At 47.8% G+C, this 288,358-nt stretch overlaps 2 protein-coding genes across 5 annotated transcripts; both read right to left on the minus strand.

Moving 5' to 3' along the window:
- Nucleotides 1-7,907: 7,907 nt before the first annotated feature.
- On the minus strand, nt 7,908-125,679 carry cplx4a (complexin 4a). Of its 3 annotated transcripts, none has more exons than XM_038790605.1 (4): nt 125,549-125,679; nt 124,519-124,649; nt 18,236-18,323; nt 7,908-8,557 (listed from the first exon to the last, which is right to left on the minus strand). In XM_038790605.1, exons 1-4 carry the CDS (start codon nt 125,552-125,554, stop codon nt 8,330-8,332), a joined length of 453 nt encoding a protein of 150 aa, XP_038646533.1. In that variant the 5' UTR covers nt 125,555-125,679; the 3' UTR covers nt 7,908-8,329. The 3 variants fall into 3 exon arrangements, with proteins under 3 accessions (XP_038646533.1, XP_038646532.1, XP_038646531.1); XM_038790604.1 differs by having other exon boundaries at nt 125,540-125,673; XM_038790603.1 differs by lacking the exon at nt 125,549-125,679 and having other exon boundaries at nt 124,519-124,820.
- A 40,150-nt stretch (nt 125,680-165,829) lies between these two features.
- lman1 (lectin, mannose-binding, 1) lies at nt 165,830-221,123 on the minus strand. Of its 2 annotated transcripts, XM_038790606.1 has the most exons (13): nt 220,907-221,123; nt 211,695-211,849; nt 211,254-211,361; nt 209,562-209,623; nt 207,583-207,682; nt 201,489-201,612; nt 201,272-201,330; nt 195,251-195,386; nt 193,491-193,681; nt 190,977-191,047; nt 170,523-170,667; nt 169,236-169,357; nt 165,830-165,972 (listed from the first exon to the last, which is right to left on the minus strand). In XM_038790606.1, exons 1-13 carry the CDS (start codon nt 221,082-221,084, stop codon nt 165,936-165,938), a joined length of 1,488 nt encoding a protein of 495 aa, XP_038646534.1. In that variant the 5' UTR covers nt 221,085-221,123; the 3' UTR covers nt 165,830-165,935. The 2 variants fall into 2 exon arrangements, with proteins under 2 accessions (XP_038646534.1, XP_038646535.1); XM_038790607.1 differs by lacking the exons at nt 165,830-165,972; nt 170,523-170,667.
- Nucleotides 221,124-288,358: the final 67,235 nt, after the last annotated feature.

A 288,358-nucleotide genomic window follows, 5' to 3' on the forward strand; every position in this document is an offset into this window, starting at 1 on the left:
TCAACTGCCACATGAGATTGGGAGGTTATTTTACAAGGTAAGATTGGACAGGTTAGACATATATCCATTGGAGTTCAGAAGAATGAGAGGTAATCTTATTGAAACATGTAAGATCCTGAGGGGCATCGACAGGGTGGTGCTGATAGGACAGATTCCATTTGTAGAACTAGCAGACACTGTTAAGAAATATTGGGTGGGATTTTCTGGTTGCTCACGCTGGTGGGATCTTACGGTTCTGGCACACCACTGCTTCGGGTTTCACGGTGGTGAGGACTGCATTTAATTGGATACCCCATTGACAACGGTGGGACCAGAAGATCCCGTCGCTGACCACTGGCCAGCCACCTCTGTCGCTGCTGAACACGCCATGGAGGGGAAGAAAAATCTCTACCAAGATGTCTCCCATTTAAAACAGATATGCAAAAATGTCTCAGAGGGGTGTGAATCATTTGAATTCTCTTCCTCAAAAAACGATAGAGGCAGGGTCAGTGAATATTTTAAGGCAGAGGTAGGCAGATTCTTGACTAACAAGGGAGTCAACGGTCATCGGGCACAGGTAGAATGTGGAGCTGAGGCCACAGTCAGATCAGCCATGATCTTATTGAATGGCACAGCAGACTCGATGGGCTGAATGGCCTACTCCTGCTCTTAATTCATATGTTCATAGGTATGTTCGGGCAGCACGGTGGCCTAGTGGTTAGCACAACCGCCTCACGGCGCTGAGGTCCCAGGTTCGATCCCAGCTCTGGGTCACTGTCTGTGTGGAGTTTGCACATTCTCCCCGTGTCTGCGTGGGTTTCTCCCCCACAACCCAAAAATGTGCAGAGTAGGTGGATTGGCCATGCTAAATTGCCCCTTAATTGGAAAAAATAATTGGGTAATCTAAATTAAAAAAAAAGGTACCTTCGTATGCCTTAAATTTGACAGGAGACTCCGCAATAACAATCACACAATATAGCATATTAAAGATCATGTCGGAAGCTAGGAAGGCAAATGCAATGTGAGCAATCATGTCGCGAGGGCTAGAATACAAGACCAGCGATGTACTTCTGAGGATGTAGAAGGTCGCATTTGGAGTATTATGAGTAGTTTTGGGCCCCGTACCTAAGGAATGATGTGCTGGCCTTGAAAAAGGTCCAGAGGAGGTTCACCAGAATGATCCCTGGAATGAGGAGCTTGTCGTATGAGGAACGGTTGAGGACTCTGGGTCTGTACTCGTTGGAGTTTAGAAGGATGCGGGGGGGGGGGGGGGGGGGGGCGTTATTAAAACTTACAGGATATTGCGAGGCCTGGATAGAGTGGATGTTGGGGGGAGGGGATCTTATTGAAACTTACAGGATACTGCGAGGCCTGCATAGGGTGGATGTAGAGAGGATGTTTCCACTTGTCGGATAAACTAGAACCAGAGGATACCATCTTAGACTAAAGGGACAATTCTTTAAAACAGATGCGAGGAGGAATTTCTTCAGCCAGAGGGTGGTGAACTATGGAACTTTTTGCCACAGAAAACTGTGGAGGCCAAATCACTGGGTGTCTTTAAGACAGAGATAGATAGGTTCTTGTTAATAAGGGGACCAGGTGTTATGGAGAGAAGGCAGGAGAATGGGGATGAGAAACATATCAGCCACGATTGAATCGTGGAGCAGACACGATGGGCCGAGTGGCCTAATTCTGCTTCTATATCTTATGGTCTTATCAATGCTCCCCCTGCAGGGTACAGAATGCCGTGGACCCCACTCATGTCGTCACATATCTATCCTGAGGTGTACTCCAAGCAGAATGGATTCCACTCTCTCAAAGTCCAGTCGTGGGTTGGGGGAGGTTAGGGCAGTGGGGGAGGTGGTGAGAATGTTAGTTCCTGTTGCTTCGAGTTATACGCCACCTTTTCCTGCAAGGAAGAGGAAGGTATGAATGTGATGCTGTGTGCTTAGGTGATATGGCTTTCATGTCTCAATAGCTGGCAGTGTATGTAAGCTGTGACGGGTAGATGTAAGGTTTCCAGCTGTATGTGGGGGTGAGTGGAAGCCATAAGTATTAGATTGGCGGCACAGTAGCACAGTGGTTGGCACAGCTTCTTCACAGCTCCAGGGTCCCAGGTTTGATTCCCGGCTTGGGTCATTGTGCGGAGCCTGCACATGCTCCCCGTGTCTACTTGGGTTTCCTCGGGTGCTCCGGTTTTCTCACATAGTCCAAAGGTGTGCAGGTTAGGTGGATTGACCAAGCTACATTGCCCTCAGGTTGGGTGGGGTTACTGGGTTACGGAGATAGGGTGGAGGTGTAGGGTGCTCTTTCCAAGAGCCAGTGCAGCCTCAATGGGCGAATGGCCTCCTTCTGCACTGTAAATTTGATGATTGTATGAAAAGAGTCATGATTGATAGAGATGAGTGGTAGGTGGGTGGTTGGTGTGGCTTGCTTTGAGCAGTGTCTGAAGCTAGTGGCAAATCAACTAGCTTTGACCATTCATCTGAGATCATTGAAAGTCTGCATCCAGTCCCATGAAGCTAGGCTTTTGGCATTGATAGCCATGTCTGTCTGGTACCATTTCTGCCTTCGTAAGGTTTGTCAGAAGGATCTCATGGTCCCTGTGGATAGATGATTGATCTCCCTCTCATGCACCCTGACCTCCAGTGCAGCATCGGAACATTTTTGGAGACTGCTCCATCTTGTGCCATTCTTGTGCTTTCCCCTGTTCACAGTCATTTTTTCAGCACTTGCTCCAGCCAAAAGGCACCTCGCCTTTAAGAGATGCAGGTTAGCTTTAATTTTGCTACCCTTTCAAGTATTGGCTATCCCTGCTCAGGCATGCATCGCTCAACAGCAGAAATTGTTGATGATTGCAATGATACAATCATTTCAATAAGCAGGCAGCATGAAGTTTTTGTTCATCATTTGGGTTAATTGCACAGGGTGATCTTCATGTCTGTTTTCAGGTGTTGTTACATTTTTCAACCTTTATGTTTTTATTAGGAAGGCAAGTTGAAGGGCCATGCCGAAGCATGCCACCAAGTTAAAAAGCCAAAAAGAATTAGGGTAAATTTGGAAAGCAGTGATTAGGTGTTGCCAAGCTTTGGAGGTAACAATTAAGGTTGAGGGGGAGAGCTGACTTGTGATGATTTAACCTGAGGGTCACCACACCTCAGGCAAGGGGCAAGGCTGAGAAGGCGGGGCCTTCATGAATAACCTCAGCTGCAACAGGAATTGAACCCATGTTGTTAGCTTCGCTCCGCATCACAAACCAGCTGTCCAGCCAACTGAACTAAACTGGCCCTAAAATACTAGAATAGTATACAGCACAGAAGGAGACCATTTTGCTCAACAAGTCCATATTGGTTCCCTGTGAATCAATCCAGTCAGTCCCATTCTCCTGCTCAGTCCATGTAGCCCTGCAAGTTTACTTCCTTCAAGTACTCATCCAATTCTTTTTGAAATCATTGGTTATTTCTGCATCCATCACTCTAGTGGGCAACAAATTCCAGGTCATTATCACTTGCTGAATAAAAAGGTCTTCCGTGCATTTTTCCTGCACCTCTTGCCCAAAATCTTAACTCTGTGCCCCCCTAGTCCTTGTACAATCAGCTGGTGGAAATAAGTTTTCCTTGCCTACATTAACTAAGTCATAATCTTGTACACCTCGATCAAATCTCTCATTAATCCCCTTTGCTTCAAGGAGAATGGTCCCAGCCTTTCCAACTTAACCTTGCAATGAAAGTCCCCAATCCTGGAGCCATTCTGGTCAATCTCCTCTCCACCCTGTCAAGTACCTTCATAGCTTTCCTAAAATGTAGTGATCAGAATTGGACGCAATGTTGTTGTTGTGCCTAACCAAAGATTTCTATCGGTTCAGCGTATCTAATTTGCTTTTGTACTCAATGCCTTTATTTATGAAGTCCAAGGTCCTGTACGCTTTGCTACCTGGCTCTCTCAACATGTCCTGCCAGCTTCAGAGATAGCGGCACATGCACCCAGGTCCCTCTCTTCCTGCAGACTCTTTGGATTTGTCTTTTAAGTCTATATTACCTCTCCTTGTCCCTCATGTCAAAATGCATGACCTCACACTTCTTTCTATTAAATTCTATCTGCTGCTTGTCTGCCCATTCTACATAGAATATAGAACATAGAACAGTACAGCACAGACAGGCCCTTCGGCCCTCGATATTGTGCCGAGCATTGTCCAAAACCAAGATCAAGTTATCCCACTCCCTGGGCGGAATTCCCCTACCCCCCGCAGGATCGGGGAATCGCCCGGGGCCGGCGTAAATCCTGCCCTCGCCGTGGCCGGAATTCTCCGCCACCCAGGAATTGGCGGGAGCGAGAATCACTCCCCGCCGATCGGCGTGCCCCCCGCGGTGATTCTCCGGCCCACAATGGGCCGAAGTCCCGCCGGTGACAGGCCAATCTCGCCGACGTGGTTTAAACCACCTCTGCTGCCAGCGGGATTGGCCGCGCGAGCGGGGTCCCCCGGGGTCCTGGTGGGGGGTGTGCGCGGGGCGATCGGACATCAGGGGGTGCCCCCACGGTGGCTTGGCCCGTGATCGGCGGGCGGGCGGGCCAGTGCCGTGGGGGAACTCTTTTTCTTCCACCGCCACCACGGCCTCCACCATGGCGGAGGCGGAAGAGACCCCCCCCCTACCGCGCATGCACTGGTGGTGAAGTCAGCGGCCGCTGATGCACCGACGCATGCGCGGACTGGCGAAGGCCTTTCGGCCAGCCCCGACGGCGAGCGGCGTAGCGCCAAAGGCCGTTGGCGCCTGTTTTGGCACCATCGGCAGAGCGGAAACCACTCCAGCGCAGGCCTATCCCCTAAAGGTGCGGAGAATTCCGCACCTTTGAGGAGGCCCAACGCCAGAGTGTTTGGCGCCACTCCGCTACGCCGGGACCCCCCGCCCCGCTGGGTAGGGGAGAATACCGGCCCCTGTCATTCTGGTGTGCTCGATGTGCCTATCCAATAACCACTTGAAAGTTCCTAAAGTGTCCGACTCCACTGTCACAGCAGGCAGTCCATTCCACACCTTAACCGCTCTCTGAGTAAAGAACCTACCTCGGACATCCCTCCTATATCTCCTACCCTGAATCGTATAGTTATGTCCCCTTGTAACAGCTACATCCACCCGAAGAAATAGTCTCTGAACGTCCACTCTATCTATCCCCCTCATCATCTTATAAACCTCTATTAAGTCGCCTCTCATCCTCCTCCGCTCCAAAGAGAAAAGCCCTAGCTCCCTCAACCTTTCCTCATAAGACCTATCCTGCAAACCAGGCAGCATCCTGGTAAATCTCCTTTGCACCCTTTCCAATGCTTCCACATCCTTCCTATAATGAGGTGACCAGAACTGCACACAATATTCCAAATGTGGTCTCACCAGGTTCCTGTCCAGCTGCAGCATAACCCCACAGCTCTTAAACTCAAGCCCCCTGTTAATAAACGCTAACACACTATATGCCTTCTTCACGACTCTATCCACTTGAGTGGCAACCTTCAGAGATCTGTGGACATGAACCCCAAGATCTCTGTGTTCCTCCACATTCCTCAGAACCCTGCCGTTGACCCTGTAATCCGCATTCAAATATTTTCTACCAAAATGAATCACTTCTCACTTATCAGGGTTAAACTCCATCTGCCATTTTTCGGCCCAGCTCTGCATCCTATCAATGTCTCTTTGCAGCCTACAACAGCCCTCCACCTCATCCACTACTCCACCAATCTTGGTGGCATCAGCAAATTTACTGACCCACCCTTCAGCCCCCTCCTCCAAGTCATTGATAAAAATCATATATAGCAGAGAACCCAGCACTGATCCCTGTGGTACACCGCTGGTAACTGGTCTCCAGCCTGAAAATTTTCCATCCACCGCCACCCTCTGTCTTCTATGTGATAGCCAGTTACTTATCCAATTGGCCAAATTTCCCTCTATCCCACACCTCCTTACTTCCTTCATGAGCCGACCATGGGGAACCTTATCAAACGCCTTACTAAAATCCATGCATACAACATCAACTGCTCTACCTTCATCTACACGCTTAGTTACCTCCTCAAAGAATTCAATCAAATTTGTGAGGCAAGACTTACCCTTCACGAATCCGTGTTGACTATCCCGGATTAAGCTGCATCTTTCCAAATGGTCATAAATCCTATCCTTCAGGACCTTTTCCATTAACTTAGTGACCACCGAAGTAAGACTAACTGGCCTATAATTACCAGGTCATTCCTATTCCCTTTCCTGAACAGATGAACAACATTCGCCACTCTCCAGTCCTCTGGCACTATCCCCGTGGACAGTGAGGACCCAAAGATCAAAGCCAAAGGCTCTGCAATCTCATCCCATGCCTCCCAAAGAATCCTTGGATATATCCCATTTGGCCCAGGGGACTTGTCGACACTCAGGTTTTTCAAAATTGCTAATACATCCTTCCTCAGAACATCTACCTCCTCCAGCCTGTATCACACTCTCATCCTCAAAAACATGGCCCCTCTCCTTGGTGAACACTGAAGAAAAGTATTCATTCAACGCCTCTCCTATTTCTTCTGACTCCATGCACAATATCCCACTACTGTCCTTGACTGGTCCTACCCTCACCCTGGTTATTCTTTTATTTCTCACATAAGAGTAAAAAGCCTTGGGGTTTTCCTTGATCTGACCCGCCAAGGATTCTACTAGCCTATCTATGCCCTGCTGCAGGCAAGTTGTGTCATCTTCACTGTTTGCCACTCCTCCCCGTTGCTTATTGTTGGCAAATTTTGAAGTTTTATTCCGTATTCCAAGTCCCAAGGCATTTATATTTGGTTAGCATTATATTTGGTTCTAGCACTGACCCTTGGGGATCACCGCTGTCTACTACCCTCCAGCTCACCAAACTATCATCTTCCACAACTCATTGCTAATTTTAAAAATCTAATTGCACACTGACTGAGGTGTGCAATTGGATAAAAGGTGGATTTTACATCGGTGATTAGTAAACATTAATTTTAATGATCTGGGGCCAGTTGATCTAATAATAGTTGGAACCACACAGCTATCAATATTGGTTTTACAATTATCAATATGAAAATGAAAAAATGAAATGAAAATCGCTTATTGTCACGAATAGACTTCAATGAAGTTACTGTGAAAAGCCCCTAGTCGCCACATTCTGGTGCCTGTCCGGGGAGGCTGGTACGGGAATCGAACCATACTGCTGGCCTGCTTGGTCTGCTTTAAAAGCCAGCAATTTAGCCCAGTGAGCTAAACCAGCCCGTCACTTTGGGCGAAATGGCACGTCCTCTCTAACTGCGAAAGCTTTTCCGGGAAACATCATGCTCTTTCAATGGATTGCAATGGCTTAGTAACTCACTGTTAAAAGTTATTCCTTATTAATCTATCAAGCATTTTGCTTTTGTCATTTCTGTTTTCAGTCCAGAGATTATCCTGTCCCGATCAGGGTCAACATCAATACCGCACTGTTTGGAACAAATAAATATTTCAAATCGGATCCCGTGCTTGCTCTAGTTTGATTAGTTACAAGTTTAAGCTGTCACATCAACAGGAAACCATTAATGGACTGGCGATTATGCAGGTTTGTTCTAAACTTGCCAACATTGCTATATTTTCATGCTCTAACAACTTTTATGAAGTGTAATTTTCCTATAGGCCACGTTAAAATGTGTTGTGGATTTCCCTTTGAGTGTTATCTTGATCAAAGTAAAGGATGGCACTGCAAAGAACTGACCACCACAATAACCCTTCGATCTATGTTCATCTACATTACAAATTAAATGAAAATTTTATACTTATTCCATTTCTACCAATGTTTCAAATTTAGAGAGTCATTTTGTGCACCAATGATTGCTAATAGCATTTATTTGTACAGATAACTTTGATGAGATTATTCATTAATGCAAATTTGTACTAATTAAGGAGATTGGTCATCTCTTATCATTTAAAATTTTGCCATCATAGATGGAAAAATCATTTATTTGATCACAAATTCCAACATAATGCATTAACCCACAGAATAAACTAATTTCATCCAAATCCCACTACACAAAATGTAAGATAATACTTGCATATTCACTCTTTTCACAAGGGATCCTTTGGGAGAAAAATAGTTTTAAAAAGCATAATTTGACAGTTCTTCTATGAAAAATGCTTCTTGTTGTACCATATGTGTATACACGTCTTATGTCAATAATTCATGTATTGTCTGGGAAATTATGCCCCAGGTGTGATACTAACAACCTCACACTGTTTGTGTCAAGAATGCATATTGGACAGATACATCCTGTGTGAGGTGCATGATTACAAACTTTATTAGATGTTTTACTTGAATTGAAAGTTCAGGAATCAACACTGGCTCACATTAGGAAGCACTTCTGTTCAGCAGCCTGTTTTATTTCACTAAATGTTGCCTGGGCTTTTTCTTTTATTTGATCTACATCCATAGTCTGGAGGTTATGAATTTGTCCAATGAAAGATTCTTTGCCATCTTCTTCCTCCTCGTCCTCGTTTACCATCTTCCTCAGCTCTTCTGGAAGACCAACGTCCTCTCTGGCCATTTGTATTTGATTCTCATCCTGTTCACTCTGTACAAGCAGAAGTCTGTCAGTATAATGAATACAATATGGCAAAATGATAACATGTATTTTTGAATCTCTGCATATAGCTTGCTCCTGATTTTCTCTTACTATTAAGAGAGAAGCTTAATCTGTAATGACTCCTTGAATTATGAGTTTTGAAAAAAACTTTAAAGTCCAAGGACACGCATTTAACTGAATAGTACTAAATATCATAATGTATAACTTAAGAAATGTGCAGAAATAACACTGTAATTTGATGGCAGAATTACAAAACCAAGAACCCATGCGGAGGAAAGAGCAGGAGAGGAAAGGGATACTGTAGGTGTGTTATTCTTGGCTTTTTGTTTAAGGACTGTTTGCATTGGACACATCTATCTGCTGGAAGCTGAAATAGAAAAGAATAGCATTTTTATCAAAAGATCACCAATGTAACTACCATTCTTCATTGTCTGCAAGAAAGGTGTTTGCAGATTATGATTGTAATAGCTGATCGGACAGTCCTGTTTTATAATTTGCACCTTTCTTATGTAACTTGAAAATGCTATATCAAAACCTCTGCCACAGTTAAAAGGTGAAAACAAGCAGGGATTAAAGGATTATCTCTTGATGAAAGACATATAGCAACTTTTTTGGGCAGGAAGAAAAAGTTGAATAGGTAATAACATCAGCTGGAAGTGACACATTGCTTTATTTAGACATGATTTATCATCCTTTGCTATTTGTCTGCAAATTAATTTAAAATAATGACCAACAATTTTTTCATAGTGATTGTGCCCCTAAATTTGATGTTACAGCAATGGCTAGACCTCGATCAACAGATGTAAATGCTCGTCCACGCCTTAAACAATTACAAATATAACGCAACATCTAACAAAGCGTTATTAGTTTTAACAGAGGGCAAGTCACAGACTTTTAATGCAAATATATGAATTTGAAATTAGGAACTTGATTCAAGGATATGTTTACCACTGTCTAAGTGCTGATGGGTCCTGGGAGCTGCCGACAAGAATCAATTGACAGCTCCCTTTCTCAATTAACCTGTCCAACTGATGTGACCATGCCATGCAATAGTGAGGAAGGATATTAGCTCCAACAATGCGGCATCAGTCTGGGTCGAACTGAGAAACACCAAGGGACAAAAAACGTTTGTGGCTGTTTTATATAGACCCCCAAGCTGAAGTGGTGATAGTGGGAATGGCATTAAACAGGAAATTAGAGTTGCATGCATTAAAGGAACATCTGTAATTTTGGGTGATTATAATTTGCATATAGATTGGGCAAATCAAATTAATCACAATATCGTAGACGAGGAATTCCTAGAGTGTACATGGGATGGTTTTCTGGACCAACACGTTGAGGAACCAACTAGAGAACAGGCCATCCTAGACTGGGTACTGTCTAATGAGGACGGAATCATTTGCAATCTAGTTGAGCGAGATCCCTTGGGGATGAACGACCATAATTTGATAGAATATTTCATCAAGATGGAGAGTGAAGTAATTGATTCTGAGACCAAGTTCCTGAATCTTAATAAAGGAAACTATAATGATATGAGGTGTGAGTTGACTATGGTCAATTGGGAAACATTACTTTAAGGGATGACTGTGGCTAGGTAATGGCAAACATTCAAAGAGTGCATGGGGAAAGTGCAACAGTTGTTTAGTCCTGTCTGGCACAAAAGTAAAACAGGAAAGGTGGCCAATCCATGGCTTACAAGGGAAATTAGAGAGAGTATTCGATCCAAGGAAGAAGCTTACAAATTGGCCAAGAAAAACAAGGGGTCTGAGGATTGGGAGCAGTCTAGAATTCAGCAAAGAAGGACCAAGAGATTGATTAAGAGAAAAATAGAGCACGGGCGTAAGCCTGCATGGAACATGAAAACTGACTGCAAACGTTTCTTTAGGTACGTGAAGAGAAAAAGATTGGTGAAGGCAAATGTAAGTCCCTTACAGTCAGAAACAGGGGAATTTATCACGGGCAACAATGAAATAGCTGAGCAACTAAATACATGCTTTGGCTCTGACTTCACAAATATGGACACTAATAATGTACCAGAAATGTTGGGGAACGCAAGGTTTAGTGAGAGGGAGGAACTGAAGGAGATCAATATTATTTGAGAAATGGTGTTGGGGAACTTGATTGGATTGAAGGCTGATAAATACACATCCCAAAGTGCTGAAGGAAGTGGCTCCAGAAATAGTGGATGCATCGGTGGTCAGCTTCCAGGATACCACAGACTCCAGAACAGTTCCTACAGATTGGCGGGTAGCTAATATAACTCCACTATTTAAAAAGGGAGGTAACAAGAAAACACAGAACTGAAGACCTGTAAGCCTGATGTCAGTGGTGGGGAAAATTCTAAAATGCATGATCAAAGATTTTATAGCAGAACCCTTAGAAAACAGTGACAGGATCAGACAGAGTGAGCATTGATTTATGAAGAGAACATTATGCTTGGCAAATCGACTGGATTCTTTCAAGGATGTAATCAGTAGAGATGTTGGGGGGAGTCAGTTGATGTGGTTTATTTGGACTTTCAGAGGACTTTTGACAAAGCCCTGCATAAGAGATTAGTGTGTAAAATTAAAGCACAAAGGATTAGAGGTAGTGTATTGAGATAGATAGAAAACTACTTGGCAGACAGGAAACAAAGTGTAGGATTAAATGGGTCTTTTTCAAATTGCCAGGCAGTGACTAGTGGGGTACTGCAATAATCGGTGCGGGGGCCCCAGCCATTCAAAATATATATTAATGATTTAGATGAAGGAACAAAATGTAGTATCTCCGAATTTGCAGATGACACAAAGTTGGGTGGGAGGGTGAGCTGTAAGGAGGATGCAGAGATCCTTTAGTGTGATTTGGACAAGCTGAGTGAGTGGACACATGAATGGCAGATGCAGTGTAATTTGGATAAATGCGAGGTTATCCACTTTGGTGGCAAAAATGAGAAGGCAGACTATTACCTGAAAGGCCATAAATTAGCAGAGGGGACTGTGCAACAAGACTTGGTGTCTTCGTACACCAGTCACTGAAGGTAAGCATGCAGGTGCAGCAGGCAGTAAAGAAGTCAAATATTATGTCGGCCTTCATCGGAGGAGGAAAGAAGCCTCTGATAGTTTCTCTGCTGTTTGGCCTTTCACACCTTTTGTTCTCTCTGGGGACTGCCATTAGCACTCTTTCCCCTTGGTTTGTGTGGCCATTAGCACTCTGTCCCCTTGGTTTCTGTGGCTGTGACTCATCTTTCATTTTCTCATGCCACAGTATAAATATTCCCCACTTTCTAATTCTTTTAGCTTTGACAAAGGGTCATCTGGACTCGCAACGTTAGCTCTTTTCTCTCCCTACAGATGCTGCCAGACCTGCTGAGAATTTCCAGAATTTTCTCTTTGGTTTCATTGGAGGAGGATTTGAGTACAGGACCAGGGATATCTTGCTGCGCTTATACGGGGCCTTGGTGAGGCCACACCTGGATATTGTGCGCAGTTTTGATCTCCTTATCTGAGAAAGGATGTTAGTGCTCTAGAGGGAATGCAGCGGAAAGTTTACCAGACTGCTTCCTGGGATGGCAGGACTGATTAATGAGGAGAGATTGAATCGTTTAGGATTGTATTTGCTGGAGTTCAGAAGAATGAGGGGGATCTCATAAGAAACCTATAAAATTCTAACAAGACTAGACAAGGTAGATGCAAGAAAGATGTTCCCGACGGTGGGGTATCCCCAACCAGGGGCACAGCCTGAGGATAGGTGGTACAGCATTTTGGAGAGAGTTGAGGAGAAATTTCTTCACCCAGTGAGTGGTAAGCCTGTAGAATTCATTACCACAGGAAGTAGTTGGGGCAAAAACATTGTGAGCATGAATCTCTGGAAATATTTCTTAGTGCGGCAGCAAGCAGGAATTGTCCTAAGCTTCTCAGCGCTCGGCCCAGTGAGGCCGACAACAAAATTCAATGTTAATTGGTCCACTTAACGTGGCCTCACAGGCTTACCGCCGCAAATGAAGGTTCACCAGCTTATTTGCCGGGACTGCGCTTGCCAGCCCCCTGCGAACAAGCTTGAGCAGCACTTAAGCTGCACTTGCTCAGTGTCAGCTTGCAATAATGGTGCCGAGGAGATCAGCCCCAAGATTCGGCGATGCTGACTTGGGGAAGTTCCTAGATGCAGTGGGGCCAGGAGGGAAATCCTGTTCCCCCAAGGGTCTTGGAGGGTGAGCCATAGGGCAGCCAGTGCTGTCTGGGATGAGGTGGCGGCAGCTGTGAGTCGGGGTGTGTGACCAGGAGGACTGGTCTCCACTGCTGAAAAAATGTCAATGACCTACACTGTGAGATGAATGCAACATTAATCCCTTTTAAGTTCTGGAAAGCTTTGAAGTGGTTTTCTCAGTCAATTTTATTGCTGTTTAAAATATAGAAGTGTATGCCGAGAAACCTAAAAGCATTGAACTGCATTATTTACATTCAATTTCATGTCCCATTGCTTTCTAAAAGTTTTCTGATTGACAAGTTGAGTCAGATTCAAAAGGGTCATTCATATTGTTTATTTATATAGCTCTGCAGGGATCCATTAACTCATGGAAGCAGATGTTTTCCTCACAGCAGTTTTTTTTTATGAGGCTGCCTCTTTGCTCTCAAGCACTTCCAAGAAAGAACAGGAGCAGCACCCACAGCTGTTCTGTAAATAATTCAGATAAATGACAAACGGGATCGGCAACCCTTACTGGAAGATGCCAGAACTCTGTAAGTATAACAAATGTCTAATTTCTAAGTCATATGAAAGCCTGTGTGTATGCCTAAAAGTGTAAAACGTTGAAGCCCAGCACAAGCCCTCCTGACCCCCCACCTCCCAGGAAGGACCCTCCTCGCCACTCTGGAAGCAATTGTTGGCAGGGTACCTGCGCCCATTCCACCCTTTGGACTACTAGATGCCAGCTTCGCACTGCCAAGGGGCCGGGACAGAAAAGGTGGAATTTCGTGGGACTGAAGGTGGGACGGGGACGGGGGGGGACGGGGGATGGGGGAGTTGCCGGGGGAATGAAAGGGGCTGAAGGGGGAACAGGATGATGGGGCAATGGGGATTAAACCATTAACTCAGAGGACTAGGGGGTGAGTAAAGGGTATAAGGGAGGAGACTGAAGGAGGGTCTTGGGTTGAACGGGGGAACTATGGGATGAGGCAGGGTAATGAGGAAGGGCTGAAGGGGGAGAATGGGGGAGGGCTGAAGTGGTGTACTCAGTGTAGGGAGCTGTCAGTGATCTGGGGGAGCTGCAGCAGCATTTTGAGATTGGGTGGCCATTAAACATGGTATCCTGGTCTCTCTGAGGTGCTAGACATATTAGAGAGATTAGGTGCCCCCCCTCACCATCACCCCCCCCCCCCCCCCCCTCCCCCAGTTCCAGCTGGGACCCTGGTATGCCATGGAATAGCACTGAAAACCTGTTTGAGGCAAAATAAATCAAATTGCCATTGCATCGCACGTCAGGGTCACTCCTCGCACCAGCCGGAACTACGCTGATTCTCCCAGTGGCGAGAGCACTTAGTTGTGGATTGGGAGAATTGTGCACGATAACTCTTTTACCCGAGCAATAAAAAATAATTTTGAAATAACTTTTAGCCATTCATGCTGGTTCTCTGGCGATTTCATATTATTTCACGAGAGAATCTCCGGATCAATTTTAGCTGGTTGTGCTTTTACTTCTCAAGATTTCAGAATGTGGCTTAGAGCTGAGAATATTTTACTTCAGGAGTTGTGTGATCTTCCAGTAAGGATTGGCGAACTCTCTTGTTTTTCCTGTGATTGGATTTTCTCAGTTTGAGAAGCTTTTCTGCCAGCATATATTTTTTCTCCTCTGTAGAATGCATTGGTCCAAGTCTCGTGTTGACCTTACTCCTGTGGCCTCTTCTGTCTCTTTGCCACATCGGTTTCAGTCAAGGACATTACCCAACTGGTTAATGTTCTTTGTGATAGATATTTCATTCTGTTGTGATTCCATCCATGTTACACTACCGATTCCATTATTATTTATATGATTCTGTATTTTTTAAAACAAAACAAACTTAAGACATTTTTTAAATTAAAAATTGCAGGTACCGGAGGTCTGAGATGAAAAATAAAACTTCAAACACACAGGTTAATTGGTATCAGTGGAGAGGTCCAACACATTTATACTTTGGACATGGACTTTATGCTACCATGGGGTGGCATGGTAGCATAGTGGTTAGCACGGTTGCTTCACAGCTCCAGGGTCCCAGGTTCGATTCCTGGCTTGGGTCAGTCTGTGCGGAATCTGCACATTCTCCCCAATTCTGCATAGGTTTCCTCTGGGTGCTCTGGTTTCCTCCCACAGTCCAAAGGTGTGCAGGTTAGGAGGATTGGCCATGCTAAATTGCCCTTAATGTCCAAAACAAAAGGTTGGGTGGGGTAACTGGGTTACGGGGATAGGGTGGAGGTATGGGCTTAAGTGGGGTACTCTTTCTAAGGGTTGGTGCAGACTCAATGGGCCGAATGGCCTCCTTCTGCACTGTAAATTCTATGAACTGGGAGATGTTACAGATAAACACCATTTAAAAAGGATGGTTTGTATTTTTTGTCCATCCTCACGTCTCGTCTTCTGCTCTCTTTTAATTACTATTCATCTATAGGACCTTCCAGTTTTGAGGAGAGAGCCACATGTAAAACATTCTGCCTGACCCTGCATGTTTCCAGCATTTTCTGTTTTTGTTTCAATTTTCTAACATCTGCAGTTTGCTTTTGTTGTTGTTGGAGTTAAAACCATCTGGTAACATCCACACGTTTTTAAAAAACAGTAATGTGCTTGAAGTCAGTAAAGGCAGCAACAGGAGCTGAAATATCTACATGAGAAGAGTCAAGCAAATAGTTTCCTATCTTGAGGCCTGGTGTTCCGGGATTCCAATTCTGCTAAATACAATAAACCTCTTATTCAAATCAACAGATATCTTGATACACTTCAATTTGGGTGCATGATAAAATTAAAGTTACAAGCGGTTTGCACCTCAATTATGTATATTTTTGAGCACTTATCACTTTGCTTAATTTTAGCTAAAAATCTTCTGTATTCAGCTTAACAATTATTAAGAGTCTTGGGGGAATTGTACACTTACCCTACACTTCCCCCATCACCAATCCTCTACCCCATGGGTGGTTTTCCCCCAGCTTTCCTGTCCCACGCCCAGTCTTAGAGTGGGTGGGTAAGGCGTCAGTCACCCTTGTATAAATTATATGAATTATATATAAATTATTAATAAACTAATATAAGTATGTTGGGGGGGGGGGGTGCTTTTCCAGCCATTCTTCCAATGGGATCTTCCGGTCCTGTTGACAGCAAACCCCCATTGTGGGTTTCCCGGCAGCAGGGGATGAGTTCAATGGGAAATCCCATTGACAGCACTGGGAGATTCCCCAACCGCAGGGTTACCTCCTGCTGCCAAGAAACACACCACAGGGGTGTGGAACATCCCTCCTATAGTTTACCTCATCAGTGATGTAAAATCATATGACAACAGAGTATGGAGACAAATAGTTCTTTGTAGAGCCTGGTGCTGAATCTATATTATGCATGGGCAGCGCGGTGGGGGGCACAGTGGTTAGCACAGCAACCTCACAGCTCCATGGTCCTGGGATCAATTCTGGCCTTGGGTGACTGCATGTGTGGAGTTTGCACTGCCTCCCCATGTCTGCGTGGGTTTTCTCCGGGTGCTCCGGTTTCCTACCACAGTTACGTAGATGTGCAGGTGAGGTGGATCGGCTTTGCTAAATTGCCCCTTAGTGTTCAACAATGTTAGGTGGGGTTACTGGGTTGCGCAGATGGGGTGGAGGTGTCGGTTTGAATAGGGTACTCTTTCCAAGGACCGGTGCAGACTCGATGACCTGAATGGCCTCCTTCTGCACTGTAAACGCTACAGTAACTATAGTAACATTGTTAGTATGATTTTCAATAAAAGGTAGACTTTACCAAAGCATTCTCTCCAGAATTATCTGGAAGTCCAGGCCCATGACTACCACATCTGATGCCTATAACAATGATAACAGATTGTACACCTCCATTAATTTCCTCTCAATTTCCTTTGCTCTGAACGTGGATTTTTCTCTTGTTTTTGTGAATCCTGACGGAGGAGACAGAATCTCACTACACCCCGAGAACAATCTCTCCCAAGCTCAAATGGATCAAATCATCTCAACTCAGATTTATGTTACATCTATGAGATTTATTTTGATATAGAATTAGATATTTCGAAGGAAAAATGCAGAGCTCTGGGGAAAGAGCAAGTTTTGCGACTAATTGATGGAACTTTCAAAGAGCCTGCACAGACACATTGGATCAAATGACTTCTATCTGCATTGTACAATTCTATGCCAGCAAATAATGTAACATCTCGGACAACTTTTATTGTCTGAAGTATACATTACTTCTGACTTAGCCAGTTGATTCTTAATCCACCTTCGACCCTTAACTTGTGAATTTAACTCATTAAGAGCCAACTTTAACTTAACAACAGCATTTCCAACATAGAGCACACTATAGGGGCAGCACGGTAGCATGGTGGTTAGCATAAATGCTTCACAGCTCCAGGGTCCCAGGTTCGATTCCCGGCTGGGTCACTGTCTGTGCGGAGTCGGCACGTCCTCCCCGTGTGTGCGTGGGTTTCCTCCGGGTGCTCCGGTTTCCTCCCACAGTCCAAAGATGTGCGGGTTAGGTGGATTGGCCATGCTATATTGCCCGTAGTGTCTTAATAGTAAGGTTAAGGGGGGGAGTTGTTGGGTTACGGGTATAGGGTGGATACATGGGTTTGAGTAGGATGATCATTGCTCGGCACAACATCGAGGGCCGAAGGGCCTGTTCTGTGCTGTACTGTTCTATGTTCTATGTTCTATGTTCTATAATGTTGCATAGGGTAGAAGTCATGAAATATGCCTTGAAGATATGTTGGAATAAAATGTGGTGAAAGCATTGTGTTACTTGAGTAACAATGCTATGGCTGCTCTGGGAATGTGTAAGCAGGGACTATCTAGGCTCCGTGTGCTAGCATTGATTTGGCAACATTACGCAGGACCGAGGAACAACACGAACATGACTATTTAGAAAGTCAAGCAATTGGCAAAATGCAATGCATTCACCCTTTGATGACCAAACCACACCACTGTATCTGGCAATGGGGCTTCACCCTTTGGATGTTATCTCACTTTGCAGTTGTATTAATGCACAGGTGAAACTGCTTTACGTCAGTCCAAACTACAATATAGTATAATTGGCCTATGGCATACTCTGGAATTATCGATCTCACAGCCATTTTTTTGATCTTAACACTTGAGAGGTTATATGGAAGCAAATAGATGTATTCCAAATCAAACAGAACATCACCTGGTTGTTCATAGGTGCTGGGAATTTCCTTTGGGTTTCTCCTGCTGCAGGTGACCAGCAAAAAAACCATTTAGTCATTTAAATAGAGTTTCTTGTGATCTTCCAACAAATGAAGATACCTAAGGAAATTCATATGGATGAGATTTTTCTTATATGATTTGTAAGATTGACTAGTGCTACATCCTTCCCTGCAAAATAGGGACAGTAATATATCTACATATACTACAATATGTATAACATGCTTAACACCATTCTATCATTATCATCCCATCACTTTTAACAACAAATATCTATAAAATGTATTTTGTAACCTTTGGAAGCCTGTATTTTTCTCTTAAATGAACCCTGAGAGTTGCTCTCTCTGCTTTCTTCTGTGCAAACATGCCATCTCGTTCCATCCTGAAAACAGAAAGAAGTAGTTTCAATAGCAGAACAAAAAAAAGATCTCAATGGTAACCTGACTGAATCTGGGAAGAGCTGACCATCATTGTAAGTTGCTTGTTTGCTCGGTTGTACAACATTGTAGCATTGAAATTGTTTTCTAAAGCTGAACAGTAGCCATTATTACTTTCATATTGGGGTCATTAATTGTTGCACATGTTAGAGTCATAGAATCATAGGATGCGATCATGCAGAAAATCTCTAAGTTCACTTGTGGTGGGATTTTCAGGGAGTTTCCCATTGGCTCTGCCAGCGAATTCTCCTCCACTATTCAATGACACTTAGTCATTTGGTTGGATTCTCTGTCAATGGGATCCTCCATTTTGTCGGCAGCGCACTCACGCCCACGGATTTCCCGACGGCGTGGGGGGGGGGTGCTCACAATGGGGAATCCAATTGACCGGCTGCCAGGACGGAGATTCTGCTGCGGGCGCATCGCACCAGAAAACAAGTGGGGTGGGATGGAGGTTCCCACCTATTTGGGCCCTGTGGAGTTTCTCAATGGTTTAGCCCACACGTAGGGCACGATTCTCTTGAAAAATTTGTCAAGGTGGTAGCGAGCAGGAATTGCCATGGACTTACCAGTGCTCGGCCCAGCGAGGCCGGCAACGCTATTCAATGTTAATTGGTGCATGTAATGAACCCTCATGGGCTTGTCGCTGCAAATTAAGGCTTGCCAGCTGATTCACCGGGACCCCGCTCATCAGGAGCCCCGCGAACAAGGTTGAGCAGCTCTTAAGCTGGACTTGCTCAGCCAACCCCAGCCAGCTCGCAACAATGGTGCTGAGGAGACCAGACCCAAGATTCAGGGACGCTGACCTGGGGAGGCCCCCTGACACAGTGGAGGCCAGAAAGGATGTCTTGTTCCCCCAAGGGTCCCGGAAGGTGTGCTGCTTGAGATGAGGTGGTGGCGGCTGTGAGCACAGGGCGTTCGACCAGGAGGACTGGCCTCCAGTTCCGAAAAGGTCAACTACCTACACCGAGCAGCACGAGTGAATAGACACCAATGCACCCCCATCCCCCGCAAGGGAGCATCTAACCCCCAACTCTCCATGTGGCCCCCAACCCTCGTCCGTCCATCCCCCTCCCTCTTTAGCACCCCCAAAACCCCCCCTTCACACACATCCTTCCCACCCTGTGACATAACAATGTCTCCTCTGTGTCGCCGCAGAGGTGAGCAACCACTGGGCTACACCCAGAGGACCTGTCAAACATGAGTTGAATTGCCTTACTGACTGAACCATCCCTCCCTCTGACCACATCTCCATTCTCACGCAGTGCCGGCTCATCCCGGGCGGCATACTATCCTGCCTCCCAGGAGACCAACCCGGAGGAGAGTTCTGAGGATGCCACCATTATAGTCGAGCCACAGCTGTCATCCCCACCCTTCACAAGCACAGATACACACACCTCTGTGGGACATGTTAGTGGGCAGGCATCATGCACCACACTGCTGATGATGCACATCAGGTGGAGGCAGGAACCCCCAGGCAACACAGCAGTCGGAGAGAATAGGGACCAACCTGGGCTTTCAGAGGGGGATTTCAGCATCACTCCAGCAGATCTGTAGCCACTGGGTGGAGTCCCAGAGGCTATGGGCACAGGAGATGTCGCCGGGAATGTGTGCTACCGGTGGCGAAGCAATGGAGAACCTAGTGTACAACATCAGCGCCATTCGTGAAGATGTCCAATGCGTTGCATAGTCAGTGTCGGCCATGGTTGAGGGTCTCAACAGAATGTCTGCCTTCTGGAGCATGTCATCCAGTATCAGGCCAGCATTCATGAGGTTCTGCGGGACCTGTCCCACTCTCAGATGGGCATGGCCGAGGCGTTGCAGACCTTGTCCCAGCCACAGGTGGGCATTGAAGAGGTGCTGTAGAGCATGTCCCAGTCACTGACTGAGGGCGTCAACACGATAGTGCAGACACGGGGAACCGCCAGGGCTGGTAGAGCCAGAAGCTGCAGGAGCAGCCAGGGCTCGAAGCAGCTGCCCCTCCATCCCAAGGTCTGAGGCGTTCAAGTCAGGCATCCCTGACATATACAAGAAATCCAGGTACGACCTCCGCAAAGCCAACCGAGATGCCAAGAGAGAATATCAGACCAAGCATAGTCACAGACTAGCGTGACAGATTCTCGGCAGTTACGGCAAGGCCTAAACAAAACAACGGGCTACAAAATGAAGCCGAGAAGTATCTCCAGCAGCAGCGCACCCCTCCCCGATGAACTCAATGCATTCTATGCTCGGTTTGAGCAGAAAACAAACTATCCGCTGTTGAGTGCTCCAGCAGCCCATAACACACCCTTACCCACCATCACAGCTTCCGAAGTCAGATCGGGCTAGGAAGGTGACCAGTCTGGACGGGATCCTTGGTCGTGCACTCAGAGCCTGCGCGGACCAGCTGGCAGATGTGTTTGCAGACATCTTTAACCTGTCCCTCTTCCGCTCCGTGGTCCCCACCTGCTTCAAGAAGACCACCATCATACCAGTGCCAAAGAAGAACCAGGCAATGTGCCTCAATGACTACCATCCAGTGGCCCTGGCTTCAGTCATCATGAAGTGCTTTGAGAGGTTGGTCATGAAGCGCATCACCTCTATACTCCTAGAAAGCCTTGATCCACTGCAATTCACATACCGCTGCAACCGGTCCACAGTAGACGCCATCTCCTTGGTCCTAAAGCCTCTCGATAATAAGGACTCCTACATCAGACTCCTATTTATTGACTACAGATCCGCCTTCAGCACCATAATCACAGCCAAGCTCATATCAAAGCTCTAAAACATAGGACTTGGCAGCTCACTCTGCAAATGGATCATCGATTTTCTGACCCACAGACGACAATCAGTAAGAATAAACAACAACACCTCCTCCACAATAGTCCTCAATACCGGGGCCCCGCACGGCTGCGTACTTAGCCCCCTACTATACTCCCTGTACACACACGACTGCGTGACAAAATTTGGTTCCAACACCATAGAACATAGAACAGTACAGCACAGAACAGGCCCTTCGGCCCTCAATGTTGTGCCGAGCCATGATCACCCTACTCAAATCCACGTATCCACCCTATACCCGTAACCCAACAACCCTCCCCCCTTAACCTTACATTTATTAGGACACTACGGGCAATTTAGCATGGCCAATCTACCTCACCCGCACATCTTTGGACTGTGGGAGGAAACCGGAGCACCCGGAGGAAACCCACGCACACAGGGGGAGGACGTGCAGACTCCACACAGACAGTGACCCAGCCGGGAATCGAACCTGGGACCCTGGAGCTGTGAAGCATTTATGCTAACCACCATGCTACCCTGCTGCCCCATCTACAAGTCTGCTGACGATACGACCACAGTGAGCTGGATCTCAAATAATGATGAGTCAGAATACAGGAGGGAGATAGAGAACCTAATGGAGTGGTGCAACGACAACAATCTATCCCTCAATGCCAGCAAAACTAAAGACCTGATCATTGTCTTCAGGAAGCAAAGTACTGTACACACCCCTGTCTGCATCTGCCTCCCATGTGGGACCTTGTCAAGAGCCTTACTAAAGTCCATGCAGAGTACATCAGCCACACTATCCTCATCTACACCCCTAGTCACTCCATCAAAAAATTAAATTAAATTTGTAAGATATAGGGGTGAATTCTCTGCTGGCGGGATTCTCCGTTCCACTGGCAGCGCACCTCACCCGTGAGTTTCCCGGTGGAGTGGGGTGGCTACAATGGGCAATCCCATTGGCCGGCGGTGAGAGTGGACAATCACGCTGCCGACGATGGAGCGCCGCCAAGGAAGATGCAGCTGCGGAGGTGGAGAATTCACCCCATGATCTCCCTTTGACAAAACCATGCTGACTATCTTTGATTAATCCTTGCCTCTCCAAGTGGAGATTAATTCTATGCCTCAGAAATATTTCCAGTAGCTTCCCTACCACTGAAGTTAGACTAACTGGCCTATAATTTCCGGGTTTGTCCTGATTTCCCTTCTTAAATACTGGCCCCACATTAGCTGTCTTCCAGTTCTCTGGCAGCTCTCCTGTGGCCAGAGATTTGAAAATGTTGTCAGTGCCACTGCAATCCCTTCCCTTGCCTCCCACAGCAACCTCAGATATATCTCATCTGGCCCTGGGGATTTATCCACTTTTAGGTCTGTTAAAACTGTCAATATCTCCTCCCTCCCTCTCAATTTTGTCATTCAAGTAAATCACAATGCACCTCCCTGATCTCTATACCAACATCACCCTTGTCCATAGTGAAGTCAGATGCAAAATACTTATTTAAATCCTTACCTATATCTTCCGGTTTCACACACAAATTGCCACATTGGTCCCTAATGAGCCCTACTCTTACCCTGGTCAACCTCCTGCCCACAATATACTTATGAAAAATCTTTGGAATTTACTTTTTTATACCCGCCAGTGTTTTTTCATGCCCCCTCTTCGTTCTCCTAATTTCTTTCTTCAGTAACCTCCTGTACTTTCTATATTCCCCTCGGGCGTCTGCTGTATTGAGCCCTTGGTAACTGCCATCAGACTCCTTTTTTTCCTTATCGGACAGTGGATATCACTTGACATCAGGGTTCTCTGAGTCAAGATTGCGCTGTAGCATGGCACCTCTCTGCAAGCTCTTTCCCACAGATTCTCTTCCTACATCTCTTATAACCGTAGCAATCTTTTAAAATTTAATTCTAACACTAACATTATATCTAACCTTTCTCTTTTCTGTTCACTTACAGGTCTGAAGATCCTCCGATGTCCGTGGGCTCACCCATATGACCCGACCCGACAGGACTCCTCCAGCGAGCCGAGTGTGACCTCGACCTGCAAGTGGACGAGGCTCGACCCAGACGTCTGACCCCGACCTTGCTCAGATCCCCACCCAGCTCTCGGATCTCCCGGACTACGAAGCGAACCAGACCCCTGGAGCACCCGATCCAGCTCCCGGAATGACCGCCCCCGACCCTGAGACCCGGCCCAACCTGACCGAGAGGCCCGCCCAGTGACCAATCTGGAGAGGTCCACCCAGCTTACCGGCAGATGGAGGAAAGGAGGAGAATCCACATAGAGGCCTGACCAGGCCTACTCCAAGGCCTGATTCCAGGAATGCCCGACCAGACCCTCAGCACTGGAACCGAACATGTGACCTGGCCAAACCTGACCCAGGAACACCCTGCCTGCGACCCAAACCCAGACTAAATACCCCCAAAACAGCGAAGAGCCCACATGAGGACCCGAGCATGCCGAAAAGTGGTCCCATCCTCGTAGAAACCCGGACCCTGCCAGACGCAACCACTTAGCTCACACAAGGTCGGACATCTCCCACTGGATCCCGGGACCATACAGAAGGAGTTGCCAACTGGGGAAATGAGATGGTTTGTAGGTGAGATTTAAACATAGTCCAAAGATGTGCAGGTTAGGCGGATTGGCCATGATAAATTTCCCTTAGAGTCCAAAATTGCCCTTAGTGCAGTTACTGAGTTATGGGGGTGGGGTGGAGTTGTTGACCTTGGGTAGGGTGCTCTTTCCAAGAGCTGGTGCAGACTTGATGGGCTGAATGGCCTCCTTCTGCACTGTAAATTCTATGATTCTATGATGATCTATAGTGGTTTCAAGTTTCCTCTCCCCAGCAAACTCCTGGCAAACGTCCAAACAATCAAAATCAAGCTGGACGAGCTTAACGCTAGACTTACCTCTCAGAGGGAAGTAAGAGGTTGCTGTGTGTTTCACAGAGACAAGGCTCACTCCTGCCTCACTGGACTGTGTCATACAACCTGATGGCTTCTCAATACACTAGGTGGACTGCACGGGGTCATTGGGCAGAGTGAAGGGTGGAGAGATTTCCCTCTTCAACAATTCCTCCTGGTGCTCGGACGTGGCAACCCTGGTGAACTACTGCTCTCTGGACCTGGAATACCTTACTGTGAAGTGCAGCCCGTACTACCTTCCACGGGAATTCACTTCAGCCATCATCACGGCGGTCTACATCCCACCCCAGGTGGAACGAAGAGGGCGCTTGACGAATTGTACATTGCTATAAATGACAATAAGGCCATAAGACCATAAAACACAGGAGCAAAATGAGGCTACTCAGCCCATCGAGTCTGCTCCATCATTCAATCATGGCTGATATTTTTCTCATCCCCATTCTCCTGCCTTCTCCCCATAACCCCTGATCCCCTTATTAATCAAGAACAATGAAACAGAACACCCGGAGGCCTTGTTCATCATGGCCGGGGACTTCAACCAGGCCAACCTCAAGAGTGTACTGCCAAAATTCTACCAACACATCTCCTGTCCCACAAGGAGCGTCAACATCCTTGACCACAGCTACACAAATATCAAGGGTGCCTACCGATCCATCTCCCGACTGCACTCCAGAAAATCGGACCACAACACGGTACTCCTTCTACCGGCATACAAGCAGGAACTTAAGTGGGAGAATCTGGTTAAGAAGGTTGTGCAGTGCTGGTCCGAGGCAACAGAAGAGTTCCTGCTTGGAAACAGTGGACTGGTCCATATTCAAGAACTCAGTGGCCAACCTAAACGAGTACGCCACCACCATCACAGACTTTATTAGCAAGCGTGTAGAAGATTGCATGCCAAAGAAGGCAGTACGTACATTCCCCAACTGGAAAGCATGGTTTAATCAGGAGATTCACTCCCTAATGAAGGTTAGGTCTGAGGTGTTCAAGACAGATGACCCTGACGTATGCAAGAAATCCAGGTATGACTTCTGCAAAGCCATCAGGGATGCCAAGAGATAATACCAGACTAAGCTAGAGTCACAGTCTAACAACACGGACTCTTGCCGGTTGTGGCAAGGCTTAAACAACATAATGGGTCACAAAGCAAAGCTAAGTAGAATCTCCAGCAACAGCGCACCCCTTCCCGATGAACGCAATTCATTATTTGCTTGTTTTGAGCAGGAAACCAAAAACCAAATGTCAACTGCCCCAGCAGCCTCGGACTAACCCATACCCACCATCACAGCTTCCAAAGTCAGATCGGCCTTCTTGAAAGTGAACCCTCAGAAATCAATAGGTTCTGATGGAATCCCTGGTCCCGCATTCAGATCCTGAGCAGACCAACTGGCGGGTGTGTTTGCAGACATCTTCAAACTCTCCCTATTCCGTCCGAGGTTCCTACCTGCTTTAAAAAGACCACCATCATACTGGTGTCAAAGAAGAACCAGGAAACCTGCCTCAACGACTATCATCCAGTATCCTACACATTGATCGCAATGAAGTGCTCTGAAAGTTTGATGATGAGACACAGAAACTCCAGGCTCCCAAAATGCTTTGATGCACTGCAATTTGCATACGGCTGCAAATGGTCCACAGCAGATGTCATCTCCGTCGACCGACACTCATCCCTGGAGCATCTCAACAACAAGGATACCGATGTCAGACTCCTATTCATTATCGACAGCTCTGCCTTCAACACCATAATCCCAGCCAAGCTCCTATCAAAACTCCAAAATCTAGGATTTGACTCCTCCCTCTGCAACTGGATCCTTGACTTCCTGACCCATAGACCACAATCAATAAGGATAAACACCAGCACCTCCTCCACGACAGTCTTCAATACTGGGGCTCCACAAGGCTGCATACTTAGCCCCCTGCTACTCCCTATACAGACACGACTATGTGGCAAATGTTGGCTCCAGCTCCATCCACAAGTTTGCTGATGGCACACAGGGAGTGGTGTAATGACGTAATCTCTCCTTCAACTTCAGAAAAACTAAGGAGCTGATCATTGACTTCAGGAAGCGAAGTACACCCCTGTCTTCATCAATTGTGCTGAGCTGGTTGACAGCTTCAAATTCCTAGGTGTGTACATCATCAACAATCTGTTCTGGTCCACCCACGTCGATGCTATGACCAAGAAAGCACAGCAGCACCTCTACGTCCTCAGGAACCTGAGGAAATTTGGCATGTCCACATTGACGCTTACCAATATTTATAGATGTACCATCCTATCTGGTTGCAACACAGCCTGGTATGGCAACTGCATGACCCAAGACCATAAGAAACTACAAAGAGTTGTGAACACAGCCCAGTCCATCACGCAAAACCACCTCCCGTCTATTGACTCTGCCTACACTTGGGAAAGCGGCTGCATAATCAAAGACCCCTCCCATTTGGGTTATTCTCCCTTCCAACTTCTTCCATTGGGCAGGAGATTCAAAAATTTGAGAACACGCAATAACAGGTTCAAAAACAGCTTCTTACCCACTGTTACCAGACTCCTGAATGACCCTCTTATGGACTGAACTGATCTCTCCACACATCTTCTCTATTGAATGCACCCCTGTATGCTTCACCCGATACCTGTGACTATGTATTTACATTGCATATTTATGTATGTCCTATGTTTTTACACCTATGGAACAATCTGTCTGGATTGTACACATAACAATACTTTTCACTGTACCTCGGTACACGTGACAATAAATCAAATCAAACGTTTGCTCCGACCCTCATCCCCCACCGAGCACAGGGGTGTCGATCCCAGTGCCCCTGGGCTCTTTGCCTGTGAGCAAAGATGGCTACTCACCTCCTTGGCTCCCCACAGAAGCCCTTCCGCCAGGTTCACATTTCTTCTCTTTCTTTGCTGAGTTCACTACCAGATTTGAAGGAAGTGACCTTTTGATCAAGTAGCAGGTCAGACCAAAGTGCACGATGCCACCATTGCAAACCACTGACCGTGGGAAGCCGGTTTATGTTTAGTATAATGGAAAAGTAGCAGGCTGCCAAGTCTATAATGATTTTTCAATATTTTGGGAGCCTCGTGACTCATAGATTTTGCGTCTGACAATTCAGCTCGGGAGGATGGTCGTAGCAAAGATAAACTGATTTAATGATGAGACCATGCTAATATTCATGGCACTAATCAACTCCAGCCTCCCAGATTGCCTTGATCCACTACAGTTCGCCTACCGCTGCAACAGGTCCACAGCAGATGCCATCTCCCTGGCCCTGCACTCTACCCTGGAACACCTAGATAACAAAGACACCTATGTCAGACTCCTACTTATTGACTACAGCTCAGCCTTCAACACCATTATTCCTCCGAAACTCATCTCCAAATTCCATGTTCTGGGCCTGACCTCCTCCCTCTGTGACTGGATCCTGAACTTTTAACCCACAGACCACAATCAATAAGGTTAGGCAACAACACCTCCTCCATGATCATCCTCAACACTGGTTCACCTCAAACTGTGTCCTCAGCCCCCTACAATACTCCTTGTACACCTATGACTGTGTAGCCAAATTCCCCACCAAATCGATTTTCAAATTTGCTGATGACACCACCATAGTGGGTCGGATCTCAAACAATGATGAGACAGAGTACAGGAATGAGATAGAGAATCTAGTGAACTGGTGCAATGAAAATAATCTCTCCCTCAATGTCAACAAAATGAAGGAGATTGTCATCGGCTTCAGGAAGCGTAGTGGAGAACATGCCCCTGTCTACATCAATGGGAATGAAGTAGAAAGGGTCGAGAGCTTCAAGTTTTTAGGTGTATAGATTACCAACAGCTTGTCCTGGTCCCTCCACGCCGACACTATAGTTCAGAAAACCCACCAACGACTCTACTTTCTCAGAAGACAAAGGAAATTTGGCATATCAGCTACGACTCTCACCAACTTCTACAGATGCACCATAGAAAGCATTCTTTCTGGTTGTATCACAGCTTGGTATGGATTCTGCTCTGCCCAAGACCGCAGGAAACTACAAAAGGTCGTGAATGTAGCCCAGTCCATCATGCAAACCAGCCTTCCATCCATGGACGCTGTCTGCAATTCCAGCTACCTTGTAAAGGAAGCTAGCATAATTAAGGACCCCACGCACCCCGGACATACTCTCTTCTACCTTCTTCCGTCAGGAAAAAAATGCAGAAGTTTGAGGTCACGTACCAACCGACTCAAGAACAGCTTCTTCCCTGCTGCCATCAGACTTTTGAATGGACCTACCTCGTATTAAGTTGATCTTTTCTCTACACTTGCTATAACTGTAACATTATATTCTGCATTATATGGCATTAAGGGTAAAGTAGTAGCATGGATAGAGGATTGGTTAATTAATAGAAAGCAAAGAGTGGGGATTAATGGGTGTTTCTCTGGTTGGCAATCAGTAGCTAGTGGTGTCCCTCAGGGATCAGTGTTCGGCCCACAATTGTTCACAATTTATATAGATGATTTGGAGTTGTGGACCATGGGCAATGTGTCCAAGTTTGCAGACGACACTAAGATGAGTGGTAAAGCAAAAAGTGCAGAGGATACCGGAAGTCTACAGAGGGATTTGGATAGGTTAAGTGAATGGGCTAGGGTTTGGTAGATGGAATACAATGTTGACAAATGTGCGGTTATCTATTTCGGTAGGAATAACAGCAAAAGGGATTATTATTTAAATGATAAAATATTAAAACATGCTGCTGTGCAGAGAGACCTGGGTGTGCTCGTGCATGAGTCGCAAAAATTTAGTTTACAGGTGCAACAGGTGATTAAGAAGGCGAATGGAATTTTGTCCTTCATTGCTGGAGGGATGGAGTTTAAGACTAGGGAGGTTATGCTGCAATTGTATAAGGTGTTAGTGAGGCCACACCTGGAGTATTGTGTTCAGCTTTGGTCTCCTTACCTGAGAAAGGACGTACTGGCGCTAGAGGGTGTGCAGAGGAGATTCACTAGGTTAATCCCAGAGCTGAAGGGGTTGGATTATGAGGAGAGGTTGAGTAGTCTGGGACTGTACTCGTTGGAATTTAGAAGGATGAGGGGGGATCTTATAGAAACATATAAAATTATGAAGGGAATAGATAGGATAGATGCGGGCAGGTTGTTTCCACTGGCGGGTGAAGCAGAACTAGGGGGCATAGCCTCAAAATAAGGGGAAGTAGATTTAGGACTGAGTTTAGGAGGAACTTCACCCAAAGGTTTGTGAATCTATGGAATTCCTTGCCCAGTGAAGCAGTTGAGGCTCCTTCATTAAATGTTTAAAGATAAAGTTAGATAGTTTTTTGAAGAATAAAGGGATTAAGGGTTATGGTGTTCAGGCCGGAAAGTGGAGCTGAGTCCACAAAAGATCAGCCATGATCTCACTGAATGGCGGAGCAGGCTCGAGGGGCCAGATGGCCTACCCCTGCTCCTAGTTCTTATGTTCTTCCTTCACTATGTACGGTATGCATTGTTTGTATAGCATGCAAGAAACAATACTTTTCACTGTATACTAATACATGTGACAATAATAAATCAAATCAAATATTAGGAAAAACAAAAATGTAGTGAAGCAAAAACAGTTGTGATGAAGGAAGCCAACCTCTCAGCATTCACTAAGCTTGGGGTGGATTACAGGCAGCACTGACGTCATTGCTGAGACTCTGAGGACCTGTCAGGACGTCTGAAAGGAAGTGCACAAGAATGTAAGACATGAAAGAAAGCCATTAGCTTGTATTTATATTGCACCTTTCATGACCTTGGGATGGCTCAAACTGCTTTACAGCTAATGAAGTATTTGTGAAGTGCAGTCACAATCGCATTACTTGGCGCTAAGGTACCAAAAATCATAATGAGATGTATAACCAGATAATTTGTTTATTGACATTAGTTGAGGGACAGATTTAGGGCAAGACGCTTGGAGAATTCCTCTGTTCTTCTTCAGATAACGCCATGGGATCTTTTACATTTTCCTGAGAGGGCAACAGGTACGATTCAACTCCGGTGGGGGAACATAGGGCAGGATTGTCCGCTTGCCGACGCCGAAATGCAAAATGCGATTGGCCGGAGAATCCCTTTTGACGCCGAAATTGGCGGTGTCGCCTGTTTTCGGACGCCCCGCCTCCTCCAAAATGGCATCATCGGGGATTACGACGCACGCCGTTGGGACGGCCACAGGACGTCACATGAAGCCCTCCCCCGATGCTCAGCACTCAATGGGCCGACTTCCCGACCTCGCATGACGGCTGCGGACTGTGTTCAGCGCTGCCGCAATCAAGGGGGGAACAGTTCCACTGGCCGGGGGTGGGGGGGGCTTTGGCGGGGGTTGGGGGGATTGGTGGGGGTGGCTAAGGGAGTACAGGGAGGCACTATCTGGCAGGCCGGGTCCGAGTACAGCTGGGGCCAAGTTGTATGGCACGACTACTGCAGGTCATCGCTGTGCGCATGCGCGGCTACAGACCCAGCAATTCTCCAGCGGTTTATGCCTGGAATGCCGGGAGTTTTGCATGGCGCAGTTGCTAGCCCCCCTCCGGACGGAGCATCGGTGTGGGGGCGCTGTTGACTTTTTCACCATAACACTGGACACTTCCTCCATCATAACCTCAAAATCGGAGAATCCAGCCCATAGTTTCCCAAACAGAGAATCCCGACCTTAGTTTAATACCTTATTCAATAGATGGCACCTTCCATGATGCAGCACGGAGGGAACTCTCAGCCTAGATTGCCTGTTTGAACCTACTATCTTATAACTCAGAGACTGCCACCACTGAGCCATGGCTGACACCTAGTAATAATAATAACCTTTATTGTCACAAGTAGGCTTACATTAACACTGCAATGAAGTTACCATGGAAAGCCCCTAGTCGTCACATTGCGGCGCCTGTTCAGGCATACGTAGGGAGAATTTGGAATGTCTAATTCACCTAATAACATGTCTTTCGGGACTTATAATAATAACAATCTTTTTATTGTCACTGGTAGGCTTATATTAACACAGCAATGAAATTACTGTGAAAAGCACCTAGTCACCACTTTCCGGCACCTGTTCGGGTACACAGAGGGAGAATTCAGAATTCTCAGCCGGCATGGGAATTGAAACCATGCTGCTGGCCTTGTACTGCATCACAAACCAGCTGTCTAGCCCACTGAGCTAAATGAGCCCTTGTGGGAGGAGACCGGAGCACCCGGAGGAAACCCATGCAGACACGGGGAGAACGTGCAGACTCCACACAGACAGTGACCCAAGCCGGGAACCTAACCTAGGAAACTGGCAACAGTGCTAACCACTGTGCTACCATGCTGCCTCAGGATATATTGCACGGGACGTATATGCATGCACAACAAGTTACAGTTGTTAAGATAGATGCAAACAAAAGTTGTGCTGGAGAAGAAAGGTATTAGTATTGATGCAATTTTCAGTATTCAATGCAAAAATAGTGGAACTTTCAAACTACGTCATACATGCTATGATGGGAGAACAAGCAGTCTTTAGACAAGCAGGTCCATGGGCCAAATCACCACAGGGCAAAATGTGTCTTCTATTTGCAGTGAAATCACAAGTTTAAAGAAAGTGCTCATTCTCTCATCACAAAAACCAGAAAGTATTTTCCCGTTTTCCAATCACAACTGCTCTTGTGTTCAAGGGACAAATTTGCATGTTATAGAATGGAACCTCAGATGTGAAAGTAATAAAGTAGAAGACAAAGCTTTGGCGCCATTGTTTGGTTGGGAATATTTACAAGGCAGTAAGTGCTAATAAGTACATGTTAATTAAGTAATCTACGCTTTACACAATATTAAATACATGAACGCAGAAATATTTCCAGGCCAAAATCTCTGGCAGGGATTGCCAGGGAAACTTTAAAAGATCAGGCTCATGCTCTCACTGGCCTAATTTATTGTTCTCGAGGTGTGATTTGGAGCCAAAAAGCTGACCATGAGAAATATGATTTTGTTCGGTACAACGGAAGGATGGCAGTCGGTGATGTCCCTACATTTCTCTCAGGCACTCTAAACTCTACCCAATATGTAAATATTTGTCCCCTCTTCAAGTGCTGATGATATTTTAAACTTTTTCTATTCTTATTTCAATTAATTATTATCCTTTCTGCAGTGAATAAGATAACAACTTACTCGCATTACAAAAACATCAAAGAGTTTTATATTGCTTTTACACTGTATTTCATCTTCACAATTTTGAAAAACTGCTGGCCTGTGAGTTGACAATTATGTTTCTGGCACTAAAAGGGCAGCAATGGACACTCTCTCAAATAACAAGGGCCAGGATTCTCCAAAATCCCGGCCAAGTGTTGACACCGGCGTCAAAATCGGCACGAGTGACGCTGGCGTCAATGGGCCTCCAGGCCCAGTCATTCTCTCCTTCCTCGGGGGCTAGAACAGCGATGGTTCTAGCTCCGGCGCCGAAAGCCAGCCCTACACAGGTTGTGTGGGTCCATGCATGCACGCCACGGCCATCTCCACGCTGGTCCCCGGCAACATGGCGGAGCCCTACTGGGGCCTGCCGCGGAGAAAAATAGACCCCCCCCCGGAATTAGTGTGCCCGCCAATCGGTTACCCCCGATCGCGGGCCTGGCCACCATGGAGGCCCCCCCTGGAGTCGGCTCCCCCCATCCCCCCCCCCACCAGGACGGCCCCTGCAGCCAGAATGCCGAGGTCCCGCCGCGTAGGGCCATACGCGAACGAGGCCAGCGGAACTCTGCAGGCACTCAGCCCGTCAAGCACTTAGGGCGCGATTCTCCGCCCCCCACGCCAGGTGGGAGAATAGCGGGAGGGCCTCCTGACATTTTTCACGCCCTCCTGCTATTCTCCCCCCCCCAAGCCCGACCCACGGCATGAATCGCCGCGCGCCGTTGTTTACGGCGAGCGGTGATTCTCCGAGGCCGCTGGGCTGAGCGGCCGGGCCTTCACGCCCGTTTGGGGCAGCTGGGGGCCCGATTGGCACGGCAGTACCACGGCCGTGCCAAGGGGGGCATAGGCCCACGATTGGTGCCTATGTCCGTAACGGATGCACTCTTTTCCCTACGCCACCCCGCAAGATCAAGCCGTCACGTCTTGCGGGGTGGCTGAGGGAAAAGACGGCAATTGCGCATGCGCGGGTTGGCGTTGTCCAACCTGCGCATGCGCGCCGCATTTACGGAGAATCTCGCCCTTAGAATCACCACGGGAGCCGCTTTCAATGGCCCCCGACCGACTGCCCAGCGTGGCGGGAGTCGCGCGCCCACCCCGGCGATTCTCCGACCCGGCGTGGCCTCGGAGAATCCCGCCCAAGCTTTTACATGTAAAAAGCAGCATGCTTGATATTACATGCATCGGCCAATACAATACCTTCTAAGTATATTCACTTTTTTAACACTTTTACACGTTTAATCAAAACAAAAAACATTAGTAACATAGAATCATAGAAGTGCAGAAGGAGGCTATTTGGTCAATCGAGTCTCCACTGACCCCCGAAAGAGCATCCCACCGAGGCCCACTCCCCCACCCTATCACTGCAAGCCCATAACCCCAAATAACCTTTCAACGCAAAGGTTCAATTCATCATGGCCAATCCACCTAACCTGCACATCTTTGGACTGTGGGAGGAAATCGGACCACCCGGAGGAAACCCACGCAGACACGGGGACAAGGTGAAAACTCCACATAGACAGTCACTCGAGGTCGGAATTAAACCTGGGTCCCTCGCGCAGTGAGGTAGTCATGCTAGCCACTGTGCTACAATGCGTAGAAACAATCTACAATAGTCATCTTCGACAGATTTCACTTCATAAAATGGAGGGGAGCAATTAGCAAGTAGCAGCAGCATTATACATTACTGCAGTGCGGTAAGGAGCATTTTCGAGAATAGTCAGCTTCCAGTCCAATGAGGAAGGAGGTAATGCTGGATATGGTTCTGGGGGAGGAGATGTGTCAGCTGGATCCAATATCAGTAGGAGGACAGGTAAGGGACAGAAATTACAGTATCGTTAGGTTTAGTTTGCAATATAAAAGGACAAGGAGCAATGCAGGTTAAACATTAAATTGGATGAGGGCCAACCTCAATGGGGTGAGAACAGATCTGGTTCAGGCAAATTGGAATCAAAGACTGGAAGGCAGAACAATTGGGCTGCCTTCAAAGAAGAGGTAGCTTGGTAAAGTCGAGGGGAAAAGGTTCTGCAAACAGGAATAGAACTCCCAGAATGAAGAAAGTGACGGTAAGGTGAAACAGATAAAGCAGAAAAATGACAGCTATCAGGTGGCTAGTCCAACTAAGGGAGTCGGTTAGCGTAGTTGGCTGGATGGCTGGTTTGTGATGTGGAGTGACACCAACAGTCTGGCTTCAATTCCGATACGGAAGGTTGAGAAGGCAGGGCCTTCATGAACAACCTTGCCCCTCACCTCAGGTGTGACAGCCCTCAGGTTAAATCACCAGTCAGCCCTCTCTCAAACAAAAAGGGGGAGAGTCCATGGCCCTCGGGGACTATGCAGACTTTCATGTTTCACAATTAAGAACCAGACAGACAATGGAATGTTCAGAAGGGAATGGAAAAATAGATAAGAGAAGCAAGGAGAAAATATCGGATTGGATTTGTTTATTGTCACATGTACCGAGGTACAGTGAAAAGTCTTTTTCTGCGAGCTGCTCAACAGATCATTAAATACATGAAATAAAAAGGAAATAAAAGAAAATATATACTAGGGCAATAGAAGGTACACAATGTATAAGCACCGGCATCGGATGAAGCATACAGGGTGTAGTGTTAATGAGGTCAGTCCATAAGAGGGTCGGTTAGGAGTCTGGTAACAGCGGGGAAGAAGCTGTTTTTGAGTCTGCTTGTGCGTGTTCTCAGACTTCTGAATCTCCTGCCCGATGGACGAAGTTGGAAGATGTTGCACGTTTTACTATGGGCGTAAAACGCGTTTATTGGAGTGTATTAACACGCCTCCGAGTTCGACGTGTGCTTAACACTGCTAGGCTCTGTTCTATGTAATTATTTAAGCTCTGGAGTCGCCAGCTGCCGTATAGGCAACGTCACAAGTATTCCAAGGTCAAATTCAAAGTAATAAAGACGATACACCGATTAGTCAAGTTCAAACGATCAATATTTATTATACAGTTAATAATAAATACTCATGCACACACACTAAGAGACTAAGCTACAACTAAACATAAGCAAACAGAATACTTATCTAACAGGAACAGGCAAGGTCAGAGAACGAGGCCTTCGTCCTGGTTTTGTCTGCAGCCTTCAGCAAGCGTTCTGGCACTTGGGAGTCTAGTGGGCTTGGATCGCGTAGCGAGCGTTGAACTTACGGTTTCGGCGGCTGGTGCTCAACGGCTGGAGTCAGGATACCAGGTGTCAGTCGAGGCCGGAGCACAGGTTTAACAGACCGGACAACACGAGGTCCCTATCTTTTATAGGGGTTCCGTTGTCCTTCCCTCTCCTCGGGCGGGCTCTACCTATTGGATCAATTTCTTATCGATACTGGATTAATTCCCCAATGCGAGGGGGTCTCCGTGATGGAGGGGGCGTTTCTTATGTCCTTTTGTTCGGAGGTTTCTGGTGCCTCGATGTCTGGGTCTTGATTGGAATGTGTCCATTCAGAACCAAATGTATCTATTGTGTGGGTGTTCAAGTCTGATGGCCTCATTAGCATGCAAAGCGTTTTGCCATTTGCACCTAGCTAAGGTCTCTTCACCTGAGCCCAAACTGGTTTCTGCTGCTGCAGAATGCAAACTGCTCTTTGCAGACTGCTGTTCTGGCTGAACTGTCTGTTTCTCAGCAGCCTTCCATTTTAGTTTGGCTCAGTGTCCATTTTGCGTGGCCAGCATGGCTACATTCCCTCCTTGTGATCCTCACAATCATACTATTGTGAAGGATCACCTATGTGCTTGCCTCCTTGTGTTCTGACCTCTTGCCAGTTCCTGTTCTACTCTGTTCTAAACTATGGGAAGAAGAGAAAAAAAATTTTAACTAACATTTCTACTTGGCCCTATGTCAAAGGGACATGCATTACTACAATTGGGAACCTCTACCTATCACTATTAACCTTAACCTTAACTTAAACATTTAATCACTCTAAAATCTTAACCATTCACACCACAACATAACACTTCCCAACTCGGCAGTCGAGTATGGAACAATATAATACATGGCTGAATTTTATTTACAGAGTGTTGTAATCAGTGAGGGGTTGAGGGGTTTGGTGGAATCCGAAGATGGGGGATTGCACTCTATAGATGGGTGAGGTGCTGGAACGAGAGGCTCTCCTCTTCCATTTCCTCAACCTGAGGGTCTGCACTAGGATGGTGAGGATCGCAATCACCAACAGTGATTCGATTATGTAGGACATGGAGTACCACGTCATGAATTTAGTACACCAGGTCTGAACCTCGCTGATCAGAGCTGAGCACTGGGGGTTTGCTGTACTAGAAACATTTACGGTGGGGGTTGTGGGGGAAACGTGTCTTGTTTCCACACATATACATATGACATTAAATAGTAATAAGTGGGCTTCCATCATTTTGCTGTTCTTCTTCTTTCTCTTCCTTCTTCCTCCGGTATTGACAATCCTGGCTTCGACCTCTGTCTCGTCCTTTGAAACCTTTGGGATCAAGCACAGTATCTGTCAATACACAGTTTAAGACCTTTACTTGTTAGTGCATCTGTCTTTCAAAACCCAATTGACCCTTTAAAATGACTGGCTAAGTCACACCCTGTGACTCCCCTCATTTTTTTTTTCAAAAAGCGAATTTAAAGACCAGCATACACCTAACAATCCTTCCTTCTGCGAGCCGTCTCGCAGGCTTTGCTGATTTACCATCCGAATGTTTCCGGATGTAAATAGCATGTGGGATGGCGGCCGAAGGGCTACCTAACCTAAAATGAAAACAAATTTGGAAAGAAACATCCGAATGAGTTGCGTATGGGCCGCTACGGGTACGAGTTGGATGGGATCCCCGGGTAGGGCGTGCTGTGCCATACCCGAGCTTGGCTGACCAAGGGTTGGTTCTCAGACAGGGCGGGTCCTCAGTGCCGTTTGTCCACTGCCTGAGTAACCTGGAAAAAACGGGTACGAATGTGTTTACCATGACTTGCAGCCTCTATTGCGCCGAATAGAGGGGCACCTAAAAAACCAAGGGAGCCAAGATGCTCCAACTGAGGACATCACTGAAGTTCTCAGAGATATCTGCAGATAAACTATTTGGCGTGTGGCCTTACAACTTTGGAAAGGATCTCCAATCAAACCGAAGTTCTCAAAAGTTTCGGCAGACAAGCTAACGTGTATGTGAGGTGGTCACAATCTTTTCAGCTGAAAAGAAGATGTCCATCCTCCAACTGAAACATTTACATTCCTGGAAACAAACAAACATAAAACGAAGACAAACATACGTGCAGGTTCCATCAGAAAGGACATCGTTTCCCTCAAACGATTCCTATCTTACATCATCTGGACACCTCACTTTGATTCTACCTCTGTGAACAGGGTCACAAAGGGGTTGCCGTGTCGGGAGTCAGACACCGTGTCGTCCTGCTCTCCCGGATCCCACACCCTTGTGTGGATCAGGCATGCAATTTTGGAGTTGTGTGACCGGGGGTCACTCTCGTCATTGCGGACAAGTCTGTAGGAATTGTCCCTGTGCCATTGTGTAGCGTCGAGTGTGTTGTCGGGGTAGTCGGGGTCGGGTGGTGGTTCGGGGTTTTTGAGGTAAGTGACTTCCATGGGGTCACTGGAGTCGGGGTCGTAGGTGGTGCAGTGTGGGCTGTATGGCTGTGTGGTGTCGCTGTCTTCAGAGTCAGTGTCTGTCCTACTGTCTCTGCTGTGGCAGCTTGTGGGCGTGTCGGGGCGTGGTCTGTGGTGGTCTGTGGGCGGAGTCGTGGGCGAGTCCGTTGATGAACTGGTCTGTGAGGGGGATGGTGGAAAAGTGTTTCTGGTGGGCGGGGTGAAGTGTTCTGCTGCGTCTAGCAGGACATGGTGAGCATGGTTGGCCTGTGTTCCATATGCCTTTAACTGGTTTATATGGAACCACGCGGTCTTCCCATTAGGATACTTTATCCTGTAAACGGAGGGGCTAATTTTGTCCGAAATTGAGTAGGGGCCGGAATATTTTGGAGCCAAAAAACTGCTGGGGTTATAAACAGATAACATTACCTGTTGCCCAACCTGGAATTCTGTGGTGTGTACGGTCTTATTGAAACAGGCAGTCCGTTGCTGTCGGCGTTTCCCTAGCTGGACTGCGGCTGCGAGCTGTGCAGACCTCACAGTCTCAACTAGATCTCTAACTGCCTTTTCATGTGTGAGGGCCGTCACTTCGGGGCTTGTCATGTCCAGTCCTAAAAGGAATTCTGTACCTTTCATAGGGCGTCCGGTCATGAGTGTATGTGGTGTGTATCCTGTAGATGTGGAGACAGTGTTCCTTATGAACATAAGTGCAAAGGGGAGCACTGAATCCCATGTGGAATTGTTCTCTTGAACCATTTTCCTAAGGGTAGTTTTTAGGGTCCGATTCATGCGCTCCACAATCCCGCTGGACTGTGGATGATACGCAATGTGGAAGTTCTGTTTGATTCCGAATATTGTCAGGACGTTCCTCATGACCCGTCCTGTAAAGTGAGATCCCTGGTCCGAATCGATACTTCGGGGTAAACCCCATCTCGTGAAGATGTGGTGGGTCAGGATCTTTGCAGCTGTCTTTGCTGTATTTGTTCGTGAGGGAAATGCCTCTACCCACTTGGTAAAGGTGTCTATCACCACCAGAACGTATTTATAGCCATTCCGACAAGGGGGCAATGGACCTATAAAGTCGATCTGGAGGTTTGTCCAAGGGCCGTTAACTGGGCGAGTATGCCGAAGTTGTGCCTTCTTAGAATACCTCTCCGGGTTATCCTGAGCACAAATCAGGCAATTCTCTATGTAGTGCGTTACATCATTCCTGAGATCAGGCCACCAACAGAGTTGCCTGAGGTGCCTCGTTGTTGCATCAATTCCCTGATGCCCGTGTCCGTCATGGAACAAGGCAATCATCTGATTCCTGTCCTGCTGTGGGACCACATAAAGTCGGTCCTTAATGATCACACCCTCATGTGTGGTCAGTGCGTGTTTAAAGTGCTCGTAAGCAGGCACAAAGTTTCCCTTAAAAACCTCCCTGAGGTCTCCGTCCTGTTTCTGTGCTGCCACGAGATCTTTAATATCAGTCTGTGAGACTTGGACTGCGCTCACAGGGGCGCTAGCTGGTGCGCTAGCTGGGGGGGTCCATAAGTGTCCTCTCCTGGAACCTGCCTTAGCCAACGCGTCGGCTTTTACATTCCCAGGTGGTGATGACCTATGGTGGCTGCGAACTTTTATAATGCCGAAGGTCCTGTCCTTCGCTTTCGCTAAAATATGCTGGAGTAGAGGGGCTGATGGAAGGGGTTTCCCGTCTGCGGAGACAAAACCTCGTGTCCTCCACAGGGGCAGAAAATCGGTTAAACTGTTACAGACATATAAGCTGTCTGAATATATGTCTGCTGGGCTGGGGAAAGAATCGGGGTGGTCCACTATGTACGCTATGGCTGCTAGCTCTGCTGCCTGCGCGCCTAAGTGACCTGGTAACTTAAGAGCGATTTCTTCGAGAGCGCGCCCCTGCGCGTCCTCTACATAGATGCCGCATCCTGTGATACGCTCACCATTTAAAACTGTGGAGGAACCGTCTACATAAATCCTCAAGGGTCCACACGTGTCTGTGGGCTGGGGGCTTTGTTTCGGGTTCCCTATCTTCCTGGGGGGTGTTTTTGCTAAAAAGGGTCCTGTGTTATGCAGGGGAGCTACAATTTCACAGTCATGGGGCTGTCCGGGGTATTGGAGGTTGTCGGCTAAGTATGTGTGTGTGCGTGTCCGTTTCACTGTAATGTCCCGTCCTTGTAAAAGTAGGGTCCACCTAGCTGCCCTAATCTGGCTAACTGAACCGTCCTTCAGTCGACCGTCTAGTAGTAGCTGTGTGGGTGTGTGTTCGGTCAGAATAGTAATGGGGTTGAGTCCGGTGATGTATGAGAAATACTGCACTGCCCAGAAGACAGCAAGGAGGTGCCTCTCACAGGCCGAAAATCCTTGTTCTACCGGGTCTAACAGTCGGGAGGCATAAGCCACTGGTCTTAGCTGCTCGTGCCGTTCCTGAAGCAACACGGCCGAGAGGGTCAGATCGGTGCTCGCTACCTCTATTGCGTACGGTGAAAGTTGGTCGGGGACTAGCAGCGCGGGTGCTGCACTAAGGGCTCGTTTCAACTCTTCCACAGCGCCTGTATGCTGCGGAAGCCATTCCCAGGGGGCTCCTTTCTTAAGGAGGTCTGAAAGTGGGGCGGCTTTTGTCGCGAATCCGTCTATGTGGTTCCGACAATAGCCAACCAGTCCTAAAAACGACCGGAGGGCTGATACATTCTGGGGAAGGGGCAATTTGACAATCGAATCAATTCTTTTGAATTCGATCTCGCGTTTGCCGTGCGTGATGACTGATCCCAAATACATCACTTTACTTTCCAATATTTGGGCCTTTTTCGGGTTAACTTTACAGCCAATTTCAGTTAAGAGTTCTAGGAGCTCGGCCAGAAGCGAAATGTGCTCTGCCTTTGTGTCTGTCTGCAGTAGTAGGTCGTCTACATACTGTACCAGACATTCGGGTCGGGAAAATTTCTCTAATCCACTTGCCAGCTGTCGGTGGAAAATGGAGGGTGAATTGTGGAATCCCTGTGGGAGGCATGTCCACGTGTACTGCTGCGTTTTGAAAGTGAATGCGAATTTGTATTGGCACGCTTTTGCCAATGGTATTGACCAGAATCCATTACTGATGTCCAATACCGTGAAGTACTTGGCGTTGAGACCCTGCTTGAGCATGGTCTCGGGACTAGTAGCTACCGTTGGGGCTACTGCGGGGGTTACTTTGTTGAGTTCCCGATAATCGATGGTCAGACGCCATGATCCATCGGGCTTCCTCACTGGCCAAATAGGGGCATTGTTGGTGGAGGCTACCGTTCTCAGTACACCTTGGTCCAACAAGCTGCCTATAACCTTTTCTATTTCCACCTCTGCCTCGAGGGGAAATCTATACTGCTTTTGCGGTCGGGGGTCCTGTCCGGTAACATGAACTTGTCCAGTCATTCTGCCACAGTCATGACGGTGACTTGCAAATGCTGTCCTGTGTTTGTTTAGTAGGGCCTTAATTTGTCGGTCGGTGTGGAGTGTAGTCAGGTCGAATGAGTACTCTCCCACTGCGCTAATCCGATTAGCGTAGTCTCCTACTGTGAGGGTGGCTGGGGCTCTGTCTGATCTCGCCATTCGCCAGACACACTGGTTCACTGGGTCGAACGACAAGCTGTGAGCGTTCATAAAATCTATCCCCAGGATGTGCTCTGCTGTCCGGGGAAGATTTACTAAAACTACGGGGTGCCTTGTGCTAATGTTCCCTAGCTGGATCGCTACGGGTGCTGTGATATGTCCCTGCTGCGAGTGTCCGGTGAACCCGCTAAGTGTGATGGTGGAGGTGGTCGGCCACGTGTCTGCGTGTGCCGTGGTTGTGGAGTTAATGGTGGTGCGGGATCCTCCTGTGTCCCACAATAACTCTATGGGCTTCCCTTTGACTTTTGCCGTGACTACGGGCCTCCCTGATGAGTCCCATAGTGTGTCACAGACCCAAGTGGGGGAGCCCGAACACCGTCAGTTCGTCTCGTCCACATTGGTGGGTCCTGACTGTACTGCTACATTGTGGATGGGTTTTGCCTTGTTGCGGTTCAGAGTGCCTGTCTGCTGGCCTCTCTGAGATCGCTGGGGTGCATTACACTCTTTTGCCCAATGCCCTAACTGTCCACAGTTATAGCATTCCTGTCCTTTCTGTTGAGGGCTGCTCTTGCCTTCATTTACCCATGCGGGCTTCTGGTGCTCTCTGACTGCTTGGATATCTGCAGCAGCCTGAGCCTCTTCTGGGGATCTAACCTTTCCTTTTGCCTGAAGCGATTGCTCCCAAGCGCGGGACAATCTTTTCAGGACCCATTTCTCGTTATGGGCCTCTTCTGAGGGGTCGTAATTATTGCAAGCGCTCTGTCCTGCTTCTGTTGCGTGTGAGATAATTGTGCGCGTCCACTTAACCATGTTTTCGCGGGTTAAATGCGCTCTATCTAGCTGTCCGAAAACTGCGCTGAAGTGAATCCACAGCCTTCCGGCGAATGCTGTGGGGTGTTCAGATCTCTTCTGCCTGCACTTATTCAAGCCTTCTACGGGGTCACCTCTATTGTACCCGATGGCATCTAAAATAGCAGTGTGCATCTCCTCTAGGCTGCCTCCTGCCACGTTTTGTGGGTCGGGGAGGGCTGCCACTACACTCTGGTCTAAGCTCAACACGGTGAGCTTAACCTGCTCTTTCTCATCCAGGCCGTACATGGTAGCCTGCTGTTTTACTTTGGCGAAAAACTGGTGGGGGTCTGCGGTGGGGAGGAACGGAGTGATCTTTTCACAAGCGTCCCTTAGCTGGGTTACTGTTAAAGGGGTGGTGTAAGTTATGTCTGGGGCGCCTTCTGATTCGGCTTTCCTCTGTGTGGTTACGGGATTCATGGGTGCGGTTATGGTCTGAGCTGTGGGGGGTTGGGGTGCCTGTCGTTTCTGCTGAGCTGCTGGCGCACATGTTCCCTGAACATAACGCTGCGCTGTCTCGCTTAATTCCTGCCAATCTGGGGCGTTTTCCCCATCTAACTGAGCTCCAAAGGTGCTTTGGAAGCCATTCTGCACCGAAAGCAGAGATTGCAGTTCCGCAATCTGTTTTCTGCATTTCGCGTGGTCAACTGTGCTTTGTCTTTGTTCGGTCGTTGCAGCGTGGAGTGCTCTCAAAGCTGCTTTGAGATCGGAACATTGCCTCTGCAATGCCTCCACCTGCTTTTCCGATTCCTGTCTTATCAGAACGGCACGTTGCACGTCCTGATAGGCTTTCTCATACTGGGTCTGGGAACTGTTCAGATGAGCTAGACAAGACTGGTGAGCCCTCTTGGCATCATCCACCTCTCTACCCTTCTCTGCCAACTTCCCTTTTAATTCCAGGTTTTCTTTCTCGATGTCCCTGACATCGACCTTACTCATTCGGTTCCTTTCCTCTAAATCTGCCCGGAGCGTCCTGATGACCTCCTCTGCGCCTCGCAACTGTGCCAAGCAGGACACAATCGCCATCGGCTTGCGTGCTTTACTTAAACTCTTTTTGTGTATCTGAGAGAGGTTCTCCCACCAAGTATGACCTATACTTCCGGGACCTGTCTCCTCATTTGCACAAAACTCTTTCCAAAGGGGCCATCCCTTTCCCTGCAGATATTTGCGGAGTTCCAGCTCCCACGTGGGACACTGGCCTACTCTGCTACTGCTGCTGGTCGCTGCGACCACAAACTTTGCTGGATCCATCAGACGTTCCATTGCCTGCATGGCCATTTCCTCTGACTCTCTTTTTATAATTTGGAACAGGGGGTTGCTGGGGTGGTGTTTCGTAAAAAGGGTACGGCTTACGCTATTTTCCGATCACAAAACTACCGAAAGTTTGTCGCAACAAAAAGCTTTCAGTTTTACCTTACAGCCCTGTTAGTACGCATGCACTAAAACACACTTCCGAATTTCGCTTATTATTTTGAACACCTTGAATACTTGTGATCTCTTTCTTTCTCTGCAATTTGGAGTTCTAATTCAAATTTCAGGGTCCTGGACACTGTGGTGTTTCCACTTGCAACAGGGTCCCACCAGAGTCGCCACTAAATGTTGCACGTTTTACTATGGGCGTAAAACGCGTTTATTGGAGTGTATTAACACGCCTCCGAGTTCGACGTGTGCTTAACACTGCTAGGCTCTGTTCTATGTAATTATTTAAGCTCTGGAGTCGCCAGCTGCCGTATAGGCAACGTCACAAGTATTCCAAGGTCAAATTCAAAGTAATAAAGACGATACACCGATTAGTCAAGTTCAAACGATCAATATTTATTATACAGTTAATAATAAATACTCATGCACACACACTAAGAGACTAAGCTACAACTAAACATAAGCAAACAGAATACTTATCTAACAGGAACAGGCAAGGTCAGAGAACGAGGCCTTCGTCCTGGTTTTGTCTGCAGCCTTCAGCAAGCGTTCTGGCACTTGGGAGTCTAGTGGGCTTGGATCGCGTAGCGAGCGTTGAACTTACGGTTTCGGCGGCTGGTGCTCAACGGCTGGAGTCAGGATACCAGGTGTCAGTCGAGGCCGGAGCACAGGTTTAACAGACCGGACAACACGAGGTCCCTATCTTTAATAGGGGTTCCGTTGTCCTTCCCTCTCCTCGGGCGGGCTCTACCTATTGGATCAATTTCTTATCGATACTGGATTAATTCCCCAATGCGAGGGGGTCTCCGTGATGGAGGGGGCGTTTCTTATGTCCTTTTGTTCGGAGGTTTCTGGTGCCTCGATGTCTGGGTCTTGATTGGAATGTGTCCATTCAGAACCAAATGTATCTATTGTGTGGGTGTTCAAGTCTGATGGCCTCATTAGCATGCAAAGCGTTTTGCCATTTGCACCTAGCTAAGGTCTCTTCACCTGAGCCCAAACTGGTTTCTGCTGCTGCAGAATGCAAACTGCTCTTTGCAGACTGCTGTTCTGGCTGAACTGTCTGTTTCTCAGCAGCCTTCCATTTTAGTTTGGCTCAGTGTCCATTTTGCGTGGCCAGCATGGCTACAAAGAGTAAGTAAGCCGGGTGGGAGGGGTCTTTGATTATGCTGCCCGTTTTCCCCAGGCAGCGGGAGGTGTAGATGTAGTCAATGGATGGGAGGCAGGTTCGTGTGATGGACTCGGCTGTGTTCACAACTCTCTGAAGTTTCTTGTGGTCTTGGGCCGAGCAGTTGCCATACCAGTCTGTGATGGAGCCAGATAGAATGCTTTCTATGGTGCATCGGTAAAAGTTGGTAAGAGTTAATGTGAACATGCCGAATTTCCTTAGTTTCCTGAGGATGTATAGGAGCTGTTGTGCTTTCTTCGTGGTAGCATCGACGTGGGTGGACCAGGACTGATTTTTGGAGATCTGCACCCCCAGGAAATTCTCAGAATTTCAGAGAGAAAAGAGCTAACATTTTGAGTCTAAATGACCATTGGTGAAAGCTGAGCTTTGAGCTTGAGCTTTGACAAAGGCTCACCTGGACTCGAAACGTTAGCTCTTTTATCGCCCTACAGATACTGCCAGACCTGTTGATATTTTCCAGCATTTTCTCTTTGGTTTCAGATTCCAGCAGCCACAGTAATTTGCTTTTATCCAGAGTTTAATCTTTGTGGTGGAAGAGTTTTCAAAAACAATAATTAGGGACACAATTAATTGTCACTTGGACAAATGTGGGTTAATTAAGTGAAACCATCAAAGATTTGTTGAACATAAATCATGTTTAACTAACTTGTTTGAGAATTTGCGATCAGGCAATAGAGAAGATTGAAGATGTTAATTTGGTTGATGGGTTTCTAAGGGCTGTAGTCATCTGAGATGGCCACCTGCAAAGGACCATGGAAATTATGGCCAACCCAGGACTCAGACAGACACAGAGCTTCTGTGTATTTGAAACGCAGGTAGCTAGACCTGATCGAAACCCCTGCTCGTATGTATTTTAATGGCCCATTTTCCCAGGACAATAGGACTCCAATCAAGAAACCGATACAGCCACAGACTGATCGGTGCCACTCTCTTTACTCAGAGAGCCCAACTGCCAAGGTCAATGACCGTTAAGGACCTGCCCAGCCACCAAGGCACCCACCCCTTTATTGGCCGAAATAGAAGGCAGTGATCAGAGCCCTGTCGAACTATTGGGTCCAAGGTTAAGGACCGCCCCAAAGAGGGCGAAACTCAGAAGGATAAAAAGGGACACAGCCATGTGTTCAGTCTCTTTTGGACCCGGCCTGTGCCAGCCTCCTTTGAATCCGGCCTGTACCAGCCCAATGCAGCATAACGACCAGATAGCCAAGTTCAAGACCAATGATCGCTATCTGACGGATGAACTAAGCAGAGACAGAGCCACATCTTCAAACCAGCCACGTGATCAAGATTATGGCCTTATCCACTTCCACAGTGCTGGTCGCCTGAAGTTAAGTATGAACTGACTAACTGGTTGTGTGGTTATTTGACCGATATACGGGAAAGTCTTGTGATTCAGTAAGAGAAACAGAAACACCCACGGTATTGGCGACTCTATTGGGCCATAACATTATATCATAAAAAGAGCCTCAGTATCATATTGGTGACTCTAAAGAGAAACATTATTGGTGACGCTCGTGGGACAGTACTCCCTTAAATTGGCAACATATTGGCGACTCTGGTGGGACAATCTAAGTGAGGTCCATAAGAAAAATGTAGCGAAAGTCCGAAAGCCAATGGCAACAGTGTCCTGTTTGGCACAGTTGTGAGGCACAGATGAGGTCATGAAGACGCCTGAAGTTAAGTATAGGTTATTGTGGTTGATAGGTGTAGTTTAACTTGTAGTATATTGTGCTTGCATGTCGAAGTAACCCTTGTATGTAAATAAACCATCTTTGAGCTTGAACTGAGTAACTGGTTGTGTGGTCATTTGACCAATATACGGGAAAGCCTTGTGATTCAGTAAGAGAAACAGAAACAGAAACTAACTCCGCAGGCAGTTAGTTGAGAAAGACAAGAAGAATGAGGGAAACTATAGTGAAAGTGAAAAGATAATCGAGCAACTCTGGAAACAGTTAGCAGCTAAAGATAAGGAGATGGCTGATGTGAAACGTGCACACCAATCTTGTTTAGTTCACCTTAGCAGCTTTCAGACCCAGAACGATAAAGCCTACCAAGAGAAGAAACAGAACAGCAGGTAGCACAGTTAACGAGTCAATGCGCGGATTTAAAAGCAGCTTTGCGAGTGCTCCACAGCTCCACAACAGAATCGAGACAGCACAGTAGACCACGCAAAATGCAGAGAACAAATCAAGAAACTACAGTCACTGCTATCAGTGCAGAATGGCTTTAGATATACCATTGGACAAAATTTAGATGAAGGTGCCCCTGATTGGCAAGAATTAAATGAACGCGCCCAGAGGTATGTTGAGGATACAGGAAATCAGAATCAATCCCCCCATGCCCCAAAAAGGAAAGCATCCACACCACTGACTGCACAGGCAGCACTACACCCCCATGAATCCAGTCATCAGGATCAGGATGAGCCTGATTTCATTTACACCACCCCACTATCCATCACCCAATTGAGAGAAGCTTGCACCAAAGTCGTTCCATTCCAGCCCACCGCAGATCCGCACAGCTTCTTTGAGGAAATGCGCCAACAGAAAGTTATGTATGGTCTAGACGGAAGAGAGGATGGTAAACTGATAGTTATGAGCCTTAGCCAGTCCGTCAGATCATCTTTTTTTTTATAAATTTAGATTATCCAATTATTTTTTCCAATTAAGGGGCAATTTAGCGTGGCCAATCCACCTACTCTGCACATTTTTGGATTGTGGGAGTGAAACCCACGCAGACACGGGGAGAATGTGCAAACTCCACACGGACAGTGACCCAGAGCCGGGATCGAACCTGGGACCTCAGCGCCGTGAGGCGGGTGTGCTAACCACTAGGCCACCGTGCTGCCCCCGTCAGATCATCTTTGCCCGAACCCCAGAATGTAGAAGGCGGAACCCTAGAGGAAATGAAAATGGCCATTTTAGACGCAATCGGGAATAAGAAGGGAGATCCGGTAGAAGGTTTAAACCATTGTAGGCAAAAGAAGAGAGAGTATCCGACCACATTTGCAGGTCGCCTTTGGATCCATTTTAAGGCAGTATTTGGGGATTTGAACCGCACACACATAAATGAGGATGACACCACCAAATGGTCCTGCACTTCAATCTCGCATGCCACAGAAGCAAGTCAAAAGGCTTGTGTGAATTACGACCCTGCAGACCACACACATAATGAAGTTTGGGTTTTAAAGAGACTCTCCAGAGCATGGGAACAAACCCTACACCGACAGGCAGATCAGGAACAGATAGAAGCAAATATGCACCTAGTCAGGACTAACCAGGACCCAGCATGGATAAACGAGCGTAGACATGAAGGACAGCACCCCAGAGTACAGGCACCACAAGGTTGCTACCACTGGGGACACATGGCACATTAAGCCCGCGAGTGCCGTCAAAACCAGCAACGATATCAACAACCAAACCCCCCACCTAGGAACAATGTTAGGCCCAAGCATAGTGTTAGCGCCCGTTCAGACAATTCAGCGGTCAATTCCACAGATTGATGGTGTTCGGACTCCCCAACCTGGATCTGTGACACACTCTGGGACAAATCAGGCAGACCAGTAGCCAGAGGCACAGTCCGGGGACAACCAGTCGAATTTCTTTGGGACAAGAGGGTCCCGCACCATTTTAAACTCCTCCACCATGTTTCAGCGTGACAAATGGCCCACCACAGACACCATCACCCTTAGTGGATTTACCGGACACATACAACAGGGATACATCACAGCCCCCGCAGATATTCAGATAGGGAACATAAGCATGAGGCACCCCGTCATTTTGATCGACTTGCCCTAAACAGCCGAGCGCATTCTAGGCATCAATCTTATGATCTCCCATAATCTTTCCTTTGATTCAGTGAATAAATGTGTATGGAGAATGGGCAAAGCAGCTAGAGCCCCCGAAACGCTCACAGTAGGGGACTAGAACATAGGATTTGCTCAGTAGGAGACTATGGGTTTGATCCGCAAACAATTAGTGCAGACCAGACAATTAGAGAGATCCTCGTGAAACACAAAGCTTCGTTCGCACAACACAAAAACAATTGTGGGAAGATCCCAGGTACGGTCACAATTTCAGGTCCCGATCCGAAGCCTCGGAAACAATACGGTTTCCCACAGCAAGCCGAGGGTGAGATCTCAAAAGTTATCAATAGTTTATTTGACCAAGGAGTAATTTGGCCTATAGCGTCAACAAATAATACCCCAATTTGGTCCATAAGAAAACCTGATGCTTCTTGGCGATTAATGATTGACTACCGAGAACTTAACAAGGTAACCCCTTTAGCAACTCCCACCGTTGCCACAAGACCCGAGACCATGCTCAAATAGGGAGTACAGGCAAAGTACTTCACAGGATCAAGAGGACGGAATGAAGCCATCTGAGATGGCAACCTGCAAAGGACCATGGGAATTATGGCCAACCCAGAACTCAGACAGATACAGAGCTTCTGTATCATTGCTCGGCACAACATCGAGGGCCGAAGGGCCTGTTCTGTGCTGTACTGTTCTATGTTCTATGTTCTATGTTCTGCGTTTTTAAACACAGGTAGCTAGACCTGATCGAAACCCCCACTCGTTTGCATTTTAATGGACCGTTCCCCAGAACAATAGGACTCCAATCAAGAAACTGATAGAGCCACAGGCTGATCGGCGCCACTCCCTTTACTCAGAGACCCCAACTGCCAAGGCCAATGGCCACTACGGACCCGCCTAGCCACCAAGACACCCGCCCCTTTATTGGCCGAAATCGAAGGCAGTGATCAGAGCCCTGTCGAATTATTGGGTCCAAGATTAAGGACCGCCCCAAAGAGGGCGAAACTCAGAAGGATAAAAAGGGACACAGCCATGGGTTCAGTCTCTTTTGGACCCGGCCTGTGCCAGCCTCCTCTGAATCCAGCCAGTGCCAGTCCAATGCAGCATAACGACCAGACAGCCAAGTTCAAGACCAATGATCGCTACCTCACGGATGAGCTCAGCAGAGACAGAGCCACTTCTTCAAACCAGCCACGTGATCAAAATAAAGGCCTTATCCACTTGCACAATGCCGGTCGCCTGAAGTTAAGTATAGGTTATTGTAGTTGATAGGTGTAGTTTAACTTGTAGTATATTGTGCTTGCATGTCAAAGTAACCCTTATGTGTAAATAAACCATCTTTGAACTTGAACTGACTGACTGGTTGTGTGGTTATTTGACCGATATACGGGAAAGCCATATGGTTCAGTAAGAGAAACAGAAACACCCACAGTATTGGCAATGCTGTTGGGACATAACATCATATCATAAAAACAGTATCATATTGGCAACTCTAAAGAGCACCATTATTGGTGACTCTCATGGGACAGTACTCCCTTAAATTGGCAACAAGGCCATTTGATAGAGTGGCATGTAAAAGCTTGTCACCATAATTAGAGTTTATGGAACAAAAGGATAACATTGTCTGTTGAATCTGCATGTTCTCCCTGTGTCTGCGTGGGTTTTCTCCGTGTCCTCTGGTTTCCTCCCACAAGTCCCAAAAGCCATGCTGTTAGGTGAATTGGATATTCTGAATTCTCCCTCTGTGTACCTGAACAGGCACTGGAATGTGGCGACGAGGGGTTTTTCACAGTAACTTCATTGCAGTGTTAATGTAAGCCTACTTGTGACAATAGCGATTATTTTTAAAAATTTATTTTAAAAATCAACATATTTATGAACTTGGCTGAGTGACAGTCAGTGCCTGTTTTTAAGACTGCGCCGGGCCGGAGAATATCCCGGGGGAGGCGTGAATCCCAGCCCGCCTCTCCGATGCTGGCGTCCCTAATTTCCGGCGCCGTTTTTTCGGGCGCCGGCGGGATCGCCTCCACGCCTGTCGGGGCAATTGACAATGCCCCCCCCCCCCCCCCCCCCCCCCCCCCCCCCCCCCATTGATTCTCTGGGCCACAATGGGCCAAGAGGCCGACAAGTTTTGCCTAGTCCTGCGGGGTGGATTACTCACCTTACACACGGCGGGACCTTGAAGGTACGTGTGTGGCGGCCGTCCTGGAGAGGGGGCTGGGGGATCCGACCTCGGTGGGATCTCCCACGGTGGCCTGACCTGCGATCGGGGCCCACCGATCGGCGGGTGGGCTGGTTCTGTGGGGTCCTACATATCTCCATGCCGGGCCCCTGTAGGGCTCCGCCATATTGCCCGGGGGCTGGCGCGGAGAAGGGAATGCCCGCGCATGCGCAGAATTCCGCCGGCCGTTCCAAGCACGAACGGAAATAAGCCGGCCGTTCCGCGCATGCGCAAACTTGCGTGGGTCATTTGCCGCTGACTGAAGCTGCGGGAATCACCCCGGTGGCAACCTAGCCCCTTAGGAAGGGGAGAATTCCTCACTTTCAGGGGCCGTTGATGCCGGAGTGGTTGGCGCCGGTTTTCAGTCGGCGTCGGGATATAGCTCCATTATTGGAGAATCCCGCCCAGAAACTAGGAGTAGGAGTAGGCCTTTTGGCCCTTCGAGCCTTCTACACCATTCAAGGCAACCATGACTGATCTCAAAACCATATTTCCACTTTCTCCCATACCCCATGATATCATTAAAATCTAAAGAATTATCTATCTAGCTCTTTCTTGACGACATTCAGTGACTTGGCTTCCACAGCCTTCTGTGGTAGAGAATTCCACAGTTCCGCGACCCTTTGACTGAAAAAATGTATCCTCATCTCGGTCCTAAATGATCTATCCCATATCCTAAGACTGAGTCCCCTTGTTTCCCCACCAAGGAAAACATCCTCCCTGCATCTAGTCTGTGCAGCCCTGTTAGAATTTTACACAATTCCATCAGATCTCCTCTGATCCTTCTAAACTCTAGTGAATACAGGTCCAGTCAAACCGCTTGGGGTCGAGTGAAATCATTCATTTTGGCTTCCGATGGCGGCCATGGAGGAGTAGGTCGCACATTCGATAGCTCCCGCCTGGAACGGACTTTTGGACCTTTTTCCCCCATTTTTTTCTGGACTTTATGGGATTAAATCGTTGAAGTAGTGAGACAGCGAGGAGAAATCCCCCTCTGGTGTATGGAGAATTGGACCAGAAGTGCCCACGTGAGAAGACAAAGTCCTATAAGGAAGATGCAAGCAGAGCTGGTAACACGGGACAGCATGGCGGACAGCAAGGGCCGCGGGGAGACGGCACAGTGGTCAACGGAGCAGCTGGTGAAGTTTTTCGAGGATTGCTTCGCCAAGCTGAAGAAGGATACGTTGGACCCGATTAAGGCTTCGATTGATCAAGTGGTTCAGAATCAGGAAACCCACGGGACAGCGATCCAGGTGATCGAACAAAAGTTGTCCGAGCACGAGGAGTATACAACCGTGCTGGAAAGTAAGGTGGGGATGATGAACAACCGCCAGAAAATAATGCAGGAGAAGCTGGAGGACCTGGAGAATAGGTTCAGGAGGCAGGATCTCAGAATTGTCAGCCTCCCTGAAGGCAGTGAGGGATTGGATGCGAGGGTCTATGTGACGGATATGTTGGAGAAGTTGATGGGCGCTGGAGCGTTCCCTCGGCCCCTGGAATTGGACAGACCGCACAGAGCCGTCGTGAGGAAGCCCAGAGCGAACGAGCCGCCGAGGGCCATGGTGGTACGTTTTCACCGTTTCATGGACAAGGAACACGTTTGCGGTGGGCCAAGAAAGAACGGAGCAGCAAGTGGGAGAACTGTGAGTTGCGCATCTATCAGGACCTGGGAGCGAATTTGGCCAAGAGGCAAGCTGGGTTCAATCGGGCAAAAACAACCTTCTTTAAGAAGGGGGTGAAGTTCGGGATTCTGTACTCAGCCCGCCTGTGGGTCACACATGAGGAACGGGACTTCTACTTTGAAAAGCTAGATGAAATATGGACCTTTATTAGAGAAATGAAGCTGGAGGCGAATTAAAAGACACTTAAGCCTTGGAGAAGTACTGTGGCAGCGATTTGTGGTGCTGGATTGTATAAATTTGAGTAGCTCTATGTGAAATAATGGGCTGTGTGGATGGTTAAAGGTTGATCTGTCTTGCAGGGACCTTGTTGGGGGGGGGGGGGGGGGGGGGGGGGGGGGGGGGGATGGGCTTTGAATTTAGTTCTGCTTTTTCAGTGACTATTTTTCTAAAGTGACTGCTTCTTCACTGTTTTTCTGTTGTTTGTTTACTGGGGAATGTGATGCTTTTAAAATGTTTATTCATGTGGGGGGGAGAGAGGAGAGTGCAATAGGGAGACAGACTGCTCGGTACCAGGGGCGGGAGCTATCGAGTCAGCATGGGTCAGCTGACTCTCGGAAGCGCGGTGGCAGATGAGCAGGTGTTAAGCTGGAGCTTGACTTGGGAGATTGGGTTTCTAGTGCTGTTGCTAGGGGGGGAGGGAGCTGCTTTGCTGACAGGGGAGGAATTGTTACCAGGGGACAAATGGGAGGTCGGGAACGGCGACAGCCCAAGTGGGGACTCGAAGAAGTGGAGGGCGCAAGCTCAAGGCTGGCCTAAAAAGGGTGATGGCTAGTATGCGGGGGGGGGGGGCTGACAGATGGGGGAGTAGACCCATGGAGGCTTGCACGGCCGAGGACTAAGGAGTTTTCCTTTTTTTCATATGTCCACAAGGTATACTCTCGCATCGACTTTTTTGTTCTGAGCAGGGCAGGAATACCGAAGGTGGTGGATGCAGAGTATTCGGCAATTGCAGTGTCGGATCATGCACCGCACTGGGTGGATCTACGGGTTAGTGTGAGAGAGGGCAATGCCCGCTGTGGAGACTGGGTGTGGGGTTGCTAGCGGACGAAGCGATCTGTGGGCGGGTTAACAAGTCCATCCAGAACTACCTGGAAACAAATGATATGGGGGAGGTCTCTGCAGCGACGGCTGGGAAGCTTTGAAGGCAGTAGTCAGAGGGGAATTAATCTCGATACTGGCCCACAGAGAAAAGGTGGAACAGGATGAGAGAGATAGATTAGTGGAGGAGATACTCCAGGTGGATAGGAGATACTCGGAGGCCCCGGACGCGGGCTACTGAGGGAGCAGCGGAGGTTACAGGTGGAGTTTGGCCTGTTGACCACAGGGATTGCAGTGGAACAGTTGAGGGTGATCTATGAGTACGGGGAAAAGGGAAGCAGAATGTTGGCGCACCAGCTCAGGAAAAGAGAGGCGGCCAGGAAGATAGGTAAAGTAAAGAGTAGAGATGGGAATACTGTGCTGGATCCAGCGGGGGTGAACAAGTTGTTTAAGGACTTTTACAGTAAATTATATGAGTTGGAACCCCAGCTGGGGTGGAGGGGATGAGGCAATTTCTGGATCAGTTGATGTTCCCGAGGGTGGAGGAGGACCTGGTGGAGGGGCTGGGTGCCCCAATTGAGATGGAGGAAATAATCAAGAAGCTGGCATGCAGTCGGGCAAGGCTCCGGGCCTGACGGCTATCCGGTGGAATTCTATAAGACGTTTTCAGAGATATTGAGCCCACAGCTGGTGAGGACATTTAACGAAGCAAGAGAGAAGGGAGTCCTCCCCCCAACAATGTCGCAGACCTCAATTTCATTGATCTTGAAACGGGAGAAGGATCCGGAGCAATGTGGGTCATACAGGCCGATTTCTCTACTGAATGTGGATGCCAAACCTCTGGCTAAGATAATGGCCACAAGATTAGAGGACTGTGACCCGGGGGTGATAGGGGTAGACCAGACAGGATTTTTTTCAGGGCAGGCAACTCAAGGCCAATGTTCGAAGGCTTCTAAATGTTATTGTGATGCCCTCGTAAGGAGAGGAGTCGGAGGTGGTGGTAGCGATGGATGTGGCGAAGGCTTTTGATCGGGTGGAGTGGAATTACCTGTGGGAGGTGCTGGGAAGGCTGGTGAGGGCTTTATTGACTGGGTGCGGTTGCTCCATCACGCACCAGTAGCGAGTGTGCGTGCGAACCAGCTAAGGTCGGCGTATTTTGACCTACACCGATGGATGAGGCAAGGGTGCCCCCTCTCCCCGTTATTGTTTGCTCTGGACATAGAGCCATTGGCCGTGGTGTTAAGAGCCTCTAGGAACTGGAAAGGGCTGGTTCGGGGGGGGGGGGGGGGTGATGTAGCACCGGGTCTCGCTCTACGCAGATGACCTGCTCTTGTGCATTTCGGACACGTTGGAGGGGATGGGGGAAGCAATGTGAATCTTGGGGGAATTTGGCAATTTTTCGGGGTATAAATTGAACATGGGGAAAAGCGAGATCTTTGCGATCCAGGCAAGAGGTCAGGGGAAGAGTCTGGGAGAGCTGCCACTTAGAATGGTAGGGAAGAGCTTTCGAAATCTGGGAATCCAGGTGGTTCGGGAATGGGAGGTACTACACAAGTTAAACTTATCCCAGTTGGCAGAACAAATGGAAGGGGACTTTAAGAGATGGGACATTCTCCCGCTATCACTGGCGGGGTGGGTACAGACCGTGAAAATGACTGTCCTCCCCAGATTTCTGTTTGTCTTTCAGTGCCTCCCCATCTTCATCCCCAAGGCCTTTTTCAAGCGGGTGAATAAGATTATTTTGGGCGAGTAAAACCCCGCGAATGAAGAAAATGTTGCTGGAGCGCAGTCGGGGGGAGGGTGGGTTGGCGCGGCCGAACGTCTGCAATTATTACTGGCGGCTAATATAGCCATGATCAGGAAGTGGGTAGTGGGGAAGGGGTCAGCATGGGAGTGGATGGAGGCGGGCGTCATGTAAAGACACCAGTCTGAGAGCATTGGTAACAGCACCTTTGCCATTCTCGCCGGCCCGATACTCCACAAGCCCGGTGGTAGTGGCGGCCCTGAGGATCTCGGGGCAGTGGAGGAGATATAAGAGAGGGGAGAGAGCATTGATTTGGACCCCGATTTATAATAACCACAGGTTTGTACTGGGTAGGCTAGATGACGGGTTCCGGAGCTGGCAGAGGACAGGAATTGGAAGAATGGGGGATCTATTTATAGACGGGAGCTTTCCCAGCTTGAAAGCTTTGGAGGATAAATTTAAATTGCCAGCAGGGAGTGGTTTTAGGTATTTGCAGGTGCGGGACTTCCTGAGTAAACTGGTGCTGGCCTTTCCACTGCTGGCGCCACGGGGGATACAGGATGGAGTAGTTTCTAGTACCTGGGTGGGTGAGGGGATGGTATCGGATATTTACCAGGAGCTTTCGGAGGCGGAGGAAACTCCGGTGGAGGAGCTTGAGGCAAGTGGGAGGACCAGCTAGGAGGAGAGTTAGAGGCGGGGCCATGGGTGGATGTCCTAAGCAGGGTTAATACCTCCTCATCATGCACCAGGCTTAGCCTGATACAATTCAAGGGGTTGACGACAGGTGTGCGAGGTGCGCGGGAAGCCCAGCAAATCATGTCCACATGTTTTGGGCATGCCCGAAGCTCAGAGTTTTGGCAGGGTTTTGCTGAGGCAATGTCCATGGTACTAAAAACACGGGTGGTGCCGTGTCCGGAGGTAGCGATCTTTGGAGTGTCGCAAGATCCAGGAGTTCAGGGGGCGAAAGAGGCCGACGTCCTGGCCTTTGCCTCCCTGATAGCCCGGAGACGGATCTTGTTAATGTGGAGGGACTCAAAGCCCCCGAGTATAGAGACCTGGGTCAGTGACATGGCTGGGTTTCTCAGTCTCGAGAAAATAAAGTTTGCCTTAAGAGTGATGTGTTATCTGTGTTGGTCTAACATTGACTGCAACTGGATGAGTAAAAAGAGAAACAGGCTTCCGACACAGGAGATGGTCAAATTCTGTTTTATTGAACCTGTTGATTGCTGTACATAATCTGCTGTGGGTTGACACTCTATTAACCTAACTGATAACCTCCTACTGGCTTGACCAGACTAGCTCTCTATCACATGTTCATTGGCCTGTGCACTGCGACTATCTCCCTAGCCGTGTCCTGTGAGAGAGGGAGAGCCTTAATACCCTGTGGGCTTTATAGTGGTGGTGTCCTATCTGGTGATTGGCTGTTCTGTGTCGTGTGTGTTCATTGGTTATCCTGTGTGTCAATCACTGCCTGTCTGCATCGCATGATATACATGAGTGGATATTGTGACAAAGAGGGTCAATGTTAGGATTCTTCCGGAGGTGGCAGCCGTTCGTCGACTTTCTTGGGGGAAATTAAAATGTCAGCAGATGCAGTATTCCAAAGGGGGGGGGGGGATTGCTGTTGTCTGGTTGAGGTGCGTGAAGATTGGGCTGGGGGGGCGGAAATGTTTATTTTACCATATTGATGTCATTGTTTATGTTACTGCCATAAAAAATTTCAAATACCTTAATAAAATATTATTCAGAAGAATGAGGAGAGAATTCCAGAGGAGTTGAGGAGAGCAGAAAGACTTGGGGGTACACGTGTACAAACCATTGAAGATCTGAGGGCAGGTTGAGAAAGTCATTAATCAAACACATTGCCAGCTGGGCTTTATAAATAAAGACATAGAGCAGAAAAACGAAGAGGTCTATGAAACACTGCGAGAAATTCTCCATTTGGGAGACTACATTCTCCCCTAGAGCTGAACTGCACATGCTGGGAGCACACATCACTGAACAATTTAGTATCCCTCGCCATGTAAGTTTATGAATGGTGAGGAATAAGAGGAAATCAAAGGAATCCCACTATTGGGCCGCCAATTTGAACAGGCGGCCTAATAGCGAAGTCCTGCGGCCGGCCACAACCCGCCTCACAGCAAATCAGCCCCCCAGTGCCGGATTTTCAGGGTGTATCCCCTTCCCCAAAGTACAGGGTGACCTGACCATCCCCAAGACCCCTAAATAGGGAAACTCCCCCACAGGGTCCTCAACTAAAGGAACCCTTACAGGGACCCCTTGACTAATGAGTACCCCCTAGGGAATGCCTTAATAGGGTGGCCTCTCAGAGACCCCCTTAATAGGGAAATCCCCCACAGTGACGCCCTTAATAGAGAAACACCCCACAGGGACCCTCTAATTCGAGGGACCCCACACAGGGACCCCTTAACTAAAGGAAAATCCACAGGATTGGATTTGTTTATTGTCACGTGTACCGAGGTACAGTGAAAAGTATTTTCTGCGAGCAGCTCAAACAAATCATTTAATACATGAAAATAAAATAAAATAAAAATAAAATACATAATAGGGCAACACAAGGTACACAATGTAAATACATAGACACCAGCATCGGGTGAAGCATACAGGAGTGTAGTGTTAATCAGATCAGTCCACAAGAGGGTCGTTTAGGTGTCTGGTAACAGCGGGGAAGAAGCTGTTTTTGAACTTTTCATAGAATCATAGAATTTACAGTGCAGAAGGAGGCCATTCGACCCATTGAATGATGGGCCCTTGGAAAGAACACCCTGCGATGGTAGGTATGGGTGTGTTTTGGGCTGCTCGGGCACTCGACAGCGGATTGACGGTTTCCTGCTCGAACCGAGCCAACAGAATGCATTGCGTTCATCGGGGAGAGGTGCGCTGCTGCCGGAGATACTGCTCGGCTTCCCTTTGTAGCCCGTTATGTTGCTACAACCAATAAGAGTATGTAACCCTAGACTGTGGGCTAGGGACACCTAAAATAGAGGGATCACCTCACAGCCTCACTCCCTCCACCCCAGAACAAATACCTCTGTCTGGAAGCTAGATTCACCTGAGGAAGGAGCAGTGTTCCGAAAGCTAGTGTTTGAAATAAACCTGTTGGACCTTAACCTGGTGTTGTCAGACTTCTTACTGGAAGCTAGAGAGCAGTCCAGACATGGGGCCGTGAAAAAGATTACAGTTGTAACACTTACCTGGAAGAGACATGTTTCCATTCCTGGAAAGAGATCAGCTATGAGTGGCAGATAGAATACAATGTGGGAAAGTGTGAGATTATGCACTTTGGAAGGAGGAATGGAGGCATGGACTATTTGCTAAATGGGGAAATGCTCAGGAAATCAGAAGCACAAAGGGACATGGTCATCCTTGTTCAAGATTCCTTTAAGGTTAGTGTGCAGGTTCAGTCGGCAGCTAGGAAAGCAAATGCAATGTTAGCATTTATGTTGAGAGGGTTAGAACACAAGAGCAGGGATGTACTTCTGAGGCTGTATACGGCTCTGGTCAGACAATATCTGGCGAATTGTGAGCAGTTTTGGGCCCAGTATCTAAGGAAGGATGTGATGGCCTTGGAAAGGTTCACAAGAACGATCCCTGGAATGAAGAGCTTGTCTTACGAGGAACGGTTGAGAACTCTGGGTCTGTACTCGTTGGAGTTTAGAAGGATGACGGGGGATCTTATTGAAACTTACAGGATATTGCGAGGCCTGGATAGAGTGGACGTGGAGAGGATGTTTCCACTTGTAGGAAAAACTTTGTTGTGCCATTAACACAATCTAACATTTTTATGTGCCACAATCAGCACCCTTCTTAGCCTTGATCACCCCCATTTACATTCTCTTGGTCTTTCTGTCCACGACATCTTTGTCAATCTCCACCTATTGCTGGCCCCCTATCCAGCCCCACCGCTCCACGCCCCCCCCCCCCCCCCACAACAGTATAAAGCTGACAATATATCCAGTTCTCTCTAGCTTTGACATAGAGTCATCCAGACTCGTAACGTTAGCTCACTTCTCTCTCCACAGATGCTGTCCGACCTGTTGAGATTGCCCACTATTTTCTGTTTTCATTTCAGATCCCAGCATCCACAGTAATTTGCTTTTATTTACGTCGCACTCGCCTTTGTTCAGGCCTGTTGTAGATCCCATCCACATGTTTCCCGGACCAGAAGCCTGAAGAATTACACAGGGCCAGAGAATATGGTGCCCAGCCATAGTGGATACAAATAGGCCTCCTTTAGCATCCTCTCGCTGGGGCGTGGGTACAAGCCCCGATCCCGCCTCCAACGTGGGTCCAGAAGCATCGCGATGAGTTCCCACAGGGCTTAGAACTTGGGTTCCAACTATTCACAATATAAATGATTGGTGAGGAAAACAAATGTAATATTTTCAACACTTGGTGGGGATGTGAGTGGTGATAAGGAGGTTATGAAGTTTCACGACGGTTTGGACAAGTTGCATGATAGAAAAGACATTGTAGTGATGTGAGCACTTCACACAACCCAAGTGGATTTGCGTCAGTGGGTGGGACATGTAGTATGTGGGGGTCATTGCCTAGCATTCCAACCAGACCGTGATGCCTGGAAACTATGCCTGCACACTGCGGGAGGCAACACCACACATGCAGCAGTGTGATCCAGACATCCAGGGGATGGGGCACAGCTCTGAGGACACATCCACTTCAGAGGGTGGGTGAGTGAAACGGGGAAGGGACCAGCGCCAGATCTAGGTGACGCTGTGAACGGGTTTCTGGGGTTTAGTGAGGGGGGCCCGCTATGGCCAGGGGTCCGTGGGCTGCCCATTCCAGGTGGGGAGGAGAATTATAGAATTTACAGTGAGAAGGAGGCCACTTGGCCCATCGGGTCTGCACCAGCCTCTGGAAAGAGCACCCCACTTAAGTCCACCCTATCCCCGTAACCCTTTTTGGACACTCAGGGCAATTTAGCATTGCCAATCCACCTTCCCTGCACATCTTTTGGGACTTGTGGGAGGAAACCGGCGCACCCGGTGGAAACACAGGCAGGAGAACGTGCAGACTCCGCACAGACAGTGACCCAAGCCGGGAATCGAACCTGGGACCCTGGAGCTGTGAAGCCACAGTGCTATCCACTGTGCTACCATGCTGACCCAGGAGGGGGTGATCAATGAGGGAATGGAGGAATGGAGGTTCCCAGGGTTGGAGACTCCGCTGTTTGTCAGTAGAACACCCTCTCCCAATGCCTTACAGATATTGAACGCCATGGCAGGGATATTGACCCAGGAGAACTTGCCCTCTTGGTTCTGCTGCTAGGCTGTGCGGCCAGACACCGGGGCTGGCGGCAGCAGCAGCAGCAGCTGCAGATGCTCGAGGCGGTGGCCCATAGGCTGGACCCTGCCCAACATCCTGAGGACCCGGCCACCCATCAGGCCAGGGAGGGACCCAGAGGGGCAGTCCCATGATGGCCCAGGATGTACAGACATTGCTGGTCTTTCAAACAGATGACAGACAGCACGTGCCGCAGGAGGCTCCGCTTCAGCAAGGAGATGGTGTGACGTTTGTGCCATATCCTCATGGACACAGCATCACGAGGAGGACACCTGCTCCAGTAGGCCATCAAGGTCACTGCTGCCCTGAACCTTTATGCCTCAGGATCCTTCAAGGGCTTGAACGGGGACCTGTGTGGCATCTCGCAGGCCACAGCCTGCAGGTGCATCCGACAGATGCCCTGTTTGCCCGGGCAGGAAACTACATCAACTTTGACATGGATAAATCCTGGGCAGCAGGTTTATCTGCCATCGCCGGGATGGCCCAGGTCCACGGGGTAGTGGATAGCACGCATGTTACCCTACGCTCACCGGGCCATCTGGTAGTGCCCTACATTAACAAAAAGGGGCTCCACGCCCTGAACATACAGCTCATGTGCGACCCCACATGAAAATCATGGTGTCCATGACAGCTACATCCAGGGGCAGTCGGTCATTCCTGGCTTCTTCAAAGACCACCCAGGATAGGCGGCTGGCTCTTGGGGAATAAGGGTACCTGCTGAGGACCAAGCTAATGACGCCAGTACAGAGGCGAGAGACAGAGGCAGAAACCCGGTACAATGAGGCCCATGCAGCCACCCGGCTGTAATCAAGCCGTCAATTGGACTCCTCAAGATATGGTATCGATACATCGACTACTCCGGTGGTGCCCTGCAGTACACCTTCAGGAGGGTCGCACGCTTTGTGGTGGTATCCATATATGTGTCCTCCATATCCTTGCACGTAGCGGGGTGTCAAGATGGAGGTTGGTGATGAGGGACATGTGCTCACTTCCGCGGAGGAGGAGGAGGGTGGGGATGATAAGGCGGTGTCGGACCAGTAGGGGCTGGAGGACGAGCACAGTGAGGAACCGAAGGCCCAGCCATAGGCTGCAAGACAGGCGGCACCGGCGAGGGACAGGCAAGCCCACTTTACTTAGGAAGTGGCCTGGTCCGGCCTACCTTACCTTACCCACACCCCACCCCATCTCCCACCCTCCCAAGGTCTGTGTCACATCACTCCAGGATGCTGGGACTGTGTCGGCACTTTCAACGGGTCACTGTCGAGGGCAGGGGGGTGATGATACCCTCAGGTGTCCTCCTCGTGATGCTGAGATCTGAGTGACAGTGCTCCTCAATCTGTGCCAGAGTCTGACTCCTGACTATCTGCTGAGTGTCGTTCACACCAATCACCTGATTGTGTGCCCGGGGGCAAAGGGGGAGATGCCTGGAGAGATGGGCCAAGGGTTCGGTTGTCGGTCCACAGTGCGGAGGAAAGCGACAGAGGCAGCACGGTAGCACAGTGGTTAGCACAGTTGCTTCACAGCTCCATGGGTCCCAGGTTCAATTCCCGGCTGTGCGGAGTCTGCACGTCCTCCCCGTGTCTGTGCGGGTTTCCTCCGGGTGCTCCGGTTTCCTCCCACAGTCCAAAGATGTGCAGGTTAGGTGTATTGGCAATGTTAAATTGCCCTCGGTGTCCAAAAAAGGTTAGGTGGGGTTTCTGGGTTACATGGATAGAGAGTGCTTTGGGTTAAGTGGGGTGCTCTTTCCAGGGGCTGGTGCAGACTTGATGGGCCAAATGGCCTCCTTCTGCACTGTAAATTCTATGGTAATACTGGCTGTGCTTGAGGGTGTTTAATGTGTTGTACAGTTCTCCACTCTCCAGATGGTTCTGCCCCCTCCCCGCAAAACCCCCCTAATCCCCTACTTTCCCTGCATCCCCTTCACCGTGTACCCTCCATGATCCTCGATGTGCTTGACCCTCCTAGCTCTACTGCTACGTCTAGATGTCTCCTCAGGATGCACATCAGAGGTGGAAGCAGCCAGTTACTCACTTAGTCCCGTGACCTTCGGTGCCCCTGGTGGGTATCCTCTGGGGGGTCTGCTGCCGGCATATGCACAGCCGTGACGCCCTGTTCCGGATGCTGACTGTGAGACGCGGCCTCATCTGGAACTCGGGGGAGCTGGTGGCCACCGTCACCACTCCATGGGATGGGTCCGGGTTGGCACTCCTCTTGGTAGGTGCCCACAGGGCCCTGGTATTCACCTCTGGGTGGCGGGTGAGGTGTGGGGGGCAGCTAGTTCCAACCCTGGCCGCTCCTGTGTCATCTGGCTCTGCCAGCCCTCGCGGTTCCCCATAACTGGCACCACTGTGTCGACCGATGCACCTCAGTGACCAGGCCATGCTCTGCAGCACCATGGCAATACCCACCTGGGACTGAGACATGCTCTGCAGCACCGCAGCAATACCCACCTGTGACTGGGACATGCTCTGCAGCACCGCAGCAATACCCACCTGGGACTGGGACATGCTCTGCAGCACCGCGGCAATACCCACCTGGGACTGGGACATGCTCTGCAGCACCTCGGCAATGCCCACCTGTGACTGGGACATGCTCTGCAACGCCTCGACAATACCCACCTGGGACTGAGACCAGCGCCGGCCCTAGGGTTGCTGGCGCCCCGGGCAAGCTGAACTTCGGCGCCCTTCGGGGGGGGGGGGGGAGGGGGGGGGGGGGCAGGGAGGGGGCGGGCCGAGGCGGGGAAGGGGCGGGATGAGGCGGGGAGGGGGCGGGCCGGGGCGGAGGGGGGGCGGGCCGGGGCGGGGGGGGCGTGCCGGGGCGGGGGGGCGGGCCGGGGCGGAGGGCGGGCGGGCCGGGGCGCTGGTTGGCACCGGCCCAACTGCGCATGCGCGGGACCCGAGTCTCTGGCGCCCCCTCGCACATGGCGCCCCGGGCGACTGCCCGAGATGCCGGTGCCTTGGGCCGGCCCTGACTGAAACATGCTCTGCAGAGCCTCGGCAGTGCCCACCTGGGACTGAGACATGCTCTGCAGCGCCTCGACAATGCCCACCTGTGACTGGGACATGCTCTGCAGCACCATGGCAATGCCCATCTGTGACCGGGACAAGTTCCACAGCGCCTCGGCCATTCCCATCTGAGAATGGGATATCTTCTCCTGCACCTCCTCGAGGTCAGCCTGGTTCTGGGTCACATCCCTCAGCGAGTTGAACATTCTGCTGAGAGCCATAGCCATGGCCATCACTGACTGCACCATGCCTTGGACACCTCCACTAATGGTGCCATTGTCGTGCACCAGGCTCTTCACTGCAGTCGCCAGTGTTGGCCTGCATGCCATGCATTGCCGGCTACATCTCCTCCTCCCATAGCCTCTGGGACTCCTCCTATTGGCTATGGATCTGCTGCAGTGTTGATGTCATCCTACTCTGAATGTCCCGGCCACTCCATATCGCCTCCATCAACTCTGGATATATCTCTTCCACAGGCTCAGCACCGAACACGGCCTCAGCTGGGTCCTGGGATCCAGCAGACCTCCGACTGCTGTGTCGCCTGGGGGTTCCTGCCTCCACCTGATGTACATCAGCAGCTATGTAATGCTCACCAGGTTGTGCCCCAGAAGCCTGACCATGATTATTTCCCACCGAGATGCGTGTATCTGCACTGGTGGAAGATGGGAATAACAGCTGTTACTCCTCGATCATGTCTTCCTCGGAACTCCCCTCCGACATGGTATCCTGGGAGGCTGAAGAAGGGGCCGGCACCATCGGCTGGAGGATCTGCGGGAGAATGGACATGGGGTCAGTGGGAGGGATGGGTCAGTCAATAAGGCAATAGCAACTCGCGTTTGATAGGTCCTACGGGTATAACCTGGTGGTTCCTCACCTCTGTGGCTCCTGCCAACCTCCACGTGGATGACCGCCTTGTCCTCGGTCACCCGAGCCACCTGCAGGGCACACTCCTCTAGGGTGGTAAGGATTCTTAAGTCTGGCATGGCTCTGCCAGTCTGGGCCCTCTCCCGATGGTTGTGCGAGAGCTCTTCCTGAGGAGACACAGAGAGGGCATTGTTAGCCACCCGCATGGTTCACAGTGGTGGGACGCAGGGTGTGATGGAACGGAGAGGCGGGTTGAAGGGAGAGGGGGTTTATGGCAGGGCTGGGGAGCCACATGGTGAGCTGGGAGTGTGTGGATTCTCACATGGGGTGTAACAGTCTCGGCAGGGGGGGGGGGGGGGAGGGGGTGTGTGGTGTCTAATCACACGTACTGCCCGGTGTAGGTCATTGACCGTTTTCCGTCACTGGAGGCCAGTCTTTCTGGTCACACTGCCCGAGCTTACAGCTGTCGCCACCTCATCCCAGGAGGCACTGGCTGCCCTGTGACTGACCCTCCGGGACGCTCGGGGGAACAAGACATCCCTCCTGGCTTCCACCACATCTAGGAGCCTTCCCGTGTCCGCATCCTCGAATCTTGGGATCGGTCTCCTTGGCGCCATTGTTGCGAGCTGACTGGGGTTGGCTGAGAAAGTTCTGCTTAAGTGCTGCTCGACTTTGCTAGCGAGGGGCTGGCGAACGTGGTCCCGGCGAATCAGCTGGTGAGCCTTCATTTGCAGTGCGAAGTTTGTGGGGCCTCGTTAAGTGGACCAATTAACGTTGAATAGCGTTGCCGGCCTCATTGGGTTCAGCACCGGGAACTCGCGGCAGTTCCCGCTCGCTTCCACACTCAGAAATCTTTCCGGAAAATCGTGCCTGAAGAGGAACCTCTTCACTCAGACAGTGGTGAACCTGTGGAATGCCTGACCACAGAAGCCTGTGGAGGCCAAGTCACTCAATATATTTGAGCATGTCGAGCTCTAAAGGTGTCTCGGGGTATGGAGAGATCACAGGAGTATGGCACTGGGATAGAATATCAGCCATAGTAATATTGAATGGTGGAGTAGGCTCGAAGGACTGAATGACCTCTTGCTGCTCATGTTTGCTATGTTTTGTTTCTCTGTGAATGTGACAGGTAAAATTTTAGACTGCTTTTCTGGCAGAAATTTTACTCAAATCACTATTGGGCAGTCATAGAGTCACATACTGCAGAAAAGGCCCTTCAGCCTACCGAGTCTGCGCCAGTCAAAAACAACCACCTAATTATTCTAATCCCATTTCCCAGCCCTTGGCCCATATCCTTGTATGCCTTGGGATCGCAAGTGCGCTGTGACCTGTGAATCAAGGCTGCAGCTGTTTTGAGGAAGCTGTCAATCAGAGTCCACTACTAGAAGCAAATGAAAGGCTTGCAGCTACTGGATCTGAGGGGTTTAGACACAGGTCACAGCTGTTCTCTTTCCAGGAATGGACACGTGGTGCTTACAGCAAAATGTTACAACTGTAATTTCTGTCAATGTCATTGTTTGGACCTCGGGTGGACTTTGGGGGCAACTCCCTTAAGGAATTAACCCTTGGCCCATTGTGGGAACCATCATGTCAGGTACATGTTTGATAATACCTATAGTGATCCGCGCCCACGTGATTTCAAGCCCAGAGGACCGGAGAATTCCGAGGGTACGGCCAATGCTGGCGCTGGGCCCACTGAGTGGATGTAAATTAGTCATTGAGACCCTTTTACATCATTAGAATCTTCCCGCTGGTGTACGGGTGTGAACCCTGATCCCGACCCCCAGCAGGGGGCCGGAGCATAGCGGTCGGTTAAGCGCACGGCGTGAACCTCGATTTCGGCCTATGCCTGATTCGCCACCCATCTTTGGCCGGAGAATCCAGCCCATTATCTTCAGTTAACAGGCCAAATGCTTTTCCCTAACTACAGGCTCCACCCCATCACCCTGGCAACACTCTCAGATTAATCTAGTCTGTTCCCAACCTTGGCCAATTTGACCCTGAGATCATTTTCCGACCACATATTCAGGCCATCACTATGACCACCTCTTTCTAACTTGACATCACCTGACTGCCCTTGTCTCAGCTCATCTGCTGCTGAAACCCTCATTCATGCCTTTGTTACCTTTCAACTTGACTATTCCTGGTCTCCTACATTCTATTCTCAATAAAATTGAGGTCACCCAAAACTCTATTGCCTCATCTAATCTCGAACCAAGCCCTGTTCCCCCATCATCTCTGTCCTCGCTAACCTCTATTGGTTCCTGATCAAGAGAAGTCTTGATTTTAAAATTCTGATCCTTGTTTTCAAATCTCTCCATAGCCTCACCGTTCCCTATCTTTATAATGTTCTCATGACCACAATGCTCCAAGACGTATGCACACCTATAACTCTGGTCTCTTGAGCATCCCTGAATTTAATCATTCCACCATTGATGGCTGTGCCTTTAATTGTTTAGGCCCCAGGCTTTGGAATCCCCTTCATACACCTCTCTGTCCCTCCACCATACTTACCTCCTTGAAACTCTTCTTCAAACCTCCCTCTTTGACCAAAGCTTTGGTCCTCTGACCTAAGTATGGTACTAAACCCACGGGAGGAAGCAATCAATAAGGAAAGGTAGTGTAGCTTTTTCCTGCAGAACTGATAGAGGAACAAACCTTGTTAAATAAAGTGAGTTGAACCAGCACAGGGCTGTTCCCAGCACAATTAGCCTAGCTGGAATTATCAAAGGTCCCTGGACTCCTGACTATAAACAGCAGGCACATGGTTCCATGAATGTCCATAAAAGGCAAAGGAAAAACGAAAATAATAAATGTAACCCTTCCCCCAATGCAGTCAATCCAAGGTAATCATTCCATTGACAGTTAGAAATAATGGGCACTTCTGAAAATGGCTATGTTTAAAAAAAGAAACAGAGGAACAAAAACTTCATTAATAATTTTTCATGAAAAGTTCTGTAGAGGTTTTCTTAAATGAACAGCCGCTGAATTTTACTTAATATGTTTGAATTGCGTTTTTTAATAAAAAGCAGACATCACACGCCATTAATGCTAAAAGCTTGAAAATTCAAGGCTATTTCATGCTTGTCAAAGGAACAACTTGATCTTTCATTAAGTCAAGTTTATTTCCATTCAAGGACTTATTTTGAATTCATTTTGATGCAGCAACAAAGACACAAATGCTGCACAGCGGACGGTGAATTGAAGAGGCTGGTCTCTTGTGAATATAGTTCAACTCAGTCAGTCAGTATAATGCCTTTGAGCTTAAAAGAGCATGACGTAGGAAGGACTGAAACACAAGGAGAAAAGAAACAACACAATAAAAGATGTCAGCCCTGAAATAGCTTTACGGCTTTCAAATTATTCGCATCTTGCTTCTAATGTGCAGAGACCTTTAGTAGCTGCCATGTTGTATGCAGAAATCTGTAAAAGAACAGTAGAACATAAGAAATAGGAGTAGAAGTAGGCCATTCTGCCCTTCGATCCCTTTTTGCAATTCAATAAGATCATGGCTGATTTGATCTTGGCTTCAACATCGTTTTCCTGCTTTTGTCTCCAATAACCTTTGGACAGCACGGTAGTGTAGCCACCTGGGGTGGCCACGTCCCGATTCCAAAATGGACACTCGCAAAGAGTGCAGGGAAAAATGGACAGCACTAGAGAAAACAAGCAGGTGCAAAGTTTCCTGTGTAAGACTTGCAGAACCCAGACAGAACTGAAACCAATAGCCATTAGCATAGTAATGAGCTATCTCCGGGGACAAAAAGAAACATTGAAACAATCGAGACCAGGACAGACTCCCCGGCGCCAGTGGAAGCCAAAACAAAGGCAGGCCAACGGTTACATGGGGCCCGCCCAACGATCAGGGAACAACCCCGGTATTGGAGAAAATCAATACGAACGATTGGGACATGGTCCAATTAATTGGGACCAAGTCCGGGGTCCGCCCAGAAGGGCACAAAACCCCTGGGGGCTATAAAACAGGGTCCCCAAGGCCAGTTCGCTCTCTTCAAAGCTCTCAGAAGCTCTTGGAAGAACTCTTACCTTGGCATTTGGCTCTCAGAGACGAGAGGCCGCCAAGCACCAACCAAGTAAGTCTAAGGTCAACGCATGCTATGAGATAGGCGCTCCTAGCTACTATTCTATACCCGTTCGAAGCCATCAGTATCAGAACCGGACAACGGCCATTGTTCCTCTGACTGAGTGGGCCACTCGAAGCTAAGTATAGGCTTTAGTAGTAGTTGTAGTTTAGCGAGTAGAGTTCATGCATGAGTAATAATTGACTGTGTGTATAAATAAATGTGTATTGATTTCAATCTTACTAACTGGTGTATCGAGTCATTGATTAGTATTCGGCTTTGAACCCTGTGGTGGTATCATAAAGATACCTGGCGACTCTTGAGCAAAGGTAATTAAAACAGAGCAAATTAAGAGAAAGCATAATGAGCAACAGTAGCACTGTGGTTAGCACAGTTGCTTCACAGCTCCAGGGTCCCAGGTTCGATTCCCGGCTTGGGTCACTATCTGTGCGGAGTCTGCATGTTCTCCCCGTGTCTACATGGGTTTCCTCCGGGTGCTCCGGTTTCCTCCCACAGTCCAAAGATGTGCAGGTTAGGTGGATTGGCCATGCTAAATTGCCCTTAGTGTCCAAAAAGGTTGGGTGGGCTTACTGGGGTGGGGTGCAGGTGTGGGATTGGGTGGCGTGCTCTTTCCAAGGGCCTGAGCAGCCTCGATGGGCCAAATGCCCTCCTTCTGCACTGTAAATTTTATGAACTTGTTTGTCCTGTATGGGAAAAAAAAATTGTCTAACTCAGCCTTAAATATATTCAATGTCCTAGCATCCACTGCTCTCTTGAGTAGAAAATGTCAAAGATTAATGACCTTCTGAGAAAATATATTTTTCCTCATCTCGCTCTTAAATGGAAAACTTCTTGTTTGGTAACTTTGCACCAATTCTAGATTCTTCCACGAGGGAAGACATCCTCTCAGCATCCACCTTGTAAAGCCCCCTTGCAATCATAAATGTTGCAATGCGATCCCGTCTCAGGCTTCTAAACCCGAATGTGCATAGTCCCAACCTCTTCAACCTTTCCTCATGAGTCAACACCTTCTTTCCAGGAATCAATCTAGTGTAATTTCTCTGAACTGCTTCCAGTGCAAATGTAGCCTTCCTTCAATAAGGAGAACAGAACTATACACATTAACCTTGGTATGATCTCAGCAATACCCTACACATCTGCAACAAGACTTCCCTACTATCTGAAGTAGTATCATACATTATCCCAGGGTGCGTTTAACAAAGAATGCTGGAAATAAAATAAATAAATAACCTTTATTGTCACAAGTAGGCTTACTTTAACTGCGCAGTGAATTTACTGTGAAAAACCGCTAGTCGCCACATTCTGGCACCTGTTTGGGTACATCAGGTACACAAGGGAGAAATCAGAATTCTCAGCTGGTACAGGAATTGAACCTGCACTGCTGACCTTGTTCTGCATCACAAGCAGTTGTCTAGCCCACTGAGCTAAACCAGCCCTGTAGGATCTATTTACAACTATTTGGAAGCGAGAGTGGTTTATAGATCCTCCACAACAGCAACTACACTGTAGGGCAGGGTATATCGGAAGAAATAATGGAAGCTTGTGACAAAGGTATGGTAATAATCATGGGTGATTGTAATGTACATACAAATTGCACAAATCGTATTGACAAAGTTACTCTGGTTGATGAGTTCATAGTGTTTTCAGGACAGTTCTTTAGAGCAGCACACTCTTGAGAAAACCTGATAGCAGGCTAAACCTGGTTAGCACAGTTGCTTCACAGCACCAGGATCCCAGGTTCAATTCCCGGCTTGGGTCACTGTCTCTGCGGAGCCTGCCATGTCTGCGTGGGTTTCCTCCGGGTGCTTCGGTTTCCTCCCACAGTCCAAAGATGTGCAGGTTAGGTGCATTGGCCATGCTAAATTGCCCTGAGTGTCCAAAAACGATTGGGTGGGGTCACTGGGTTGTGGGGTTGCAGGGATGGAGTGGAGGTGTGGGCTTACGTGGGGAGCTCTTTCCAGGGGCCGGTATGGACTCAATGGACTGAGTGGCCTCCTTCTGTACTGTGAATTTTATGATCTGTCAATGTGCAATGAGATAGGATGAACTAATAACCTCAAACCTAGGTGGAAGTGACTAATATGATTGAATTTCATATTCAGTTTGAGGGAGAGAAGAGTTGATCTAAGACCAGTTTTTAAAAATTAAATAAAGGCAATTTCGAGGGAATGAAGACAGAGCTGGCTGAAGTGAACTGGGAAATTAGGCTAACGGATAGCCAATAGAGATGCACATGAGGAGATATTTCAGAATTCTCAGAATAGATACATTCCAGTGCGAAAGAAAGAATCTCATGAAAAGTCACACCATCCATGCCTAATATAGGAAGTTTAAGGTAGTATCAAAATTAAATAAAAAGCATATAATTCTGCAAAGGTCAGAAAATTGGACAGAGTATGAAGAACAAAGTATAACCTTAAGCTTAATAAGAAGATTAAAATTATAGTACGAGTGAAATCTAGCTAGGAATATAAAAACAGATAACAAGAGTTTCTACAGGTGTTTAAAATGGAAAAGTGTACGTAAAGTGAGCATTTGTCTCCTAGAGAATGAGAATGTGGAATTAATAATGGAAAACAAGAAAATGACAGACAAACGGAACAGATATTTTGTAGAGGATACAAATAACATACCAAAAATAAGAGTACATTTCGAGTCCATGTGACTTCTTCAGAGCTAAAGAGTGGGGGAAATGTGATGGATTATATAGTGATTAAGAGGCGATGGGGCAGGTGGACCAGAGTAGAAGGTGGAAGTTAGGAGAGGTACACCTCCTCACACCCTGTTTCCTTTAAGGACTCCATCCCATTCTTCCCATTTCTCCACCTCCGACGCATTTGCTCCGATGATGCCACCTTTGAAAGCGGTGCATGTCTTCCTTTATCCTGAACCAACGTTTCCTCCCCTCTGTGGTGGACATGGCACTCAACTAGGTCCGACTCATTTCCTGCACTTCTGCCCTCAGCCCCTTCCTTCCCTCCCAGAAACATGAAAGGGTCCCCTTTGTCTTCAATTTTCACCCCACCAGCCTCCTTATTTAAAGGATCATCCCCTACTATTTTGGCCAACTGCAGAAGGATGCCACCACCAATCACATCTAACCCTCATTGCCCACCGCCAGCATTTGCAGTGACCACTCTCACATGGTCCACTCCTCCATCATCCCAACTCCCCATCCCCTTTCCACGGCACCTTCTCCTACGATTGAAGAAGGTGAAACACCTATTCCTTTAACACCTCCCTCCTCACCGATCAAGGCTGCAACACTCCTTTCGGGTGAACTTGCTCCTTCGTCTTGACCCTTTTTTATCTAATAAAATGGACCAAGGTTACAGACCAGGTGCTGGAAAATATGATTAGAACAGACAGGCACGTGATGGCTATTGGAGGTATGATGGGCCGCAGGGCCTCATTCTGTGCTCTAAAGCTCAATGAGGATGACTTTAATGCAACCCTGCACCCCACCCAACCCACAAATGGGACATCTGTCACTTGTTCATTTGTTTTGCTTTCACTGAGCGCTGACCTTTGTTCTCTTCTTAACAAATTCTGCTATCCTACCTGTATGCCAATATCAGCACATTCCGTAGTCCTTCACACTGCCATTAACGCTTTGTCTGTCTTGTGACTTACATATCTTTGTTGCAAGCTCTCCTAGCTTCCACAAATCACTAACCTTCTACTCTGTCCCACCCCACCTTATTCAGGATATACAGGATTTACAGCGGCGGCATGGCGACATAGTGGTTAGCACTGCTGCTTTCACAGCGCAAGGGACCTGAGTTTGAATCTGACCTTGGGTGACTGTGTGGCATTTGCACATTCTCCAATTGTCTGTGTGGGTTTCCTCCGGGTGCTCTGGTTTCATTCCACAGGATGTGCAGCCTGGGTGGATTGGCTATGCAAAATTTCCCCTTAGTATGCAAAAGGTCAGGTGGGGTTACTGGGTTACGGGGATAGGGTGCAGGCAGGGGCTTAAGTGGGGTGCTCTTTCCAAGGGCCGGTGCAAACCTGATGGGCCAAATGGCCTCCTTCTGCACTGTAAATTCTATGATTCTATGCACAGATGCTGCCAGGTTGCTGAGCTTTTCCAGCCTTTTTTGTTTTAATTTCAAATTTCCAGCATCCATTGTATTTTGCCCTTATCCCCAAAATAAAACTAACCCTGGGGGTAAAAGGGAGGGTCCAACTTAAAACAGTTACACTCGCCAGAGAAATGGTACAGAGAAAGCTATTGGAACTAAAGCAGTCAACTTCACAGGTCCTGATGGACTTAATCCTAGGGTCCTAAAAAAAGTGGATGCAGAGATAGTCGATGTATTGGTTTCAATTTTCCAAAATTCCCTAGCCTCTGGAACGGTACCATCAGATTGAAAAGTAGTGAATGTGATTCCTTTAGTCATGAAAGGAGGGAGACAGAAAGCAGAAAACTGCAAGCCTTTTAGCTTAACACCTGTCACTGGGAAAATGCTGAAAACTATTATTAAGGAGATTATAGCGCGGCACTTCAAAAATCTCAATGCAATCAGGCAGAGCAAATAAGGTTTGATGAAAAAGAAGTTGTGTATGACTAATTTATTGGAGTTCCTTGGGGGAAGCAACACCCAACAACAATAAAGGGGGACCTGTGAATGTGCTGTACTTAGATTTCCAAAGGCATCTAAGAAGGTGCCACATTGAAAGTTATTAAGCACATTAAGAGCACTAGATGCAGGGGGGTAACATATTAGCATGGATAGAGGACTAAATAGCCAACAGGAAACAGAGAGTAGTCATAAATAGGTAATTTATAGGTTGGCAAGATGTGCTGAGTAAAGTGCCACAGAGATCAGTGCTGGGGCTCTTTACAATTTACATCAATGACTTGGATGAAGGGAGCTGAATGTATGTTTGCTAAATTTGCTGAAGTAATTTGTGAAGAGAACATAAGGAGCTACAAAAAAGATATAGGTAGATTAGTGAAAAGGCAAAAGATTGAAGCATAATGTGTGAAAATATGAATTTGTTCACTTTGGTGGGAAGAATAGAAAAGCAGTGGCCAGAATTCTCTGGTCCTCAGGATTCACTTTTCCTGCTGGCAGAGCATCCCGGCCAACGGGTTTTGTGGAAGCATGAGGTGGGTTCAATTGGAAATCCCATTGACAAGCAACGGCAAAGGGAAACTCTGCCGCCAGCGAACAGCAAGTGACGAAGAAATATGTGGCTGGGGAACCGAAGAATCCCACCCACTATATAATTTAAATGGAACGAGATTGCAAATCTCTGATGTACAGAGGGATCTAGGTGCCCTAGTATATGAAACACAAAAAGTTAGTATGCAGGTGCAGCAAGGCAAATACAATGTTGTTGTTTATTTTAAGTGTCATGTGAGAATACCTTTAAGAAATTGGTGTTTATCAAATAGCTGTAGTGGGTGTACCTTTAAGAAATGTGGTTTATCAACTAGCTGCAGTGATGTCAGAGTGTGGGTGGAGCTGGGCTGTCTGTCTGTTTTACTTTCGCTTTGAGCTAGCAGCTACAGGGTGTGTTTAGTTTCGTTTTGCACATTGGGAGCTGTATCCAGAGAAACAAGGTGTAATTGTGGTCTCTCTCTGTATGAAAATAATGCCTTCATTTACTTGCTAATTTAAAAGTGATAACTGTTCTCAGTGGGGAATTTAAACCTGATGTCTGTGCTCAAGAGGGGATTTGTCTTATGTTACAAGGAAAGATTAAGGGTTACTTATAGAGTACTGTATTCTTTGGAGGGAGTATTTGAGTTGATAGTTACTAAGATGTTTACTGTGTGTGTTTAAAAATGTTAACTGGATTCATAGAATAAACATTGGGCGAAATTCTCCGCACCCGCGGAAAGTCGTAAAACCGTCGTAAAAATCGGGAGCGTTTTACGACGGTCGCGAAGGCTTCATTTCCCGACGGATTCACTTCCTGGAAATGGGCTAGTAGCGCGGCCGCGTCAATTACGTGCGTGATGACGACGGAACGCGACGACGACACGATCACGCCCACGTGACGCCGCCCGACGCCGTAAAAAGGCGCGGGCGACCACAGAATCTGTCGGGCAGGATGTCGGAGCCGAGGAGAGCTGCTCCTCGCTTTGTTGATGCTGACGTCGAGGCGCTGCTCGATGCCGTGGAGCAGAGGAGGGGCATCATCCGCCCGCAGAGAGGGCATCGCCAACCTGCCAGCGCGGTACGCCAGGCCTGGCGTGACGTGGCTGCTGCCGTCAGTGCTGTGGGGCAGACCCCTCGCTCAGCTGAGCAATGTAGGAAGAAGCTACACGACCTCACCAGGTCTGCCAGGGTAAGTGCCATGAGGGTGCCCCCTAGTCACAACCATCCCTCCCCCTTAACTTAAGCACCCCCCCCCCCCTCCGGCACGGGAAGGGGGGGGGAGAGGGATTGGGGCAGAGTTATTTGAGGATGGTTCACAAAGTTGTCGCAGACCCAGCGCTCTGGCCCCGAGGAGAGATGCAATCGTCTTATGACAACTTGCCCCCCCAAACTGTGCCAGTATCTGAACGGACTGCTGATACCTACCGTTTTGTAATGATCTACCTATGTTCCCTCTCCCAACAGGCCAAGGCCGCTCACAACCACCGTGAGCGGCACAAGACTGGAGGGGGTTCGCCCAACCTGCACCCCCTCAGCACCTTTGAACAGAGGGCCCTGGACCTTGTTGGGGGGTCTGCCAGCCGCGATATCGCGCTATGCGAGGTTGGCGGAACTGCAGCAAGTGAGACAACCCTCCCTGACAAACACTCACCCCTCCCCCATCCTCTGTCCCTTCCCACACCCTGCCCACTGGGATACCTCCCCCATCCTCTGTCCCTTCACACCCTGCCCACTGGGATACCTCCCCCATCCTCTGTCCCTTCACACCCTGTCCACTGGGACACCTCCCCCATCCTCTGTCCCTTCACACCCTGCCCACTGGGATACCTCCCCCATCCTCTGTCCCTTCACAAACCCTGCCCACTGGGACCGTCCAGCGGCCTGCCGAGCAAATCGAAATAACCCGTCTCATTCTCTTCCCTAGGACGTGATGCCGAACGACCAGGGCCGTCTGCCTCCAGACGGACACAGGAATCTGCCGCCACCTCACCCGGGGCCTCACAACAGAGGGTGCCCGATCAGCGGGCAGCCCCATCCGCCCCAACCCAATCTGCGGACCAGGACGCACAGAGGGTTCGAAGTCCACTACCACCAGAAATGGCCAGGGACAACCCTCCTGTCGCTGAGCAGCCCCACACCCTGGAGGAGGCCCTAAACATTGAGAGCGTCGGGCTTGCGGCACTGCTTTCTCCCACCACATCCATCATCCCAGAGACACACACCCCGGCGGGCCAATTTAGTGATGAGTCTCCTGGGGCACAGTCTGGTTGGCACATCACAGCTGAGCAGGTACAGCAGGTGGAGGTCGGAGCAACAGAGGGCCCGGACTCGCGGAGGCCAGACCAGGCCCAGGATGCAGCTGGCTCCCAGACGTTTTCTGAGTTCCTGGAGTTTATCAACCCACCCGCACAGCCGATGCCTCAGGAAACCCAGGGAAACAATGGCGGGAGGAGGGCTGCCTTCCTGGCTCTGCAGACGCTGTTAGAGGAGTCGAACCGCGTCCAAGAGCAGGGAGTGGTGCCGCTCATGGCAGAGACCCAGTCCGACACCGCACGGGTGGCATCCGCGGTGGAGGCAATGGGTCAGGTTATGCAAGACGTTGGGGTTAATGTGCACGCGTCATCCTCGGCCCTGGACAGGGTTGCCCTCTCACAGGCAGCAATGTGCCAGAGCCAAAACGACATTGCCGGCACCCTGCGGGCCATGGCACAGTCCCAGCAGTCGATAGCACAGTCCCAGCAGTCGATAGCACAGTCCCAGCAGTCGGTCGCGGAGACCATCAACCGCCTGACACATGTGCTGGATGGTGTCGTGCACACACAGGTTGAGGTCGCACAGTCCCTGGTGGGAATGTTTAACTCCCTGGACTCCATCTCTGCAAACCTTCGGATCCTGGTGGATACCGTTGCAGGCCTCTAGGACTGGCAGCGCCAGGTGTCGGTGGTGCGACGGGGCACCTCCCCGCTCGCACCTCTGTCCCAAAGTGAGGCCCGGGGGCCACCGGGCTCCCCGAGGGAGGAGGAGGTTTCGGGGCCCGTCCCATTAACTCCATCACGGGACGTCCCGGAATTCTCGGCCTCCCCCCTTCCCATCCCTGGTGCATCGGGTGGGCAGCAGGCAGAGCAGGGTGGCACAATGTCACCCGAGACGCCCGCAGAGCAGCCTGGCCCATCAAGGCCTGGTCGCCCCAGGAAACGCTTAGCCAAGGAGAAACGAGTCGAGGGGGGCGATTCGCAGCAATCCTCCTCCACTCCTGCTGTATCATCTGGGGAGTCACTTAGACGTAGTGGTAGGGCCCGTAAGGCAACTAAGGTAGACACTGAGTAAGTTGGCACGGGTGAAGGGCACAGTTTAGTTGTAGGGGCTAGGGCACCTGTAAATAATTGTTAATATTAAACGCACTGTTCCACCTTACTTGTAATACCGTGTGATTGTTCCACAGCCACAGGAATCGTGATGGTGACCGAGTGTCGCTGGGGGTGACGGGTGGTGAAACCTCGGTGCCGGGTGTGCAGTCCCTGCCCCTACCCCCTCCCACAGCTAGCCCACACGGGCACGTGATGGAGTGTCAGTGACGAACTCAGCGGCCACCAAGGTGGATGGTTCAGCTATTGCCATGGGCCAGACTCTCTCTAACGATTCTGAGCTCACAGCTCTTCGCAGAGCGGGCTGTCATCATTCCACATGGCACTGATCACACCCGCTGACACAGCCATCAATGTTGTGCCATTCCGTCTGTACCCAGTGATAAGCGTCATGTCGAAGTGGAGCAGTGTACACTGAGGGGGGGGGGGGGGGGGGGGGGGGGGGGGGGTTGTGGGTGATGGCAGTTGTGTGTTGACCCTCTGCATGACTAGCGATGCAGGTGGTGGTTTGGTGTCATCGGGGACGTCACATGCGATGCGTGAACCGTGCTGCCACCAGGGCGTCGCGTGCCCGCCGTCCTTGCCGGGTCCGTCGTGCCGCCTCCTGGACATCACCAGCACCTGGGTCGTGTCTGCGTTCTGCGCCCGCCACTCCGCCAGCCTCCTCCTCCTCCTCCTCCTCCCTCACCTCCTCCTCCTCCTCCTCCTCCTCTGTGCTGGCACCACTGCCACTAGCTTCTCCCTCCGCCTCCTGCAGCAGGTCATCTCCCCTCTGCATCGCGATGTTGTGCAGCGCACAGCAGACCACTACAATGCGAGCGACCCTGTCGGCCTGGTACTGCAGGGCCCCTCCGGAGCGGTCCAGGCACCTGAATCTCATCTTCAGGAGGCCAAGGCAGCGCTCCACCACACCCCTGGTTGCTGCATGGGCCTCGTTGTATCGTGTTTCCGCATTGGTCTGAGGCCTCCGTATAGGCGTCATCAGCCAAGACCTCAGCGGATAACCCCTGTCGCCTAGCAACCAGCCCCTCAGCCGGGGGGGGACGTCCCTCAAACATCGCAGGGATGAACGACTGCACTAGTATGTAGGAGTCATGCACACTCCCTGGGAACCTTGCACAGACGTTCATGAACCTCATGTGGGGGTCGCATACCACCTGGACATTAATGGAGTATGTCCCCCTTCTGTTTGTGAACACTTCCTTGTCCACAGCAGGCGGGCGCATGGGGACGTGAACACAGTAGATTGACCCCTGAACCCTCGGTATCCCGGCCACACTGGCAAATCCACGGGCTCGTGAGTCTTGACTTGCTTGGTCCTCGGGAAAGGTGATGTAGCGGTCCGCGATGGCATAGAGGGCGTCGGTCACATCCCGGATGCACCTGTGCACCGATGACTGGGAGATCCCGGAGACGTCCCCGCTCGGAGACTGGAAGGAGCCAGTAGCATAGAAGTTCAGAGCGACCGTCACCTTGATGGCAACCGGGATCGCGTGTCCTCCCCCCGTTCCACGTGGGGCGAGGTGCGACAGGAGTTGGCAGATATGTATCACCGTCTGCCTACTCAGCTGGAGTCTCCTCCTGCAGGTGATGTCCGTCATTGTTAGGAAAGAGACCCGGACACGGTACAACCTCGGCTTTGGTCGTCGCCTCTGGCGCCGTGGCTGCACCCTCACTCTCTCCTCTTCCTCTTCCTCCTCCTCCTCCCCCCCATGCTGCTCGACGACTGGCAACTCCTCGGCCCTTCCCTCTGCTGCTGCAGCTGGCCCTGCAGCCACTGCGGGTTGTGGGTGTGGATGCTGCTGCATCTCCAAATCCAGTAGAGCGGCCCCAACCACTGCGCAGAACATCGCCGTTCTGTTCCCATACATCGTGCTAACCTACAGAAGGGTGGTAGGAGGCAGAGAAATGGGACATGTTAGACGGAGGTTAGTCGACACCTCGGCAGCCGCCAGCCATGCGATACCAGTGTGTCCCGGTGGCCTGGTCGCGCTGCTGACACGCGGTCAGCCTAACCCCTGGTCACTTTCTGCATCCAACGGCCAGTAAACTATGGCCTCCTCACGGGTGCGACAGTGGCCTGTGTCCGGAAGCCACAGGGGAACCAGCGGCCGTGTGCTCGTGACCGGCACACCATGGCATGCTGGCAGACATTTTGTTACGGGGTTGGACGGCTCACTCTCTACCTAACCCCCCCCCCCCCCCCCGTTGCCCCCCACCGCCTCCCCCGTCGCCCCCCACTGCCTCCCCCGTCTCCCCCACTGCCTCCCCGTCGCCCCCCCACCGCCTCCCCCGTCTCCCCCACTGCCTCCCCGTCTCCCCCACTGCCTCCCCCGTCTCCCCCACTGCCTCCCCCGTCTCCCCCACTGCCTCCCCCGTCTTCCCCACTGCCTCCCCCGTCTCCTCCACTGCCTCCCCCGTCTCCCCCACTGCCTCCCCCGTCGCCCCCCACTGCCTCCCCCGTCTCCCCCACTCCCCCCGCTCTGGACCCCCTCCCGTTCTCAGGGATGCCTTCCCCGTTGTGGCCAGACTCGAGCGGTGCGCTGAGCGGTGCGCTGAGCGGTGCGCAGAGTGGTGCCCTGACCTCCTCCAAGCTGTCGTCAGCCAGGCCGACTGGTTGACGAATTTAAAAAGCAGGTGTGTTTCACGACGTGCAAACAGGACGCCATGACGTCGGGACTTCGGCCCATCCGGGCCGGTGAATAGCGGGGGGGGGCTATCAGTGGCGATTCTGGTCGTGTCAGGGGCGGGAAGGAGGCGTTTGTCGGGAATGGCGACTCCGACATTTTGCGGGGTTCGGAGAATAGCGGGAGGGCGTCGGAACAGCGTCGCCGTAAAAATTTCCGACGCCCGCTATTCTCCGAACCGTCGTGAGTCCGGAGAATCGCGCCCATTGTGTTTTGTTTTAAAAATACTTTTAGTTCTCTGTTGCATCACACCTGTAGAGTGGGCACTTGTGCTCCCCATAACCAAAATCTATTTAAAGTTATGGGTCAGGTGAACTCCATGATATACTTTGGGGTTCTCGAAACCCTGGCCGGTAATGCAAGGAGAATGGAATATAAAAGGAAGGATATTTTGCTCTAATTGTACAGGGTGTTGGTGAAACCACATCTGCAGAGCTGAATGCAGTTTGTCCTCCTTATTTAAGTATCGGTACAAATGTGTTTGAAGCAATTCAGAGAAGGTTGACTTGACCAATACCTGGGATTGGAGTTTAACTTACAAGGAAAGGTTGGCCCTGTATCCATTGGAGTTGCAAAAAATGAGAACTGATCTTATTGAAACATAAGATCCTGAGGCAACTTGACAAGATGGATGCTGAAAGGGTGTTTCCACTTGTGGGAGAGACCACGAGCAGAATTTTCCCAAAAAATGGCAAGGTGTAATTTTCGGTGTGAAAATCGGTGCGAATTCCACTGGCCCTGGCGGTGCGATATTGAGCCACTTAGAAAACTGTACTTTTCCCCACATGAAAAATGCCACACCTGAGGTTCAAAGCATCTGATTCGCCCACCCTGGATGTCATGTGAGCACTTCAATGAACAGGGCACTACATTTAAACGGCTGCACAGCACTCACTCTCATTCAAGTCAGAAGGATGGCAGCTAGAAGACCAGACCCAGATTTTTGGAGAGAGCCCTGACTTGATTGCTGGATGCTGTGGAGGAGAGGTGGGCCACAATCTACACAGGGCTTGGCAGGAGGCCCTCCAGCAAGGTCACCAATTCTGCCTGGGAAATTATGGCAGCACTGGTCAGTGCCAGTAGCCTGACCAAGAGGCGGGGCTTCAATGCAGAACAAAGCTGAATGACCTCCTATGATCTGAAAGGATAAGTGCCCCCTGTCTCCCATTGGAAATTGATCCTCCCATCAACCCCTGGCCTGTCACCTTGAAGCCATATGCCGCCACCTCGCAAGTTCCAACCACCCGACCTTCCAGAATCATCTTCAACCCCCCCCCCCCCAATCCACCATCACAGACACTTTTCATCAGAACCCCTTACAACTTGCCACAGTGCCCACACATGCCAGCTATCGTCGACCTTTAACCCTGCCAGTTGTGCGGCTAATGATATACCCTTTTGTGTCCCTGCAAGAGAAGATAGCCCATAACCAGAGAGAGGGAAGACGGATTGAGGAAAGTCCAAACTAAGGACCCTGACTTCTTTTGAAGAGATGGCCATGGCGCTCGCAAGGGAGGACAGTGAGGTTGGCCTGCAACAGGAAAGTGAGTTGTGACTGCACCTTCTTCCAGATGACCCGCCTCAATGAGGCATTTGTTGTCCAAACCCTTGGCCAGGCCATGTATTAAAATCATGATACTTGCCTTGCATGAATATCAACTGAAGAACATAATCCATCATAGAATTTACAGCACAGAAGGAAGCCATTCAGCCATCGAGTCTGCACCAGCCCTTACAAAGAACATCCTACTCAAGCCCACGTATTTACCCTATCCCGTAACCCAGTAACCTCCACTTAACCATTTTGGACACTAAGGGCAATTAAGCATGGCCAATCCACCTAACCCGTCCCTGCCTGCCTGCCCCTGCCGCCCTTGACAGCACCTCGGGGGAGATATCTGAGGAGGACAGGGATGATGGGTCACAGCTGCCACCTGCACCATCCTCCATCCCAGACACAAGCACCTTGGTGGGTGAACGTGGCAGTCAGGCTTCTGGATCACTTTCTGGTCAGCACCACACTGCATCTGATGCACATCAGGTAGAGACTGGAACGTCCCATGAAGCAGACAGTTGGAGTTCTGCTGGATCCCAGGTTTCAGCTGTGCCACAGCCAAATGCCGTGCCTCTGGACACATTCATCTCTCAGCTGATAGAGATGCAAAGGCAGAGCTGGAAATAAGTGGAAGCCTTGTCAGTGACATTCCGGTGAATGCAAGGTCAAATGGACAAGTCCCAAAGTCTTCAGATGCAGATGTTGCCAGCATTGCGTGGAACCCAGGCCAACACTTCAAGGGTGGCGGCTGCAGTGGAAAGCCTGGGGCAAGATATCAAAGCCATGATGGCGAACTCTGAAGCCTCCAAGACTGGCAGCGTCAGATGCCGTTGAAGCTTCTGGAGCTCACTCTGTCTGCCCTTCTTCCCCATGGAGTAACCCAGGGGCCTATGAGCACCCAGATAGAAGAGCAAACCCTGGAGCACATCCTAGGATCTTTCACCCAGGAAAATCTGGGAGTGGCCAGGCCTTCTGAATGCCCCTTCCTGATACTGGTGCTCCTCAGAGGCAGCGGGCAGAACAGGGTGGTGCGACAACATCAGTGCCACCCAAAACTTGGCCGGGTTCTCCATGTCCAGGACCTCCAGAGGACACCCACCAAGGGGATCTCAGGCAACAGAGGGTGGAAGGCAGCAGACCACCTCAATTTCTGATGTGCATCATGGGAATACACCTAGACATAGTGGGAGAACTCAAAGATGAAGGAGTTTTAGGGTCACATAATGAACATATGTGAAGTTAAGCCCTGATAGTTTTGGGTCGAAATCATTTGTCACACTTGCACTTTTCACCTTATTAAAACCTTTCGTTATTCACAATGTTAAGGTCTCACTCTCTTGGCCCTCTTGCCGTTGGGACAGGTCCTCACCACTACTGGATGCAGCTTTTCCCACAGTCCCTCAACTTGAGGAAAATGGTTAGGCCCACTCAAAAGGAAAGTAACAGACATGCTGGAATCACTCTCCAACTATTCAGTGAACCTTAGACCCTTAGACTGCTGCTATGGATCACTTTCACCACATTACTGTCCACATTGGACAGGATTTTGTGGCCAGTGCCATTCTGTACATTTTCACTTGACTGTTGGCATTGTATTACATTTAGCACTGGAAGTCCATGTCAGCCAATACCACAACACCCTCTACAGGGGACCTGGGATCTGAACAAACAGGGCAGGACCCACTGCGGGAGATTCGACGGCCCATCCAAAAGTCCCTTGAAAAGGCAAAAAAGCCCAGTGTACCTTCTTAGCCAATTAGATTGAAGAATTGATAATGAGTGGCATAGCATGAAGCAGGAAATCATAGAATCATAGTAAGTTTACGGCACAGATAGAGGCCACTTGGCCCATCATGTCTGCGCCGACCAATAACTGAGCCACTCAGCTTGATCCCACTTTCTAATATTCAGTCCATGGCCCTGCAGTTTATGAACTTGAGGTGGATATTCAGACACCCAGAAATGTTACTTGGAATATTAAATTCAATGGTATATCAGGTACAGGAAGTGAAATAAAGAGAAAGAAAGATTTACTTAAAAGAGACAAACATATTTTTTGAAGTTTTTTTTACATCTGTAACAATAACTAAAATTTGAACGAATGAGATTCCACACTTGTTGAAGCTCATTTTCAGTGCACGAGAAATCGTTTGCCGGTAACTCAAGCCACATTGTACCATTTAAAAGGGCATTTAACTATATTGGAAAAGTCCGAACATTTTTTGGTAAGTTTAGTTTGTGCATATCAGTAAAGCTTCATGCTATTCACTGTATTATAATGGTGAGTCTCTCAGGCAGAAACATTTATCATACAGCTTTTGAAGGAGCCGGCATATCATGCACAGCAAATTCCTGGTTTCTTAACTTGTGACTGAACAGACAACAATTTCTGTGTCGAAGTGAGCAGTGTTAGCCCCATTGTTATTTTCTTACTGCAAAATCCAGCCCAATATCAAAACCACACAGGCACTGAAAAGACGTAAAAATGACTTACAGAGATGACACCTAAGTGCAGAGATTATACCGATCAAGAAATATAAGGGGCGCGATTCTCCCAAAACGGGAGAAATCGTAAAGCTACCGTTTACGGCAACGCGCCCCTTCCCGACCGGGGACCGATTCTGGTCCCCGGTCGGGGCTAGCAGCCCGACGCCGTAGGCTCCGGCAAGACGGGCTTAACGAAAATCGTTAAGCCCGCTTGCCGGAGTTAGCGCCGGCTGACGCGTCATATGACGTCAGCCGCGCATGCGCAGTTTGGAAGACGCGGGTGACGTCATCGCGTTTTTGCGCGAAACCCGCGCATGCGCGGGCCGGGTTGCCCCTCAGCCGCCCCGCGAATGGATACTGCGGGGCGGCGGAAGGACAAGTAGTGCGCGGGCATCGGGCCCGCTGCCCGCGATCGGTGCCCACTGATCGCGGGCCCATGGCACCCTTGGCACGGCCGTGGTACCATGGTTATTAATAGCGAGTTAGTCACGCCGTTTTTACGAACGGCAAGACCAGGTGTGTTTGCCGTTCGTAAAAACGGCGTAAAGGGCTGGGACTTCGGCCCATCTAACAGCTGAGAATCGCTGCCGGCCGTAAAAAAACGGCGGCAGCGATTCGGGTCGGGACTTCGACGGGGGGGGGGAGAGAGAATAGCGGGAGGGCGGCAAAAATGTCGGGAAGGCCCTCCCGCTATTCTCCCACCCGTCGTGGGGGGCGGAGAATTTCGCCCAAGAGTCTTGGGCTCGATTCTCCCAAAACGGGAGAAATCGTAAAGCTGCCGTAAAACCCGGGCGGGTTTTACGGCAGCGCGCCCCTTCCCGACCGGGGACCGATTCTGGTCCCCGGTCGGGGCTAGCAGCCCGACGCCGTAGGCTCCGGCAAGACGGGCTTAACGAAAATCGTTAAGCCCGCTTGCCGGAGTCATCGCGTTTTTGCGCAAAACCCGCGCATGCGTGGGCCGGGTTGCCCCTCAGCCGCCCCGCGAATGGATACTGCGGGGCGGCGGAAGGACAAGTAGTGCGCGGGCATCGGGCCCGCTGCCCGCGATCGGTGCCCACCGATCGCAGGCCCATGGCACCCTTGGCACGGCCGTGGTACGGCCGTGCCAATCGGTCCCATGGTTATTAATAGCGAGTTTGTGACGCCGTTTTTACGAATGGCAAGACCAGGTGTGTTTGCCGTTCGTAAAAACGGCGGAAAGGGCTGGGACTTCGGCCCATCTAACAGCTGAGAATCGCTGCCGGCCGTAAAAAAACGGCGGCAGCGATTCGGGTCGGGACTTCGGCGGGGGGGGGGGGGGGGGGGGAGAATAGCGGGAGGGCGGCAAAAATGTCGGGAATGCCCTCCCGCTGTTCTCCCACCCGTCGTGGGGGGCGGAGAATTTCGCCCCTTGGGTTTTTATTCCTGCAGTAAAGAGAAGGCTGGTGATTGACCTGATTATGATAGGGTTTGACATGGCAGATATGGAGAATTTGCTATCACTTGTGGGGAAACCAAATCATGGGGCATAAATATAGCATTGTCTTTAATAAGTGCAATACTACGCACTGAGGAGGGGGTTGACCTGGGATTTCTCAACATTGACTGCAGAGCCTCAGATGTCTCATTGAATCAGGTCAAACATGGGCAAGGAAACCTCCTGCTCAATAACGCAAATGCTCCCTCAATGTTAAGCACCACTGAGAGTAGTGAGGGCACTTTGGGTAGGGAGCTTCACACTTGATCACTCGGGGGGGTTCATTGTAGTACCACTGCTGCTCAAACTGGCCTATTCCTGAAGGCCTATCTGCCAGATTGGAGCTCCGACAGGTGTGAAAACACAACAGACAATCCTACTCCTATTGAACATCACCGTCATCAACCATCTGTCTATGACTGTGCAGTAATTCATCACTTGACATGTAATGCGTGATTGAACCACCGCATTGTGCCTGGTGTGGATCTGGGTATGCCGGTTAAATAGCGGGAAAGGCCAAAATAGAGATTTGTGCCGGACATGAATCAGTTTGCCGGACCCCTCCCGATGGCATGTTCTGAATCTTTCCCAAATATGGGAAGCATGTCATTAACCCTGATTGATACAGGTAGGGCAGTGGATGTTGTCCATATGGACTTCAGTAAGGCCTTTGACAAGGTCCCTCATGGTAGACTGGTACAAAAGGTGAAGTCACACGGGATCAGAGGTGAGCTGGTAAGATGGATACAGAACTAGCTAGGTCATAGAAGGCAGAGAGTAGCAATGGAAGGGTGCTTTTCTTTTTTTTTTTTAATTTAGATTACCCAATTATTTTTTCCAATTAAGGGGCAATTTAGCGTGGCCAATCCACCTACTCTGCACATCTTTGGGTTGTGGGGGTGAAACCCACGCAAACACGGGGAGAACGTGCAAACACCACACGGACAGTGACCCAGAGCCGGGATCGAACCTGGGACCTCAGCGCCGTGAGGCGGTTGTGCTAACCACTAGGCCACCGTGCTGCCCTTGGAAGGGTGCTTTTCTGATTGGAGGGCTATGACTAGTGGTGTTCCACAGGGTTCAGTGCTGGGACCTTTGCTGTTCATAGGGATTTGGAGGAAAATGCAGCTGGCCTGATTAGTAAGTTTGCAGACGACACAAAGGTTGGTGGAATTGCGGATAGCGATGAGGACTGTCAGAGGATACAGCAGGATTTAGATCATTTGGAGACTTGGGCGGAGAAATGGCAGATGGAGTTTAATCCGGAAAATGTGAGTTAATGCATTTTGGAAGGTCTAATACAGGTAGGGAATATACAGTGAATGGTAGAACCCTCAAGAGTATTGACAAGAGATATCTAGGTGTACAGGTTCACAGGTCAATGAAAGGGGCAACACAGGTGGCAAAGGTAGTCAAGAAGGCATACGGCAAGTTTTTTTACACAGAGGGTAGTGGGTGCCTGGAACTCGCTGCCGGAGGAGGTGGTGGAAGCAGGGACGATAGTGACATTTAAGGGGCATCTTGACAAATACATGAATAGGATGGGAACAGAGGAATACGGACCCCAGAAATGTAGAAGATTTTAGTTTAGACGGGCAGCATGGAGGCTTGGATGTCCAAAGGGCCTGTTCCTGTGCTGTACTTTTCTTTGTTCTCTGTGTGGAATATTAAAGTTATTTTGCTTTCTGAATATTTAATTAGCATCTATGCTCTTCAGTAGACTTAGACTGTAGACTGGCATTGTCATATTTATTTACCCTACCTGATAGTTTGCTGAAAATATAGTTTAGAAATCCGATCTCTACTTTCCTTGATGCATTTCTAATCCTTTTTGTAAACCGCTTAAACCTTTTTCTCTACTCAGCCTAGTTCCTGTCGGTGTCTGACATCTTAAAATATCCATCAGAACCTATCCATAAACTGCCTTCGGCCTACTAATTATTTGGCCTGATTTTAACAGCACTAATGACAGCGAAACAGCCAGCTTTCACCACCATATCTCTGAAACTGTTCGTAACTCTGGAGTTTGTACATCCACAGTCAAATGTCGAAATCCAAAGGATTAAAGTAAATTACTGCGGATGCTGGAATCTGAAACCTTGGTGGTAGAAATCCAAAGGTAACAGGGGTTCTATGCTTCCCTGTAAGGTGCACTATTTTACTCCTAACTAAACAAATGAGCAAACAATTAGAAATCACTGAACTGATGAGAACTTACTGCTTTATGCTATTAATCTCATTCTAAAAACCACTGAAAAATGTTACATTATTTTAAACAATGTAGCTGAGATTTTAACAGTGTACCAAATTCAGAATTACTACTGAAAGGTTCGCAGTCTCTGGAAAATTAATCCTATATTTGTGAAATGCCAAATTTCTGCATTATTACATATTTAAAAAGTCTTTCGCAGATCTTTTAAATTATTTTTTTAAAAACTGGGTTTATAACGGGTGCGATTTAAACACTGCATTGCGCCCGCCGTGGATCTGGGTTACATCGAGGAAGGGCCCAAATCGAGATTCACGTTGGGCGCGAATCAGTTTGCTATCTAATTGGCCCACACCCGATGGCAACTTCTGTATCTTGCCCAAATATGGCAAGTATATCCTTAACTCTCATTTGCATTAATTTCCATCTCACTGATGAGATTGAAGTCAAACGTAATGGCCTCCTGGGAATTAACCAGCTCCCCAGTGAGAAAGCACGTGAGAGTCATTTAATATTCCTTTTTAAAAATGTGATGCCGGTGCAATAGATAACTGTAGATAACTGAGGAGGTGAGTAGCCATTTCAATTTTCGGGCATGCAACTCAAGGGCAATGTTGCCCCCAATACTTGGGGGAGGGTGGGGGACCCCTCAGGGGTATTGGGCTTGGTCGGGGGACAATGCATTCCAGGTCAGGGATCGCCCTGGTCCAGGGGGGATGGGGGGGCAGGTGGTGGCCGGTGAGGGGCTTTTTGTCATCTTTAAATGTTGTGGATACCCAAAAACGTCCAAGAACCCTGTTCTTGGTTATATGCTGAAGGTCTCTTTAACTCCCTTTGTCTGTGAGCAGCTTCTAGCTTCACAGCTCAAGGCTATTGCTCCTGAGGAATTGGCCTTGTTAGTTGTGAGAGCACTTCACAGCTCTCAAGAGGTGCTACAGGTTGCGTTTGCTGCTCGCTCTTGCTGGTAGCTGTAAATACCTGAAGACCATGTGTCTGTTTGCTGCCGCCTTCTTTTCTTCTGTGGCCTAGAGTAAGGAGAGGGACAATGTGAGATGACCTGCTGCCAGTGCTGGAGAAGGGGAAGGGGTGTTTGTTCTCTCTTTTGATGTGCTCTGCATTGGTGTGATTTTCCTCTATTGAGGAGTCTACTGCTGGGAACTGCAGGAGGGAGAGAGAAGCGGATTGATCCAAATGAGCAACTTGATGAAGGTGTTGAAGAAACACTTCTGTAGATTGCTGGTGATTTTATCGTACTGTTGACTGTTTAATGCCTGGAGGTTTTGTGTTTTTTTACTGCTGCCCCTTTGCTTTTGGCCTGGAGTAAGCAAAAGGAGGATGTAAGATGACCTGCTGCTAGTGCAGGGGAAGAGGAATGGAGTTCTTTCTCTCTTTTGGTGCTCTGTGTCAGTGTGATCTTCTCCTTGCTGAAGAATCTACTGCTGGGAGCTGCAGAAGGGAGAGACAGAAGTGGACTGATCCGGAAGAGCAACTTGATGAAGGTGTTGAAGAAACACTTTTGCAGATTGCTGGTGACTTGATTGTACTGTTGACTGTTTAAGGCCTGGAGGATGTGTTCTTGTTTACTGCCACCCTTTTCCTTTTGTGGCCTGGAGTAAGGAAAGGGACGATGAAGTTGACCTACTGCCAGTGCTGGAGAAGGGGAAGGGAAACACTTTTTCTCTTCTGCTGTGCTTTGCATTGGTGTGATTTTCCCCTGTTGAAGAGTCTACTGCTGGGAGCTGCAGGAGGGAGGGAGAGGCGGATTGATCTGAATGAGCAACCAGATTGCTGAGGCTTTTTTGTTGTAGCTTGAACGCAAGCAGAACATGTGGATCCTGAGCTTTGATTCTCATTAAATTAAGCCGTATAAGAAGGCCTGTACAATGGAGGCTCATGGACAGGATTGACATGTAAATCGACTGAATGACAAGCATCCACCATTTTGTTGAGGACCCGCATGTTGTAATGTAGTGTGTTTAGTTTTCTTTGTACAAATAAACTGTTGTGATTTTGTGATTGTACCGATGTTCTAAAGTGATAACGTACTTGTGTGTATGGCACAGATTGGGTCACTGTCTGTGCAGAGTCTGCACGTTCTCCCCGTGTCTGCGTGGGTTTCCTCTGGGCGCTCCGGTTTCCTCCCACAGTCCAAAGACGCGCAGGTTAGGTGGATTGGCGATGATAAATTGCCCTTAGTGTCCAAAATTGTCCTTTGTGTTGGATGGGGTTACTGGGTTATGGGGATAGGGTGGAGGTGTGGGCTTGGGTAGTGTGCTCTTTCCAAGAGCTGGTGCAGACTCGATGGGCCGAAAGGCCTCCTTCTGCACTGTAAATTCTATGAATGGTGAATGTTCCTTGTTGATTAATAGTTGGTCTGATATATGGAATGTTAAATAACTGGTTTTCATTTTTTTGCATTCTAATACTGTTGATCGTTCAATAAACACAATATTCCAAAGTTCCCGAAGGTAGATGAGGAGCTGGTGGAAGGCCTGTGCTCGGGGAGGTATTAGCCGGATTGGGGGCGATCCAATCGGGTAAGGCCCCGGGACCTGATGAATACCCGGTGTAGTTCTACAAAACGTTTTCTGGGTTACTGGGGCCACTCCTGGTTAAGGCTTTTAATGAGTCAAAGGAGTTGGGAGTGCTCCCCTCAATGCTATCACAGACATCGATCTCTCTCATCTTGAAACGGGATAAAGACCCAGAGACCTGTGGATCATACAGGCCGATCTCCCTTTTGAACATAGACGCTAAATTGCTGGCAAAAATTCTTGGCCACACGTATAGAGTATTGTGTCCCGGAGGTAATCGGGAAGGATCAGACGGGATTTGTGAAGGTAGGCACCTGACGTCCAACATCAGACGGCTCTTAAATGTAATAAAGATGCCAGCGGAGGGGCGAGAGGTTGAGGTTGTAGTAGCTATGGATGCAGAAAAGGCCTTTGACCGGGTGGAGTGGAAGTACCTATGGGATATTCTGGGCAGGTTTAGGTTCGGGCAGGGATTTGTGGATTGGGTCCGATTGCTATACCAGGCTCTGGTGGCAAATATAAGAACCAACCAGGTCAGGTCAGAATATTTTAGTCTTTGTAGGGGGACAAGACAAGGATGTCCGCTCTCCCCACTGCTGTCTGCCCTGGTCATAGAACCCTTGGCAATGGCCCTTAGGTCATCAAATGTCTGGCGGGGGATAGTGAGAGGGGGGTGGAGCATAGGGTCTCGCTCTAAGAGGATAATTTACTCCTTTATATCACAGACCCTTGTGGGGGGATGGCTGGAATTATGGAGGCACTGGAAGAATTTGGATGGTTTTCAGGCTACAAGCTAAATATGGGAAAGAGCGAGGTGTTTGCGATTCAGGCACGGGGCAGGAAAGGAAATTGAGGGGGTTACCTTACCTTTTGAAGTGGTGAGGAAGAGTTTCAGGTATCTGGGGATTCAGGTGACTAAGGATTGGGGCAGCTTCACAAGTTAAATTTGGGTAAAGCGGTCGATCAGATGAAAAGTGATTTCCGCAAGTGGGACATGCTCAAGAGGGAAGAGTGCAGACGGTGAAGATGGCAGTCGAGGAGGCTGCTGTTCTTTTTTCAATGTCTCCCAATTTTTGTCCCAAAGGCTTTTTTAATAAAATGAATGCAGTGATCTCGGGTTTTGTGTGGGCTGGTAAAACCCCGAAGGTGAAGAAGGCACTCCTGGAACGTGGTCGCGGGGAGGGCCCTCCCGGGAGGGCCCTCCCCTCCCGAGTTTTATTAACTATTGCTGGGGAGCCAACATATCTATGGTCAGGAAGTGGGTAGTGGGGGAGGGGTCAGTTTGGGAGCGAGTAGAGGCGGCATCTTCTAAGGGCACGAGCTTGGAGGCTTTACTAATGGTGCCCGCCATTCTTGCCGGCTCGGTTCTCCACAAGCCCGATGGTGTTGGCAGCCCTGAGGATGTGGGGACAATGGAGACGGCACATGGGACTGGAGGGGGCGTCAGTGTGGTCACTGATTTGTGATAATCACAGTTTTGCTCCGGAGGGGGGCTAGATGGGGGCTTTAGGAGGTGGCAGCAGGCAGGGATTGAGAGATTTGGGGATCTCTTCATTGAGGAGTGTTTCCCCAAGCCTGGAGGCATTGGAGGAGGAGTTTGAGTTGCCAGATGGGAACGGATTTTGGTATCTGCAGGTGCAGGATTTTGTTCGGAGGCAGGTTCCAAGCTTTCCTCGCCTCCCCCTGAGGGGATTACAGGATAAGGTGATGTCAAAAACGGGAGTTAGGGAGGGGAGGGTCTCGCAGATATACAAGGATTTAATGGAGTGGGAAGGGTTCCCAATCGGGGAGGTGAGGAGGAAGTGGGAGGAAGAGTTGGGAGGGGAGTTGGAAGTCGGAATATGGGAAAAGGCCTTGAGGAGTGTTAATTCATCCTTGTCGTGTGCCAGGCTTAGCCTGATCCAGTTCATGGTGGTCCATAGGGCTCAGGTGACTGTGGCCCGGATGAGTAGGTTTTTCGAGGAAGTGGAGGATAGGTGCGTTCGCTTGGTGGACATCCCCCGAATCATGTGTATCTGTTCTCGGCGTGTCCGAAGTTGAGGGGATTCTGGCAGGGATTTGCGGATGTCATGTCAGAGGTCCTGGAAGGGAGGGTGGCTCCGAGTCCAGAAATGGCAATATTTGGGGTATCGGAAGTTCCGGGGCCCAGGGGGGATGGAGGCCGATTTCCTGGCCTTCTCCTCCCTGGTGGCCCAGAGACTGATTTTGCTGGAATGGAGGGACGCGAAGCCTCCAAAGTCAGGAGTGTGGGTTAGTGACATGGCAGGTTTCTCAGGCTGGAAAAAATTAAGATTGCCTTGAGAGGTTCAACTCAGGGGTTCACCCGGGGGTGGCAACCGTTCATCGACTTCTTTAAGGAAAATTGAACGTCAGCAGTAAAGGGGTGGGGGTGAGGGGAAAAGGGGGGCAGGAAAATGGGAGGCATGGTAGTGCAAGACAAGGACAGGGAACTTAATATACCAGTAATCAGGAGATAGGGCGGGGGGGGGGGGGGGGGGGGGGGGGGGGTGGTAGTTGGGCATGTTATTTTAATGTTGTTGCGTGTGTCGGCCCACTCGGTTGTTTAAGAAATGTTAAATTGTTAAACTGAAAATTACAAATGATTCAATAAAATATTTTCTAAAAAAAAATAAACACAATATTCTCACATGGTGCTGCAGGTTGTGTTTGGTGCTTGCTGTTGCTTGTAGCTGCAAATGCCTGGAGGCTGCTGCTGCTGTTTCCTTCTTTTTCGGTAGCCTGGAGTAAGGCAAGGAAGGATGGGAAGAGGACCTGCTGCCTGGACTGGAGAGGGGAAAGGGAGCTCTTTCTCTCTTCTGCATGCTCTGGGTCTGTGATTTTCCAATGTTGGAGAATCTACTGCAGGAAGGAGAGAGGGAGACTCGGATTCATTCAACTGAGCAACTTGATGAAGGTATTGAAGAAATGCTTTTGCAGATTGCTGGTGATTTTACTGTGAGTGTGGTGAGTGCTGCATGTTGACTAGCACGTTGCTGCGAGTCAAACATGGTGGATGTCGAGGTTGTTTAAATGCACCTTGAACACCAGTGGAACATGTGGATACTGAGCCTTGGTTCAGATTAAATTAGGCCATATAAGGAAGCCTATACAACGGAGGCTCATGAACAGAGACTGAGAGGTCATACAACTGCACCACAAGGATCCCCATTCTGTGGAGGACCTGCGAGGGGTGTTACAGTGTGTTCGGTTTTCTCTGTACAAATGAACTGTTGTAGCTTTGTGTTTGCACCGATATTCTGTAGTGAAAATGTACTTCTGTGTGCATGGCACAGTACCTTTTCCTTGTTAATTAATGATTAGTGTGATTTATGGACTGTTACATAGTTGGTTTTCATTGCTTTGTAGAAAAGTTGACTGTTTAAAAATCAAAATATTCTCACGTGGATTCTCGTGGGTACACATGCCATGACTCAGACGACGATTATTGCATCTCATTTCAATCAAACTTTGAAGCTTGAACAGTTTGCCTGACTTCAAGAAGCGTCAGCACCATAGAGGCAGCAGCCAACAACCAAACACTCCAGAGCTGGCTTCAGCACTGGGAATACCCTCATGGACATATGTGTATCGGAAGGTGGGGGGGTGGGGGGGGGTGGGGGGGTGGAGGGGGGGGGGGGGGTGGACCGGGGGCCTGAGCATGGTATCCCTAATGTTCCCAGCAGTGGTCTGGGGTCTAGGGGCTCCTGATGTGGCTGAGGGTGGGTGTGCAGAGTGAGGTTCTCCAGCACAACTGGCTTACTGGATGGCACTCTGAGACTAGGCAGGACAAGTAAGGGTGGGGGCGGCTTGAGGAATTTGAGGGTCCCGGTTGCAAACCCTAACTGATTGACGGTCTCTCTCCATCTCCACTTCCTCCAAGATATGACGATATATAAATATACCAATAACAATACATGAACAGACTGGGAATAGAGGGATACGGACCCCGGTAGTGCAGAAGGTTTTAGTTTAGCAGGCATCATTTACGTCGCAGGATTGGAGGGACAAAGGATCTGTTCATGTGCTGTGCTGTTCTTTGTTCTGATAGCTGATTACGTTGGTCCCGCAGAGGCTGTCCTTGTGGTGCTGGTGGAAGCCCAGGTGGCCAGTCACTGGAGAAGGTGGGAGCAGCGCCAATGCAGACTAGAGGTGGCACCCCATGTGCAGGGGGCCATTGTACACCCTGAAGACAACCATCCATAAGGCCGAGGAGGAACCCAAGGGGATGCCAATGACGGCCCAAGGTAAGCAGGCATCGTTGGACGTTCGAGGAGATGGAGGACAACATGTGCCGCTGAAGAAACTGTCTCAACAAAGAGACAGTGTGACACCTGTGCCACGTCCTCACAGACCTAGCACCCCATGGAGGAGGAGAATACCTACTCCCGATGGCCTGAGCTTCTGTGCAAACGTTTAATTCCAGGACTCGCGCGAGGGCTTGTGCGATATATCACAAGCTACAGTCCACAAGTGCATCTGTAAGTTGGCGGATGCCCTGTATGCTGAGGCAGCAGATGATATTAACTTCGAGCTGGACCAAACCCACCAAGATACCCAGGTTGCAGGATTCTCTGCCATCACCGGAATGCCCACGGTCCAGGGGATAATTGATGGCTGCACATTGCCTTACACATAGGATGGAGGGACAGCTGGAATAAGCTCCAGAGATCTCTGCAACATCTGGCTCCATCAGTCCTGGCACCTCCCTGTTGTTTGCATCATGATGTCGATGTGTCCTCAGGAATGCGCCTCAGTGACTGGACCGTGCTCTGCAGTGCCTCGGCAATGTCCACCGTGTATGGGACTGTGAAGCAACAGTGCTAATCACTGTGCTACCGTGCCACCCTCAAGGTACGGGTGGAAGAGCCAAGACAGGAGCAGACTACCAGAGATCCAAGTCCTCAGCCGCTCTGAGGAACGGGCCTGGCACATCCTTTCTCCCACCATCTGGCCTGGGCTTGCGAAATCCTACCAACTGTCCTGGCTTGAGACAATTCACACCGCTTTAACCTGTGATTATCCCTCTCTCCAGGTGCTCCATTCAGACCTGTAGACTTAATTATCTGCAAAGACTCGCATTCAAAGTATTATATTGCATCTTTGACTTTGTCTATATCTATGTTTCTGGAACCTACCTCTTCATTCATCTGAGGAAGGAGCAGTGCTCCGAAAGCTAGTGATTCGAAACAAACCTGTTGGATTTTAACCTGGTGTTGTAAGACTTCTTACTGAGCTTTATTTGAACACTGTAGCAGGCCAAGTACAGAAAGGTCAGAGCGGGAACAAGGTTGTGAATCAAAAAATCGAAATGACAAGCAACAGGAAGCTCTGGGTCGCGCTTGTGGACTGTACAAAGATGTTCCGCAAAGTAGTTACTGCCGGCATCACATCGGGAGCTGGGAATGCAGCATATTAAATTGAAAGATGTACAAATAAATCACGGTTTCACTTGGAAAACTACTACTCTACATTGCTATTCCTTTCCAGTAGCGGTTAATGGAGAACTTTGAACATTGAAAAAAGCATATCTTTTTAATAATAATCTTTATTAGTGTCACAAGTAGGCCGATAATAACACTGCAATGAAGTTACTGTGAAAAGCCTCTCATCGCCACATTCCGGCACCTGTTCGGGTACACAGAGGAAGAATTCAGAATGTCCAAATTACCTAACAGCACGGTTTTCGGGACTTATGGGAGGAAACCGGAGCACCCAGAAGAAACCCATGTCGACACAGGGAGAACGTGCAGACTCCGCACAGACAGTGACCCAAGCTGGGAATCGAACCTAGGTCCCAAGAGCCGTGAAGCAACAGCGCTAACCACTGTGCTGCTGTGCTGCCCGCTTTTTACCACTGCAATTAATTGTCCGTGTAATATCACATCAGATCATATAGGATCCTATTCCCTATTGCAAACAATTTTTTTGCCACGATTAGTTTGACCTTTTCTGAGTGGAATGTGAAATTAAGCTTCTCCTGAGAAGCATGCTTTTATTTCTATCATTTGTACAGTATCAGGATTATAAGCTTATACAAGGAATCACAGTGTAGTGGTATTAAAATGTTCAAGACAAAACCCATGAAAAGTAAAGCTGATATGAACCAATGAGCTAAAGTTTAACATGAGACCTGATGATCAAATTGATTCAACAAGCAGAAGACCTGTATTTTTGGATTAGTAGAAATTAATTTGATGTATTTTTTTTAATGAATTTAGATTCATTATTGATCATATCGTTGTTTAATATATTTATTATCTCTAAATGTGGTTTAATGTCTTTTTCTGTGGTGATGTTGTGCTACAGTGTGCTGGAGCCCATTTAACCAAACAAATGACAGAATTTCTGATCACGCTGCCTGCCGTGGAGAAAGGATAGAGCTCAATTCGTCTAATTTAATGAGAAATACCACTGGACATAAGTTGTGGCATTCTTTCAAAAATAAAGGCTGATTTTATTTAATGTGTCCTTTTGGTAAGATTAATTTATCATACAAGGTCAATAGATGGGATTGCAGATCAAGGCAGAAGGACTTTTTTTTATTCATTTACAGAATGTGGACTTCGCTGGCTTGGCCAGCATTTATTGCCCATCCCGAATTGCCCTTCAAGTGCAAGGCCCAGCAAGTACAAATTTACTTTGCTTATCCAGACCAGGCAGGAATCAAATTTTACATCGAGCAGGTGAACGCCAGATATTTTAAGAGAATTTGGCTCCAATTTTCCTAATTTTATGATAATAAAGTGTGACCAGATTTGTCCTGATTGGGCCGTAATTTCTGACCTCACTGGTCAAGATTTGCATGACAATTGCTCAGAAGTCCAAATTTCCTCTGGGTAATTGTCCTGCACTGGGAACCATCTGAAAATGAGTTTTGAATTCCTAGCTTCAGATGGTTCCGTCTGCGTGACGCAAATAGTTACTCAGAAATAAATATAATAATTAAAACCACTTCTAACTTCTGGGTAACTGTTCAGACAGACCCCAATGAGACTCCCGCCCACAACCCCAACCCTCCCTAGGGTACTCCCCCCCCCCCCCCACAACCACACGACGACGCTCCCCCCCAATGAGGATGCCCCCAACTCTCACTAACCTCACCACTTCATGGTATTCCCCTCCTCAACTCACAATGGGACTTCTCTTTGAAACAACCGGACCCCGCCTCCCTCCCCCTGCCCTTGCAGGCCTGACCCTCCCCATCTGACCTGACTGAATACCATCCCCCCACAGGCTTGACCATTACCTCCCCTCCCAACCCAAACTCCCACCATCACCCCACCCTCTCACAAAATAACATAATATTATTTAAATAGAGGAAAGCGGCAAAACAAAAATGTGCACGAAGCACAGAAAGCTGCCACACAGGTGTAGCAGGTAATCAGGAAGGCTAATGGAATGTTGGCCCTTATTTCAAGGGGGTTGGAGTGTCTGAGTAGGGAAGTCTTGCTGCAACTGTACAAGGTACTGGTGAGACCACACCTGGAGTACAAAGAGCAAAGAAAAGTACAGCACAGGAACAGGCCCTTTGGCCCTCCAACTGTATTGTCCTAACTAAAAAAAAGTGCTTTGACAAAGCGTCATCTGGACTCGAAACGTTAGCTCTTTTCTCTCCCTACAGATGCTGCCAGACCTGCTGAGATTTTCCAGCATTTTCTCTTTTGGTTTCAGATTCCAGCATCCGCAGTAATTTGCTTTTGTTTAAAAATAAACCTTCTGCCCTTAATCAGTCCGTATCCCTCTATTTCCTCTATATTCATGTACCCATCGAGATGCCTTTTAAATGTTGCTAATGTGCCTGCTTCCATCACATCCTCTGGCAGCACATTCCAGGCACCCAACACTCTGCATGAAAAACTTACCACGCACATCTGCCTTAACTTTCCCCCTCTCAGGCCAGCACAGTGGCGCAGTGGTTAGCACTGCTTCCTCACGGCATTGAGACCGAGGTTCGATCCTGGCCCCGGGTCACTGTCTATGTGCAGTTTGTACATTCTCCCCATGTCTGCATGGGTCTCACCTCCACAACCCAAAAAAATGTGCAGGCCTGGTTAATTGGCCACACTAAATTGCCTCTTAATTGGGAAAAAATATTGAATATCTAAATTTTTTAAAAATATAAATAAAAACTTCCCCCTCTCACCTTAAACCCATGCTCCCTTGTAATTGGCACTTCTATCTTTGGAAAAAGCCTTTGACCATTCATCCTGCCTATGCCTCTCATAATTTGGAAACCTCCACCAAGTCTCCTCTCACCCTCGAAAACAATCCTAATTTATTCAACCTCTCCTCATAACCAACCCTCTCGAGACTAGGCAACATCCTGGTGAACTTTCTTTGCAATCTCTCCAATGCTTCCACATCCTTCTGATAATGTGGTGACCAGAATGCCCACATCCTTCCAATATATGGTGACCAGAATGCATGTAATACTCCAAATGCAGCCTAACCAAGGTTTGTACAGCTGCAACATGATTTTCCAACTCCTGCACACAACGCCCCGACTGATGAAGGCAAGCAGGACATAGAATCATAGAATTTACAGTGCAGAAGGAGGCCATTCAGCCCATCGAGTCTGCACCGGCTCTTGGAAAGAGCACCCTACCCAAGGTCAACAACTCCACCCTATCCCCATAACATATGCCTTCTTAATCACCTTGGCCACCTGTGTTGCCACATTTCGAGAATTGTGGAATCTGCACACCCAGATCCCTCTGTATGTTAATGTTCCTAAGGGTTCTGCTATTTACAGCATAATTCATTGCAGTTCTCCTACCGCGGCAACCGATTCACAGCAGATGCTATCTTTCTGGTCCTGCGATCAACACTCGAACATCTCGATAACAAGGACACCTATGTCAGACTGCTGTTCATATACTACAGCTCCAACTTCAACCCCATTATCCCAATAAGACTAATAATCAAACTCTGCAACCTTGGATTTGACCCCTCCCTATGCAGCTTGATCCTTGACTTTCTCATCAACAGACCGCAATCTGTCAGGGTAGGTAGCAGCCCCTCCTCCAGAATAGTCCTCGACACCGGGGCAGCACAAGGATGTGTGCTCAGTCCTTTACTGTACTCCCGACTGTGTGGCAAGATTCAACTCCAATTCGATCTATAAGTTTGCAGACGTTACGACTGTGGTGGGTCGTTTCTCAACGACGAATCAGACTACAGAAGGGAGATAGACTACTTGGTTGCATGGTGTACCTGTAGTGATATTCATATATCAATATACATGATCAATGCATGTAAATGTAGTACAGTCATTTCAATACTAGATGGCTTACAGTCAGGTACTATAAGAACTGATTTCCCTCCTTTTCTAAGGCACATGATGATGTGATTCAGAACAGTGAACAAGCAAGACATCGAACAGCTAGAGTGAGATAAGTTAGGATTAGTTTGTTATAATAGTGTACAGTTATACAGTTATCTGTATTGTACTTTATTTCTTTATTGTTAGTTTAGTATTGAGTAAAAGGACTCAGTTTATTATTTTATTACTCATTAAATTGTTCATCTTTCAACAAGAAGACTATTGGTCATTTTATCATCCTGGTGGATTCAACAGTAATATATATATTTTAGATAAGTCATTATTTAAAATATAACACCTCTTGCAAAATGTTGGAAAGACCAAGGAACTGATTATAGACTCTAGGAAGCACAGCACAACCCCATCCCCATCTACATCAATGGCTCCGAAGTGGAGATGGTCGACTCCATCACCATCACCATCACCAACAGTCTGTCCTGGTCCACTCACGTTGATTCAGCAGCCAAGAAAGCCCAACAACATCTCTACTTCCTGCGGGAGCTAAAGAAATTTGGCATGTCTGCATCGACTCTCATAAACCTCTACAGATGTGCCATGGAGAGAATCCTATCTAGCTGCATCACAGCCTGGTACGGCAACTGCTCGGCCCAAGATTGCAAGAAACTGCAGAGTGTGGTGAACTCAGCCCAACGCATCACACAAACTTGCCATCCTCCCATTGATTCTGTCCACACCTCCCACTGCCTCAGGATGGTAGACAGCATTTGCCCTCTTCCAGATCCTTCCATCAGGCAAAAGATGCAGAAGTCTGAATACCCACACATCCAGACATAGGAACAGCTTCTTCCCCACAGCTACAAGTCAACGACTCTCCCTCGGACTGATCTGTTCCCTGTAAGAACACTATTCATGACGCCCTATGCTGCTCTTGCTCATGTATTGCTTGTTTGGTCCTTGCTCCACACTGTAACCAATCACTTTTTGTTGATGTACTATTGTCAATGTACTCTGTCGATTATTCTTTTGTCTACTATGTATGTACTGTGTATGTTCCCTTGGCCTCAGAAAATACTTTTCACTGTACTTCAGTAAATATGACAATAAATATCAATCAATCAATCAATTCATGTCTGGATTTGATTCTCCAAAATGCATCACCTCCCATTTGTCCAGATTAAACTCCATCTGCCATTTCTGTGCCCAAGTATCCACACAATCTATATTTTGTTGTATCCTCTGACAATCCTCGGCAATTATCAACTACTCCGCCAATCTTTGTGTCATCTGCAAACTTACTGATCAGTCCACCCACGTTATCCTCCAGATCATTCATATATACTACAAACAGCAGAGGTCCTAGCACTAATCCCTGCAGAACACCACTAGCTACAGATCTCCATTCTGAAAAACACCCTTCCTCCGCTACTCTGTCTTCCATAACCAAGCCAGTTCTGTATCCATCTATCCAGCCCACCCTGAATCCCATGTGATTTTTGTTTTTGAGCCGTTTTGATCCCCTTACTTAAGGAAAGATTATGTTATTGGAGGCAGCTCAGAGAAAGTTCAGGATGATCCCATGTATGGAGGGATTGTCTTCTGAGCAAAGGTTAAACAGGCTGCAACTCTACTCATTGGAATTTAGAAGAATGAGAGGTGATCTCATTGAAACGTACAGGATTCTTAAGGGGCTTGACAGGGTAAATGCTGGGAGGATGTTTCCCCCTCATGGGAGAGTCTAGAACAAGAGGACGCAGTCTCAGAATAAAGGGGAGTCAATTTAAGACTGAGATGATGAGGAATTTCTTCTCTCAGAGGGTTGTGAGTCTTTGGGACTCCTTGCTGCAGAAAGCTGTGGGGACAAAGTCCTTGTATATATTTAAGGATGAGATTCTTGATCAGTAAGGAAATTCAGGGTTATGGGGAAAGGGCAGGAAAGTAGACGTGAGGAATGCCAAATCAGCCATGAACCTATTGAATGGCGGAGCAGGCTCGAGGGGCCGAATGATTGGCTTCTGTCCCTATTTCTTATGACCTTATGGTGTATCCACTTCCACTGCTATTTTATCAAAAATAGGAGAGGCACTGAATGGCCCACCCACCCTCTGGCCAATTGAGCCCCTTAAATGGCAAATTACAGACCACCTAAGGGCCTTTTCCCACCACTGTTGGTATTTTACCAGCAGCAACAAATGCCCTTGCAGGTAAAAGCTAGCATCCTTGTTGTCACTTGCTTTGTATTCCTTCCTTTTGGGCAGCCTGTTCCCACTGGGGGCCATCCATCTCCATGTTACTTCTTCATCAACCCACACACCCCTCACATTCGCCCGAGCACTTTACGAAATCCTGTCCTCCAACCTGCCCACAGGAATCTGCCAAACTGACCACAGTGCAAGACCTATGGGCTGGCAGTTCTCAGAGGCAGGACTTCCTTTCAAATGGGGAAAAGGAGGCTCACCTGAGTCAATTAATGACCCAACAACCGTAAAATTGGCTTAGGGCTTCCTGGCCACAAGGATGCAGACACGCCCCTGACGTTTCAGCCAGGAGGTGGGACGATACCTGCGCATAAAATTCAGCCCAATGAAACCTGCCCTCTTCCTGTTCGCAGCTGAAGTAGACTTGGGTCCTGCCTCATCACCCTGCCCCTGAGAGCAGAAGGCAATGGCAAACTACAACTGACAAAAACAGCCGTGAAAGAAGCTCAGATTTAAGCATGAGCAAACAATAAGCCAATGACTTGCCATCAAGCAGAGCACATGGAAAGGACCCAAGTAGGTCATCATTCCTTTATTGCCCTGAATTTTCCACCCATTCACTCTGGCCGGATTCTCCGGTTCCGCTGCAGTGAATGGAGTTTTGGTTGAGCACCAAATTCGCTCTTGCAGGCAGCGGTGGCAGATGCGATCGGAGAATCCCAGCCATTTCTTACTTCCAAACAATAATAATAATTATCTTTATTGTCACAAGTAGCAATGAAGTCACTGTTAAAAGCCCTCAGTCGCCACATTACATCGCCAGTTCAGGTACACAGAGTGAGAATTCAGAATGTCCAAATTACCTAACTGCACGTCTTTAAGGACTTTGTGGGAAGAAACCGGAGCACCCGGAGGGAAACCCACGCAGACACAGGGAGAACGTGCAGACGTCGCACGGACAGTGAACCAAGCCGGGAATTGAACCTGGGACCCTGCGCTGTGAAGCAACTGTGCTCCCATGCCGCCCATAATGGGTTCTGACTTTGACTCCTCCAGGGTATTCAGTCTTTCTCGCACTGTAATATTTTCCTCAATCAAAACTGCTTCTCTCCCTTTTTTCTATCTTCCCTATCTTTTCTTATACCATGTAATATTAAGCATCCAAATCCCGTCTTTTTTGTGCCAGGAAAATAGTGAAGCAGAAAAAAAAGTTTTATCATGGTGATCTAAAAAATTATTATATAAATTATTTTATCAAGGACTGAGAGGGCTAAGACCTGATACCCGGACGAGGGTTACTGATTTGGGTTCATTCTCGCTCGCTATTACAGTTTGCACCTGAACCAGAGGGGCACCAATATCCTGGGAGGAAAATTTGCTGCAGCTCTTTGGGGGGGTTTAAACGAATTTGTCAGGGGGATGGGAAAATGAGCTGTAGTCCAGAAGCCAATGTTGAGAGTAGTGAGGTACTGAGGAGGGTATCAAGGTCGCAGGAGTGTACCGGCAGGAAGGAAGGTGGGTTGAAGTGTGTCTACTTCAATGCAAGGAGCATCCGGAATAAGGTAGGTGAACTTGGAGGGTGGATTGGTACTTGGGACTACGATGTTGTGGCCATTACGCAGACATGGTTAGAACAGGGACAGGAATGGTTGTTGGAAGGTCCGGGGTATAGATGTTGAAGTAAGAGTAGGGAAGGTGGTAAAAGAGGTGGAGGAGTAGCATTGTTAATCAAGGATAGTTTAACGGCTGCAGAAAGGCAGTTCGAAGGGGATCTGCCTACTTAGGTAATATGGGCTGAAGTTAAAAATAGGAAAGGAGCGATCACGTTGTTAGGAGTTTTCTCTAGGCCCCCAAATAGTAATAGAGATGTGGACGAAGAAATTGCAACGCAGATTATGGATAGGTGTGGAGGTCTCAGGGTAGTTGTCATGGGTGACTTTAACTTTCCAAATATTGATTGGAACCTCTATAGGTCGAACAGTTCGGATGGGGCCATTTTTGTACAGTGTGTGCAGGAGGGTTTCCTGACAAGAGACCACATTGGATTTGGTACCAGGTAATGAGCGGGGCCAAGTGTTAGATTTGTTTGTGAGAGAGCACTTTGGAGATAGTGACCACAATTTGGTGTCTTTCACTATTGCAATGGAGAGGGATATGGCCATACGCCAGGGCAATATTTATAATTAGGGGAGGGGTAATTATGATGTGATTAGGCAAGAATAGGGAGCCTAAGATGGGAACAGAAGCTGTCAGGGAAAGGCACAAATGAAAAGTGGAGCTTGTTCAAGGAACAAGTACTGTGTGTTCTTGATAGGTATGTCCCTGTCAGGCAGGAAGGAAATGGCTGTGTGAGGGGACCATGGTTCACAACAGAGGTTGAATGTCTTGTCAAGAGGAAAAAGGAAGCGTATGTAAGGATGAGAAAACAAGGTTCAGTTGGGTCGCTTGAAGGTTACAAGGGAGCAAGGAATGAGCTAAAAAAAAGGGCTTCGGAGAGCTAGGGGGAGGCATGAGAAGTCCTTGGCAGGTCGGATCAAGGAAAACTCCAAGGCTTTTTACTCTTATGTGAGAAATAAATGAATGTGCAGGGTGAGGTTAGGGCCTGTCAAGGACAGTAGTGGGAACTTGTGCATGGAGTCAGAAGAGATAGGAGAGGTGTTGAATTAATACCTTTCTTCAGTGTTCACCGAGGGGAGGGGCTATGTTTTTGAGGATGAGAGTGTGTGACACAGGCGGGTAGGCTGGTGGAGGTAGATGTTCTGAGCAAAGATGCATTAGAAATTTTGAAAAATCTGAGGGTCGACAAGTCCCCTGGGCCAGATGGGATATATCCTAGGATTCTTTGGGAGGCAAGGGATGAGATTGCAGAGCCTTTGGCTTTGATCTTTTGGAATTCACTGTCCACGGGGATAGTGCCAGAGGACTGGAGAGTGGTGAATGTTGTTCCTCTGTTCAAGAAAGTGAATAGGAATGACCCAGTAATTATAGACCGGTTAGTCTTACTTTGGTGGTTGGTAAGTTAATGGAAAGGGTCCTGAGGGATAGGATTAATGACCATTTGGAAAGATGCAGGGTAATGCGGGATAGTCAAAACGGATTTGTGAAGGGTAAGTCTTGCCTCACACATTTGATTGAATTCTTTGAGGCGGTAATGAAGTGTGTAGATGAAGGTAGAGCAGTTGATGTTGTGTACATGGATTTCAGTAAGGCGTTTGATACGGTTCCCATGGTCGGCTCATGAAGAAAACAAGGAGGTGTGGGATAGAGGGAAATTTGGCCAATTGGATAAGTAACTGGCTATCACATAGAAGACAGAGGGTGGCGGTGGATGGAAAATTTTCAGACTGGAGACCTGTTACCACCGGTGTACCACAGGGATCAGTGCTGGGTCCTCTGCTGTCTGTGATTTTTATCAATGACTTGGAGGAGGGGGCTGAAGGGTGGGTCGGTAAATTTACTAATGACACCAAGATTGGTAGAGTAGTGGATGAGATGGAGGGCTGTTGTAGGCTGCAAAGAGACATTGATAGGATGTAGAGCTGGGCCGAAAAATGGCAGATGGAGTTTAATCATGATAAGTACGAGGTGATTCATTTTGGCAGGACAAATTTGAATGCAGATTACAGGGTCAATGGCAGGGTTCTGAGGAATGTGGAGGAACAGAGAGATCTTGGGGTTCATGTCCATAGACCTCTAACAGTTGTCACTCAAGTGGATAGAACTGTGAAGAAGGCATATAGTGTGTTAGCGTTTATTAACAGGGGGCTTGAGTTTAAGAGCTGTGGGGTTATGCTGCAACGGTACAGGAACCTGGTGCGACCACATTTGGAGTATTGTGTGCAGTTCTGGTCACCTCATTATAGGAAGGATGTGGAAGAATTGGAAAGGGTGCAAAGGCGATTTACCAGGATGCTGTCTGGATTGGAGGGTAGGTCTTATGTGGAAAGGTTGAGGGAGTTAGGGCTTTTCTCATTGGAGCGAAGGAGGATGAGAGGCGACTTAATAGAGGTTTATAAGATGATGAGGGGGATAGATAGACTGGATGTTCAGAGACTACTTCCTCGGCTGGATGTAGCTGTTACAAGGGGGCATAACTATAAGGTTTGAGGTGAGAGATATAGAAGGGATGTCCGAGGTAGGTTCTTTACTCAGAGAGTTGTTAGAGTGTGGAATGGACTGTCTGCTGTGATAGTGGAGTCAGACACTTTAGGATAGGCACATGGAGCACACCAGAATGACAGGGAGTGCGATAGCTTGATCTAGGTTTCGGACAAAGCTCGGCACAACATCGAGGGCCAAAGGGCCTGTTTTGTGCTGTACTGTTCTATGTTCTATTGTACAATGAGATTTTTTTGCCAGTTTCTTTTCCTAAAATATTCTTCTTTATTGCATCACTGAATAAATCACACATATTTGTTTTAAATTACTTGCAGTTCTAAACAGTGGACCCACAACTCATCTGTTATGAAACCAGACCGAACCCCAACTTTTGTTAAGATATTGGATGAGAACTTGAAACTATTTTCCCATTTAGAAAACTGTGAGGAAAGGATACTTCAATCCTGAAGTGCTGAGTCTGATCAAAACAAACTTTAATTAACCACATTAACATCAAAAAGATAGCTTTAGGATGATTAGTTAAACAGTTTTTAAACAAACAGAAAAATGTGAATGTACTATCTACCCCTGCCAAAACTTCCAATTAAGCAACCCAATACAGTTCAAATGCCACTTATAAATAAAGTTAAGAAAACAGGTTACTTACTTAGTTGTGGTGAGAATTTTGGAGAGAGTCCCTTACAAGAGCTTACAAGTACACTTATGTCTTGCCAGATTCAAATCCTACTGCAAACTGCTATTCAACTTAAAATATTCAAGCACATTGTGAAACTGCAGGCAGACCTGGCTCCTCCCATTAATTACAGCATCTGTATACCACTAAGATGTCATATGACGTGCTTAGCTAGGTCTAAATAGCACTCACCCATAAAATATCTACTCTGCAAGGAATCTGCAGCAGTCAAAACACAATTCCATTTGCCCTTTATCTGTAACCTAGGAAGTGATTGGAATGAATGATTATCTCACTTTTATGACTGTTTAATTACAGCTTTAGTCAACACACTCCCTGTATGTATTTTGAACGAGGTTGTTTTAAAAATATTACTGCCACAACTATGACATCACAGTCCACAAATTGGGTTCATGCTACTGAAACCTCACTGAACTTAACCATCATTTAAAACGTTTAACTTATCATTCACATATAATTATTGAAGGCATGACAACATAGTAAACCACTTACTTTCAGTTCCTGATCTTTGAGGGATAACATTGGATAGAGCAGGAATGACTGCTGAAAATGGGTGGGTAGTTTAATGGGATGAATTAAACAAATAGACCATAAGACATAGGAGCAGAATTAGACCACTCGGCCCATCGCGTCTGCTCCGCCATGTAATCATGGCTCATATTTTTCTCATCCCCATTCTCATGCCTTCCAATGCCACCAATGCCTCCTCAATCTCCTCAGCTATCTATTTTAGAACTCTGAGCCCTTATTAATCAAGAACCTATCTATCTCTGTCTTAAAGACACTCAGTGATTTGGCCTCCACAACCTTCTGCGGCAAAAAACGTCTACAGATTCACCACCCTCTGGCTGAAGAAATTCCTCCTCATCTCTGTTTTAAAGGATTGTCCCTTTAGTCTGAGATGGTGTCCTCTGGTTCTAGTTTTTCCTACAAGTGGAAACATGCCCTCCACATCCACTGTATCCAGGCCTTGCAGTATACTGTAAGTTTCAATAAGGTCCCCCCTCATCCTTCTAAACTCCAATGAGTACAGACCCAGAGTCCTCAACATGACAAGCTCTTCATTTTAGGAATCATTCTTGTGAATCTCTTCTGGACCCTCTCCAAGGTCAGCACATCCTTCCTTAGATATGGGGCCCAAAACTGCTCACAATACTCCAAATATGGTCTGACCAGAGCCTTATATAGACTCAGAAGTACATCCCTGCTCTTTTATTCTAGCCCTCTCGACATGAATGCTAAGATTGCATTTGCCTTTCAAACTGCTGACTGAAGCTGTACGTGAGCAGCACAGTAGCATAAGTGGATAGCACTGTGGCTTCACAGCACCAGGGTCCCAGGTTCGATTCCCCGCTGGGCCACTGTCTTTGTGGAGTCTGCACATTCGCCCTGTGTCTGCGTGGGTTTCCTCCGGGTGCTCCAGTTTCCTCCCACCGTCCAAAGACGTCCAGGTTAGGTAGATTGGCCATGATAAATTGCCCTTAGTGACCAAAAAAGGTAGGAGGAGTTATTGGGTTCTAGGGATAGGGTGGAAGTGAGGACGTAAGTGGGTCGGTGTAGACTCGATGGGGCAAATGTCCTCCTTCTGCACTGTAAGTTATATGTTCTATGTTAACCATATGAGAATCTTGAACAAGGACTCCAAAGTCCCTTTGTGCTTCTGATTTCCCAAGCATTTCCCCATTTAGAAAATAATCTATTCCTCCTTCCAAAGTGCATTACCTCACACTTTTCCACATTGTATTCCATCTGCCATTCACTACCCACTCTCCTAGTCTGTCCAAGTCCTCCTGCAGCACTCCTGCTTCCTCAACACTACCTGTCCCTCCACAGATCTTTGTATCATCTGCAAATTTAGCAACAGTGCCTTCAGTTCTTTCTTCCATTAATGTATATTGTGAAAAGTTGTGATCCCAGCACAGACCCCTGAGGCACACTACTAGTCACCGGCTGCCATCCTGAAAAAGACCCCTTTATCCCCACTCTCTGCCTTCTGCCAGTCAGCCAATCCTCTATCCATGCCAGGATCTTACCCTGAACACCATGAGCTCTTAACTTATTTAACAGCTCCTATGCAGCACCTTGTCAAAGGCCTTCTGGAAATCTAAATAAATCACGTTCACTGGTTCTCCTTTGTCGAACTTCCTTGTTACCTCCTCAAAGAACTCTAACAGATTTGTCAGACACAACCTCCCCTGATGAAGCCGTCCATGACTCAGTCCTATTTTACCATGCACTTGCAAGTACTCTGCGATCTCATCTTTAATAATGGACTCTAAAATCTTACCAATGACCAAAGTCAGGATAAACGGCCTATAATTTCCCATCTTCTGCCTCCCTCCCTTCTTAAACATTAGCATTGTGGTTAGCACAATTGCTTCACAGCTCCCCAGTCCCTGGTTCGATTCCCGGCTTGGGTCACTGTCTGTGCGGAGTCTGCACATTCTACCCTTGTGTTCGTGCGTTTCCTCCGGGTGCTCCGGTTTCCTCCCACAGTCCAAAGATGTGCAGGTTTGGTGGATTGGCCATGCTAAATTGCCCTTCGTGTCCAAAATTGTCGTTAGTGTTGGGTTGGGGTACTGGGTTACGGGGATAGGGTGGAGGTGTGGACCTTGGGTAGGGTGCTCTTTCAAAGAGCCGGTGCAGACTCGATGGGCCGAATGGCCTCCTTCTGCGCTGTAAATTCTATGATTCTAAACAGCGGTGTTACATTAGCCACTTTCCAGTCTTCTGGGACCCTCCCTGCCTCCGGTGATTCCTGAAAGATCACCACCAATGCCTCCACAATCTCCTCAGCTATCTCTTTTGAAACCCTGGGGTGTAGTCCATCCAGTCCAGGTGATTTATCCACCTTCAGACCTTTCAGTTTCCCCAGAACCTTCTCCTTATTGATGGCCACTACACTCACCTCTGCCCCCTAATTCTCCTGGAGCTCTGGCATCCCACTGGCGTCCTCCATCTTGAAAACTGATGCAAAGTAACAATTCAATTCCTCTGCCATTTCTTTGTTTCTTATTATTACTTCTCCAGCCACATTTTCCAGTGGTCCAATGTCTATTTTTGCCTCTCTCCTTCCCTTTTTATATTGAAAAAAACTCTTCCTATCTTCCTTTATGTTACTAGCCAGCTTGCACTCATACTTCATCTTCTCCCCTCTTATTGCTTTTTTTTTCTATCTTCTATATCTTCTATATCTCTATGTATCTATTACACATCAACAAATCCAGAATTGCCTGTTCCCTAGTAGGCTCCGTCACAAGCTGCTCCAAAAAAACATCTGTTAGACATTCCACAAATTTATTTTCTTGATTTCCACTACCAACCTGATTTTCCCAGTCCACCTGCATATTGAAGTCCCTCATGATTATTGTAATATTGCCTTTTCTACATGCCTTTTCTATCTCCTGATTTATTTTATGTCCCACATCCTGACTACTGCTTGGGGATCTGTACCTACTCCCATCAGGGTCCTTTTACCTTTGCGATTCCTCAACTCTACCCACAGAAATTCTATGCCTTCTGATCCGATATGGCTCCTTGCTGTCGATTTAACTTAATTCCTTACTAATTCCTTACTAATAATACAACCCCGCCCCCTTTGCCTATCTGCCTGTCCTTTCAATAGGACACATATCCCTGTATATTTAGATCCCAACCCTGATCCCCAAGCAGCCACGTCTCTGTGATGCCCACAACATCGTATCGGCCAATTTGAATGTGTGCAACAAGCTCATTTACCCTGGGACGCCGCAGCCTCCTAGCGAATTGAGCATATCACATTTAGTGGAAATTATATTTAATTAAGGCATTCTTTCAAATTTCCTACTCCATCCGTACAAGTATTTCAAATAATTCAGGTACGGTTAATTGTAATTGGGGTCTGCTGGATTGCTGGTAAATGCGGGCAGAAGGCAGCACAACTGGATTGCAGCCATGGACTTGGTTGCAGGCCCACCTAAGAATCCACCCTGGAATTATTGTCTTAACACTAAAGGAGATGCCTATTTTTTTTTCTTTGAATATTTGTATTGTTGTCGCCCTACAGAGATCTACTATCTGTGGTGGGTGTCCCAGATGCACCCCAAGTGGAACAGGAGTCCAACATTGATATAGAATTGAAGGTACCTGCTGCATGAACTTTTAAGGAATTTGTGGTGGTGGCTTGTATGGCTGTATTCCACTACTTAGAAGAGATTAGCTCCTTTATCTGTTTCAGTGCTAACACCTTTGACCCTGAATCAGAAATTAATGGGTTTAAGTCTCACTCCAGAGACCTAAGCACAAAATATAGGCTGGCAATCTTGTACTTGAGAAAGTGATATACCGTCAAAGGTGCTATTTTTCAGATAGGGAGCCAAACTGAAGCCCTGTCCATCCTAAACTAAAAAAATCCCATGCGTCTATTTTGAAGTAAGATCTGAAACGTTCCTCATCAATATTTATCCCCCAAATAACGTCAGTTGAAAGAGAACATTATCTGGTCATTATCACATTGTTGTTTGTGGGATATTGCTGTGGATAAAGAGGCTAGCTTTTCCTCCATTACAAAAGTAACAGTTCATGAGGACAAAACAGCATATGATTTGGAACAGAAATAGACCATATGACCCTTCAAGCCTCTTCTGATATTCCATGTGATCATGGCTGATCTTTGACCTCATCTCCGCCTTTAATGGACTAACTCACTGTGGTGAATCATAATAACATAATTCACACTGTTATCACACATGTTGTTCCATGCCTCTGTAAGCTTGGCACACGAGCAGTTTCACGGCTCTGCCCATAGGGGGAGGTGTACTGGGAATGTATGGAAGTTTGTACTGGGCTCCACCCATGCCTCCGCCCATGACTCCTCCCCCCACACTGGTTGTATAAAGCTTGGCAGTTGGAGCCTGCCTGCCAGTTCATCTAGAGTTCATCTCGTCACAGGCAGGCTCTGCTGTAAGACGATTAAAACCAATGTTCACTTCTAACCACGTGTCGCGTGAATTGATGGTCTCATCAATTTAATCGTCTTAAGAAACAGTAAGGAACTACTATGGAATCAGCCCTCAAGCCTGATCGACTGGAACTTGACCCACAGGATGCAGAGGCGAAATAAATCTTTTCACACTGGCTCCGATGTTTTAAGGCCTACCTGACTGATGCAAGCACCCCAGAAATGACGGAGGAGCAGAAACTCAGTCTACTGCACGCAAGGGTGAGCCATCGTATATCTATTCAGTTAAATTGTACTGGCTCATATACAGAGGCCCTGGCCCTAGTCGACAAAATGTACATGAGGCCCATTAATGAGGTCTACGAGCGCCACGGTTTTACTACTCGCCGCCAGCGCCCCACAGAATCGCTAGAAGAATCTCTAAGAGACTTAAAAGCCTTATCCCAGGACTGTAATTACCAGGCAGTAAATGCTGCTGAACATAGAGAACTTGCTGTCCGCGATGACTTTGTTGCAGGCCTTAGATTGAATTACGTGCGCCAGCGACTGCTGGAGAAAGGGGCTCAAAATTTAGAAGGAACTGTTGAACTTGCTACAACTATGGAGGACACGTTTCGTAGCCTCACCCCGTTTCCTGTGGACTCCGCGACCCCGTCATGGGCCCCCGACCAGCGACTGCCCCAGGCCTGCGCCGCGCGGCCACCCAGCCACCATGCTGCCCCAGCCTACCACTTTTGTGGCCAGTCCCAGCACCCGCGGGAGCACTGCCCAGCCCGCAACGTGACCTGCAGCAGCTGTGGGCGAAAAGGTCACTATGCCAGAGTGTGTCTGGCAAGGAAGGCCCCAGCCTCTAACCCTCCTGCGGAACTCGCCCGCAGGCCCCGGAACGCTGCGTCCTATACCCCGACTCCGCCCCCGCCCGCCACGTGCGATCCATGGGGGCTGCCATCCTGGCGGACCCCCACCACGCGGCCGACCACGTGCGACTCATGGGGGCCACCATCCTGGACGCCATCTTCTTCGCCGCCCTCCACGTGCGATCCACGGGGGCGGCCATCTTGGGCTCCATCCTCTCCAAACTCAGAAAATTTGATTGAAGACTGCGACCTCAGTGGGAACTCATCGCGGGGCCACCCCAGCGCAGCCGACCGAGCCGCCGACTACCCGCAGTCACACTGGACCAAACGCGCCCAAAACATCTCCACAACTCTATGACGATGGTCCAAATCAACGGGTACAGTACATCATTCCTTTTCGACTCAGGGAGCACCGAGAGCTTCGTACACCCAGATCTGGTAAGACGCTGTTCGCTCCCTGTTTTTCTTGCACGGCAAACTATCTCCCTCGCTTCGGGTTCCCACTCTGTCCACATCCAGGATGCACCGTCGCGACTCTAACGATCCAAGGCGCAGGTTACATTAATTTTCAATTATACGTCCTGCCCGAACTCTGCGCCCCACTCTTACTGGGACTCGATTTTCAGTGCAATCTCAAGAGTCTCACCCTCAGCTTCGGCGGCCCTCTACCCCCACTCACTATCTGCAGCCTAGCCATGCAGCGAATCCCCCCCCCCTCTCTTTGCCAATCTCACTCTGTAAACCCGTAGCCACTCGCAGCAGGCGGTACAGCCTTAAGGACAGGGTGTTCATTCGAACCGAGGTCCGGAGGCTCCTCCGTGAGGGGATCATAGAGGCCAGTAACAGTCCCTGGAGAGCTCAGGTGGTCGTCGTCAAGACCGGGGAAACATTCCGCATGGTCGTAGACTATAGTCAGACTATTAATCGGTTTACACTCCTCGACGCGTACCCCCTCCCCAGGATTGCAGACATGGTGAATCAGATAGCCCAGTATCAGATTTTCTCCACGGTGGATCTGAAGTCTGCATACCACCAGCTCCCAATCCGCCCGGAGGACCGCCACTTCACGGCGTTCGAGGCCGATGGCCGCCTCTTCCACTTCATCCGGGTTCCCTTTGGCGTCACGAATTGTGTTTTGGTGTTCCAACGAGCAATGGACCAAATGGTGGACCAGTACGGGCTGCGGGCCACATTTCCGTACTTGGATAACATCACCATCTGTCGCTATGACCAGCAGGACCATGATGCCAACCTCAATCGATTTCTCCAGACGGCCCAGAAGCTTAATCTCACGTACAACAAGGAGAAATACGTTTTCCGCACAACCAGACTAGCCATCCTCGGCTATGTCGTGGAAAACGGAGTCCTGGGCCCCAACCCGGACCGTATGCGGGGCGCATAGAACTCCCTCTCCCTTATTGTTCCAGGGCCCTCAAACGGTGCCTGGGGTTCTTTTCATATTATGCCCAGTGGGTCCTCAATATGCGGACAAAGCCCGCCCACTCTTTAAGGCCACACTTCTTCCCGTCAGCTGAGGCCCGTCAGGCCATCAACTGCATCAAGGAGGACATCACCAAGGCTGCCATTTGGGCGGTGGATGAATCCGTCCCTTTCCAGGTTGAGAGCGATGCCTCAGAGGTCGCTCTTGCAGCCACATTAAATCAGGCAGGGAGACCAGTCGCATTTTTCTCCCGAACCCTCTCCGCTTCGGAACTTCGACACTCCTCGGTCGAAAAGGAAGCACAAGCCATTGTGGAGGCTATTCGTCACTGGAGGCACTACCTCGCAGGTAGAAGGTTCACCTGTGTTGTTCCTCGTGTCTTAATAAAGCTCGCAGTCTCAAGTGTGGAGAAGATGCTTTATTGTGGGTTCGTTCAGTTTCCAGAGCTCGACCTAGAACTACCTTCCAGTGCTAACTACCAGCTTTGCTTGCTGTGTGTCCTGCTTACCAGCCCCCCTGCTGTGAAGAGTGTGTCCTCACTTCCTGTCCTGATGTATTTGTATGGCTCTCCCGTGCTCCCTCTAGTGGTCGCTCAGTTGTGTTGCATCTGGTTAACTTGTGATCACCACATCCCCCTTTTTCTCTTAACATATTTTCTGAACATCGTTAAAGAAAATTGTATATCCTGTCCCAGTGTATTTATAGCTCTCCCGCTCGTATTTGCTCTGTTGTTTTTGTATCTGGTCAATCTACGATCACCACATCCCCCTCTTTCTCATTACATAGTTTCTGTACATCATTAAGGAAAATTATACAAAACAGTAACTTATGATATGCGTATCTATACAAGTGATGATGCTATTGCCTTGGTTAACAAAGCCAATGTATTTATATGTCCAAACTTAATAAACACATTTATGAGTCCAAACTTGATGAATGTGTTCAGAGCTTTTTTTTTTTTCTTTTTGTTGTTGATGACGTGGTGATATTGATATTGCAAGTCCGCTGTGAATGTTGTTGGTGTTCCTTGTTATCTTAAGTACCCAATGCGTCATCCCGAGGTGTTTGCATGGTCACATCACTGATGTTGACTGGCATGGACTTTTTTTTTTTGTGCTTGTGGTGTTGATTTATTGTCTCATCCGCCTTGGATGCTGGTGTGCTTGCTTGTTCTGGAGCAGACGTGAGTTTGTGCGATTCGTTGTCATCCCATGACATGTTTGTAGTCTTGTTATCGTTTTGCAGTGTGCTGTGGCATCGTCCATCATGTGCCAAGTAGTGCCATTGTGTACAAGTCGTTGTTTCATTGCTGTTGTTTCTGTCGTTCCTGTTTTTGTTGTTTCCGTTGTCGTACTTGTCGCTGTTTTTGTCGTTTCCGTCTTTGTTGTTGTCGCTATCTTTGCTCCTGACTTTGTTGTGTTTGTTGCCATTCTTGTTGTTTCTGCCTCTGTCGTTGTCGCTATCTTTGTGCCTGACGTTGTTGTTTGTCTTGTTGCGCTTCATGTTGCTTTTATTCTTGCTGTTGTCGTTCTCGTTTCTGCTGTGCTTCTTGCTATTGTTGTTTGTCTTGTCGCGCTTCATGTTGCTTTTCTTCTTGCTGTTGTCGTTCTCGTTTCTGCTGTGCTTCTTGCTATTGTTGTTGGTCTTGTCGCGCTTCATGTTGTTTTTGTTCTTGCTGTGTTTCTTTTGACTTTTGTTTTTCTTGTTATACTCTATGAGTGTCCCGAGTGGATAATTTGAGTCATTGAGCATTCCGTCTCGCGAGTGGTGCGAATGATCTGATGTTGCATCGGTGCAGGTGACATCAATCAGTTGTGGAGAATTGGATTCCGCATCTTTGCTTTCTTGGTGCTCGTCTTCCGGAGTCAAAGTCTTCTTGATTACATTTGACGCGGTGTCTGTGGACTCTCGGCGCTCCTCTTCTGGAGTCCAAATCTGCATGATTTCAGTTGACGTGGTTTCTCTAGACTCTTGGTGCTCCGCTTCTGGAGTTAAAATCTTCATGATTTCTGTTGATGTTATCTCACTGGACTCCAGGTGCTCCTCTTCTGGAGTCAGAATCTGCATGGTTTCTTTCGGCATTGTCTCTGTGGACTCCAGGTGCTCCTCTTCTGGAGTCAAAATCTGCATGTTTTCTTTTGGCGTTGTCTCTCTGGGCTCCAGGTGCTCCTCTTCTGGAGTCAAAATCTGCATGTTTTCTTTCGGCATCGTCTCTCTGGACTGTTGGGTGGCCCGACTCTGTGCTTCTGTACAGACAAGCTGAGAACTGTCAGTCTCACTGTGATCCTGTACGTCGAGTGCGAGCACCTTGTCACTGTTTTCGCTCTGTGCTTCGGTACAGACAAGCTGAGAACTGTCAGTCTCACTGTGATCCTGTACGTCGAGTGCGAGCACCTTGTCACTGTTTTCGCTCTGTGCTTCGGTACAGACAAGCTGAGAACTGTCAGTCTCACTGTGATCCTGTACGTTGAGTGTGATCACCTTGTCACTGTCTTCGCATGCAGTGGGCAGAGGTGCATTGTCTTCTTCTTGTTCCTGTGAGCGTGTTGGACTTTCATAGTCCGCTCTTTCTTCTTGTTCCTGTGAGCGTGTTGGACTTTCATAGTCTGCTCTTGCTTCTTGTTCCTGTGAGCGTGTTGGACTTTCATAGTCCGCTCTTTCTTCTTGTTCCTGTGAGCTTGGTAGACTTTCATAGTCTGCTTGCGGTTGCTCAGGTACAGCGGGTTTTCCTTCATGGTCTTGTTCATGCTTGGTGTCCGCCCGGGAGTGTTTGCTTGCATCCCTGTTGGCGTCTTTCATCACTCGCACTGTGGAGCCTGTCATCGCTCGCTCCGTGGAGTCTTCCTGTGCTCTCTGTGTGGCGTCGTCTTCGTCTTGGGTATTGCTGTCATCCAATGTATCGACGAGCTGCCATGGCACCATGGTGTTGGATTCATCCACCATGAGTAGAGTCGTGTTGAGCTTTGCAACGGTGTCGCTGATGCTGTGATCAGCATGTCCAAATAACTCCTCCATGTCTGAGTAGTATTCTTTGAAACCCATTTCATCTTCGTTGGCTTCTTCTACCACGAGTTGATTCGTGTTGAACTTTGCGACCGTGTCGCTGATGCTGTGATAAGCATATCCGACTGACTCAGCTGTGTCTGAGTAGTATTCTCCGAAAACCAAATCATCCTGGTTGGATTCTTCTACCACGAGTTGATTCGTGTTGAACTTTGCGACCGTGTCGCTGATGCTGTGATAAGCATATCCGACTGACTCAGCCATGTCTGAGTAGTATTCTTTGAAAACCAAATCATCTTGGTTGGATTCATCTACCACGAGTTGGTTCGTGTTGTGCTTTGCGACCGTGTCGCTGATGCTGTGATAAGCATATCCGACTGACCCAGTCAGGTCTGAGAGGTAATCGTCGAAAAACAAATCATCTTTTGTTGTTTCGGAATTCTTTTTGTTCGCTTCACTGTGTGTGGTGAAGGCAGCTTTTTCCAAGGTTTTGTGCAAGTTGTTTTTCACTGTTGGTTTAAGTTCAGGCGTTTTTCTGTGTTCTGAGGCAAGAAAATTTGGTTTTACCACTTTAAGTGTCTTGTTTTCAATTTTCGGGCATTTCCCTTTTAAGTGGGCGTGGTCAGGATTCTCAGACGTCATGACGTCACGCGTAGGAACGACTTGCACATGCGCAAATCGGCTTTCTTTCCTTGTGCGGTTCGGTGTCCATTGCGCATGCGCGGCTTGCGCATGCGCATGACGGTCCGCGACGAAGACTTTTTTTGACTGCGCATGCGCGGCTTGCGCATGCGCATAACGATCCGCGACGCGATCTTTTGTAAACTGCGCATGCGCGACTTCCGGTTCCGGCGCATGCGCGACTTCCGGTTCCGGCGCATGCGCAACTTCCGGTTCCGGCGCATGCGCAGACGCGATTTGTAGTTCTTTGCTTACCAGAGACTGCAAAATGTGCTCCGACGCCATTTTATCGCGGATTTCAGCGTTTTTTCTTTCTAAAAGTTGTAAGTTACCTTTTCTTTCCGATCTGGACTGGATTTCAGCGTTTTGGCTTTGTGAAAAATTCATGTTATTTCTTCTTTTTGATCTGTACTGTGCATTCGCGATTTCCTGATCTTTTTGTGATTTTTTAAGTCTTGCATCACTCAGTCTCTGTGCAGGTTGGACTGTGAGCATGCCTTGCTGTTCAAATTTCTCACAGTACTCTTCAAATTTGTTTAGTAACGTTTGTAAGCTGTTCCTGTCTTCACCTTTTGAGTGTTTAAATCCATTATACACTTTCTTATTGACAGGCCCTTCGATGAGAATTGCTATTTTAATTTTGTCTGAGGCGTCTGCTACATCATTAGCTATGAGATAAAAATCGAACATTTGTTTGAACCTTTTCCAGACATTTATTACATTACCAGTCGTGTCCAGCTGAGGTGGGTATCCATGCCACATCCTCGAATTAGCGATGTCTTCCCCAGTCAAATGTCCAGTAGGAGATTTCCATGCCATTTTGTGCTTTCTGTATCTGCAGCTGAGTTGTCCTGTCGTAAGCGTCTGAAATCACTCCTAGGTACCATGTGTTGTTCCTCGTGTCTTAATAAAGCTCGCAGTCTCAAGTGTGGAGAAGATGCTTTATTGTGGGTTCGTTCAGTTTCCAGAGCTCGACCTAGAACTACCTTCCAGTGCTGACTACCAGCTTTGCTTGCTGTGTGTCCTGCTTACCAGCCCCCCTGCTGTGAAGAGTGTGTCCTCACTTCCTGTCCTGATGTATTTGTATGGCTCTCCCGTGCTCCCTCTAGTGGTCGCTCAGTTGTGTTGCATCTGGTTAACTTGTGATCACCACATGGTCGTAGACTATAGTCAGACTATTAATCGGTTTACACTCCTCGACGCGTACCCCCTCCCCAGGATTGCAGACATGGTGAATCAGATAGCCCAGTATCAGATTTTCTCCACGGTGGATCTGAAGTCTGCATACCACCAGCTCCCAATCCGCCCGGAGGACCGCCACTTCACGGCGTTCGAGGCCGATGGCCGCCTCTTCCACTTCATCCGGGTTCCCTTTGGCGTCACGAATTGTGTTTTGGTGTTCCAACGAGCAATGGACCAAATGGTGGACCAGTACGGGCTGCGGGCCACATTTCCGTACTTGGATAACATCACCATCTGTCGCTATGACCAGCAGGACCATGATGCCAACCTCAATCGATTTCTCCAGACGGCCCAGAAGCTTAATCTCACGTACAACAAGGAGAAATACGTTTTCCGCACAACCAGACTAGCCATCCTCGGCTATGTCGTGGAAAACGGAGTCCTGGGCCCCAACCCGGACCGTATGCGGGGCGCATAGAACTCCCTCTCCCTTATTGTTCCAGGGCCCTCAAACGGTGCCTGGGGTTCTTTTCATATTATGCCCAGTGGGTCCTCAATATGCGGACAAAGCCCGCCCACTCTTTAAGGCCACACTTCTTCCCGTCAGCTGAGGCCCGTCAGGCCATCAACTGCATCAAGGAGGACATCACCAAGGCTGCCATTTGGGCGGTGGATGAATCCGTCCCTTTCCAGGTTGAGAGCGATGCCTCAGAGGTCGCTCTTGCAGCCACATTAAATCAGGCAGGGAGACCAGTCGCATTTTTCTCCCGAACCCTCTCCGCTTCGGAACTTCGACACTCCTCGGTCGAAAAGGAAGCACAAGCCATTGTGGAGGCTATTCGTCACTGGAGGCACTACCTCGCAGGTAGAAGGTTCACCCTCATCACCGACCAAAGATCGGTTGCCTTCATGTTTGACAACTCGCAAAAGGGCAAAATTAAAAATGATAAAATTCTGAGGTGGAGGATCGAGCTCTCCACCTACAAATACGATATTATGTATCGACCGGGGAAGCTCAACGAGCCCCCAGATGCCCCATCCCGCGACACGTGCGCCAGCACGCAGAGCGACCGCTTAAATGCCATCCACAATGACCTCTGCCACCCGGGGGTCACCCAGCTCGCCCACTACATTAAAGCCCGTAATCTGCCTTTCTCCACCGAGGAGGAAAAAGCCGTCACCAGGGATTGCCCGATCTACGCGGAGTGCAAACCGCACTTCTATAGATCAGACAGGGCCCACCTGATCAAGGCTTCTCGACCCTTTGAACACCTCGCTATCGATTTCAAAGGGCCACTCCCCTCGACTAACCGGAATGTGTACTTCCTAACTGTCATCGACGAGTTTTCCCGATTCCCTTTTGCTATCCCGTGCCCCAACATGACCTCCCACACAGTCATCAGGGCCCTGCATAGTATCTTCACCCTGTTTGGTTTCCCCAGCTATGTACACAGCGACTGGCGTTCGTCCTTCATGAGCGACGAGCTGCGTCAGTACCTGCTCGAGAAGGGCATCGCCTCGAGCAGGACTACCAGCTACAACCCCAGGGGGAACGGGCAGGTGGAGAGGGAGAATGCGACGGTCTGGAAGACCCGTCCTACTGACCCTCCGGTCCAGGAATCTCCCAATCTCCCATTGGCAAGAAGTCCTCCCAGACGCGCTCCACGCTATTCGGTCCCTCTTGTGTACCGCCACCAATCAGACCCCTCACAAGCAGCTCTTTATCTTTTCCAGGGGCACTACCACGGGGGTTTCACTCCCAGCATGATGGAAGAGACTGGGCCCAGTGCTCCTCAGGAAGCACGTCAGGGCACACAAAACTGACCTGCTTGTGGAAAAAGTGCTCCTACTACACTCAAACCCCCAATACACCTTCATAGAGTTCCCTGATGGCCGTCAGGACACCGTATCCCTCCGGGACCTAGCGCCTGCAGGATCAAACCCCACCACTACCACCGCCGAGGTACCCCTCACACTACATCCCACCCAACTCGCAGCGCCCCATGCCCCCGCGCCTACCAGTTCACTACACATGTTCCGCGCACCCGCAAGCTCCCAGCGCACCCACTCCCCAGTCGAACCAGACGGGTACGAAGCACGGACAGGATCACCCCCGGAGTCTGCCATCGTACCCCAACCGACCGTGATCATCCAGCCACCAGAAGAGACTGCAACCCCGGTGCTCCGCCGATCACAACGGACAACTCGACCACCGGACAGGCTCAATCTGTAAACCATCGCCCCCGCCGGACTTGATTTTTTTACAGGGGGTGAATGTGGTGAATCATAATAGCATAATTCACACTGTTATCACACATGTTGTACCATGCCTCTGTAAGCTCGGCACACGAGCAGTTGCGCGGCTCTGCCCATAGGGGGAGGTGTACTGGGAATGTACGGAAGTTTGTACTGGGCTCCACCCTTGGCTCCGCCCATGATTCCTCCCCCCCACTGGTTGTATAAAGCTTGGCAGTCGGAGCCTGCCTGCCAGTTCATCTAGAGTTCATCTCATCACAGGCAGGCTCTGCTATAAGACGATTAAAACCACTGTTCACTTCTAACCACGTGTCGCGTGAATTGATGGTCTCATCACTCACCTCCTCTAAGGAAAGTATTTCTTCCCTCAGATTCAGAGTCCGCATGACTCCAGATTATCTCAATTGTGGAAAGACTTCCTTAGTCTTGTATTCCAAACTCCTTGCAATAAAGGTCAACATACCACTTGCATCCTAAATGCAAATGTATCTGCATGTTAATTTTCCATAACAAAAACAGAAAGTGCTGGAAATACTTAGGAGGTGAGACAGTAGCTGTTGAGGGACGAACACAATGAACAGTTTGAGTTGAATATGGCTTTTCAAAACTGAAGGAAGATAATAATGTGATGGGTTTGATGCTATTGAAAACAGGGAAGAGGAGTAAGAAAAAAAGGGAAAGTTTGAGATAGGGTCGAGGGAAGGATAGATTAAATGTCAATGATGTCTCGGGACCAAAGACAAAGGGAGTTCGAATGGCTTTGCTAAAGAAAAAAAACATTTACCCTGAGTAAGTGTGAATGATAGAATATATAAGCTCTGTTCAAAAGGAAAGACATGAGAAACAAGATTCCGACATACACATTTATAACAATTATTTCACGGAATGTGGGCATCACACATGGGTAGCATTTATTGCCCATCTCTACTTGCCCTTGAGAAGGTTGTGGTGAGCCACCTTCTTGAACGGCCACCATTCATCTGGTGTGGGTAAAACCCACAGTGCTTTTAAGAAGAGTTACAGGATTTTGACCCTGCGCCAGCGAAGGAAATCAGAATGGTGTATAGCTTGGAGGGGAACCTGAAAGTGGTGGCGTTCCCAGGTATCTGCCTTTTGGTGCTGCATTGCATCTTGTAAATGGTCCACATTACTGCTACGGAGCATCGGTGGTGGAGGTGGTGAATGTTTAAGATCATGGTGATCTGATTGTAACCTCAAATTTGTATCTTGCCTACCCCCAATAACCTATCACCCCCATGCTGAACAAGAATCCATGTACCTCTGACATAAAATATTCAAAGACTTTGTTTCCACCACTTTTTGATAATGAGGGTTCCAAAGACTCACGACCCTCTGAGAGAACTACATTTCGTCTCATCTCCATTTAAAATGGGTGATCCTTTATTTTTAAACAGTGACTCCTAGTTCTAGATTCTCCCACAAGACAAAGCATCCTCTCCACTTCCACCCTGTCAAACCCCTCAGGATTGTCTATGTTTCAATCACTTCCCCTCTTACTCTTCTAAAATGTCATTCTTTCATGGGATGTTGGCATCACAGGCATAGCCAGCATTTGTTGCCCATCCCTGAAGGAATTAGTGAACCAGGTGGATTCGACTTTTAATTACAGATTTTTTATTGAATTCAAATTTCACCATCTGCTGTGGTGGGATTCGAACCAGGGTTCCCAGACCATTATCCTGGGTCGCTGGATTACTAGGCCAGTGACAATACGCCACCACCTCCCTGAGCGATAAAAGGCCAGCCTGCCCAACCTTTTCTCATAAGACTATCCACCTGTGCCAGAAAATTGTCCTGTAAACCTTCTCTGAGTTGCTTACAAAGCATTTACATCCTTCCTTAAATAAGGTGACCAGTACTGTACAAATTACTCAAAATATGGTCTCACCAGTGCCCTATGCAACTGAAGCATAACCTCCCAAATTTTGTATACAATTCCCCTCGTAATAGCTTTCCAAGCTACTAGCCTTTTGTGATTCATGCACAAGGACACCCAAGTGTCCTTGCCCTCTCAAGGACATTCATTCTTTCTAACACTGCAATGCCGTCCCTAATCTTACTGCCAGCTCACCTCCCTTTTTCCCTTCTCTATCTTTTCTGAACACCTTATGTCATTGTGCATGAAATGTGGGGAAGACATTTGGCACAGTGAGTAACATCCCTCTATCTGAGCTTGATGCTCTGGATTCAAGTCCCACTCTGGAACTTGATGGTCAAAGAAGGTGTGCTCATAATGTGGCCAAACAGGTTGAGTATGAACTTGTAAATTCATCCAACATATGCCAATGGCAAGAGCCAGAGAGATTTCTAGTTGGCCATGTGTGTTGTGTTATGTAATTTGGAATAACACAAGCTGCCACTTGATGCAGTTTTGAGTAAAAGATGCTCCAGACTTTGAAGTGAGTTCAATGTGTTTTATTGAACTATTAGCACAGTTCTCAATGAGTTCCACTCTCTGCTAATCTAAATGTAATAGCTCAGTCTAACTGAACCAGCCTTGCTCTTAGCCACGTGCTGGGGTGTGATGCTGAGGATACACCCTGTCTCACTCTGTAGATGTTGGTTTGTGGAAAGAGGCGAGGTGTGAGTGCCTCATCCCTTTTATAGTGAGATACCACCCCTGAGTGTCCTGACTGCTCATTGGCCATGTCCCATTCTATGTGTTCATTAGCTGCATGTTTGCATATCATGACAATGTCATGGAAAGAAATTGGAGCACCTCCATAGCTCCAGGCTACAACATGCGCTTAAAAGTGTATTGTCACAGCAACGCAGACTCTGGGTGGGGGAGGGGATCAGTTAACTGGACAGGTGGTGTGGATCAGATTTCACAAAACTGGTTTTGATCCCAGTTCTGGGCTGGATTCAGTGGCTGTCTCCATCCCCTACTGGTGGACATGTTTGTGAAGCTATGGATTGGACCTCCTTTCAGACAGAGATCTCAAGAAAAGAAGATATCACATACCCAGCCCTCAACATTTTTGTTAGCCATGTTTCCAATGCTGCCACTGCATCATCTTCCCACACTGTGATATGTGCTTGCATTTCACCAACATGATTCACCACACTTTGTGCATTGACGTACACACATTGTAATCCTGTCTTTGCATTTCTCATAGTCCTGAGCCTGCTCCTATCTAATATAACTGCAGTTTTGTTTTAATGGTTAAAGAAACAGGATTTGCAAACCCGTCAGTCTGTGTTGCTATTTTTCTTCTTTCCCCACCAACATTAAAAAGGTATTTCACCAAACTTTCAGAACTATAAAATAAAGAAAATAGATGGGCCTGCTTGCTATTCTTAAGGAACATATCTGTACACTGAATCGGCAACACCTTTAAAAAAAAAATGTGCTCAACAATTGTTATTTTGTTTCACAAGCAAGTACCTCAATCACAATAAAGTGGGCAGCGAAACAAGAGTGTAGACACAAAATACCTACTTGGGTATGTTTTCAACCTTTTTCGAACTTATGGGTATTTTTGTTGGAAGTTTTATCTGAAGTTGAATAGAAGTCAATTAATATGTAATTATTCCCAAGATAGGTGAAAAATAGCCTAATTACCAACACAAATTTCATTTTTTTTTCTGCCATTCACATATAGTTGTAAATAATGCTCATCAAATAAGTAATTTTGTTTCCTATTGACAATCTATCAAAGTGTTAAAATTTAGGTAAACAAACTGCCTTGCAATTTATATATTATGCTGTAAAGACATGTCATTGTTTTGCATGGATGTATGCTGTCAGTTTCTTGGATGCGACCAAAATTATAAACATTTGAATCATATTTTTAGTCTTTGGTAAACTTACTTTTCTTCCACCATCTGCTTTTGGTATTCTTCATATTCTTCTCTGGTCATGCCTGCTGCAGCTGCAGGGTCAGAAGCACCGCCTTCTTCTTTCTTTTCTTCATCTCCACCTCCAAGTCCTAAATTCTTCACCTGCCCACTCACCATAGATTTTAACAGGAAAGACATGCTTTTAGCAATGAGACAATTAATCAGATATAAAGTTGCAAATAGAAGATGTATGGATATATAAGGAAAAATGAACAGAGGACTAGTCAGCTTGCTGGCTTTTACTTTAAAGGCAGGGAATGGGTCAAGTGCTTTTGAGAAAATGGTTTGCCTTCAGTAAGCTGGATTAAACCATTGAACTCTGCAATCTTCCAGAGGCAGATGGTTCAGATCACGCTGTATATCATTATTCTCTACCGCCTACTTTAATAATATTTTAAGCTAATATTTTTCAACAGGGCTATTTCTGTTGACCTTTAATTTCTTGCTGGTAAAAATCATGAAAGAAAAATAAATAAAAGCGTGGCACAACTCATAGATTTGATTCCATATTCACAATTAAGTGGCTCATTTTAATTGGGTCAGCACACAGCTGCTGTCGAAAAACCATGGCGCTGTAAAGAGAGATCTATGTTAAAAAAAAATATATAGCACTTAAGAATTGTAGAAATGTATGGCCAAAAGGAGGCCATTCAGCCTATCATGTATGTGCTGACCAAAGACCAGTTTTTCAGCCTAATCTCACTTTCCAATTCTTGGCCTTGTGGGTTATAGCATGTCGGGAGCATGTAAAGTACTTTTTAAATCTGAAGACATTTTTCTGTCTCTGCCACCCTTTCAAAAATCAAATTCCAAACCCTCACTACCCTCTGGGTCGAATCTGTCTCTCAACTATGTTCCAATTCTTCAAGTGCTTAATTTAAATCTCTGCTCCCTGGTTTTTGATCTTTCTGCCAAAGAAAATATGTCCTAATCAGCCATTCCTTCTAGAGCCCCCCCACCCCATGATTTTATACACCTGAATTAAACCTCACCTGACCCACCTCCATTCCAAAGAAAGGAGCCCCAGCTTATTCAATGCTTCCTCTTAGACGGAACGGCAAACCTGGCAACATTCTTATAAATCTGCTGTGTATCCTCTCTCGGATGATCTCAGGATGATACTAGCTGTATTCAGATGATCATCAAAGCCGGATAAGCAATCTGTTTCCAAGAACTATTGTATTTAAAAGAATATACACCAGTAGATGAAACAGCGCAGCCTAACAGTGCACATTAATACCAGTCCCATTCTCTGGAATGTTCCCAACTCAAGCCAATCGATAACATTCATGCATTACTCCCTGTGTACAATGCACAGTGAATATCGATGTGTTTCAACCAAATAACAATCGCAAGTAAAGTAAAATCGCAAACATTTGATTGGTTACACTTGTATTTTACTATTTCAATATTTTTAATTGTTTGTACTTAGAGAGTCAGAATATTGCATTATAGTTTGAAAAAGATATTTCTGATAACATACTAGCAATAATATTTCCCATTTAAGCAAATTAATTATTACTGCAGTGAATCTATGATGCAGTTACTCTCAATTTTGGTCAGGGCAGTAAAGGATAATTCTTATTTTCAATACAGAGTCATTTCAATTTTCAAATTCATTTCAATAATAAGTGTATTGTGGAACAATTATGTTCTGAAAGGGTATTATTTGTTTAAATGCTATTGAATAGGATTTTAATTCACAAGGTTTTTATTCATGAGGACATAAAGAGCAGGAGGAGGAGACAAGTGCTTTAAATCTTGTTACTTAAAACAATTGACAAATATGCAAACCAAGGTGTCAAATGCAATTCCTAACTATTTGTATCATGTTATGATGATGCAGGTAATCTCAAAAGAGGTTCACTACATTAGCATTTTCCTGATTAAACCTTGATTTATATAAAGATCGGTTACACAACAGGTTTTGTGCAGTGAAACAAGCTTTGACTTTGCTTCAGTGAACTGTGCAGCGTCAATCAGGTGGGAAACCTGCAACATCAAAAAGGGACATAAGATTATTTCAAGGAATCAATGTCATTCGACTTCACCTTCCCAACAGATGCAGCCATGATTCAATTGAGGAAGGAGCTGCGCTCCAAAAGCTAGTGATTCAAAACAACCTGTTGGACTTTAACCTGGTGTTGTAAGACTTCTTACTGTGCCAACAGATGCAATTTTACTACACCCATTGCCTAGCAGTATTTATAATATTCCCGCGTGGTTCTTCATTTTAATCTTTTAATGCTGACTGTCCTGTTGACTCCCTCTTACATTAAATTTAATAGAATTCAGATGCCTGTAAGCAATGTTTGGTACAGAGAATGAATGGATGCTAATGTGACCAGAATTCCTCCAAGTGTGATCCAGATTCTTTGAGTAGGGTAGTTATGACCACTTCCAGAAAGTAGGTATTGCATAGAATTACCTAGGCTAAATTACCAGGATGGTATTCCAGACTAGTTCCAATTGCTTAAGGGGGTTGAAGAGGTATTTTCCAGGTTACATCCCCCAAAACAGGCCTGATTTTCATTTGGTTTATCGCTTTCACCACGACCATAACACAGAACATAACAATCATCACTCTCCTGCCTTGTACAGTGACCCGCTGACAATGCCAACACAGGCCCATTCCCCTGAAGTAATGTTATACATACCCTTGGGGGGAATGGGGGTGATTGTGGAGAGGATGGTGCGATGGGGGTGCAGGGAATGGGGGAGGGGGATTGGGATGTAGAGGAATGGGGGAAAGGAGCAAAAATGGAGGGTGTAGTATTGGTTGGGGAGGGGAATGTGTGGAGGGTGAGGAATAGGGGAGCACAGGGAGTATTGTGGGTAGCGATGAGGAATGGGGGAAGAGCAGGGGGTGGGAGAGTCAGAGAAGTTGGGGGAGGTGGATTTCAGGGGTGGGAGGGAAATAGGGAGATTGGGAGAGAGGGAGGGAAATAGTGGTGAGTTTGAGGGGAGGGTGATGGAGGTGGGGGGTGGGTTGAGTCGACAGACAGAGCTTCGCCCGAGGAGAATCTGGAGGTGATGGGGGCCTCCCGCCAGCCTTGTGTGGTCCTCGAAGGCACTATGGATCCCCGAGTGCCCCACGATGTAGCTGTCATGCATGCAGAGTAGTGGGCACACGGGTGCATGATTCTGAGGCAGCGATCATACACAATCTGAACATTCAGGGGGTAGAACTCCTTCTTGTTAATGTAGGGCATCCCTGATGCGCCAGTGCTCATAGGGCGACATGCATGCCACCGTCGCCCCCTGGATCTGGGGCATCCTGGCGATAGCTGCAAATCCTGCAGCTGGTGCATCTTTGTGGGCCTGGTCTAGGTCAAAGCTGATATAGTCTGAAGCTCGGGCATACAGAGCATCCGTCACCTCCCGGATGCACCTGTAGGCTGATGACTGTGATATACCATTCAGGTTCCCAACCAAGCCCAGGAATGACGAGATGACTTAACGATTCAATGAGCTTCACGGCCACAAGGAGCGAGTGTCCTCCTCCACAGGGTGCCATGTCCGCAAGGATGTGGCACAGGTGCTGCACTGTCTGTCTGTTGAGATGGAGTCTTCTGCGGCACATGGTGACTGTCTGCTCATAGAATGATCAAAGGTGCCTGTACACTTTGGTCATCGTTGGCCTCCTCTTCTGGGTCCCTCCTCAGCCTGATGGGCGGCCGGATCTTCAGTGTGTGCAGGGGGTCCCTGCACATGGGGTGCTGCCTCCAGCCTGCATTGTCGCTGCGGCCTCTACCGCGTCTGGCCGCTTCGGCTGACATAAGCAATGTGTGGGCATCCTCCACGGGATCGACTCCAGCAAACCTAGTTTTATCTGGAAGGATTTGGAGAAGAAGAGAGACTGACAATCATCTTGGGTTTCCATCCCAGGATCCTCAAATTCCCCAAGCGGCCTCGAACCTTACCATAACTGTTGCACCTTCTCTCAGAGTGCCATCCAGTGAGAGAGTTGTGCTGGAAAATCTTGCTCTACACACTCACCCTCAGCTACATCAGGAGCCCCTAGATTCCATACCTCTGGTGGGAACATTAGGGAGACCGCGCTCAGCAGCTTTCTGCTCATCCACACACTTACCCTTTGGTCACAATAGGATCCTCAGTGGTGACGCCCTGCTCTTTAGTGTTTGATTGTTGGCAGCAGCCTCTATGGTGCTGACACTCCTAGAGCTCAGGCACACTGTTCAGACATCAAAGGTTGCTGGAAATGCAGGGCACTAATCACAGTCTGAAGCATGGCGTGTGTGCCCTCGAAGAAGCACTTGAGAGTTGAGGAGCATAAAGTGTTCTCACAACAAACGAGGCTAAACTCTCATTTGAAATAGCCTTCAGCTGTGATGCTAGAGGCTGCTCACAGTCAAGGTGAGGGAAATTGACTTTCAGGATAGAAACTCTCCTGGGAGAGTTTGGTAGGCCAGACAGACTGCACATGTGGTTGCACCTATGATGGGTCTCCACAATATTTAAATATTTAAAGATATACCAGCCTCCTGTACCAGCCTCCTGAGACAGGCGCCGGAATGTGGCGACTAGGGGCTTTTCACAGTAACTTCATTGAAGCCTACTCGTGACAATAAGCGATTTTCATTTGTTTTTCATTTTTCAAGATGGCCTGAGGGAGTCACAGACACAAAGCCCCCCCCCCCCCCCCCGCCCGCCCCCGCCAAGGGGAGGCCCGTGACCTGGAATGCTTCATCCCCCTGACCAGGACCAACCCTCTTGAGGCCCTCCCGCCCTGCCCCCTCGCCGCCACCCCCCCCCCGCCTTGTTTGGGTATACAAAAGGAGAATTCAGAATGTCCAAATTCAGAATGTCTGGAGCACCCGGAGGAAACCCACACAGACACGGAGAGAATGTGCAGACTCCGCGCAGACAGTGACCCAAGCCAGGAATCGAACCTAGGACCCTGGCGCTATGAAGCTACAGTGCCGTCCAAGTAGTGTAAATAAATCAGTAACACATCTTGATGTTCTTTGTTCAGCACTACGTTTTCAAGACATCCTGATAGACACAAGGGCAGTACGGTAGGATTGTTCTCTGAATTCTTCCTCTGTGTAACTGAACAGGCGCCAGAATGTGGCGACTAGGAGCTTTTCATAGTAACTTCATTGCACTATTAATGTCAGCCTACTTGTGACAATAAAAAGTCTTATTATTATAAACAAAGAACATCATGGGCGGGATTCTCCCGTACCCGGCGGGGCAGGGTGTCCTGGCGGGACGGAGTGGCGTGAATCCTCCGCACCTTCAGGGGCTAGGCCGGCGCCGGAGTGGTTTGCGTCCTGCCATCTGGCATGGTTGGCCTTTGGCGCCACGCCAGCCAGGGCCGAAGGGACTCCGCCGGCCGGCACAAGTCCGCGCATGTGCGGGAGCATCAGCGGCTGCTGACGTCATCCCTGCGCATGTGCGGGGGGGGGGGGGGGGGGGGGGGGGGGTTAACCTATGCGTCGGCCATCGCGGAGGCTGACACGGCCGACGTGTAGGAAAAGAGTGCCCCCAGGGCACAGGCCCACCCGCGGATTGGTGGGCCCCGATGGCGGGCCAGGCCACCGTGGGGGCACCCCCCAGGACCAGATCACCCCGCCCAGGAACCCGGAGCCCACCCGCGCCACCAGGTTCCGCCGGTAAGGGACCTAGTCTGATCCATGCTGGCAGGACCGGCAAAGAACCAGTGGGACTTCAGCCCATCGCGGGCCAGAGAATTTGGGCAGCACCGGGGCCCATTGAGTCGCGCCGGTCCCCGCCATTCTCCAAAGCGAGCGGTGCGATTCACTCCTCGCCGACGTTTGGAGGGCCGGAGAATCCAGAGGACGGCGGGGACGGGATTCACGCTGACCCCCGCCGATTCTCCAACCCAGCGGGGGGGGGTCGGAGAATCCCGCCCCATGGGCGCGATTCTCCGCTGCCCACGATGGGTCGGAGAATAGCGTGAGGGCCTTCCCGACATTTTTCTCGACCTCCCGCTATTCTCCACCCCACGGCCGCCCCACAACACGAATCGCTGCTCGCCGTTTTTTACGGCGAACAGCGATTCGCCCCAGGCCGATGGGCCGAGTTCCCAGGCCTTCACGGCCGTTTTCACGAACGCAAACACACCTGCTCTCACCGTTCGTGAAAACGGCCGCAAAGTGCCGTCCCGGACAACCATGGCACCGATTGGCACGGCCGCACCACGGCCGTGCCAAGGGTGGCATGGGCCTGAGATCGGTGGGCACCAATCGCGGGCAGCGGGTCCGATACCCGCGCACTATTTGTTCCTCCGCCGCCCCGCAGGATCAGTCCGCGGGGCGGCTGAGGGGCATGATGGCCCGCGCATGCGCGGATTTGATTCATATGCGTGATGATGTCATTCACGCATGCGCAGGTTGGAGCCGTCCATAGGTTCTTAGCGACGGTCGCTAAGCCCGCGATGCCGTGCTTCATGGGGCCGCGCTGCTAGCCCCGCCCGGGGGGAGAGAATCGGGTCCCGGGAGGGGGCGCGGAGGCTGCCGTGAAACACGGCCAGTTTCACGGCAGCATTTACGACTCTCCGCATTTGCGGAGAATCGCGCTCCATACGTCTCACTCAGGCTTATCGCATAACCTCATGAATGTGTCTAAAGGTGCCATTTTCAGTTCCACAAAATGCCCAGTTTACCTCAGATGAAGGGTAAGGTATCTCACAAATTTGAGCAACAGGTGAAGTTAGCCATTTCACACTATTACTATGTAGTAACAATGCAAATGGTATTTGCCACCAACAGGATGCTGCCACAAACCAAAAGAATGTTCTGCCTGCCACACAAATGAACGACGTGGCATATGAATTTCAGTGCTGATGTGATGCTAGGATTGTAGGCCGCCTGTCCCAATAATTGGTGGCGGGTTGTATCAAACAGCACAGCCCTTCCACGTTCCCAACAAGCAAAGTTCATAAGTTCAATTCGTCATTCGATCATGGCTGATGTGTTCCTACACTGTTGCCTACAATGCTACAGACCAAAAGCTGGATTGCGAAATCAGCCAGAGCATCTCCTCCCTAGAACACATCACCGAGGAGTGAGATTAGGCAATTTAGCCTTCTGAGCCTAAACACCTTCAATATGATCATGGCTGATCCCATCCCGGCCTCAACGCTGTCCTGCCCGTTCTCCATAACCCTTCAGCCCATTACCAATTAAATATCTGTCTAAATCCTACTTAAATTTACTCACTGTCCCTGCATCCACTGCACTCTGGGGTAGCAGTTTCCATAGATTTTCAATTCTTTTTTAAAATTTGCTACCTCTTATTCTAAGATTATGACCTCTTGTTTTAGAATGCCCCATACGAGGAAGAATCTGCTCCACGTCTACATTATCCATACCTTTTATCTTAAAAACCTCAATTTGTTCTCCCTTCATTCTTGATTTGATTTATTATTGTCACATGTGTTAGTATGCAGTGAAAAGTATTTTTTCTTGCATTCTATACAGACAACGCATGCCGTACATAGGGAAGGAAGGAGGGACTGCAGAATCTAATGTTACAGTCATAGTTAGGGTGTAGAGAAAAGATCAACTTAATACGAGGTAGGTCCATTCAAAAGTCTGATGGCAGTAGGGAAGAAGCTGTTCTTGAGTCGGTTGGTACGTGACCTCAAACTTTGGTATCTTTTTCCTGATGGAAGAAGGGGGAAGAGAGTATGTCCGGGGTGCGTGGGGTCCTTAATTATGCTGGCTGCCTTTCTGAGGCAGTGTGAATTATAGATAGAGTCAATGGATGGACGGCTGGAGAGGGCTACATTCACGACCTTTTGTAGTTCAATTCTAGACAGTATAAGCCAAACCTATTCCATCTATCCTCATACGACAGACCCCTCTTCTCTGGAATAAATCTAGTGAACCTCCTCTGAACTGCCTTTACATGCCATTTACAATGCCATTACATCTTCCCTCAAATAAGGGGACCAAGACTGCGCACAGTGACTACAAGAGGGCCAAAACCAAGATTCGCACCCGGCGCCAAACAGTTTGCGATACAACCAGCTCACTCCTCGAGGCGAAAACTGGATCGTGCCGTAGCGTGGTGAAAAACCAATTAACACACCGACCTCCGACTGCTGTCTCACCTGGGGTTCCTGCCTCCACCTGATGTGCATCCTCAGCAGTTTGGTGCCCTCGAAGCCTGTCCACCAATATGTCCCACTGAGGTGTGTGTATCTGCGCTGGTGGAGGGTGGGGATGACAGCTGTGCCACAACCACGGTTGCTTCCTTGGAGCTCTCCTCCGAGGTGTTCTTCTCGGAGTCAGGAGAGGGGGCTGCTTGGGATGTGCCGGCATCATCGGCTGGAGGACCAGCAGGAGAATGGACATGTAGTCAGTGGGAAGGATGGGTCAGTCAGTAAGGCAATCAGTACTCACGTTTGACTGGTCTTACAGGTGGAGTCCAGTGGTTCCTCACCTCTGCAGCTTATTGACCTATCCTCAGCCACACCGGTTACCTCCAGGGCTGCTCCTTAAAGGAGGTGAGAATTCATAGGTCTGGCACCCCACCGCCAGTCTGGTCCTCTCCCGATGATTATGGGAGAGCTGTTTCTGAGGAGACACAGAGATGGCATCGTTAGCCACACGCATGATTCACAGTGGTGGAAGAGGGGCTGTGAAGGCGGGGTTGGGAGATTGAGGGGGGAGTGGGGGAATTGAGGGGGGAGTGGGGGAGGGAGGTCTGGTGGTCACATGGAGAGTTGGAAGCAGATGCTCCCTTTGGGGGGAAGGGGTGGGGGCATTGGTGTCTACTCACCCATGCTGTCTGGTGTAGGTCATTGATCTTCGTCCTGCACTGCTGGCCAGTGGCTAGAATTCATTTGCAGCAAGAAGCCCGTAAGGTGTCGTTAAGTGGACCAATTAACGTTGAATTGCTTTGCCGGCCTCGCTGGGCCGAGTTCCAAGAAGCTCGCAGAAATTCTCGCTCACTACCACATTTAGAAATTTTTCCAGAGAATTGTACCCCTAGTGTCCAATACTAGATATACTCTGAGAATAGACAAAACCTGCTAAGGATACATGATCACTGGGGGGAAACGTCAGCCTGAGTGAGACCGAGGCTGGGCATTAGCACAATAGAGAATGAAAGATGAGCCGTAGTCGAATAGTTGAATCCGATTTTTTTTCTTCTTTTTTGTTCAAATTTCTTTACTAGTTTTTCTTAAAAGTCTAATTAACCTGGTACCATGTTATATTACCTTACATAATATATACGTAATGTATATATTACTCTTTTGAACCAGCCGAGTTGTTGAATTGAACACTAGTCTTCTTGTAAATATAAACTAATTTATTGAGTAATATAAATAAATATTGTGTTCTTTTACTTAATACTCAACTAGTAAAATAAAGAAACAATTGTAGAAATAACTAAGTAAATTATACAATACAATGCTTTGATAACAAATAACTTCTCTCTCTAGCTTTACTATGTCTTTCTCCCTTCACTCCTGATGCACACTCTCATCATAAAGAGCGGGAAAACCATTAATATAGCTTCCGATATTGAGGCCTCTAGTGTTCAATTGCCTGTACTAGCATTACATATATTGATCGTGTGTATTGATATACAGAGATCACTGCACATTGGTGTTTGGGGGTGGAAAGAAAGTAAACTGCACGACTAATCAGCAGTCCCCAGAGAGAATAAAAGGTGCGATAAGCCAACTGGCAGAGAAACTAAACTTTCTGTGCTGTGTTCAGAACTCTCTTTAGTTTCTTACGGTCTTGGGCCGAGCAGTTGCTGTGAAGCAGCCAGTTATGATTCTTTCTATGGTGCCCCTGTAAAAAATGTGGACATGCTGAATTTCCTTAGTTTTCTGAGCAAGTATTGGCGCTGTTGTGCTTTCTTGGTCATAGCATGGGTGGACCAGGACAGATTGTTGGTGATGTGCACATCTCGGGCGCACAACTGGAGCTTGACAGAAAGGCAAGGTGATAGTCATGGAGATTTTAATTTATGTAAAAACTGGGAAGGTCAGAAAAGCAAAGTTTTTTAAAAAAGTATTTTTATTAACGTTTTGCAGAATTTTTCATAATAAAACAGTAGTAACCATAATAACAAAACAAACTAGAGTGAACATTAACATAGTGCAAAAAGAGAATACACAATAACAATTAAATAGACATTACCCCACGCGACCCAGTCTTCCAACACCATCCCAATGAAGCACTCACCCCCCCACCGCCCCCCTCCCCGCCCCGCCCCCCCATGGATTGCTGCTGCTGCTGACATTTAAATTTTCCCCGAGAAAGTCGATGAACGGCTGCCACCTCCGAGAGAACCCTAGCACAGACCCTCTTAAGGCAAACTTTATTTTCTTAAGGCTGAGAAAACCAGCCATGTCGGTAACCCCACTCGGGGGCTTCGAGTCCCTCCACATTAATAAAATCCGTCTCCGGGCAACTAGGGAGGCAAAGGCCAAGACGTCGGCCTCTTTCGCCCCCTGAACTCCCGGGTCTTCTGACACTCCAAAGATCCCTACCTCCGGACTCGGCACAGCCCGTGTGTTAAGCACATTGGACATTGCCCTCGCGAACCCTTGCCAGAACACTCTAAGCTCCGGGCATACCCAAAACATGTGGACATGGTTTGCAGGGCTGCCCTTGCACCTCATACAACTGTCTTCTACCCCAAAAAACGTGCTCATTCTCGCTGGCATCATGTGTGCCCGGTGGACCATCTTAAATTGAATTAGACTGAGCCTGGCTGTGGTGGTATGATTAACATAGCTGCCTGCCATTGATGCAGAACACCGGCTTACCATTGGCCCTGGTCGGACATGTGCCTCTCGACTGATTGGTTGAGACCAGTCATGTGAAGGCTCCCCGATTGGTCGAGAGGCTGAGTGGGGCGGGGTATAAATACCCAGTACTCCCGGCGGTCGTCCATTTACTGTAGTCGACAGCAGGGCTAACATCTAGCTGATTAAAGCCATACTTTTGTACAGCCACTCGTCTCGCGTTCAATTGATGGTACATCAATTTAATCAGCTAGAATTTTGAAGATGGAGCTCCGGATCAAGCCCGAATGCCTCCACATCAGTCCGCAAACTCAGAACGCATCGGAAATCTTCAAACATTGGCTGCCGTGTTTCGATGGTTACCTGTCGTCCGCAAGCAGCCCCCCCACCATGGCACAGAACCTTCATATCCTCCACTCCAGCGTGGGCATGGCGGCCTACGCGATGATAGGGGAGGAAAAAGATTATGACGCGGCTATGGGTAAGCTGAAAGGACAGTTTCTTAAACTGGTAAACAGAGTGTTCGCCCGAAATCTGCTGGCCACCAGACAACAGCTCCCCGGTGAGTCATTAGAAAATTTTTACCAGGCCCTCGCTGTCCTGGGGAGGAATTGCGCCTGCCTCCAAGTTTCAGCCACGGAGCACATGGAACTTTTGATTAGAGATGCTTACGTGACTGGGATGCAGTCTGCCGCTATCCGCCAGCGGATGCTGGAAAAGGACGACCTCAGCCTAACTGAGGCACGGACTCTCTCCACCTCCCTGGAGGTCGCCGATTTAAACGCCCGCGCCTATGTCCCCAGCCGCGCTGCAGCACTCTGGGCCTCCTGGCACACTTCCCCACCGCATTGCCGCTCCCAACCCCCCTCAGGCCTGCGCCGCGGGACGCCCCGACAAGTCCGCGGGGCCCCGCTGCTATTTCTGTGGATTCGCAAAACACCCTCGCCCGCGCTGCCCGGCCCGCTCCGCCCTCTGTAAGAGCTGCGGGAAGAAGGGCCATTTTTCGTCGGTCTGCCAGGCCAAATTGTTCGCTGCTGTACCGCGCAGCGACCGGGGATCCCCCCCCCTCCGGGCCTTTCCGGGCCCTTCTAGCACGCCTCTCTGCCCCCGCTCTCAGTTGCTCCGCTCGGCCCGCCGGCACCGCTAACCCCGCCCGCAGCAACCACGAGGGTCCCGCGGGCGCCACCATCTCGGGCCCCGGACGCCACGTGCGGGTCATGGCCGCCGCCATCTTGGGGCGCCGACTCCACGTGCGGGTCCTGGTCGCCGCCATCTTGGGGCCCCGACTCCACATGCGGGTCCTGGGCGCCGCCGCTTGGGGCCCCGACTCCACGTGCGGATCCTGGGCACTGCCATCCTGGACTGGCACACAAGGTTCTGCCAGCACCTACTCGGCCGACGACGACTGCGACGATGGATCTTCACGCACGCTCGCCAAAACAACGACGCTGATCCACCTCAATGGCCACGAGACGGGCTGCCTGCTGGACTCCGGGAGCACGGAAAGCTTCGTTCACCCTGCCACGGTAAGACGCTGCGCGCTCCCTGTCCATCCTGTAAAACACAAAATCGGGTTAGCCTCAGGTTCGCACTCCCTCCGCATCACCGGCTGCTGCATCGCGGACCTCACGGTCCAAGGGAAGGTTTTTAAAAATTATAAACTCCTTGTCCTCTCTGACCTTTGCGCACCGGCACTTCTGGGACTGGACTTCCAGTGCAACCTGCAGAGCTTGACCTTCCAATTCGGCGGCCCTATACCTTCCCTCACTGTCTGCAGCCTCGCGTCCCTCAAAGTGGACCCCCCCTCCTTGTTTGCTAATCTCACCCCCGACTGCAAACCCGTCGCGACCCGGAGCAGACGGTACAGCGCCCAGGACCGGACCTTCATCAGGTCCGAGGTCCAGAGGTTGCTGAAGGAAGGGGTCATCGAGACCAGCAACAGTCCCTGGCGAGCCCAAGGGACTGGGGAGAAAAACCGGATGGTCATCGACTATAGCCAGACCATCAACCGGTTTACGCAACTGGACGCGTATCCTCTCTCCCATATTTCCGCCATGGTAAACGAGATCGCGAAATACAAAGTCTTCTGCACTGTGGACGTCAAGTCCGCCTATCACCAGCTCCCCATCCGCGCGAGTGACCGCAAGTACACCGCGTTCGAGGCTGATGGGCGCCTCTACCACTTCCTCAGGGTTCCATTTGGTGTCACAAATGGGGTCTCAGTCTTCCAACGGGAGATGGACCGAATGGTCGACAAGTACGGATTACGGGCTACCTTCCCGTATCTTGATAATGTCACCATCTGCGGCCACGACCAGCGGGACCATGACGCCAACCTCCGAAAATTTCTCCAAACCGTAAAACTCCTTAACCTCACTTACAATAAGGATAAGTGCGTGTTTAGCACCGACCGCCTAGCCATACTCGGCTACGTAGTGCGTAACGGAGTGATAGGCCCCGACCCTGAACGCATGCGCCCCCTGATGGAACTCCCTCTCCCCAATACCCTCAAATCCCTCAAACGCTGCCTGGGTTGCTTTGCTTACTACGCCCAATGGGATCCCAATTTCGCCGACAAGGCCCGTCCCCTCATTCAGTCCACGACCTTCCCGCCGTCGTCGGAGGCCGGCCAGGCCTTTAGCCGCATCAAAGCGGACATCGCAAAGGCCACGATGCGCGCCATCGACGAGTCCCTCCCCTTCCAGGTCGAGAGCGACGCATCAGAAGTAACTCTGGCGGCCACCCCGAACCAAGTGGGCAGACCCATGGCCTTCTTCTCCAGAACCCTCCAGGCTTCCGAACTCCGCCACTCCTCAGTGGAAAAGGAAGCCCAGGGCATAGTCGAAGCTGTGCGACATTGGAGGCACTATTTGGCCAGCAGGAAGTTTACCCTCCTCACAGACCAACGGTCAGTGGCCTTCATGTTCGATAATGCACAGAGGGGCAAGATTAAGAATGACAAGATCTTACGGTGGCGAATCGAGTTGTCCACGTACAACTATGATATCTTGTATCGTCCTGGGAAGCTCAATGAGCCTCCTGATGCCCTGTCCCGCGGTACCTGCGCCAGCGCGCAGATAGTCCGCCTCCGCTCCCTCCACGCGGACCTCTGCCATCCAGGGGTGACCCGTTTCTACCATTTCATAAAGGCCTGCAACCTGCCTTTCTCCATCGAGGAAGTCAGGACAGTAACCCGTGACTGCCACATCTGCGCAGAGTGCAAACCGCACTTCTACCGCCCCGAGCGCGCGCACCTGATCAAAGCATCCCGCCCCTTCGAATGTTTCAGCATTGACTTCAAGGGGCCCCTTCCCTCTAGCAACTGCAACATTTACTTCCTGACGGTAATCGACGAATACTCCCGCTTCCCTTTCGCCATTCCCTACCCCGACATGACCACATCGACCGTCATTAAGGCCCTCCTCTCCATCTTCTCCCTGTTCGGCTACCCCGCATACATACATAGCAATCGGGGGTCCTCATTTATGAGCGACGAGCTGCGTCAATTCCTGCTCAACAGGGGCATTGCCTCTAGCAGGGCGACCGGCTATAACCCTCGGGGTAACGGACAGGTCGAGCGGGAGAATTGCACCATCTGGATGACCATCCTGCTGGCCCTATGGTCCAGAGATCTCCCTATTTCCCGATGGCAAGAGGTTATCCCCGATGCCCTACATTCTATCCGCTCACTCCTCTGTACCACAACAAATCAGACACCTCATGAACGTCTTCTTGTTTTCCCCAGGAAGTCGTCCTCCGGATCCCCTCTCCCGACGTGGCTGGCCGCCCCCGGACCCATCTTGCTCCGGAAGCATGTGCGGGTGCACAAGTCCGACCCCTTGGTGGAACAAGTCCAGTTACTCCACGCTAACCTGCAGTATGCGTACGTGGAATACCCCGACAGTCGGCAGGACACGGTCTCCCTCCGGGACCTGGCACCCTCCGGCGTGCGGCCCTCCCCCCCTTCACCACAGACCCCCTGTTCTTTTTCCCACAGCGCCCCACCCAGGCCACCTCTCCCCCATCCATGGCGTCTCCACGACCAGCCCGGGTTACGGAGACAGTTCAGGGACCATCGCTCCTGGACTCCAGGACATCAGCGGAACCACCACCATCGGCTGAACCAGCGTCACCAACTCCACTGCGGCGGTTTGCCAGGACGTCACGGGCAACGAAAAGGCTGATCGAGTCTATTTAACTTTCAACAACACCATGGACCTTGTATGGACAGTATGTACTGTTGTTAAATGTCTGGGCCAGTGGGAAGCCAAGGATACATTTTTTTCCTTCTCTCGCTACTACTCATACCACCAGTTCTCCCCCCCCCCCCCTCGTTGACACCCCCCCCTCTCCCCCCCCCCCCCCCCGGCTTCTTTCTCCGCAAGGGGTGAGTGTGGTGGTTTGATTAACATAGCTGCCTGCCATTGGTGCAGAATACCGGCTTACCATTGGCCCTGGCCGGTCATGTGCCTCTCGACCGATTGGTTGAGACCAGTCATGTGACGGCTCCCCGATTGGTCGAGAGGCTGAGTTACCCCGCCTCCAGGGCTGGGTATAAATACCCAGTACTCCCGGCGGTCGTCCATTTACTGTAGTCGACCGCAGGGCTAACATCTAGCTGATTAAAGCCATACTTTTGTACAGCCACTCGTCTCGCGTTCAATTGATGGCTCATCACTGGCACATGATGAGGAGGAATTAACCCTGCCCAGGACCTCTGCCCACAGACCTCTGCCCAACTCCTCACCTATCTCCTCCTCCCACTTGCCCTTGAGCACCTCCACCGGGGTTTCCTCCGCCTCCTGTAGTTCCTGGTAGATATCTGACACCCTCCTCTCCCCCACCCAGATGCCGGAGACCACCCTGTCCTGTATCCGCTTGTACTCGCAGATATTTAAAGGCGTTTCCTGGCGGCAGATTAAATTTGTCCTCTAGCGCCTTCAAACTGGGAAAGCTTTCGTCAATGAACAGATCTCCTATCCTTCTGATGCCTGCCCTCTGCCAGCTCTGGAACCCACCATCCATCCAACCCGGGACAAACCTGTGATTGTTGCATATCGGGGTCCAGACCGACGCTCCCTCCACCTTCTTGTACCCCCTCCACTGTCCCCAGATCCGCAGTGTCGCCACCACCACTGGGCTTGTGGAGTAACGGGTCAGCAAGAATGGCAAAGGAGCCGTCATCACAGCTCCCAGACTAGTACCTTTACATGACGCCGCCTCCAGCTGCCCCCACGCCGCCCCCCCTCCCCCACCACCATCGCCCACTTCCTAATCATAGCTATATTGGCCACCCAGTAGTTGTTGCAAAAGTTCGGCAGCGTCAACCGCAACCCCCCCCCCATCTTGGGGATGGCAACGTTGTTAGCGGCATTTATGACGAGACAGTGGGGGGCAGGTCTGTGGCAGTTTATGAACCGGGGGGGTAAGGAATTTTGATATTTTTCGCCGGTACATAAGATGTATTAACGTATCGATTTTTTTTGTTATGGGCAGGATCTTGCTACCTGGGATGAAGTGTGCGGATGGTTTGGTGGTGGTTACTTCAGACCACGCAATGCATCTGGTGAACTTAAAGTTGGCGGGGGGCGGCAAGCGGTGGGTCTGTTATCGCATCGTGGGTTCTGTGCAAAGATTTTGCGGGCCTTAAAGAACTATATTGAATGGAATGAGAATGGGATGGTCTTGCTGTCTACAATGTGGGAAGCATTAAAGGCAGTAGTTAGGGGGGAGATCATTTTGTACAAGTCATATATGGGTAGGATGAACAGGTGGGAGTGTCAGGGGGAATAGATTAAATCCCTGGTTATTGTCAGTTCACCTCCACCACGCCCTCCATTACTCCTTCCCCCCCCTGTCCAGGCCCATAGATTATCTGACACCACCTCATTCCCCATCCCCCCACCACCCAAACACAAAATAGCTAGATCACTTGCGCCCATTCCAACCCAGCCCAACTGACCGCAGCCTCTCCCCCCACTCCACTCCCGTTTACAAGCCTCTCCTCTCCCCATCACTAGCAAAATGGCTCCCAAACAGGGTCCCTGAACATATCCCCTCAAACAACAGCCACTGCATCACTACTCCCCACAACTATACCCAAACATCAAACAAGATCAACAAACCTCTTCCCCTCCAAGAGAAAAATAAACAAAGCTGCGCATACCATACCCTTTTACAACCACCCGTTTCCCCAACCGAGCAAAAGTGCAACAGTGGTAGAAACATCACCCCTCTTCATACACAGAGTCCAAAATAGTCTTCTTCACAGCGGGCCCAACTTCTTCTCTCGGATGAAGGCCCCTGCTTGCTCCACCGTGTCAAAACAGTGATCATTTGACTCCACTGTAACCCATAAATGCCCTGATATAGCATTCCAAACCTCATGCCCTGATCATAAAACACCGCCTTCGCCCTATTGAAGGCCGCACGCCTCTTCGCCAGTTCAGTCCCAATATCTTGATATATTCAGACCATATTTCCGTCCCAGTCAATATTCCAAATCCTTTTCGTCCACTCAAAGACCCTCTCCTTCCTTTGATAACTATGGAAGCAGATTATCACCACCCGCGGTGGCCAATTCAGTCTTGGCTTTTGCCTTAGCGTCGATATGCTCTGTCCAATTCCGGAGGGGTGAACACTTATTCCCCTCCACCAGCCAGGAATTTGTTTTTAGAGAAATACTGGGTCAGCTTCAGGCACTCTGCTGCCTCTGGCAGCCCCACTAACTGCCGACCTATTCTCGAGGTCCTCCACTTTTGGGCTCAGGCCTTTATTGCTTTCCACCACCATCCGCAACTCTGCCTCCAAGACACACTGACCTTTGTGCCTCGACAAGGCCTCCTCCACCTCTTTTAGCGTCTTGCCCTGTGCATTCACCATGTTCGGAGTTTGCACCAACTGTTCAAGGATCGGGCCCAAAGCCTCTTCAGTAGTTGCTTTAAAAGATTCCTTCATTTCCTGGCTCTGTCGCTCGAACTGTCTGACCATTTGTTTGCTCCTGCGCCATTACCACTGCCACGTGTCTAATGTAATGGGCATGGCGGCCATCTGCCGTCCTTCCACTGGCTTCACTCCTGAGCCTTTTTCATATTGAACTTCTTTGTCGCCAATTTTGACTAGGGGCAGCATGATAGCACAAGTGGCTTCACAGTGCCAGGGTCATAGGTTTGATTCCCCGCTGGGTCACTGACTGTGCGGAGTCTGCCCGTTCTCCCTGTGTCTGTGTGGGTTTCCTCCAGGTGCTCCGGTTTCCTCCCACAGTCCAAAGATTTTCAGGTTAGGTGGATTGGGGACTTCCGGTGGCGTGGGCGTGCAGGGCGGCCGCAGCGCGAAGAGGTCCCATCGGTGACCGCGAGTCGCAGCGATTTCGGAGAAATCCCCGAGTTTTGATGCACCCCCTGACTACCGTAGGCCTTTGGGGCCGTCGCGAGCAGCCAGCGGGGCCGGTTTAAAAACCGGTGAAGAACCCCACGTGGGTGTTGGGGCGGAGCGGGCTGAGGTCCTGGGCCCAGCGCGGCGTCGGGGCCAGAGCAGTGGGGGCAGAGCTACGAGGAGGCCTAGGAGGCAGGCCCGAGTCCAGGGCACCATGTAAGGACGGTGTCCCACAACAGATGGCTCCCACCTAGGAGGAAGAAAGAAGGCTGGAACCTGGTCCCAGGGGAGTTCTGGATGAGTACAGAGGGGAAAGGTAGAGAGCTGGAAGATTTAAAGAAATTTAAAGAAGTTTGGTGAAGGTTTTTTTCCTCCCCTTTGTCTTTAAAAAAAAAAGAATAATTCAGATTGAAGAAGGACAGAAGGGTGAAGGGAGAGAGAGGAGAAGAGAAAGAAAGTAAAAAACAATAAGCTGTTAAAGGATGCGAAAAGCAGCGTCGAAGAAAGGAGGAAACGCGGGGTCGCCGCTGAAGGAGAAGACGAATAAAAGTGGTGATAGGATGGCGGAAGCCGAACTGCAAAGCGGGACTGCACTATTTATGGTGGAGAAGATGACCGAGGTGATGGCGGGGGAGCTGGAAAAACAGTTTGCGAGGCACATGGAGGCCTGGAAAAAGGAGACAGCGGCCGCATTGAAGTTACTGATGGAGGAGGCAATCGCCCCGATAATTGCCCCGTCGAAGGTGGCGGTGGCAAAGGCATTGGCCAAGGTGAGAGAGCAGGGCGAGAAGATGAAAGAAGTGGAGGAAACCATGTCACGACACAGTGACCAGGTCACCTCGATGGCCGATGAGTTGCGGAGGGCTGTGGAGATTAATAGAGGTCTCCGAGCAAAGCTGGAAGACTTGGAAAGCCACTCAAGGCGGCATAATTTGAGAATTGTGGGCTTGCCCGAAGGGACAGAGGGCCCAAGGCCAACACAATACTTCGCTAAGAAGTTGGCGGAGCTGATGAGGGAGGGTGAGAGCCCCTCCCAGTACGAGCTAGACTGAGCCCATCGGTCATTAAGGCCGAAGCCCAAAGTGAACGAGCCGCAAAGGGCAGTAATTATCTGCTTCCATAAGTTTTGTGTGAAGGAGAAGGTGTTAAACTGGGCGAAGCAGAAGCAGGAGGTACTATGGGATGGTACTACGGTCCGGATCTACCAGGACCTGACGGTGGAGTTTGCAAAAAGAGGAGCGGCATTTGGGCGAGTGAAGGCGACGTTGTACAAGAAGGGGGTACGGTTTGGTATGGTGTACCCAGCGAGGTTGAGGGTAACGTATAACGGCAAAGACTTTTATTTTGAGACAGCAGATGCGGCTGAAGCGTTCGTGAAGGCAGAAGGCTTGGGACAGACATGAAGAGCGGAGCTGGAAGAGGGACTGTGGACTGTGTTTGAACAGCCGGGAAATGTATAAATGTTATAACTTTCTTTTTACGGATTTGTATTGTAATCTACTTCTCTTTGTATTGTTATAGAGTTTAAGTTAATGGTGTGTTGATGGGCTCTCTGTGTTGCGACGGTTACATGTTATGTTAGTGAATTGTATGGGTTGGATTGTTGGGTTTGGTTTTTTTTTCTCTGGGACTGGGTGGAAGGGGAGTATATGTCTTGGCCGGGGGAGCCATCTGCCTAGCTAGCTAAAGTCAGCTAGTGAACGGAGGCGAGAGGAGAGGAGGGTTGCGGACATTGGAGCCTGGATAGCAGGCGTCAATGGGCCTATGAGGCGAGCGAGAGGGGGGGAGGAAGGGTTGGATGCTGGGGGATGTTGTTTCTGGGGGAAAAGTAGGGGTTCGATGTTAACAATGGACAGGGGCGGGTCAGGCTTATGGGGCAGGGCCCGACGGTGTGTTGATGGTGGATAAGAAAGGTGGGGGGGGGGGGGGGGGGGGGGGGGGGGTGAGAGACCACCAGTAAGGATAGTTACGTGGAACGTGAGAGGGCTAGGAGGTCCGGTCAAGAGGTCAAGGGTGCTTGCACATCTTAAAAGTCTGAAAACCGATGTAGCAATGCTGCAGGAGACCCACTTGAGGGTGAAGGACCAGGTGAGACTTAAGAAGGGCTGGGTTAGTCAAGTGTTTCACTCTGGATTTGATGGAAGGGCTCGAGGGGTAGCGGTGTTGGTCAGCAAAAGGGTACGCTTCCAGATGGAGAAGGTGGTGGCAGATCAGGGGGGTAGATATGTGATTGTGGCCGGGGCGCTGGATGGGAGATTAGTGGCGCTGGTAAGTGTATACGGTCCCAACTGGGACGATGCGGGACTTGCGAGGAAGGTGTTTGGAGCCATTCCTGACTGGGACACACATGAGCTGATTGTGGGGGGATACTGGAACCGAGCTGATTGTGGGGGGGGTACTGGAACCAAGCTGATTGTGGTGGGGGGGGTGGGGGGGGGGGGGGGCTGGAACTTGGTGCAGGAGCCAAGGTTGGACAGATCACGGCAGCGCTCGCTGGTCCCATCGGGGGGGGGGGGGGGGGGGGGGGGGGGGGCAAAGACGCTGGCTGGGCTAATGGTGGAAATGGGAGTGGTGGACCCTTGGAGGTTTCTGCACCCAGGGGACCGGGAGTACTCATTTTTCTCAGCAGTCCATAGAGTGTACTTGCGGATTGACTTTTTTGTGGTGGGAAAGGCTTTGCTGGCTGGAGTCAAGGAGTCGGAATACTCGGCAATTGCTGTGTCAGATCACTCACCACATTGGGTGGATATGGTACTGGAGAAGGGGGTAGTGCAGAGGCCGGGGTGGAAAGTGGATCTGGGGCTTTTGGTGAACCAAGTATTCTGTGAAAAAATTGAAAAGGTAATTAAGGAATATGTAAGATTCAACTGTACGGGTGAGGTGTCAATGGCAGTTGTCTGGGAGGCTCTAAAGGCGGTAGTGAGGGGTGAGGTAATTTTGTTTAAGGCCAGTGTGGACAAAGAGGAGAGGTTGGAGCGGTAGAGACTAATAGATGAGATGTTGGAGGCAGATAGGAGTTATGCAGAGGATGGGGACCCAGCGATGCTGGGAAAGAGGAAGGAACTGCAGATGAGCTTCGACTGACTGTCCACCAGGAAGGCAGTGCGCCAACTGAGGCGAGCGAGGGGAGCAGTTTATGAGCATGGAGACAAGTCAGCAGGCCAGCTCCGGAGGGAGGCAGCAGCAAGGGAAATTCTTCAGGTAAGGGATAGGGCCGGGAATTTGGTGGTGGCTCCGGAGCTGATTAATAAGGTTTTTGAGGAATTCTATGAGAGGTTGTACAGGTCAGAGCCACCTGGGGGAAACCATGAGATGCTGGAATTTCTGGATGGGTTGGAGTAACCGAGGCTAGGGGAGGGAGACAAGGCTACATTAGAAGGAGCAATACTGGAGCAGGAGATAAAAGACGCGATTGGGAGGATGCAGTCAGGGAAGGTGGCTGGGCCGGATGGGTTTCCGGTGGAATATTATAAAAGATGTAAGGATAAGTTGGCACACCTGATGGTGGGGATGTTTGAAGAGGCAATAGGGAAGGGAGTGCTGCCGCAAACCTTGGGGCAGGCATGATTTCACTGTTGCTTAAAAAGGATAAGGATCCGACGGAGTTTGCGTCGTATAGGCCCATTTCACTTTTAAATGTAGACGCAAAGATACTGGCGGGTAGGCTGGAGGAGTGCCTCCCGAAGGTGATAGGTGAGGATCAGACAGGGTTCGTGAAAGGGAGGCAGCTGTTTTCGAATATTAGGAGGGTCTTGAATGTCGCTATGGCACCGGCGGAAGGGAAGGAAACAGAGGTGGTGGTGGCACTGGACGCCGAGAAGGCGTTTGATCGGGTGGAATGGGGGTACCTGATGGCAGTGCTGGAACGGTTTGGGATTGGACCAAGATTTGTGAACTGGGTAAAGTTATTATATAAGGAGCAGAAGGAGAGTGTCCGCACGAACAATATCAGTTCAAGATACTTCTCTCTCCACCGTGGGACGAGGCAGGGATGTCCTATATCCCCCCTGCTGTCTGCACTTGCGATTGAGCCGTTGGCCATCGCATTAAGAAGTTCGGGAGCATGGAAAGGAATAGTGAGGAGGGGGATAGAGCATGGGGTGTCCTTGCATGCCGACGACTTGCTGCTGTATGTGTCGGAGCCGAGTGCGTCGAGTTCCCGTACCAGCCTCCCCGGACAGGCGCCGGAATGTGGCGACTAGGGGCTTTTCACAGTAACTTCATTGAAGCCTACTCGTGACAATAAGCGATTTTCATTTTCATTTTCGATAGGAGGAATATTGGAGTTGCTGCAGGTATTTGGGTCTTTCTCTGGGTACAAGCTGAACTTGGACAAGAGTTAGTATTTCGTGGTGTCTCAACCGGGGGTGGGGGCAGGGGCGGTGGGGCTGCCATTCCATAGGGTAGGGACTCACTTTAGGTATTTGGGGGCGCAGGTTGCCCGGGAGTGGGGAAGGCTTCGCAGATACAACATCAGTAGTTTGGTGGGGAGAGTGGAAGCCGACCTGGTGAGGTGGGATGGTCTCCCTCTATCACTGGCGGGTCGGGTGCAGGCAGTTAAAATGAATGTGTCAGCGGTATACGGAGCTATGTTGGAAAAGGATAAGGCACCACTGGAGGGGATCAAAGTGAAGTGGGAGGAAGAATTGGGAGAGGTTAAAGAGGAGGGGGTCTGGTGTGAGGTGCTCCGCAGAGTGAATGCCTCCACCTCGTGTGCGAGGTTGGGGCTGATACAGCTGAAGGTGGTGTACAGGGCACACCTCACGAGGGCAAGGATGAGCTGATTCTTTGAAGGGTAGAAGATGTGTGTGAGCGTTGCGGGGGGGGGGGGGGGGGTGGGGGGGGGGGGTGGTCACTAATCACGTTCATATGTTTTGGTCCTGTCCAAAGCTTGGGGAGTACTGGAAGGATTTGTTTAGGGTAATTTCCAAGGTGGTGCATGTGAAGCTGGACCCGGGTCCCCGGGAGGCCATATTCGGGGTGTTGGATCAGCCAGGGTTGGAAACAGGTGCGGAGGCAGATATCATAGCCTCCTTCGCCTCGTTGATCGCCCGAAGGCGGATCCTGCTGGGATGGAGAGCAGCCTCTCCACCCTGTGCCTGGCGTGGCGGGGGGACCTGTTGGAATACTTGACCCATGAGAAGGTTAAGTTCGAACTGAGGGGAAGCTCGGAGGGGTTCCACAAGTCATGGGCACTGTTTATTATGCACTTTCAAGAACTGGATAACATCGAACATTAGTTCGGGGGGGGGGGGGGGGGAAAGAGTGGGTGGGGTGCGGGGGGCTATGTATGTTGAAGATGGCTATGGTTAACCCCTGGTTCCTTTTTTGTTCTTTGTCATTTGTTTGTGTTAACATGCGGACTGATGTCTGGGCATGGTGGGAGGATGGGATCGTTGTTACTGTTATGGGGTTTGAGATATTTGTTGTTGGTTATTGATTGTTGTTGGGTGTAAATTCGGGAGAAAAATTGTGAAAAAGGAGAATAAAAACATTTTTTCAAAAAAAGGTTAGGTGGATTGGCCATGATAAATTGCCCTCAGTGACCAAAAAGGTTAGGAGGGGTCATTGGGTTGCCGGGATAGGGTGGAAGTGAGGGCTTAAGTGGGTCGATGGACCGAATGGCCTCCTTCTGCACTGTATGTTCTTTGTTCTATGTTCTATATCCCCGTCTGGAGAGAGTTCACCTTTTCAACTCAGTGGGTTTAAGCACCAAAATCCCTGGAAAAAAATGGAGGAGTTTCTGGAGCACAAGTCTTCAGTACTATTCCTTCTTGTTGATGCCCTCACCACCTGCCGCCGGCCCAGTCTGCCAGTTACATCCTTCAGGACTCAGCCAGCTCAATCAGAAATGTGCAACTGAGCTACTCTTGGTGATGGGTGTTGAAGTCGTTCACCTGGTGTTCTTTTTATTCCTTGATTGGATGTGAGCATTCTTGATGTTGCCCATCTCTATTGTTCTTGAGCAGAATTTCAGGTGTGCAATTAAGAGTCCATCACATTGCTGTAGACCAGAAAATGGTACGTGCCAATCAGCACGGTAGCACAGTGGTTAGCATTGTGGCTTCACGGCGCCAGGGTTCCAGGGTCCCAGATTCCCGGCTGGGTCATAGTCTATGTGGAGTCTGCACATTCTCCTGGTATCTGCATGGGTTTCTTGCGGGTGCTCCAGTTTCCTCCCACTAGTCCCAAAAGACATGCTGTTAGGTAATTTGGACATTCTGAATTCTCCCTCTGTGTACCCAAACAGGTACCAGAGTGTGATGACTAGGGGCTTTTCACACTAACTTCATTGCAATGTAAGCCTACTTGTTACAATAAAGATTATTATTATTAGCAGGAAGTTTCCTTTCCCATTTTTATCTTGATGCCATGAAACTTCATGCAGTCTGATTCAACCTGGAGCCAATTTTAAGGACCCACAGGGCATATCCATCCTGACTTTGTACCACTGTACAGCCACCTTTGGTGGATCTATCCTGCCTGTGGGACAGGACATGTCATTTTCTGTAATAGACAGTGGCTGTAACAGTCCACATCTGGGAAGTACCGAGAATTAGAATATCTTTAATGTAGAAGCAAAATTTGCATGTTTCTGAGTCTGAAAATTGCGTGTTCTTGAGAAATTGCCAAGAAAAAAAGGTGAAAAACATAAAAGCTCTAAATCTTTGATCAAAAGAAGTATCACTGAGGACACCTGAGATATAGACTTGTTGTCCGGTGCCTGTATATACAAATCCAAGTTATTTTTCATATCTTTTGCTAAGGAAGATATGTACCATAGCAACCACTTATTCCATGCAAGATTATTTAAACTTCAAAAGGACACTTGCATTCAATTATCACCCAACATCCCATGATTCACCTATTTAACTGTGACGAGGTACTGGCGGCCAATGCTGGGTGGGGGGTGGGGCGGCGTGGTGGATAATATCTTTCCCCGTGCTTTTTTCTCTTACCTACCTGATATTTTGCCTAATATTTGCTTAGCCATGAATCAGCACCATCCAAATCGAGGCTATCAACTGAAAGCAAGAGACCGATTGCTAATTCTCCTGAAATATTTGAATTTAAGTGTAGTTTCTAAATGAATGCTGGTGCTCCTTTTTAATACTTTTCCGTTGGCATTCCCGGACAACATTAATGGTTGTTTTCCAGATCCGACATTTTGGGAGTTCAATTTTATATAAAAATCGAATGCAGCTTCGATTGAGGAAGTGGTAGGAATAGGTACAAATCTCAGACAGATCTGCAGCTATCTTAATGTGACAGCATAGAGTCAGACATTCCCCAGAGTTACCTCTGACAGACACATAACCTGAAATACTTGCTGTACATGATTCAACCAACTGGGGCTCAGTACGGTTTGCAAGGTGACTGAGAACAGAAAGGCTGCATAAGTGACAACATCCTAAAGGTTCTGATATCAGATAAATTTAGACCAAAGTTACTTATGATGGTGACTAGCGGTCCACGTTGATGTTGTAAACTTTCCAGTTGTGAGTGAAATCATCACCCACTGATCGGACACGTCTAAATGATAAACTGGTAAACTGGTAGTCGCTTCCCTTCTGACTTTGCGAAATAGTGGGACAAAAGAAGAGGAAACTTTAGGAGTTCTTTGTTGAAAACTTATCAATAATGTAAATGATAAAGCTGGCTCAGTCCATGATCAGTGAATTTCAGGATTAAGTATCTGAGAGAATCTCCACCTTGTGCAGCGGCAAACTAACCACACATTGAGTGAAATGCTGACATTTGGTACTGACCTTCCCGCGCACACAAACATAATTTTGAAAGCTTTGGGTGCGATCTTCCGGCCTCCTTAGACTCACGCTCAAGCGTAACGTGGCCGATGAATGGGATGGTCGGGGGGGGGGGAACCGGGGGCGCAACCGCTCACTGCACCTCCATGCCAGTACCTGGATCATGTGTACCCATTCTGGGGTCAACCCTTTCCTTGCCTGTCTGCCCCGGGTCATCCATAACCCCTACTGGCTGCCGAGGAATCTACCCGTGCAGCTGAAGACTATTGCCAACAGAGAATTGCCAATTGTGGTTAACTGAGCACTTCACACAACCCGTCTATTCCCGTGGGTGAGCGGCCATGAAGCAGCGGGAGTGGGAGTCATTGCCTGGCATCCTAAACAAACCGTGATGCCTGGAACGTATACCTGAATACTGCGGGAAGCAACACCACAATCAGCAGCCAACGTCCAAACACCCAGAGGATGGGACACCGCTCCAGGGACATGTCCACGGCCGGCGGGTGGGTGAGTGCCACAGGGAGGGGGCCAGCACCCAGTCCGGATGGTGTTGAGAGCAGGTGTCTGGGTAAAGGGTTTGGGGCCAGGTGAGGGGGCCCCGCTGTGGCCGGGAGCATGTGGTCAGGGTGTTCCGAGTAGGGTGGTGGGGGGAATCAATGCAGGAATGGAGGGTCCGGGGTGGGAGCCACTGCTGTTTGTTTGTCTAACACTCTCTCTCAATGCCGTACAGATATTTTAACGCTATGGCAGGGATGTTGGATGCAGACGTTGCCCTTGTGATGCTGGTATTACGCAATGAAGCCAGACACCGGAGAAGGCGGCAGCAGCAGCCCATGTGCCAGACCCCCCCCCCCCCCCCCCCCCCGCCACACCCCAAGGACCCGGCCCCCCATCAGGCCAGGGAGGGACCCAGAGAGGGAATCCCACAATGGCCCAGGGTGTACAGGCGCTGCTGGTCATTTGAGCAAATGACGGACAGTGCGTGCCGCAAGAGGCTCCTCCTCAACAAGGAGATTGTGCGACACCTCTGCCATATCCTCGTGGACTTGACACTACATGAAGGAGCAGGTCACGCGCTCCCGGTGGCCGTCAAGGTCACTGCAGCCTGAACGTCCAAGCCACGGGATCATTCCAGGGTTCAAGTGGCGACCTGTATGGTATCTCACAGGCCACAGGTCCATCCAGCAGGTCATGAATGGCCTGTATGTCCAGGTTGAAGACTACATCAATTTTGACATGGACCAGGCCCAACATGGTGCCCGGGCAGCAGGTTTCTTCACCATCGCCGGGATGCCCAGCTCCAGGGAGTCAGAGATGGCATGCATGTTGCCCTGTGCTCACCGGGCCATCTGGAGGTGCCCTACATTAACTAAAAGGGGTTCCACTCCCTGAACATACAGTTCATACGTGACCGCCAAGTGTAGAGAACGTAGAGAATTGTAGAGAATTCCCGGGGAGTGTGCACGACAGCTACATCCTGGGGCAGTCGGTCATTCCTGTCCTCTTCGAGGAGCACCCCGGGATGGATGGTTGGCTCTTGGGGGGTGCTGGCCCTTGGGGATAAGGGAGATCCACTGAGGATCTGGCTAATGATGCCAGAACAGTGGCCAGAAACTGAAGCGGTGACCCGATACATCGAGGCCCGATAATAACCCGCGATGGTTCTCCTGCCTTCAGCCTATGCCGGAGCGACCTGTGGGCCCTGTCCACTTCTGGGAACTTGAGGAAGCATTCGCCCCTACCACCTTGCCAGCATCTGTGCCATGTACTCAGTCGGGTTCCTGCCCGCGATCCTCTCCGGTAGTCCCATAATCCTGAGGTTCTGGCAGAGCGACATGTTCTCTTGGTCCTGCTCCTTCCATTTGAATGCTCCCAGTGTTGCCACCAGCCTTGCCACCTCTGCTTCCAGCGAGCAAATCCGGTTCTCCTGGTCACTGGCTGCCCTCTCGAGTTCCCACGTTGCCTCCTGGGCCGCCAGTCATCGCTCCGTCCTCTCCTGCACCTCTTTGAAGGGGGCCAGGGCACCCGAGACCACCGATGTTACCATTGCCATAATTCCTTTCTTTATGGTGTCTGTGTTTTAGGAGCTCTTGTGTTTGGAGCTCCTTCCATTGCCCCATTGGTAAGCCGGTGTTTGTATCGGCACTCCGCTTTCTCCGCCATATCTTGCTCTTCCTCGTGTCCGCTGTCTTTCCCTTCCTTTCCTGGCTCTTGGTGCCCTTATTCTCTCTTCGACCCTTTGGTCGGTTCGAGGGCATATCTGGTATGTGGTGTGTTTGGAGTGGGGGGGGGGGGGTTGTTGGCTTAGTGGCCAATATTGGGGTTAAAAGTACTTAATTTGTAGTTTCCAAGAGGACAGCCACCTTTCCAGCGACTGCTCAGCACATCCCTCCACCGGAAATTCAGAGTTTTAACATAATATTGCATGCTGACACAAAGACTGGAGATGGCCAGCTAGCTACTTGCTTGGTGAATAATATCAGTGCACTGACTCCTTCAAGATGAGCTACTTGAGGCACGATAGCCGTTTCTGGCACTGTAAACAGTGGCAGCTGTTTTCCCCATAGGCTGAAAGGTGCAGATCATGTTTTACAAACATATTCATCCAACCTTTATGTTTGCTTATCCATGTTCTCTGGAGGTTCTGAACTGAGGACACAATCATCAAGTCATTTTTGTTGCCTAGATTTTGGGTGTTTTTAGAAGTAGATAATGACTGAGGCAGCAACAAACTATTTTACACTTTAAAGCTTGACTATGCAGAACCATTTTATTGTGTTGCACTATGATAAGATATTTTTTTCAAAACATGATTTACAGCCTGATAGTTCAAACATTCCGATTCAAATATTTCATCGGTAGGATTCTCTGTTCCTGAGATTAAGTGTTGACGCCAACGGAGAATCCGTTGACTTTCAAGAAATAAAAATCGGCGCCATACATGCACCGATTCTGTTACTATTAAGGGGCGAGTGCCGGCGCCACGTGGAACACAATTGATTCAAATGAAAAACGGTGCCGGATTCGCTGGGTCTGTGCTTGACATTCAGGAGGCCGACAAGCTGCAGCCGCATATACACACTTCACTCTCCACACACACCGTTCCAGCCAACAAGGTGGCAACGAGGAGAGCAGTTCCATGCTTCACCGACGCCAAGCACGAGACCCTTTTGAATGCGTTGGAGAAGAAGGGGATGACCCTGTACCCTGGCCCGGGATGGAGGCTGACAGCTGCCGTCGTTTGTCTTGCCTGGGAGATGGTCAGCTCCGTGGGTATCATCATTTGGACCGGCCTGCAGCGTCGGAAGAAACTTCACAACATTGTCAAGGCAGCCAGGCTGAGTAGGCACTAACCCCGCCCATCCACACACCTGTAACACGCCCCCCCAGGGATGACCGAACACTCACCCTGTCCCACACATCAGCACCCACACCAGCCGCCATGGCCAGGTGTGCCCTGGCCACTGAGGCCCAGCTACCTACCCCTTGGGCTGCATGCATTGGACTGTCTAACATTGTTGTTTCCTGTCTATGTGTTCCACCCCCCCCCCCCCCCCCCCCCCCAACACACACAGGAGAAGGCCGCACATAACCGCCCAGAACAGGGGCATGTCAGGAGGGGGACCATCAGACATGCGGCCCCTCACCGTGGTCGAGCAGAGGGCCGTGGGCGTGGCCGGCGGCCCGGGAGGTCGCCGAGGTGGCGTTTGCCACGGGCGAGGAAGTAAGATGCTACTGAGTTGCGGATTCCCATGACGCATGTGAAGAGGCTCTTGGGACATTCTCTGGTGCGCACCACATAGTTGACCCGGTACAGCAGGTGGAGGTAGGAGCGCCCGAGGGGGCAGATGGTCAGAGGGTGGGCCGACCCCAGGGACTAGCTGCTGTCCAGACAGCGTCCGGGCTTCTGGAACAAACAGTCCCAGAGCCAGGGACTACATGAGGGGTTGTCGGTGAGCATCCAGCACCTGCAGATGCAGGTGGAGGAGTCCAACTGCGTGCAGTAGCAGGAGGTGGTGCTTACCATGCGTGCCACCCAGGCCAACAAGATATGGATGGCGTCTGCAGAGTATGTATTGGGGACAAGTGTCTCGGCCATGGATCAGCATGTCCAAGGCCTGGGGCACTCTGTGCAGGCCCTGGCCAAAGCCCAGGACAGAGTTGCCGCCTCACAGGCAGCCATGTGCCAGAGCCACTTGGAAACTGCAACGGTGCTCCTTACCATGGCCCAGTCACAGCAGGCCACGGCTGGGAATGTTGGCGTCACTGCCTAGGCACTGGCCAATAAGGTGGCACAGAGGGAGGTGGCCCAGTCCCAGACGGAGATGGCGCAGTCGCTGGCTGGTGTGACACAATCCCAGAAGTTGGTGGCACAGTCAATGAGTGATGTGGCGCAGTCCCAGACGGAGATGGTCCACTTCCTGTACTCCATGGCCACAAGCGTGTTGACCCTTGTCGAGACCAGAGCCGGGCCTCCAGTACTGGCAGCGCCAGGTGGCAGGGTAGCCTCAGGGGGCAGCTTTGCTCACGCCCCCATCGCATGGAGCAGCCCAGGAGCCATCGAGCACCCCGAGGGAGGAGGAGGTGATCAGTCCCATGCCGGTGACACCCGCAGAGGAGGTGCCGGACCCCCGGACCCCCCCCCCCCCCCCCCACCCACCACCAGTGCATCTTTTGGGCAGCAGGCAGAACAGGGCGGTGTCACTCCACCTTGGACAGCCGAGCAGCGACCGGGCCCTTTCAGGCCCATTCGCCTCAGAAGATGTCCGCAAATGGCAACCCTTGTCGCAGGGCAGGAGTCACAGCAGGCCACCTCGACTCCTGCTGTTCCACCTGAAATGAAAATGAAATTAAATTAAATGAAAATCACTTATTGTCACAAGTAGGCTTCAACTAAAGTTACTGTGAAAAGCCCCTAGTTGCCACATTCCGGCGCCTGTTTGGGGAGGCCGGTATGGGAACTGAACCGTACTGCTGGCCTGCCTTGGTCTGCTTTCAAAGCCAACAATTTAGCTCTGTGCTAAACCAGCCCCTAGACCCAGCCCATCTGGGGTTCCACATGGACGTAGCGTTAGTGTCTGTGAGGCCCAAAGGTTGGTCACCAGTTGAGTTGGCACAGGTGCAGGGCACAGTTTAGTTATAGGGGCTGTCATAATATACATCCAGATATATGATGGAGTGCAGACAGGCAGTGGTTGACACACAGGATGACCAATAAGCACACAGAACACAGCAGCCAATCACCAGACAGGACATGACCACTATAAAGCCAGAGGGCACCAGTTTTCCCGCTCTCTCGGGATCCAGCCTCTGAGACAGTCATAGCTCCTGAGCATAGCCAGTGCAAACACCATGTGGTAGTCAGTAAGTCTGGTCAGGCTAGCCTCAGGTCTCCAGTCAAGTCAGCATAGTGTCAACCCACAGTTGAACATGTAAAATAGTTAGTTGTTAAATAAAATCGTGTTGCATCTCATCAAGTGTTGGAAGTCTGTCTCTCGCTACACTGCATCAAACGCAGTCCACATAGACCCAGCCTGCCCAACACATCAGGGACCAGGGCAGAAACTGTATATATTTGTTCGCAATAGACACCCGTTACCCCTGCTGTAACCTGTCCCGGTGCTCTGCCCGATGGATGTAAGGGATAGGCTGGTCTGAGCTGTCCGTGGAGGAGGGGGGGGTGGTGCAGGCCCTGTGGGTGGCCTATGCTCTCCTGCCCCCCCCCCCCCCCCCACCCTACAAGCATCCCACCACTGCCACCCCAGGGGTTTGATGGGACTGTGTGATGGAATGGCCAGCTCACACACAGAGTTCACCCACGTGGAAGTTATTACCGTGGGCATACGATGCGGTGCACCAGAGCTCATCGCAGAGTGGGTTGTCATCATCCTCCATCCCATGGGTCAGATCCGCTATCACTGCCAACCCAGGGCCCCACCCCGTAGTGCAGCAGGTATGTATCACAGAGTGGGTGCAGGCAGGGTCTGGCTGGGGTGGGAAATTAGTGTGTGGGGTTGGGATGCAGTGTTCATGCCCCTGGCACCCCTATAGGGGGGTCTATAGCTGGTTTGTTGCTCCACACCTGGATATGAAGGTGGCAGGCCGAGCTGTTGCCAGGAGAGAGATGGTAACTTACCCTTGTAGCCTCGGTGGAGGTCATTGGTCTTCTTTCTACATTGGATGCCGGTCCTGCTGCCCAAACTGACAGCCTCTTCCACTGTCACCCAGGTGATATTGGTGACCCTGCTGCTGGTCCTTTGACCCCTCGGGGAAAGAGGAGGTCCAGTCTCGCATTGGCAGCTGGAGAAGCTTTGCCAGGTCGACATTGTCAAAGCGAGGAGCTGGTCTGCACGCCTCCATGTTTGTGTGTTGACTGGGAGTGAGTGGTGAGAGTGTTAAAAAGCAGATCCACCCTGTTAGTGGTGAGGAGCTGAGAGGCGGGTCTACTGAATCAGACTGCAAGACAGCCTGTAATGGAGAGATGGTCATGGGGGCTCATGTCCGGCATTAAGTGCCGTTAAATACAGGCCGTGATCTCACCCATGCTGCCGTCGAGAAACACCCTGCCAATCGTGCCCAGAAGAAATTTTTGTTAAATCACGACTAAGGTTTTTCAGCAGAGCACATAATTCTCTCATAGCTACAAACCCAAATATGTGTATTGTGTAGAGCAAAACCCAATGACCCAAACAATCTAAACAGACAAGGAGAGCCAGAAGAAGCTGCTTGTGGTGGATTGTGGGATTTTGGTTTGTACAAAATGGCTGCTGCACACAGTTGAATTAACTGAACTCTTCCAAGTAGATGAAGCACTTTGAAACGCTTGAGATATGGGGTGCCAAATAGATATCCAGTCACTTCCTTAATATTGGATCACATGGGCATAACATCAAGCTATTTATAATTAATTATTCTTATTTTTAAGATTTGATCTCAATCACCGAGGGAATTCGGTGTGAAATGAAATGAAATGAAAATCGCTTATTGTTCCAAGTAGGCTTCAAATGAAGTTACTATGAAAAGCCTAGTCGCCACATTCCGTTCAGGGAGGCTAGTACAGGTATTGAACCATGCTGCTGGCCTGCCTTGGTCTGCTTTAAAAGCAGGTCTTTAGCCCTGTGCTAAACCAGCCCCTGTGGGGATACAAATACCTGTTTTTTTTTGTGTTTTGACGGGATATGGTATTGTTGGCTAGGACAGCATTTATTGCCAAGCCTTAATTGTGCTCATGAAGGTGGTGGTGAGCTGCCTTCTTGAACTGCTGCAGCACGTGCAGCGTAGATACATCCAAAACTGACAGTGATATATTTCCAAGTCAGGAAGGTGAATGACTTGGAAGAAATGTCCAGCTGGCGGTGCTCGCCTGCAGCTGCTGCCATGTCCTTCCCAGTGTGCTGAGTGTGAGCAGTTGAGGGTTTGGAGGGTGCTGCTTGAGGTGCCTTGATGAGTTGCTGCAGTACATCTTGTAGTGAAACACTGCTGATCTGTGCATCGATGTTCACCGTAGAGATGCCAACTACACAGGCTGCTTTATCCTGGATGGTATCAAGCCTCTTGAGTGATGATGGAGCTGCAAACATCTACATGCGTTTCACCCAGTGATTAAGCTGAACCAACTGTGTTTTTTGTTGCCTTTTTCTGTATTCATATATGGAGAAGCGTTATGCTGTACTGTACCAGCTGAAGTTTGTGTTGCATTATTTATTAAAATGGAAAAATTCTAAACATATATATATTTTTTAAATGCATAGAAGGGAGGGCCAGTTATGCCTGCAAGATCAGCATGTCTACCTAAATAGCAAGTTCACCACTGGACACCAACATGAATATTCAATAAACAGTGATTGCAAAAACAAAATAAAGAAAAAGCCCCAAACACCCGGTCACCATCAATGCATTCCAACCATGAGGCACATCTGTACATTTAGCACAAATAAAATCATGAGAAATAGTTACAAGTGAAATTTTAATTTTGTGCTCTAAATCTTATGTTAATGAGGTTGAGCAGGAAAGTTCTGAGCAGGAAAGTTGTGACTATCATGAAGAGCCTCCATATTTGTCCAACAGTTCTTTTGTAGCCCATCTGCTGCATTGGTGAAACCAGCAGTCAAAGAACAAAGAAAAGTACAGGATAGGACCAGGCCATTCGGCACCCCCAAGCCTGTGCCGACCATGCTGCCCGTCTAAACTAAAACCTTCTACACTTCCAGGGTCCGTATCCATCTATTCGCATCCTATTCATGTATTTGTCAAGATGCCCCTTAAAAGTCACTGTCATCCCTGCTTCCACCATCTCCTCCGGCAGCGAGTTCCAGGCACCAACTACCCTCTGTAAAAAAAACTTGACTTGTACATCTCCTCTAAACCTTGCCCTTCGCACCGTTAACCTATGCCCCCGAGTAATTGACCCATCAACTCTGGGAAAAAGCCTCTCGACTATCCACTCTGTCTATACCCCTCATAATTTTGCAGACCTCTATCAGGTTGCCCCTCAACCTCCGTCATTCTAGTGAGAACAAACCAAGTTTATTCAACCTCTCATCATAGCTAATGCCCTCGATACCAGGCAACATCTTGGTAAATCTCTTCTGCACCCTCTCTAAAGCCTCCACATCCTTCTGGTGGTGTGGCGACCAGAATTGAACACTATACTTCAAGTGTGGCCTAACTAAGGTTCTATACAGCTGCAACATGACTTGCAAATTTTTATACTCGATGTTCCGGCCAATGAAGGCTTCTTGACTACCTTCTCCACCTGTGTTGCCCCTTTCAGTGACCTGTGGACCTGAATGTCATATCCACTCATGTATATCATGAGATGAAGACAGGCAGTGATTGACACACATGATAAACAATGAACACACACGACACAGAACAACCAATCACCAGACAGGACACCACCACTATAAAGCCCACAGGGCATTAAGGCTCTCCCTCTCTCACAGGATACAGGTAAGGAGATAGTCGCAGTGCACAGACCAATGAACATCATCACCATGTGATAGAGAGCTAGTCTGGTCAAGCCAGTAGGAGCTTATCAGTTAGGTTAATAGAGTGTCAACCCACAGCAGATTATGTACAGCAATCAACAGGTTCAATAAAAGTGTTGGACTATCTCCTGTGTCGGAAGCCTGTTTCTCATTTTACTGCATCCAGTTGGAGTCGATGTTAGACCAACACAGATAACACATCACTGTACACCTAGATCTCTCTGACTGTCAATACTCTTGAGCGTTCTACCATTCACTGTATATTTCCTACCTGTATTAGACCTTCCAAAATGCATTACCTCACATTTGTCTGGATTAAACTCCATCTGCCATCTCTCCGCCCAAGTCTCCAAATGATCTAAATCCTGCTGTATCCTCTGACAGTCATCGCTATCCGCAATTCCACCAACCTTGGTACTGTCTACAAACATACTAATCAGACCAGTTATATTTTCCTCCAAATCATTTATATATACTACGAACAGCAAAGATCCCAGCACAGATCCCTGTGGAACACCAATAGTCACAGCCCTTCCATTGCTACTCTCTGCCTTCTATGACCTAGCCAGTTCTGCATCAATCTTGCCAGCTTACCTCTGATCCCGTGTGACTTCACTTTTTGTACCAGTCTGCCATGAGACCTTGTGAAAAGCCTTACTGAAGTCCATATAGGCAACATCCACTGCCCTACCTGCGCCAATCATCTTTGTGACCTCCTTGAAAAACTGGATCAAGTTAGTAAGACACGACCTCCCCTTCACAAAACCATGCTGCCTCTCGCTTCCAAATGGGAGTAGATCCTGTCTCGAAGAATTCTCTCCAGTAATTTCCCTACCATGGATGTAAGGCTCACTGGCCTGTAGTTCCTTGGATTATCCTTGCTCCCTTCTTAAACAAAGGAACATTGGTTATTCTCCAGTCCTCAGGGACATCACCTGAAGACAGTGAGGATCCAAAGCTCTGTCAAGGGTCAGCAATTTCCTCTCTTGCCTCCTTCAGTATTCTGGGGTAGATCCCATCAGGCCCTGGGGTCTTATCCACCTTAATATTTTTCAAGGTGCGCAACATCTCTTCTTTTTGGATCTCAATGCTATCTACGCACCCTTCTCCAGACTCAACATCCACCAATTTCTTCTCTTTGGTGAATACTATTGCAAAGTATTCATTTAGTACCTCACCCATTTCCTCTGGCTCCACAAATAGATTCCCTCCCATCCTTCAGTGGGCCAACCCTTTCCCTGGCTACCGTCTTGCTTTTTATGTACGTATAAAAAGCCTTGGGCATTTTCCTTGACCCTATTTGCCAATGCCTTTTCGTGACCCTTTTTGGCCCCCGACTCCTTGCACAAGTTCCTTCCTAGTTCCCTTACATTCCACACAGGCCTTGCCTGTACCCAGCCTTCTAACCCTGCCAAATGCCTCCTTTCCCTTTTTGACGAGGCCTACAATATCTCTCGATATCCAAGGTTCCCAAAATTTGCCATATTTATCCTTCTTCCTCACAGGAACATGCCCAAATTCCTTTCAACTGACATTTGAAAGCCTCCCATGTGTCAGATGTTGATTTACCCTCAAACATCCGCCCCCAATCTAGGTTCTTCAGTTCCCGCCTAATATTGTTTAATTAGCCTTTCCCCAATTTAGCATTCACCCGAGGACCACTCAGCACTTTAAAACTTACTGAATTGTGGTCACTGTTCTCGAAATGCTCTCCTTCTAAAACTTCTACCCCCGGCCGGTCTCATTCCCCAATACCAGGTCCAGACAGTTCCTTCCCTAGTTGGATTATCTACATATTGTTTTAAGAAGTCCTCCTGGATGCTCCTTATAAACTTTGCCCCACCCAAGCCCTGAACGCTAAGTGAGTCTCAGTCAATATTGGGGAAATTAAAGTCTCCCATCACAACCCTGTTGCTTTTACTCCTTTCCAAAATCTGTCTACCAATCCTCTCCTCTACCTTTTGCTGGCTGTTGGGAGCCCTGTAGTAAACCCCCAACATTGTGACTGCACCCTTCTTATTCCTGATCTCTACCCATATAGCCTCGCTGCCCTCTGAGGTGTCCTCCCGCAGTACAGCTGTGATATTTGCCCTAACCAGTAGCGCAACTCCTCCACCCCTTTTACATCCCCCTCTATCCCACCTGAAACATCTAAATCCTGGAACGTTTAGCTGCCAATCCTGTCCTTCCCTCAACCAGGTCTCTGTAATGGCAATAATATCATAGTTGCAAGTACTGATCCAAGCTCTAAGTTCATCTGCCTTACCTGTTATACTTGTTGCATTAAAACATATGCACTTCAGGCCACCAGTCCCGCTGTTTTCAGCAACATCTCCCCTTCTGCTCTTCATCAGAGCCATACTGACCCTATTCCCTCATTCTCCCTCAATTTTTTCACTAGCAAACCTCGCGGCCAGAATATCTGTGCCTCTCCAATTTAGATGCAACCTGTCCTTCTTATACAGGTCACACCAGCCCCGGAAGTGCTCCCAGTGGTCCAGATAACTGAAACCCTCCCTCCTACACCAGCTGTTTAGCCACACGTCTAGCTGCTCTATCTTCTTATTTCTAGCCTCACTGGCACGTGGCACAGGGAGTAATCCCGAGATTACAACCCTAGAGGTCCTGTTAACTGCCAATGAAAAGTTTCCCCCACTATGTGATCACATCTCCTGTATCCCTTACAATTACGTTGAAGCTGGTTGTTCAGATGGAATAAAATGCTGCCTGTTTTATATTTTTAGTTGGGAGTTGCTCAGGGGGGCAGTACAAGAGTGTTAACAGCAAAGATAGATGCCGAGTGTTGGATCCAAGGAACAATGCAGGAATAAGTTAAATAACCTGACAAGTAACCAGGGTGAGTAGTTCATCTTAAAATGAGAAACTTATTAAATGCACCACTAGCCTTATCTGATGCTCACTTCGTTATTCCACTATTACCCACCTATTGTTATTAACACTCAACTGCTTTCCCTCACCTATTGAGCAACTGCAAGCCTCATACCCACAACACACCGACCTACTGACAAACAGCCACATCTAATACTGCCCTTGCCCTGCTTAGAGGTTGAATGGGACTGTAGCATTTGACAGATTTCAATCACAACCATTTTGGGACAGGAAGATCACTCATGGATTGGCTCTCACTGGAGTTGAAGCAAGAGAATTGCTCCGAAAAAAGGCTTGGTGGACAAGGCCACCTGACAAAATCCTTTCCACCCCCACCCCCTCCTTCTAGCCACTTGTCCAGCTCTGCAAGGCCACTCTTAATTCCCCTAATCACGCTCAATCGCAAAGAGGAAGGTCAACCAGGCTACTGATGTTTGGAAGCTACTCGTTTTAGTGCTGTAAAGTCCATGCAAGAATAGAGCTCCAAAAAATGCAACAGCAGCCAGATTAAGTAACCAAGAACCTTAGTTTTAATAGTCCTGGAGGAGAGATTATTTCTCCCATTAATTTTAACACATCTCTTCTCGTCCTTTTTGCTCAAATCAAGTGTAGCGCTTCTTGGCCTTTTAGATAAGATGATCGTGGGATCAGGTGTAATGCCTGGATCAGGTATGTCTCTCTTGTGGAGACCATGAATTGGATTCAATTTTAATTGGTTTTTGGAGCAGGAAAAGAGCTGGATTAGGGGTTCGCCGCTGTCCACACTTTGAGCCCTGGCTTTGTAACTCTGATTATTACTTTAACACTGGCCGAGATTTCGAGGAAATTGGCAAAGGCTGATGGTGGGTGGGCAAAGGGCTGTAGAAGCAGCTGCCAGCAATGGTGCTTTCTCCACTGTACAGTCTGGGTCTTTGATGTATCATTGGTAGATAACCTCTTGATTTGTCTGCCCCGCTAGACAGACAAGGATGGGGTGCCATTTTAAGGGCCACCCCAGCAGAGACACATTTCACATTTGCCCCCCCCTGGAGTATCCAGGCATGACCATCTCTCTTTCTCCCCCCCACCTTTGCTCTGCATTCACCTACGCTCCCCTGGCTGGCAGGAGGGTTGGGAGGTGGGGAAGGGACAGGACGAGTCATGATTCACACCATTCTGCCCATCCATCTACTTGGATAGATATTCTGACTGGGGGAAATGATTCAGGCAAAGGGGCCTAACAATGATATGGTAACGTATTCAAATGATGCTCCCAACATTGAATGTCAAGGAATGCATCCCGACACTATAGGGAGCAGGGACAATTCAGGTCACCAGTATATGCGGACATAAAAACAAAACTTTGCAATTTCCAGCCAAACCCACCCAATGTGATTGGGAGCAGACAATCCCGGCCATCGCATTCAATTGTGCATGGTTAGGACATGGTCTTGGCTGAATGGGAAATTACAAAATGGTAGAGCCCTGCTGCACTGCCCGAGTCTCACCCAGCATGAGTCAGGAAGGTCAGGTGAGACAGATGTTTAAGAATCTTAGTGCAGATAAGTCGGTATGGTGTGGTAATCTGCAGCAGATTGCTACTCGGAGAAGTTGTTATGGTCCAATGTTTCAGGCTCGGTTTCTCTCCCCAGATATTGTCTGACCTGCTGAGTATTTCCACTATTTTCTGTTTTTATTATTGTTACGAAACATGGGGTTCAAATTAGGCTCCAGATCCCACTTTAGGCACTACTGCCGCCTAACAAGTCAGAAAATAAAGTTCAAGGTGACAAATACCAGCAGCAGGCAGGTTATGGTGTCAACCAATCTACAGTGTTGACCATTTTGTAATTTCCCACTCAGCCAAAACCATGTCTTAACTAAGGGCAAGCTCCCTTTTTTTTGACAGCACTAGCAACCATAAAGCAGCATGTTGAAGGGGTACGAGTCCCTAGTGGGGCAGTGTCTGGATATTTTAAATAGTTATGCTAAAGGTAGAAGTGTTTTTATTTCTTCTAACTCTTTCTGAATGACAGTTCTCTCCACGGGTGCTGTTTGACCCGGAGTATTCCAGCAAGTTCCTTTTTTTAAATTTCAGATTTCCAGCATAACTTTACTTCACGTAATGATTTTTTAAAATGGTGTTAAATGTAGACATCTGTGGAACACAGTTATTCTTCAGATAATTGTTTGAATAATTTATTGCCTTGTTATTGTCATTATAACAGTTAGTAAAGATACTTGTATTTTAAAAGACCCCAATTATAGAAAGGAAGACACACAGGCCATAATGTGGGAAAAAAAGGAGTTAAAAGCAGGTGACACTATCGTAAATCTGAATTTCAAAATGGTGTAGGTAGAGGGCAAAGGAAGGTCACATAGGACAACATAGCTAAGTTTCAGAAGAAATGAGGAGAGGAAAGTTCAAAGAAGCACTAACTATATAGACTAGAAACAAAGGCTGAAATAGACACGTGGGACTCCAGATAGGGAGCGATCATAGAATTGACAGTGCAGGAGGCCATTCGGCCCATCGAGTCTGCACCAGCATTTGGAAAGAGTACCCTACTTATGCCCCTGCCTCCACCCCACCCCCGTAACCCCACTTAACCTTTTTGGACACTAACGGCAATTTAGCATAGCCAATCCACCTAACCTGCACATCTTTGGACTGTGGGAGGAAACCGGAGAACCCGGAGGAAACCTACAGGAAGAATTTTGGTATCTTTTATTGTTTAAATATCTGAATGTATTCTCAACTGTTCCCCCCCCCCCCCGCCCGTGTCCCATCTAGAAGGGACAGAAAGTGGCATCAGAAATAGCTCCCTATCCCCAATATGGGAGCTGTATTCAATTCCAAAATATTTAGGCTTTATAAAGCATTGAATTGTTGAGAGGAAAACTTTTGCCAAACACAAAGAAAGGAAATAAATTTTGAATCCACCAACAATGCAGATGTAAGCTACCCATTAAGGGCAAAGGATCAGATAAGAATAATCTGTAGAGTTTTTAAAAAAAAATGTTTTTTTAAAGTCTTAGTTTAATTTTCTCCCCACTCCGAAAGCACAACTTTATAGTGAAGGGTGAAGGGCAAGAAAAACATTCTAGATTGAAGAAAAACTACAGGGAAAAAGATCAGACCAGACATGGTCATAAAATAGGTGTTTTTACAAGATGCTAACTGTGAAGCAAAAACATCAAGGCACAGACAATGAAGCAATAAATGCAAAATCAAATGATGCTTTTTGGCACCTTAGCATTTCTATTCAGTGCTTTCAACTCATCTGAGTAATCTCCAAAATGAACACAAATCGGCATCTTAATTATTGCTTTTTTCCTAGAAAGTGTACCCTTCTTCAATATAAACATCTATTTAGTTCTTCTGTCGCTTCACAATTCCATAATGCAGAAATAAAAAACAAAATTGCTGTCCACAGCTTCATCTTTAGCTGTAGAAAAATAATTCATATGCCCAAAATAGCCTTTACAATTCTCAAAATGAATATACCACAATAACTTAGGTTTGTTGAAAAATATTTTTTTTGTTTTTTTAAAAAAGTCCATCATTTACAGTTTTCCTTTGTTTCATTCCAGGACACTAACAAAGTAAAAACTAAGAACAGTTACATCAAAAGAACTTCTTTGCAGCTGCTTCTTGCTGGCTCCTGTGAAAGAAAAGAATTATTAGTGTTTGAAAAATGTGATCACACGTTACAAAATTGTACTATACAAGGTGAAGGGACGTTCCCAAGAAGGCTGCGGAAAGTGGGGTGGGGGACTGACTGAAGAATAACATTTCCAGTTTTAAAAAGAGCAAGATTTTTTGGTAAGTTTAACATTTAAAATTGGGGAAATTCATGATTTTCATTCAATCTTCTATTTAAGTTGAATACCATGAAGAATGAATTGTAGTGCAATATTCTTTTCTCAAGAGTCCTTATCATATAAACCAAAGTATTACAACTAAAGTAGTTTACGATGCAGGCGAGTCCTTCATTAAAGTTTGCTTTTGCTGCGGTCCACAATAAAAGCCAGAGCCACGTCAATTGACCTCTTGAAGACATTCATCAAAGAATTAATCATGATGTAATTACAAAAGGTAATAAATCAGTCGTAATATCTCAAGAGTATCTATGTAAAAAGGTTTTGGTGTTAATTTTGATTTTCAAATTACTGGTATTCTGAAGGAAAAGGAGGGGGCACAAGCCGAGAGCAACAACTTTGCCACTTATTTTAACGGTAAGAAGTGTAGTATTCTTGAAAATAGTGGCAGTGAACAAAGTCCATGATGCAGTAATCATAAATGGATGTTGGATGAAGCATGCTTTACAAGATAATGCATTCCTATTCTGAACATTAATGTTAATCTGGATTTCACCTCATTACTTACAAATTATCAGTCCAGTCCGTCGATACACTTGAGTCGGCTTATCATGGGTTATTGTTACTGCGTAATTGTTGGTGGCCCTCTTGAAATGACTTGGCAAGCCACATAGTTAAAGGGCAACTAGGGATTGACAACCACGCTGGCCTTGCCAGCAATGCCAACACCCCATAAAAATAATTTTAAAAACTATATACCAGGTATTTACAGAAAATAATTTCTCTGGGTTTGACAAAGGAAAGCATGAACGAGATAGATAGAGAAATACAGCACAGAACAGGCCCTTCGGCCCACGATGTTGTGCCAAACTTTTGTCCTAGGTTAATCATAGAATTTTGGACACTAAGGGCAATTTATCATGGCCAATCCACCCAACCTGCACATCTTTGGACTGTGGGAGGAAACCGGAGTACCCGGAGGAAACCCACGCACACACGGGGAGGATGTGCAGACTCCACACAGATAGTGACCCAAGTCGAAATCGAACTTGGGACCCTGGAGCTGTGAAGCAATTGTGCTATCCACAATGCTACCGTGCTGCCCTTAAGAACAAATTAATCTACACTCCATTATTCTACCCTAATCCATGTACCTATCCAATAGCGCTTGAAGGTCCCTAACGTTTCCGACTCAACTACTTCTACAGGCAGTGCATTCCATGCCCCCACTGTTCTCTGGGTAAAAAACCTACCTCTGACATCCCCCCTATATCTTCAACCATTTACCTTAAATTTATGCCCCCTTGTAATGGTTTGTTCCACCCGGGGAAAAAGTCTCTGTCTACTCTATCTATTCCCCTGATCATCTTATAAACCTCTATCAAGTCGCCCCTCATCCTTCTCCATTCTAATGAGAAAAGGCCTAGCACCCTCAACCTTTCCTCGTAAGACCTACTCTCCATTCCAGGCAACATCCTGGTAAATCTCCTCTGCACCCTCTCCAAAGCTTCCACATCCTTCCTAAAATTAGGTGACCAGAACTGTACACAGTACTCCGAATGTGGCCTGACCAAGGTTTTGTACAGCTGCATCATCACCTCACGGCTCTTAAATTCAATCCCTCTACTAATGAACGCTAATACACCATAGGCCTTCTTCACAGCTCTATCCACTTGAGTGGCAACTTTCAAAGATCTATGAACATAGACTCAAGATCTCTCGGCTCCTCTACATTGTCAAGAACCCTACCGTTAACCCTGTATTCCGCATTCATATTTGTCCTTCCAAAATGGACAACCTCACACTTGTCAGGGTTAAACTCCATCTGCCACTTCTCAGCCCAGCTCTGCATCCTATGTCTCTTTGAAGCCGACAACAGCCCTCCTCACTAGCCACAACTCCACCAATCTTCGTATCATCTGCAAATTTACTGACCCACCCTTCAACAACCTCATCCAAGTCGTTAATGAAAATCACAAACAGCAGAGGACCCAGAACTGATCACTGCGGTACGCCACTGGTAACTGGGCTCCAGGCTGAATATTTGCCATCCACCACAACTCTCTGTCTTCTGTCGGTTAGCCAGTTCGTTACCCAACTGGCCAAATTTCCCACTATCCCATGCCTCCTTACTTTCTGCATAAGCCTACAATGGGGAACCTTATCAAATGCCTTACTAAAATCCATGTACACTACATCCACTGCTTTACCTTCATCCACATGCTTGGTCACCTCCTCAGAGAAGTCAATAAGACTTGAAAGGCAAGACCTACCCCTCACAAATCCGTGCTGACTATCCCTAATCAAGCAGTGACTTTCCAGATGCTCAGAAATCCTATCCCTCAGTACCCTGTCCATTACTTTGCCTACCACCGAAGTAAGACTAACTGGCCTGTAATTCCCAGGGTTATGCCTATTCCCTTTTCTGAACAGGGGCACGACATTCACCACTCTCCAATCCTCTGGTACCACCCCTGTTGACAGCGAGGACGAAAAGACCATTGCCAACGGCTCTGCAATTACATTTCTTGCTTCCCATAGAATCCTTGGATATATCCCGTCAGGCCCGGGGGACTTGTCTATCCTCACGTTTTTCAAAATGCCCAACACATCTTCCTTCCTAACAAGTATCTCCTCGAGCTTACCAGTCTGTTTCACACTGTCCTCTCCAACAATATGGCCCCTCTCGTTTGTAAATACTGAAGAAAAATACTTGTTCAAGACCTCTCCTATCTCTTCAGACTCAATACACAATCTCCCGCTACTGTCCTTGATCGGACCTACCCTCGCTCTAGTCATCCTCAGTAAACTGCCAGTAAAATTCACACAAGATTAATTGAATAAGTATATTATTAAGATTTTAGTAGCAGCAAGCATGCAAAGCTAATTTAGTACATCAGGGGATTATGTTCTTTCATAGGAATTGGTCTAATAGCGAACTTCCCAGCATTTAGCCAAAAAGAAATGCTAGTGAATGTAGCATATCTGAACCTTCTGACAGTTTCCATGGCATTAAAATTAACATTGGAAATTAGATTCACCATTTAAATTCTTAAAAGGCAGACAAAGTAAATATAAAAATCTATACCAATAAAAGTTTACTTACCGATACATGATATAACCAATAAACAATACGGTTTGAACTGCCACAAACATGAAGAAATGAGTTGTAGACAAACATGATGGGAACGGAGGCAATTCTGGACATTTAGGTTTTTCAATGTTTATCTGTTAAAGATAACAAGAAAGACATCAACAATAAGCCTCAAATAAACACTAGCATTAGTTAATGCAGTGGAACCATGCCCTCAAGATTGCCTCTAAAAAGCACAAACCCACCTGTAGTGAACATATTTGTCTGGACGAACACACACTGGCTGATGTAGAACAGTTCATAGAATCCCAGAATCTCTACTGTGCAGAAGGAAGCCAATCGGTCCAGAGAATCTGCACTGACCCTTTGAAAGAGCACCTGACCTAGGCCCACTCCCCTGTCTTATCCTCATAACCCTACCTAACCTTTTGGACACTAAAGGTAATTTAGTATGGCCAATCCACGTAACCTGCATATCTTTGGGCTGTGGGAGGAATCTGGAGCACTCAGAGAAAACCCATGCAGACACGGGGCGAATGTGCAAACCCCACACAGGCACCCAAGGCTGGAATTGAATCCGGGTACCTGGCGCTGTGAGGCAGCAGTGCTACCATTCCACAATCACTTATCCAACTCAAATCCAGAGAACAATGATGCTTTACCTAAACTTAAATGTATAACAGAAATGTGATATTTGGCTGGAAACTGTATTGTGCAGCTAATTTACCACAATCAAAAAGTCAAAGAATACACAAAACAATTTTGTGACTTTACAACTTACTGGAATTGACCAAATGTTAGACATTTAAATTGTACTGAGCCAGTAAGAATGTTTAAGTGTTCTATATTGTTAAAATTGCTACTGCACTTAGCCCTGCTGCCTCACGGCACCGAGGTCCCAGGTTCGATCCCGGCTCTGGGTCACTGTCCATGTGGAGTTTGCACATTCACCCCGTGTCTGTGTAGGTTTCACCCCCACAACCCAAAGATGTGCGGGGTAAGCGAATCGGCCACGCTAAATTGCTCCTTAATTGGAAAAAATGAATTGGGTATTCTAAATTTATAAAAAAATAAAAAAATTGCCACTACACAACAGAATAAAATAATTGTAAATTCATGTTCTCTCAATTTTACCCAAGATTGGATTTTCTGAACTTCTTTGTGACAAATAGATGCATTTGACATACTGTGCAGCAGTTTCCTTTCAGAACAGTACAAAGAGAAAATTCCTCAAATAACGATCATTCGGGGCATGGAAAATCCCAAGAATCTAAAATTAGATTTAATAGGAAGACTTACATTTCTCTGTACTAATGATGCAAGATCTCTTTTAACAGTATGAAGGTTTTCTTTTATGTCATTGAAATGTTGGATTGTTTCATAACCACCAGTTGCACCACCTGGAAGCTGAGCTGCTTGATTCAGGGCATTAGTTACGGTATTCCTATTAAAAATTACAATATACAAATCCCAGTAAGAATATTTAAAGATATCTGCCACATTTGATAACCTGTTCAGAACTACAAAGATTATATAGTGCTGATGAAAAGTCATCATCGACCTCAATGTTAACGCTGTTCCTCTCCACAGATGTTGCTTTATCTGCTGAGTATTTACAGCATTCTTTGCTGTAAGATTTAAAAAAAACATGTTCCATACCCAGAGCATCCCACAGCACTTTACAGACAAAGAAATACTTCTGATGTGTAGTTATTGGCGCAAAGAAGGCAACTCGGCAAACATGTACACTTTGTTCCACAAACAGTAAAAAAAAAAATCAACGTTAAATCAATTGTTTCACATGTTGGCCAAGGATAACTATTGACAAATAACTTAGAATCTCTTACACCCACCCACCCAAGGAAGCGGATGGACTCTCCATTGAAGATCTCAGCTAAAAATAAAACTGAACTTCAGATAGTGCAGTAGTAATGATAATAATCTTTATTGTCACAAGTAGGCTTAAATTAACATTGCAATGAAGTTACTGTGAAAAGCCCCTACTCACCACATTCCGGCGTCTGTTCGAGTAAACAAGAGGGAGAATTCAGATTGTCCAATTCACTGAACAGCACGTCTTTTGGGACTTATGGAAGGAAAGCGGAGCACCTGGAGGAAACCCACGCAGACACAGGGAGAATATGCAGACTCCACACAGACAGTGGCCTAAGCGAGAATCGAACCTGGGACCCTGGTGTGTGGAGAAACAGTGCTAACCACTGTGCTATCATGCTGCCCAGTCTGTACTGCAATGATCTGTGTGAAGTTAGTCTTACTTCGGTGGTAGGCAAAGTAATGGAAAGGGTACTGAGGGATAGGATTTCTGAGCATCTGGAAAGGCACTGCTTGATTAGGGATAGTCAGCACGGATTTGTGAGGGGTAGGTCTTGCCTTACAAGTCTTATTGACTTCTTTGAGGAGGTGACCAAGCATGTGGATGAAGATAAAGCAGTGGTTGTAGTGTACATGGATTTTAGTAAGGCATTTGATAAGGTTCCCCATTGTAGGCTTGTGCAGAAAGTAAGGAGGCATGGGATAGTGGGAAATTTGGCCAGTTGGATAACAAACTGGCTAACCGATAGAAGACAGAGAGTGGTGGTGGATGGCAAATATTCAGCCTGGAGCCCAGTTATCAGTGGCGTACCGCAGGGATCAGTTCTGGGTCCTCTGCTGTTTGTGATTTTCATTAACGACTTGGATGAGGGAGTTGAAGGGTGGGTCAGTAAATTTGCAGATGATACGAAGATTGGTGGAATTGTGGATAGTGAGGAGGGTTGTTGTCGGCTTCAAAGAGACATAGATAGAATGCAGAGCTGGGCTGAGAAGTGGCAGATGGAGTTTAACCTTGACAAGTGTGAGGTTGTCCATTTTGGAAGGACAAATATGAATGCGGAATACAGGGTTAACGGTAGGGTTCTTGGCAATGTGGAGGAGCAGAGAGATCTTGGGGTCTATGTTCATAGATCTTTGAAAGTTGCCACTCAAGTGGATAGAGCTGTGAAGAAGGTGTATGGTGTGCTAGCATTCATTAGCAGAGGGATTGAATTTAAGAGCCGTGAGGTGATGAGGCAGCTGTACAAAACCTTGGTCAGGCCACATTTGGAGTACCGTGTGCAGTTCTGGTCACCTCATTTTAGGAAGGATGTGGAAGCTTTGGAAAAGGTGCAAAGGAGATTTACCAGGATGTTGCCTGGAATGGAGAGTAGGTCATACGAGGAAAGGTTGAGGGTGCTAGGCCTCTTCTCATTAGAACGGAGAAGGATGAGGGGCGACTTGATAGAGGTTTAAAAGATGATTAGGGGAATAGATAGAGTAGACAGTCAGAGACTTTTTTCCCGGGTGGAACACACCATTACAAGGGGACATAAATTTAAGATAAATGGTGGAAGATATAGAGGGGATGTCAGAGGTAAGGTTCTTTACCCAGAGAGTAGTGGGGGCATGGAATGCACTGCCTGTGGAAGTAGTTGAGTCAGAAACGTTAGGGACCTTCAAGCGGCTATTGGATAGGTACATGGATTAGGGTAGAATAATGGAGTGTAGGTTAACTTCTTAAGGGCAGCACGGTAGCATTGTGGATAGCACAATTGCTTCACAGCTCCAGGGTCCCAAGTTCGATTTCGACTTGGGTCACTGTCTGTGTGGAGTCTGCACATCCTCCACGTGTGTGCGTGGGTTTCCTCCGGGTACTCCGGTTTCCTCCCACAGTCCAAAGATGTGCAGGTTGGGTGGATTGGCCATGAAAAATTGTCCAAAATTCTATGATTAACCTAGGACAAAAGTGCGGCGCAACATCGTGGGTCGAAGGGCCTGTTCTGTGCTGTATTTCGCTATCTATCTAAGTCTCTGGAATGGGGCCTGAATTCTCAACCTTCTGATTTAGGCACGATATCACGACCACTCAAATGCAGGTTGGGAAATTTAACCAATCTTTGTAATTTAGGACACTTCTGGCCCACCTTGATCAAATTATCCCATGAAGTAGATAGCTACAGATTTGATCAATGTTGTTCTTTTTGGGGTTGTTTATGCATTCAGATTTACAATTTTTAAATTCATTTTTATGGGATGTGGTCTGGCTAGGCTAGCATTTGTTGTCCATCTCTAATTGCCTTTTATGGTGGTGGTGGGCTGTGTTCTCGACCCACTGCAGCCCATGTAGTGTCGGTGCAGCCATGGTGCTTTTAGGGAGAGAGTGTTCCAGGATTTTGACTAGGCGACAATGAAGAACTGAGGAATTAAACAATTATGAAAGGAGTCACTCCCAGACAACTCCTAGAGACTGGAAAACAGTCTCATCCAGTCACTGTAGAAATTTTAATCAAAAAAGTCCAACTGAGATGACAATCCTTCAAGATTGCTATTTCAGTGCTTTTTGTTTTTGTTTAGAATCATAGAATTTACAGTGCAGAAGGAGGTAATTCAGCCCATTGAGTCTGCACCGGCTCTTGGAAAGAGCACCCTATCCAAGGTCAACAACTCCACCCTATCCCCATAATCCAGTAACCCCACCCAACACTAAGGGCAATTGTGGACACTAAGGGCAATTTATCATGGCCAATCCACCTAACCTGCACATCTTTGGACTATGGGAGGAAACCGGAGCACCCGGAGGAAACCCACGCACACACGGGGAGGAAGTGTAGACTCCGCACAGACAGTGACCCAAGCCGGAATCGAACCTGGGACCCTGGAGCTGTGAAGCGATTGTGCTATCCACAATGCTACTGTGCTGCCCCCTTAAGTAGAGGAACACATCCATACAGATCTTAATTTAACAATAATTTTAAAATACAGCTTGAAGCAAATGGTAATTTGTTTTACAGCTAAGGTGAGCTCTTTGCTTTAAAAGTTGCCATGATGTGGAGATGCCGGCGTTGGACTGGGGTGAGCACAGTAAGAAGTCTTACAACACCAGGTTAAAGTCCAACAGGTTTGTTTCAAACACGAGCTTTCGGAGCATGGCTCCTTCTTCAGGTGAATGGTTCACCTGAAGAAGGAGCCGTGCTCCGAAAGCTCGTGTTTGAAACAAACCTGTTGGACTTTAACCTGGTGTTGTAAGACTTCTTACTGTGCTTTAAAAGTTGGACAGCCCCAAAATCTCCAGCAGCTCCAATTGAAGCAAACAGGGCTATAGGACAGTACAAGAATACAGATGAAGGACCCAAATGCTTATGTTAAAACAAGATGAACTGTCTAGTTACATTGCAGTGTTGATTCTTAAGAGTTGACAGTAATTTAATGAGTATTAGAAAATAAAACAGAAAGGCACGCAAAAGTACACAATACTCCTCTTCCACTTAATGGAACAAACACTTCCAAATTCATTACATTATGTAAAAAAACATAACTTTATGGAATAAGTGATTTTAAGAAACAAAAGCCATTGAGATTGTGCAATGCCTCTTCACTATTCCAAAGTAGATTAAAATGAAAGCTAGAGGCATTTTTATTGGGCCTTTAATCCCTGTCTGTTAACATAATACACAATCATGAATTTGATTTTCAAACCATCCCTCAGTTAATCTGCCTGAAACCATACATTTCATTCAAATTGGGTTCTCAAATCTCTACTCACTTTGTCAAATAGCAACAGTAGAGCAAAGAAAAGAATCTTCTGTGGTAGTAAATAGCAAATGTGTATAGGCATATATTTCACTTTACAGCTATCAAGGATTCAGTTATTTTATGTTTCAATGTCATTATAAAAACAGGTACAGCTGCAAAAATTGAGCACTTCTATAAAGAAAGAAAAAGGTGCTAAAATATTTGAACTTAAACTAATTCAGAATTTAGTGAGGGAGAAAAATGATAAAGAAAAGTACTTAAATGTACATGGAGAGCGTTAGAACAAGATATGCTTGACATTTTAAGAAACTGGGGTAAACCTTTATTTACAATATAGATTTGAAATCACAGTTTCAATCAACATTTCTTTCGCTTTGTATTCTATTGTTCTATTATATAGTTCTTGCACTCTGAAAGAATGGGCTAAATAGCATTGCTGACAACCAAAGTCAATCTTTCATGGGTATCTGGAGTTTTCTCAAGGTTGTGAGCTGCCTCCTTGGATGCAACAGAGCAGCTAATAGAAAACAATATTGTTGGGAGTTACATACAGGCCATACGGAGTAATGGCATCAATGAACCAGATGCGCTTTTCATGAAAATCTATTGTCATTGTTGCCATTACTAATACTAGCTTTATTCCAGATTTATTTATTTAATTACATTCCCCAGCTGTGGGTGGTGGAATTTGAACTCCTGGCTATGAATCTTTGCTTCAGGTGCCTGGATTACTAGTCCAGTAACAGAGGTTATGTTACTACACCCCATTACTCTCAGCGAAAAAGCCCACACAAAGTTTTGTGGGCAAGCGCAATAATGCAGATGGCAATTTACTTATTTTCCAAATTCAAATGATCAGATTGAAGCTTTACAGCCATTCCATGGATTTCATAGAATTTACAGTGCAGAAGGAGGCCATTCGGCCCATCGAGACTGCACCAGACCTTGGAAAGAGCACCCCACTTAAACCCACTCCGCCACCCTATCCCCGGAACACAGCAATCCCACCTAATATTTATGGACATTATGGGCAATTTAGAATGGCCAATCCACTTAACCTGCACATCTTTGGACTGTGAGATGAAATTGGAGCACCCGGAGGAAACCCACACACACAGGGAGAATGTGCAGATTCTGCACAGACAGTGGCCCAAGCCTGGAATTAAACCTGGGACCCTGGAGCAGTGAAGCAACTGAGCTAACCACTGTGCTGCCCTAAGTATTGCTCATGCTTCTAAAGGTGAAGAGTTAGATTTTAAAATGAAATCAAAAGAATATTTAGATAATTAAAATATATAATGCTCTTTAAATATAATAAAATGACATTGCAAGGCTCGGCTGAGGCACATTTTGAAAATAGCAAAGTTTCAAGTGGTTTTAGGTGAAGGTGAGAGGCAAGTGTAGTTGCTGCTCTTGATTGCATGTTAGATGAGAGGATGGTTCTCAATTGAGGTGCCCAGAATGGTGGAACAGGCTGGCAATATTCAATGACTCAAACATGATAACGACAATAAACAAATTTAGTGTCTTTAACAGAATAAGACATCGCAGGGGCTCTTCACAGGGCTGTTAGAAAACACAATACAACACAGTGTATTAAGATACCGGTGTAGATGATCGAAAGTTCAAAGTTAAGAATTTGCCTGAAAAGGGAAAAAGGTAAAATGGTTTATGATGGGAATTGCAAGCAACATGTCCACTGAAGATGTAATGAAAGTGTTGAAAAAGGTGAGGCAATCACTCATTCTAACCACTTATTTGATTACAGATAAGGTCAAATGGGATATTATGATTGCTGAAGATTCCCTGGCGTCGATAATTTGTGAGAGATAGTACTTAATCCTGAGTAGCTCATGGGATACAGATGATGTAATTAATGAGAGGAGCCAGGTCTGTCCAGTTTTGCAGTCTGTTATAAGATTTTAAATTGAACATCAGTTTTTTTTGCCAAATGCTGTTGAGCTGAGCAAAAGTGTACTACATGTACTGGATCTGTTCTTGAAGGAAGTCTCTCGAAGTATCTCTACAGAAGATCGCAAGTAAAACTGTTGTGTTGAATTTATATGTGGCATTTGAACTAAGGTCAAATTTTTACTTTTATTTAAGAACTGTTTAACTGCTAATTGTAATGCTATTTATTTTGTGGTCAATTCTTTAAATATTTAAGATACAAGTTGGTCAGAGTCATCACTCCTGGGATGAAGTATCCTTTTCTGGCAGTTTTAAAAATTGTTTGGGGTTCTCATCCGTTATCGTAACAAAAGTTGGGGTCTGGTCCAATATCCTAACAGGGGGTATCACACAGCCTTGTGCAACTTGGATCTCGATTTTGAAGGCTTTTGTTTCAGATCCTCCACTCAAGACTGTTGTAGTCATATCATCGTGAAACAATTGCAGGATTGTGAAGAAGTTCCTTGGACGTCCAAATAGTTGCAGCACAATCCACAGAGCCTCACAATTTAGAGCCAAATACAAAGAGAGTTCCTGGTGTGGTCCTTACATTTCCCTTGGACTTGTCTTACAAAGATCGTGTCAATCTGAGAATTTCTGCAGCCACTGGAAGTAGGCTATGCAGGAGAGTCAGATCTTTCCCTGCTATGGAGGAGGGAAAAAAGTTAATACATTTTTAACTCCATTCTAGAAGATAATTACATTTGTTGCATTCCTGAAGTTGTGATGGGGAGAAGTTATTATTCTTCCTAAATCAGTGGGACTTTTTTTTCTTTTATCCTTTCATGACATCTTGTCTATTATTGGCAAAGGCTACAGTTGTTGTCTATCCTCTAATATCCTTTGAACGGAAAAGTTTGTTAGATCATTTCTGAGTCAATGACAGATCTGGAGTCACATATAGGCCAGTGCAGTACATGACTATGATCCAATGAACAGGTAAGTATTTCCTTCCGAAGGAACCTTGCTGAACTAATAAGGGTTTTACAACAATCATCATGGTCACCATTACACTAGTTTTATATTCCAGAATTATGAATTGATTTGGAATCCATGTGGTTGGATTTGAACCTATGTCCCTGGAACATTAGCCTGGGCCTCTGGGTTACTAGTCCAGAGATATTACCATAGAACATAACAGCACAGGCCCTTCGGCCCTAGATGTTGCACCGACCTGTGAAAGCCCTCTAAAGCCATCTACACTATTCCCTAATCGTCCATATGCCTATCCAATGACCATTTGAATGCGTTTAGTGTTGGCGAGTCCACTACTGTTGCAGGCAGGGCATTCCAAGCCCTTACTACTCTCTGAGTAAAGAACCTACCTCTGACATCTGTCCTTATCTATCTCCCGTCAATTTAAAGCTATGTCCCCTCGTGCTAGGCATCACCATCAGAGGAAAAAGGCTCTTACTGTCCACCCTATCTAATCCTCTGATCATCTTGTATGCCTCAATTAAGTCACCTCTTAACCTTCTTCTCTCTAACGAAAACAGCCTCAAGGCCCTCAGCCTTTCCTCATAAGACCTTCCCTCCATAAGAGGCAACATCCTGGTAAATCTCCACTGCACCCTTTCCAATGCTTCCACATCCTTCCTATAATACGGCGACCAGAACTGCACGCAATATTCCAAATGCGGCCACACCAGAGTTATGTACAACTGCAACATGACCTCATGGCTCCGAAACTCAATTCCTCTACCAATAAAAGCTAACACACCGTATGCCTTCTTAACAACCCTCTCAACCTGGGTGGCAACTTTCAGGGATCTATGTACATGGACACCGAGGTCTCTCTGCTCATCCACACTACCAAGAATCTTACTATTAGCCCAGTACTTGTCTTCCTGTTATTCCTTCCAAAATCAATCACCTCACACTGTTCTGCATTAAACTCCACTTGCCACCTGTCAGCCCAGCTCTGCAGCTTATCTATGTCCCTCTGTAACTTGTAACATCCTTCTGCACTGTCCACAACTCCACCGACTTTAGTGTCATCTGCAAATTTACTCACCCATCCTTTCACGCCCTCCTCCAGGTAATTTATAAAAATGACAAAAAGCAGTGGCCCCAAAACAGATCCTTGTGGTACACCACTCGTAACTGGACACCAGTCTTAGTAAAACTAGTTAGTAGTCCTGTGACTTTGTTCCTCCACGTTTCCAAAAAAAAAGTAAAATTTAGCCTTTTGAGCCAGGGTTTCATTCAGGGATCTTCCCATCCAGTTATAACACCAACTGGATTGCAACTAAAGTTTGCATAATGTTGGATCTCTTGGGTCTTCTCTCCCCAAGGGTCATTTATCTTCTGGATTTGTACTTGGGTACAGCTTTGCGCTGTTGGAATGCTGCTGCCTTAATATTTAATCGTGTTGTTCTACCAGACGAGTTTACTTATGTTCGAGGAACTTATGTAATAATAATAAATCTTTATTAGTGTCACAAGTAGGCTTATATTAACACTGCAATGAAGCTGCTGTGAAAATCCTCGAGTCGCCACACTCAGTCTCCTGTTCGGGTACACAGAGGGCGAATTCAGAATGTTCAAATTACCTAACACACATGTCTTTCAGGACTTTTGGGAGGAAACCGGATCACCCAGAGGAAACCCAGGCAGACACAGGGAAAACGTGCAGACATCGGCAGCGACTCAAACCGGGAATCGAACCTGGGATCCTGTCGCTGTGAAGCATCAGTGCTAACCTCTGTGCTACCACAGTTCTATATTGTTTTTGTTGAACATATTTTGGTGATGACAATGCTCAAACCTAATGGTCTGAGCACAGGAGACTAGCACAGCGGACTTTATATGATCCCACTGCTCTGGAAAAGAGTTGAATGTGTGAAGATTTTCCAGATTGGTTGTGAACTACAATTCTACAATTAGAATTCCTCTCTTCATCATGCTGATGTCGGGCCAAAGACAGGGAGCTGGGGTTTTTGAACCGCATGACATCATGGCGCTAGATGAATGCTCATTACTGATCAAACAAGTCTATGACCTGTCCAGCAGGCATCAGTGGTCCACATGGATCAGATATTATTTTGATCTTTGACCCGAACAATTATATAATTCGGGAGATGCCAATGTTTTGATCTAGTGAGCCAGTACCCGCTTCCGTGCCTGCATCTATGCCTGGGTTCACCCATTATCTCGATTCTGAGAATTTTTAAGTGCAAACTGAGCAGGCAAGTTATCAAATTTTACCTATGGCTTTATTTAAAACAGGACAGAAATAGATGGTGCTATTTCACAAAAGGGAGAGCAACAATGAGAACACCTAACTGCTTTCAAGTACTATCCTGTAGCCATTTCCTGCATACATTTTTAACTCAGCTGATGAGAGAACACCAACAGGAGAAAAAAGTAGTGTCATTTTTTTTTTAAGTGGAAAGCAGAATTTCCTGAAATAATTAATGATTCAAGCTGGAATTCCTAAACATGATTTTAAAAAGTCAACAAAAATATGCTCTGGATAGATGTTGAAAGCACAATTCTAGTTTCTGGCGTTAAGAGGATATTACATATTAATAAATGGGCATCTGATACATAGCATCTTACAAAAGATAAGGAATTAAATTGTTAAGATCAAACATACAAGATAAAATAAAGGCATGTCTGAAATTAAACCTCAAACCTCTTGTCAAAGAAAAAAGTTATAATTTGGGAGTATGACAGATAACATTTTTTCTAATCCTTTAATAGATCAGAGATCACTATTTAATAAAGAGTTGATGTCTCCTACAAAATTGCAGCTTGTTCGATATTTTTGGTGTTCTGATTAAAATGATTAATATTTCTCATACACTCAACAAGCAAATCCATTAGGAACCGAAACAAAGTTGCTCTCTTAAGACATAACGATTCATGGCTGCAATTGTTGCTCATGTTTTATCTGAGATTTCTTTAATCCAGTTAAGTTTTGTGATCAGAGATGCCATCTCTGCAATGCACACTATGTACAACAAAAAGATGGAATGAGACAAGATAGTAATTGCAAGGAAATCTAATCTGATTTCTTCAAATAAAAATCAAGATTATTAAAATCAAAGTCTGTCGAATGGACAAGTAATACGGTTGTTGATTTGTCTAATCTATAATTTTCCAGAGATGATCATTTCTGCTCAGCTGTCCCAACAATTCAATAACATCTAATGTATAAAGGAAAAACAAAGGATTCTGTGACATGAAAAATAAAAGCTACCCAACTGGCTTCAAATACTGGCAACCTACCTGAACATCAGTGAATGCCCCATTTGAAAAAGGTAGTTGCTTTTGTAAAGCAACTTTCCACACCGAGCTGCACAAGTGTAAATATTTTAAAGCAGTAGCATACTTTCTCCCAAAATGATCTTTGTGATTTAGAGAATGAGAGAAGAAACTCCTGCACTAGTTGGGTCTGCATTCTCAGGATGGCGGGTGTTTGGAACCATTCATCCTCAGAGTTGGCGGGGAATACTTCCCCACAGACTCTGACAGGCCCTCTGCCATTTCATGCTCAATTGAGCTTTGATTGGATGGAAATCCTGCCTTGGGGAGCTCTTGGCTAATCAGATTGGCCAACAGCTCTCGAGGCACCATGCTGCTGTTTGCCAGAAGAGGTACTACAATGCCGTGCCAAAGACCAACTCACAGGACCGCATTTCAATTATGCACCAGGGGCTTGAGGGGAAAGAAGAGATAGATCTGTGTGGGGATAGGCCAGTGCTCCCAGATTCCCGTGAAGGATGCCCGAATCTGAAGGGGCCTTCAGATTGCCTCCCAGAGAAAAGTATGAAATATCGAGGCTGAGTGGGAAAAGGTCCGGAAGTGGCCATTAAGTAGGAGTTGGGTGGGCTTCTCATCCATGGCCACGCCCATCCACCATTTTTAAAACAAAAATCACAATTGGTCAGGATGAGCGGCATTCCAGAGGGAATCCATCCATGCTATTTTACGCTCCCTTCCCCCCCCCATCTCCTGCCTCCGCACCTCAGAATCCACCCCAAAGCACAAAATCAACCTGCTGCCACTAGCCAGCTCCTGAAGGGCACAAAAATGTTTCCTTTTACTTTACTATTTACCAATCAAATTTAAGGGCAACCTTCAGGAATTCACTATAAAAAGGACACGGATAGCATGACCAAAAAAAAACAACTTACAAGTACACAGCTCCCATTTGCCTTCAAATTCTGCAAATACTTTTTGGAAAAAAACAAACTTTACCCTAATGTCTGTAGGAACAGAGAAAAATTTGAACTTTGTGCTGAAGAAACACACTTGAATAAGCTTTTGAATTCTATGCCTCTATTTATAAAACCCAGGATCGTGTTTGCCTTATTAATCATTTTCTCAACCTGTCCTGCACCTTCTATGATTTGTGCACATAAATGCCCTGGGTCCATTTCTGCACAAACTTTAGCACTGCACTTTAAAAATATTGTCTCCTCTCATTCTTCCAACCAAAAAATGTATCACTTCACAGTTCCCTGCATTAAATTTCCCAGATGCCCAGCCATTCCACCAGCCTGTACATATCCTTTTGCAATTTATCAACTTCATCATTCATAATACAAGTTGTGTGCAATATGTAACATTTTGAATTTATACCCCATACACCTAGGTCATTAATATGGATCATGAAAAGCAGTGGTCCTCATCAACTGGAGGAACACTACAGTACTGGAGACCCGAAAAATTAACCATTCACCATTTAGGCTTCACTTAGCCAACTTTGTATCTATGCTGTCATTATCTATTTTATTCCATAGGTTTTAACTTGAGTGCAACCTAGCCTTGCCAACAAATGCTTTTTAGAAATCCGTACAGACCACGGAAATTACATTACCCTCATCAATTGTTCTCTTTATCTCAGAAAGTTTTTTGGCTTTAGCAAATCCATGCTGGCTTTCCTAAATTAATCCACATTTGTCCAAGTGAATTAATTTGTTTTGGATTATCGTTTGCAAAAGCTTTATAAGTTTAAACTGATCGGCCTATAGTTGTTGGGTTTATCCTTGCAGCCTTTTTTTTGAACAAAGGTGTTACATGGGCAGCACGGTAGCATAGTGGTCAGCACAGTTGCTTCACAGCTCCAGGTTCCCAGGTTAGATTCCCGGCAGGGACACTGTGTGTTGAGTTTGCATGTTCTTCCCGTGCCTGTGTGGATTTCCTCCTGGTGCAGGGTTTCCTCCCACAGTCCAATGATGTGCAGGTTAGGTGGATTGGCCATGCTAAATTGCCCTTAGTGTCCAAAAAATGTTAAGTGGGGGTTGCTGGGATGGGGTGGATACATGGGCTTCAGTGGGGTGCTCTTTGTAGGGACCAGGTGGCCTCCTTCTGCACTGTAAATTCTATGATATGATTTGCAATCCTCCTATCTTTTGGCCCCGTGTCCAAGGAGAGCTGGAAAATTATGACCAGTACGTGCACAATTTCTACCCTTACTTCCCTCACTATCCTCCAATACATCCCACTGTGTGCTGGTAACTTATCAATTTATTACAGATTGCCTTTGCAATATCTCTCTTTATGAACTGTTAGCCCATCCAATGTTTCAACTGACACTGGTTTTCCATGCAGACACGGGGAGAACATACAAACTCCGCACAGAGTCCCTGTTGGGAATCGAACCTAGGACCCTGGAGCTGTGAATCAACTGTGCTAACCACTGTTACTGCGCTGCCCATGTAACACCTTTGTTCAAAAAAGGGCTGCAAGGATAAACCGAACAACAATAGGCCGATCAGTTTAAACTTATAAAGCTTTTGCAAATGATAATCCAAAACAAATTAATTCACTTCGACAAATATGGATTAATTTAGGAAAGCCAGCATGGATTTGCTAAAGCCAAAAAACTTTTTCTGAGATAAAGACGACAATTGATGAGGGTAATGTAATTTCTGTGGTCTGTATGGATTTCTAAAAAGCATTTGTTGGCAAGGCTATGACTTTGCATCTGTCCTGATCAAGGAAGACTATGGTGCAAAGTATTCATTTAATACGTCAGTCATGCCTTCTGCCTCCATGAGCCTTTTGGTTCCTAGTTGGCCCCACCCTTGCTCTTACTATCCTTCTAATAGTTGTATGCCTGTTAAAAGGATTGGAAGTCATCTCAGGTTCGTTTCAAGTTCTTTCTCAGATTCTTTTTCACATCTCTGAACTTTTTATATCAGCTAGGTTCACACTCTTTTATTACCAACCTAATTAATCTTCAGGTGTAATGGTGACTATTATTTAAGTCGAACCAAATAGATTGTCTTTTTCCAGTCCATGACAAACCCCCCTCACTTTAGCACTAATATCCCCTTTAATCAATATGGCCACCTCTCCTCTTTCTTTCCCAGTCTTCCTTACCAACTTTCACAGATGCACCATAGAAAGCATCCTATCGGGCTGCATCACAGCCTGGTATGGCAACTGCTCACCCCAAGACCACAAGAAACTTCAGAGAGTCGTGAACACAGCCCAGTCCATCACATGAACCCGCCTCCCATCCATTGACTCCATCTATACCTCCCACTGCCTGGGGAAAGCTGGCAGCATAATTAAAGACCCCTCCCATCCGGCTTACTCACTCTTCCAACTTCTTCCATCGGGCAGGAAATACAAAAGTCTGAGAACACGCATGAACAGACTCAAAAACAGCTTCTTCCCCGCTGTTACCAGACTCCTAAACGTCCCTCTTATGGATTGACCTCATTAACACTACACCCCTGTGTGCTTAATCCGATGCTGGTGTTTACGTAGTTACATTGTGTACCTTGTGTTTCCCGATTATGTATTTTCTTTTATTTTCATGTACTTAAAGATCTGTTGAACTGCTAGCAGAAAAATACTTTTCACTGTTCCTCGGTACACGTTACAATAAGCCAATCCAATCCAGAACACCTTTGTATCTCAGATTATTTAGTGCCCAGTCTTGTGATTTGAGGGTAATGTAATTTCCGTGAGCTGTATGGATTTCTAAAAAGCATTTGTTGGCAGGTCTCCATTATCACAACATCATATTCCCATGTGGCTATTTGCACCTGCTGCTCTACCATATTTACCATGCTTTGTGCATTTACATATACGCATTGTAATTTAGACATTATTGCACCTAAGGATGTTCACTTTAAGATCATAAGTTACAGCTGATAAAAGCCATCGAGCTCAACTATTCTGCATTGCTTCAAATTGATTCTTTGGTTTTCACTTTCAATCTGCCAACTTAAATTTTACTATTATTGATCTCCTTGGTTTAAGAACAGAGATCATATAGTCTCACTTTATGCGGATGACCTGCTCCTCTACATCTCGGACCCTGAAGTCAGCATGGAAGGGACCATGAAGTCTTTTTGTGATGCAAACTCAACCTGAACAAGACTGAAGTCCTCCCGGTGATCCCACAAGGGAGAGGGACAGAGCTGGAGGGACTACCGTTCAAGCAAATTCTGCTACCAGGGGTTCCAAATAGCCCACGACTGGAAACGGATCCAAAATGGAACCTGATGAGTCTGGTGGAGGAAGTAAAAAAGGACCTGCACAGATGGCACACACTCCCACTCTTGATGACAGGGAGAGTGCAGAGGTTAAAATGAATGTGCCGCTCTTCCTGCCCATATCCCTCCTGATCTACATCCCCAAGGCCTTTCCAACACAGTAGACATATTAATCATGGTATTTGTGAGTGTATTTGTGACTGGCCCTCCCAAATTTCAGTTTTACAACGGAGTGGCCACATTAAAGGGGGGGGGGGGGGGGGGGCGTAGAAGAGCTGACAGAGAGGTTCCAACTACATAAAGGGAACAAAGTGAGGTTTATACAAGTCAAGAACCTCACTCCGCAGGGAAACTACGACATAACCCCAGACACCAGGACACTCACTAGTTGAGGAGCTGTTGGATGCGGACAATGTAGGGAAGGGGAACTTTGGGGACCTATATTGACAGCTGTTGGAAGAGGTACACTCCCCCATGGACAAGACAAGGGAAAAATGAAAGTAAAAACTGGGCACAGACATGTGTGCGCGTGTGTGTGTGTGTGGGGGGGGGGGGGGGGGGGGAGTGACGACAACGGCACTCTGGATCGAAGCACTGCACAGGGTGAATGCCATTTCCAGTTGCCCAGGACTGAGCCTAATACTGCTAAATATGGTGCACAGAGCTCACCTAACCAGAACCCGAATGAGCAGATCCTTCTCAGAGGAAGAGGAGAAGTGAAAATAGTGCCAGGGAGGCCTGGCCAACCACACCCACATGTTCTGAACCTGCCCCAGACTTGTTTGGTTCTGGATGACATTCTTTGAGGCAATGTCCAAGGCATGAGGGCAAGGGTGGTCTTCGGGGTTTCGAATCAGCCAGAACAACTTAATTTGGGGGGGGGGGGGGGGGGGGGGGGGGGGGTGACGCCTTAGCCTCCCTAAATTCCCACTGAAGAATCCTGCATCAGAAACACCACCAAAAGCTGCAGACAGGCTGTCCGACCTGTGGGAGTTCCACCAACCGGAGAAGATAAAATTAGTCATCCACGGGTTGAAAGAACGCTTTCACAGGGCGTGGAAGCCGTCCACCAACTTGTTCCAAGATCTGGTGATAGCCAGCGACTAGTAGGGTGGTGGTGGTAGGCAGCACAGACAAGCCACAGATTGTAAAGGTAAGGGGGACAAAAGCTCATAAAAATGACGCGGGTCACAAGGGGCATAGCCGCAGGGGTCAAGCCCAAGAGAAAGCGGAAAGACAGGGGGAGCAGCAATACGTGGGGTAATACAAGCTTGGGCCATCGCTGGGCTGTGCAACTGAGGCAGATCGCCCAAATGAGGTCTGCAGCCGGGGGCAGGTTGGGAAATACATCTAGAAGTAAATATTTATAGTGATCTTTGTTTGTTTGTGTTATGTATTTCTCATTCTTTTGATCTATCTCTTTTGTAATTTTATTTCTCCTTGGTTGCTTTTGTTTGACACAATATACGATTTTGACACTTTTAATTTAATGTACAAACTGAAATGTGTAACATGAAAATGAGAAAAATCAATAAAAACATGAAACTCAGCCGAGTTCACAACGGCTTTCCCGATGCCGCGCGGCATCGGAGAATCGCGCCAAAGGTGACCATGAAGTTGTGAATATCTTCCAAACATTAATCCTAAAGTTTTCCTTAACAGTTGTTTAATTCTCTCAATTTAAACATTAGTGTCTGGGCCTCATGAAGGATAGTGAAACAGTTGTACAAAGATGAATTTTTAAACCAAGTGATCCCCTAATAACTTCAGGTCTGAGCAAATGGTGATAGGGGTTCGCCTTTAAACTTTGCAAATTAAATAGCGACGTGGCATCTTAATTTGACTAGCTCGATTATAGCAAACTGTTTAAAAATAAAAACATGCATTTGCTCATTTGATACAACAGCAAGGATTGTGTCTCAAGATTGATAATGTTCAATTTCCAAAACTGTGCTTTACGAAATAGAATTTGCTTTAAAAAAAAATCAAAATTAAAACCTAGTAAAGAAAAGGGGCGCGATTCTCCGCTCCCCATGCCGGGTGGGAGAATCGTGGGAGAGCTGGGCGAATCACGACACGCCGCCCTGGCACCCCCCGCGATTCTCCCAACCCCCCCCCCTCAAAATGGTGTGTCGCTGATTCTCCGGCCCGGATGGGCTGAGCGGCCTGACGTTCCCAACCTGTTTACGCCGGCGGTAACCACACCTGGTCGCTGCTGGCGTGAACATAGCGCGAAAGGTAAGTTTGGGGCCTGTGGGGGGGGGGGGGGCGGAGAGGGGATTGAGCACCACGGCCGTGCTTGGGAGGGGACTGGCCCGCGATCGGTGCCTACCGATCGTCGGGCCGGCGTCTCCAAGAGACGCACTCTTTCTCCTCCGCCCCCCGCAAGATCAAGCCACCACGTCTTGCGGGGCAGCGGAGGGGAAGACGGCAACCACGCATGCGCGGGTTGGAGCCGGCCAACCTGCGCACGCGCGGCTGACATCACTTAGGCGCCGCTGTTGCGTTATTTTCGGCGCGCCGCTTTGACACAAGCGTCAAGGCCCTGCGGCAGAGTTTCTCAAAATGCTGCTCCTAACCCCCCCCCCCACCCCCCGGGAGGGGCGGGGGGAGAGAATAGGGGGCGAGGAGCGGCCTCCGACGTCGCCATGAAACTCAGCCGAGTTCACAACGGCTTTCCCGATGCCGCGCGGCATCGGAGAATCGCGCCAAAGGTGACCATGAAGTTGTGAAAAACAATTGGTTTACAAAGTTCCTCGGGGAAGGAAACCTTATTTAACCCCTTATTCAATCTGGCCAGTTTGAACTCCAGTTCAAAGTGCAATTTGACTGACACTTAACAAGGCCATGTTAAGTCACCCATTACAAGAAGTGTTGGCCTTTCCCGCAACAGGATGATTTAAAAAGATACAAGAAATTAGAGAAATTTTAAGCGACTAAATATTTTCAGAGTCGTTGTGGACCTACAGAAGAAACTGTTGGAACTGGTCTAAATGGGCAAATACACAAACAGATGAAAAAGATGAAAACGTTTCAAGATACAACACAGCTTTGTAGCAGTTTTTTTTTTAAAGGATTAACTCAGCCTAATGTTTTGAAACATTGACACTAGTCCCTTCAGAAAAAAAGTGAAGCCACCTGCGAGGCGAGATGTATCCCAGATCATTAAGAATTTATCCAGATAATCTCCTCGACCAAAAGGTTCTACAGTATGATTAACAGATAAAAATTTAATTTAGTAGAGCTATTCTGGAGTACAACAACATCTGACCACCTTGTGACCGTGAGAAAGCTACAAAAATATCCTGAACTTTCTGTACCTTGGATTCCATTTAATCTTTTTGGCGATCTAAATGACCTAATTTTGTATAGAGTACAGAATTTCAATTTGTGATTACACATCAGTTTCAGCTTTTTCCAATATTAGTGCGTGTCACATTTAAAAATGCAAATAGCAGACATTACACATGTTTTATTCTTTAACAAATCTCCCAAAGCATATCTCCCAAAGCATTTTTCACAATGGGTCAGAAGTTATGCTGTTGCAAAGTAACAGGGACTTGTGCTTTACTTATAGAAAACAAGAACAACATTTATCGCGTACCTTTAACGTAGCAAAATTTATTCTTTCATTATAGAGGCACTTCACCGCAGCATTAAGCAAGTTTTAACACTGAGCCACACATAGGAGATATTAGACAGAAAAGATTCAAGTTTTATGACGTGTCGTTGGGACATGTGGACTTCGTACTGGAGGTTTACCTGCACTGAAATTCATATACCACATAATTCATTTGCGTGGTACACAGAACCTTTTGGCTCGACTACAGCATAGTGTTAGTGGAAAATATTACTGCCATTACTACTGTTTAGCAGCAGTATGAACCAGCTAGTTTCACCTGCTGCTCAAATGTTTAAGAAGCCTTACCATTAGACCAGACACTTCAGTGTCCAAAAGTGGTGGTCCATTTGAGTATGTGCAGTATACAATCAGCAATGATCTGATTATCCCAATGAGGATTATATCAAATAGCACATGTATTTGGCCGTTTGCAAGAGACAGTGCAGAATGTGCTCAACCAACCCATGCTTACAAAAGAAAGTGCATGTCTAACGTTCGATATGATTCAATGACGGTGCACTTGCTGAACAATCCAGAGTGTGCCAAGAATTGCAGTAACAACCAATTTAAGATAATTAGTTGAACTTGCCATGTGGCTCACTTAGCTTGCTAAAAGCCACATAGAGAACAAGTCCCTGTGTATGAGTCTAAGAAAACAAAACAAGGACAGTGTGCCTTTTGAATTAAAAGATAGGGATAATAATTCCCTGGTACATATGCCGAGGCAATGCCATAACAAGTCTGAGCCAGCTTGCCAACCAATCCGCATCTTTTTCTCATGAAGGATAGATTGTTGTCCCCTTAAAAATTTAACATTCTTTCCTGATGAGTGCAAGGGGCTGATTTAGCTCATTGGGCTAAATCGCTGGCTTTTAAAGCAGACCAAGCAGGCCAGCAGCACGGTTCGATTCCCGTATCAGCCTCCCCGGACAGGCGCCGGAATGTGGCGACTAGGGGCTTTTCACAGTAACTTCATTGAAGCCTACTCGTGACAATAAGCGATTTTCATTTCATTTCAAGTGACAAAGTGTTGACAGCATGACCCTTGTTTCAAGTAGTACTCTGTGCTACTAAGCTACAATATGAAATTAGAACCAAACTGCAAAAATAAATATATATTTACACAAAATCACAAGAGAAGTAGTAATGTTGGTGGCTCACTTCCTTACTGATCAGCAGTCAAATTTGAACTAGGGATCCACTCGATTCTTTATAGAACTATTCACTGCCTGCCCCATTTTCCAACAGTGGAAGGAGACACAATGTATAAAATAAAATCAAGCTAAGAAAGGCATCTTTAATGTTTTAAGACTACTAATGATTTTTGGGAAGGCATGTTTGTCCAATTAGTCCATGAGAAGTAAAGTATCACTCCCCAAGAGTAGCATTTGCTGTCCACTCCTATTTGTCCACGAAAAAGATGGCGGTGAGTTTTTTTAGGAACTCATGTACTATTATTAGAGAAGGAGTTCCAGGACTTTGACCCAATGAAGGGACTGCAAGTAAGGATGGTGCACAACTTTACAGCAAACTTGGAAAAGATATTTCTATGCTGCCCTTGTTCTGCTTCTAGTCAGTAGAGGTCATATTTTGGGAGGTTCTGTAAAAGAGGCCATGGCAAATTGTTGCACTGCATCTTGCAGGTGGCACCCACTGCCACGATGATGTGCTGGTGGTGGAGGGTGTGAATATTTAGTAGTGAGTTAGGGAGTCAAACAAAGAGGACTGCTTTGTCCTGGATATTGTCAAGCTTCGTGACTATTGTTGAAGCTGCATTTATCCAGGCAAGTGGAGCATATTCCATCACACTTCTGACCTGTGCTTTTGGTTGTGGAAAGGTTTTACCATGTTAGGTGGTGAGTCACTTACCCCAGAATATCTAACCATTGATCTGCTCTTATAGCCACAGGTCCAGCTAAGTTTCTGGTCAAGGACAAAACCTTCTACCCCACCTGAAGGATGCTGATCATGGGGGACATTAAGCAATGATTGGGTGAGCACCAAGCATTTATATTACTCACCACAAACAAAGTACGATTTTCTGAACACAAGATTCAAAATGTTTAAAATACAATTATCTTAGGTTACATCTTATAGCAAATATGCAAGTTTGACATATAAAAATATTATTGGAAACTATTTGTTACTCACTTCAATTCACCAACATGCCTAAGCACTTCTTGCTGGTATCGCACAATATTATCAAGCTCTCCTTGAGGGAGCTAAAACAGAAAAAAAAACAGGAAGTAATCTTTAATAGGGCAGCAATGTAACATGTAAAGCAGCTTTCAAAACAATGGTTTTCCCACCTCAAAATGTACCATTAGTATAAATTTCTAAAAGAGGTTTTAAGTCATTAAAACTCATGTTCAGATGTGGTTGAACAGGTACATTTTTCCATTATAAATATGTAAATCTGCATATATTAAGCGAAAGTTACTTGCAAAATGTCATTAATTACACATTCACACCCAATGGAAGTGCTGCAGCAGTGCAAAGAATTAGAGTGCCAAGTTTCCATTATAAACATAAATGGAGGAAACTTCAATGGAAATTTTTAAAAAATGCATCAGTTCAGAATGGGCACTAAATCATATGTCTGCATCATAGTCCAATTACCCACGCCCCCAAATCACCCAAAAAAACGGTCTTGAACTCTTATATTAGAGTAAAGGGATATTTGAAGAGAATCAACTTTATTTTAGGTAATAGTGGATATTTTAGGAAAAGGTAATTCTAGACAGTGCCACAATAGCACCAACACTTTTTACATTTTCTACAAATGTTATAGACCATTGACATGCTTGGCAGACTGCTTATAAGCCTCATGATATCTCATTCAAATATTTATACTGATACAACACAAGCACCTTTCAGGGATCTTTTTGCTTATTTTACAACCTTTCAAGAAAGGTCTCCTCAAATTGTTTTCAATCATTTTTGTAAAACAAAATATTGCTTTTCACAGATGCTTTCATAAGCTGAAAGAAATACTTTTCACCTCTAACCAAGGTCTTAAATCTTAACTAGACCATTGGAATAAGTGGCATTTCACCTCTTTGGTGAAAGTTTTGAGAAAAGCTCACATCTCTAAATAGGCACTGATGCACGCCACTCAAAAAAAGTCGATAATCAGTTTAAATCTGAAAACTCAAAAGCGGTTACAGTATAAGGATATCTGGTCTGCAAATGGAAATGATTTGTTGATGAAATAAAGTTAACCAAGTTGGAAGCTTAGCTAATTTGCTGGGCAAGGGCCACATTTGGCACCCCAACGTCTACAGAATTTAAACACGTTGTTACCTAATGCTACTCAGGACAGCAGAAGAGAGAAGGAAGCACATCATTTAAAAACAAAGAAAAAAGCTGATATTAATGTTAAAAACATTTCCTAACTCAAACCTCACACCAAACTACGAGAAAACTAGAAATAAGAGACCATGATTTGCACATTTTTGTAATGGGAGTTCAAGTTGAAGATTTCAGTTTTGCAGAATATCTAGACAATAGGATAAGCACTAATAGGACATTTTTTAACAAGTTTTTTTACTTTGTACCAAATCATCCCTTCATCTTAACTTCAGAAAAGTATCACAGCCCCATTATACTGGGAATGTTCTCATTTTCCAAACTAGCCATTTTTATAGGCTAGTCCTAGCTTCACAGCCAAATCTGTCAATCTGGGCACAAAATACATTTTCCCCAACCTGCTATCCACAAGATCAGAGTTGAAGCCGATACCAGGAAAACAAATAGTCATTTGGTAGTACAGAATGAATATAGCTGAAGGAGACATTTTGTCAAAGCTGCGTCTTGCACTCATCAGGACAATCACAAGAATATCATTGGTTAAGAGAAACAGTAAATTTATACTGTACAAGAGGTGGTTGCAGATTGATTGACAAGTGTACTCTGATTGGTAGAGGTCTTTCCACAGAGAATGCAGTCAATGGTGACAGACAGTTAATTGTCAGGCAATATGGGGCAGCACGGTAGCATTGTGGATAGCACAATCGCTTTACAGCTCCAGGGTCCCAGGTTCGATTCCGGCTTGGTCACTGTCTGTGCGGAGTCTGCACTTCCTCCCAGTGTGTGCGTGGGTTTCCTCCGGGTGCTCCGGTTTCCTCCCACAGTCCAAAGACGTGCAGGTTAGGTGGATTGGCCATGATAAATTGCCCTTAGTGTCCAAAATTGCCCTTACTGTTGGGTGGGGTTACTGTGTTATGGGGATAGGGTAGAGGTGTTAACCTTGGGTAGGGTGCTCTTTCCAGGAGCCGGTGCAGACTCGATGGGCCGAATGGCCTCCTTCTGCACTGTGAATTCTATGTAATATGACTAACTGGTGTATTGCTCTGAGGAATGAACCAGCATACGGCTATCACTAACTTTGTTTAGTAATCTCCATGGCAATGCACCCATCAATCAGCACCCTTTTCTCACAAAGTATACAAGTTGTTTCCTCCAATGTTGGCATTCTTGCAAGATTAAAGCTTCAACAAAATGTATTCTTTCAGCAATAATACAAATTATAGAGGAACATCTTTGCAAGAGTGCTCCCACTGAGTCGATGCCGAAAGCTTACCTCTCAGCCTTAATATCCTTACTGCGGCAAGAAATCGACATATTGCTTTTAGTTTGAACTCAGCCATATATTTCAGTACTTACCTGCCCTGCTTGTGGTGCAGTATTAGTCCCCCTCTTTGACATCTCCTCTGTCACTAGGGAGACATACCTCCTTTGCTCATCCAGAATCATGCTGAGTTGTCTGTTCAACTGTTTAATTTCAAGGTGGATACGGTTTTGACCTTCAAAGATTTGTCTCAATTCCCGCTCATTCACTGTTTCAAACAAATCAGCTACAGAAATATAATAAGTGAACTTAAGTTGGATTTCAATCACTTTAATTTACTGAGCATTTGTCAGTTACAAAACTACCTATACTTACTACAAAACATACCCAATTGGGGAACCACACTATTCAGGAGTACATCATTGGCAGTATGTGCACATACTGCCAGTCATTATCCAACCATTATTTTTAATGAAAATCATGGACGGCATGCTCTTAAATTACTAATGAATGCTCTGCCAGAAAACAAAATTAGCCCTCAGAACTGAAAAACAAAAGTTAAAAAATAAACTCCTTTCCAAAGATTAAACTATTTCTACAATAACATTCCCTTGCTCACTATTGGATTGAAGTTCTACATTCACAAACTAGGAATAGATCGCCAATTACCCAACCATGCAAAAGCTGGATTCCCTTTAATAAATTCCTTTGTTGAGCTGCTCTTGCGACAGTGAATTTATATCCTATAGAGCAAGTAGTTTCCAAATATGGGCGGCATGGTGGCGCAGTGGTTAGCACTTCTGCCTCCCGGCTCCAAGGTCCCAGGTTCGATCCCAGCCTGTGTGGAGTTTACACATTCTACCCGTGTCTGCATGGGTCTCACCTCACAACCCAAAAGATGTGCAGGGTAGGGGGATTGGCCATGCTAAAATTGCCCCTTAATTGGAAATAAAAAATTGGACTCTAAAATTATTTTTAAAAAAGTAGCTTTCAAATTAATTCCCTGGTCAATCCAGTTAGTAGATTTTACCTAGCTCAGTAATAGTGAAGTGCAGCACTATGGCTCTGTGGGTTAGCCCTGCTGCCTCACGGTGCCAAGGTCCCAGGTTCGATCCCGGCTCTGGGTCACTGTCCGTGTGGAGTTTGCACATTCTCCCCGTGTCTGTGTTGGTTTTGCCCCCACAACCCAAAGATGTGCAGGGTAGGTGGATTGGCCACGCTAAATTTCCCCTTAATTGGAAAAAATAAATTGGGTACTCTAAATTTTTTTTAAAAGCTCTGTAATAATGCTAAATTGGAGTGGAATTAAAGGGGAATGTAAAAATGTTCCAAGTTTCTGATCACCATCCCTGTAAGGGTGTGAACATAGGCAAAGACCAGATGCGGCAGGGATCTCATGCTGCCTTCTGTCAAAGAGCTTGTTAATTCTCATTTCACGAAGTAACCCTCAAGTGTTTAATACAATGAAAGTATTAATTGTGCTATCAGTGCCGTGAAATTACACTTGGCTTCAATCATTACCAATATAACCTGAGTGTGTGACAGTGCAAAGGAACAAATCCAGGGAATGAATGTAATATCATAACTCAATCTGATATGTACACGAAGAAAGGGGACCAGACAAGGTTATAATTAATACAAGTGACACAGAATTGTCTCATGGAAATTCTACATACTATCGTATTAGTCTGAAAATGCAAACCAAGCATTTTTGCCCACCCCTCGTTGGAGGAGAGGGGAATTAACATTAAAATGTCAACATTTCCTACAACTATCAATCACAAAGGAACAAAATCCAACAGTTTTTAATGTATGGAACTAAATAAATTTAAAATGTTTAAAAATCTTCCCCAACCTGCTTCTCCTTGTGCATCAGGGTGATCTTTTTGAAACTCTTCTTTCTTTTTATCAAGTGCCTGTTGGAAATTTTCATACTCCTCTCGATATTTCTCTTTTTCTTCTTGGGGAATTGTTGAATCAGCAGGCTCCTCCTATACCAGATATCAAAAAGTTATTCATATTTAAACCAAATCAAAAAGTCAATAATTTTAAGGACATTAATTCAAAAATAAAGCTAGCCCAGTTCCTTATTAAGCCAAGTGCATCTCCATAACACCAACAAGAAGGAATAATAGTCCCTGCAAAAACCAGCAAGGTACAAGAATGCTAGGTAGAAAAATATAGGGCAAGTTTTCTGGATTCACACAGGGTGCGGTCAACTTCGTTGAAGGTTGCTGGTACCAAAGGAACTCAGGTCTCAGAAAAAGACCAATATTGGTAGGCGGTGGTATGGAGAGAACCTTTAAATTGAGAATGTGATACCAATTCTCGAATGGCTAATTAAATTTAGCCATTGCTTAGAATTCAACATTTAAGAGTCAAAATGCTGGCATTCATTAGACGCTGTGGCAGCTGAATCAGTTGCTACAATGTAATCATTTCAAATACTTCCCTCCTGTTTGAACACAATTGATGAGGAAATGCAGTAACAGTAGGATTGAGGACGATAGTCCAGTAAAATGGTCATTGCACTGTTTCACATGAACTGCTTAATAAACACCTTAATTTTTACAGCTGATGATTGGAAATTACATAGCACATAGAAATCAAAGCATAGGAAAAAATATTCAAAGGTTTGTAGCTAGGAAAATCCAGTAATTATGTGCAGAATGCAAATGTTCCAGTTGTATAGTTCAATCCAAGCTTTAGCACAAATCTGACTAAAGAATTGATATGCTTGGTCGCTGGTTACTACAAATTTGAAAGACACTAAAGAAATTACTATTTTTCTAGTTGTACTGAACATGCTTTTGGGTTCAGTCATTGTACATTTTTTCACATGACATTTGTAGGAGTCTACATTAATACAGCAGGTCTATTGGCATGAACCGGCATACTTGGGCAGCCTTGAACATTGAAGGTCAGGTCATTCTGGTGACAGCGAGCCTACAATCTTTCCATAAAGGTTTTTGGCACAAAACAACTTGCAAAATTTTGAGACAGGTAGCACATGGTTGTAATTACACGTTTCAATTCTGGAGTTGACAACTGCATTAGAGAAACCATTGTTCTTCTGATTCTACTCTTCAGTATTTCAGTTGAGAATATTGTTACAATTCGTATGGAAAATGATAATTTAAAACTTCTAGTCAGTTAACAGCTGGAAGAATAACAAGATTTCACCTTTTAAAACTTTTCCTGTAACATTGGACTAAAAGCACGATTAAGCAAAAACTTTTCTTAACCATGCACGAGCTTCCACTTGCAGTACTGCAAGATGATTCCTTAACATAATTAAATCGCAACTGTAACAATATGCAAAGATGTCTATTTTCCAATCTTAATAAATACAACCTCTATGTACTCTAAGCTACATACAATAGTTAAATTTCAAATTGATTCTTTATAATCCATTGTAATATTTAACTTGTGCAATGCTAAACTTTTGAAAAGAGACAATTCATAATTGCATGGAGTTAGGATTGTGGGGGTGGAACACTCTCCCCAGTACTATCATTCTTCACACTGAAGAGCAAATAACTCTTTCTATTAAGAAGTCTATTTTTCATAAGAAACATTACACGCATGGATAATAGATCAGTGGATAATAGAAGAATAGAGACCCCAGAAATCTGTTACAACTATACAACACAAATAAAGTAATGAAGGAGCACAGCTTTCACTTCTTCTTGTTTCTCTGTTCAATGTTGGTTTAGATTACCTAACCAAATAGGATTAGTACAAAAGCAAAGAAGGTCAATCGACCCTAAGTGCTAACTCTGTTTCTCCCTGCATATTTGGTTGTCAGACTTGTTGAGTGTTTCCAGCATCTTCTGTTTTGTTTCAAATTGATATAGTGGCCGGGATTCTCCCCTACCCGGCGGGGCGGGGGGTCCCGGCGGATTGGGAGTGGCGTGAACCACTCCGGCATCGGGCCGCCACAAAGGTGCTAGGCCCGCGCCGGAGTTGTTTCCACTCCGCTGGCTGGCGTGAATGGCCTTTGGCGCCACGCCAGCCTGGGCCAAAAGGACTTCGCCGGCCGGCGTAAGTCCGCGCATGCGCTGGTGCGTCAGCGGCTGCTGACGTCATACCGGCGCATGCGCTGGGGAGGGGGTCTCTTCCGCCTCCGCCATGGTGGAGCCAGATCGCGGGCCAGGCCACCGTGGGGGCACCCCCTGGGGTCAGATCGCCCCGCGCCCCCCCTACGACCCCAGAGCCCGCTCGCGCCGCCAATCCCGCCGGTAAGAGAGGTGGTTTAAACCATGCCGGCGGGAAAGGCCTGTCAGCCGCGGGTCTTCGGCCCATCGTGGGCCGGAGAATCACCGCGGGGCGCCTGCCGACCGGCGCGCCGCAATTCCCGCCCCCGCCGAATCTGGGGGGGGGCGGAAAATTCGGGACACGGCGGGAGCAGAACTGACGCCGGCCCCGGGCGATTGAGGTCGAAGAATTCCGCCCAGTATTCTTTGATCTGGTCAAAATCCATACAAAACAATGGAGGATGACATTGCAAACTAGTTTGGTTAAATGATCACACTGTATGCATCTTCTTCAAACAACTTGGCATCCTAATATTGCACATAAGGGTAGAACACAACAAATTGGGAGGAGAAGGCCATGCGACCCCTTGATCCTGCATCATGACTCCAAGCACTACATAGAGCACGAATCCAAATGGCAGATACAGGGACTGTGCAACAATCACAAGGACTATTTTGACCATTAATGGGGAAGATTTAGATTTAGAACAGTACATCACAGAACAGGCCCTTCGGCCCTCGATGTTGTGCCGAGCAATGATCACCCTACTCAAACTCACGTATCCATCCTATACCCGTAACCCAACAACTCCCCCTTAACCTTACTTCTTAGGACACTACGGGCAATTTAGCATGGCCAATCCACCTAACCTGCACATCTTTGGACTGTGGGAGGAAACCGGAGCACCCGGAGGAAACCCACGCACACACGGGGAGGACGTACAGACTCCGCACAGACAGTGACCCAGCCGGGAACTGAACCTGGGACCCTGGAGCTGTGAAGCATTAATGCTAACCACTATGCTACCGTGCTGCCCATCAAGATGGTCTTGATGAAAATATATCCCTGATCGTACAAAGGATATCTGCCATTAACAGTATTTGACTGCTTTACCTTAATATTTACAGTCATTTGTCATTTTAAATAATAAATTTCAGTGTATTCTAGTTTGCACTCAATATATCTCCAAGTGACATACAGTAGGATCCTGAAAAATGAATCAACCCCAATTGAAAAATTTTAATTACTCAAAGTGGAAAGGGACAGGCTGTAGAAGCCAACAACCCAGTTTCCTTGTTGGCATCAGTACTAGCTGATTTGAATTTAATTTATAGCCTGTCAATGACATAGAAGCAAGACAGTGGCACAGATATCACTGCCCTCATAATCCAGTAGCCCAGGTCAATGCTCTGGGGTTATGGCAGCTGGTGGAATTTAAATTTTATTTTAAAAATCCGGACTATAAAGCTAGTCTCAGTAATAGTGACCACAACAACTATGATCAATTGTTGCAAAAACTCATTAATATCCTTTCAGAAAGAAAAACTGCCATCCTTATCAGGTCTGGCCTACATATGCCTCCAGACCCACAGCTATGTACATGACTCTTAAAAGCCCTCCAAAATGGCCTAACAAGGCAATAAATGCTGGACTGATCAATAACATCCACAATCTTTTAAATCTTGCTTTCAATTAGCCTTTAATAGCATTCACATTTCAAAGAATATACAAGACATATGCTTAAAACTGCACAGGTGTGCTTGAAATTGCAAGAGCAAAAATACTCTACATCCAAAAAGAAAATGCCAGTACTTCATCATTTGATCAGAACTGGAAATCTACAGGGAGTTCTTCTGGAGGGCAAAGTGGACAGCAGCATAAAGGGGTTGATCTAGGCGTAATTAGATATTGGCTGTCACAGAGCCGTTGCAAATGAAGTACCGTGAATGAGAGAGGATTGTACAAGACGAATGTGACAGCATATTTCTAGGTCGGAGTAGCTACAAGCAGCAGCAATATACATTTAAGAAAGTGGTCACTTTACCGGTCGACAAAAACTGCAAGAGGTAGGTAGCCTACTATGAGTCTAGTCTCAAATAGGTATATAAACCTTGATAACCACATAAAGGGCAGCAGTTTAAAGTATGTAGCTGTAAGAGGACCATGAAGCAAATGGCTCACTTGAGGCAATTAACATCATATTAAACCATGGGATTAAAACAGAACAGTATGGTGTAATCGATAATGGTGAAGGGACACAAGTAGGAATGGGTTGATTTTCAGACTAAGACAAGTGTATAGCGTTGTCCCTCAAGTGTCAATATTAGGATCAAACAAATGATCCCCAAGTCTCAAGAAACAGGCCATCAGAAAGCCAAGAGCCTTGGGGCAGAGGAAGGGATCAAATTATTGACTATCTGCTGGTGATTCATCACTATTGTTGGTGTGGCCTGCAACTTTTCCAATAAATGTTGGCATTAACTAATTGCTGGAACATTGATTTGCATAGCATTACATGAAAGTCCTGACTAACGATTAGTCAAAATGACAACTAAGCCATGTTGCAATACTGTGTGCGCTTAGGAGCTCGTGACTAAAGGAAAGCTAATACTCCACAAAGTGCAAATCAAATTTAGTGGAATAACATGAGCGATCGGAGTTTGAAAGAAGACCAAATAACTAGTGCCGCATTCAGTCCAACTAAAGATAAGGATGGATTTAACAAAATAAACAGAAGAGGTATATCATTATCAATGGGGAAAACTAAAACAAGTAAAAGTCATCTCAGTGAGAAAAGAAAAGGATAAGATCAGGAGATATACTTTGTCAATTCTAGAAAATATAATGCCCTGCACCAGCATGATAGTTGAAACATTAATCACAACATTCAGAAATAGAACATAGAACATAGAACAGTACAGCACAGAACAGGCCCTTCGGCCCTCGATGTTGTGCCGAGCAATGATCCCCCTACTTAAACCCACGTAACCCGTATACCCGTAACCCAACAATCCCCCCATTAACCTTACACTACGGGCAATTTAGCATGGCCAATCCACCTAACCCGCACATCTTTGGACTGTGGGAGGAAACCGGAGCACCCGGAGGAAACCCACGCACACACGGGGAGGACGTGCAGACTCCACACAGACAGTGACCCAGCCGGGAATCGAACCTGGGACCCTGGAGCTGTGAAGCATTGATGCTAACCACCATGCTACCGTGAGACCCCAAAATGTGCTGGATAATTAATTATAAATAATTTTCCAGCACATTTTATTAAAAGGGAAATCCAAATTCAGGCATGAATAGTTGACTAGTTTTATCCCATGTTCCCATGATAAAATGGTTTCCAGCTAACAGTTAAGGGTGTAGTCCACCTCTTTTCAAAATAGTCATTACAAGTGTTGAAACCAGGGAAGATGATGAAGGAAATGCATTAGTGGTTTAAAGTCCATTATTAGTGCAAGGTTGCAAGATTTCATCAACCATTCCAAAGGTTGGGCAATTTATTATTTTACTGGTCATGTAGATGAAACAAAACATTAGCTCGCCCATTCAGGAAATTCATGATGCTCAACATCTAGTAGACTGAATGAAAGTTTAAAATTTCTCTATTTAATACCCCAATACACGCAAGTTTCAAGCAAAAGGATTACTTTCATAACTTGCATTAAACCACATGAGCAATATGCCAAAATGTGTTAGCTTTCCGTCCTATTCTTTCTCATTTTATTACCACCTGACAATTAATACAAATTCTGACTTGCCAGGTATGTTGCTTTGGCTCATCATACAGCTTTTTCAAATAATAATAGTTTTTTTAATAAAATCTTACCGCCGGTTTGCCAGGTTCCAAAAGTCGGAATGTCAGAAAAGACAAGACATCGTGGTCATCTGTCCAAGAAATAAATAAATGTATCATTCATCTAGATGTTTGATTGTGACATTCGTACTAAGCTGCGTACCATTTCCAGTTGCAAATAAACATTTCTACAACACTACAAAATAAATTTTGCACACCTAATGTTTTAGCCAAAAATAAAATACCCCACCTGCAAGACCTCCAGTTGCTGCAGAGATTCCAAAATAACCCTCAGATGGCAGAACCATATTTTCTACTCTGGCACAAAGCTCATAATCGTCATTATTCGGAGTAAAGCCATTATGTAGCATAACCTACAACAGAAGGCATGAACATGTATTTGTGCAATTCTTATGACTGTGTGCAATAGGTTAATGCTTTTCGATTAGGCAGGCTGCCTATTTTTTCCTTTTATTTTTGATTAAAAATGCTGTAGATCTGACTTAAAATAACTACTTAAAAGAGGATCCTCTGGTTGTTAGTGGAACACAGAGAAGAGAGTCCTTACTATACAAAAAATGAAAGAATTATATCCTATTTTAAGAGAGGTCTTTAGAATGCAGCTTAAAACAATAAAAATGTAAATATAGGTGCACATTGAAAACTTCTGCAACAAGGCAGAAAACTCAATGAGGAAACTGCTCCTCAGAACGAAGCAAAATTATCTTTCAATTATTTAGTGTTAAAAAGAAATGATTTAATCAGTAAATTAAACAAATCAGCAACTATGCTACTCAAATGTTGGTATTTTAAAAAGGAGCTGTCCTGATGGCTTATTGAACACTTGCCTGACGCAATACAGTTTGACTGTGGGGATTCTCACTAGTCCAGATAATACGTGGTTAGTTACCATTTGAGGCAAAAGTCAAGGCTGAGAGATGCAAAAAGCTCCAAAATTATGTACTCTGGCAGATATCCTGAATGCTAAAATTCACAGTTAATGCCAATAGTTTATTATAGTCAACATATCGTTCAGGACAACTTGCTCCGTGAAGAGAGAACAAAGTAAATAATTCCAATGGGAGACTGAATCAAACACAAGCCTAAGCACTTTTCTTCCCAGTTTAAATGTCAGTAAATATAGCATTTGGCTGTCTTCAGCAAAATAAGCCAAGACAGGCAATTCTCGCCTTGATCTAATATTCATTCATGGCCCCGAAAATGTACCAGATATAGAAGCCATGACATCCTGGAGGCATCAACCACAGAATGAAGAAGTTTAATCTGATCAGACAGTTAGAAGAACTTGATCTTCAAAAGGAGATGCTGTTTTTATTCTTTTGTTTCATCTTCAGTAGCTGATGAGTGTTTTACTATTGTTTCCAACCTCGGACACTAACTTTCTATTTATTCAGCTAACTAGTTAAAGATTTAGGACAGAGCAAATAAATAAAGTTGGATAGACATGGCAGGTCAGGTGGTATGCAGTGACATGTGGGAGTTTGTGGAATGCACTGCAATCCTGTATCAGCAGCTGGAGGAACCAGTTCAGAGTTGCTAAGCTAGAGTCTGAGCTGCAGACGTGTCGGACATCAGGAAGAGTGAAAAGAGTTTCATGAACATTTCTGGAAGGCAGGTACACCAACTTAGTATAATAATAATTTTTATTTTTTTTTTGAGTATCCAATTCTTTTTTTTCACCAATTAAGGGGCAATTTAGCGTGACCAATTCACTCACATGGATACATAGAAGGTAGGAGCAGGAGGTATTTTGGCCCTTCAAGCCTGCTCCACCATTCACCACGATCATGGCTGATCATCCAACACAATAGCCTAATCCTGCATTCTCCCCATAGCCTTTGATCCCATTCTCCCCAAGTGCTATATCTAGCCGCCTCTTGAATATATTCAAAGTTTTTGCATCAACTAATTCCTGTGGTAATGAATTCCACAGACTCACCACTCTTTTGTGTGAAGAAATGTCTCCTTATACCTGTCTGAAATGGTTTACCCAGAATCCTCAGACTGTTACCCTTGGTTCTGGACACACCCATCATTAATAACATCATCCCTGCATCTACCCTGTCTAGTCCTTTGAGAATTTTATAAGTTTCTATCAGATCCCCCCTCATTCTTCTGAAGTCCAGCGAGAACAATCTAGTCAATCTCTCATACGACAGTCCCGCCATCCCTGGGATCAGTCTGGTAAACCTTCGCTGCACTCCCTCGAGAGCAACAACATCCTTTCTCAAAAGGAGACCAAAACTGCACACAATACTCCAGGTGTGGCCTCACCAAGGCCCTGTACAATTGCAGCAACACATCCCTGCTTCTACACGCGAAACCTCTTGCAATGAAGGCAAACATACCATTAGCCATCTTTACTACCTGCTGCATCTGCATGCTTACCTTCAGCGAATGGTGCACAAGGATCCCAGGTCCCGCTGTACACTCCCCTCTCCCGAATTACAACCATTCAGGTAGTAATCTGCCTTCCTGCTTTTGCTTCCAAAGTGAATAACCTCACATTTATCCAAATTATACTGCATCTGCCATTGATTTGCCCACTCGCCCAACCTGTCCAGATCAAGCTGTAGGATCCCTGCATCCTCGTCACAACTCACCCTCCCACCTAACTTGGCATCATCTGCAAACTTTGAGATGTTACATTTTGTTGCCTCATCCAAATCATTAATATATATTGTGAATTGCTGGGGTCCCAGCACTGTTTCCTGTGGTACCCCACTGGTTACTGCCTGCCAATTTGAAAAGGACCATTAATCCCTACTCTTGTTTCCTCTCTGCCAACCAGTTTTCTATTCACCTCAATACATTTCCCTTTAATTTTGCACAATAATCTCTTATGCAGGTCTTTGTCAAACGCCTTACGAAAGCCCAAATATACGACAGCGACTGGCTTCCCCTTGTCGACTGTACTGGTCACCTCTTCAAAGAATTCCAACAGATTTGTCAAGCATGATTTTCCCTTCATAAATCCATGCTGACGCGGACTAATCCTGTCACTGCTTTCTAAATGTTCCGCTATAAAGTCCTTGATAATGGATTCAAGCATTTTCCCCACTACCGATGTTAGGCTTACTGGTCTATAATTCCCTGCTTTCTCACTACCTCCCTTTTTGAATGTCGGAGTGACATGAGCTACCCTCCAATCTGCAGGGACAGTTCCAGAGTCTATAGAATGCTGGAAGATGACTACCAATGCATCCACTATTTCCAGAGCTGCAACCTTAAGCATGCAGATGCAGATTCTCAGGCCCTGGGATTTATCCGCCTTCAATCCCATCAGTTTTCCCAGCATCATTTCTCTCCGAATGTTGATCTCCCTCAGGTCTTTCCTCTCACTAAACCTTTCATTCTCCAACATTTGTGCCTCATTTGTGAAGACAGAACCAAAGTATGTATTCAATTGCTCAGCCATTTCTTTGTCCCTTATTATGCATTCTCCTGTTTGTGTCTGTAGGTGGTCTACATTTCACTTTACCAATCTCTTTCTCTTCACATATCTATAGAAACTCTTAGTGTCAGTCTTTATGTTCCCTGCAAGCTTCCTTTCGTACTGTACTTTCCCCATCTTAATCAATCCCTTCGTCCACCTTTGCTAAATTTGAGGGGGGGGGGGGGGGGGGGGGGGGGGGGGACCCCATGCAGACACGGGGAGAACGTGCAAACTCCAAACGACAGCGACTTGTGGCCAGGATCGCCCCCGGGTCCTCGGAACCGTGAGACAGCAGTACTAACCGCTGCGCTGTCCCCAGTACACCCCTTTAGTTAAGTAGACTCAAGCTGTCAATGGTCAAGGACAGCAAGGAGTGACCGAGAGTCAGGGAGGCATGGGGTTCCAGTATTGGAGGAGCCATAGACGGCCAACATGTTCAAGTTACCTGATACTTTGGTGCATGAGAACAAGGATAGTAGGGTGAATGAGCAAACTGACCAAGATGCCAACCATGCCATGTGTGGGGGAGTGTAAAAGGAATGTGGTAGAGCTACAGAACATATACATTGTACTCTGCAGCTGCATTCCAATAGTTATATTGCCTGTCTGGTGCCAGAATTAAGGCCATCTCCTTGCTGTCGAAGAACTTGGCGATGGCGCAGGGAGAATCCAGATGCCATGGTCAAAGTAGGAAAGTAGGAACCAACGAAATGAAGTAGAACTAGGAATGATATTCTGCTGTAAGAGAGCCAGTTTAAGGAGTCAGGATCCAAAATAAAATGTAGAACCTTGAAAAAAAATGTAATCTAATCTGAAGATTGTTAACTGAGCCATGCGTGAACCAACATAGATTCAAGCAAATTTTAGAAGTAAGCGTATAGCTCAAATTGTGGTGTGGAAGGGGTTTCAATTTATTGGGCAGCGACACCAGTACTGAGGAAAACAGGGAGCTGTTGCGATGAGATCCATGTTAAACAGGTTGGGATTAGTGTCCTGGAGAATCATACAACTAAGGTTGCGGACAGGGCTTTAAACTAAAAACTGAGATAACGAAGGCATGAATGAGGATTTTGGCAGCATACGAGCAGAGACAGGGCCAATGTCTGGCAGTCTTAGTAATGGTATGTAGGAGGTCATAAGCACATCTCAGGATCCAATGTACCTCAAGGTATGGAACAGACTGGCTTAATCTAGGACTGTTACCAGGGAGCAGGATGAAGTCGGTAGCTAGAGAATGGAGTTTGGAGTGGGGGCTGGTGACTGAAAACAATGGACTCCAGGGACATTAACAAGAAAATGCAGGAAAAAATTAAATGACCGGAGAGCAAATATGACCTGGAAATAGAACCTGAGGCACTAAAAACAGCAGAAGGAAAATTCAATATAAATAGAAACATGCGGATTACGGTGCAAACAAAGAATCAACACAAACAGAAAGATGCCGAATGATTATTTCCTTCAAATATTGATAAGACCAAAACAGCCTGTCTACCGTACATAAAAGATAGAAGTAAAATGAGGCCCATAACTTCCTCAGAGTGGCAATCACCAACGGATTGCCACTCTGGAGGGACTTGCCATTACCCTTGTTGAAATTCTAAAGCTCTTGCTTCGCCCAATCGTCCTCACTCCGGCTAGGAGAGTCAGGATTAGCAAAGTGCTCCACCGAATGTATCGGCATGGACTAAGTGGAGCACAAGAAAACACACACTGTTTTTACAGCACTAGCTGGCCGGAGTTGAGCCAGACGGTGGGGGATGGGGTTCTTGGTCGGGGTGGTTAATAGTTTCTGTGGAGTTAGAAATGCTTTTTTTCATTCAACTCTTTCAGAGTAACCGTTGGGGTAAAACTGGCAGAACCATCCGAAGTTAGCGATCAAACAATTGCTTTGTTGGACGGTTCCTAGCTCAGCGCAATTGTCCAGGGGAAGTTAGCCCGTTTGGACAATTGTGAGGCAAACTCTTACATGGGACCTTCCTGGAGAGGTTCCGCAGTACATCATTGGGGTACTCCCACCAAGTGAGATGCTGGGAAACCAGGAAGTTATGGCCCAATTTCTTTACTGTGACCGAATGTAGTGGGGTTGCATCAAAGACAACAGGAACTTAGAGGAAAGAACAGCTGCTTGAACTGCACAGAATAATTGGGAGTACTTAATATGGTCAATTAATGTAATTAACCTAATGTCAAAAGGCCATTTGCCCAATATAGGCAGCTGTCTGGGATAGGCAAGGAACATGCAATGGGTAAGGGCTACACCTGTATTTAAAAATCAGGCAATAATACAGACATGAGCAGACTTGTAAATTTTACTTCTATGCAATATAAATGCACTCCTGATAATCCATTTAATTGAGAAAAATATTTACAATATACAGGAGACAACATTACTGTGGTTGGGAAAGATCCTGCCTGACAAGTTTCTTTGAGAAGTGAAAACTCAAGACTGCGACAGGATGTGATGTCCCTCAAATTCCAAATGGATAGGAAACTGACAGACAAAACCTTGTTCCAGGAATCAGGTCACAAAGTGCAGAATGATTTGGACAAAATATGCAAGTGGCACAATAGCCACAGATGAAATGCAAAATAGACGAGTGAAAAAAATAGTACACACTGAAAAAAAGACATATATAAAGCATATTTCATGAATGGTGTTGAAAGAAATAGTCTTACATAGCAGAATAGATCTAATAAGCTTTGTAATATTTGTTCCACAAGCCATTAGATTTAGTCTTCTGAATCTTAAATATTATTGTAAAAACAATTTCTAAACACATTTTAAACTCAGCTTATACACTCCTCATATAACAGATGGAGATTTTTGATAAAATGGAGAAATCAAGGCTACACAATATTTGTAAACGTCAAAATACAAGAGACTCACAGTCAGTGTTTTTCTGTAGTAGATTATCCTAGCTCTCACAGGGTAAGGCTTGTTCCGAAAGTCTCTCAGGCAAGACCCCAAAGCTTGTGTTGCACCATCGCTGCAGAAGTTAGTTATACCAGTATCAAAACACAAACAAGTGAAATCTTTGAAAAGGTATACCGATTTAAGCCCCTTAGCAACAAAAATAAATTGGGATGTCATTTCATACGCTTCCTTAATTTTGGTTTAAAAGTATTCAAGATTCAGCGTTCGGATTTTTGCTATTTTGCACTATCCAATTTCACTGGCCGAGTATTAGACCAAAAATACATCTACATTATAATGCTATATAAAATACAAGAATTTTGCCCCCTCCCACCTACTGATAATATAAATCAGTTTGTACATTAGAACCTAAATTGCTCATCATAATTAATCACTGGGCAATTTGCTGGGAACATGTGTTTCTATCTCAGTTGGACATAATTCAGAAACGATATTGTAGATTCTAAGCTGATATTCATAATTTGGGACGAAACCTATTTCAACAAACTTCTCAATTCAAGAAACATTTTTGATTCTGAATTGACAGGCAGACACAGCAGGATGTAATTTGACAATCTGCATCATACTGTGCAGTCACAAACAAAGATGGGCCAATCTTTGCAAAGACAGCTCCACTTTAAAAAAAAAATCAGAAATGTGAAATCAGCAGAGAGAAGGAACCTGCATCATCATGTAAATAGACACTTGTAGCTGTTTTGCTCATAGTAAAGTCCCCTAAATAGCCATGAGATTAATATCTGGTTATCTATTTTGATTGAAGAAAGAAGTTAGCCAGGATCGAAGATAGGCTCTCCTCAAATTGTGCTATGGAATGATTAACATCCACTGATCACAAAAGAGGTAGTTGTTGTTTAATGTCTCATCAATAAAATGGCACTCTCTCAACATTGCAACACTCCTTCAGCATAGTGTTGGAGAAGGATTTGAATACACACTCTTCTGGTTGAGGGGAAAGATCGCTTACTGAACTACGCAGACTGCTACAAAATGAAGATATTTACCAGAAAATAGTTGGCTAAATTTGACCGTGTAAAACAATCAATTTCTAACTTGGTCTTAAAGGGGCTGGTTTAGCTAAGGGGCTGGTTTAGCTCAGGGGCTGGTTTAGCTCACTCAGCTAAATCGCTGGCTTTTAAAGCAGACCAAGCAGGCCAGCAGCACGGTTCGATTCCCGTACCAGCCTCCCCGGACAGGCGCCGGAATGTGGCGACTAGGGGCTTTTCACAGTAACTTCATTGAAGCCTACTTGTGACAATAAGCGATTTTCATTTTTTCATTCATAAAACTCTGCCCTATCAAATTTTCTTTTTTCTTGCTGACTTTATTTAAGTTCAAAAGTAGGACAGTTAAAGTTGCATTTTAATGCTAAACTAATCATTTTATTTTTCAAAAATATTTTTTCTTAAAATGAGGGTTATCCATACTGGTGAATGGAACAGTATAGTTCAAGTATTCAGCTTCAAGCATTTCCATGTTAGATACAGTTCATCAAATGCAGAACATATCACCTTCAATCCTCACCAACCTAACACAAAACATAGAACAGTACAGCACAGAACAGGCCCTTCGGCCCTCGATGTTGTGCCGAGCCATGATCACCCTACTCAAACCCACGTATCCACCCTATACCCGTAACCCAACAACCCCCCCCCCCCTTAACCTTACTTTTTAGGACACTACGGGCAATTTAGCATGGCCAATCCACCTAACCCGCACATCTTTGGACTGTGGGAGGAAACCGGAGCACCCGGAGGAAACCCACGCACACACGGGGAGGACGTGCAGACTCCGCACAGACAGTGACCCAGCCGGGAATCGAACCTGGGACCCTGGAGCTGTGAAGCATTTATGCTAACCACCATGCTACCGTGCTGCCCCAATACACACAAAATCCACATTAATTATAAAAGAGGGCAAATAGTTGCACTTACTTTTGATGATCATAAAGATATTGCCCATTGTTTCCAACGACAAGTACTACCGGATTATTTTTCTGCAAATTATGAAAGGAAACTTCAGGTTAACTTTCCGCAATCTTTATTCTGCAACTGTGGTGCTCAAGATGGAAACTTCAACTAGAAACACCTTCGATTCACTGACTGAGCTTAAAATATTCCACATTTAACAGCTCAACATAAACACAATGGTTTACAATTTATACGAGTAATATTGAAAATAAACCTTTCACCATGTTAAATATGCTGGTTAAAAATACTCAAATATAGTGCATAGAAGTAAACTACTGCAACAGGATTAAAAAAGCATTGAAAATCAAAGCAAAAAGCAAATCTACACAACTATCAAGATCCAAAAAGTGATTGCAGATTGAATTTCAATGCATCCACATTATAGCACACATTGAAGGGATATCATTGAAATCTAGAACTCTTTATCAAATACGCTAACGAAATATACAAGAAACAGGAGAAGATCATACTGACAGTCGAGTCTGCTCAGTCACTAAGTACTATCTTGATCTTAACAGCTGATCTTGGACTTCAATGCTACTTTCCTATGCACTCAGCATATCCCTCAATTCTGAGACACCAAAAAATCTGTCTACTCCAGCTTTAAATGTATTCAATGATTGAGCATCCACCGCCACCTGACATAAAGAATTCCAAAGACACAAAACTTTTAGTGAGGTAATTTCTCAGCAAATAAATAATTGGGTCCTTACCCAGACTGTGCCCGTATGTTTAGTTTCTCCAACTAGCAGAAACAATCTCTCAGTATCCAGCCTGTTTAGTTCCGTAAGAATCTTGTGCATTTTAGTGAGACTGTCCCTCATTCTTCTAAACTCCAGGTAATAAAGAACTAATTCACTCAGTCTCTCATCATAGGACATCCTCTCATCCCAAAAACCATTTTGTATTTAAGTTCAGTTAGAAAACGGTGTCATATACACTTCAAGCAACAAAAAAAACAACTGAATCTGAAGTTTTAGCACAATTGAGAAAGGGGAACATTGTGCTTGGACACACTAATAGAACATCTGCACTGAGCAGGTTATGGAGTTTCTATTTAATTGTAGGCATATATAAAATACAGTTGATTCATTAATCCTTCCCAGATCAGAAAGGCTACCAAACGTAGATAATTTCAAATATATTTGAATGAACTTTATTTTTGAACTGGCTCACATTCATATGGTTAAAGTCAATTCTTTAGAGCACATATTACCATGTTAGGTGAGAAATATATGATATGATGCAAACTGTTTAAAATGGACTATCATTCTTGGCCGTTAAATGTGAACACTGAAAGAATGGAAGATCCACAATTTGTGAAATTAGAAAAAAAACTGGAGAACTGAAAAATAAAGTGAGCCTTCGCCACTTGTGACTTAAAAATGAACATGCATCATCAGTAGGGCACCAAGAGAATCAAGTGATGTAGCAGGAAAGTACAGTCCAGTCATTATTACACTGAATGACAGAGCAGGTTTAAAAAGCCAAATGGCCTACACCTATTCTAATTTCTTATCTTATAAAATCCTGTTCAAGGGTATACTTCAAAACTACGCACAGTACATCTACTAATAAAATAAATAGGATTTTACTGAAGAGAAGTAGTTAAAGCAGCTATCTGAAGTAGTTGTTTGTACTTCGACATACACATACCTTTCCATCATTATCAAAGGAGTCAAAGAAAATACCAACACCATTCCATGAATCAGCTGCTCCAAAAACTGGGCCATCCAATCCTTGATCCACTGTGTACCAGATTGCCTAAATCAGAAGAGATGGGAGAAGTGCATTATTATTATAAACAGCACAGCAGAGCAGACCGGTGGCGCAGTGGGTTAATCCTGCAGCCTCAAGGCGCCTAGGTCCCAGGTTCGATCCCGGCTCTGGGTCACTGTCCATGTGGAGTTTGCACATTCTCCCCGTGTTTGCGTGGGTTTTGCCCCCACAACCCAAAAAACAAATGTGCAGGCTAGGTGGATTGGTCACGCTAAATTGCCACTTAATTGGAAAAAATGAATTGGGTACTCTAACTTTATATTTTAAAAAATAGCACAGCAATTTTCAATAATATAAAGAAATTTGAGATATCATTACCAGCCCGTCGGCTCCGACCCGTCCTCTCCCAGTCACACGGAAAGTAACTTCAATTTCCCAGTTTTCAAAGCTAAATCTACTTTTTGTCCAAACCGATCCCTTCTGACTTTTCAGTGATGGCGTTATACGGATTTGATCGGCACTCGGGATTGCATCTAAAACACGAGAAAAAAAAATCTCTCAATACATACAAGTATACCAAGTCATTAAAGGTTTAACCTATTGAACCAGTTTCTTCCATGGACCACATTCAAATAATCTCAGCCCAGAGTTAACCAAGTCCATTCAATCTCTTCAAGGAGGCAACCAACCACAGAATAGGTCTCCAAGAGAAAACTCTACCCTTTCGGCATCAGTGAAAGTTCAATCAAGCAAAACACATATTAATCCAAACTCATGAAATTCAACATGGGAAGAAAGAAAGCAAAGGACTTTTGTATGAAAGGAAGTAAACAGTTTCTTAAGTTTGATTATTGGCAAAGTGTTCCTTACTACAAACGGGAGCAACTAAAAGCAATTTATACAGTAAAACCATTCACAAAAAGCTATCAGTAGGAACATGTCAAGAACGGTTATATATGGGGAGCTTTAGAATGGATATCTGTGATATTTTGACTGAGCTACCTCACATTTCATCAAAGACTGGAATTCATGATCAACTTATGAAGCCATGTTTGGAATGGAAAATATAATTTGCTAAGAGCATAGTTATTTAATTTGCTTCAAATGTTATATTTAAAACTTTGACTGCAAAACAAGTCACCCCAGCAATTTGGCCGGTAGCATTGCTCTCACGTTATGCTTTTCGGCACTGATCGTTTTAAAGAAGGATGACATTACAGCAGATTCTATGTTCTAAAAACAGAAACATTTAAAGATGTTTGGAACTTTCTCATCTGTCAAAGACATAATGTAGAAACCAAGAGAATTTTGAAAGCATCAAACATTTTAAGTTTGATTACTGCCAGGATAAAATGCAATGAAGTTACATATCTTATTTAATTGTCATTCACCCAATGTCCAACAAAATAAGTTTCATGCCAGACTACAACACAGGGGCTTAACTCCCACAAACACAGCCTAATGTGTTTTAAAGTTTTTTTCTTGATAGTATGCATATTCTGCCTGTGTCTTCCCAAGGTTGATAAATGTCCTGGCACACATTTCCTCAGACATCATTTTGGGATATCCTTTGGCAATACATTTTTAGGAGCGGGTGATTGATTCACTGCAATACCGGTCAGACAGATAGTTCACATTACTTATAGCAGGCTTACATATATCAAGTAAGGTATTAAACTTTGTTAAAGCCATTGGTAATCATTGACTTCTAAGGATGAATATTACATCAGGGAGACTCAAATAACTCAGCTTAAAAATACATTTCAAAATCCAAATGTACTATGGCTCTGAATCAGCTAGGAGGACAGGTGTCCTAACATACTGTCCCTGAAGGAGTCAACAGGCCACGATCTTCCAAAACCAATTCTGCTGAGCCGCCCAAATGCTTAGGATGTCAGAGTCCCAACTACCAAGCAAATCTTCACCCAGCTCAAGGAAGGATCCCGAACAAGATGAGGACAAAAGAAACCCTTCAAAGACAGCTTGTAGGCTTACCTCAAGAAATGGAATCTAAACGTCAATGCCTGGGAGACCGGAGGAACCTCCTAATTGAAGGTCACAATTCTTCGAGAGCACCCAACAGCAAGATGAGGCCAGGAAAAGGAGCACCTGCGATGTGGCATCCAAGAACTGATCCCATCTTTTTGGAAACTCATGCCAGGTGAGCAATTGGAGATGCGGCTCCAGGATCAAACTCATCAGCCATGCAGAGACCCACAGAACCCAAGGCCAGTAACACTGAGTATCTTAGGTGGACAGTCATACCCGTTGGCAAGCGATCACCGCATTCTATCCATTATATAATAGTTCCTTTCATGGAATTAACGTCCTCAAGACAAATAAAGTAAAAATATATCTTCCTTTCACTTTAAACATATTTAGAAACACTAAAGCACTAATAATATAAAGCTTCAACCTCTTGCCTCTGCTAGACTGAAAATTTTCCACGTAAATAGAAAAGGTGTAAAAACTCAGCAAATATCTGGGTAAGTGGCCTAATTTAATGCTGCAGCTGTATTTTTAATTTAGCGGTGCAGAGCTTCAAGCAGGGGGAAAACAATGGCTGGGAGCTTCAACACCGCCGCCGAGGCCTAGAGTTTAAGAGCAGGAAGATTATGCTGGAACTGTATAAAACATTTGTTGTGCCACAGCTAGAATATAGTGTGCAGTTCTGGAATCCACATTACAGGAGGGATACAATGCATTGGAAAGGGTGCAGAGGAGATTTACCAGGACGTTGCCTAGTCTGGAGACTTTTAGCTATGAAGGAGAGATTGGATAGGCTGGGGTTGTTTTCCTTGGAGCAGAGGAGAGTGAGGGGGGACATGATTGAGGAGTATTAAATTATGAGGGGCATAGATAGAGTAGACAGCCAGAAATATTGCCCCTTGGTGGAGGGATCAATTACCAGGGGGCATAGATTTACAGTCAGGGGCATGAGGTTGAGAGAGCATGCAAGGAAAACCTTTTTTTACCCAGAGGGTGGTGGGAGTTTAGAACACACTGGAAGGCTGGGAGAGGCAGAGACCTTCATATCATTTAAGGAGAGTTTAGATGAGCACTTGCTGCCAAGGCAGACAAGGCTATGGGCCAATTGTTGTAAAAATGGGATAAGAACAGTTAGGTGTTGTTTTTGACTGGCACGTGTGTTGGGACGAAGAGTCTTTTTAAAACTGTGTACTGCCATCTTCAATGGGGCTGAGTTGGAGATGGATGATAGCTTCAAATTCCTGCATGTGCACATTACCAATAATCTGTCCTTGTTCACCCACAACGATGTTAAGACGAAGAAAGCACAACAGCGCCTATACTTTCTCAGGAAACAAAAACATTTTGGCATGTCCACATTATAGGTGCACCATGGAAAGCATCCGATCTGACTGTAGTATCACAGCCTGGTATGGCAATTGCTCAGCCCAGAGTTGTAAAAAACTATAAAGAGTTATGAACACAGCCCAGTCCATCACGCGAATCCGCCATCTATCCATTGATTCTGTCTATACCTCCCACTGCCTTGGGAAAGCGAGCAGCATAATCAAAGACCCCTCCCACGCAGCTTATTCATTCTTCCAACTTCTTCCATTGGGCAGGAGATACAAATGTCTAAGATTCAAAAACAGCTTCTTCCCGCTGCTACCAGACTCCTAATCGACCCTCTTATGGACTGATCTGATCTCTTCACACATCTTCTCTACTGAGTAGTATGCTTCACCCGATGCCTGTGTCTATGTATTTACATTGTGTATTTATATTTTCCCTATGTATTCATGTATGGAGTGATCTGTCTCAACTGTATGCAGAACAATACTTTTCACTGTACCTCGGTACATGTGACAATAAACAAATCCAATCTTGAACCAGTGCAGTCCATGTGGTTTCGCTCATGGCTTTGGTTAAGCCAAATAATTGCATCAATATTGAGTCTATGGCTGAGAGTTCATAATTTTCTGATAAAATATGATCTGATGTCTCTGCAGATACAGCCAGGCCAGAGTATTTGTATATTCACCTTTCATTTCAGTTTTCCAGCATCCACAGTAGTTTGCGTGGATCTGGTTTGGGGCTAATCACAGACTACAAGGAAGATCAAAGCCAGGGATCTTCTGCATTGGGATCTCTATGAGGTGTTTGTGACTTTGCAAACCACATTCAGATTTCCAAACTTCACCTGCAGTTGCATGTATTTCCAAAAATAGCGGAAATGAATTTGTGTCATGTTCAGGGTCCTGGTGGATGGAGAGGTGTTAGTTTTCCCTTTGCTGAACCTCCTGTAGTGTTGTGACATCATGGCAACATCACAGGCCTCCAGGGTGCTGGGTCAACTTGGAAGGTTCCAGCGACAACTGTATGATTGTTCAGACATCAAGTGTGGTTGCCTCAGGGGCAGCACGGTGGCCTAGTGGTTAGCACAACTGCCTCACGGCGCTGAGGTCCCAGGTTCGATCCCAGCTCTGGGTCACTGTCCGTGTGGAGTTTGCACATTCTCCCCGTGTCTGCGTGGGTTTCGCCCCCACAACCCTAAAAATGTGCAGAGTAGGTGGATTGGCCACACTAAATTGCCCCTTAATTGGAAAAAATAATTGGGTAATCTAAATTTATAAAAAAAAAAGAAGTGTGGTTGCCTCAGGCCTATAACAATGCACAATGGTACACAAAGGATCATCACTCACAACCAAAGTACTGAGGCTGCCCAGCACTTTTTTCAGCTTTTGAATCAGGTTGACCCCGGTCTTCAACAGCAGCCAGCTTCTTCAGATGGTAAGAATCATAGAATTATGGGTGGCAAGGTGGCGAGCACTGCTCCTCACGGCGCCGAGGACCCGGGTTCAATCCCATCCTCGGGTCACTGTCCATGTGGAGTTTGCACATTTTCCCTGTGTCTGCATGGGTCACAACCCCACCACCCAAAGATGTGCAGGGGAGGTAGACTGGCCACACTAAATTGCCTCCTCATTTAAATAAATAAATAAATCAGCAGACAAACGAATCATAAAATTCCTACAGGGCAGAAGGAGGCCATTCTCTGCCACATGACGTCATGGAAGGTTAGCATCCAGTTGACCTTCATTGAGGAGTTAGGTCAGAATGCAGGCACATTGCATGGTATTACCACAGACCGTCATTTTCAGGGTGTGAGTAGCATTTCGGTTGTAAAATGGAATGCAATGAATGTTGAGGTTACTTGAGGTTCTATTTCTGGAAATATTTTCCCATGCAATTTATATTCCTGTTCAAGATGGATTCATTTAGAACTGGAAAGTGCATTTATGTTGAGGAGGAGGAACTTGCTTCAGACCCCTTTCTTCCATTATTTTCTCCTGAAGTATGTCATCACTATGAATTGCTCCGAAAACTGGGAGATTGTTGATTTCTCATTTAATAAACTAGGCTGAATAAAGGCTGACACTTTAACAGTTATCTATGGGGTGGCACAGTGACAGAGTGGTTGGCACTATTGCCTCAAATCGCCAGGGACCCAGGTACAATTCTAATCTTGGGTGACTGTGCTGAGTTGTACATTCTCCCAGGGTCTGCGTGGGTTTCCTCTGGGTGCTCCAGTTTCCTCCCACAGTCCAAAAATGCTCATGTTAGTTGGATTGTTACTTAGCGTCCAAAAGGTTAGGTGGGGTTACTGGGATAGGGTGTTCTTTCGGAGGATCAGTGCAGACTTGATGGGCCAAATGGCAGGTATTCTTTGATTCTATGATCTGTGGCTTGAGGCAGCTTCAAGTTGAAAATGTAACCTTGGCAATGCATCAGATATAGGTCAGGCCAAGGAAGAATTTTCCTTTCCTTAAAATTAAATCAGCTGGGTTTTGACAAGAAAGTTTTCAAATGTTCAAGTTCTCATGGTGGTGATGCAACAATCTCTGTAAATCATTAAACTAAAAGCAAAATACTGTGGATTGTGAAATAAAGACAGAAAATGCTGCGAAAAACTCAGGTCTGGCAGCATCTGTGGAAAGAGGTAGCGTTCCTGTTTCGAGTTGTGTGACTCTTAACTCTCTCTTTCTCTCTCTCTCTCCGTAGATGCTGCCAGACCCGAGCTTTTCCAGCATGTTTTTATTGCTGAAATAATTGGTCCAGGACTCTTGGATTATTAATGCAATTGCCATGTAAATTTAAATGATATGGCTTTACAAGTAAATATTACAGTACTATTATTCCACAATGTAAAGAAGTCTACCTACACCAAACCAATATATGCCAAGTCAGATTACAGCATCCCAATAATAATTTATGTTCACTGGTAATGCAATAGCCCACATTTGACTTTACACATGTCTACAACAGCTGTAGAAACAGCTAGTTCCACTCAAAATATATTACAGGTCTACCATGTAGCAAATGGTGTTTTCACAACAATAAATTAAGTCCTGAAGTTTCAAGGCTTAATGAAAATCAGCTACCTCTGCTCCAACAAAAACACATAATTGCTATTGTACCTGCATGAATTTTCCACCTTGAAATTTCAGTGCACAACAAAACTGTTATAGTCATAACAGAATCAGGAACACAATCTCAATAAAATTATAAAAATATTAAAGGATTGTGAACTTTAAGTTACAAAACTTATTTCAAATAGACAGGATGACTGGTGAAGAACGCTTTAATTTAGCACAAAAATTATCACAACTCTAGGTGGAAAAGTGATATACAGTGTATGCCATGCTATCACATTCTGCAAAATAAAACAAACAATTTCTTTCAAATTGCTTAATTAAATGACAAACTCTCATCTGTTATTGCAGTAACTACATGCAAAATTACATAAAATGTACAAAATTGAACAATTTATATATTATAGAGTGGAGGGTAAAGCAGGGATAAGAAGATGCTCATCATATCATAATGTCAAAATGTTGCTGACGTTGTGCAGTCTACTCCACTTCATTCAAATTTTGGTAATTTATACCAAATTCTTACTTTGCTATGCCAGTCATTAACTCAATTCTTACTTTGTTATGCCAGTCATTAACTCAAATTACTGGATTAAAAACCCTTCTCATGGAAATTATAACTCTAGTTACTATATTGCTTTTGGTGTAAACCACCATTGAATTCTACAGAAGGTACCCAAGATCATCAGACGTCAGTCAACTATGGGCTAGGGATGAGTATAATATGTAGAAAAATAAATATGCTACTTTCTTTTGTGATACTGGACTAGCAAACCAGAGATTTGACTTTCAAATTCTACTATGTTAAAGCATAGTACACATGTGGGCCTACACTACACCCATAGTGGAAAATCCATGTCACCATCAGAAAGTGCCAAAAAGCATGCACAAAACCTCCTTGATTTATACAGCATTTATGGTCACATCAAGGCACTGTAATTAAAAACATTCCCAACTCAGTGCTGACCTACCAGATCTGATCTGGCAGTATATTTATGGTCTTCTTACAATCCCCCCGTCTACATCAATAAATGGCCATACTATCTTATTGACATAATGATAGTTCTATAATTCCAGATGTGTGTCAATATATATGCAGTACTCAAATTATCCTTTTAATGCCTAGTATACAACACATATTATCATTTTAGGTCGATGATGAAACAGATAATTTTGTTTTCCACTCACTTGGCAGCAGTCAATAACTGCCACAGAGAATGCTTAGAACGCGTGATCAACAGGTGGGTGAATTCTCCCCACCAAAACTGGCACTCAATGGGACACTTTGAAAGCAGCAACTGTTTGGAAAAATAAATTGGCTGCCAGGTCTCCAACCTTTGTTGCTCACCCAGAGACAGAACCTGTGATGGGAGGAGCAGCCATTCAGATTCTCTCCCTCTCATATACAGGGTCAGCTTTTCTTGCAACGTTGCTCCACAAATGAATTTCCTGGGTCTTTTGGGGGGCTTGAAGGTAAATTTGCCAAGGAATTTTGAGCTCTACTCTTCTGCACCCTTTCTAGCATGATCACATCCTTTTTATAATGCAGTAACATGAACTGTACACATGAACTCTAGCTGCAGTTTAACTAGTGTTCAGCCCATCGAGCTTGCTCTGCAATTCAATATGATCAGGGCTGATCTGCTTCGACTGCACTTTCCCACCTAGCTTCATGATTTCCTGAGACAAACATCTGTCTATTCAAGGCTTAAATATCCAATGATGGAACATCCACAACTCTCTGGGATGCAGAATTTCATATATTCACAGCCGGTGATGTTTCACCCTCACCTAAGTCCTAAAGGAGCAGTATCTTATCATACGTCTGTGCCCCTGGGTATTAGATTCCGCAGCCAGGGGAAACAACCTCTTAGCATCCACCCTATCAAGCACCTTCAGAATCAAAATGTTTCAATTAGATCACTGATCATTCTTCTAAACTTGAGATTATGGACCCAATTTACTCAGTCTTTCATTAAATGACAGTCATCTCATCCCAGGGGCCATTCAGATGAACTTTCATTGTGTTGCTTCAAATGCAAGTATATCCTTCCTTAGGTATGGAGACTAAGATGTGGTCTCACCAAAGCTCTGCACAACTGTAGCAACACTTCCTTATTCTTGTACTCCAATCTTTAACATAATCCTATTCACCTTCCTAACTGCTTGCTGTACCTGCATGTTGCTTGTAGGAGTCGGACATCAACATTTAGAAGTTTTACACATTTTTTAAAGTAGTCTGTATTTTTATTCTTATCACCCAAGTGAATAACCCCACACTTATAATTCATTTTCCACCTTATTGCCCCATGCAAATAGCCTGTCCATGCATCTTTGTATCCTCTGCGCCTTCCTCAAGCTTAGTATTTTATACAGTTCTAGCACAACCTCATGTTCATTTGCTCAAGACCTCAATCAAATAAAGTATCTCACATGCCTTCTTGGTACTGCCCCGCTCCCTGAAGGGAGTGGTAGATGAACTCCAAGCTCCCCTGATTGCTCTGCACTTTTCTGAATCCTACCATTTACTATGTATACCCTTGCCTTTGCCTTCCCCAAATGCTTTAGCTCAATTCTCTGCATTAAAATTCCATTTCCCACTTTTCCGCTCAAGACTCAACATTAAACACAACTTAATTTTCTGCCATGCATATTTAATTCCCGACTAGAATCAGTACATCGCAGGTCATACACAGTGCCATCTGTTCCTGAAGGCAGCTAGAAACGGTGGAGGAGCATCAAAATGCTTTGAAAATTGATTCAAAACAAGAGTGTCAACAGATCTCCAGGCATACTGGAGTTTCACTGTAGAGAAAAATGACAGAATGATGAATCGAATTTAACATTTCGACTGGGACGAGGGAAGTGTTGCAATAATGGAGGAAACAGGGCAAAATCAAAATCCGTTCGGGCTCACGCCCTGCGGGAGTGGCTCATACCCTTTCTAAAATTCGGGTGTGCAACCCTAAAATAAAGGGTCTCATACCAGGCTGGTGTCTCAATCTCTCCCACCGCCACTCTCTGCCTTGCTGCTGGCAGCTCTGGGGAAGGTGCGCCAGCTTGCTGCAAGGGGAAAGGGACAGCTGTGATGTGCAGCAAGTGGCGACGGCATTGATTGACACAGGCTCCTTCCCCAGGGACGGAGCGGTAGCTTCGCCTCTGAACCGCCGCTACCGGGTGACCACTTACTGCCCGTGTGCGTCCAGAAGGGGATACTGCCATCGCTGTGCACCAGGTGCGGCCCCTTGAAGCTGTACTTGTACTCGAAGCGGCGGGCGGGCAGCTCAGCGCTTACGCCGCTGCCGCCGATGGCTTGGAGTAGATGCAGGAGGAGTAATCCACCGGTAACCGTTAGCAGCGCCGCCATCTTGACCTCGCGCGCGCGCAAGCAGCGCCCGCGGCACGCCGGGAAACCTGCTAAAGCCAACACGGCGCTTTCCTATTGGGCACTCCGGCCGGGGTCAGGGGGCAAGGGAGACTGCTCCATACCTGCAGGGACGCACCTGTGTATCCAACCCCCACTCTCCCCAGTGAGAGCTATGTTTGAACCGGTCAGACACGGTGCTTGGTAACTGATAAGTTGTAACTCTAGTGTTGGTACTGTTGTAACTCTATTGGTACTGTCTACCAATGTGAGCTGTGGGTTTAATGCATTCAGAGAGGAACGCCATGCATGAAGGGCTTATCTCTTAATAGAGGCAATCTATTCTTTTCTATATCACTTGAAAAATCATCGTTTTATTGTGAGGGAGATTGAATACAAAAGTAGGGAGGTTATGCTTCGGTTATACAGGGCATTTGAGACCACATCTGGAGTACTGCAGTGTTAATGTTCTAGTGCTTGGTAACAATCATGCACTAGAGACTGTCTAGTTTGTGACTCGATGAATGTTTATTGTTAAACAATAACGTGTTAAGAAAACTATCAAAATTTACTAACTACATGGGCAGCATGGTAGCATAATGGTTAGCACCATGGCTTAACAGCTCCAGCATGCCAGGTTTGAGGCCCGGCTTGGGTCACTGTCTGTGTGGAGTCTGCACATTCTCCCTGTGTCTGCATGGGTTTCCTCCAGGTGCTCCGGTTTTAGAACATAGAACATTACAGCGCAGTACAGGCCCTTCGGCCCACGATGTTGCACCGTCCTGTGATACCCTTCTAAAGTCCCTCTAGACTATTCCCTTATCGTCCATATGCCTATCCAATGACCATTTGAATGCGTTTAGTGTTGGCGAGTCCACTACTGTTGCAGGCAGAGCATTCCACGCCCTTGCTACTCTGAGTAAAGAACCTACCTCTGACATCTGTCCTATATCTATCTCCCCTCAATTTAAAGCTATGTCCCCTCGTGCTGGACATCACCATCCGAGGAAAAAGGCTCTCGATGTCCACCCTATCTAATCCTCTGATCATCGTGTATGCCTCAATTAAGTCCCCTCTTAACCTTCTTCTCTCTAATGAAAACAGCCTCAAGTCCTTCAGCCTTTCCTCATATGATCTTCCCTCCATACCAGGCAACATTCTTGTAAATCTCCTCTGTACCCTTTCCAATGCTTCCACATCCTTCTTATAATGTGGTGACCAGAACTGCCCACAAGTCCCAAAAGACGTGCCGTTAAGTAATTTGGACATTCTGTATTCTCCCTCTGTGTACCCGAACAGGTGCCGGAACGTGGCGACTAGGGGCTTTTCACAGTAACTTCATTGCAGTGTTAATGTAAGCCTACTTGTGACAATAAAGATTATTCTAATTCTATTATATTACTATTGCAAATTATGTAAGAGCTATTACAAATGCGATTATCCACCTCAGCGACTATCTCCAGACTCCCCGAGGTAACAGTCTCACATGGTTGTTCTTTACTGCTACCTGCTGGTTGGTGGTCGTATCTGTTAATATTTACATGATTGCTTATGCATATCATCACATCCGCTTTCCTTTGGAAATTAGCAATATTTACATACATACTTAAATTCAATTCACAATATGATGTGCATACTACTTCAATTATTTACATGTTCAATCTCCATCACAAATTCAATCTGTCTGGCATTCTTCTGTGTCTTGTCGACCTTCTAAGCACTGGTTGAACTTGAGTTTGATTTGCTTTCAGCTGTTTCTGAAGATTGTTCTTGCTGTGTTTCTGTGCTTTGCACATCTTCAGCTTGTTCTGTTTCAGTGTGCTGAGGTAGAGTTTATTCAGTTGTCCTGAGATTGCTTTCTACATCATCTGGTGGTTCTGAAACAATGGGTTGCTGAACCTTCAGCAAGGTTTTCCTGTTTCTTCTTAGAACCTGCCCTTCATTGGTGATGATGTATGATTGCAGACCTGATGGTTGTATTACCTTTGCGCACTTCAGCCATCCACATCCATCAGGATCTTCTACTCTGACTGTGTCATTCTTTTCTATTGGTTGCTGACATCTTGTAGATCTATCATAATATTTCTTCTGACTCCTTTTTGGAAATGTGAGCTTCTTCACAAGTTTCTGATTGGTTGGCTCCTGGGAAATATATGGTAAAGTGGTTCAGAATTATCGATTCATTAACAGTGGTGAAGATGATAACCCATTAATCAATGGTGCTGCTCAAAAGCTAAGTAACGTGAGATATGGATCTTCCTGACTGTCCATTGCTTATTTGCGTAGCTGCTTCACGATGTGAACACCTATTTCAGGCTTCCCATTGGATTACGGATGAAGAGGACTAGAGGTAATGTGCCAAAAATCATAACTCTGTGCGAACTCTGTCCATTCATGACTGCTAAAACATGGGCCATTGTTGCTCATAACAACTTGTGGTATTCCATGATGAGCAAAAATGTTATTGGTATGTTTGATGACACATCTTGCTGACGTGTTGGCTAGTTGTACTACTTCTGGAAAGTTAGAGAAATATTCAATCACTAACAGGTGTTCTTTTCCTGCCAGATAGAAAAGATTCATTTCTGCCTTGGAATCGTTATTATTTTGCCCATTTTCATTGGTTCTTTTCATTTGTTCTGAAATTTCTGACAAGTAACACAGTTTTCTATCATCATCTGAGTGTCTTGATTGATGCCTGGCCAGCATATTGTGTCTGTAGCTCTTTGTTTGCATTTTTCAATGCCTAAGCGCCCCTCATGATTCTTCTGTAGAATCATGGATATAAGAGATTGTTGTATGACAACCCTTTTTTACCTGAGCAAAAATCCATTGGCTGCACTCAGCACCACTCGAATATTGTAATATTTGGAACAGGATCCTTTTGGTCATCCCTCACTGAGATATTTTATGATCCTTTGTAGCATTTCATCCTTGTTGGTTTCTTCTCTGATCGTTGATTTCGCATCGGTCACTGGAAGTGTTTCTGTCACAAGAACTACGTGTACTTGCACATCCTCATCCATGCGTTGTTCTTCCATTATATCCTTAGCTCGTGAGAGTGCATCAGCTACTATATATATGTTTTTCTGGAGTATAAATGAGATTGAAATCATATCTCTGCAGTTTTGTCATCGGACATTGTATTCTTGGAGAGATCTCATTTAAGTTTTTTTTCTTATGGTAGCACAGTGATTAGCACTGTTGCTTGACAGCGCCAGGGTCCCAGGTTCGATTCCCGCTTGGGTCACTGTCTGTGCGGAGTCTCCCCATGTCTGCGTGGTTTCCTCCCAGAAGTCCCAAAAGACGTGTTTGTTAGGTGAATTGGACATTCTGAATTCTCCCTCTAAGTACCCGAACAGGCGCCGTAGTAAGGCAACTAAGGGATTTTCACCGTAACTTCATTGCAGTGGTAATGTAAGCCTACTTGTGACAATAATGAAGATTATTATTATAATTGATACTAGTGGCCTATGATCTTTTTCAACCAAGAATGTTGGTAGGCCATATACGTAATCGTGAAATTTGTCTAAGCCATTGATCAGACCTAAATATTCTTTCTCGATCTGAGCATATCTACGCTCTGTGTTAGTCATTGACCGAGAAGCATCTGTAATCGGAAGCCAATTTTCATCATTGTCTTGCTGCAATATCACTGCTCCTAATCTACCTTTCGATGCATCTGTCGATATTTTTGTCTTCCTTGTAGAGTCAAAAAATGTCAGCACTCGAGCTGTTATCAATGCTTCCTGTAGCATTTGCCACGCTTGCTCATGTCTTTCAGACCATTGGAAAATAGCATCCTTTTTTATTATTTCCCGCAAGCATGTTGTTTTTGCTGATAAATTAGGAATGAATTTACCTATGAAATTTATCATACCTACCATCCTGAGAACTCCTTTTTTGTCTGTTGGACGTTGCATGTTTACTATTGCCTTTATCTTCTCCTGGTCTGGCTGCACACCTCAAGCAGCCAGTTTGTCTCCCAAGAATTTCATTTCATCAACACCAAACTGGCATTTGGCTTTATTTAACGTGAGACCATACTTTTTTATGCTTTTCAACAGTTTGTTAAGCCTTTCATCGTGCTCTTCTTTTGTTAAACCCCAAACGATGATATCATCTGCGTACGCTCTAACATCTGGAATTCCTTCTACAATGTCTTCCATTGTCCTCTGGAAAATTCCAGATGCTGTTATAATACGAAATGGCATTCTGAGAAAACAGTATTGCTTGAATGGAATGTTAAAGGTGCACAGCTATGTGCTTTCCTCATCCAACTTGAATTCCCAAAAACCCTGTGATGCATTGAGCTTGTTAATGCATGTCGCTCCTGACATCTCACATGTAATATCTTCTTGTTTCGGAATTGGATAATGTTCTTGCTTTCTATTTAATTTGAGGTCTTTAGGATCCATGTAGATTCTCAAGTCATTGTTTTGTTCCTTCACGCAAACCATGGAGTTCACCCAATCCTTTGGTTCTTCAATTTGTTTTATCACCCCCAGATTTGTCATCCTCTCCGGTTCATCCTTCAGTCGATCCTTTAACGGTGCAGGTACTCACCTTGTTGCATGTATGACTAGTTGCGCATTCTCTTTCAGTTGTATCCACTAAGTGAATGGCAAAACTTCAAATCCTTGATATATTTCTGGAAACACTTTAATTATTGAGTCCACTGATGTACTTTGCATGGTTAAAAGCAGTCAGCAGTGTATACTCTTTGTACCAATTCAAGTGCTTCACATGCTTCCACTCCCAGTAGTGGCTCACGTTCAGCTTCTACACGGTAGCACAATTGCTTCACAGCGCCAGGGTCCCAGGTTCGATTCCCAGCCTGGGTCACTGTCTGTGTAGCGTCTGCACGTTCTTCCCGTGTCTGCGTGAGTTTCCTCTGAGTGCTTCGGTTTCCTCCCACAAGTCCCAAAAGATGTGCTGTTACGTAATTTGGAAATTCTGAATTCTCCCACCGTGTACCCGAATAGGCGCTGGAACGTGACGACTAGGGGATTTTCATAGTAAATTCATGTAATGTAAGTCTGCTTGTGTAAATAAAGATTATTATTATTACAATTGTAAACTTCACTTCATGCATCTTATTCTTCAGACTGACATCTGGTTTGCATACTCTTAAAGTTTTGATTATTTTACCTTTATTATCCTTCAAAAGTAGCATTTTATTCAAAATATGCAGTTGAACTTTCATTCCTTGCAAATCCAATAAATTTATAAGTTAGCTCTCGCTCCCGTGTCGAGTTTAACATTGACTAATGTTTTATTAATCAGAGGAACTGTCTATTTATCTCTATGAATATTTGTATTTGCATTGATATTACTGCAGACTTTTCAGCTTGCATCCCGTTACAATTCTTATCTTCACTAGATGTAACATCAATGAAAAATGTGTCTGCTTTATTACACTTTGTGGTAATATGTCTTTATTCTTTTCCTTGTGATCCAGAATGTTCTGATGAGTTGATGATAAAGTAACTACCAATCTTTAGATTGAAGCAAAACTAATTTATTGAATAACGATTAATTGAATAACGTTTGGGGCAGCACGATGGTGCAGTGGGTTAGCACTGCGGCTTCACGGCGTCGAGGTCCCAGGTTCGATCCCGGCTCTGGGTTACTGTCCGTGTGGAGTTTGAACATTCTCCCCGTATTTGTGTGGGTTTCGCCCCCACAACCCAAAGATGTGCAGGGTAGGTAGATTGGCCACGCTAAATTGCCCCTTAATTGGAAAAAATGAATTGGGTACTATAAATTTTAAAGAAAAAAAAATTTGAATAAAGTTTGCACACACTACTGAGCTATAACTACTAATAAAGTCAGGTTGAATCTGTTAAACAATAATCTCTAATCTAGTATTAACGAATGATGATCTTGTGTTAACTCTCTCTCTAACCTATACTACTCCTCGTGCTGTGATTAATACCTCTCCTTTGCTAACTACACAGCATTCCCTGAGCTCTGATATTTATACTGGGAACCGGTGGTGCCTTCTAGTGTTTAAATTACACTGAGATGTAATAGTTAACCCTTCACTGGCGTACCTATATACATATAATTACAGTGTCTTCCAGATTTATTTCTTCAATCACCTTTCTTGATTTTTTGCACTTCTGATTTTTTATTCGAAAAACATTTGTTTTGCAAAGTAATTCTTGCCTTTGCATTTAGAACACACTTACCCGAATGCTGGGCATTGCCTTTGCAAATGCTTGTTGCCGCATTGTTTGCACAAAACGGTGGTATCGGATATTCATTTGAAAAGGCCATTGATGTAGGGAACACATTTTGCCTTCAGGTGTGTCACAACATTGATGGTATTGGTTGCATCTCCAATTTTCCCACCCAATATCTTTAAGTTTAGGGTGCTAATCTACGCAGCTAGCTCATTAGCATGGCAAATTTTAATGGCATCGTCGAGCTGGAGTTCATTCTCCCTCAACAATCTTTCATGAACTTATCCCGAACACAATCTGATCTCTGATCATGGACACTTGCAAAGCTGTATGTCTGAGCCTTTGACCACATGTCTCTTAGGAAGCTGCCGAACAATTTGCCTGCCTGTTGTGTGCACGTTCGCGAAACGTACCATTCAAACGTTTCATTCTTTTTGGGTGTACAGTGTCGATCAAAATCTTTTACAATTTCATCAAAATTATTCTAATCAGCTTCGCTATGAAATGTGAAAGTAATAAAGATTTCTATCGCTTGTGGACCCGCTACAGTGAGCAGCAATGCTATGCTATGTTCATCAGGCTGTGCCTGAAGACCCAGAGCTGCCACGCAGAGTGTGAATTGCTGTTTAAAAGCGCATCAATTTGCATCTACATTACCAGTGACTCAAATGTGGTGTGGTGTCTTCAAACTTCCATCATTGACTTCGATGGCTAGTTGTGCATTGAGCTATATCTTGTCAGTGTTCTTTCTGATTGGTAGAAATTTTCTTCTTCTTTTCTCTGTTGCCTTGTTCTTTTCAGATCTTCAGAACCAATACTAGTACCATGTTCTGTCTGGTGCTTGGCGGTAGGAATCATGCACTAGGGAAAGTCTAGTTCATGACTAGTTGAATGTTTATTGTTAAACAATAACGTGGGTCAGAAAACAATAAGAAAACTATCAAAATCAATGAACTATTATATTTCTATTATAAATTATCCATGAGCTACTACAAATGTGACTATACACTACGACGACTATCTTCAGACTCCCTGAGATAACATTGTCACGTAGTTGTTCTTTGCTGCCACCGGCTGGTTGGAGGTCATATCTGTGAATATTTACATGATTGCTTATGCATATAATCACATGCAAGGTTTTTCAAAGTATAGGTCACAGCCTGCGCGGGTGGGTTCTGGATGGATGGTTGCAGTGGTCCCGATCGCGAGAGAAGAGTCCAACGGTCGTTACCGGCATTTAAATAAGAACAAAATTAGGTTGTGTGCAGTCTTCTGAACTTAAGTGGCAGCAGTGAGAAAGTCACATGTCATGCAGGTGCTCTTAACGTCAGCACACTGTATGTCTGGGTTTTTGGTGCCAAATCACAGAGCAGAGCTTCTTCCATTTTCTAGCTTCTAGCAAGCAAAGAAAGAAGACTGTGAAGATTGATTCTTTTGTTACAAGGAAGAGATGGCCAGAGACACAAATAGACAGAGTGCCTACTGCTCAGATCTCACAACTGAATCTGCTGGAGAGAGCTGCTAAGGAGAATCCACGGCAGGACAGAGCAGTGATCGTATTAGCTCTGTACAGAGCTCCAGGACAACTGGTTATCAGCCTAGAAAGAAGAAACTTAACAGGGAACAAAGCAGTATAAAGCTGCTCTCTTGAAGCAAGGTTTTGTCAATTGAGCCAATGCGAAAAGGATGCAAAGCGCATGTGTATTTTATGCAGGGAAGTACTGAAAAATGAGAGGAGAAGTTTCAGATTTTAAAAGCGAACTGGTGGGTGAAAAATTCCTTTTGTGGTTGAGAACCCAGTCAGTTATTAACTTACAGCTGACTCCAAATGAAAGGACAAGCTGCTATACCTGACCTGTGACAGCACATTAAAGACAACAAAAGTCTTTAAGGCTGTCAACATTCTGGAGTAGCATCTCCCAGGAGTATCCAGCGCTGAGTAAAGCAAGCATTATGTTGTCATTGTCCTTCACGGCGGTCTACACGTACGAGGTTGGATTTTCCATCCTCACAAAAATGAAGATGGAACAAAAGAACTGGCTGAACGCTGCACCTAATGTGTGCATTGCCCTCTCCAACTGTGAACCTGATTGGAGTGAGATCGTGAGAACCAAACAGGCTCCCCTTTCCCATTAAAGGAAAGCGAACATGGCGTGTATCATGAAGGTCAGCCAGCATGGGTCGCGAAGGTCAGCCAGAGTGGTTCCCGAAGATTGGCCGGTTGGGAAAAGTGGGACCCGGGAGAAAATCTTTGACGAAACTCTGGTGTACAGTATTGGTATCCTTATTTAAGGAAGGATGCAAATGCATTAGATGCAGTTCAGAGAAGGTTTACTAGACTAATACCAGGAATGGGAGGGTTACTCTTATGAGGAACAATTGGACAGCCGAGACTTGTATTCGCTGGAGTTGAGAAGAGTAAGAGGCAACTTGTTTGAAATATATAAGATCCTGAAGCGTCTTGACAGGGTAGGCGTGGAAAATATGTTTCCTTTAGTGGGAGAATCTAGAATTAGGTCAAAGGGTTTGCCCATTTAAGACAGATGAGGAGCATTTTTTTTCCAATCAGAGGGTTGTGGGTCGTTGGAACTTTCTTCCTGGAAAAGTGTTTTGGAAGCAGAGGGAGGGACTTTCTGCTCCCAGTTTTAGTATGTGGAATTGGCGGGGTGGGGGGAGGGGGGGGGGGGGAATCCTGCAGGAGTCCCAAAAGATTATTTCCTGCAGTGATGGCCCCTGCCAATGATGTAACAGGAACATATTAGAATACATTTAAATGTAATTATCAGGCCTCTATGCCTGATAATTATGCCTGGCGCTCCCGCGCATGCGTCAACTCACGGCGGCCGATGGAGGCCCTTCAGCGCCGCTTGGCGCGGCATCAACCCCGCCGGCGCCGGCCTTTCCCCTTAAGGTGCGAAGGATTCCATACCTTCCGGGTGGCCCGACGTGGGAGTGGTTCATGCCACTTCTCGGCGCCGGTACGGCCCGCCCCGCCGGATAGTGGAGAATTCCAGCCAGGCTTTCAGACAGGGTCTGAAGGACTCTCACCACCAGCAGGAATATGCTCTGTAATGCAAGTCTCATTTTTGCCTGCCTATGTAAGTGGAGTTGAGATCTGTATGTAAATTTTACATCCTGTTTAATAAGATATCGTGCATTAGGGTTAAGTTCTTGTTAGGTTTGAAGTTTATAAGCTTAAATATTGTTTTCCTTTTGTTATGATAACATTTTGTTTGTAAAAATAACCAAGCCCTGTTTCTCATGCAATTACTCCTGGAGCAAATCGATCTTCCTGCAGTCTGAAAAACGAAACAAAGTGTTGCGGTTCTGGTCCAGTATCTTAGCCACTGTCGGGATCTGGTCTGGCGTCGTAACAATGTGAAGGTCTTTCAACAGGTGTTGCTTTTAATTGCAAAGCTTGCTTGCTGCTTCTTGAAATTTCTTGTAGATCAGTAGAGTCTCCTTGAGTGCCTTCTGTTGTGCTTCTATTCTGCTCTCAGAGACACCCTTCATTTCTTCATACAGCTGAATGTTCATGCCTTCCTTTTGCACTTGATTGTGAAGGACAATAATCTCTTCTTTCAACTGTATTCTCTTGTTGCCCTCCCTCTGGGGTCTCTTGTTGCCTTTGATAGAGTTGCCCTCTGGGGTCTCTTGTTGTCCTTGGTGGAATTTCTTTCTCTCTAGGGTCTCTCGTTGCTCTCGATGGAGTTGCCCTCTATCTGAGGTCTTTTGAAATTTTCTGTCCATGGCTTTTTAAAATTCTAGTATTTACCTCTTTACATTTCTTACCTCTAAGACTAAGCGTAGTAACCATTTTTTCACACAGGCTGTAGTTGTTCAGGTACAGTTAGCGTCCCTGACTTTTATTCAGAGAAAGCTGCAAATTTTGTAACAAATGTATCAATAAAGGTACAGAGTGTTCCAGCTCTTTGTACTGCGCTGGGCTTTGAACCGAGTTATGCCTCTGCATTAGTTTGGGACAAAATGTGGTTTCCTTATTTTAAAATGAGTGTTTGAAGCCACTTCCCTTTAGTTAAAATATTTTTCAAAACTAAGATTGCAGCATTTCTAAAATGCTTTTAAGTGTTGAGAGTATGTTGTAACTCTGCAGGAACTTTCCCCTTGTTTTAATTGCGCTCTGTAGGTTTCTGTATTGAACTATGTTAGCCTTCTAAAACATTATTTTACTGTTGCTCTCTTCCAAATGCCACCAAATAGAACATAGAACATACAGTGCAGAAGGAGGCCATTCGGGCCATCGAGTCTGCACTGACCCACTTAGGCCCTCACTCCCATCCTAAGCCGTAACCCAAGAACCCCTCCTAACCTTTTTGGACACTAAGGGCAATTTTAGCATGGCCAATCCACCTAACCTGCACGTCTTTGGACTGTGGGAGGAAACCAGAGCAACTGGAGGAAACCCACGCAGACACGGGGAGAACGTGCAGACTCCGCACAGACAGAGACCCAAGCCGGGAATCGAAGCTGGGACCCTCGCGCTGTGAAGCCACAGTGCTAACCACTGTGCTACCATGCTGCCCTGAGTCTTGGGACTGCTATCTATTCTAAAATGTAAGTATAGCTTTTTTGAATTTTCGCTCACCCGTGTTGTGGATTCTCACTCAGGGTCTTGCAAATTTTTTTTGAATTGCACATCTCTCTGGTCTGGTTTCAGTTTTTCAAACCTTGGGTGCTGCTCTGTGTTCATTGTTTTTTTTCCTTTATTAATTTTTAAAATAAATTTAGAGTACCCAATTTTCTTTCCAATTAAGAGACAATTTAGCGTGGCCAACTCACCAGCCCTGAACATCTTTGGGTTATGGGGGTGACACGCATGCAGATCGGGGGAGAATATGCAAACTCCACACGGACAGTGACCCAGGGCCAGGATCGAACCGGGGTCCTCGGCACCGTGAGGTAGCAGCGCTAACCAATGCACCAACGTGCCGCCCCGGGTTTCATTGTTTAATGTGCCACCTTCTCTTCTGCCTTGATTACCGCAGTACTATCGCTGTTGGTCATCATCGGCGATCCCATTGCTGCACATGATGTTATAGTATGGTGCATGGTGATGTCACGATTATGAGATCTTGAGACTTTTATGTTTTAAACATTTAGGCTTTAACATTTCACAGATCCAAAGTATAGACATGCATGGGGATGTTCCATGCAGTTAAGTTGCTTACTTACAGAGTTCTGTTTCTAGATTGTTCTCCCAGATTATCTTACCGTGTGACTCTGTTCATCATTCATTGGGCAGTGCCATTCTTCAGTCCCACATTAACTCTTGCTCTGCCAGACACCTTTACATTACTGTGGTGGTATGATTAACATAGCTGCCTGCCATTTGTGCAGAACACCGGCTTACCATTGGCCCTGGTCGGTCATGTGCCTCTCGACCGATTGGTTGAGACCAGTCATGTGACGGCTCCCCGATTGGCCGAGAGGCTGCGTTAACCCCGCCTCCAGGGCGAGGTTTAAATACCCAGCACGCCCGGTGGTCAGCCATTTACTGTAGTCGACCGCAGGGCTAACATCTAGCTTATTAAAGCCTACTTTTGTACAGCAACTCGTCTCGCGTTCAATTGATGGTTCATCAATTACAATGCATGCAATATCACAATATTCTTGGTGAAAAGGGCGGCACGGTGGTTAGCCCTGCTGCCTCACAGCTCCAGTGTCCCGGGTTCAATTCCGGCCTCGGGTGACTGTGTGGAGTTTGCAGTTTCTCCCTGTGCCTGCGTAGATTTCCTCTGGGTGCACCAGGTTCCTCCCACAGTCCAAAGATGCGCAGGTTAGGTGCATTGGCCATGCTAAATTGTCCCTTAGTGTCCAAAAGGTTAGGTGGGGTTACTGGGTGTGGTGAAACCACTGTGTTGTATTGTGTTGACACAATGTGTTGTACAGTATTGCTACTGTATTACATGTTGTACGGATTTGGCTCTGCCCGTGGCTCCTCCCCCTAGTGCCTGGGTATATAGGCTGCCGACCTTTCACACTGCCTCATTCTGGGGCACACTGCCAGTTCTGTTGTAAGTCAATTAAATCCATTGTTAATTCACTCTGCGTCTCCGTCTTAATTGATGGCATATCAATTTAATTGGCACCCTTGGGGACGTGGGGGCTGCCATCTTCGACGCCACCCGCCACATGCGACCCGCGGGGTCCGCCATCCTCAACGCCACCCGTCACGTGCGACCCGTGGGCACAGCCATCTTCGACGCAAACCGCCATGTGTGACCCGCGGGGGCCGCCATCTCCGGCATTTTTGAAGTCCACCACTGCAACTCCGACACCATTTTTGAAGTCCACTGCCGCGTTCCAGAACCCCGGCTCGCCCGTCGTCAGCTGGTCTCAGCTATTCTCGACCGCCCCCCCCTGCTGTCCGAAGCCCACCCGCCATTTGAAGCCAGCCCGCCGTGTGGTGGCCACCTCCATCACCCGAGACCAGCCTCGGCCTCGCTAAATCTACGATGGCGGTCTGGATCAACAGCCATGAGACGGCCTGCCTTTTTGACTCCGGGAGCACAGACAGCTTCATACACCCAGACACAGTACGGTGCTACTCCCTTTCCGTTTTACCCACAGCCTAGAAAATCTGCCTGGCCTCTGGGTCGCATACCGTGCAAATCACGGTACGGGGCGTATCATTCAAATATTTTAAGCTTTTTGTCCTCCCACACCTCTGCGCGGCAATTCTTCTGGGTCTCGACTTCCAGTGCAACCTCCAGAGTATCACCCTGAAGTTCGATGGACCCCTGCCCCCTCTCACCGTCTGTATCCTCTCGACCTTTCGGGTCACCCCTCCCTCGCTCTTTGCCAACCTCACCCCAGACTGTAAGCCCGTCGGCACTAAGAGCAGATGATACAGTGCTCTGGACATGACCTTCATCGTCGGAGGTTCAGCGACTCCTGAGAGAAGGGATCATTGAGGCCAGTAACAGCCCCTGGAGAGCTCAGGTGGTGGTCGTCAAGACTGGGGAGAAGCACCGGATGGTCATCAACAACTGTCAGACCATCAACCGGTACACGCAGTTCGATGCGTACCCACTTCCCCGCATATCTGACATGGTCAATCAGATTGCGCAGTACCGGGTCTTCTCCACCGTGGACCTGAAGTCCGCGTACCACCAGCTCCCTATCCACCTGGACGACAGCCAATGCACTGGCTTTGAGGCAGCTGGCCGCCTCTACCACTTTATCCGGGTTCCCTTCGGCGTGACCAATGGGGTCTTGGTCTTCCAGCGAGCGATGGACTGAATGGTGGACCAGTACGGGCTGCAGGCTACATAGCCGTACTTAGATAATGTCACCATCTGCGGCCATGATCAGCAGGACCACGACGCTAACCTCAAGAAATTCGTCCACACTGCGCAGCTCCTTAACCTGACCTACAAAATGGGGAAGTGCGTTTTCCGCACAACCCCGTTAGCCATCCTCGGCTATGTCGTGCAAAACAGAGTCCTAGTGCCCGATCCTGACCGCATGCACCCCCTCACAGAACTTCCCCTTCCCCACAGCCTCAAGGTCCTCAAACGATGCCTGGGACTTTTCTCCAACTATGCCCAGTGGGTCCCCAACTATGCGGACAAAGCCCGCCCGCTTATTAAAACCACTACATTTCCCCTGACAGCTGCGGCCCGCTCGGCCTTCGGCCGCATCAAGGCCAATATCACTAAGGCCGCCATGCACGTGGTGGATGAGTCCATCCCGTTCCAGGTCAAGAGCGATGCGTCAGACGTTGCCCTGGCTGCTACCCTCAACCAGGCGGGCAGGCCGGTAGCCTTCTTCTCTAGAACCCTCAATGCTTCCGAGATTCGACACTCCTCTGTTGAGAAGGAAGCACAAGCCATTGTGGAAGCTGTGCGGCATTGGAGGCACTACCTAGCTGGTAGGAGGTTCACCCTCGTCACCGGCCAATGGTCGGTAGCCTTTATGTTTAACAACGCACAACGGGGCAAAATTAAAAACGAGAAGATACTGAGGTGAGGATCGATCTCTCCACCTACAGCTATGATATCCAGTATCGTCCTGGGAAACGTAATGAGCCCCCAGATGCCCTTTCCCATGGCACTTGTGCCAGCGCGCAAGTTGACCAACCTCGGGCCCTCCACAGTGGTCTCTGTCACCCGGGGGTCACCCGGCTTTTCCATTATATCAAGGCCCACCAGCTGCCTTACTCCATCGAAGAGGTCAGAACCATGACCAGAGACTGCCAGGTCTGCGTGGAGTGCAAACCGCACTTCTATCGGCCAGACAGAGCACGCCTGGTAAGGGCCTCACGCCGCTTTGAACGCCTCAGCATGGATTTCAAAGGGCCCCTTCCCTACACTGACCATAACGTGTACTTCCTCAACATCCTTGACGAGTACTCACGCTTCCCTTTCGCCATCCCATGCCCTGACATGACCTCTGCCACAACCATCAAGGCCCTGAGCGGTGTCTTCACCTTGTTCGGTTTCCCCACTTACATCCATAGCGATTTGGGTTCCTCTTTCATGAGTGATGAGCTGCGTCAGTTCCTGCTTAGCAAGAGCATAGCCTCAAGCAGGACTACCAGCTACAATCCCCGGGGGAACAGACAGGTGGAGAGGGAGAACGCGACGGTCTGGAAGGCCGTCCTTCTTACCCCACGTTCTAGACGTCTCACAGTCTCCCACTGGCAGGAGGTCCTTCCCGAGGCACTCCAATCCATCCAGTCGCTTCTCTGCATCGCTACTAATGTGACCCCCCACGAAAGGATGTTTGCCTTCCCCCGAAGGTCCACCTCGGGGGTCTCGCTCCCGACCTTGCTGACGGTTCCGGGGCCCGTCCTCCTCCGACGGCATGTGAGGACTCATAAGTCAGATCCTCTGGTCGAGAGGGTTCTTCTTCTCTATGCGAATCCCCAGTACGCCTACATGGCTCACCATGACGGGCGGGAGGACACAGTCTCCCTTCGAGATTTGGCACCCGCAGGATCTCCAGCGACTGTCACCGGCGCTCCCGACCCTATTCCTCTCTCTACTACAACTTGACCCGACCTTCGAGATTTGGCACCTGTAGGTTCCCCAGCGACTGTCACCGGTGCTCCCGACCCTATTCCTCCCCTCTCTACTACTGCTCGACCCGACCCTATGCCCCCTTCCCCTGTTGCTGCCCACCCGTCTGGGAACACAGAAGCTGTCTTGCTCCCGGACACACCGGCCTCAACGCTTCCACCGACTACGATGCCCACACCACTGCCGGAATTGAGGTGGTCACGGCGGACAATCAAAGCCCCCGTCTGGCTCAATCTCTGACGCAACTTGTTCACTTCACCCCTGCCGGACTTTTTTTAAAAAACAGGGGGTGAATGTGGTGAAACCAGTGTTGTACTGTGCTGCCACAGTAGTACGTGTTGTACAGTATTGCTATTATATTACATGTTGTACGGTTTTGGCTCTGCCCGTGGCTCCTCCCCCAAGAGCCTGGGTATATAGGCTGCCGACCTTTTACACTGCCTCATTCTGGGGCACACTGCCAATTCTGTTGTAAGTCAATTAAAGCCATAGTTAATTCACTCTGTGTTCTCCGACTCAATTGATGGCATATCACTGGGTTACAGGGATAGGGTGAATGTGTGGGCTTAGGTAGGGAGTTCTTTCCAAGGGCTGGTGCAGACTCAATGAGCCGAATGGTCTCCTTCTGCACTGTAAATTCTGTAAAAAAAAAAATCACAGATATGCAATTTGTCCCATATTTCATGGGCAGTGACTCAGGCTGCTGGAGGATAAGTCTCCTGATGCTGCTGCCCTTGTACCTTTGGTGCTTGTGCAAATGCACTGCTGTCAGATCACTTGACCATGGGGTCGTGCGGAGAAAGAGGACTCACTCAAGGTCAGCACTCTGAAAGAAAACATTAAAAGACTGATTTCCAGTTCTATTATTTCAAAGTAAACATGTAAAAATATCCACACTTAAGTTGCCAAAGATTGGTGGAGCTGCGTGATTTTGCAGGAGGGTTGGTGGAGGAGAGTGGAGGGGGGGGGGGGGGGGGGGGGAGGGGTGGGGGGTAATTAGCAAGAGGTGTGTGTGTTGATGTGGTGGAGACCAGCAGGGAGCTTGTGCGAATCAGTGTGCAGCGTTGAAGTAGCAGTGGGCCATGTAGTGAGGGAACAGTGGCGTTGTGACAAGGAGGCAAATTCTTTGTTGTAACAATTCTGTGATTTGACCACATAAAATAATAGTTAAAAGACTGCAATGTTCCTTGGTTTATTTCCTCAGAGTTGGTCACGCTGCCTTCAATGTTTCCACAAAAGGAGACCTGAGGTTCGTCAAGAGAATTTGATGACAGGGAAAAATAACAAACAACAAGGTCCTTCACCATACTGGGCTCAACAGCGTCGAGACCACCCTCCAAAAAATCATTTGGACATGTCATGTCACCCAAATAAATGATTACACAATGCACGAGCAGATTTTCAAGGGGGAACAGACTCGGGGACAAATGACGTCAATATGGCCAGTACAAATGGTGCAAGGCGCCCTAAAGTAGAGCCTTACAAACCTGTGCATTGCAGACCACCTTACTTGAGCCAACCAGCTCAATTGGAGGCAAGCACTTAAATGTGATTCGGCATGCGGCAAGGTTTATTTATGCCAAGCTTGCTCACCCAGCATGCCCAGACAAAGGCCAGAGATGGTACAGCTGCAACGCTCTGCTGATCACCCATGCCAACATGAACTCCCAGTTCACTAGTCCATGACACTCTCCCATGTCGGACTCTTCAGTCATGAGGGGACCCATTTAAAAAAAAATTGCAGATTGGGAATACTCATAATGAGAGTCTACCACAAAATCTATCAACATGTGTCTTATGAAAACCTTACATTTGCTTGCCTTTTTTGTCTCCACCACTTGATTTTCTGTTCGTATATTTTTATCCCAATTTTTGAGACAACCTTTTTCCAATTGTAAATTTCCATGTCCTTTATGAAAACTTGTGCCCATATAGACTATGATCACTGTGTCATGTAAATGCAGGATTCCACAAATCCTTTACAACACACCATACCACCCATGGCCTCCCGTCTCAAGGGAGCTAAGGCAAAGAGAGGAAAGCAGAATAGAGGGACACAGCAAGACGAAGATACCAGAGACAAGTAAGAGTCACATAGAATCTATAGCATGGATACCAGCCATTCAGCCAATTTGTTTATGTGCCACGTGTGCTTCCTACCACTATTAGTGCCCTGCCAACAATAGTGCTGAATTTGTATATTTACTTCTATCATTGAGTGACAATATTTTATGAACACTTCATACTTAAGAAGATCAACTGATAATATATTGAAAGCTTACATCTGGAACTTTTGTCAAATCTTTTTGTTATGAACTCCTATGTCTACACTGATAATCAAATGGCAATTCAAAACCTTCCCAGGCTGAAATTACACTCTTCCCCCAGTGGAGGCACTACATAAATATCTTCAGAGAATAAATTATAAAATGCAAGGAAAAGTGGAGGTTCAAAGAGATTTATGGGTCTATGAACACAGATCAAAATGTAATTAAAGTACTCAGATATTTTAAAAAATAAAGACGATAGAGGTGTTGCCATTTTTTAGTTTGAGAGCTACAATATAAGAGGGAGAAAGGTTTAGCTATAGTTATACAAAGTCCTCTGGTCAAACCACATTTAGAACACTGTACAATTCTGGGCAGTGCGTCTTAGGATATATTGGCCTTGGAAGGATTGCTGGGTGGATTCACTAGAATGCTTCAAGTATTAGATGATGAGAGATTACAAAAAGTAGGTTTACCTTCCCTGAAATCTAAAATATTTGGGGGCGTTTACAGTAGCTATGATAACACCATAGTTGAGTTACTGAACTAACTGAAGATGTGAGTTCAAATCTCACCACAACAGCTAGCAAATTTAAATTCAGTTAATTCAAATCTGGAATAGAAAAAGACAGTGCCAGGAATGGTGACCAAATTCAAATTGTTGTAAAACTCATCTGGTTCATATTGTGTATTTGCGCTTTTTAGTGTTTCCTACAAGCAGCCTTGTAACTGAACAGGGGCAGGAAAAGAACAGTTGCGTGACACACTGGGAGTTTGTGCGGGCTAACGGGCAGTCCAACATCGCCGCCTGTCATGTTAATATCTAAACAAAGTTCTACATTTTGGTTTAATCCCCCAAGATAGACTCTATCTTGAATCCACCATATAAAAACTGGCGATGAGGTACATGAACAGCGTCTGTAGCCACCCAACACAAAGTCGAACAGCATTTGTTGGCACCCAAAGAAGTATCATCACAGAAAGACTTAGGTTTCATATGTGTAACCAATAAGAAGGTGAATCGAATACAGTTTTAGTTCCCCAAAACGTTGGCTGAACACTGCAAATTCAGGGATGTGATAACATCAGATATAAATTAGTCTGTGGTTTATGGAGCAAAGCTATTCAAAAGCGGTTGTTAACATAAAGCAATCTGACCTTAAAAGAAGCTTTGTAAGTTGCTGTATCCATGGAATACTTGCACTTGTCATAGGTGTGCAAAAACTGGGCACTTAGCAGCATTATGTTGGGCCAAAGACATCATGTGCAGGAATTGTGGCAGAAAGGGCCACACTGCACACGTTTGGTAGAAAAAGAAACAAGCTTCTGGCAAAAGGTGCAGGAAGCATGAGCCGGGCTGGTTTAGCTCACCAGGCTAAATCGCTGGCTTTTAAAGCAGACTAAGCAGGCCAGCAGCACAGTTCGATTCCCGTACCAGCCTCCCCGGGCAGGGGCCGGAATGTGGCGACTAGGGGCTTTTCACAGTAACTTCATTGAAGCCTACTCGTGACAATACGCGATTTTTATTTCATAAAACAAATGGCAAGCCGAATCAAAGAAAGTGTCCACGTGGCACGAAAAGGACCTGAGAAGGAACTTGTTTCACAGTCCGAAGAAAGGTCATGAAATGTTGCTGGAGCAACAAACTGGTATTGGGGCACTCCATTATTAGGCCAGTGATGTTACTGGGTTACGGGGATAGGGTGGAGGTATGAGCTTAAGTAGGGTGCTCGTTCCAAGCGCCGGAGCAGACTTGATGGGCCGAATAGCCTCCTGCATTGTAAATTCTCTGATTCTATGAGTCGGTGAAGATGGAGGTGGACACTGGGGCAGCAATCTGGCTGGTGACAGAAACTGTTTATCAAGAAAAGCTCTGACATTGTTCTGGAACCCTTGAAGATAGTGATAAAAGCCTACACGGGGAAGTGGTTCCGTTGCGGGGCAGTATTGATGCAACATTGCAATTAAATGGATAAATTAATCCTGTCATGGGTGTGCAGAGAAGTACTCTCTTCCCTTTAGTGATGACTTATTCACTGGGTTAGCTGGAGGCCAACACTTAAGTAAAATTTACCTCAAGCAAGCATATCTTCAAATGACAGTGGATCAGGATTCACAACAGTTATTGACAATTGTGATGCGCAAATGGGTTATTTCAATGCAAAAGATTACCATTTGGCATCACTTCAGCTCCAGCGTTGTTCCAACAAGCTATGGATCACATCATTAGCAGATTAGATGAAGTCCAGTGTTACCTGGATGACATCTTGGTTACTGGGAAGAATAAGGAAGAACAACCCGCAACCTAGATGCCATAATCCAGAGATTAGACGGTTATGTATTAAAAGTTCAAATAGAAAACTGCCAATTTCTCCAAACTTCAGCTGAATATCTGGGTCATGCCATTGACGCCAAAGAACTGCATAAGTCACCTTCTAAAGTCAAAGCCATTTCCGAAACACCTGCACCTCAAAATGTCAACCAACTTTGATCTTTCTTAAGATTACTAAATTAATACTAATCTGGCAACTACTCCAAAACCCTTTTATAATAATAATCGTTTATTGTCACAAGTAGGCTTCAATGAAATTAATGTGAAAAGCCCCTCGTCGTCGCTTTCCGCCGCCTGTTCGGGGAGGCCAGTACGGGAATTGAACCCGCGCTGCTGGCATTGTTCTGCATTACAAGCCAGCTGTTTCGCCCACTGTGCTAAACCAGCACTTGTGCACAATCTAGTGTGTCAAAATAAAAAGTGAAAATTGGAGGTCAATGTGGGAGAGTATTTCTGCAAGCCAATTGGGCACTACTCAAGTCAGAAGTCCAAATTTTGATCCAAATGTACCCCTGCAACTAGCATGTGATGCATATTTTATGGGGGTGAGGTGGTGGGTTCCTACATAATGCCCACAGGTGAAAAGAAGCCAATAGCCTTTGCGTCAAGTGCCTTGAATAAATCCGAAAGCAATTATGAACAGATGAAGAAAGAAGCCCAAGGAATCACTTTTAGATTAAAAAGGTTCCACCAAGTCCTTTCTGAGAGGAAATTCACTTTATTGATCACCTTGTATGCCTTGGCATTGCAAGTGCACAACTAAAACTTCTTGAATGTTATGATGGTCGTTGCCTCCACTACCCTTTCAGACAGCGAATTCCGGACACCCACCACCCCTGGATGAAAACGTTTTTATTCACAGCCCCTCTAAACCTCCTGCCTCTAAACTTAGATCTACGTCGCATGGTCATTGACCCCTCCACCAAGGGGAAACACTTCTGATTGTCTAATGTATCTGTGCCTCTCAGAATTTTATATATCTCAATCATGTCCTCCCTCAGTCTCCTCTGCTCCAAGGAAAGCAACCTCAGCCTATCCAATCTCTCTTAGCTGAAACTCTCCAGCTCAGGCAACGTCCTGGTAAATCTCCTCTACACCCTTTCAAATGCCATCACATCCCTCCTATAATGTGGATTCCAAAACTGCACACACTACTCTAGTTGTGACCTAACCAACATTTTATAGAGTTCCAGCATAACTTCCCTGTCCTTAAACTCTATGCCGAGGCTAATAAAGGCAAGCATACCATATGCCTTCTTAACCACTGTATCCATCTGCTCTGCTACCTTAAACCGGTGGGCATATCCATGTCCCTCTGATCCTCGGTGATTCCTAGGGTCCTGCCATTTATCATATATTCCCTTGCCTTATTTGTCCTGCCCAAATGCATCACCTAATACTGATCTGGATTGAAATCCATTTGCCACTGATCTACCCATCTGACCAGCCCATCTATACCCTTCTGTAATCTAAGGCTATCCTCACGATTTACCACCCCACCAATTTTCATATCATTTACGAACTTACTGATCAACCCTCCTACATTCATGTCAAAATTATTTACATAAACCACAAACACAAGGACCCTGACACTGATCCCTGCGGGACCCCACTGGACACAGGATTCCAATCAGAAAAATACCCCTCAACCATCAGCCTTTGCTTCCTGCCACTCAGCCAATATTAGATCCAATTTGTCAAATTTCCTTGGATCCCATGGGCTCATACCCTTGTTATCAGTCTCCCATGTGGGACCTTATCAAAAGCCTTGCTGAAGTCCAACTAGACTACATCAAATGGATTTCCCTCATTTACACACCCGGTCACCTCTTTGAAAAATTGAATTGTTGGTCAGGCATGACCTCCCCTTAACAAAACCATGCTGACTATCCTTGATTAATCCCTGCCTCCTCAAATGCAGATGAATTCTGTGTCTCAGAATTGCTTCCAATAGTTTCTCCACCACTAAGGTTAGACTGGCTGAGCCCTTCCTCCCTTCTTGAATAATGGTACCACATTAGCCGTCATCCAGGGTATGCGTCTTCACCTGTCCTATTGTCACGCCTGAATTCTATTTGCCCAAAGTAGAAAATGTTTCCACATGAACCGCTTATTGACAAACTATTTGCTTTGAGTAGTTGGGAGAGTCTATCTGCGTTCCCATGAAGGTTTGACTGACAAAACTTGATTGTGTATGTTTGTGCCAGGAGCAATTCCTGCTTCTGCATTCTGCTTGCTGCCAGTGATGGGATCCTGGTATGAGGTCCAAAGGTCCCTTGATTCAGCTTGCCATTTGTTTTATTTAACTTTTGTTTCCTGCAACTTTTTCCGAAAGCTTGTTTCTTTTTCCAACAAGTGCGTGAAATGTGACTCCTTCTGTTACGATTTCGGCACATGATACCTTTGCATCAACATTCTGCTGCTAAGTGCACAGTTTTTGCAAACCTGTGACAAGTGCAAATCTGGGTTTCAGCCGAATCTTGTGAATTCAAGTGCTTGAACTCAACTGCTGTGCTTCATTGGCTGCTAATTCTATGAATACAGCAACTTTCAAAGCTTTTTTTAAGGTCAGGTTGCTCTTGATTAACAACTGGCTTTGAATAGCTTTACTCATTGAAACACAGACTAATCTATCTCTGATGGTGTGGTGATCGGTGATCTGAGTAGATGCAATACAACTGAGTAAGCACTAGAGGGAGCACGGGAGAGCTATATATACACAGGGACAGGAAGTGACGACACTTCACGGAAGGCAGAACTCATAGCAGGACACAGACACACAGGCAGGCAGCATTTGAGGTAGCCGTAAGTTAAGCTCTGAACAAATTCACAATAAAGCATCTTCTCCACATTTGAGACTACGAGCTTTATTAAGACACGAGGAACAACACAGATGGTATTGTTTAACACATCCCCAAATTCGCTGTGTTCAGCCAGTCTTTTCAGGATAGGTACAAATTGTGTAATCGATTCACATTCTTCTTGAAAATGAAAATCGCTTATTGTCACGAGTAGGCTACAATGAAGTTACTGTGAAAAGCCCCTAGTCGCCACATTCCGGCGCCTGTCCGGGGAGGCTGGTACGGGAATTGAACCGTGCTGCTGGCCTGCTTGGTCTGCTTTAAAAGCCAGCGATTTAGCCGAGTGAGCTAAACCAGCCCCTTGGTTACACTTATGAAACCTAAGCGTTCCAGTGATGACTAAATATTTTGATGAATAGTGAAGTGGCCTTGCAAAATGTCTTTCTTTCTATGTTTTTGCACCTGGTTTTAAGAACTGTACCAAACTCCTAAGGAGCTTAAATGTCGCCCCCCCCCCCCCCCCCCCCACCCCTGCCCATTATGGTCAGGAATTTTGCAACTTTTATATCTGCTGCTATCTTGTTAGCGTCAATAAAATAGACTAATTGTTCTGTATAGAACTCCATCGCTTTGTATTCTCATCAAATGGTCCCACGGCACCAAAAACATTGGACGGGATTCTCTGTCCTGCCACACCAGTTTTCTGGTGCGGCACGCCCCTGCTAACAGCGGGATTCTCTGTCCCGCCAGCCAGCCAATGGGACTTCCCATTGTGGGCAGCCCCCACGCCAATGGGAAATCCCAGGAAGTGGGTGCATTGCCGGCGTAACAAAGAATCCCGACAGCGGAGAATCCAAACCATTATTTTTCTCTATGAAAGGACCTGCATGATTACAATATGCCACAAGTTCTTAGCACTATCTTGCTTCCTTTCGCCACAAAACAAGGCACAACCTGAGTTTAGTCTGTTTCCCTTTGTGTTTCGCAAAACCTCAGCTGTTGCTGTTGCTAAATTTGTTGTTGCAGGGTACTTGCTACTTACAGGTACTAAGTTTGTTTCAAGCAGTACATGTGACAGGCTTCTCTCCCAGGTTTTGCCCTTTGGACTTTTTTGGTTCCTCTGGTGGCTGCAACCGATGTTTGGCACCATATCAGCAGCTTTCATGTGGCAATGATTTCAATTATTTGGTATTTCTTTGGGTGCCTGCAAATGCTATTCACCTACCTTGTCGCAAATTTTTATGTGGTCGATTCAAGATTGAGTCTGCAGGTCTTGGAGGTTCAGTCAAAACGTAGAGCTTGATTTAGAAGATGTTAACACTATCACGAAAGACGTGCTGTTAGGTAATTTGGACATTCTGCAGTAGAATGCTTGCGCAGCAACTGAGGAAGAGAGAAGCGGAATAGGGAGGGTAGTGCATGGGGAAGGTAATCTAGTGGGTGATCCAGCAGGGCTGAACAAGGTCTTTAGGGACTTTTATAAGAAGCTGTACTGTTCGGAACCACCCGGGGGACCCGGGGGGGGGGGGGGGAGGGGTGAGGCGATTCCTGGACAGACTGACCTTCCCAAGAGTGGGGGAGGGGTTGTTGGACGGACTGGGGGCCCTGGTCAGGATCGAAGAGGTATTGGGGAGTGTGGTGATCCACCACTGTGTAATTGTGTGTGTGCCTGTATTAGGGGATGTACAGCAGTACCTAGATTACAGGTTCGCCGGTAGCCCCTGCCGGCTAGCTCCGCCCACAGGGAGCAGTATAAATATGTATGAGTTCTCCTGAGCTGCCATTCTACCAGCTGCAGTCAGAGGATAATCATCTAACTGTATTAAAACCTCTCTTGTGCCGATTCGAGTCTTTAAGTGCAATTGATAGCGCATCAATTTATTACAGTTAGATTTTCCGCATCATGGACATCAGGATAAAACCTGATTGTTTGCAGCTGGATCCGCAATCGCCAAACGCCAGAAAAGACTTTAATCACTGGCTGGCTTGCTTTAAGGCCTCACCTCAGCGGATCCCGCACCGACGGAAGCTCAGAAAATTCAACTTCTCTACTCAAGATCGAGCTCCAGCATGTTCCCGCTGATACAGAACACACCGCATTACGCACACGCCATGGAACTCCTTAAAGAAAATTACGTCCAGAGGATGAACACTTTGTGAGGCATGTACTCGCCACTCGCGTACAACTACCTGGTGAGTCGATTGAAGACTTCTGGCAGGCCCTTATCCCTCTAGTTCGGGACTGTGACTATCAGGCCGTCATGGCCACGGAACATTCCAATCTCCTCTTGCATGATGCATTTGTGACGGGGATTGCATCGGACCCCATCCGGCAATGACTGCTGGAAGGGGCCGCGCTCGACCTAACGGAGACAAAAACTTTAGCGCTCTCCATGACAGTCGCTTCTCGTAATGTCCAGTCCTACCCCGCTCACCACGTGCCCACCCATCCTAACCCCTCGTGGACCCTGCAAAACCGACCCCCCCCCCCCTGACTGGGGCTGCCCCCGCACAATATTCTGCGCTGCTTCGCCACACCGCGCACATCTGGGGTCCCCCTGCTACTTCTGCAGCCAACAGAAGCACCCCGCGCCAGCACTGCCCTACCCGTGCCGCCACCTGTAAATCCTGTGGCAAGAAGGGCCATTTGCGCGGTGTGTCAGGCCCGCACAGTTGCCGTATCACGGCAACCCGACTTCTCTCCCTTTCCCTCAGCCGATCGCACAATGGGCGCTGCCATCCTCTGCTCCCGGGGCCACGTGCAACCAGTGGGCGCCGCCATCTTCTCCCCCCAGGTCCACGTGCGGCCCATGGGCGCCACAATCTTGCGCCGCCCCCACAATGTGCGCATCATGGGCGCCGCCATCTTCCCCCCAGGTCCACGTGCGGCCAGTGGACACCGCCATCGTGCCCCACCCCCACAATGTGCGCACCATGGGGTGCCGCCATCTTGCCCCGCACCCGCAACGTGCGCTGCATGGGCGCCGCCATCTTCTCCCCACAGGTACTTCGGATGCCGCCATTTTGGTCCCTCCCCTCGGGACTGGACCGCTGGACCCGGGTCTCCTCATCGGACTCCTCGGACGATCACCCGCTGCACGCCTCCATGACGCTGGACCAGTCCCGTCCTCACAGCCTGCCGACCGCTTCGATGACAGTGCTCATCAACGGCCACGCGACCTCCTGCCTACTAGACTCCGGGAGCACCGATAGCTTCATCCACCCAGACACAGTAAGGCGCTGTTCCCTCGCGGTCCATCCTGCCAACCAGCGAATCTCCCTGGCTTCCGGATCCACTCTGTCCCGGTCCGGGGTTTCTGTATGGTCAACCTCACCATACAAGGCGTTGAATTCAGCAATTTCCGCCTGTACGTTCTCCCCTACCTCTGTGCTACACTATTACTGGGCCTGGATTTCCAATGTAACCTCCAAAGTCTCACCCTTAAATTCAGTGGGCCCCTACCCCCACTCACCGTTTGTGGCCTCACGACCCTCAAGGTTGACCCTCCCTCCCTCTTTGCCAATCTGACTGCAGATTGCAAGACCTTCGCCACCAGGAGCAGACAGTACAGCACCCAGGACAAGACCTTCATCAGGACCAAAGTCCAGCGGCTGCTTCGGGAGGGTATTATCGAGGCCAGCAACAGTCCCTGGAGGGCCCAAGTGGTGGTGGTTAAAACTGGGGAGAAACACAGGATGGTCGTGGACTACAGCCAAACCATCATCGATACACGCAGCTCGGCGCGTACCCCCCTCCTCGCATATCTGATATGGTCAATCAGATTGTACAGTACCGGGTCTCTCACGATTGATCTTAAATCCGCCCTACCACCAGCTCCCCATCCGCTATTCGGACCATCCATACACTGCCTTCGAGACGGACGGTCGCTTCTATCAGGGGCTGATTTAGCTCATTGGGCTAAACCGCTGGCCTTTGAAGCAGACCAAGCAGGCCAGCAGCACGGTTCGATTCCCGTATCAGCCTCCCCGGACAGGCGCCGGAATGTGGCGACTAGGGGCTTTTCACAGTAACTTCATTGAAGCCTACTCGTGACAATAAGCGATTTCATTTCATTCATTTCATTTCCATTCTATCAATTTCTTAGGGTTCCCTACGGCATCACTAACGGGGTCTCAGTATTCCAAAAGAGAAATGGACCGAATGGTTGACCGGTACGGACTGCGGGCCACGTTTCCGCACTTAGATAATGTCACCCTCCATGCCTCCGAAATTCGGCATTCGTCTGTTGAAAAGGGAGGCCATGAAATCATTGAAGCGGTGCGGCACTGGAGGCATTACCTGACCGGCAGGAGATTCACTCTCCTCACTGACCAATGGTCAGTAGCCTTCATGTTTAACAACACGCAGCGGGGCAAGATCAAAAATGATAAAATGTTGCGATGGAGAATCGAGCTCTCCACCTATAATTACAAGATCTTGTATCGCCCCGGCAAACTCAACGAGCCCCCAGATGCCCTCTCCCGAGGTACATGTGGCAGCGCACAAGTGAACCAGCTCCGTGCCTTGCACGACAGCTTTTGCCATCCGGGGGGTCACTCGGTTGTACCACCTAGTCAAAGCCCGTAATCTGTCCGACTCCATCGAGAAAGTACGGACAGTCACCAGAGACTGCCAGGTCTGTGCGGAGTGCAAGCCGCACTTCTTTCGGCCAGACCGTGCGTGCCTGGTGAAAGCATCCCGCCCCTTTGAACGCCTCAGTGTGGATTTCAAAGGGCCCCTCCCCTCTACCGACCGCAACACGTATATCCGTAGTGTGGTCGATGAATTCTCTAGGCTCCCATTCGCCATCCCATGCCCGGATATGACGTCTGCCACCGTCATCAAGGCCCTCGATTCCATATTCGCTCTGTTCGGTTTCCCCGACTACATCCACTGTGACAGGGGATCCTCATTCATGAGCGATGAGCTGCGTCAGTCCTGCTCAGCAGGGGTATCGCCTCCACAGGACGACCAGCTACAACCCCGGGGAAACGGGCAGGTAGAGAGCGAGAACAGGACGGTTTTGGTTGCCGTCCAGCTGGCCCTATGGTCCAGGACCTCCCAGCCGCTCGCTGGAAGCAGGTCCTCCCGATGCATTGCACTCCATCCGTCTCTACTGTGCACTGGCATGAATAACACGCCCCATGATCATGTTTTTACCTTCTCTAGGAAGTCTACATCCGAGTGTCGCTCCCGCTTGGCTTGCAGATCCAGGGCTGGTCCTACTGCGTAGGTATGTCCGAATCCACAAGGCGACCCTTTGGTGGACAGGGTACGCCTGCTCCACACAAACCCCCAGTATGTCTCCGTGGAGTTCCCCGACTCCGCCATGATACGGTCTCGCTCAGACCTGGCTCCCTCGGTGCCATCCCTCTTCCACACCCTCTCTACCCACACGCCACCCTCCCCTCCCCCGGCGCTCCCAGCATCAGCCCCACCAGGTCCATCCCTCCTTCCACTGCCCACGCTCGAGGGCATGGAAGATTTTGGCATGCTCCCGGAGTCATCCAGCCACTGGCCAGCACCAACACCGCCAGCACCAGCACCGACGCCGTCGATGCCGACACCGCCTGTACAGACGTCGCCACCACTGTTGCGTCGCTCCCAACGAACCGTCAGACCACCGGACAGACTTACTCTGACGGCACCGGGTTGCAAGATGGACACTTAATTTTTTCCTCTCCCCTCTAAATATTCACGGATTCTGTATATAGTCACCCCCGCAGGACTCATTTTAACAGGGCGTGAATGTGGTGATCCACCACTGTGTAATTTTGTGTGTGCCTGTATTAGGGGATGTACAGCAGTACCTGTATTACAGGTTTGCCAGTAGCCCCTGCTGGCTAGCTCCGCCCCACAGGAGCAGTATAAATATGTATGAGTTCTCCTGAGTCTGCCATTCTACCAGCTGCAGTCGGAGGATAAGATCTAACTGTATAAAGCCTTTCTTGTACCGATTCGAGTCTTTAAGTGCAATTGATAGCGCATCAGGGGGCCTAAGGTTATGCAGTCGGGTAAAGCCCCGGGGCCGGACGGGTATCCGGTGTGTGTTTTACAAAAAATTTGCCGGGATAGTGGGCCGGTGCTGGTCAGGGTCTTTAACGAGGCAGGACAGAGGGAGTTACCCCCGACATGTCGTAGGCCACCATCTCGCTCATTCTGAAATGGGATAAGGACCCGGAGGCCTGTGGGTCATAAAGGCCATCTCTTTGATCACGTCGACGCCAAGTTACTGGCCAAGATTTTGGCGACCAGAATTGAGGACTGTGTACCGGATGTAATTGTGGAGGACCAAACCGGTTTGTGAAGGGAGGCAGCTGTGGCCAACTAAGAAGGCTGCTCAACGTGATTATGATGCCCCCCGGAGAGTAAGGAGGTAGAGATAGTGGTAGCCATGGATGCTGAAAAGGCTTTTGACCGGTCAAGTGGATTATCTGTGGGAGGTAATAGGACGGTTTGGGTTCGGGCGGGTTCATCGACTGGGTTAGGCTATTGTATCAGGCCCCGGAGGCGAGTGTAAGTAGAACAGATGACATCGGACTACTTTAGACTGCACCAGGGACAGACAGGCTGCCTGTCTCCCACTGCTGTTTGCGCTGGCCATAGAGCCGCTGGCAATTGCACTGAGAGCTTCTAGGGCTGGAAAGGGCTGGTCCGGGGGGGGTGGGGGGGGGGGGGGGGGGGGGGGGGGGGGGGGGGGGGGGGGGGGGGGGGGGGGGTGGGGGGGGGGGAGGAGTGGAACATAGAGTCTCGTTATACGCAGATGATCTGCTGTTATATGTATTGGACCCAATGGTGGGGATGGACGGTATTATAGCAACCCTGAGGGAATTTGGCCGGTTCTCTGGATACAAACTGAACATGGCTAAGAGCGAGCTGTTTGTAATTCAGATGAGGGGGCAGGAGATTAGGCTGAAGGGTTTGCCGTTCAGGCTAGTGGGAGAGTTTCCGATATTTGGGGATTCAGGTGGCACGGGACTGGGGCAGGTTGCATAAGCTCAACCTGTCCCGACTGGTGGAACGAGAGAGGGAGGAGGTCCGGAGGTGGGATGCGCTCCTGCTGTCATTGGCGGGGAGGGTGCAGACTGTTAAAATGACAATTCTCCTGCGGTTCTTGTTTGTTTTTCAGTGCCTCCCCATCTTTACCCCGCGGTCCTTCTTGAAGAGGATGAATAAAATTATTCTGGGATTTGTATGGGCAGGGAAGTCCCCGCGGTGAAGAGGGTGATGCTTGAATGGAGCAGAGGAGAAGAGGGGCTGGCGTTGCCGAACTTCAGCAACTATTACTGGGGGCCAACATAGCGATGATAAGGAAATGGATGGTAGGTGCCGCCCCCACGCCTGCAGGTTCACTGCCCGTGCTCCGCGCCCCCCGCCTATGGTTTCCGCCGATCCCCGTCAGCAGTCGAACCAGCCGGGTACGAAGCTCGGACCGAATCACCCCCAGAGTCCGCCATCGTACCCTCGCCGACCGCTACCACCCAGCCACCAGAAGAGGCTGCAACCCCGGCGCTTCGTCGATCTGAGAGGACGACTCGACCGCCGGACCGACTCAATTTGTAGACCCATCACCCCTGCCGGACTTGATTTTTTTATAGGGGGTGAATGTGGTGAATCACAATCCTAGTAATTCACACTGTGTTATATTGTATGTGTTGTGTCTGGTCTATAGAAGTGCGGTTTGCACTCCGCACTGATTGGGCAATCCCTGGTGATGGCTTTTACCTCGTCGGTGGAGAAAGGCAGATTTCGGGCTTTGACGTAGTGGGCGAGCCGGTGACCCCCGGGTGGCAGAGGTCATTGTGGATAGCTTTCAGGCGGTCGGCTTGCGCGCTGGCGAACGTGCCATGGGACACGTTCGGGGGGCTCGTTGATCTTCCACGGTTGGTACGTGATATCGTACTTGTAGGTGGAGAGTTCGTAGGATCTTATCGTTTTTAATTTTGCCCCTTTGTAAGTTGTCGAACATAAAGGCAACCGATCTTTGGTCGGTGATGAGGGTGAACCTCCTACCTGCGAGGTAGTGCCTCCAGTGAGGAATAGGCTCCACAATGGCTTGTGCTTCCTTTTCGACCGAGGAGTGTCGAAGTTGCGAAGCGGAGATGGTTCGGGAGAAAAAGGCGATTTAGTGTGGCTGCGAGAGCGACCGCTGAGGCATCGCTCTCTACCTGGAAAGGGACGGATTCATGCACCGCCCGCAAGGCCGCTTTGGCGATGTCCTCCTTGATGCAGGTGAAGACCTGGCGAGCCTCATCTGATAGAGGAAAGAGAGTGGCCTTAAATAGTGGGCGGGCTTTGTCCGCATACTGAGGGACCCACTGGGCACAATATGAGAAAAATCCCAGGCACCTTTTGAGGACCCTGGGACAATGAGATAGAGGGAGTTGTAAGAGGGGGCGCATACGGTCCGGGTCGGGGCCCAGGACTCCGTTTTCCACGACATAGCCGAGGATGGCTAGCCTGGTTGTGCGGAAAACGCATTTCTCCGTGTTATACGTGAGGTTGAGTTTCTGGGCAGTCTGGAGAAATCGATGGAGGTTAGCGTCGTGGTCCTGCTGATCATGGCCGCAGATGGTGACATTGTTCAAGTACGGAAACGTGGCCCGCAGCCCGCACTGGTCCACCATTCGGTCCATTGCTCGTTGGAACACCGAGACCCGAGACCCCATTCGTGACGCCAAAGGGAAACCGGAGGAAGTGGAAGAGGCGGCCGTCGGCCTCGAACGCCGTGTAGTGGCGGTCCTCCGGGCGGATTGGGAGCTGGTGGCATGCAGACTTCAGATCCACCATGGAGAAAATGCGATAATGGGTGATCTGATTCACCATGTCTGCAATCCTGGGGAGGGGGTACGCATCGAGGAGCGTGAACCGATTAATGGTCTGGCTATAGTCCACTACCATTCGGAATTTTTCCCCGGTCTTGACGACCACCACCTGAGCTCTCCCGGGGCTATTACTGGCCTCTATGATCTCCTCACGTAGAAGCCTATGGACCTCGGTTCTGATAAACACCCTGTCCTGCAGGCTGTATAGTCTGCTGCAAGTGGCTACGGGTTTGCAGTCCGGCGTGATATTGGCAAAGAGTGGAGGGGGGTCGATTTTTAGCGTCGCTAGACTGCAGAGAGTGAGTGGGGGCAGGGGCCCGCCGAAGCTGAGTGTGAGGCTTTGAGGTTGCACTGGAAGTCGAGTCCCAGTAAGAGTGGGGCGCAGAGTTCGGGGAGTACATATAGCTGGAAGTTCGAGTAGCTAGTTCTCTGAATCGTTAGGGTCGCGACGGTGCGCTCTTGGAGGTGAACAGAGTGTGAGCTCGAAGTGAGGGAGATCGTTTGCGTGCAGGGAAGATAGGGAGCAAACATCGTCTTACCAGATTAGAAGTATTAGAACAGTACAGCACAGAACAGGCCCTTCGGCCCTCGATGTTGTGCCGAGCAATGATCACCCTATTCAAGCCCACGTATACCTATCCCAGTAACCCAACAACCCCCATTAACCTTATTCCTTATTTTTTTTCGGACACTAAGGGCAATTTAGCCTGGCCAATCCACCTAACCCGCACATCTTTGGAAACCCACGCACTGGGTTAAGATCTGGGTGTACGAAGCTGTCGGTGCTCCCGGAGTCAAAGAGGCACGGTGTACTGTACCCGTTGGTTTTAACAGTCATCATTGAGTTGCGGTGGTGTTTCGGACGCGACTGCTCCAGCATGACCGCGCTGAGTCGGCGGGTAGTCGGCAGCTCGATCAGCTGTGCTGGAGCGGCCCTGTGATGACTGTCCGCTGAGGTCGTAGTCTTCAAGGTGAGTTTCAGAGTTTGAAGAGGATGGACCCAAGATGGCCGCCCCCGTGGATCGCACGTGGCGGGCAGCGAGGAAGATGGCGGTCCCCATGAGTCACACGTGGCCGGCCGTGTGGAGTGGGGTTGCCAAGATGGCGGCCCCCATGAGTCGCACGTGTCGTGTGGGGGAGGAGTCGGAGTACAGGCCGCAGCATTTTGGGGCCTGCGAGCCTGTGAGTTTTGGAAACGAGTGCTCTGGGCTGCGGGAGAGTTTGGAGAGGGGGATTTCTTCGCCAGGCAGACCCGGGCATAGTGTCCTTTGTGACTGCAGCTGCTGCAGGTCGCGTTGTGGGCCGGGCAGTGCAGCCGTGGGTGCTGGGGCTGTCCGCAAAAATGGCACACTGGGGTTGCGTAGTGGGTGGGTGGCTGCGCAGCGCAGGCCTGGGGCAGTCGCTGGTCGGGGGCCCAGGATGGAGTCACTTGGTCCGCGGGGAACGAGGTGAGGCTGCAGAACGAGACCTTCATGGTGGTAGCCAATTCTACCGTGTCCTCTACGTTCTGGGCCCCTTTTTCGAGTAACCGCTGGCGCACATAGTTCGACCTGAGCCCTGCTACGTACACATCTCGGACAGCGAGCTCCATATGCTGTTCGGCTGATCCAGCTTGATAATTACAGTCCCAAGCTAAAGCTTTTAAACCACGCCGGAATTCATCCAACGACTCCGCAGGGCGCTGGCGGCGGGTCGTAAAAATGTGGCGCGGATAGACCCCGTTGATGGGCCTCACATACATTCGATCTAGCATGGCTAGGGCCGCCGTATACGAGGTAGTACTGTTAAGTTGAGTAGAGATACGGGGGCTCACCCTTGCGTGCAGTAGGCTGAGTTTCTGCTCCTCTGTAGTTTCTGCTGTGCTTGATTCAGCCCGGTAGGCCTTGAAACATCTGAGCTAGTGTAGAAAGATTTATTTCGCCTCTGCAGCCTGCGGGTCGAGTTCTAGTCGATCAGGTTTGAGGGCTGATTCCATAGTCTTTTTCTTCAAGTTTCGTAAGACTATTAAATTGATGTGACCATCAATTCACAAGACACGTGATTGGAAGTGAAAAGTGGTTTAATAGCCTTACAACTGAGCCTGCCTGCAATGAGATGAACTGGCAGCAGGCTCACAACTGCAGATATTTATACTTCCAGTTAGTGGGAGGAGCCCTGGGCGGAACCATGGGCGGAGCCAAGGAAGGAGCCCAGTACAAACTGCTCATCTCCCCCTATGGGCAGAGCCGCGCAACTGCTCGTATACCGAGCTTACATAGACACAACACATACAATATTACACAGTGTGAATTACTAGGATTGTGATTCACCACACACAGCTTTAATTCAGGTGAGTCTGTTTTAGAATTTGGAATTAAAGGAGGATAAAGCAGGTTAAAATCAATCATTTAAAACAAGGTTAGGCTGGTTTGAGTGTTTCAAGAGAAGGGCAAATTTACATTTCCTGGGTGGCACGGTGGCGCACTGTTGCCTCATGGCACCGAGGAACCGGGTTCGATTTGATAAAAAAAGAATTGGGTACTCGAAATTTATGTGAATAAAAATTTACATTTCCTGAAGTTTATTGGTGAGGGATTGCTGTCTCAGATGCACGTTGTGAAACTTTAAAAACTATTATTGAGGAAGGAGGCTATTTACCCTGTCTCCGAGTGAATACTATGCTTTTAATCCAGCCTATGAATCAAAGTGTGATCGCTACATTTAAGACACATTACCTCAGAAAGATATTAGCACAATTGATTCGTAAAACTGTGGAGGATAAGCCTGCCGCAGTTCATGAGTTTTGGCGAAAATTCAACAACATGCATACCAGTAAGTTCATTGGTAAGTCTTGGGAATGAAGTTCAACCATTAAATGCAGTTTGGCACAAAATTTGGCCAGAATACACCTGTAATTTTTGTGGGTTTACCAAGAGTGAAAATACAGTTCTTCTACACAGTTTGGATTTTGTTGAAGTTGATGCAGGTGATGTGGTGTGGAGGAGTTGTTGCAACCTCAGAATGAAGAATTATCAGAGGAAGATCTGACGGAGTTGGACAAGATGAGCGCAAGTTTAGTTGAAGGTGATGATGCCAAAGACAATGAAGAAACAGAAGGAACTTGGTAAATCACAATGAGGAAATTAAGCAAGCTATGCCATTTAACTGATGAGATGCAGTCTGTCATTCAAGATGTGGACCCATGGTAAATCACGTCCAGCATTTGCCATGATTTGGATAAACCCGCTCAATGTTACAAAGCAATGTACAGGGAGAGGCAGAGGTTTTCCAAATAGACGAGAATGGACCAGTTTTTCAAGAAAAGCCAGCTATCTACTTCACACACCATATACTCTCCAATAGCTCTCCCTCCATCAATTCCTCCAGTTAATACTACCAAGTCAGCTAGTATTAACTGTCCTAGAGACTCACTCAACTAATCTTCACTCTCCAGCCTACTGATAGTACTGTAAATGTCATTGAAACAATTTATGACGTTTTGTTATCTATTTCTAAGTTTCAGTGTTTCATACGTAAATTACATTGAACATACATACACATATGCGTATAACCTAAAAAATAAAGCTCAGAAATGTAATACATCCTTATTACATGCCTTTTTATGGAAAGGTAATTTTCATTTGGCACATTTTCATTTCGCATGCCATTTTTCAGGAATTTTAAATTTGAGATTTTTGCTAGACAATTCCCATTTCTCATCTACATGCTGCCCCATGATAACATCATCTGACAGCACCCAGCTCTACCTCACCATCATTTCTCTCAAACCCGCCACTTCCAAACTTATCAGTCTGCTATCCAACATCCGGTACTGGATAAGCAGAAATGTTCTCCAATAAATACTGGGAAAACTGAAGCCTTTGTCCTCGGTAACCACTTCAACTCCTCTCTCTAACTAACAACTCCATTCCTCCATGGCAACTGTCTGAAATTAAGCCAGGCTGTTCACAACATTGGTCTCACATTTTATCCTGAAATGAACTTTTGATCTCATATTCGCACCATCTCTAAGACTGCATTTTTCCATCTTTGTAACGTGGCTCTCAACTTCACCCCTGTCTCAGCTCATCTGGTTTTGAAACCCTCATCCATGCCTTTGTTATCTCTATATTTTACTATTCCTTGACATTCCTGGATGGTCGCCCACATTTTACCCTCCATAAACTTTAGAGGTCATCTAAAACTCTGCTGCCTGTGCCTTAACTCTCAGAAAGTCCTGTTCCCCTGTCAACCCTGTTTTCATGAACTTCATTGTCTTCCAGTTAAGCAATGTGGTGATGTTAAAATTCTCATCCTGATTTTCAAAACCCTTGACGGTTTTCCCTCTCCTATCTCTGTAATTTTCTCCCACCACAACCCTGTAGCTATCTGTGCTCCTCTAATTCTGGCTTCCTGCGAATTCCCAATCATAATTGTTTGACCACTGATGACTGTGCCTTCAGTCGCATAAGCTCCAAGGGCTGCAATGGCCTCCCAACACCTCTCTGACCCACTATCTCACTTTCGCCTTTAAAACACTTATTGAAACCTACCTTTTGGTCATCTGATCCTGTTGTAGACAAGGATATAAAGGATATGGAGTCAAGGCAGGTAGATGGTGTTAAGATGCAGATCAGCCATGATTTTACTGAATGGTGTAACATCTACAAGGAGCAGAATGCTCACATTATCACCCACATAGGCATCTGACTCTACACCCTCAGAGAAAAGAAGAAAGACGATATGCAAGAATTCAAGGCCAATGCTGGGTGGTGCACAATATTCATGAAAAGGCATGATTTAGTACTCTGCCAGAAAACAAAACAAAAATGTATCTGCCACCTGCATTTGATGATACAAATCATCAAACTCTATTGATTTGTTATCTGACAGAAAGAGAAAAATGTACTGGAAAAATGGGCAAAACATGCCAGCAAACAAGGCTATTCCCAATATTTGTGGGGGAAAAAACAACCCCATAAAGACGACTAGTCACAACCCTAAACCCTTTTTTAAAGTATCTGGATCTACACCTTAGGTGCTGTAAGCAGCAGGGCTATGGGCCTTGTGCAGGAAGATGGTTTTGGAAAGTGCACCTGTTTGCCTTTGGGTCTGAAGATGGACTGAGTAGCTCCCTTCTCTGCTGTATCATTTCTACGGTTCTAAGACACATTTCATAGTGATTTGATCCTGTACAGCAGATAGCATAACATTAAAATCTATGGTCATACTCAAGCAAAAGAAATTTCAGAAAACATTGTCATTGTCATGATTGGTCGGCACAGTGGTTAGCACTGCTGCCTCACAGCTAGGGTCCCGGGTTCAATTCCGGCCTCGGGTGACTGTCTGTGTGGAGTTTGCACTTCCTCCCCATGTCTACGTGGGTTTCCTCCAGGTGCTCCGGTTTCCTCCCCCAGTCCAACGATGTTCAGGTTAGGTGGATTGGCCATGCTAAATTGCCACTTTGTGTCCAAAATGTTAGGTGGGGTTACTGGATTACAGGGATAGGGTGGAGGTGTGGGCCTAAGTAGGGTGCTCTTTCCAAGGGCCGGTGCAGACTTGAGGGGCTAAATGGCCTCCTTCTGCATTGTAAATTCTATGGTTCTTTATTCATGAGAAAGGTTGGATGGATAATGATTTGAAAAAATAAAAACTAAACTGAAATGTGTAACTGATTTAAGTATTTAATCAATCGTTTTCATTATTATTTATCCTGAAATTGAATCATTAACTTCCCCAGGACTGTAGTTCACTTCTGAAATTTTTGGGCTTTGATGCCTGAAAAACTAAGGTCAGCTTCTCCGTTAGGTGTATGAAAATTATGATTTCTTTAAGCCAAAAATCATGGGTCAATTTTTATGGGAGATCAACTTTTACACGGGTAAATGTGGTCTATGAGCTGATGCCCAAATAAGGTGGTGCATAATTCAAATAATGCCGAATTACCAAAAGAATTGTTTTTAAGAACGCAAATTTTCTGTAATGAGAAGGTTTTAACTGTGTCATGCTAATTTTACTAAAGTGCAATTTATGTTCCAATGTGACATATGTTTGGTTTATACAGTGTCCTAATTTTTCCATCAACTGCAAGTATGTGTGAAAATGAACATGTTGAATATGAGTAATCTGTGCCACTTGCCAAAGGCCAATGTAACTGTATTTAGAGCAGATAAAAGAGTTAGAGTTTTCCTAGCCTCTGTTTTAATGTCAGCAGAAGCATTAACAAAATATAAATGCTCCAAGTTGATTTCTAATGCTTCGTACATGGGAGACCTATATCCAGACAAAACCTTCAGTCCATTTATCTAATTAGACTAAAATAGCAAACTGTACCTCTAATCCTGTTAGAGTGCTAAAGACATCATAGGACAAGAGCTTTAAACCCCTACTGTTGACTGCTGCTATGTTAAACCGCCTTGCTATTATGAAAGTTAGGAATCACAATGCTTTGAAACGACTAATAATTAGGCTCTGTTCCTTTATTAGCTGGTTTCAAAACATTCTCAGGATTATATTGTAAATTATAAGATTAGAAACAATGCTGTTTCAGCTCTATTCTTTATTTACTTTTATATGTTTCTGTGGATTAATCATATGAAACAAATATAAGTCATATAAGCTACTTTTGCACATTAAACTAAATGCTCAATTAACTCATACTCAAATACAAATTACTACTGAGTAAGAAAGCAGTAAAAATTAACTCAACTAGGTACAACTACTCCAGTGAAACACAGCACTGGGGTTTCACAAGAACCAATCTGTTTACTTATTTCAAACTGAACAAACAAGAAATATGTTAATTGTATAATATTATCAGACTTCAATCTTTATAAGTATGAAGTAATTTGGGTTGCTTGAGAAATGAAATTTGCCAACCAGGCAGACCATGCTCGCTTTAAAGGGCCCATGACACCAGCCTTTTGCACCGAGGAGGCAAGGGTAGGATTTGAGGCTCTCTGACCCCACAAGCAGATCTAAGGTGACCATAGGAGCAGGTAAGCACCAAGACGGGCTGGTTAGAAGACTCAAGAGAAAATGCTGGAAAATCTCAGCAAGTCTGGCAGCATCTGTAGGGAGAGGAAAGAGCTAACATTTCGAGTCCGATGACTCTTTGTCAAAGTGAGTCATCGGACTCAATATGTTAGCTCTTTTCTCTCCCTACATATGCTGCAGGACTCGCTGAGATTTTCCAGCATTTTCTCTTGCGTTTCAGATTCCAGCCTGTGCAGTAATTTGTTTTTATCCAGTGGTTAGAAGGCTCACACTGGTTCTCCAGGACTTAGCTCAGATTCCCTTGCTCCCCATCTTTGCCAACTCATAACCTCCCCCACCCCCATGCTCCCTCATGTCCCAGTTCACAATTGCTTCTGTAGCTTTTGAAACTTAGCTAAAAGATTCACATTCGCATCAGCTTTAGGGCGCAATTTTCCCAACGTGTTGCGCCCACCTCCAATCTGGGGGTGCTGGGTGCATCGCGGGGGAGGCCAAATCAGGCATCACGTTGGGTGGGAAACCAGGGACTGGATTCTCTGCAGCTCCGCTATTCCCACAATTCTCCAGCCCCCGGAAAATGGTTCACCCACTGATGCACTATCAATTACTGCAAAGACAAGAATAGTGAATTATCGAGGCTTTATTGAGCAGAGATATGTGGCTTCCTGCAGCTGCTACCAGAATGGGAGCAGCTCCGATGTGCGCACACATTTATACCCCGCCTACTGGGCAGAGCCAGCAGGCAGGGATTTACTCCCGTACCTCTAGTCCAGGAGCCTTGCAGTACTACATCTAATATACAGTTAGTGGTGACTATCACATTCACCCCCTGTTAAAAAAGAGTCCAGCGGGGGTGGTGGAAAAATTTACAGTTCAGGCAAAATTTACAAGTTCAGGCAAAATCTACAAGTTCAGTCGGTCGGATGCCTTGATCCTCCGCTGTGATCGCCTCGGTCCCGGTGGTGATGTGGGCACTGACTTGGTCGCCTGTGACTCCGGGAGCGTGTTGTCCTCGTCTTCATCCCCATGTAGAACCAGTGGGAGGATGGATCGTCCTGGGACGGGGGCTGTGGTGAGGTGCGCTGGGTGGGGAGGGTGAGTGGCGCCGGGGAAATCGGAGGGAGGGTGTCAGGTGGTGGGCCGTGGGTGGGGATCTAGCTGGTGCTGGAGGGAGACTGTGTCCTGGCGCCCGTCGGGGTGCGTGGCACACTGCGGGTTCGCGTGCAGCATTTGTACTCTTTTGACCAACAGGTCTGTCTTGTGAGTCCACACGTGTTTGCGGAGTAGGACGGGTCCAGGAGCTTCCAGCCATGTTGGGAGCGAAACCCCGGAGGTAAACTTCCTGGGGAAGGCAAGGAGACGTTCATGGTGGGGGGGGATTTCGTTAGTTGCAGTGCAGAGTAGTGATCGGATGGAGTGAAGCGCGTTGGGGAGGACCTCCTGCCAGAGGGAGACCGGGAGATTTTTAGACCGTAGGGCCAGCAGGACGGCCTTCCAGACCATCCCATTCTCCCTCTCCACCTGCCCGTTTCTCCAGGGGTTGTAGCTGGTCGTCCTGCTCGAGGCGATGCCCTTGCTGAGCAGGAACTGACACAGCTCATCGCTCATAAAGGAGGGTCCCCAGTTGCTGTGGACGTAAGCGGGGAAACCAAACAGGGTGAAGATGCTGTTGAGCGCTTTGAAGGCAACCAACCGTTGATCAGTGAGGAGAGTAAATTTCCTGCGAGCCAGGTAATGCCTCCAATGCCGCACAGCTTCTACGATGGCTTGGGCCTCCTTTTCGACAGAGGAGTGCCGATGTTTGGAGGCATGGAGAGTGCGGGAAAAGAATGCCACGGGTCTGCCTGCCTGGTTGAGGGTGGCGGCCAGAGCGACGTCCGATGCGTCACTCTCGACCTGAAAAGGGAGGGTCTCGTCGACCGCGTGCATCGTGGCCTTGGCGATGTCTGCCTTGATGTGGTTGAAGGCCTGTCGGACCTCAGCAGTCAGGGGGAAAACTGTGGCGTGAATGAGTGGGCGCGCCACGTCCGCATAGTTAGGGATCCACTGGGCATAATAGGAGAAAAACCCCAGGCATCGTTTCAGGCCTTGGGACAGTGGGGTAGGGGGAGTTCCATGAGTGGGAGCATGCGGTCGGGGTCAGGCCCTAGAACTCCGTTTTCCACAACATAGCCAAGGATGGGTAAGCAGTTGGTGCGGAACACTTCTTATTGTGCGTGAGGTTAAGGATTTGGCGGTGTGGACAAATTTGAGAATGTTAGCGTCGTGGTCCTGCTGATTGTAGCCGCAGATGGTGACATTATCTAAGTACGGGAAGGTGGCCCGCAGTCCGTACTGGTCAACCATTCGGTCCATCTCACGTTGGAAGACCGAGACCCTGTTAGTGATGCCAAAAGGAACCTGAAGGAAATTATAGAGGCGGCCGTCTGCTTCAAACGCAGTGTATTGGTGATCCGCCTTGTAGATGGGGAGCTGATGGTAGGCAGATTTCAGGTCCATTTAGAAAAGAACCGTTACCGTGCAATCTGATTGACCATATCAGATATGCGTGGGAGGGGGTACGCGTCGAGATGAGAGTACCGATTGATGGTCTGACTGTAGTCAATGACCATCCTGTGTTTCTCCCCAGTCTTTACCACGACCAGGGGCTGTTGCTGGCCTCAATTGATGCCTTCCCGCAGCAGCCGCTGGACCTCTGACCTGATGAAGGTCCTGTCCTGAGCACTGTATCGTCTGCTCCTAGTGGCGACGGGTTTGAAATCCGGGGTGAGGTTTGCAAACAAGGAAGGTGGATCGACCTTAAGGGTCGTGAGGCCGCATACGGTGAGGGGTTGGAGGGGTCCGCCAAATTTTAAAATTAAGCTTTGGAGATTGCATTGGAAATCCAGACCGAGTAACAGGGCAGCGCAGAGGTTGGGGAGGACGTACAGTCGGAAGTTGCTGAACTCTACGCCCTGGAATGGTGAGGGTCGCGATGCAGTACCCCTGGATTTCCACAGAATGGGATCCGGAGGCCAGGGACATTCTCTGGGTAATGGGGTGTACCACGAGGGAGCAGCGCCTTACTGTAGAGGGGTGGATGAAGCTTTCCGTGCTCCCAGAGTCAGGAAGTCTTGTGCCCATCGATTTTCACCGTCGTCGTCGCGGTTGCGAGGTTGTGAGGCTGGGACTGGTCGAGGGTGATCGAGGCGAGCTGCGGCTGGTGCTGGTAGGCCCCGGCATGGTCGGCGTTGGTGGCAGGCGATGAATGGCCAGACGAAGTTCCCGACGAGCAGGGGTCCTGAGGCGCTGTCCAGAGTGGCGGCAAAGATGCAGCTCCCATGGGGCGCACCTGGTGGGCGGCATTAAAGATGGCGGCGCCCACGGGCCGCATGTGGTCTGCGGGGACGAAAATGGCAGCGACCACGGGTTGCACATGGAAGTGGGGGGGGGGGGGGGGGGGGGGTGCTGTCGGAACGCTGGGCCTAGAATCAGCAGCAATCGACCGGGCCTGGCACACAGGAGCAAAATGTCCCTTCTTTCCGCAGGTCTTGCAGGTTGCGCTCCACGCCGGGCAGCGCTGCCAGGGGTGTTTGGTCTGCCCACAGAAGTAGCATTTGGGCCGCCCAGGGGTTGCCTGGCTGCCGTGTGGCACAGGCTTGGGGTGGGCTGGGGGCGGTAGCTGGTTGGGCCCATGATGTCCATGAGGGTGCCATGCAGTCGGACGCGTCCGACTGTACGGGAGGCTACTGTTAGCGAATTCACGAGCTGCCTGGTTACCGCAAGGTCAAGCGTACACCCTTCCAATAGGCGCTGGCGGATGTACGCCGACCCCATGCCCGTAACAATAGCGTCTCTGATTAAACGTTCTGTATGCACGACTGCCAAAACTGCCTGGCAGTCACAGTTCCTCGTCAGGATGTGCAGGGCACGCCAGAACACACCGGGGAGTTGCTGTCTCATGGACAGGAGGTGCCTGGCATAGAGTTTGTTTTTTTGTTTTTTTTATAAATTTAGTGTACCCAATTATTTTCTTTTTTCAATTACGGGGCAATTTAGAGTGTTCAATCCACCTACCCTGGGTTGTGGGGGTGAAACCCACGCAAACACGGGGAGAATGTGCAAACTCCACACGGACAGTGACCCAGAGCCGGGATCGAACCTGGGACCTCAGCGCCGTGAGGCAACAGGGCTAACCCACTGCGCCACCGTGCTTGGCATAGAGTTTGTTAACCGGCCGAATGCGTAATATCCTTTTAGGAGCTCCATTGCTTCAGCGTAAGTAGGCTCATCCTGGATAAGGGGAAAAGTATCAGAGCTCACCCGTGAATAAAGGACCTGGAGCGTCTGTGCGCCCAAGGGTTGTTCAGCCGATGATCAGAGGGAGCTTTCGAAGCCGACATGGCGTTGGCTGCTTGAGGGTGCAGCTGTCGGTGATGAAGCTTGATACGGAGTTCCATCGCTGTAAAATCTCTGCTCAATTAAATGATGCACTATCAATTACTAGAAAGTCGAGAGTAGTGATTAATCGAGGCTTTATTGAGCAGGGATGTGTGGCCTCCTGCAGCTGCTACCAGAATGGGAGCAGCTCCGGTGTGCACACACATTTATACGCTGCCTACTGGGCGGAGCCAGCAGGCAGGGATTTACCCCTGTACCTCTAGTCCAGGAGCCTTAACGTACTACATCTAATATACAGTTACTACATCTAATATACAGTTAGTGGTGACTACCACACCCACGAATCATGCCGCGTGGCTGGTGGGCCATTGCCAGAGACCTTCCCAGCGATACTTCGATGCTGGCAGTCCAATTTCCCGATGGCGTGGTTCTAACCACGTCTGACCAGTCGGCGCTCACGCGCAGCGGCTACAGACTCAGTCCGCGACCACCTTAGTGGGAGGTGGGTGGATCCATCACCGAGGGATGGGGAGGGGGCATTATGGGCAGCCAGGGCAGCGATTGGGCGGGTCAGATGAAGCGGCGCGGGGCTGCTCAGGGGGAAATCTTCTTTGGGTTGTGGGGTAAAACCCACGCAGACATGGGGAGAATGTGCAAACTCCACACGGACAATGACCGAGAGCCGGGATCAAACCTGGGTCCTCAACGCCGCAATCCCAGTGCTAACCACTGCTCCACATACAGCTTTTTCTTGCCCACCCAATTAACCTGTCTACATCTCTTTGCGGCCTGTGTCCTCCCCAAAGCTATCTTTCCCACCACCCACAACCCTCTCCATCATCACCCCCACACACCCCTTCACCACCCCATCACCACCCCCACACCCCCATCCATCACCACCACCCCACCCCCCACTCCCCGCCACCCCCTCACACCCCTCCACCACCCCATCACCACCCCCACACCCCCATCCATCACCACAACCCCACCCCCCACTCCCCGCCACCCCCTCACACCCCTCCATCACCACCACCCCACCCCCCACTCCCGCCACCCCCACACACCCCTCCACCACCCCATCACCGCCCCCACACCCCATCCATCACCACTACCCCACCCCAACACCCCCCTCCACCATCAGCTACACACACCCCTCCACCACCCCAGCACCACCCCTACACCCCCATCCATCACCACCCCCACACCCCCATCCATCACCACCACCCCACCACCCCACCCCCCACTCCCCGCCACCCCCCACTCCCCGCCACCTCCACACCCCACTCCCCGCCACCCCCACACACCCCTCCATCACCACCACCCCACCCCCCACTCCCCGCCACCCCCACACACCCCTCCACCACCCCATCACCACCCCCACACCCCATCCATCACCACTACCCCACCCCCACACACCCCTCCACCACCCCATCACCACCCCCACACCCCCATCCATCACCACCACCCCACCCCCCACTCCCCGCCACCTCCACACTCCGCTCCCCGCCACCCCCACACACCCCTCCACCACCCCATCACCACCCCCACACACCCCTCCATCACCACCACCCCCCACTCCCCGCCACCCGCACACACCCCTCCACCACCCCATCACCACCCCCACACCCCATCCATCACCACTACCCCACCCCCACACACCCCTCCACCACCCCATCACCACCCCCACCGCCCATCCATCACCACCACCCCACCCCCCACTCCCCGCCACCTCCACACCCCACTCCCCGCCACCCCCACACACCCCTCCACCACCCCATCACCACCCCCACACACCCCTCCATCACCACCACCCCCCACTCCCCGCCACCCCCACACACCCCTCCACCACCCCATCACCACCCCCACACCCCATCCATCACCACCACCCCACCCCCACACACCCCTCCACCACCTCATCACCACCCCCACACCCCCATCCATCACCACCACCCCACCCCCACTCCCCGCCACCTCCACACCCCACTCCCTGCCACCCCCACACACCCCTCCACCACCCCATCATCACCTCCACACCCCCATCCATCACCACCACCCCACCCCACACCCCCACACACCCCTCCACCACCCCATCACCAGCCCCACACCCCATCCATCACCACCACCCCACCCCCATTCCCCGCCATCCCCACACACCCCTCCATCACCACCCCCACACCCCCATCCATCACCACTACCCCACCCCAACACCCCCCTCCACCACCCCATCACCACCCACACACCCCCATACATCACCACCACCCCGCCATCCCCACACACCCATCCATCACCCCATCACCATCCCCACACTCCATCCATCACCACTACCCCACCCCAACACCCCCCTCCACCATCACCCCCACACACCCCTCCATCACCCCATCACCACCCCCACACCCCCATCCATCACCACCACCCCACCCCCACACCTCACTCCCTGCCACCCCCACACACACCCCCACCACCCCATCACCACCCCCACACCCCATCCATCACCACCCCCACACCCCCCTCCACCAGCACCCCACTCCACCACCACCCCCACACCCCCTCCACCATCACCCCCACATCCCACTCCCCGCCAACCCCACACCCCCTCCACCATCACCCCCACACCCCCTCCACCATCACCCCCACATCCCACTCCCCACCAACCCCACACCCTCCTCCATCACCACCCCACACCCCCTCCACCATCACCCCACACCCCCTCCACCACCACCCCACACCCTGTCCACCATCACCCCACACCCCCTCCACCACCACCCCACACCCCCTCCACCACCACCCCACTCCACCACCACCCCATACCCCCTCCACCATCACCCCACACCCCCCTCCACCACCACCCCACACCCCCCTCCACCACCACACCTACACATCCCCCACCACTCCCACACCCCCCTCCCCCACCACTCCCACACCCCCCTCCACCATCACCCCCACACCCCCTCCACCACCACCCCCACACCGCTGCTCCACCACCACCCCCACACCCCCTCCACCACCCCCACACCCCCTCCACCACCACCCCCACACCGCTCCTCCACCACCCCACACCCCCTCCACCACCACCCCCACACCGCTCCTCCACCACCACCCCCACACCCCCTCCACCACCACCCCCACTCCCCACTCCAGCACCCGCACACCTCCCCCTCCACCACCATCACCTGCCAACCCAATCCGTGTCTCCTTGCATTAGGCTGGCTTCTCTGGTGTCTCCGCCCCTCCCGATTCCAACCACAACATCAGGAGGAGAGCAGCGAGGAGGAGGAGGAAGATACGGACAGTAACAGGAGCCCTTGACCCGCAACCCGAGTCTGGGGAGGATTTCCCATGACAGTTGTACAGCAGGTGGAGGTGGGAATGCCGAGGGATCGGACAGTTGGAGGTGGGCCAACTCCAGGGACTAGCTGCCATCCAGATGGGTTTTGGGCTTCTGGAATGGACGGTCCCACCAATAGTAGTGTTGCAGGCGCAGAGCCAGAAGCTGTATGAGGGATGTCAGCAACCATCCAGCACCTGCAGGTGCAGTTGGAGGTATCCAACCACCTGTAGGAGCAGGTGATGGTGCTGACCATGCATGCCACCCAGGCCAACACCGTATGGGGCCCATCCCGGTCTTAGCCTTGGGGGTATAGGATTAGGGCCCATAAGGCTAAAAAGGTAGACACCAATTACATCGGCACACGTGCAGCACATAGGATAGTGATAGGGGCTAGGGCACAAATCTGTATATATATGTTCACTTGTTCACAATAAACATATGTTCACGTTGCAACCTGCCTTGGTGCTCTGACAGAAGTGTGTGAGGGATGAGCTGGGCAGGGTTGGCTGCAGAGAGGGTGCTGGGGGTAGAGAGGGCGGACGTTGGGGTTGGGCTTGGCCCAGGGACTCCAGTTCAGCCAGTGCTCACCGCTCTGGTGTCCCAACCTCATCTCTCTCTCCCGCACACCCCATCGCCACCTCCCCTACCCCAAGGGGTCGGTGAGACCGCGTGATGAGATGGCCAGCTCGCATGTAGGGATTAGCCAAGTGGAAAGTGCTACCGTGGGCAGGAGTCAGACATTGTCAAACGGTGCAGTGCAGCAGAGCTCATCACAGAACAGGTTATCATCATCCTCCATCCCATTGACCTGATCCACTATCGCTGTCAATCCAGGGCCAGCACCCCGTAGTGTGACAGGTCGGAATCACAGAGAGGGATTGGAAGGGAGAGTTGGAGCAGGGAGTTGTGCAGGGAGGGTGTTCATGGGAGGGGGTGGTCGGGCAGGGGGGTGTGGGGGTGGGATGAGATGTTTGTGCCAAGGGCAAGCCCCCCAGTTGGTGAATCAGAGTGCCCCATGCGCGTTGGCCCTGGTACACACGTTGTACGGCCCTCGGGTCTGCCTGGCTCCATGTCCTGTCCATCCTCGCCATCCCCCGTATCCTCCTTGTCGGACGAGGCCTGCCGTCCATCCTCCTCCAGCACGTCGCCCCTCTGCTGCGCGATGTTGTGGAGGATTCAACAAGCCGCCACGATGTGGGGACTCTCCTAGCGCCACAATGAAGGGCCCCTCCAGAGCGGTCCAGGCACCTGAAACTCATTTTCAGTATGCCAAAGCATCGCTTGATCATGCCCCTGGTCACGGCATGGGCATTGTTATAGCGGGTCTCCGCATTGGTCTGTGGCCTCCGGATAGGCGCATCAGCCAGGGCTGCAGCAGATAACTCCTGTCGCCCTGGAGCCAACCACTCAGCAGAGGATATGCCTTGAAGAGGTCAGGAATTGTCGAGTGTGCCAGGCTGCAGGCACACTGCCCATGTATTGGGTGCAGACGTATATGAGGTGCATCTGATGATCACACAACAGCTACACGTTCTTCGAGTGGAACCACTTTAGGTTTGTGAAGACCGGCCTGTGTCATGGACCGCTGCTCATACGGTGACATGCATCCCTTCAATCACCCTCTGGACCTGGGTCATCTCGGAGATGACGGCGAACCCCGCTGCCTGGGCATCTTTCTGGGCTCGGTCTTCGTTGAATTTGATGTATTGTGCCAATCAGGCATACAGGGCCTCCGTGATCGCACCAATGCACCTGTGCACCAAGGTGAGATCCCAGACAGGTCCCCAAGTGGTTCAGGGTGACCATCACCTGATGGTCACCAGGAACGGGTGTCCTCCCCATACCCCTGCGGTTCCCGATGCACCATTATATGGCAGATATGTCGGAATGTCCCTTTCTCAGCCAGAGTCTTCAACGGCATGCCCGTCTGGCAGGTCCTCGAATGACAGGCGCTGTCGGTAAAGACAAGACCACATGCAGCACCTCCTTCCCACCTCCTCCTCGTCCTGTTGGGTAACCAGCTTTCAATCATCACTGGCCGCCTCCTGTTACTCTGGGGAAGGCTCCGCTGCTGCAGGGTGCCCCTCGAGCATCTCCAGCTCGTACAACCTGAGTGCCGCAGGGCTTCGGCGACTAGGATTAAGGCCACCGTTCCGGGTTGAATTCAGTAGTTCATTGGCTGCATGGGGTGAAAGGCTGGCATGTTAGCACGGTGTGTAGCCCCATGCCCAACCAGGCCAATGGGCTACACGGTGGCCCCAGTCTGCAGAAGATCCTGCACTCACATGCCACCCACCCCCCCACCTCCTCAATTCCCACACTCACCCCGGCCATTCCCCCTGGCACTATTCCCACTGCACTCCTCGCCCTGTCAGTGCCCGGCACTGCAGAGGCCACGGGCCCTGGCGGCTGTCCCTACTGCTAGGGGTACTGTTGGCTAGCATTACCCATGCCAGCGGTATGCTGCGCAGCCCCCATCCGGCGCTCCTGGTAGGGGCCGGTTGGAGTGGGGGTGAGTTGGTGGGGTGGGGGGGTGATGGGGTGGAGTGTTTAGTCCGCCGTGCGGGGGTGGAGGGTGGGGGCATCCATATGGACAGTGGCAATCTCCACAACCACAGGCCATGGAGTGCGGGTCAGTGGGGTGTCCATCAAAATGGCTGGATAATCCGGTTCTATGGAGGGTAACCCTAACCCCTCGGCCCATCCCCTGGTCTCCTGCTGCCCCCTCCGGGACTGGCGAAGGCCAACCCCACCCAGCATGCCCAGCCAGCAGCAGGACCAGCAACCCATGATCGCACTGTATATCCTACGTTTCCTCTCTCCCTTACTGCCATGGCGTCTGTTTCCTGATTTTTAAAACCACAAATGAAACTCACCATCAGTAATTCCCCAGGGCGAAGGTGGATTATTGTGGAGGCCCTGGAAAACACCAGGTCAGGCCTACGAATGATTTGTGAATGACGTTTACTGTATGTGCGGATAGAAACCATTGACGCCGCTGTCAAGCACCGGAGCATAGCATTCTGGCATGCGCCCAATGCCCATTATAATTTTGGCTCCATGACCCATTCTCCGACCAATCGTGTTTCGTGAATTAGGCATCGGATGACAGAGAATCCCACATTCCCATGTATCAGCTTTTTGGTGGCCAAGATTCTTCTTTGCAATTGGAGTATGCCACTTTCAAACTCAAGATATTATGATCACTATTTCCCAATTTTTAGTCCATGTTTGAACCGAGGCTGTAATGTGGTCAGGAGCTGAATGATGCTGGCGGAATACAAACTGAGTGCCCGTAAGATCTTTTACTATGACATTTCTAATTAATCTTACTTCATTACACAGTATTCGATCTAAGATAGCTTTAGCTCCAGTCAGTTCCACAATTTATTGCTTCAAGCAACTGTCGCAAAAATATTCTACAAACTCATCTTCTCGTCTAGACTATTCTTGCCAATTTGATTGTCCCAATCAACCAGAAGATTTTTTTTTTTTAAATGTTTTTTATTGAGTTTTCATATTTTATGTCCAACAAATTACAAATTATAAAAAAAAACACGCAAAAATTAACATGTATATTTACAGGTAAGCATCTTCATAATAACAACTGTGGCCGCCCCCTTTAGCTGGCATACATATTTTACATTCCCCAATATGGCCGAGGCACATGTTTATAGGCATTTATTTACAGTTTGGTTTTGGGCCTTAGCTTGCCATCAAACCCCCATAACGAACCCGTAGCCCTCCCCCCCCCCCCCCCCCCCCCCCCACCGGCTACCTTCCCCCGATTCCCGTCCATTTTCCCCTGATTCTTGGTCACCCGACTATTCTTCCTCTTGTTCGTTGGCCACAAACAGGTCCCGGAACAATTGCATGAATGGCTCCCACGTTCTGTGGAAGCCGTCGTCTGACCCTCGGATGGCGAATTTGATTTTCTCCATTTGGAGAGATTCCGAGAGGTCAGACTGCCAGTCTGCAGCTCTGGGCGGTGCTGCTGACCGCCAGCCAAACAGGATTCTACGGCGGGCGATCAGGGAGGCAAAGGCAAGGGCGTCCGCCCTCCTCCCCAGGAATAGATCTGGCTGGTCTGAAACCCCGAAGACCGCCACTATCGGGCATGGCTCCACCCTCACCCCCACCACTTTGGACATAGCCTCGAAGAAGGCTGTCCAGTACTCCACAAGTCTGGGGCAAGACCAGAACATGTGGGCGTGGTTGGCCGGGCCTTTTTGGCACCGTTCACATCTGTCCTCCACCTCCGGGAAGAACCTACTCATACAGTTTCTTGTTAAGTGGGCTCTATGTACCACTTTTAGTTGCGTCAGGCTGAGCCATGCGCACATGGAGGTGGAGTTGACCCTGTGCAGTGCTTCGCTCCAGAGTCCCCACCCTATCTCAATCCCCAGGTCATCCTCCCATTTCATTCTTGTTGCGTCCAGTACGGTGTCATCCCTTTCTACCAGTCGGTCATACATGTCGCTACAGTTCCCTTTCTCTAGGATACTTGCGTCGAGTAGGTCTTCCAGATCAACAAGATTAAAGTCCCCTACAATTATTACATTTTGTTAAAAACACCAATAATTTCTTATTTAATGCTCTGCCCAAAGGTAGAAGTTCGGTGACCTTGGCCGGGATTCTCCCCTTCCCGGCGGGGTGAGGGGTCCCGGCGTGTCGGAGTGGTGTGAACCACTCCGGCGTCGGGCCGCCCTAAAAGGTGTGGAATTCTCCACCTTTAGGGGCCACATTGAGGGGCTAGGCCCACGCCGGAGTGGTTTCCACTCCGCCGGATGGCATGAACGGCCTTTGGCGCCACACCAGCCTGGGCCGAAAGGACTTTGCCGGCCGGCGTAAGTCCGCGCATGCGTTGGCGCATGCGCAGGGGAGGGGATCTCTTCCGCCTCCGCCATGGTGAAGGCCATGGGGGGGGCTGAAGAAAAAGAGTGCCCCCACAGCACAGGCCCGCCCGCAGATCGGTGCGCCCCGATCGTGGGCCAGGCTGCCCTGGGGGCACCCCCTGGGGTCAGATCACCCCACGCCCCCCCCCCCCCCCAGGACCCCGGAGCCCGACCGCGCCGCCAATCCCGCTGGTAAGAGAGGTGGTTTAAACCACGTCGGTGGGAAAGGCCTGTCAGCCACGGGACTTCGGCCCATCGCGGGCCGGAGAATCGCCGCGGGGGGCCCACCGACCGCCGCGGGGGGCCCGCCGACTGGCGCGGCGCGATTCCTGCCCCCGCCGAATCTCAGGGGCGGAGAATTCGGGACACGGCGGGGACGGGATTGACTCCGGCTTCTTACTCTTTGCTACTTCTCATGGCTGCTACTTAATAATAATCTTCATTATTGTCACAAATAGGCTTACATTAACACTGCAATGAAGTGACTGTGAAAATCCCCTAGTTGCCACACCTGTTAGGGTACACTGAGGGAGAATTCAGAATGTCCAATTCACTTCCCAGCACGTCTTTGGGGAGTTGTGGGAGGAAACCGGAGCACCCGGAGGAAACCCACACAGACACGGGGAGAATGTACCCCGGGGGGTCGGAGAATCCCGCCCCTTGAAACTACTCGCACCAGTTTTTTCCTGACTCTTGCTGTTACTAATTTCCACCCACACTTCTCCTTTGCCATCCCATCTGCTTTTTTGAAATATTGTGCAATTTGAAAAATTTATTTTCCAACACTGATTACCGTGTTTCCATAATGGTAATTACATTTGAATCATTTGTGCCACGTGTTCATTTATATTATTCCACAGACTTTGTGCATTCAGTTGTCCTTTGCGATCGTCGGAGCTTCGGCGGAGGCGGTCGGGGGACCAGGTCCCGTAGGGAGACCGTGTCTTGTCGGCCGTCGGGGTACTCCACGTACGCATACTGGGGATTAGCGTGGAGTAAATGGACCCTCTCGACCAACGGGTCCGACTATGTGTGCCCGCACGTGTTTCCGGAGCAGGATGGGCCTGGGCGCTGCCAGCCAGATTGGGAGCGAGGTCCCTGAGGAGGACTTCCTAGGGAAGACAAGGAGATGTTCTTGAGGCGTTTGGTTAGTTGCAGTGCAGAGCAGAGACCGGTTGGAGTGGAGGGCGTCTGGGAGGACCTCCTGCCAGCGGGGGACTGGGAAATTCCTGGACTGTAAGGTCTTCCAGACCGTTCCGTTCTCCCTGTCCGTTACCCCGGGGTTGTAACTGGTCGTCCTGCTCGAGGCAATGCCTTTGCTAAGCAGGAATTGACGCAGTTCGTCACTCATAAAAGAGGACCCCCTATCATTGTGTATGTAGGCGGGGAATCCGAACAGGGAAGAAAATGCTGTGGAGTGCTTTGATGATGGTGGTTGTGGTCATGTCGGGGCAGGGGATGGCGAACGGGAAGCGGGACTCCTTGTCAATCACGTTGAGGAAGTACGTGTTGCGGTTGGTAGAGGGGAGGGGACCTTTGAAGTCCATGCTGAGGCGTTCAAAGGGACGGGAGGCCTTTATCAGATGCGCTTTCTCCAGACGGTAGAAGTGCGGCTTGCACTCCGCGCAGATGTGGCAGTTCCTAGTGACTGTCCTGACCTCCTCGATGGAGTAGGGCAGGTTGCGTGTCTTTACAAAATGGAAGAAACGAGTGACTCCCGGGTTGCAGAGGTCCTCGTGAAGACTCGTGGAGGCGGTCCACTTGTGTGTTGGCACATGTGCCGCGGGACAGGGCATCGGGAGGCTTGTTTAGCTTCCCGGTACAATACAGGATCTCGTAGTTATAGGTGGATAATTTGATCCTCCACCGCAAGATCTTATCGTTCTTTATCTTGCCCCGCTGTGCATTATCGAACATGAAGGCCACCGACCGTTGGTCCGTGAGGAGGGTAAACCTCCTGCCGGCCAGGTAATGCCGCCAATGTCGCACAGCTTCTACTATGGCCCGTGCTTCCTTCTCGACCGAGGAGTGGCGGATTTCGGAAGCATGGAGGGTATGGGAGAAGAAGGCCATGGGCCTGCCCGCTTGGTTGAGGGTGGCCGCCAGAGCTACTTGGGCACGTCGCTCTCGACTTGGAAGGGGAGGGACTTGTCGATGGTGCGCATCGTGGCCTTTACAATGTCTGCTTTGATGCAGCTGAAGGCCTGGCGGGCCTCCGTCGACAGGGGGAAAGTAGTTGTTTGGATGAGAGGACGGGCTTTGTTGGCGTAATTGGGGACCCACTGAGCGTAATAAGAGAAGAACCCGAGGCAGCGCTTCAGGGCCTTGGAGCAGTGGGGGAGGGGGAGCTCCATCAGGGGGCTCATGCGTTCCGGGTCGGGGCCTATCACTCCATTTCGCACTACGTAGCTGAGGATGGCTAGGCGGTCGGTGGTAAACACGCATTTATCCTTGTTATACGTAAGGTTAAGGATTTTCACGGTCTGGAGGAATTTTTGGAGGTTGGTGTCGTGGTCCTGCTGATTGTGGCCGCAGATGGTGACATTTTCGAGATACGGGAATGTTGCCCGTAAACCGTAGCGGTCAACCATTCGGTCCATCTCTCGCTGGAAGACCGAGACCCCATTAGTGACACCGAAAGGAACCCTTAAAAAGTGATAGAACCGCCATCTGCCTCGAAGGCAGTGTACTTGCGGTCACTCGTGCGGATGGGGAGCTGATGGTAGGCAGACCTAAGGTCCACCGTGGAAAAAACCTTGTACTGCACAATCCTGTTTACCAGGTTGGATATGCGGGGGAGAGGGCACGCGTCCAGCTGCGTAAACCTGTTGATGGTCTGACTGTAGTCTATGACCATCCTATTCTTCTCCCCGGTCTTTACCATCACTACTTGAGCTCTCCAGGAACTGTTGCTAGCCTCGTTGACCCCTTCCCTCAGGAGACGCTGGACCTCGGACCTGATGAACGTCCGATCCTGGGCACTGTACCGTCTGCTCCTAGTGGCGACGGGTTTGCAATCCGGGGTGGGGTTTGCAAACAGGGAGGGGGGATCGACCTTGAGGGTCACGAGGCTGTAGACAGTGAGGGCCGCCGAATTTGAAAGTTAAACTTTGGAGGTTGCACTGGAAATCTAACCCGAGGAGAGTGGCTGCGCAGAGGTGGGGGAAGACGTAGAGCCTGTAATTATTGAACTCCCGCCCTTGGACCGTGAGGTTCGCTACACAATACCCTTTTATTGCAACAGAATGGGAGCCAGAGGCCAGGGCGATTTTTTGATTTACTGGGTGGACAGGAAGAGAATAGCGCCTTACCGTCTCAGGGTGTATAAAGCCCTCCGTGCTCCCAGTGTCGAGCAGACAGGGCGTCTCGTGCCCGTTGATCAATACCATCGTCGTTGCTGTGGAAAGGGTGCGGGGTCGAGACTGGTCCAAGATGGTGGCGCCCACTGGTTGCACATGGTTGGGGGTGGACAAAATGGCAGCTCCCATTCCCCTCACGTGGCATCGGCAGAGCAAGATGGCGGCGTCCGGAGGCCCCAAGTGGCTTGGGGGAGGAAGCTAGCGAAGTTCGTGGGCTGCTCGGGGCCCGTGGAGAGGGTTGGAGCAGTGATCCGTACTCGCCGCCCAGAACCGCAGCGACTGCCCGGGCCTGGCAGACTGCCATGAAATGGCCCTTTTTGCCGCACCCCTTACACGTTGCCGACCGGGCTGGGCAGCGCTGTCGGGGGGTGTTTCGCCTGCCCGCAAAAATAGCCAGGGGGCCCAGCGGTGTTGGCGGGGTGTCTCGCAGCGCAGGCCTGAGGCGATTCAGCATCCGCTAAGGGCGGGGGGTGGATTCCACGCTGCCATGGGGGCCACCGCACGGTCGGGGGCATAGGCGCAGGCATTTCGGGAGGCCACGTCCAGTGAATCGGCGAGGGCCCGTGCCTCCTTGAGACCCAGAGTGTCTTTCTCGAGCACTCTCTGGCGGATTTGCGGGGACAGCATACCAGCAACAAAAGTGTCCCGGATCAAAAGTTCATTATGCCCATTAGCCAAAACTTGTGGGCAGCTGCAGTTTCTCCCTCGCATGAGGAGCGCACAATAGAACTTGTCTAGTGACTTACCAGGGCTCTGTCGCCTCGTTGCCAGTAGGTGCCGGGCGTAGACTTGGTTTACTGGGCGGATATAATGTCGTTTGAGTAGTTCCATTGCGGAATCGTAGTCAGTAGCGTCCTCGATGAGCGTGTAGATTTCCAGGCCTACTCTCGAGTGTAGGATCTGTAGTTTCTGCTCCCTCGTAGGTGTGCTTTCGACCGTGTTGAGGTAGCTGTTGAAACATGCTAACCAGTGCTTAAAGGTTGCTGCTGCATTAGCTGCATGGGGGCTGAGTTGGGGGCTTGATGCGGAGCTCCATCCTTTAAAACTTGTCTATGAAATTGATGCATTATCAATCGACCACAGAAGCGAAGTTGTAGTCCGAAACTGAAGGCTTTAATAGACGAGATGTTTCCCCAGCAGCTCAGGTACAGAAAGGAAGCTGTGCGGTACACATGGGCTCTTATACCCTGCCTTACAGGGCGGAGCTACCTTACAGCTCTAACCAATGGGTGACTAGTTTTAGAACATAGAACATAGAACAGTACAGCACAGAACAGGCCCTTCAGCCCTCAATGTTGTGCCGAGCCATGATCACCCTACTCAAACCCACGTATCCACCCTATACCCGTAACCCAATAACCCCCCCCCCCCCCCTTAACCTTACTTTTTTAGGACACTACGGGCAATTTAGCATGGCCAATCCACCTAACCCGCACATCTTTGGACTGTGGGAGGAAACCGGAGCACCCGGAGGAAACCCACGCACACAGGGGGAGGACGTGCAGACTCCACACAGACAGTGACCCAGCCGGGAATCGAACCTGGGACCCTGGAGCTGTGAAGCATTTATGCTAACCACCATGCTACCCTGCTGCCCTATGGTTACTTACCATTGGGCCAATGAGCAACGAGCCTTCTCCACCAATGGTCTCTCAGCATTGCTAGTTACCATAATACCTCTAGTCATACTACCACACTGGTTAGGCCAGCATTTATTGTCCATCCCTAGTTGCCCTTCAGAAGGTGGTGGTGAGCTGCCTTCTTGAACCTCTGCAATCTCTGAGGTGTAGATACGGTGCTGTCGGGGAGGGAATACCAGGATTTTGACGCAGAGAAAGTGAAGGAACGGGCGATATGTTTCCAAGTCAGGATGTTGAGTGACTTGGAAGGGAATCTCCAGATGGTGGTGTTCCCAGGTATCTGCAGCCTTGATCCTCTGGATCTAGATGGTAGTGGGCATGGGTTTGCTAGGTGCTGCCTATGGAGCCTTGGTGAGGTTCAGCTGTCGAAGGCGTAGTAATCAAGTGAGCTGCTTTGTCCTGGATGGTGTCAAGCTTCTTCAGTATTGTTGATGCTGCATTCATCCAGGCAAGTGGAGTGCATTCCACTGACTGTGCCTTGTAGATGTTGGAAATGTTTGGGGAATCAGTAGGTGTGTTACTCACTGCTGGATTCCAAGCCTTTGATCTGCTCTTGTATTTATATGGCTAGTCTAGTTCACAGAATCACACAGTGCAGAAGAGACCCTTCAGCCCATCAAGTCTGCACCATCATTTGAAAAATACCAGACCTGCCTACCTAATCGGATTTACTAGCAGTTGGCCCATAGCCTTCTAAGTTCCAAGTGCTCAGCCCGGGCAACATCCTTGTTGCCCCAAGAATAAAAACCCCCTCTTTCTACGCCACTCTTTGAATAACATCTTTAATTCTTTACTTTTCTGAATTCTCTACTTTTCTTTATTCAATGCCAGTTGGCATATGGCTCTGGTAGCACCCAGAGATGATTTCCTCTGATGTTCTGCATTTTAATTTGGACCCTAACTCCTCAAATTCTCTTCACACAACATCATTCCTGGTTCTATTTAGACTTCCGGTGGCAGCCATGGTATGAGTGGCCACACAGAGGGCAGCTCCTGCTTGAAGGCATTGAAAAGAGCTCTTTTTACCCAAGAACAGGAATAACTTTGACTGGAGTGGTATGTCTGCTGGTTATCAAACCCGGCACAAGAAGGTGAAGGATCTGGCCAAGGAGTTGGAAGAAACCTGTGGCGCAGCAGATATTGGAAAGATGGCGGAGGGGGAAGGGTCAGTGCAAGTTGGAAAGCCCCAGATGGATCATTTATGGCCTTCATCAAGAAAGAGTTCCGCCAGCAGAGGAAGGAGTTGCAGGTGGATGTGGCACTCCTGAAGGGCTCAATGGGAAGGGATGAAAAGTGTCTGAGGCACAGGGGTCGCGGATCTGAGATATGGAGAGGGTGATGTCAGACCACAGTTATCGGGTGCTGGCATTGAAGATGGAGGTGGAGCTCTTAGGAGACCTCTGCAAGACGTTGAGAGTGAAGGCGGAGGAGCAAGAAAACAGGTCGAGAAGGCAGAATTTGAGAATTGGCAGCCTGCCTGAAGGTGGGGAGGGCACAAGTGCCACTTGAGTGGCAAAGAGGTACTTATCAAGGATGTTGGCAGGGCTGGTGGCGGATGGGGTGCTGGACAAGGCCCCTAAGGTGGACAGAGTGCACAGGTCTCTGAGGCAGAAGCCAAGAGCCAGCGACCCACCATGCGTGGTGATTGTTTTGTTATGCTCTTGACGTAGCATAAGCTGCTTCCTTAATGTGCACTCTGACAAAGGAAGGTTCAGACTTGGAGATAGCTTTAACACATTCATTAAACTGTTAACAATTCTCCTACTTGGATTCGACTCTCCTGTCAATCCTGCTATAGATACTCAGATTGATGAACCAGTCTGCTGCAATCCACGTGGTGGGTGTGATGTGTTTCAAATCAACCCTGTGTACTCACTGAGAGCCTCCACTGGAAAGAGGAAGATCATGTATGCTGTGTCCTTTTATATGGGTTGGTGTAATGCACTCCTGGGGTAGTGTCACCTCTGTGTGTGTCGTGAATGCCCATTGGTCGTGTCCTATCTTACTGACCTATTGGTTGAATGTCTGTGTATCATGTCTCTCATGCTCCCTCTAGTGTCTATCTAGTCTACGTGTATTTACATTAACCCCTTGTGTATTTACAGTGATGCATATCACCACAGTGATCATGAGATTCCATGGCCGGGATTCACCGATATCACGGCCAAGTATTGACGCCGGCATCAAAACCGGTGCAAGCAACACCGGCGTCAACAGGCCACGCCCAGTCATTCTCCTCTTCCTTGGGGGCTAGAACTGCAACGGATTGCTGAGCGCTGCTCCGGTGCCGAAAGCCGGCATTACATGGCCGGCGTGGGACCACGCATGTGTGGCACGGCCGGCGCGGCTCTGTGCATGAGCACCATTGCCGTCTCCACACTGGCGCATGCGCGTGGTTGCCGTCTCCGCGCCGGCCCCTGGGCAACATGGCAGAGCCCTACAGGGGCCTGGCGCGGAGGAACATAGGCGCCCCCGGAATGCGCGCGCCCACCGTTCGGTAGCCCCCTGTCGCAGGCCTGGCCACCGTAGAGGCCCCTGCCTCACCACAGAGTTGGATCCCCCCGCCCCCCCCCCCCCTCCCCACCCCACCAGGACGGCTACTGCAGCCAGAACACCGAGGTCCCGCCGAGTGGGACCATATGTAAACCACACCGGCGGGACTCGGCGGAACTCAGCGGGCACTCGGCCCGTCGAGCACGGAAAATCGCTTTCTACGGCCTCCTGACAGGCGGCGACCGCATGGGCGTGATTGCCGCCGATTCTCCGGTCTGCAGAGAATCGGAGGGCCAGCATAGGGCGGCGTGGCGGGATTCTCGCGTCCCCCCCCCCCCGCGGCTATTCTCTGAACCCGGCGCGGGTTCGGAGAACCCTGGCCATTCTACAACTTTGTGGAAAAAAAGATCCTGCAGTGGGCCAGGGAGAAACGGAACTGCGAATGGGGGGGGGGAACAAGGTGCAAATATAGCAGGACATTGGAGCTGAACATGACGTGAGGGGTTCAACAGAGCAAAGGTGGTGCTGTATCAAAGGCAGGTTTTGGGTGCTCTACTCGCTGGAACTATATGTGACTTATGAGGAACGGGAATATACTTTTGACACCCCAGAAGCGGCCGATAACCTTTTCCAAGGAGCACAAACTGGGGGAGAACTGAATACTTTTGGGAGAGCGAGGTGCTGGCACTTTGTAGTAATGGAAAATACGGGTAGAGTGGGGGTTGGAGGGAGGGGGGTTCTTTTCCTCCCAGGTGGAGGGTATTTCATGTTTCTGTTGGGTCGACAATGGGTAGCAGGGGTGAAAGGTTTGTAAGGGGCCGGCTGGCTCCCATTCCCACAGCTTGTGGCGGTGTTCTATTTTTTGTCTTTGGGGGAGGTGGTCTGTGATGTGTCCTTGTTTGGGTGGGGGAGGGGGATGCCTGCGGGGAGCCTTCTGCACAGACAAAAATGTGAGGGTGAGAGGGGACAGTAGGAGGAGCCTTTGGGCGGGAGTTGCCACGCTGGCAGGCAATGATGGTGAACGGAAGTGAGGTGGGGAGATGGCCGTTAGAGATGGCCGAGGGGGGAAGAGTGGCCGGGGGAGGAAGAGAGGGGATGGCGGGGGGGAAGGAAGCGAGCTGGCCGTGGTAGAGTTGGAGAAGAAGCGTGGTCAAGGGTGGAGAAGGGGCAATCTTGGATGGGCCTGGTATAGGGTGAAATCAGAGGGGGTAGAACCAAAAGGGGAGGATGGCAGAGGGGAATGGAGGCGCAAGCTCGCTGTAAGGCTTATGACATGGAACATGTGAGGGCTTAATGGACCGGTGAAAAGATCTTAGGTTTTTGCACACCTCAGGGTTTTAAAGGCGGAGGTGATCTTTCCGCAGGAGATGCACCTCCGCATGAAGGACCAGGTTAGGTTGAGAAAGGCATGGGTAGGTCGGGTGTTTCACTCGGGGTTTGACTCAAAGTTGTGGGGTGTGGCCATTCTGATGAGCAAGAAGATGGTGTTTGTGAGTGCGAAGGAAGTGAGGGATCTGGGTGGGAGATATGTGATGGCGGGCGTGGTATTGGATGGGATGCTAATGGTGATGGGGAATGTATAAACACTGAATTAGGGTGATGTAGGTTTTATGAGGGAGCTGCTTGTAGCAATTCTGGACTTGGCTATGCAGCAGTTGATTTTATTTGGGTTCTGGAGCTGAGGATAGATAGGTCGAGCCCCAGGAAAATGAATAGAATACAAATTGGAAAGGAGCTGGGTGTGTTTATGAGAAAGATGTGTATGGTGGACTCGTGGCACTTTAAGAACCCAGGGGGAAGGGAGTATTCCTTTTTATCACATGTTTGCAGGGTGTAGTCAAGAATCGACTTTTTAATGGTGAGCCGGGAGATTGTGGTTGGGGTGAACGGAACAGTCGCTCCAACAAGGCATTCCTCGGTAGCCTGGGGAGCTCTTTCCAAACCTTCCACCCGAATTCCCTTAACTGCAAGTATTTAAACTTACTTCCTCTCAGGAGCTCTGTCCTCTCCTTCAGTTGCTCTACACTGGCAAATCTCTCTTCCAGGTAGAGATCCTTACCTTAACCAGCCCCACTTCTCTCCACTTCCTATACATGCCATCTGCATCATGGTCACTATTAATGAGAGTAGTTTTCAATCCCAGATTTTATTAATGAGTTTATATTCCACCAACTATCCTGATGGGATTTGAACCCATGTCCCTGAGCCTCTGGATTACTAGTAGCAATGATAATACCACTATAGAACATAGAACATAGAACATAGAACAGTACAGCACAGAACAGGCCCTTCGGCCCTCGATGTTGTGCCGAGCAATGATCACCCTACTCAAACCCACATATCCACCCTATACCCGTAACCCAACAACCCCCCCCTTAACCTTACTTTTTAGGACACTACGGGCAATTTATCATGGCCAATCCACCTAATCCGCACATCTTTGGACTGTGGGAGGAAACCGGAGCACCCGGAAGAAACCCACGCACACACGGGGAGGACGTGCAGACTCCGCACAGACAGTGACCCAGCCGGGAATCGAACCTGGGACCCTGGGACCCTGGAGCTGTGAAGCATTTATGCTAACCACCATGCTACCGTGCTGCCCACTATGTCACCATCTCCCTGTGCGAATCCACATAATGTGACATGTAGTTCAGAATACATCCACTTACCAATTCACAACTGGCCCGCTCAGACCAAGGGCTGAATCATACAGGGGTAAAGATCACAGGCCCCCACCTGCCCCCAACCCAGAGACCCTGTAATCAAAATGACCATGAAACCATTGTCGTAAAAATCCATCTGGTTCACTGACGTCCTTTAGGGAAGGAAATCTGATCTGATCTATCCTTATCTGGTGTGGCTTACATGTGGCTCCAGACCCACAGCAATGTGATTGACTGCCCCCTCCAGGGCAATTAGGGATGGGCAATAAATGCCGACCCAGCCAGCGACGTCTACATCCTTTTGAACTAATGAAAAAAAAATGCATGGCGCTGACATGCTCTAGAGTCTACGCCGACCTGCTTGTCCAGCAGCTCCATCAGTCACTGCAGCGCCAGGAGGACATCAGTGGCAGCTGCTGGGACTACAGGAGAAGAGGGAGATCAAAGGTCCGTGGATTTTCAGAGCAGCTACGTCAGGTGTTTTGGGCGGGAGGTTTTGAACAGTTTAGAGAGGGGGGGATTGGCTTTAAGGGAGAGATCTTGGGGTCTATGTTCATAGATCTTTGAAAGTTGCCACTCAAGTGGATAGAGCTGTGAAGAAGGCCTATGGTGTGCTAGCGTTCATTAGCAGAGGGATTGAATTTAAGAACCGTGAAGTGATGATGCAGCTGTACAAAACCTTGGTAAGGCCACATTTGGAGTACTGTGTGCAGTTCTGGACACCTCATTTTAGGAAGGATGTGGAAGCTTTGGAAAAGGTGCAAAGAAGATTTACCAGGATGTTGCCTGGAATGGAGAGTAGGTCTTACGAGGAAAGGTTGAGGGTGCTAGGCCTTTTCTCATTAGAACAGAGAAGGATGAGGGACGACTTGATAGAGGTTTATAAGATGATCAGAAGAATAGATAGAGTAGACAGTCAGAGACTTTTCCCCGGGTGGAACAAACCATTACAAGGGGACATGAATTCAAGGTGAATGGTGGATGATATAGGGGGTATGTCAGAGGTAGGTTCTTTACCCAGAGAGTAGTGGGGGCATGGAATGCACTGCCTGTGGAAGTAGTTGAGTCGGAAACATTAGGGACCTTCAAGCAGCTATTGGCTAAGTACATGGATTATGGTAGAATAATGGAGTGTAGATTAATTTGTTCTTAAGGGCAGCACGGTAGCATTGTGGATAGCACAATTGTTTCACAGCTCCAGGGTCCCAGGTTCGATTCCCGGCTTGGGTCACTGTCTGTGCGGAGTCTGCACATCCTCCCCGTGTGTGCGTGGGTTTCCTCCGGGTGCTCCGGTTTCCTCCCACAGTCCAAAGATGTGCAGGTTAGGTGGATTGGTCATGATAAATTGCCCTTAGTGTCCAAAATTGCCCTTAGTGTTGGGTGGGGTTGCTGGGTTATAGGGATAGGGTAGCGGTGTTGACCTCGGTAGGGTGCTCTTTCCAAGACCCTGTGCGGACTCGATGGGCCGAGTGGCCTCCTTCTGCACTGTAAATTCTATGATAATCTATGATTAATCTTGGACAAAGGTTCGGCACAACATCGTGGGCCGAAGGGCCTGTTCTGTGCTGTATTTTTCTATGTTTTTTCTATGTAAGGAATTACTAATGAATGTTACGATCCCAGTTGATGGTCTAACTGGATGGGGAGATCTCAGAATGGAACCCTGGCACAAGAGATCACAGAACTTTTACTTTCTGTTGTTAAACAAGGTGGAACCGAGTCACCGGACCACTAATTAGTTTTTACAAGAAAATAAACATGAAAAATGGATTATAATACAGTATAATATTACTTTACTCCTCCCCCCTTAGGTTAACAATTACACAGTTTTAAGATTAACATGGATGATACAGGATATTTGAAGTTACAATGGTCACATTGACACACAAAGTCCTTTTCAAAAAGTACACCAATTGGATTTAGTCAAATACACGTGGGCGCGATTCTCCGCTGCCCACGGTGGGTCGGAGAATAGCGGGAGGGCCTTCCCGACATTTTTCCCGACCTCCCGCTATTCTCCCCCCACCACGGCCGCCCCACGACACAAATCGCTGCTCGCCGCTTTTTATGGCAAACAGCGATTCTCCCCAGGCCGATGGGCCGAGTTCCCAGACCTTTACGGCCGTTTTCACGAACGCAAACACACCTGCTCTCACCTTCGCACCACGGCCGTGCCAAGGGTGGCATGGGCCTGCAATCGGTGGGCACCGATCACGGGCAGCGGGTCCGATACCCGCTCACTCTTTGTTCCTCCGCCGCCCCGCAGGATCAGTCCGCGGGGCGGCTGAGGGGCATGACGGCCCGCGCATGCGCGGGGTTTGACGCATATGCGTGATGATGTCATCCGCGCATCAGCCGCCGTGACGCTTGGCACGCGGGCTTAGCGACAGTCGCTAAGCCCGCGATGCCGTGCTTCACAGGGCCGCGCTGCTAGCCCCGCCCGGGGGGGGAGAATCGGGTCCTGGGAGGGGGCGCGGAGGCTGCCGTGACACACGGCCAGATTCACGGCAGCCTTTACGACTCTCCGCATTTGCGGAGAATCGCGTGCACTCTGTTCGGAAACCAATTTAGTGTCTGTGGATTGTACCTTTGAATCTCTCCAGATGATCGTCAGATGAGAGTTTCCAAGCTCCACTCCCCAAAATACGTTTTAAAACTCTGTCATGCAATTAGGCTTTTCATTAGCAGAGTGCATTCTGAAGTCCACTCCACTATATGTTGAGGGACTCACTAAAGCTTGGAGCATCAGCTGCAGAGGTGCAATAGGGGCTGGTGACCATATAGAGCCAATTGGGCTGCGTGACTCATTGAAGTTATACAGTAAATAGTACATGTACCATAACTGTGTGGAAACGCCTCAGAGTGCAACATTATCAATGTAAATAATTTAAATATCATTGCATCTTCTGTAATGACCATTTTGAAATGTCCATAATATTCCTTTTATTGTATTAAAGCACCTCAGAGTACAACATGGCCATGTTAAAAGTTTTGAAATGTTCTTTCAAATACATTGGGTGCGATTCTCCGGAAAGATTTCTAAATGTGGTACCGAGCGGGAACTGCCGTGAGCTTCTCGGCACTCGGCCCGGCGAGGCCAGCAACGCTATTCAATGTTAATAAATCGACATAACGAGGCCTAATGGGCTTCACGCCACAAATGAAGTCTCGCGAGCCATTCACCGTCACCGCACTTGCCAGCTAACAAGGCTGAGCAACACATAAACAGCACTTGTACAGTCAACCCCACTCAGTTCACAGCCATGGTGCCGAGACGTCCGGCCCCAAGGTTTGGAGACGAGGACCTGGGGAGGCACCTAGATGCGATGGAGGTCAGGAGGATGTCCTTTTTCCCTGAGAGTTCCAGCGGGTGAGCCACAGGGCAGCCAGTGCCCGCTGGGACAAAGTGGTAGCGGCCGTCAGCTGAGGAAGAGTGGGGCTGCACGGTGGTGCAGTGGGTTAGCCCTGTCGCCTCACCGCGCCGAGGACCCATGTTCAATCCCGGCTCTGGGTCACTATCAGTGTGGAGTTTGCAAATTCTCCCCCTGTTTGCGTGGGTTTAATAGAATTTATAGTGCAGAATGAGGCCATTCGGCCCATCGAGTCTGCACCGGCTCTTGGAAGGAGAACCCTACCCAAGCTCACACCTCCACCCTATCCCCAAAACCCAGTAACCCCACCCAACACAATTTTGGACACTAAGGGCAATTTAGCATGGCCAATCCATCTAACCTGCACATCTTTGGACCGTGGGAGGAACCGGAGCACCCCGAGGAAGCCCACGCAGACATGGGGAGAACGTGCAGACTTCGCACAGTGACCCAAGCTGGGAATCAAACCTGGGACCCTGGAGCTGTGAAGCAATTGTGCTAACCACTATGCTACTGTGATGCCCCACAACCCAAAGATGTGGAGGGTTGGCATGCTAAATTGCCCCTTATTTGGAAAAAATGAATTGGGTACAGTAAATTTCAAAAAAAGAAGAAAAAAGTTTAGGAAGAGTGACCAGCAGGACTGGCCTCCAGTTCTGCAAGAAGGTCGAGGACCGACACCGGCAGCACGGATGAGTTAGCACCAACCCCCTCCTCCCCCGCCCCCGCCCCCAGTGCAACCCTCCATCTGCACCCCCCCCCCCAACTTACCTGTCTCACCCACCTCGCTTCACCCCAACCCTCCCTTCACACCTACCCCCTGCCCTCCAGCACTGTGAGTCACGCATGCAGCTAACCCTGCCTTTTGTTTCTGCGCAGGAGAAGCTCTCCCACAATTGCGGGGAGAGGGCCCAGACTGGTGGAGGGGCGCCAGACATAAGGGCCGGGATTCTCCGAGCCTGCGCCGGATCAGAGATTCGCCGGGGGTGGGCGCAAATCCGGACATGCCGCTCCGACACCGGGCCGCCGATTCTCTGGCAACCGGAGAATCGGCACCATTCAAGTTGAAAGCGATGTCAGCAACAAGGGTAAAAGTGTCCAAGGCATCTGTGACGGTCATGGTTGAGGGTCTCAGTAAAATGTCCGACTCGCTGGGAGCAGTGACCCAGTACTGTGATAAGGTACTGCAGGATATTTCCCACTCTCAGATGGGAATGCCTGAGGTTCTGCGGAGCTTGTCCCAGTTGCTCGTGGGCATTGCCGTGTCACTGCAGAGCATGGCCCATGGTGCAGACCTTGAGGAGCCACCAGGGCTGGCACAGCCACATGATACAGAGCAGCCGGGGCTCGAACCAGCTGTCCCTCCATCCCGAGGTGAAGCCCAGGGCACTATGGGCACCAACCGGGAGGAGAAGGCTCTGGGTGGCAAAGTGGACTGTCGACGGTGGCCACCAGCTCCCCCATGTTCCACCCCTCTGATGAGACCGCGTCTCGCAGCCAGCACCTGGAACAGGTCGGCACAGCTATGCATGTTCCACCAATCAGAGACCTGGAGGACATCCGCCAGGGGCATCAAAGGCCAAGGGACGAGGTAACTAGCTGGCTGCCTCCACCTCTGATGTGCTTCCTGGGGATACACCTAGACGTAGCGGTAGAGCAAGAAAGGCAAAGCACATCGAGGATTACTGAGGGCAATGAGGGTGGTGGGAGAAAGGGTGGGTGGGGGTAAGGTGTGCAGTGTGCATTGGAGGAGGGGGAGGGGGCTTTGTGGATGTTTGGGGGAAGGGAGGGTGGGGCTAGTGGGACAGCACCATTGGGATAGTGGGGCAGTGGTGTACACTTGGACAAGGAACATTAAAATACCCTCAACACAACCAGTATGACGCCCCTGGCTCTTTGTTCCATGATGTGAGCCGACCACCAATCCCATGTCCTATCCCCCAAGACCAGGGGTGGGCAAACTTTTCCGTGCAAGGGCCACATTCAGAAATTCACAATTCACAAAGGGCCGCATAGTATATTAAGTAAAATAATTACTTCACCCGGTTATGATTCTGGGCGCCTCATATAGAACATAGAACAGTACAGCACAGAACAGGCCCTTCGGCCCTCGACGTTGTGCCGAGCAATGATCACCCTACTCAAGTCAACGTATCCACCCTGTACCAGTAAGTAACCCAACAGCCCCCCCCCATTAACCTTAAAAAAAAATTAAAAAAAAAAAAATTAAAAAAAATTTTTTTTTTTTTTTTTTTTTAAATGACTTGGTGGGCCGCAGAAATACCTTTGGCGGGCCGCATGCGGCCCGCGGGCCGTAGTTTGCCCACCCCTGCCCAAGACATACCCCCCCCCCCCCCACCCGACATTCCCTGCCTACGCACACCTGGCCGGGGACATTTGCCCGAGGCTGGGGCCAATCCCCTGGGTGTTCGGAGGTTGGTTTCTGTGTCTGTGGAGCTGCCTCCCGCAGTATTCAAGCAGTGCCCATGCATCAAGTTGTGATTGGGATGCTAGGCAATGAGCCCCATATGCTACATGAGCGCTGAGTGCTGAGCTTGTGGCATTTGAGTGCTACAGTGAGAGTTTGGTGACTGAGGGAGTATAAGGGTTATTTAAAGTCTAGTATTTCTTTTATTTAGTTAATTAACTTAAAAGTTGCTGTTTGGTCTATAAGAAGGTGAATTTTGAATCAGCTTTAAACAAGGTTCTACT

The sequence above is a fragment of the Scyliorhinus canicula genome, chromosome 3 (assembly GCF_902713615.1).
Source record: "Scyliorhinus canicula chromosome 3, sScyCan1.1, whole genome shotgun sequence".
NCBI classification, from domain to species: Eukaryota; Metazoa; Chordata; class Chondrichthyes; order Carcharhiniformes; family Scyliorhinidae; genus Scyliorhinus; species Scyliorhinus canicula.

Bases quoted from the DNA above. Each gene is read 5' to 3' on its own strand.
- cplx4a (XM_038790603.1), bottom strand. From the start codon at position 124,685: ATGTCTTTCCTGTTAAAATCTATGGTGAGTGGGCAGGTGAAGAATTTA. The intron at 18,324-124,518 runs GTAAGTTTACCA...TTCTGTTTTCAG, and splicing joins AAGCAGATGGTGGAAGAAAA to GATGGAACGAGATGGCATGT. The intron at 8,558-18,235 runs GTTACAAAATAC...CTGCTTGTACAG, and splicing joins AAAAATACAGGCTTCCAAAG to AGTGAACAGGATGAGAATCA.
- lman1 (XM_038790606.1), bottom strand. From the start codon at position 221,084: ATGGCGGCGCTGCTAACGGTTACCGGTGGATTACTCCTCCTGCATCTA. The intron at 201,613-207,582 runs GTGAGTCTCTTG...CTTCTGTTGTAG, and splicing joins ACTACAGAAAAACACTGACT to GTTATGCTACATAATGGCTT. The intron at 191,048-193,490 runs GTAAGTACTGAA...TTTCTGTTTTAG, and splicing joins CTGCACCACAAGCAGGGCAG to CTCCCTCAAGGAGAGCTTGA.